The following is a 288,358-nucleotide window of genomic DNA, read 5'->3' on the forward strand; positions in this document are numbered from 1 at the left end:
ATCCTTTTAAAATTAAATGTAATTAATATTAAATATTGAACGAATTAATATTTTGCTTTAGTATTAACTTTTTGTTCGATTGCGACATCTAACGACAATTTGCTGAAAATAAAACTCAAATGGATCATGGCGTTGCTGTTCTTGAACAAATTAAAACTACAAAAATCTTCACATACCTTTGGGAGTTGAGAATAATCCGTTGGTTGGCAATACAGCCACATTCAAAGCTATTGTTAATTGTATGCATTGCCAAGGCTTTAAAAATGACTGCGTCCATCCAACCATCTTGCAGTCTATAGGGCTTTACCCAATTAATTTGACAAACATTCTTTTCGTCTGTTGGTTAAGCTACTCTTGTAGTTTAGTCAACGCAATGGTTTTAAAGCTGAGGTCAAAACAACAAATAAAATTTTATTTCTAACATATAAAAAAATTTTGTCAAAATTTTATTTCTCCAGAAAATTTTTTCAATATATTATTTCTAAAGAAAATTTTGTCAAAAATTTGTTTTTATGGAAAATTCTCTCAAAATTTTATCGCTGTAGAAAATTTTGTCAAAATTTTTTTTATAGAAAATCTCAAAATTTTATTTCTATAGAAAATTTGGTTAAAATTTTCATTTCGATGGAAATTTTTTGTTAAAATTTTATTTCTATAGAAACTTTTGTCGAAATTTTATTTCTATAGAAAATTTTGTTAAAATTTTCTTTCTAGAGAAAAGATGTTTAAAAATTTATTTCTATAGAAACTTTTGTCAAAATTTTATTTCTATAGAAAATTTTGTTAAAATTTTCTTTCTAGAGAAAATATGTTTAAAAATTTATTTCTTTAGAAAATTTTCTCAAAATTTTATTTCTTTAGAAAATTTTCTCAAAATTTTATTTCTTTAGAAAATTTTCTTAAAATCTTATTTCTATAGAAAATTTAGTCAAAACCTTATTTCTGTAGAAAATTTTGTCTAAATTTTATTTCTCTAAAAAATTTTATTACAATTTTATTTCTCTAAAAAATTTTATTAAAATTTTATTTCTTCAGAAATTTTTTTCAAAATTTCATTTCTATAGAAAATTTTGTCAGAATTCTATGTAGAAATTGATATTGATATTGATTTATAAATCCTTTAAAAAAATTAAATGTAATTAATATTAAATATTGAACGAATTAATATTTTGCTTTAATATTAACTTTTTGTTCGATTTTACCAGTGCGACATCTATCGGCAATGTGCTGAAAATAAAACACGAATGGTTTATGGCGTTGCTGTTCTTGAACAAATTAAAACTACAAAAACCTTCACATACCTTTGGGAGTAGATAATAGTCCGTAGGTTGGCAATACATCCATTTTGCGTTAAACATTCAAAGCTCTTGTTAATTGTATGCATTGCCAAGGCTTTAAAAATGACTCCATTATTAATGCATTATCGACTGATGTAGTCCAATTTTTTCAATTTAGAAAATATATACCAATAAATAAAGCATCATCTCTCGAGTCGATCTAGCCCTTGGACTGTATGTACGTCCCTCCGTCCAGATGTCCTTACATCTATCCATCCGTCTGTCCATATATTTGTTGTTCGCAAGATTCAGATAGAAATTATTAATTAGCCCTTGGTGTCTGTCCATCTGTCGTAAGTATTATCCGATTTTGATGAAATTTGGTCTATAGTGTTTTATTAGTTTTAGATTATGTATTTTGGTGACGGACAAAATTATAAATAAAAGTAGCAAAAAATCAAATCAACAAAAGCTCTTTATAAGTATAGAACACAAATTTTCACATTGCACATATAAATATTTTATAGGAGTTTATACGATATAAGACCAATAATTCAATGCGTCATAAAACAAAATGGTGGAGGGTATATAAACAAATAGCCTATCTCAAATATATGATCCATATAAAATCCTATAATGATTGAAAATTTGTGCAACAAGTAAATATGCCTGTGTGGATTCTTAAACAATATCATGCCTATCATACTTGACTGATTTTTAATTCATTCATTGACATTTATTTGTCAAATCTTGCAATATAAAAATCAATATTTTCGTGATGAACGGAGATTAAAGGTTAGTTAATTTTATTTTTTCGAAAAACATCCGTTTCAATTGATAATTCGCAGACAACATTTATTTATTTATATAATTTAGTAATATTCATAAGCGTAGGAAGGCCTCTGGGGAGGGGGCTTAGACCCCCCCAGAAAAATTTTAGCCCCCCCCAGAATTTGAAACTCTATTTATGATTTTCCATTGGTTAATAAATGTCAATAGTTTTTTTAATTTTTATAACAATTAAACAAGTATATACAATCGCACAAAGTTCCGCTAAAGACTTCTATGAACAATCGAATTACTTGGGTTGTGGTAGCAGTTGCCGATGGCAATGTTTGAAGTCAGATATTTATGAAATAAAGCTGTGGTTGACATTTTGATTGATATATTGATATTAAAACTATTCTTTCATAAATTAATATCTTAATAATACTGCGAAAAAGCGTCGCCCAAAAAGTAGTGAAAATGTTCTTTTTGGGTCTAGAAGTGGTGCAAAATTGGCGGAGAAGCAATGAATGTAATATGAGCTTGTCATAGGACAAATGTCCACCGTTTCAACAGCCGTTGCAATGAATTTGCATCACTTCTTAAGGTGAGATCCGAATTCAGTGTTTTGAATGTGAATTTGAAATTTGAATATTTTGTGATATTTTCCCAAATAAATAATTTTTTTATTGTTTTTATGATTTTTAATTCTTTCTGACGCTTGTTTGAAACGTTTTTCCTCGAATAATTTCCAAAATTATCCATTTTTCTATAATGGATTTAGCAGTTTTATGGCAAAATTTGAATAATTTGTACCAATTTATTTATTCTTCCTCCTTTTTTTAACTATTAGAAAAAAAGAAAACAAAAAATTACACATTAAAATATGAAAAAAATGAAGTAAAAAAACTTCCTGTGTAGTTAAAATAATTGAGGACATTTTTGGAAGTGCTTTTAAAGTTGTGCCTTTAGAACAACTCACAATTTTTTTTGCTGGGAAAAGTGTGGAACTACTTTTAGTTGCTTTATTATAAATTAATTGTCGAGTTATTTTGATGTCTAATTTTTTATTCAATTTTATGAAATAAAACATTAATTGAACCTATAAGTTCAGTCTATAAATTTTTAGCTAGGGGGGCTATAGCCCCCCCTAGGAAAATTGTCTAGCTACGCTAATGGTAATATTGTTATTTTATGTTTTTTTCTTTTCTTGGCTACCTCAATGGCATTTTTAATTAGATCCACGATCATAGATTATCAAAAAAACGAGCATTGACAATTTTCTACAGAAATAAACTTCTGTAAAAAGTTTTCCTATAGAAATAAAATTTTGAAAAAAATTTCTATAGAAATAAAATTTGACAAAACTTTCTTAGAAATAATTTAAAAAAAAAACTTCTAAATAAATACAATTTTGACAAAATTTTCTATAGAAATACAATTTGACAAAATTTTGTAAAAAAAATAAAATTTTCCATAGAAATTTTATTTTTTTACTTTATTTACAAATAAAATTTTGGAAAAATTTTCTATAGAAATAAAATTTTGGCAAACTTTTCTATAGAAATAATATTTGGGCAAAATTTTCTATAGAAATAATATTTGGGCAACATTTTCCATTGAAATAAAATGTTGACAAAATTTTCTATAGAAATAAAATTTTGAGAAAATTTTCTATAGAAATAAAATTTTGACAAAATTTTCTATAGAAATAAAATTTTGAGAAAATTTTCTATAGAATAAAATTTTGAGAAAATTTTCTATAGAAAAAGTTTTGAGAAAATTTTCTATAGAAATAAAATTTGGACAAAATTTTCTGTGGAACTAAAATTTTGACAAAGTCTACTATACAAAAAAATTTTGAAAAAAATTTCTATAGAAATAAAATTTTGATAAAATTTTCCATACAAATAAAATTTGACAAAACTTTCTTTAGAAATAAAATGTTGACAAAATTTTTAATACAAATAAATCTTTGGCAAATTTTGCTATAGAAATAAAATTTGGACAAAATTTACCATAGAATTAAATTTTGACAAAATTTCTATAGAAATAAAATTTTGAAAAATTTTTATATAGAAAAAAAAATTTGACAAAATTTTCTATAGAAATAACATTTGGGCAAAATTTTCTGTAGAAATAAAATTTGGGCTAAATTTAATAGAAATAAAATTTTGAGAAAATTTTCTATAGAAATATAATTTTGTTAAATTTTCTATAGAAATAAAATTTTGACAAAGTTTTCTGTAGAAATAAAATTGTCAGAAAATTTTCTATAGAAATAAAATTTTGGCAAAATTTTCTATAGAAATAAAATTTGGGCAATATTTTCTATAGAAATAATATTTGGGCAACATTTTCCATTGAAATAAAATTTTGACAAAATTTCTATAGAAATAAAATTTTGAGAAAATTTTCTATAACAGTAAAATTTTGACAAAATTTTCTATAGAAATAAAATTTTGACAAAATTTCTATAGAAATAAAATTTTGAGAAAATTTTCTATAGAATAAAATTTTGAGAAAACTTTCTATAGAAATAAAATTTGGACAAAATTTTCTGTGGAACTAAAATTTTGACAAAGTCTACAATAGAAATAAAATTTTGACAAAGTCTACTATACAATAACATTTTGAAAAAATTTTCTATAGAAATAAAATTTTGATAAAATTTTCCATACAAATAAAATTTGACAAAACTTTCTTTAGAAATAAAATTTTGACAAAATTTTTAATACAAATAAATCTTTGGCAAATTTTTCTATAGAAATAAAAGTTGGACAAAATTTTCCATACAATTAAATTTTGACAAAATTTCTATAGAAATAAAATTTTGAAAAATTTCTATAGAAATAAAATTTTGAAAAATTTTTATATAGAAAAAAAATTTTGACAAAATTTTCTATAGAAATATAATTTTGTTAAATTTTCTATAGAAATAAAATTTTGACAAAGTTTTCTGTAGAAATAAAATTGTCAGAAAATGTTCTATAGAAATAAAATTTTGACAAAATTTTCTGTAAAGGGAGATACGGTCAAAATTTGGTCAATATAAACTTGACGTATTTCTTTCAATTTTGCTTTTTTAAAAAACCTGAACACCGCTCATTTTGAAGGTGTGTGTGTAGAATGTTGCTCCTATTTTGATTTTGGAATTCACTCTTCAGTTGTCAAAATGCCGTCGAAGCTCGCGCGCGAAAATCCGAGCTACTCGCACGCAAAGCTGGCAAAATCGCTAAAAGTTGCCAAATCAACCGTTACAAATGTAATTAAAGTGTTTGGGGAACGTTTGTCGACAGCCAGGAAGTCTGGATCGGGGGGAAATCGAAAACCGGAAGCCGCTGAGACGACAAAGAGAGTTGCCGGTAGTTTCAAGCGAAACCCTAACCTCTCTCTCCGAGATGCCGCAAATAAGCTGGGTGTATCGTCTACAACCATGCATCGAGCCAAAAAACGAGCCGGACTATAGACTTACAAGAAGGTAGTGACTCCAAATCGCGATGATAAACAAAATACGACGGCCAAAGCGCGATCCCGGAGGCTGTACACGACGATGCTGACGAAGTTTGACTGCGTGGTAATGGACGACGAAACCTAAGTCAAAGTCGACTACAAGCAGCTTTCGGGACAGGAGTTTTATACGGCAAAAGGAAGGGAAAAGGTAGCAGATATTTTCAAGCACTTAAAACTGTCAAAGTTCGCAAAGAAATATCTGGTTTGGCAAGCCATCTGTACCTGTGGCATTTTCATAGCTTCCGGGACTGTCAACCAAGAAATTTACGTGAAAGAGTGTTTGAATAAACGTCTGCTGCCTTTCCTGAAGAAACACGGTTGTTCCGTACTGTTTTGGCCGGATTTGGCATCTTGCCATTACGGTCAAAAGGCCATGGAGTGGTACGTCGCCAACAACGTGCAGGTGGTTCCCAAGGACAAGAACCCTCCCAACACGCCAGAGCTCCGCCCAATTGAGAAATACTGGGCTATTGTCAAGCGGAACCTAAAGAAGACCAAAAAAACTGCTAAGGACGAGCATCAGTTCAAGGCAAACTGGCTTTCTGCGGCGAAGAAGGTGGACAAGGTGGCTGTACAAAATCTGATGGCAGGTGTCAAGCGTGAGGCCCGGTAATTCGGATTTGGAAACGCGAAAGCCTAACTGAATATTTTTCCTAAATTTTATACTAATTGAACTTAAAAAAGAAATTTAATTTTATTTTTTAAATAAACGATAAATCGGTGAATTACACGCGTTTTCCCTTGACCAAATTTTGACCGTATCACCCTTTAGAATTAAAATTTTGACAAAATTTTCTATAGAAATCAAATTTTGTTAAAAATTTCTATCGATATCAAATTTTGACCAAATTTTCTATAAAAATAAAATTTTGACAAAATTTCTATAGAAATAAAATTTTGACAAAGTTTTCTATCGAAAGAATATTTTGACAAAATTTTCTATAGAAATAAAATTATCAGAAAATTTTCTATAGAAATAAAATTTTGACAAAATTTTCTATAGAATTAAAATTTTGACAAAATTTTCTATAGAAATCAAATTTTGTTAAAAATTTCTATCGATATAAAATTTTGACCAAATTTTCTATAAAAATAAAATTTTGACAAAATTTCTATAGAAATAAAATTTTGACAAAGTTTTCTATCGAAAGAATATTTTGACAAAATTTTCTATAGAAATAAAATTATCAGAAAATTTTCTATAGAAATAAAATTTTGATAAAATATTCTACAGAAATAAAATTTTGATAAAAATTTCTATCGATATAAAATTTTGACCAAATTTTCTATAAAAATAAAATTTTGACAAAATCATCTATAAAAATAAAATTTTACAAAATTTTCAACGAAATAAAAGTTTGACTAAATTTACTATAAAAAACAAGTAAGGAAAGTCTAAAGTCGGGCGGGGCCGACTATATTATACCCTGCACCACTTTGTAGATCTAAATTTTCGATACCATATCACATCCGTCAAATGTCTTGGGGGCTATATATAAAGGTTTGTCCCAAATACATACATTTAAATATCACTCGATCTGGAAGAATTTGATAGACTTCTACAAAATCTATAGACTCAAAATTTAAGTCGGCTAATGCACTAGGGTGGAACACAATGTTAGTAAAAAATATGGGAAACGTTTAAATCTGAAGCAATTTTAAGGAAACTTCGAAAAAGTTTATTTATGATTTATCGCTCGATATATATGTATTAGAAGTTTAGGAAAATTAGAGTCATTTTTACAACTTTTCGACTAAGCAGTGGCGATTTTACAAGGAAAATGTTGGTATTTTGACCATTTTTGTCGAAACCAGAAAAACATATATATGGGAGCTATATCTAACTCTGAACCGATTTCAACCAAATTTGGCACGCATAGCTACAATGCTAATTTTACTCCCTGTGCAAAATTTCAACTAAATCGGAGTTAAAAATTGGCCTCTGTGGTCATATGAGTGTAAATCGGGCGAAAACTATATATGGGAGATATATCTAAATCTTAACCGATTTCAACCAAATTTGGCACGCATAGCTACAATGCTAATTCTACTCCCTGTGCAAAATTTCAACTAAATCGGAGCAAAAAATTGGCCTCTGTGGTCATATGAGTGTAAATCGGCCGAAAGCTATATATTGGAGCTATATCTAAATCTGAACCGATTTCAACCAAATTTGGCACGCATAGCTACAATGCTAATTCTTCTGCCTGTGAAATTTTTCAATTAAATCGGAGTTAAAAATTGGCCTCTGTGGTCATATGAGTGTAAATCGGACGAAAGCTATATATGGGAGCTATATCTAAATCTGAACCGATTTTGCTGATATTTTGCAAGCTTTTCGAGACTCATAAAATATTCGGATTTACGGAATTTGAAGAAGATCGGTTGATATACACGCCAATTATGACCAGATCGGTGAAAAATATATATGGCAGCTATATCTAAATCTGAACGGATTTTTTCCAAAATCAATAGGGATCGTCTCTGAGCTGAAACAGGACCCTATACCAAATTTTAGGACAATCGGACTAAAACTGCGAGCTCTACTTCACACACAAATAACATCACACAAAAATACATCAACAGACAGACAGACAGACAGACAGACGGACAGACAGACAGACAGACGGACATCGCTAAATCGACTCAGAATTTAATTCTAAGCCGATCCGTATACTAAAAGGTTGGTCTATGATTACTCCTTCTTGGCGTTACATACAAATGCACAAACTTATTATACCCTGTACCACAGTAGTGGTGAAGGGTATAATAATATGTTATAATATAATAAAATTTTCTATAGAAATAAAATTTTGACAAAATTTTCTATAGAAATAAAATTTTGACAACATTTTTTACAGAAATAAAAGTTTGACAAAATTTTCAAAAAAATTTTTGGACAAAATTGTCTATAATAAAATTTTCTATAGAAATAAAATTTTGACAACATTTTCTACAGAATTAAAATTTTGACAAAATTTTCTAAAGAAATAACATTTGGGCAAAATTTTCTGTAGAAATTAAATTTGGGCTAAATTCAATAGAAATAAAATTTTGAGAAAATTTTCTATAGATATAAAATTTTTAGAAAATTTTCTATAGAAATATAATTTTGCTAAATTTTCTGTCGAAACAAAATTTTGACAGTTTTCTTTCGAAGGAAAAAAAAATTTGTTAAATTTTCTGTCGAAAGAAAATTTTGACAATATTTTCTATACAAATAAAATTGTGAGAAAATTTTCTATAGAAACAAAATTTTGCAAAAATTTCTATGGAAATAAAATGTTGATAAAATATTCTACAAAAATAAAATTTTGATAAAATTTTCTATAGAAGTAAAATGTTGACAAAATTTTCTATAGAAATAAAATTTTAATAAAATTTTCCATAGAAATAATATTTGACAAAACTTTTGACAAAATTTTTAATAGAAATAAATCTTTGGCAAATTTTTTACAGAAATAAAATTTGGACAAATTTTTCCATAGAATTAAATTTTGACAAAATTTCTATAGAAATAAAATTTTGAAAAATTTTTATATAGAAATAAAATTTTGACAAAATTTTCTATAGAAATAACATTTGGGCAAAATTTTCTGTAGAAATAAAATTTTGGCTAAATTTAAAAGAAATAAAATGTTGAGAACATTTTCTATAGAAATATAATTTTGTTAAATTTTCTATAGAAATAAAATTTTGTTAAATTTTCTGTAGAAATAAAATTTTGACAAAGTTTTCTATCGAAAGAAAATTTTGACAAAATGTTCTATAGAAATAAAATTTTGACAAAATTTTCTACAGAAATAAAATTTTGTTAAAAATTTCTATTGATGACAAAATTTTCTATAGAAATAACATTTTGACAAAATTTTCTATAGAAATAAAATGTTGACAAAATTTTCTACAGAAATAAAAGTTTGACAAAATCTTCTATAGAAAAAAAAATTTGACAAAATTGTCTATAATAAAATTTTCTACAGAAATAAAATTTTGACAAAATTTTCCATAGAAATAAAATTGTCAGAAAATTTTCTATAGAAATAAAATTTTGACAAAATTTCTATAGAAATAAAATTTTCACAAAATTATCTATAAAAATAAATTTTTTAGAAAATTTTCTACAGAAATAAAAGTTTGACAAAATTTGCTATGAAAAAAATTTTGACAAAATTGTCTATAATAAAATTTTCTATAGAAATAAAATTTTGACAAAATTTGCCATAGAAATGAAGTTTTTACAAAATTTTCTACAGTAGTAAAAGTTTGACAAAAATTTCAAAAAACAAGTATATACAGCACTAAGTTCGGCCGGGCCGAATCTTAAATACCCACCACCATGAACCAAATATTAGGGTTTCCTTTGAAATTTCAGGAGGGCTTGAGGACTTGAGGACACTTCCCGAAGATAAATTTAAAGATTTCACCTATGAGGACTATATTAGATTCTGGATTTATAAGAACCATTTTTGTTTGAGTTTTAGAGGAATCATTAATATCTCTTGTAAGTGTGCAAGAAAAACATAAAATAACGTCTTGATTTGAAATCTTAAATCTTTAGAAGTAAAATCTGGAAATTTTACATTGAGTTTCAAGCAATTTTCATGATCAGTGCGCCTTCTACACCCTCAAGAAGTGAAGTCGGTCTATATGGAGGCATTACCAAATGGACTGATAAAAACTTAATCCGATACACGTTTTTGTGAGCCTAAAATACCAGAATATTTACAATTTCAGGCAAATCAGATAAAAACTACGGTTTCTAGAAACCCAAGGAGTACACCTCTTTATGACCCGAAAATACCTCTAGATTTCCAATTTCAGGCAAATACGATAAGAACTTCGGATTCTAGAAGCCCAAGAAGTAAATTCAGGAAATCGGTCTATATGGGGGCTATACCAAAATATGGACCGATACTCACCATTTTCGGCACACCTCTTTATGACCCGAAAATACCTCTAGATTTCCAATTTCAGGCAAATAGGATAAAAACTTCGGATTCTAGAAGCCGACGAAGTAAAATCGGGAAATCGGTCTATATGGGGGCTATACCAAAATATGGACCGATACTCACCATTTTCGGCACACCTCTTTATGGTCCTAAAATACCTCTAGATTTCCAATTTCAGACAAATTGGATAAAAACTACGGTTTCTATAAGCCTAAGACCCCAAATCGGGAGGTCGTTTTATATGGGGACCATACCAAAACATGGACCGATACTCACAATTTTTGGCACACGTATTTGTGGTTCTACAATACCTCTAGATTTCCAATTTCAGGTAAATTGAATAAAAACTGCCCAACAAGTAAACTCGGGAGATCGGTCTGGGGGCTATACCAAAATATGGACCGATACTCACAATTTTTGGCACACGTATTTGTGATCCTATAATACCTCTAGATTTCCAATTTCAGGTAAATTGAATTAAAACTGCGGCTTCTTTAAGCCCATGAAGTAAAATCGGGAGATCGGTCTATATGGGGGCTATACCAAAACATGGACCGATACTCACCATTTTTGGCACACCTCTTTATGGTCATAAAATACCTCTAGATTACAAATTTCAAATCGGGAGGTCGGTCTATATGGGGACTATATCAAAACCTAGACCGATATAGCCCATCTTCGAACTTTACCTGCCTGCAGACAAAAGAAATTTCAGCACCATTGCTTCATTATTGAAGACTGTAGCGTGATTACAACAGACAGACAGACGGATAGACGGACATCGTTATATCGTCTTAGAATTTCTCCCTGATCAAGAATATATATACTTTATATAGTCGGAAATCGATATTTCGATGTGTTACAAACGGAATGACAAACTTATTATACCCCCGTCACCATTCTATGGTGGTGGGTATAAATATAATATAATATAATAAAATTTTCTATAGAAATAAAATTTTGACAAAATTTTCTATAGAAATAAAATTTTGACAAAATTTTCTATAGAAATACAATTTTGACAAAATTTTCTATAGAAATAAAATTTTGACAAAATTTTCTATTGAAAAAAAATTTTGACAAAATCTTCTATAGAAAAAAAAATTTTTTGACAAAATTGTCTATAATAAAATTTTCTACAGAAATAAAATTTTGACAAAATTTTCTATAGGAATAAAATTTTGACCACATTTTCTATAAAAATAAAATTTTGACAAAATTTCTATAGAAATAAAATTTTCACAAAATTATCTATAACCAGTAAGGAAAGTCTAAAGTCGGGCGGGGCCGACTATATTATACCCTGCACCACTTTGTAGATCTAAATTTTCGATACCATATCACATCCGTCAAATGTGTTGGGGGCTATATATAAAGGTTTGTCCCAAATACATACATTTAAATATCACTCGATCTGGACAGAATTTGATAGACTTCTACAAAATCTATAGACTCAAAATTTAAGTCGGCTAATGCACTAGGGTGGAACACAATATTAGTAAAAAAATATGTGAAACATTTAAATCTGAAGCAATTTTAAGGAAACTTCGCAAAAGTTTATTAATGATTTATCGCTCGACATATATGTATTAGAAGTTTAGGAAAATTAGAGTCATTTTTACAACTTTTGGACTAAGCAGTGGCAATTTTACAAGGAAAATGTTGGTATTTTGACCATTTTTGTCGAAATCAGAAAAACATATATATGGGAGCTATATCTAAATCTGAACCGATTTCAACCAAATTTGGCACGCATAGCAACAATGCTAATTCTACTCTCTGTGCAAATTTTCAACTAAATCGGAGTTAAACATTGGCCTCTGTGTTCATATGAGTGTAAATCGGGCGAAAGCTATATATGGGAGATATATCCAAATCTGAACCGATTTCAACCAAATTTGGCACGCATAGTTACAATGCTAATTCTACTCCCTGTGCAAAATTTCAACTAAATCGGAGTTAAAAATTGGCCTCTGTGGTCATATGAGTGTAAATCGGGCGAAAGCTATATATGGGAGATATATCCAAACCTGAACCGATTTCAACCAAATTTGGCACGCATAGCTACAATGCTAATTCTACTCTCTATGCAAAATTTCAACTAAATCGGAGCAAAAAATTGGCCTCTGTCGGCAAATGAGTGTAAATCGGGCGAAAGCTATATATGGGAGGTATATCCAAATCTGAACCGATTTCAACCAAATTTGGCACGCATAGCTACAATGCTAATTCTACTCCCTATGCAAAATTTCAACTAAATTTCAACGGAGCAAAAAATTGGCCTCTGTGGGCAAATGAGTGTAAATCGGGCGAAAGCTATATATGGGAGATATATCCAAATCTGAACCGATTTCAACCAAATTTGGCACGCATAGCTACAATGCTAATTCTACTCCCTATGTAAAATTTCAACTAAATCGGAGCAAAAAATTGGCCTCTGTGGGCAAATGAGTGTAAATCGGGCGAAAGCTATATATGGGAGCTATATCTAAATCTGAACCGATGTGGCTAAAATTTGGCAAGTTTTGCGAGACTCGTAAAATATTCGGATGTACGGAATTTGAGGAAGATCGGTTGATATACACGCCAATTATGACCAGATCGGTGAAAAATATATATGGCAGCTATATCTAAATCTGAACCGATTTTATCCAAAATCAAAAGGGATCGTCTTTGAGCCGAAACAGGACCCTGTACCAAATTTCAGGACAATCGGACTAAAACTGCGAGCTGTACTTTGCACACAAAAATACATCAACATACAGACAGACGGACAGACAGACAGACGGACATCGCTAAATCGACTCAGAATTTAATTCTAAGCCGATCCGTATACTAAAATGTTGGTCTATGATTACTCCTTCTTGGCGTTACATACAAATGCACAAACTTATACCCTGTACCACAGTAGTGGTGAAGGGTATAAATATGGGAAACGTTTAAATCTGAAGCAATTTTAAGGAAACTTCGAAAAAGTTTATTTATGATTTATAGCTCGATATATATGTATTAGAAGTTTAGGAAAATTAGAGTCATTTTTACAACTTTTCGACTAAGCAGTGGCGATTTTACAAGGAAAATGTTGGTATTTTGACCATTTTTGTCGAAATCAGAAAAACATATATATGGGAGCTATATCTAAATTTGAACCGATTTCAACCAAATTTGGCACGCATAGCAACAATGCTAATTCTACTCCCTGTGCAAAATTTCAACTAAATCGGAGTTAAAAATTGGCCTCTGTGGTCATATGAGTGTAAATCGGGCGAAAACTATATATGGGAGATATATCTAAATCTTAACCGATTTCAACCAAATTTGGCACGCATAGCTACAATGCTAATTCTACTCCCTGTGCAAAATTTCAACTAAATCGGAGCAAAAAATTGGCCTCTGTGGTCATATGAGTGTAAATCGGCCGAAAGCTATATATTGGAGCTATATCTAAATCTGAACCGATTTCAACCAAATTTGGCACGCATAGCTACAATGCTAATTCTTCTGCCTGTGAAATTTTTCAATTAAATCGGAGTTAAAAATTGGCCTCTGTGGTCATATGAGTGTAAATCGGACGAAAGCTATATATGGGAGCTATATCTAAATCTGAACCGATTTCAACCAAATTTGGTACGCATAGCTACAATGCTAATTCTACTCCCTGTGCAAAATTTCAACCAAATTGGGGTAAAACTATGGCTTCCGGGACAGTATTAGTCCATATCGGGCGAAAGATATATATGGGAGCTATATCTAAATCTGAACCGATTTCAATAAAATTTGGCACACTGGACTACAGTACTAATTGTTCTTCTTGTGCAAAATTGTAAGAAAATTAGGGTAAAAATCTGGCTTCTGGGGCCATATAAGTCCATATCGGGCGAAATATATATATATGGGAGCTATATATAAATCTTAACCGATTTCTTCCAAAATCAATAGAGATCTATTCTGAGCCAAAACACATACTTGTGCCAAAATTGAAGTCGATTGGACTAAAACTGCGACCTAGACTTTGATTACAAAAATGTGTTCACGGACAGACGGACATGGCTATATCGACTCAGGAGCCCACCCTGAGCATTTTTGCCAAAGACACCATGTGTCTATCTCGTCTCCTTCTGGGTGTTGCAAACATATGCACTAACTTATAATACCCTGTTCCACAGTGTGGAGCAGGGTATAATTACGAACCCAATTCATTCAACAAAATTTCGACTTCATTTGTTTTCTTCGACAAAAAAAAAATCGATTATTTGGAAATCATCTTTGCCTTATGGGATCTGAGACCATTTCGATTAGCAACTTTTCTATCTCTAACTCCCTAATGCAAAACTAACTCATTGTCACCCAAGTTTATTGTTTCTTCGCCTTTTGAGTTTAATTCAATTTAAACATCTCATGACATATGGGCCAGTTCTACTTCCTGGTAGTGGTTGTCTTTCTTTCATAGCTCACCAGATGTATGGCAAGCAAAAATTTAGATTTTTCATATCGTTATTTCTTTGGCGTTTGATTTGTTAATTTTTTTTCTTCACGGTGGATAGTTCACTTTGCAAAATTAATGTCTATTCAATATGGAGATTGCCTTCGCATGACTGACCGCACTTCAAATAGGATCAACAGAATGTCGTAACCATGTTTTTCTGATCAAACTAACCCACTTCATGTTATTGGAGTGTCAGAGGAGCAATGTACTAGCAAGCGGTTAAACAGAGAGATCTTGTAAAATTTAATAAATATAGACAATTTTGTCAAAATTTTATTTCAATAGAAATTTTTGTCAACATTTTATTTCCATAGAAATTTTTGCAAAATTTTGTTTCTATAGAAAATGTTTGCAAAATTTTATTCCGAAAAATTTGTCTATAGAAAATTTTGTCAAAATTTTATTTCCATAGAAAATTTTGTTAACATTTTATTTCAATAGAAAATTTTGAAAACTTTTAATTCTATAGAAAATTTTGTCAAATTTTTTTTCTACAGAAAATTTTGTCAAAATTTTATTTCTATAGAAAATTTTCTTAAAATTTTATTTCTATAGAAAATTTTGTCAAAATTTTAATTCTGTAGAAAATTTTGTCAAAATTTCATTTCTATAGAAAATTTTGTCAAAGTTTTATTTCGATAGAAAATTTTATTATAGACAATTTGGTCAATTTTTTTTTGGAAAATTTTGCCAAACTTTTATTTCTGTAGAAAATTTTGTAAAAGCTTCATTGCTATGGCAAATTTTGTCAAAATTTTATTTCTATAGAAAATTTTATTATAGACAATTTTGTCAAAATTTTTTTTTCATAGCAAATTTTGTCAAACTTTTATTTCTGTAGAAAAATTTTCTAAAAATTTTATTTTTATACCCTGCTCCACACTGTGGAACAGGGTATTATAAGTTAGTGCATATGTTTGCAACACCCAGAAGGAGACGAGATAGACACATGGTGTCTTTGGCAAAAATGCTCAGGGTGGGCTCCTGAGTCGATATAACTATGTCCGTCTGTCCGTGAACACATTTTTGTAATCAAAGTCTAGGTCGCAGTTTTAGTCCAATTGACTTCAAATTTGGCACAAGTATGTGTTTTGGCTCAGAATAGATCCCTATTGATTTTGGAAGAAATCGGTTCAGATTTAGATATAGCTCCCATATATATATTTCGCCCGATATGGACTTATATGGCCCCAGAAGCCAGAGTTTTACCCTAATTTGCTTAAAATTTTGCACAAGAAGAACTCTTAGTACTATAGTCAAGTGTGCCAAATTTTAGTGAAATCGGTTCAGATTTAGATATAGCTCCCATATATATCTTTCGCCCGATATGGACTAATACTGTCCCAGAAGCCAGAGTTTTACCCCAATTTGGTTGAAATTTTGCACAGGGAGTAGAATTAGCATTGTATTTATGCGTGCCAAATTTGGTTGAAATCGGTTCAGATTTAGATATAGCTCCCATATATAGCTTTCGCCCGATTTACACTCATATGACCGCAGAGTCCAATTTTTTGCTCCGATTTAGTTGAAATTTTGCACAGGGAGTAGAATTAGCATTGTTGCTATGCGTGTAAAATTTGGTTGAAATCGGTTCAAATTTAGATATAGCTCCCATATATATGTTTTTCTGATTTCGACAAAAATGGTCAAAATACCAACATTTTCCTTGTAAAATCGCCACTGCTTAGTCGAAAAGTTGTAAAAATGACTCTAATTTTCCTAAACTTCTAATACATATATATCGAGCTATAAATCATAAATAAACTTTTTTGAAGTTTCCTTAAAATTACTTCAGATTTAAACGTTTCCCATATTTATACCCTTCACCACTACTGTGGTACAGGGTATAAGTTTGTGCATTTGTATGTAACGCCAAGAAGGAGTAATCATAGACCAACCTTTTAGTATACGGATCGGCTTAGAATTAAATTCTGAGTCGATTTAGCGATGTCCGTCTGTCCGTCTGTCTGTATGTTGATGTATTTTTGTGTGCAAAGTACAGCTCGCAGTTTTAGTCCGATTGTCCTAAAATTTGGTACAGGGTCCTGTTTCAGCTCAAAGACGATCCCTATTGATTTTGGAAAAATCGGTTCAGATTTAGATATAGCTGCCATATATATTTTTCACCGATCTGGTCATAATTGGCGTGTATATCAACCGATCTTCCTCAAATTCCGTACATCCGAATATTTTACGAGTCTCGCAAAACTTGCCAAATTTTAGCCACATCGGTTCAGATTTAGATATAGCTCCCATATATAGCTTTCACCCGATTTACACTCATTTGCCCACGGAGGCCAATTTTTTGCTCCGATTTAGTTGAAATTTTGCATAGAGAGTAGAATTAGCATTGTAGCTATGCGTGCCAAATTTGGTTGAAATCGGTTCAGATTTAGATATATCTCCCATATATAGCTTTCGCCCGATTTACACTCATATGACCACAAAGGCCAATTTGTAACTCCGATTTTGTTGAAATTTTGCACAGGGAGTAGAATTAGTATTGTTGCTATGCGTGCCAAATTTGGTTGAAATCGGTTCAGATTTAGATATAGCTCCCATATATAGTTTTCGCCCGATTTACACTCATATGACCACAGAGGCCAATTTTTAACTCCGATTTAGTTGAAATTTTGCACAGGGAGTAGAATTAGCATTGTTGCTATGCGTGCCAAATTTGGTTGAAATCGGTTCAAATTTAGATATAGCTCCCATATATATGTTTTTCTGATTTCGACAAAAATGGTCATAATACCAACATTTTCCTTGTAAAATCGCCACTGCTTAGTCGAAAAGTTGTAAAAATGACTCTAACCCTAAACTTCTAATACATATATATATCGAGCGATAAATCATAAATAAACTTTTCAGAAGTTTTTTATTTAAAATTGCTTCAGATTTAAATGTTTCCCATATTTTTTTACTAACATTGTGTTCCACCCTAGTGCATTAGCCGACTTAAATTTTGAGCCTATAGATTTTGTATAAGTCTATCAAATTCTGTCCTGATCGAGTGATATTTAAATGTATGTATTTGGGACAAACCTTTATATATAGCCCCCAACACATTTGACGGATGTGATATGGTATCGAAAATTTAGATCTATAAAGTGGTGCAGGGTATAATATAGTCGGCCCCGCCCGACTTTAGACTTTTCTTACTTGTTTTGCACTAATGAAGTTCCGATTATCAATTATCCATTTTCCATTAATCGAAATCCATTTTCTTTCATCTATGGATGGTAAACTTATTATACCACACACACACACACAGAGTTACCATTGAGAATTTCAAAAAAGGTGGCACAAAAAGTGTCATTCGCAATTAAATGTGTCACACTAAAAAATGGAGATATACTAATTTGGGTATTCTGTTTGTAATAAGTCGAACTATTGGTCTCAGACCCCATAAAGTATATGTATCCTGAGTCATGGTGAAATTCTGAGTCGATTTAGCAATGTTCGTTCGCCGTTTGAAATCACGCTAACTTCTGAACGGAGGTTAGGTTTGGTTAGGTATAGTGGCAGCCCGATATTGCAGGCTCACTTAGACTGTTCAGTCACAGTGGTGAACTTCTCTCTTATCACCAGATGCTGCCCGATTCTATGTTAAATAGGCTCAATGACAAGGGCCATCCTTTTTATAGACGAGTCCAAATTGCAGTGGAACGCCACTTGGACAAGCTGAACATACACGCAAAAAAATAATTCTTTCCTCCCAAATGAAATTTTAGACAAACAAAGTTCGTTTCTCATTTGCTTTTCGCTGTAAGGAAGTGTATTTGGAAGAAAAGTATATACTTTTTGTGATAAACGTTTATTCTTTTCCAGGATGTAAAAACAATTTCATAAAGACAAACTCAAAAAAAAAAATTTTTTTTTCTTGCTAATTGCATTTTCCCTTACATCTTTCTAACATCCACGAGGTTTTTAGTTCTTAACACCTTTTCCTGTAATACCAACAATGTAGAAGAAATTATACGATTTTTAAATTTTTAAAATTTTTTACCTTTCGCCTGGACGGAGAATCGAACCGCGGTCCATGTAAGCCAACACACTAACCACTGAGCTATGTACCTGTTATGGTCATCAATAGATAAATATCCATATAAGTTATATTTATATAGCATAGCTTGCGGCGCCCACGAAACGAATAAACAAAGTTTATTTAACAGAAACAAATATTTTGTTTGGCACCGTGGAGCAGTGGTTGCTACGTCCGACTTGCATGCCAAGGGTCGTGGGTTCGATCCCAAGTTTTTTTTTGTACATATATTCCAGATATGTTCGGAAGATTCCGAAAAAATGTTCAACATTACATTGTAGTATATAAATTTTGAACTGTAAAATGTGTCTTATTAAAGGCCTAAAGTCAGAAAAGAACAGTGTTTGATATAAAAGAAATGAACTGTGTTGTTGTTTCAAAAATAACTTTTTTTATTGAAAAAATAAAAATTTTGTAACAAACGAATTTTTTTGGTGATAAAAGTTTAAAATTTTCGAAGCAATTCAAAAAACTCTAACAAAAGAAAAACGTTTTCGGTACACGTTTTCCAAACGTTTTTTTTCTTTGCGTGTAGAGAAGACATACAGCAAAAAAAGTTTAAAGAAAATATTCTATAGAAATACAATTTTCTATAGAAATAAACTTTTGGAGATAATTATCTATAGAAATAAAATTTTGAGAAAATTTTCTATACACATTAAATTGTAAAAAAAATAAAAATAAAAAATGACAAAATTTTCTATAGAAATAAAATTTTGACAAAATTTTCTATAGAAATAAATTTAAAAAAAAAATCTATAGAAAAAAAATTTTGAGAAATTTTTTTATACAAATAAAATGTAGAGAAATTTTTCTATAGAAATAAAATTTTGAAGATAATTATCTATAGTAATAAAATTTTGAGGAAATTTTCTATAGACATTAAATTGTAAGAAAAATAGAAATATGACAAAATTTTCTATAGAAATAAAATTTTGACAAAATTTTCTATAGAAATAAATTTTGGAAAAAAAATTCTATGGAAATAAAATTTTGAGAAATTTTTCTATACAAAAAAAAATATAGAGAAAATTTTCTATAGAAATAAAATTTTGAAGATAATTATCTATCGTAATAAAATTTTGAGAAAATTTTCTATAGACATTAAATTGTAAGAAAAATAGAAATATGACAAAATTTTCTATAGAAATAAAATTTTGACAAAATTTTCTATAGAAATAAATTTGGAAAAAAAATTCTATGGAAATAAAATTTTGAGAAATTTTTCTATACAAATAAAATGTAGAGAAAATTTTCTATACAAATAAAATGTAGAGAAAATTTTCTATACAAAAAACCAGTAAGGAAAGTCTAAAGTCGGACGGGGCCGACTATATTATACCCTGCACCACTTTGTAGATCTAAATTTTCGATACCATATCACATCCGTCAAATGTGTTGGGGGCTATATATAAAGGTTTGTCCCAAATACATACATTTAAATATCACTCGATCTGGAAGAATTTGATAGACTTCTACAAAATCTATAGACTCAAAATTTAAGTCGGCTAATGCACTAGGGTGGAACACAATGTTAGTAAAAAACAAGTAAGGAAAGTCAAAAGTCGGGCCGGGCCGACTATATTATACCCTGCACCACTTTGTAGATCTAAATTTTCGATACCATATCACATCTGTCAAATGTGTTGGGGGCTATATATAAAGATTTGTCCCAAAAACATACATTTAAATATCACTCGATCTGGACAGAATTTGATAGACTTCTACAAAATCTATAGACTTAAAATTTAAGTCGGCTAATGCACTAGGGTGGAACACAATGTTAGTAAACAAATATGGGAAACATATAAATCTGAAGCAATTTTAAGGAAATTTCGCAAAAGTTTATTTATGATTTATCGCTCGATATATATGTATTAGAAGTTTAAGAAAACAAGTATATACAGCAGTAAGTTCGGCCGGGCCGAATCTTAAATACCCACCACCATGAACCAAATATTAGGGGTTCCTTTGAAATTTCAGGAGGGCTTGAGGACTTGAGGACACTTCCCGAAGATAAATTTAAAGATTTCATGAGGACTATATCAGATTCTGGATTTATAAGAACCATTTTTGTTTGAGTTTTAGAGGAATCATTAACATCTCTTGTAAGTGTGCAAGAAAATTATAAAATAACGTTTTGATTTGAAATCTTAAATCTGTAGAAGAAAAATCTGGAATTTTTACATTGAGTTTCAAGCAATTTTCATGATAAGTGCGCTTTCTACACCCTCAAGAAGTGAAGTCGGTCTATATGGAGGCATTACCAAATGGACCGATAAAAACTTAATCCGATACACGTTTTTGTGAGCCTAAAATACCAGGCAAATCAGATAAAAACTACGGTTTCTAGAAACCCAAGGAGTTAAATCGGGAGATCGTTCTTATGGGGGCTATACTAAAATATGGACCGATACTCACCGTTTTCGGCATACCTCTTTATGACCCGAAAATACCTCTAGATTTCCAATTTCAGACAAATTGGATAAAAACTACGGTTTCTATAAACCCAAGACCCCAAATCGGGAGGTCGTTTTATATGGGGACCATACCAAAACATGGACCGATACTCACAATTTTTGGCGCACGTATTTGTGGTCCTACAATACCTCTTGATTTACAATTTCAGGTAAATTGAATAAAAACTGCGGTTTCTATAAGCCCAAGAGTAAAATCGGGAGATCGGTCTATATGGGGGCTATACCAAAATATGGACCGATACTCACAATTTTTGGCACACATAATTGTGGTCCTACAATACCTCTAGATTTCCAATTTCAGGCAAATAAGATAAAAACTTCGGATTCTAGAAGCCCAAGAAGTAAAATCGGGAAATCGGTCTATATGGGGGCTATACCAAAATATGGACCGATACTCACCATTTTCGCCACACCTCTTTATGGTCCTAAAATACCTCTAGATTTCCAATTTCAGACAAATTTGATAAAAACTACGGTTTCTATAAACCCAAACCCCAAATCGGGAGGTCGTTTTATATGGGGACCATACCAAAACATGGACCGATACTCGCAATTTTTGGCACACGTATTTGTGGTCCTATAATACCTCTAGATTTCCAATTTCAGGTAAATTGAATAAAAACTGCGGTTTCTATAAGCCCAAGAAGTAAAATCGGGAGATAGGTCTATATGGGGGCTATACCAAAATATGGACCGATACTCACAATTTTTGGCACACGTATTTGTGGTCCGACAATACCTCTAGATTTCCAATTTCAGGTAAATTGAGTAAAAACTGCGGTTTCTATAAGCCCAAGAAGTAAAATCGGGAGATCGGTCTATATGGGGGCTATACCAAAACATGAACCGATACTCACTATTTTTAGCACACCTCTTTATGGTCATCAAATACCTCTAGATTTCAAATTTCAGGCAAATTGGATAAAAACTACGATTTCTATAAGCCCAAGACCACAAATCAGGAGGTCGGTTTATATGGGGACTATATCAAAACCTACACCGATATAGCCCATCTTCGAACTTGACCTGCCTGCAGACAAAAGACGAGTTTGTGCAAAATTTCAGCACGATTGCTTCATTATTGAAGACTGTAGCGTGATTACAACAGACAGACAGACAGACAGACAGACAGACAGACGGACAGACGGACATCGTTATATCGTCTTAGAATTTCTCCCTGATCAAGAATATATATACTTTATATAGTCGGAAATCGATATTTCGATGTGTTACAAACGGAATGACAAACTTATTATACCCCCGTCACCATTCTATGGTGGTGGGTATAATTAGGGTCATTTTTTCAACTATTCGACTAAGCAGTGGCGATTTTACAAGGAAAATGTTGGTATTTTGACCATTTTTGTCGAAATCAGAAAAACATATATATGGGAGCTATATCTAAATCTGAACCGATTTCAACCAAATTTGGCACGCAGAGCAACAATGCTAATTCTACTCCCTGTGCAAAATTTCAACTAAATCGGAGCAAAAAATTGGCCTCTGTGGTCATATGAGTGTAAATCGGGCGAAAGCTATATATAGGAGCTATATCTAAATCTGAACCGATTTCAACCAAATTTGGCACGCTTAGCTACAATGCTCATTCTACTCCCTGTGCAAAATTTCAATTAAATCGGAGTAAAAGATTGGCCTCTGTGGTCATATGAGTGTATATCGGGCGAAAGCTATATATTCAGATCTAAATCTGAACCGATTTCCACCAAATTTGACACGCATAGCTATAATGCTAATTCTACTCCCTGTGCAAAATTTCAACTAAATCGGAGCAAAAAATTGGCCTCTGTGGACAAAGGAGTGTAAATCGGGCGAAAGCTATATATGGGAGCTATATCTAAATCTGAACCGATTTGGATGATATTTTGCAAGTTTTTCGAGACTCATAAAATATTGGGATGTACGGAATTTGAGGAAGATCGGTTGATATATACGCCAATTATGACCAGATCGGTGAAAAATATATATGGCAGCTATATCTAAATCTGAACCGATTTTTTCCAAAATCAATAGGGATCGTCTTTGAGCCGAAACAGGACTCTATACCAAATTTTAGGACAATCGGACTAAAACTGCGAGCTGTACTTTGCACACAAAAATACATCAACAGACAGACAGACAGACAGACGGACAGACAGACAGACGGACATCGCTAAATCGACTCAGAATTTAATTCTAAGACGATCGGTATACTAAACGATGGGTCTCAGACTTTTCCTTCTTGGCGTTACATACAAATGCACAAACTTATTATACCCTGTACCACAGTAGTGGTGAAGGGTATAAAAATATAGAGAAAATTTTCTAAAGAAATACAATTTTCTATAGAAATAAAATTTTGAAATAATTTTCTATAGCAATAAAATTGCGAGCAAAATAGAAATAAAAAAATTGACAAAATTTTCTATACACACAAAAAAATTTCACGAACATTTTTCCAATTAAAATTTTAATTGAGTTTTAAAAAATATTCAATTAAAAATTTAATTGATTCAACAAATTTTTTAATTGAAACAAAAATCAATCACAAAAATAATAGTATCAATTAATTTCTTGGATCAATTAACTTTTTAATTGAGCTTCAATTAATTTTTTAATTGATACTATCATTTCTGTGATTGAAGGCATTTCAATTAAAAATTAATTGGATCAATTAATTTCGTGATTGAATCAGAAAATTTTTTTTTGTGTGTAGAAATAAAATTTAAAAACAAAAATTTCTCCAAGAATAAAATTTTGACAAAATAAACCATCAAAATAAAATTTTGAAAATTTGTCTATAGAAATAATATATTGACCAAATTTTCTATAGAAATAAAATAAAATTTTGAGAAAAATTTCTATAGAAATACAATTTTGAGAAAATATTCTATAGATATAAAAAATTTTTGTTTGGTAGTTTGTGGTAAAATTTTCTCCAAATTTTAGTACATTATTTTTTGGCAACCTCTATCTGAGGTCAAAATTTACCAAAGATATTACACTAAAAAGGAATTCATTAAAAGTGGCATATCGCGGTAAAAACTTGGCAAAAAATTAAAAATCTCACATTTTGTGGCACGAAAGTAGTAACGCTTGAAACACAATAGCAATTTTGCTATTTGCATCATCATTAGAATTAGTTACACTTTCTATAAACGACCTCGTATATATGTGAATTTCACAATATCAAAATATCAGATCATCATCAGAACAATAAAAATTTGATATTTTTGTTGCAATGACTCTTTGTTGTAGACATGACTAGGCGTAAATTGAACAAAAGCCCGATTATGGGACTTCAATTATGGTCGAGAGTATTTTGCGATAAAAAAATTGATTAGAACGATTTATTTTAGGGAAATCATCATAAAAAAATGACGTCACGAGATCTGATATGAGGCTATGACATGATTATGTTCAGTACTTTTGCCAAATTTTAAATGTTTTTTTCACACATTTATTAGGGCTTCTATTTTAGTCATTATGTGTGAGCATGTCACACAACTAACATTGAAGTCATAAAGATTTTTTTTGTTGGTTTTTTTTTGAAGCTGTTACTTAAATGTTTGCTTTTTTTTATGGCCTGGGAACAGCAGATCCCTTAGGCGATAAATTTCAAGTTCAAGGCCATTGAGGCAAAAGCAGCAAAAATGAAATAAAATTTTGACAACATTTTCTACAGAAATACAAAATTTTCTATAAAAATAAAATGTTGACAAAATTTTCTATAGAAATAAAATTTTGACAAAATTTTCTTTAAAAATAAAAATTCTACAAAATTTTCTTTAAAAATAAAATTCATTCATTTTATTGTTTCCTTGGTATCAAACGGTTTTTGTCATACATACTATAATCCATACAAATTTAAAGAGCTTAAAAATAATTTACTTGTTTCTACTTAAATATAATGACTGAAGCTTAAAATTCTATTATGTACATAATGTAGAAAGGGAGGAAAAAATTTACAAAAACATTTATGAATTTTGGTTAAGATAAAAAAGGGCAAAGGTGAGTTATGACTACGGCCTAAACCTAGTTGAGAAACTAACTTGAAACCCGCTCAGATATGTGATTGTGCTCGGAATACGAACATTTGGTAATGAATCTTTCTCACATCTTGCTTATTTTATCTTCCACCAGATCAACATTAGCGATTTGGTGAAGCCAGTATGTTGAGTACATTCTTGGTAAGTTAAATATAAATTTCAAAAATTTCTGTAAAAATAAAATTTTGACAAAAATTTCTATAGAAATAAAGTTTTGACCAAATTTTCCATAGAAATAAAATTTTGACAAAAACTTCTATAGCAATAAAATTTTGACCAAATTTTCTACAAAAATAAAATTTTGATAACATTTTCTATAGAAATAAAATTTTGACAACATTTTCTATAGAAATAAAAATTTAACAAAATTTTCTTTAAAAATAAAATTTTGACAAAAATTTCTGTAAAAATAAAATTTTGACAAAAATTTCTATAGAAATAAAGTTTTGACAAAATTTCTATAAAAATATAATTTTGACAAAATTTTCTATAGAAATACCATTTTTATAAAATTTTCTATAAAAATAAAATGTTGACAAAATTTTCTATAGAAATAAAACTTTGACAAAACTTTCTAAAGAAATAAAATTTCGACAAAATTTTCTACAAAAATAAAATTTTTACAAAATTTTCAATAGAAATAAAATTTTGACAACATTTCCTATAGAAATAAAATTTGTACAAAATTTTCTATAGAAATAAAATTTTTACAAAATTTTCTATAAAAATAAGATTTTTACAAAATTTTCTATAAAAACAAAATGTTGATAAAATTTTCTATAGAAATAAAATTTTGCCAAAATTTTCTATAGAAATAAAATTTTGCCAAAATTTTCTATAGAAATAAAATTTTGACAAAATTGTAATTAAAATAAAATTTTGACAAAATTTTATATAGAAAAAAAAATTTGACAAAATTTTCTATAGAAGTAAAATTTTGACAAAGTTTTAGAAATAAAATTTTTACAAAATTTTCATTAAAAATAAAGTGTTTATAAAATTTTCTTTAAAAATACAATTTTGACAAAATTTTCTTTAGAACCAGAATTTTGACAAATTTTTCTATAAAAAATAAAAAAAAAACTAAAAAAAAAAACTATAAAAATAAAATGTTGACAAAATTTTCTATAGAAATACAATTTTGACAAAATTTTCTATAAAAATAAAATTTTTACAAATTTTTCTATAGAAATAACATTTTGACAAAATTTTCTATATAAACAAAATTTTTACAAAATTTTCTATATAAATAAAATTTTTAGAAAATTTTCTATGAAAGTAAAATATTGATAAAATTTTCTATAGAAATAAAATTTTGACAAAATTTTCTATAGAAATAAAATTTTGACTAAATTACAAATAAAATAAAATTTTGACAAAATTTTATAGAGAAAAAATATTTGACAAAATTTTCTATAGAAATAAAATTTTGACAAAGTTTTAGAAATAACATTTTTACAAACTTTTCATTAAAAATAAAGTGTTTATAAAATTTTCTTTAGAAATAAAATTTTGACAAAATTTTCTTTAGAACTTTTGACACAATTGTCTTTACAAATAAAATTTTGAAAAAAATTTCTTTACAAATAAAATTTTGAAAAAATTTTCTATAGAAATAACATTTTGACAAAGTTTTAGAAATAAAATTTTTAGAAAATTTTCACTAAAATTAAGTGTTTACAAAACTTAAACTTAAACTTAAACTTAAAAATACAATTTTGACAAAATTTTCTTTAGAAATAAACTTTTGACAAAATTTTTTTTAGAAATAAACTTTTGACAAAATTTTCTTTAGAAATAAACTTTTGACAAAATTTTCTTTAAAACGAGAATTTTGACAAAATTTTCTTTAGAAATAAAATTTTAGAACGAGAATTTGGACAAAATTTTCTATAAAACTAAAAAAAAAATAAAAAAAAATTCTATAAAAATAAAATGTTGACAAAATTTTCTATAGAAATACAATTTTGACAAAATTTTCTATAAAAATAAAATTTTTACAAATTTTTCTATAGAAATAACATTTTGACAAAATTTTCTATATAAATAAAATTTTTACAAAATTTTCTTTAGAACGAGAATTTTGACAAAAATTTTTTTAGACACAGAATTTTGACAAAAGTTTCTTTACAAAAAAAATTTTGACAAAATTTCCTTTAGAAATAAAATTTTGACAAAATTTTCTATAAAAATAAGATTTCTACAAAATTTTCTATAAAAATAAAATGTTGATAAAATTTTCTATAGAAATAAAATTTTGCCAAAATTTTCTATAGAAATAAAATTTTGCCAAAATTTTCTATAGAAATAAAATTTTGACAAAATTACAAGTAAAATAAAATTTTGACAAAATTTTATATAGAAAAAAATATTTGACAAAATTTTCTATAGAAAAAAAATTTTGACAAAGTTTTAGAAATAAAATTCTTACAAAATTTTCATTAAAAATAAAGTGTTTACAAAATTTTCTTGAGAAATAAAATTTTGACAAAATTTTCTTTAAAAATAAATTTTTGACAACATTTTCTTTAGAACGAGAATTTTGACAAAATTTTCTATAAAATAAAAAAAAAATAAAAAAAAATTATAAAAATAAAATGTAGACAAAATTTTGTATAGAAATAAAATTTTGACAAAATTTTCTATAAAAATAAAATTTTTACAAATTTTTCTATAGAAATAAAATTTTTACAAATTTTTCAATAAAAATAAAATTTTTACAAAATTTTCTATAAAAATAAAATGTTGATAAAATTTTCTATAGAAATAAAATTTTGACAAAATTTTCTGTAGAAATAAAATTTTGACAAAATTGCAATTAAAATAAAATTTTGACAACATTTTATATAGAAAAAAATATTTGACAAAATTTTCTATAGAAATAAAATTTTAAAAAAAAAGTGTTTATAAAAATTTCTTTAGAAATACAATTTTGACATACATTTTTATTAGAAATAAAATTTTGACAAAATTTTCTTTCGAACTTTTGACAAAATTTTCTTTACAAATAAAATTTTGGCACAATTTTCGTTACAAATAAAATTTTGAAAAAAATTTCTTTACAAATAAAATTTTGACAAAATTTTCTTTAAAAATAAAATTTTGACAAAATTTTCTTTAGAACGAGAATTTTGACAAAATTTTCTTTAGAAATAGAATTTTGAAAAAAATTTTCGTTAGAAATACAATTTTAACAAAATTTTCGTTAGAAATAAAATATTGACAAAATTTTCTTTAGAACGAGAATTTTGACAAAAATTTTTTTAGAAACAGAATTTTGACAAAAGTTTCTTTACAAATAAAATTTTGACAAAATTTCCTTTAGAAATAAAATTTTGACAAAATTTTCTATAAAAATAAGATTTCTACAAAATTTTCTATAAAAATAAAATGTTGATAAAATTTTCTATAGAAATAAAATTTTGCCAAAATTTTCTATAGAAATAAAATTTTGACAAAATTACAAGTAAAATAAAATTATGACAAAATTTTATATAGAAAAAAAAATTTTGACAAAATTTTCTATAGAAATAAAATTTTGACAAAATTTTAGAAATAAAATTTTTACAAAATTTTCATTAAAAATAAAGTGTTTACAAAATTTTCTTTAGAAATAAAATTTTGACAAAATTTTCTTTAGAACGAAAATTTTGACAAAATTTTCTTTAGAACGAAAATTTTGACAAAATTTTCTTTAGAAATAAATTCTTTGACAACATTTTCTTTAGAACGAGAATTTTGACAAAATTTTCTATAAAATAAAAAAAAAAGATTATACAAATAAAATGTTGACAAAATTTTGTATAGAAATAAAATTTTGACAAAATTTTCTATAAAAATAAAATTTTGCCAAAATTTTCTATAAAAATAAAATTTTTACAAATTTTTCTATAGAAACAAAATTTTTACAAATTTTTCTATAGAAATAAATTTTTTACAAATTTTTCAATAAAAATAAAATGTTGATAAAATTTTTTATATAAAAATAAAATTTTGACAAAATTTTCTATAGAAATAAAATTTTGACAAAATTTTATATAGAAAAAAAAAATTGACAAAATTTTCTATAGAAATACAATTTTGAGAACGTTTTAGAAATAACATTTTTACAAAATTTTCATTAAAAATAAAGTGTTTATAAAATTTTCTTTAGAAATAGAATTTTGACAAAATTTTCTTTAGAAATAGAAATTTGACAAAATTTTCTTTAGAACTAGAATTTTGACAAAATTTTCTTTAGAAATAGAATTTTGACAAAATTTTCTTTAGAAATAAAATTTTGATAAAATTTTCTTTAGAACGAGAATTTTGACAAAATTTTTTTTAGTAATAGAATTTTGACAAAATTTTCTTTAGAAATAAAATTTTGATAAAATTTTCTTTAGAACGAGAATTTTGACAAAGTTTTTTAGAAATACAATTTTGACAAAATTTTCTTTAGAAATAAAATATTGACAAAATTTTCTTTAGAACGAGAACTTTGACAATTTCTTTAGAATTTTCTTTACAAATAAAATTTTGACAACATTTTCTTTACCATTAAAATTTAGACAAAATTTTCTTTAGAAACAGAACTCTGTGAAATTCTCTAGAGAAATAAAAATTTTGACAAAAATTTCTGTAAAAATAAAATTGTGACAAAATTTTCTGTAAAAATAAAATTGTAACAAAATTTTTGTGTAAAAAAAATTGTAACAAAATTTTCTATAAAAATAAAATTGTGGCAATAATTACTTTGGAATAAAATTTTGATACAATTTTCTACTGATATAAAATTTTGACAAAATTTTCTATAGAAATACAATTTTGAGAACGTTTTAGAAATAACATTTTTACAAAATTTTCATTAAAAATAAAGTGTTTATAAATTTTTCTTTAGAAATAGAAATTTGACAACATTTTCTTTAGAACGAGAATTTTGACAAAATTTTCTTTAGAAATAGAATTTTGACAAAATTTTCTTTAGAAATAGAATTTTGACAAAATTTTCTTTAGAAATAAAATTTTGATAAAATTTTCTTTAGAACGAGAATTTTGACAAAGTTTTTTAGAAATACAATTTTGACAAAATTTTCTTTAGTAATAAAATATTGACAAAATTTTCTTTAGAACGAGAACTTTGACAATTTCTTTAGAATTTTCTTTACAAATAAAATTTTGACAACATTTTCTTTACCATTAAAATTTAGACAAAATTTTCTTTAGAAACAGAACTCTGTCAAATTTTCTATAGAAATAAAAATTTTGGCAAAAATTTCTGTAAAAATAAAATTGTGACAAAATTTTCTGTAAAAATAATATTGTAAAAAATTTTTGTGTAAAAAAAATTGTAACAAAATTTTCTATAAAAATAAAATTGTGGCAATAATTACTTTGGAATAAAATTTTGGTACAATTTTCTACTGATATAAAATTTTGACAAAATTTTCTATAGAAACAAAAATTTTGACTGTTACTGAAGTGTTTGCTTTTTTATGGCCTGGGAACAACAGATCTTTTGGGCGATAAATTTCAAGTTCAAGGTCATTGAGACAAATGCCACAAACACGAAATTTAATTGTGATGTGTGATATTTGTACTGTGAGCAAAAAATAAAATGAGTTTAAGATGAGAAATTAAATGAAAATTTTCTACTTATTCTTCTAAATGTAAAATTCGTTCTTCTAAATGTAAATTCGTTCCCCTCCCGATGAAATACACATATGCCAAATTTTTACCCAATCCTCGTAATGTGTCAAACACACCCCTTGCCGGACCATTAAACACACCCTGAGAGGGGATATGATTACGGAGGCATAATGCTACTATTTCGAGGGCATAATGCTATTACTTCATAATTAAAATTCGGTGATTATTATTTTATGCGATATGGGAGAAGTGTTTATAGGGGATTACAATGTGTCAAACTTGTATAAAAAACTGACCCTAGTTTTTTTAATATTCGATGACATTTGATAGTTTCCTATAACATCATTCTGCAATATTTTTTTTGTGTTTTGCTTGTTCGTGAACTTAGAAAACGAAAATTCGAACTTGAATACCGAATAAAACACAAACCAGCCATACACGGAAACCCAGATTCAATTTCCAATGTTTCACAATAATTAACAACATTTTGCAAAAATTACGACACGACGAAAAATAAAATAAAAAAAAACTAAATAAATATGTAAATATAAAAATAAACTAATCAAAATAGAATTTATTGAACTTTTAATACTAAAAATTACAAAAAAAATTACAATAAATGAAAACAACGCCTCAAAACGTAAGGGAGCTGTAATTTCAAACTCCTATTAATGAAAATGCATTCGCTATAGACTGATGACATATGCTAACTTTTTGTCTAGCACATCATTACACTGACGCCAAAGATTTCAAGAGCTTAAAATGCGAATTTTTCCGACCCCAAGAATTGATTTGCGGAGACGGTTGCCACAGCTGGTAAAATTCTACCAAAAATTTTAGATTTTTTACTGTGGTAGAATTTTTGATGTTTTGGTAGATTTTTCAAAATATTCCTATTCAACTGTAGTACCTCTACACAAATGTTGTATAGAATTAACATTTTGAAAAACTTTTCTTTAGAAATAAAATTTTAACAAAATATTTGACAAAATTATTAGAAAATTTTCTATAAAAATAAAATTTGACAAATTTTTTTGTAGAAATATAATTTTGCAAAAATTTTATGTAGAAAGAAAATTTTGACAAAATTTTTTATAGAAATAAAATTTTGACAACATTTTCTTAAGAAATAAAATTTTGACAAAATTGTCTATAGAAACAAAAATTTTGACAAAATTTTTTGTAGAAATAAAATGTTGACAAAATTCTCCTTAGAAATAAAATGTTGACAAAATTTCCTATAGAAAGAAAATGTTGACAAATTTTCTTTTAGAAATAAAATTTTGACAAAATTGTCTATAGAAATAAAATTTTGACAAAATTGTCTATAGAAATAAAATTTTGACAAAATTTTCTATAGAAAAAATAAATTGACAAAATTTTCCATAGAAATAAAATTTTAAGAAAATTTTCTATAAAAAAAAAATTTACAAAATTTTCTATAGAAACAAAAATTGACAAAATTTTCTATAGGAATAAAATTTTAAGAAAATTTTCTATGAAAATAAAATTTTAAGAAAATTTTCTATGAAAATAAAATTTTGAGAAAATTTTCTTTAGCAATAAAATTTTGAAAAAAATTGCTTTGGACATAAAATATTGACACAATTTTTTATTGAAATTATATTTGGTTTTTCGTTTTTATACCCCCACCATAGGATGGGGGTATATTAACTTTGTCATTCCGTTTGTAATACATCGAAATATTGCTCTAAGACCCCATAAAGTATATATATTCTGGGTCGTGGTGAAATTCTGAGTCGATCTGAGCATGTCCGTCCGTCCGTCTGTTGAAATCACGCTAACTTCCGAATGAAACAAGCTATCGACTTGAAACTTGGCACAAATAGTTGTTATTGATGTAGGTCGGATGGTATTGCAAATGGGCCATATCGGTCCACTTTTACGTATAGCCCCCATATAAACGGACCCCCAAATTTGGCTTGCGATTGCTCTAAGAGAAGCAAATTTCATCCGATCCGTCTGAAATTTGGTACATGGTGTTAGTATATGGTATCTAACAACCATGCAAAAATTGGTCCATATCGGTCCACTTTTACGTATAGCCCCCATATAAACCGATCCCCCGATTTGGCTTGCGGAGCCTCTAAGAGAAGCAAATTTCATCCGATCCGGCTGAAATTCGGTACATGGTGTTAGTATATGGTCTCTAACAACCATGCCAAAATTGGTCTACATCGGTCTATAATTATATATAGCCCCCATATAAACCGATCCCCCGATTTGGCTTGCGGAGCCTCTAAGAGATCCAAATTTCATCCGAGCCGGCTGAAATTTGGTACATGGTATTGGTATATGTTCTCTAATGACCATGCAAAAATTGGTCCACATTGGTCCATAATTATCCCCCGATTTGTCCTCCGGAGCCTCTTGGAGGAGCAAAATTCATCTGATCCGGTTGAAATTTGGAACATGGTCTTAGAATGTCGTCTCTAACAAACACGCAAGAATTGGTCCATATCGGTTCATAATTATATATAGCCCCCATATAAACCGTTCCCCAGATTTGATCTCCGGAGCCTCTTGGAGGAGCAAAATTCATCCGATCCGGTTGAAATTTGCAACGTGGTGTTAGTATAGGACCGCTAATATCCATGCCAAAATTGGTCCATATCGGTCTATAGTTATATAGCCGATTCCCAATCACACAAAAATTGGTCCATATCGGTTCATATTCATGGTTGGCACTCGAGCCAAAAATAATCTACCAACATTTTATTTTTAATGGAAAACATTGTCAAAATGTTATTTCTATAGAAAATTTTGTCAAAATTTTATTTCTATAGAAAATTTTGTAAAAATTTTATTTCTATAGAAAATGTTTGACAAAATTTTATTTCTATAGAAAATTTTGTCAAAATTTTATTTCTATAGAAAATTTTTTCCAAATTTTATTTCTATAGAAAATTTTGTCAAAATTTTATTTCTATAGAAAATGTTTGACAAAATTTTATTTCTATAGAAAATTTTGTCAAAAATTTATTTCTATAGAAAATTTTTTCCAAATTTTATTTCTATAGAAAATTTTTGACAAAATTTTATTTCTATAGAAAATTTTTTCCAAATTTTACTTCTTAGAAAATGTTGTCAAAATTTTATTTCTATAGAAATTTTTTCCAAATTTTACTTCTTAGAAAATGTTGTCAAAATTTTATTTCTATAGAAACTTTAAACTTAATTATTTTATGTATTTTAATATATACTAGGTATGGACTACCTTGTAATTTAGAAGACGGTGTTAGGAAGTTTTAAGATACCTTGCCATCGGCAAGTGTTACCGCAACCCAAGTTATTCGATTGTGGATGACAGTCTTCAGTAGAAGTTTCTACACAATCCATGGTGGATGGTACATAAGCTTCGGCCTGGCCGAACTTACGGCCTTATATACTTGTTTATTGTTGGTTTGTATTTCAATCATATTTGTTGTTTTGATCTTAACCATTGCGTTGACTAAAGTACAAGAGTAGCTTAACCAACAGAGAAAAAGAATGCTTGTCAAATTTATTTGGGCAAAGCCCTATAGACTGCAAGATGGTTGGATGGACGCATGGTAATTCCGAAGCGTTCAATATTCTATATAAATAAAATTTTTATAAAATTTTCTATAGAAAAAAAATTGTGACAAAATTTTCTATAGAAATAAAATTTTGACAAAATTTTCGATAGAAATTAAATTTTGACAAAATTTTCGATAGAAATTAAATTTTGACAAAATTTTCTATAGAAATTAAATTTTGACAAAATTTTCTATAGAAATAAAATTTTCTAAAAAAAAATACAATTTTGACACAATTTCATATAGAAATAAAATTTTTACAAAATTTGATATAGAATAAATTTTCTATAGAAAAAGTTTTCTCTAGAAATGAGATTTTGGCAAAATTTTCTATAGAAATGAGATTTTGACAAAATTTTCTATAGAAATAAAATGTTGACAAAAATTTATATAGAAATAAAATTTTGACAAAAATTTATATAGAAATAAAATTTTTACAAAATTTTCTATAGAAATAAAATTGTAACAAAATTTTGACAAAATTTTCTATAGAAATAAAATTTTCAAAAAAAAAAAAAATAAAATTTTGACACAATTTCATATAGAAATAAAATTTTTACAAAATTTGATATAGAAATAAATTTTCTATAGAAAAAATTTTCTATAGAAATGAGATTTTGGCAAAATTTTCTATAGAAATGAGATTTTGACAAAATTTTCTATAGAAATAAAATGTTGACAAAAATTTATATAGAAATAAAATTTTGACAAAAATGTATATAGAAATAAAATTTTTACAAAATTTTCTATAGAAATAAAATTGTAACAAAATTTTATATTAAGAAGGCTTCAAAATTCCTTGCCACCATTAACTGTTACCACAACTCGAGTAACGCGATTATGGATGAATTCTTTAGTAGAACTTAATATGCAATCCATGTTGGCCATTGTTTTAAATCAAATTCAATCATTTTTTAATGGGGATTATATTGAGGATATTTTTAATGTGTCTCTTAAATATGAGTTTGAAAGAAAAATTTCAGTTAAAAAAATTTTAATTATAATTAAAAATTTTTATTTTATTTATTATTTATTATATTTTTTTTTCTGTGTAATATTCGGATTCGTACGTATGATATGGCAATTTTTTTTTTATTTTTTTTTTTGTAATTTTTTATAACTAAAACAAATAAAACTGATTAGCAAACTTTGAGTTAGCCTATCATGAGTTTAACAGGTGATAGTGAAAATGGGAGAGGGTAGCTTCTCGTATTTCTATCCACGTTGTTGTTTTTAAGATTGTGTCAATTTTTAATAGCATTAATTACATTCAGAATTGCAATTTTATGGGAAAATCATTTTATGAGTGACAACCATTATGGACTGAATATCCCAGCAAAGAAATTGATCATATCACAGTCAGAATTTATGAATAACTAGCGTAACCCGGCCCGCTTCGCTGCGCCTTCCGAAGCATATTTGGAGGAATATTTTGCGTTAACTTAGTCAACTATATCCTTCGTGCTGAAAACAAATTCGAAAAGATTTGAATTCTTTTAAACAAATCGGACTACTTAATTTTTCGTTTATAGGTACAAATACGGCGGGAGAGGGTGTACCTTCTTCTATATTTCTTGTGAATTTTAAGTGTGGTTTGTCAAGGAAAGGTATCCTTCTCCTCAACATATCTGAAAATTAAGCACTATATTATAATAACATACAAAGAATTACTGATTCCCATCCAATAAATCAGAAAAAGCAAAAATAGTAAAAAATTTTACCACATTAACATTTGCTAAAATGTTGGAAAATGATGTACCCTCTACGTTGGCTGCCAATTTCATGTAAATTTAAGTTCTTTACTAAAAAGAAGTCTGGCAGAAGCCTGTGCAAAAATCATAAAATTATGTACCGAGTTCCCATTTACGTACAACCCTCTACTTTCAATTTAAGAAAAAAAAAAACGGACAAAAGGGAACCCTCCCCCCACCTTCGCTCCACTGCGACCTGCTATCGGACTATCACGTACCCTATATTAATTTCGCAACTACTCAATGGTCCCTATAAATTCTATCGAAGTAAATCGACAAAGTTTATTTCAATTTCCCCCTTCCCCAACCAGATATCGAAAAATCATATACTAATTTAAACATCATGTATAAATTTAATCACCTCCTCCCACGTTCCCTGTAAATTTCAAGTAGATCGGCGATGTTTAAATTTTGCTCTATTTTTTTAAAGGGACGTCACTTTCCCCGATACAATATCGACAAACACCGTAGTGAAAAGCACCCCTAACCTTCCCTGAAAATTCTTAAAACTTTCCTTCAAGTGTGGGGCAAGGAAGGTTGCCTCTTCGTTCATAACCTTCCTCCATTGCCTTTGTAAATTTCAAGAAAACTTAAATTTTTTTTTTTGCAGTTTTAGAGGAGGACCTCCTCCCCGACCAAATATCGAAAAGTGATGTAGAGTATCTCAGAAAATGTCAAGCAAATTATAAGCCTAAAGGGGGCGGCCTCTCTTCCGTCCAAATATCGCAAAATCAGGTATCAACTATTAATATCGTAACCTCTCCCCAGTCCTCTGTAAATTTCAAGTAACTCGGTAAAGTTTAATTGTTTCTCTGTATGTACTTAAGAGAAGCGGATGTCTCCCTATGGCCTTCTATTTTTATTAAAAAATCAGGAACCTGATATAAATTTCATAATCTCACCCATTTTTTCCGTAAAATTTCAGTCGGGGGAGTTTAGTTTTGTTTTCACTGTACCTTAAAAAAAGTCGGGCAAAGGGGAGGTCCCCCTCCGCGACCAAATATCGAAAAATAATGTAGCGGATTTTTGTCTAGATGCCAACCCCAACATTCAATGAAAATTTCAAGCAAATCGCATAATTTTGTTGCAAGTTTAAAAAAGTAGGGCAAGGGGGAGGTCCCCCTCCTCGTCCACATATGAAGCCATCAGGTACCCCATATTAATTCCATAACCTCACCGCATGTTCTCTGTAAATCTCAGATAATTTAGATAATTTTAGTTTTTTCACTGTACTTTAAAAAAAGTCGAACAAAGGGGAGGTCCCCCTCCGCCACCAAATATCGAAATATAAAGTAGCGGATCTTTGTCTAGATACCAAACCCAACCTTCAATGAAAATTTCAAGCAAATCGGTCAACTTTGGTCCAATTTTCAAAAAGTCCGACAAAGGGGAGGTCCCCCTCCGCGACCAGGTGTCAAAAAATGAGGTACCCTATTTTCACCACATGAACGCCCCCTACGATCTCTGAAAGTTTCAAGTAAATCGGTTCAGCCGTTTCGGAGCCAACTCGGAACATACAAACAAACAAACAAACAAACGAATAAACAAACATAGATTGAATTTTATATATATAGATTTTGACAAAAAAATTTTACTTTATTACTTTAAATTTTCAAAAAAATCGGACAAAAAGGAATCCTCTCCCCACATTCGCTCCACTCCGATCAGATATCGGAAAATCATGTAAATTCCAAGTAAAGCGACAAAGTTTATTTCACTATTCCGCTTCCCCAATCAGATATCGAAAAATCATGTGTTCATTTAATCACCTCCTCCCACGTTCCCTATAAATTTCAAGTAGATCGGAGAAGGTTAAATTTTGCTCTATTGTTTTAAAGGGACGTCACTTTCCCCAAAAAAATAACGACAAACACCGAAGTGAATAGCATCCTTAACCTTCCCTGAAAAAAGAAGAACATCTATAAACTTTCCTTCAAAAGTGGGGCAAGGAGAAGGTTCCCTCCCCGTCCAAATAACCAAACAACAGGTGCACTACATTTATTTCATAACAAAGGCCGTTGCACGCAGAGAAGGAATATGATTACCTCAAACAAGTTTCAAGAGCAAAATGTTATTTGTGTATGGTGACCATGTAACATGTTTGTCACTAAAATGTTATTTTCTCGTCAAATATAACCTGCTTGCCGAAATCAGATACATGATTTTCGAGAAAATAACATGGTTGCGAAAACCATGTTACATGGTCACCACCCAAAAATAACATTTTGCTCTTAAAACATGTTTGAGGTGATCATATTCCTTCTCTGGGTGTGGGGAAGGCCAAGAAAACTTGAGAATTTTAGTTTTTCAGTTTTAGAGAAGGCCACCCTCTCCGACCAAATATCGAAAAGTGATGTAGCGTTTCTTGTGTAAAAGTCCCAGAAAATGTCAAGAACATTTTCAAAAAGCTGTGCAAGGGGCGGCCCCACTTCCCGTCTAAATATCACAAAATCAAGCATCCAATATTAATTTCATAACCTCTGCCCACGTCTTCTGTAAATTTCAAGTAAATTGGAAAAGCTTAATTGTTTCTCTGTATGTACTTAAGGAGAAGCGGATGTCTCCCTATGCCCTTTTATTTTTTCCCCGACCAAATATTAACAAGTATATACGGCCGTAAGTTCGGCCAGGCCGAATCTTATGTACCCTGCACCATGGATTGCGAAGAAACTTCTACGAAAGACTGTCATACACAATCGAATTAATTGGGTTGCGGTAACACTTGCCGATGGCAAGGTATCCTAAAACTTCCTAACACCTAATATATACCACATAGTCCATACGTGGTATATATTAAACTAAAAAAGGCTGATTAAATACGTATATAATTAAGTTTAAAGTTTCTATAGAAATAAACTTTTGACAAAATAAAATTTTGACAACATTTTCTATAGAAGTAAAATTTGGAAAAAATTTTCTATAGAAATAAAATTTGGAAAAAATGTTCCATAGAAATAAAATTTGGAAAAAATTTTCTATAGAAATAAAATTTTGACAAAATTTTCTATAGAAATAAAATTTTGACAAAATTTTCTATAGAAATACAATTTTGACAAAATTTTTTATAGAAATAAAATGTTGACAAACTTTTCTATAGAAATAACATTTTCACAATGTTTTCTATAAAAATAAAATTTTGGTAGATTATCTTTGGCTCGAGTGGCAACCATGATTATGAACCGATATGGACCAATTTTTGTGTGATTGGGGATCGGCTATATATAACTATAGACCGATGTGGACAAATTTTTCACGGTTGTTAGAGACCATATAATAACACCATGTACCAAATTTCTGCCGGATGGTATGAAATTTGCTTCTCTCAGAGGCTCCGCAAGCCAAACCTGGGGATCGTTTTATATTGGGGCTATATATAATTACGAACCGATGTGGACCAATTCTTGCGTGTTTGTTAGAGACCACATTCTAACACCATGTTCCAAATTTCAACCGGATTGAATGAATTTTGCTCCTCCAAGAGGCTCCGGAGGACAAATCTGGGGATCGATTTATATGGGGGCTATATATAATTATGAACCGATATGGACCAATTTTGGCATGGTTGTTAGAGACAATATACTTACACCACGTACCAAATTTCAATCGGATCGAATGACTTTTGCTCCTCTAAGAGGCTTCGGAGGTCAAATCTGGGGATCGGTTTATATGGGGGTTATATATAATTATGGGCCGATGTGGACCAATTTTTGCATGGTCATTAGAGAACATATACAACACCAAATTTCAGCCGGATCGGATGAAATTGGCTTCTCTTAGAGGCTCCGCAAGCCAAATCGGGGGATCGGTTTATATGGAGGCTATATATAATTATGGGCCGATATAGACCAATTTTTGCATGGTTGTTAAAGACCATATACTAACACCATGTACCAAATTTCAGCCGGATCGGATGAAATTTGCTTCTCTTTGAGGCTCCGCAAGCCAAATCTGGGGATCGGTTTATATGGAGGCTATATATAATTATGGACCGATGTGGACCAATTGTTGCATGGTTGTTAGAGACCATATACCAACACCATGTACCAAATTTCAGCCGGATCGGATGAAATATGTTTCTGTTAGGGGCTCCACAAGCCAAATCTGAGGGTCCCTTTATATGGGGGCTATACGTAAAAGTGGACCGATATGGCCCATTTTCAATACCATTCGACCTACATCGATAACAACTACTTGTGCCAAGTTTCAAGTCGATAGCTTGTTTCGTTCGGAAGTTAGCGTGATTTCAACAGACGGACGGACGGACGGACGGACGGACATGCTTAGATCGACTCAGAATTTCACCACGACCCAGAATATATATACTTTATGGGGTCTTAGAACAATATTTCGATGTGTTACAAACGGAATGACAAAGTTAATATACCCCCATCCTATGATGGAGGGTATAAAAAGCCGATTAAATACGTATATAATTCAGTTTATAGAAATAAAATTTTGATAAAATATTCTACAGCAATAAAATGTTGACAAAATTTTCTATAAAAATAAAATCTTGACAAAATATTGTATAGTAATAAAATTTAGACAAAATTTTCTATAGTAATAAAATTTTGACAAAATTTACTACAGAAATAAAATTTTGGTAGATTATTTTTGGGGATCGGCTATATCTAACTATAGACCGATATGGACCAATTTTAGCATGGTTGTTAACGGCCATAAACTAGCGCAATTTTTATAGAAAATTTACTCCAAATTTTATTTCTATAGAAAATTTTGTGAATTTTTTATTACTATAAAAGTTTTCTCAAAATTTTATTTCTATAGAAAATTTTCTCAAAATTTTTTCAATAGTTTATTTCTATAGAAAATTTTGTCAAATTTTTATTTTTATGGAAAATTTTGTCAAAATTTTATTTCTATACAAAATTTTGTCAAAATTGTATTTCTCTAGAAAATTTTATCAAAATTGTATTTCTATAGAAAATTTTATGAAAATTGTATTTCTATAGAAAATTTTGTCAAAATTGTATTTCGCTAGAAAATTTTATCAAAATTGTATTTCTATAGAAAATTTTGTCAAAATTTTATTTTTATAGAAAATTTTGTATTTCGCTAGAAAATTTTATCAAAATTGTATTTCTATAGAAAATTTTGTCAAATAAAAATTTTATTAAAATTGCATTGTATTAATGATATATTTGCCTTGAACACAGTTTCTGTTTCACTGTTTAAATTGGAGTTATTTTGATTTTGATATTTGTTTTCCCCCCTTATACCAATAATGACACAACTCCAATAAAAATTCACCTCATATGCCATATCTATAAAGGGGAATATATTAACCTTTAGGCTTCGCCAGAAACGTCCTTATGTACACACATAGCATGGAAACCCTCTTGATCACAAAAATGGGTGGCAGTCTGCGCTGCTTTCTAAATTATGATCATAATAATAATTCACACAAAATGCAATAATAATGGATCAACGTAATACGTGAACATATCATCATTGGAGTATTGAAGGAGTAGGCTGGCATTAATTCATTGGGAGTCAAGTACATTCATTGACAGTGGAGGTAAGGTGCATAATGGCCACCACATGAAGTTCACACAACTGGTCAGTAAGAGAAGAAATTGTGTGCTAATAACTATCAAGTACACCCACAGAAGGTGAAATGACAAATTTTCTATATACATATATAATCTTTTATGGAAACAAAATTATGACAGAATTCTCTATAGAAATAAAATTTTGACAAATTTTTTTGTAGAAATAAAATTTTGACAAAATTTTCTATTGAAATAAAAAAAAAATATATAAATGCAATTTTGACAAAATTTTCCATAGAAATAAAATTTTGGCAAAATTTTCCATAGAAATAAAATTTTGGCAAAATTTTCCATAGAAATAAAATTTTGGCAAACATTTTTATATAAATAAAATTTTGACAACATTTTCTATAAAAATAAAATTTTGACAAAACTTACTATAGAGATAAAATTTTGGCAAAATTTTCTATAGAAATAAAATTTTGGCAAAAATTTTATATAAATAACATTTTGACAAAATTTTTTATGTAAATAAAATTTACAAAAATAGTATATAAATAACATTTTGACAAAATTTTCTATATGAATAAAATTTTGACAAAATTTTCTTTATTAATAAAATTATGAGAAAATTTTCTATAGAAACAAAATTTTGAGAAAATTTTCTATAGAAATAAAATTAAAACAAAATTGTTTATGTAAATAAAATTTTAATAAAATTTTCAATAGAAATAACATTTTGAAAATTTTTTTTGTAGAAATAAAATTTTGACACAATTTTCTATAAAATTAAAATTTTGAGAAAATTTTGTATAGAAATAAAATGTTGACAAAATTTTCTATTAAAATAAAAAAAAATTATATAAATGCAATTTTGACAAAATTTTCCATAGAAATAAAATTTTGGCAAACATTTTTATATAAATAAAATTTTGACAACATTTTCTATAAATATAAAATTTTGACAAAACTTACTATAGATAAAATTTTGCCATAGAAATAAAATTTTGGCAAAAATTTTATATAAATAACATTTTGACAAAATTTTTTATGTAAATAACATTTTGACAACATTTTCTATAAAAATAAAATTTTGACAAAACTTACTATAGAGATAAAATTTTGGCAAAATATTCTATATAAACATACTTTTTACAAAAATTTTATATAAATAACATTTTGACAAAATTTTCTATATGAATAAAATTTTGACAAAATTTTCTATATGAATAAAATTTTGACAAAATTTTCTATGTGAATAAAATTTTGACAAAATTTTCTATATAAGTAAAATTTTGACATAATTTTCTATACAAATAAAATTTTGACAAAATTTTCTTTATTAATAAAATTATGAGAAAATTTTCTATAGAAACAAAATTTTGAGAACATTTTCTATAGAAATAAAATTTTAACAAAATTGTTTATGTAAAAAAAATTTGAATAAAATTTTCAATAGAAATAACATTTTGAAAAATTTTTTTGTTGTTAAGCTACACTTGTAGTTTAGTCAATGTATGGTTTTAAGCTGCAATAAAAAACAACAACAAAGCTTAAAGAACAAAACAAACAATAACAAAACAAAACAAATGGAAATACAATTTTGACACAATTTTCTATAAAATTAAAATTTTGAGAAAATTTTCTATAGAAATAAAATTTTCTATAGAAATTAAATTTTTACAAAATTTTCTATAGAAATAGTTTTTTTTTTTATAGAATTTGGAATTAATATCGCTTTATAAACCCAAAGGAAACAATATTTTTCTCCAGAAGGAAATTTTACACAAACGTAATTCCCTTTTGCTATAAAGTATTTGGTTTAAGGACCAATAAAGCCGAATTTATGATGCAACGAATGTCTCTTATAATTTTTAGTTGCTGTTAAAGAAAGCAAAAGAAAACTGCATTTGTCTACAATTTCGTTTATCGTGAACAGAGAACCCCTCCTTCAGATTATATAGATTACACATTTGATTGAATTCAGTTTGCATTGTCCTTAATGTATTTGCTCTGACTGTAGTATCTTGTGAACATACTCCAATTGAGGTTCTCTTATTGCCTTGGACTTCATATTTTTACATTTGGTGTTTTTGTTGGATTTTTTTCTTTTAAAGTAACCAATAGCCTTGAGTCAATCTTTGTCTTCTCAACAATGTTACGTTCAGTTTTATAAATTTTATTGTATTAAAGAAAATTAAACATATCTAAATGTGTGATTAATACAAATAGCAAAGAATTAGAAAACGTTGTTTCTTTAGTTACAATTTTCTTGAATTTTTAAACGAAAAATAGAAAATTTTTATGCCTAGAGGCAAAAGGAGGTTTAATCGTATTCACCACCACAAATATTGAAAATTCCATCCAGATCACACGAAAATTGCAATTTTTGCATTAAAAGCGCTCTAAAACGGAGGAGAATTTAAAATTCTATACACATCCTAAAAAAACAAAAATTTATATCAATTTTATTTCTATAGAAAATTTTGGGAAAATTTTTTTCTATAGAAAATTTTGTCAAATTTTTTTTTCTATAGAAAATTATGGAAAATTTTTATTTGTGTAGAAAATTTTGCCAAAATTGTATTTGTACAAAAAATTGTGTCACAATTGCACAATTTTATTTCTATAGAAAATTTTGTCAATTCTTTGCTTCAACTGAAAAGTCTTGCAAATTTTATTTCTATAGAAAATTTTGCCAAAATTTAATTTCTATAGAAAATTTTGTCAAAATTTAATTTCTAGAGAAAATTTTGTCAAAATTTTATTTGTTAAGCAAATGGTCTAACAATTTAAGTTTTATAGAAAATTTTGTCCAAATTTTATTTGTATACAACATTTTGTCAAAATTTTAGTTGTATAGAAAATTTTGCCAAAATTCTATTTCTATAGAAAATTTTGCCAAAATTCTAATTCCATGGAAAATTTTGTCAAAATGCTATTTCTATAGAAAATTTTGTCGAAATTTTATTTCTGTAGACATTTTTATCACAATTTTATTTTTATGGAAAATTTTGCCAAAATTTTATATCTGTAGAAAAATTTGTATAAATTTTATATCTATAGAAAATTTTGTCAAAATTCTACTTCTATTGAAAAATGTGTCACAATTTTATTTTTATAGGAAATTATGTCAAATTTTATTTCTATAGAAATTTTTCCAAAATTTATTTCTATAGAAAATTTTGTCAATTTTTTTTTCTGTAGAAAATTTTCTTCTTTTTTATTTCTATAGAAAAATTTGTCAAAATTTTATTTCTACAGAAAATTTTGTCACAATATTATTCCTATAGGAAAATATGTAAAAATTTTATTTCTATAGAAAATTTTGTTAAGATTTATTTTCTATAGAAAATTTTGTCAATATTTTATTCCTATAGAAAATGTTGTCAAAATTTTATTTTTACAAGATTTTGTCTATAGAAAATTTTGTCGAAATTTTATTTCTGTAGAAATTTTTGTCACAATTTTATTTTTATGGAAAATTTTGCCAAAATTTTATATCTGTAGAAAAATTTGTATAAATTTTATATCTATAGAAAATTTTGTCAAAGTTCTACTTTTATTGAAAAATGTGTCACAATTTTATTTTTATAGGAAATTATGTCAAATTTTATTTCTATAGAAATTTTGCCAAAATTTATTTCTATAGAAAATTTTGTCGAAATTTTATTTCTGTAGACATTTTTATCACAATTTTATTTTTATGGAAAATTTTGCCAAAATTTTATATCTGTAGAAAAATTTGTATAAATTTTATATCTATAGAAAATTTTGTCAAAATTCTACTTCTATTGAAAAATGTGTCACAATTTTATTTTTATAGGAAATTATGTCAAATTTTATTTCTATAGAAATTTTGCCAAAATTTATTTCTATAGAAAATTTTGTCAATTTTTTTTGTAGAAAATTTTGTCAAAAATTTATTTCTATAGAAAAATTTTATTTCTATTGGATATTTTCTCCCAACTTTATTTCTATAGAACATTTTCTATAAATTTTATTTCTACAGAAAATTTTGTCAAAATATTATTTCTATAGAAAAATGTGTAAAAATTTTATTTCTATAGAAAATTTTGTTAAGATTTATTTTCTATAGAAAAATTTGTCAACATTTTATTTTATAATTGTGTCGAAATGTTATCTCTGTAGAATTTTTATTTTTTTGTTTTTATTTCTATAGGAAATTATGTCAAATTTAATTTCTATAGAAATTTTGCCAAAACTTATTTCTATAGAAAATTTTGTAAATTTTTTTTTGTAGAAAATTTTGTCAAAAATTTATTTCTATAGAAAAATTTTATTTCTATTGGATATTTTCTCCCAACTTTATTTCTATAGAACATTTTCTATAAATTTTATTTCTACAGAAAATTTTGTCAAAATATTATTTCTATAGAAAAATGTGTAAACATTTTATTTCTATAGAAAATTTTGTTAAGATTTATTTTCTATAGAAAAATTTGTCAACATTTTACTTTATAATTGTGTCGAAATGTTATCTCTGTAGAATTTTTATTTTTTTGTTTTTATTTCTATAGGAAATTATGTCAAATTTTATTTCTGTAGAAATTTTGCCAAAATTTATTTCTATAGAAAATTTTGTCAATTTTTTTTTTTAGAAAATTTTGTCAAAAATTTATTTCTATAGAAAAATTTTATTTCTATTGGATATTTTCTCCCAACTTTATTTCTATAGAACATTTTCTATAAATTTTATTTCTACAGAAAATTTTGTCAAAATATTATTTCTATAGAAAAATGTGTAAAAATTTTATTTCTATAGAAAATTTTGTTAAGATTTATTTTCTATAAAAAAATTTGTCAACATTTTACTTTATAATTGTGTCGAAATGTTATCTCTGTAGAATTTTTATTTTTTTGTTTTTATTTCTATAGGAAATTATGTCAAATTTTATTTCTGTAGAAATTTTGCCAAAATTTATTTCTATAGAAAATTTTGTCAATTTTTTTTTTTTAGAAAATTTTGTCAAAAATTTATTTCTATAGAAAAATTTTATTTCTATTGGATATTTTCTCCCAACTTTATTTCTATAGAACATTTTCTATAAATTTTATTTCTACAGAAAATTTTGTCAAAATATTATTTCTATAGAAAAATGTGTAAAAATTTTATTTCTATAGAAAATTTTGTTAAGATTTATTTTCTATAAAAAAATTTGTCAACATTTTACTTTATAATTGTGTCGAAATGTTATCTCTGTAGAATTTTTATTTTTTTGTTTTTATTTCTATAGGAAATTATGTCAAATTTAATTTCTATAGAAATTTTGCCAAAACTTATTTCTATAGAAAATTTTGTCAATTTTTTTTTTGTAGAAAATTTTGTCAAAAATTTATTTCTATAGAAAAATTTTATTTCTATTGGATAGTTTCTCCCAACTTTATTTCTATAGAACATTTTCTATAAATTTTATTTCTACAGAAAATTTTGTCAAAATATTATTTCTATAGAAAAATGTGTAAAAATTTTATTTCTATAGAAAATTTTGTTAAGATTTATTTTCTATAGAAAAATTTGTCAACATTTTACTTTATAATTGTGTCGAAATGTTATCTCTGTAGAATTTTCATTTTTTTGTTTTTTTATTCTATAGGAAATTATGTCAAATTTAATTTCTATAGAAATTTTGCCAAAACTTATTTCTATAGAAAATTTTGTCAATTTTTTTTTGTAGAAAATTTTGTCAAAAATTTATTTCTATAGAAAAATTTTATTTCTATTGGATATTTTCTCCCAACTTTATTTCTATAGAACATTTTCTATAAATTTTATTTCTACAGAAAATTTTGTCAAAATATTATTTCTATAGAAAAATGTGTAAAAATTTTATTGCTATAGAAACTTTTGTTAAGATTTATTTTCTATAGAAAAATTTGTCAACATTTTACTTTATAATTGTGTCGAAATGTTATCTCTGTAGAATTTTCATTTTTTTGTTTTTATTTCTATAGGAAATTATGTCAAATTTAATTTCTATAGAAATTTTGCCAAAACTTATTTCTATAGAAAATTTTGTCAATTTTTTTTTTGTAGAAAATTTTGTCAAAAATTTATTTCTATAGAAAAATTTTATTTCTATTGGATATTTTCTCTTAACTTTATTTCTATAGAACATTTTCTATAAATTTTATTTCTACAGAAAATTTTGTCAAAATATTATTTCTATAGAAAAATGTGTAAAAATTTTATTGCTATAGAAACTTTTGTTAAGATTTATTTTCTATAGAAAAATTTGTCAACATTTTACTTTATAATTGTGTCGAAATGTTATCTCTGTGGAAAACTTTTATTTTTTTTATTATTATAGTAAATTATGTCAAATTTTATTTCTATAGAAATTTTGCCAAAACTTATTTCTATAGAAAATTTTGTCAATTATTTTTTTGTAGAAAATTTTGTCAAAATTTTATTTCTATAGAAAAATTTTATTTCTATTGGATATTTTCTCCCAACTTTATTTCTATAGAACATTTTCTATAAATTTTATTTCTACAGAAAATTTTGTCAAAATATTATTTCTATAGAAAAATGTGTAAAAATTTTATTGCTATAGAAACTTTTGTTAAGATTTATTTTCTATAGAAAATTTTGTCAATATTTTATTCCTATAGAAAATGTTGTCAAAATTTTATTTTTACAAGATTTTGTCAAAATTTTATTTTTACAAGATTTTGTCAAAATTTTATTTCTATCGAAAATTTTGTTAAGATTTTATTTCTTTAGAAAATTTTGTTAAGATTTTATTTCCTTAGAAAATTTTGTTAAACTTTTATTTCTATAGAAAATTTTATCAAAATTTTATTTCTATAGAAAATTTTGTCAAAATTTTATTTCTACAGAAATTTTTGTCAAATATGTTTTTTCAAAACAAAATTAGTGAAGTATTTTGCAAAATATACCAAAACATCAAGAATTCTACTAATCTACCAAACAGTAAAAAATCTAATCATTTTCTTTGTAGAATTCTATCAACTGTGGCAATTGCGATATGGGCCCACAAAAGTAAATCTCTCATAATTTTCCACCGAATGATCATTGAAAAGTGTTCTTCTATCTTCACTCTTGTTGTGATGCATGCGGATATTTCACACTATAGAGCTTCCAGCTCAACATTAATGCTCATGGCATCCATTTATGGTCAATCTCAAGTGGTACGAGTACTCGTACAACCAGTACCATTAAGTACCCGGAAAATATTCTTGTAATTGGTCATGCCTGAAATGGAGCAAAAGAAAGAATGAAAAAAAAAAACAAAACAATATCATATTAATTCAGTTGAATACATTGTTTCATTATAATGTGCCCCATTGTCCATGTGGGAGCCAATTGCGAAAATCTTTGTTTACATGCAATCTCTAGGGTTGCCAAATCATGGAATTAATGAAGTAATATTAAAATATTTGGGGGTTAATTTCATTAAGAAAACTTAGTATCTTCCATCTACACCTTTCCAATCCTATGGTGGTGGCTGTAGTTAGGTTCCCAAAATCAGGGTTGTTGATTTTGGGGACCTGTCTAAAGGAATATGATCAGCTCAACCATGTTTTTCGATTGTGACCATGTAACAAGTTTATCGCAAAAATGGCTATATTTTAGATCGAAAAGCAGCTTGTTTTAGTATTTAACGAAATAAGTCCCCAAAATTATTTTGGGGGTATTTTTCAATGAGTATTTTAAGAATTTTTTAAAATATTATGGAGAATAATTTCGAAAACTACTCTACTCTGACGCCACATAGTGGGGCGTTTTTTTTTATATATATGGGGTTCATTTTCATATTTTGGGGATTTATTTTATATATTAAAATGGAGATTTATTTCCTTGAGACATAGGACTCTGTCATTTATTTATTTGAGCCCCCAACAATATGATTCCATTTAGTTCTTTTTTTACTATTTTTATGAAATAAGTCCTCAAATATATTTGAAATATTTTTCAATTTAATTTTAGAGATCCTTTTTTTCATTTTTTGTGGAGCTCCCAATTATATAATCATCTCATCTCATTCTTTTTTAGTATTTTATTGAAATAAGTCCCCAAAAATATTGGGGATATTTTTAAATATTTTTATGATATAAGTCTCATATACACTCAAAAAAAAGTGAACTCTCTATTTCACTAAAGCCAATTTAACTTTCGTTTAGTTCATGGAATTATTATGTTTGGAGAAAGTTTCCTCTACTCTAATAATTTTTTGTGTACGTTAGTTAAATTAACTAAAACCGAGGAAAAAAATATACACAAATGAAGGATAAAGATTAACTAAATTCATGTCTTTCACAAAATAGTTCAATATTTCTTATAATTTGTAAATTTTACTACAAATGCGTTCATCATGAACTTCGTATGTCACTAAAGACATTCTTGCAATTTTGAACTCCAATTTTTTCCTTCAAACTACAAAATTTTCTTTAACAAGTGAAAAAACTTAATTATGTCAAATAAATTTTCTTGAATTTGTCGAAAAATATGTAACGTGCCGTAAGAGTAAAATCTTAACTTTATACAGTCTCCGTCATGACCACTAACTGAAATAGTCACTGAGAAAATTTACAACTGTGGGTCCGAATCATTTATCGATGTGGGGAAATATTGAGGAGAAGAAGAAAAGGAAAAAAAGGAAGAAGAAGAGGGTTTGAGCAGACACGTTGCTTTTTTTTGAGAGAAGAAACAAGAATGAAACGGTATAGGAGTGCGGTTCGAAAGATCTAACCTCGCAGAAATAAAATAGAGATAAATTGATTAATGCCGCTGAACTCATTGTTTCGTATCACGAAACGAAATAAAAAAAAAGAAGAAAAAACTTTATTTAAAATTAAAATCATAAGAAAAGAACAGAATGATCGAATAATCAAATTATACAAAGAAAGACAAATTATGCATAAATAAGAAAAAAACTTTATTTAAAATTAAAATCATAAGAAAAGAACAGAATGATCGAATAATCAAATTATACAAAGAAAGACAAATTATGCATAAATGTGTGACATTAACAAAAATAAAAAGAAAAACAAAAACAGTAAATAAAGCAGAAAACTGAGTTCTACATAAATTAAATCCTCGTATGAAGACATTGTGTTGCCAAATTCTCAGTCTACTTTAGACAACATACATTTTCTTTGCGCTATGCCAACATTTAAATAATATTAAAGTATTACAATAACATAAAAGTCCACAGACGGCTTCTTTGATGATAATGAGTCAGATATATGCCTCGTAATTCAATTCTCTCAAGATTCATCCCATTTATCAAACTGCATTGGTACTCATAGCAACCTGTTACAAAATTACTACCATTATTGTATTTATTGGATAAACCAAACTCCCGATGTCATGCAAAAAAAAAAAGAAAATAGCCAACGAAATTAAGGAATGGCTGAGGAATCTGAAATAAATGCCTGATTTTGTTTCACACTTTCATACTATTTTACTTATTTTTATTTTTGCATGCTTCAATTCGATTGTTACTACCTTTATAATTTTATTATTGTTACATTTTTTTTAAGTCATTTTATATATATTTATATAGAATATATACAAATTATATAACACGAGTTAGATATTGCCAAAATCAGAGAAATTAAGGAGAAGATCTATGAAAATAATAAGAAAAGAAGAACAACGAATTAAAGAAAATCTATAAAAAAAAGAAACAAAACAAAAGAAATAACAACAAATAAAAAAAAATATATAAAATATCAACGAGTAAGGAAAACACAAATGTCGTACGTAGACGTGGAGATAAGAGAAATGTAAAATTCGAATTTATAAAACTCTCTGTTGTGTTCTCTCATACAGTATAGCGCTGTACTGTATGCTGAGGTGAGTACCTTAATTTAAGAGTAAAAGAAATTTCTCCCTACAAGATCCACACTGATGTCTGTGTTTTCTCTTAACTTGATGTCATAAGAGAATCTTGTATTAAATTATTTTAGTAGTAATGATGTATATTAAATCTCACAAGATTATGGCTGCATTGTAATTTCAAAAATACGTTTTGGTAATATATATATATATATATATATATATACGATTGTGCTTATATTTATATAACATTTATTTTTTTTTTTTTTTGAATTTCTCGTATGTATATGAATATATATGAATTTATTGGCTTAAATGCTTGAAATGAATTATTGTAATAAAATTAAGAAACTTAAAACTTTCTGACTTCTTAATGTTTGATTTCATGGGAACGAGCATTTATCAGCATGTCTGAGTAGAGAAATGCGATCAATGTGGGGGTGCTAGGAGTGTTACGAAGATCTGGTTAACTAGGGGTATGTAACGACATGCAATCGGACAATGTGTGTAGTAGGGTGCTGCCTAAAATTAAGCTTGAGCCAGGCAGTACAAGGCTGCTTTGTGATGTTTGCAGGAGAGGGTGGGAGGCTCAAATACACTGACGGACGTTTCTTTAGGGTTGACATATATGTATTCGGACTGTTATTTTGTGAATATATTTTTCTTTTAGTTTATCTTGAAATTTACTTTTTCTGACACGAAGTTTATGGTGTGGTTGAGTGTATCTCAAGGTGGTTGAACCTCTCCCAGCGTCTGAAATTAGCCGGCTAAGCCACCGTGTCAGAACAACACCTTTCAGTTTGGGATACACACCCTATGGTAGGCAACCATAACATATGGCGCCCAACGAAGGATAGATTAGAGTAAAGTATACTGTTTTGATAAGCGTTCATTTTCGGCTAAGGTGCGTTTCAATACATCGCAGTGATGTTTGCAATTGATCTTAGTCTTCCTTGTATTCTGAGGTTGCACTATCTAAATTATAGGTATTTAGTTGAACTTCAGGCTATGTTTTGTGTTTGTTTTGTTGACAGTGGAACCTCTATGAACTTATTAGGGTTTCGAGTGCTTCCTGTCTTGGGGGTTTCGGGTGACTTATGAATCCGGGCAACCTAGGGTTTGTTGCCGAGCAACCTTTCTAGATGTGTCCGGGTAATTGCTTTGTTGTTGTCATTTTTGAGGGGGTTATTACCAATTGGTATAATACAGATCTTCGTAGCGCTGTTCCTAGTACCTACCATTGATGCTTGAATCGAATTATTATTTCTATATAAATATATATTGTTGTGTTTTTTTTTGTTTTTGTTCACTTGATGTATCGATCATTCGCAATTAAATTTTGGGATTAGTGAATGGAAAGACGAGAGGGGCGGTTGGAAAATCCTTTGAGTGGAATTATACCCCAGGAAAGGCGAGTAACAAGGAGTGTCACTAGGGCTCTTGAGTCTCAAGTTGTAGGTTCAATTTTAACGCAGATTGACACCGGTATTCCTAGGGCTGTAGATTTTGTTCCTACCGATTATTTAAATAGGTGTGCGGATCTGGTATTTGGTAGAACTTCTGACATCTCCCCAACAACTGTAGTACGCGTCACAGACGAGTTTGTGGTCAACGATACAGAAAGTATCTTGAGTTTTTCTAGGAAATTAGAGAAATTGGGCGAAATGTCGCAAGGTGAAGGAGCTAGTTCGGACCAAGATCAGCAGGCTTCTGGTGGGAATCCACCCGATCAAATGACACAGATGATGTCTTTGATCTATCAACAGAATAAAATGATGACGGACTGTATGGAAGAGCTTCGACGCATGCGGAGTGAGATGGCTTCACTTAGTCATAGAGTTTCCGGTGTCGAAGTTTCGGTTAATGCTTCCGCTATAACGCATCCTGGCTCGAGCTCAACTCCCGACAGGAATACACCAACCGATAGAACTCAACAGCATGTTGACGGAGCGGCTGCAGGAGGTGACGGGAATGGCTCTGGTGTAAGAGGTGATGAGAATAATGGCTCGAAACAAGGTCGCACAGATGGGGACTTGGGATTGTCTTTTAGCCAGCGGGAACTTTATAGGAGGAAACCAGTGGATTTGGATAAGTGGCATATAAAGTTCGATGGGTCAGGTCGAGATATGACAGTCGAAAGTTTCATTTTTAGAATCGAAAAGATGAGGGAACAACACAACATTTCGTATGACCAGTTGTTTAGTGACTTTTCGTCATTGTTGTCTGGTTCAGCCGCACAGTGGTACTGGCAGGTTTTAGAAGACAATGCGGAAGATTTAGATTTTGGTTATTTCGCTCTTAAGGATGAGCTGCTAAACCACTTCAAATCTTCTGATTCTGATTATGAGATAATCAGAGAAATAATGGAGAGGAAACAACAGGTAGGAGAGGGGTTCGAATCGTTTTACTCTGATATCCACAATTTGACATTCCGGTTGAGAAAGAAAATTCCAGAGAAGGAGCTGGTCAGTATTATCAGGGGTAATTTGCGCCACAATATTGCGGTGCTTATATTTGCCGCAAAGATAGATACAATGGCGGAACTGAAGAAGGAGTGTCATAGGGCAGAGAAACTTCTCAGGGAAAGTCGACAGAGGGCAAAACCTGTAAATGAAGTTTCAATCCCAGGTTCCGTTGAGTATCCGGAATTTGGCGTTGGTATAGAGGCTGTTAACATTCCAGTGCGCCCTGTGGCTTCGGATAGATCAGCAAGTGGATTTCAGAGTAGAAATACTCACAGTAGGACTACGCCTATTGGCAACTCCTTCCAAACACCAGTTTTACATAATACACCTGACAAGTGTATTAGATCCAGTTCTGACGAATCATTCTGCTCATCGCCATTTCACATGAACCTCTGTTTTACGTGTGGGATGCCTGGCGATTTTTACCGCAAGAATATTGAAATTATTAAACAAGAGAATGTATGTAAATCTACGTTCCATGGCATGAAATGTTTTGCCTGCGGTAAAGACCAGTCGTATTGTGATTTTTCATTAAAAAATCAGTCAGTGGCGGAGATAACCGGGACCTCTTGCCAGAAATCGGAAAACCCGGACCCCACGGTATAAGGATCTTGGAAAGACCTGCATGCAAGGACGTGGAGAACAGAAACGCCTTGCATCAAATACGTCGGTCACTTCACCAGAGGAAAATTGACTATGAAATTGCTAGGGCTCGTATTTTTAACGATGAGATTAAGACGCGAAGTAGAAAATATAGGAAAATTAAGAAACTTAGAGACAGAAGGACAAAGTTTAGAAAGGCAAGAAGGATGACTATTGAGACGATAGTTAACATTGGGGGCGATAACAGGTTCTTTGTAAATACTATGGTAGGAGGGAAAATGGTATTGGCATTATTAGATTCGGGTGCAGCAGCCTGTTGTATCGGACGGGGTGCAGATGAATTTCTGGAAGGCATGGCGGATCGGATAGTGAGGTTACGTAATCAGAATGTACAACCTGCTAATGGAGCGGCGGTGGCAGTAAAGGGAATGGTGACACTTCCGGTAATGTGGAAAGGAGAGACAAGAGAAATGGATTTTCTAATTGTGCCTGACTTGGAACAGAAATTTTATTTTGGTATTGATTTTTGGCGTGTTTTCGGACTTTCGGTGATAGGTGAGAAACTTCCACATTTGGCAAGCATTTCGGAGATATGGGAGGACAGTGAAGGCCTTGAAGGGGCGAAAGTACATGTGTTGTCACAGGATCAACAGGAAAAACTTGCCGCCGTCAAACACAAATTTCCGTCATTCGCAGTCCTCGGGTTAGGCCGTACCTCATTGGAAGAACACGTTATAGAAGTTTCCAATGAGGATATCCCTATAAAACAGAGATATTATCCTGTTTCCCCGGTTATTCAGAAGTTACTGTATGACGAACTGGACCGTATGCTAGCATTAGGGGTTATTGAGCCCAGCAACAGCAGCTGGAGCTCGCCGGTCACGTTGGTAAGGAAGGGAACGAAGAATCGATTGTGTCTTGATGCACGTAAGGTTAACGCACGATCAACGAAGGATGCATACCCTCTGCCTCATATTGAAGGTATTTTGAGCCGGCTTCAGGACACAAGATTCATATCGGCGATAGACTTAAAGGACGCATTTTGGCAGATTCCACTAGAGAGAAAATCGAGGGAGAAAACGGCATTCACAGTTCCTGGGCGGCCATTATATCAGTTCACTGTTATGCCTTTTGGATTGTGTAATGCCGCCCAGCGAATGTGCAGATTAATGGACAAAGTAATACCTGCCGCCATTCGTGAGAATGTCTTTGTCTACCTCGATGATCTCCTAGTAGTTTCTGCCGATTTTGATTCTCATATGGAGCTTCTTTCCGATGTAGCATGTCGTTTGGCGAACGCGGGACTGACGATAAATTTGGAAAAGAGCAAGTTTTGCAACAAAGAGGTCAAGTATTTGGGTTTCGTAGTTGGTGAAGGGTGCATACGGACAGATGAAGCAAAAGTTGAAGCGGTGCAGTCATTCCCCATTCCCAAAACAGCTAGACAGTTGCGCCGGTTTTTGGGAATGTGCGGATGGTATCGTCGCTTCATTAGAAACTATGCATCTATTGCTGCACCCCTTCACGATTGTTTGACTAAGGAGCGTATAAAGAATTTTGGTCTGTCCAGTGAGGCTCTCGCATCCTTTGAGATCCTCAAGTTAAGCCTTACGTCAGCACCAGTTCTTATAAACCCCGACTTCAATCGTCAATTCTATGTTCAATGTGATGCGTCATCACTTGGTGTAGGTGGCGTGTTGTTCCAGATCGATGATGACGGGCACGAACGTCCCATAGCGTATATGTCGGCGAAATTAAATAAAGCACAGCGCAACTACAGCGTGACGGAGCTGGAGTGTTATGCGGCTGTGCTTAGTGTAAAAAAATTTCGACCGTACATTGAAGGGCTGCCATTTACGATCATCACAGACCACGCCAGCCTCCGTTGGCTGATGGGCCAAACAGAATTGACCGGGCGTTTGGCCAGATGGAGTTTAAAGCTACAGAGCTTTGAATTTGATATTCAGCATAGGAAAGGATCTCTTAATGTAGTAGCGGATACCCTTTCCCGGATGGATATAGAGGAAATTCGGGTACAACGTACCCTGGATATAGACTTGGAGAGTCCGTACTTTCGATCGGAGGCATACCAAAGGCTCAAGGAGCAGGTTGCGGAAAAAGGGGTTAATTTACCAGACGTGTGTATATCAGATGGTTATGTTTATAATAAGACGATGTTCGCCACTGGTGATCCCATGGATGAAGAAAAGGCATGGAAGTTATGGGTTCCTGAGGAACATAGAATGGAGTTGGTTGATGCTGCACACTTTTCACCATCTTCAGGACATGGTGGTATTTCTAAAACGCTGTCACGACTCCGAGACCGTTATTATTGGCCAAATATGGCTAAGGATGTCAGTGAAGTGGTGAAAAGTTGTGACATTTGTAACTCATGCAAGTCTAAAAATTCTTTTAAGAGACCCTTAATGGGAAAACAATTTGTGACCGAGCGTCCATATCAGAGGCTATATATAGATTTCATGGGTCCTTACCCGAGCAGTAAGGTTGGAAATACGTTTATCTTTGTATGCCTGGACCATTTCACTAAATTTGTCCACCTTGAACCTATGAGATCTGCGACGGCTTTTAACGTTACGGGTTTCTTGGAGAAACGGATTTTCCATACATTTGGTGTGCCGGAATTTATACATTCGGACAATGGTAGACAATTTACGTCAGATATGTTCCGAGAATTCTTGTCGAGTTATGGAGTGAAACACGTGAAAACCGGTTTATATGCTCCTCAATCAAATGCGGCCGAGCGAGTTAACAGATCCGTGCTCCAAATGATTCGATCGTACATTGGGCAGGACCAACGTAACTGGGACCAACATCTCAGTGATGTTGCATTCGCTTTGAGAAGTACATATCATAGTGCGATTGGAATGTCACCTTATTATGCCCTTTTCGGGCTAGATATGATGCAACACGGTTCCACTTACGATATAGCCAGGGGCATTGAACCTCTAAAGAATATAGATTTCACCATCAAAAATGTTTCTGATAGAATGCAACTTCTAAGGAATAAAATATTTGCAAACTTGGAGGCGGCGCATGCCCGTGGAAGACGATATTATGATCTTCGTTCTAAGGACGTAACATTTCGGAAGGGACAAACCGTCTACCGTAGGAATTTTTCTCTAAGTAGGAAGATAGATAATTTTAATAGTAAATTGGCACCCATAGGGGTTAAGTGTATAATTTCCGAATGTCTTGGTAATTCTTTATATAAGGTTATGGCCATGGATGGGAGGGTAATGGGTGTGTATCACGGCAAAGATTTATATGTCGTGTGATAATTGAGGACCCGGCTGTTTTCGTGGGTCGATGCCACACGTTTGGGTGATGCTTGGTTTGCGCACTCGTTCCATACCTTAACCAGGAATCGACGGGTGCGAGCCTGTAACGTGCCGTAAGAGTAAAATCTTAACTTTATACAGTCTCCGTCATGACCACTAACTGAAATAGTCACTGAGAAAATTTACAACTGTGGGTCCGAATCATTTATCGATGTGGGGAAATATTGAGGAGAAGAAGAAAAGGAAAAAAAGGAAGAAGAAGAGGGTTTGAGCAGACACGTTGCTTTTTTTTGAGAGAAGAAACAAGAATGAAACGGTATAGGAGTGCGGTTCGAAAGATCTAACCTCGCAGAAATAAAATAGAGATAAATTGATTAATGCCGCTGAACTCATTGTTTCGTATCACGAAACGAAATAAAAAAAAAGAAGAAAAAACTTTATTTAAAATTAAAATCATAAGAAAAGAACAGAATGATCGAATAATCAAATTATACAAAGAAAGACAAATTATGCATAAATAAGAAAAAAACTTTATTTAAAATTAAAATCATAAGAAAAGAACAGAATGATCGAATAATCAAATTATACAAAGAAAGACAAATTATGCATAAATGTGTGACATTAACAAAAATAAAAAGAAAAACAAAAACAGTAAATAAAGCAGAAAACTGAGTTCTACATAAATTAAATCCTCGTATGAAGACATTGTGTTGCCAAATTCTCAGTCTACTTTAGACAACATACATTTTCTTTGCGCTATGCCAACATTTAAATAATATTAAAGTATTACAATAACATAAAAGTCCACAGACGGCTTCTTTGATGATAATGAGTCAGATATATGCCTCGTAATTCAATTCTCTCAAGATTCATCCCATTTATCAAACTGCATTGGTACTCATAGCAACCTGTTACAAAATTACTACCATTATTGTATTTATTGGATAAACCAAACTCCCGATGTCATGCAAAAAAAAAAAGAAAATAGCCAACGAAATTAAGGAATGGCTGAGGAATCTGAAATAAATGCCTGATTTTGTTTCACACTTTCATACTATTTTACTTATTTTTATTTTTGCATGCTTCAATTCGATTGTTACTACCTTTATAATTTTATTATTGTTACATTTTTTTTAAGTCATTTTATATATATTTATATAGAATATATACAAATTATATAACACGAGTTAGATATTGCCAAAATCAGAGAAATTAAGGAGAAGATCTATGAAAATAATAAGAAAAGAAGAACAACGAATTAAAGAAAATCTATAAAAAAAAGAAACAAAACAAAAGAAATAACAACAAATAAAAAAATATATATAAAATATCAACGAGTAAGGAAAACACAAATGTCGTACGTAGACGTGGAGATAAGAGAAATGTAAAATTCGAATTTATAAAACTCTCTGTTGTGTTCTCTCATACAGTATAGCGCTGTACTGTATGCTGAGGTGAGTACCAGTGCTGCCGCTAGTGAAAAATTGAGTGAAGTAGATTTTGGAAAGAACTGGAGTAGATTGAATAAAAGTGAAGTAGCATACATTTTTGAAAACAAAACAATAGAATTCATTTTATTATACCCTCAACCATAGGATGGGGGTATATTAACTTTGTCATTCCGTTTGTAACACATCGAAATATTGCTCTAAGACCCCATAAAGTATATAACATATATTCTGGGTCGTGGTGAAATTCTGAGTCGATCTGAGCATGTCCGTCCGTCTTCCTAACGAAACAAGCTATCGACTTGAAACTTGGCACAAGTAGTTGTTATTGATGTAGGTCGGATGGTATTGCAAATGGGCCATATCGGTCCACTTTTACGTATAGCCCCCATATAAACGGACCCCCAAATTTGGCTTGCGATTGCTCTAAGAGAAGCAAATTTCATCCGATCCGGCTGAAATTTGGTACATGGTGTAAGTATATGGTCTCTAACAACCATGCAAAAATTGGTCCACATCGGTTAATAATTCAATGAATAAAACCGCTATGTTCATTGTAATTAAAGGAATAGGAAAAACAATTAGATAATATGGGGAAAAATTTTAAAATTTGAAGCAGTACAAAAAGTGAAGCAGATTTTTGGAAGAAGGAGTGACGAAGTACATTTTGTGAAAATGAAGCAAAATACTTCGATTGAAGTAGTAGCGGCAGCACTGGTGAGTACCTTAATTTAAGAGTAAAAGAAATTTCTCCCTACAAGATCCACACTGATGTCTGTGTTTTCTCTTAACTTGATGTCATAAGAGAATCTTGTATTAAATTATTTTAGTAGTAATGATGTATATTAAATCTCACAAGATTATGGCTGCATTGTAATTTCAAAAATACGTTTTGGTAATATATATATATATATATATATATACGATTGTGCTTATATTTATATAACATTTATTTTTTTTTTTTGAATTTCTCGTATGTATATGAATATATATGAATTTATTGGCTTAAATGCTTGAAATGAATTATTGTAATAAAATTAAGAAACTTAAAACTTTCTGACTTCTTAATGTTTGATTTCATGGGAACGAGCATTTATCAGCATGTCTGAGTAGAGAAATGCGATCAATGTGGGGGTGCTAGGAGTGTTACGAAGATCTGGTTAACTAGGGGTATGTAACGACATGCAATCGGACAATGTGTGTAGTAGGGTGCTGCCTAAAATTAAGCTTGAGCCAGGCAGTACAAGGCTGCTTTGTGATGTTTGCAGGAGAGGGTGGGAGGCTCAAATACACTGACGGACGTTTCTTTAGGGTTGACATATATGTATTCGGACTGTTATTTTGTGAATATATTTTTCTTTTAGTTTATCTTGAAATTTACTTTTTCTGACACGAAGTTTATGGTGTGGTTGAGTGTATCTCAAGGTGGTTGAACCTCTCCCAGCGTCTGAAATTAGCCGGCTAAGCCACCGTGTCAGAACAACACCTTTCAGTTTGGGATACACACCCTATGGTAGGCAACCATAACAAATATTAACTTATTTTTATGACATCGGCGTGATGCCAGCGTTTGTTATACTGTTTAGTTAAAATTTTCTAAAAATATTCAAAATTTTCTAAAATTAACCGAAATTTTTCTTCCTAGTGGGTTCACTGTTTTTTTCAGTGTAGAGACTATTGAGCGTTAGTTTCATTTTTTTGTGGAGGATTTAGTTCATAAGGAACTTATTCCATTTGTGATTTATTAATTATTTTATATAAAAATAGAATTTTTACAAAAAATAAAATTTTGACAGAAATTTATATAAAAGTAACATTTTGACAAAATCTTATATAAAAATAATATTTTGACAAAATGTTCTATAAAGCATAAAATTTGCACTAAATTTTCCATAAAAATAATATTTTTAAAATTTTTTCTATAAAAATAAAATTTTCACAAAATTTTCTATTAAAACAAAATTTTTACGAAAATTAAAATATTGACAAGATTTTATAAAAAAACAAAAATTTGGCAAAATTTTAAATAAAAAAAAATTTGGCAAAATTTTATATAATAGTAAAATTTTGACAAAATTGTCTATAAAAATAAAATTTCAACAAAAATTTATATAAAAGTAAAATTTTGACAAAATTGTTTATAAAAATAAAATTTCAACAAAATTTTATATAAAAATTTTGACAAAATTTTATACAAAAATAAAATTTTTACAAAAAAAAAATTATATAAAATAAAAATAAAATTTCGACAAATTTTTCTATAAAAATAAAATTTTGACAAAATTTATATAAAAATAAAATTTTTACAAAATTTATATAAAAGTAAAATTTTTACAAAATTTATATAAAAGTAAAATTTTGACAAAAATTTGTATAAAAGTAAAATTTTGACAACATCTTCTATAAAAAAAATATGACAAAATTTTATAAAAAAAAAAGTATTAAAAAATTTTATATAAAAATAAAAATTTGACAAAATTTTAAGTAAACATACAATTTTGCTAAAATTTTATATAAAAGTAAAATTTTGCCAAAATTTTCTATTAAAATAAAATTTTGACAAATTTTCCATAAAAATAAGATTTTGACAAAATTTTCTATAAAAATAACATTTTGACAAAAAATAAAATATTGACAAGATTTTATATAAAAATTTGACAAAATTTTAAACAAAAATAAAATTGTGACGAAATCTTCTTTAAAAAATTATGACAAAATTTTATATAAAAGTAAATTTTTGACCAAATCTTCTAAAAAAAAATATTACAAAATTTTCTATAAAAATAAAAATTTGACAAAATTTTCCATAAAAATAAAATTTTGACAAACTTTGACAAAATTTTCTGTTAAAACAAAATGTTCAAAAAAAATAAAATATTTACAAGATTTTATATAAAAATTTGACAAAATTTTAAATAAAAATAAAATTTTGCCAAAAATTTATATAAAAGTAAAATTTTTACAAAATCTCCATAAAAAAAAATTATGACAAAATTTTATATAAAAGTAAAATTTTGACAAAATCTTCTATAAAAAAAAATTATGACAAAATTTTATATAAAAATAGACTTTGACAAAATTTTAAATAAAAATACAATTTTGCCAAAATTTTATATAAAAGCAAAATTTTGTCAAAATTTTCTATAAAAATAAAATTTTGACAAAATTTTCCATAAAAATAAAATTTTGACAAAATTTTCTATTAAAACAAAATTTTTACAAAAAATAAAATATTGACAAGATTTTATATAAAAATTTGACAAAATTTTAAATAAAAATAAAATTTTGCCAAAATTTTATATAAAAATAAAATTTTGCCAAAATTTTATATAAAAGTAAAATTTTGACAAAATTTTATATAAAAATAAAATTTTGACAAAATTTTCTATAAAAATAAAATTTTGACAAATTTTTCTATAAAAATAAAATTTTGACAAAATTTTCAATAGAAATAAAATTTTGACAATATTTTATATAAAACACCCCGATTTGGGGGTCTTATTTCATATTCCTTTTGGGGCTATATTTTTATTGGGGCGTTATTTAAAATATCCGTTTTTTTATTTTTTTTTTACATTAAAAAATCAATTCTTTTTCTTGTTAAGAAAAATCGTTATCATCAATATACTAAAGAGTTAAAAATTCCCTGCTACCATCATCAACATTCCCATCATTTGTACATTTACGAAAGACTAAACAGCTACCTGTTCCATAGGATATAAAAAACTACATTTTTATAAAATTAGAATTTTTTCTTATCTCTAGGAAATCATCGAGAAAAACTCTAGCATATACGATGTACTGTGTGAGGAATTGATAAATGAAAAGGATCTTCATTTTCATTATGACAGGTGTAGTCGGTGATTAACTTCATCCCTCGAGAGATATATCCCAAAAACATGAAACAAAAATCTGGTTGTGTGTTTTTTATTGTCCTGGAAGAAACAACCATTTGAAGTCATTTGTGATGGGAATAACAATTGAAACAAAAACAACAACAACAAAACCTAAACCTATGACATGGAGGTCAGGTGTAGTTTTGTGTAATTCATGTTAAGTTGGTAACACGGCTACCACCATATCTCATTTATAGCCCGAAAAAGATTACAGCTGATCATGATTGTCTTACCAATCAGAATAACGTTTTGTCTTCTCTACCAAGGTAATCTCAGTTTGTATTGCTGCGGGGTTGATGGTGTGGTCGTTGAAGATCCACATGAGGATTTTTCGTTTTTGCTTTTTTTTCATGATCATCAATGACGAACGACGAGACATTCAATAAGGAATTGTGCTTCGATCTGGCTTGCGTGAGAGCAATTCTATGGAACAGGTTACCCATTGAATTGCAAGAATTCTTTTTAGCAACATCCAGCGATCTGTTAAGACTGCCTAACTATTTGTATGGATTTACAATAGCATTCGCGTCACTCCATCGAATATGAATATTTTTAGCGTACATACGAAAATAAGACTTGCATTTTATCAATGAACGAACAAAAGGAATAAATATTTCTCAGCTATAAAAAATTTATAGAAAATGTTGTCAACATTTTATTTCTATAGAAAATTTTGTCAAATTTTAATTTATATAGAAAATGTTGTAACATTTAATTTCTATAGAAATTTTTGTCAAAATTTTATTTCTATAGAAAATTTAGTCAAAATTTTCTTTCTATAGAAAATTTTGTGAAAATTCCATTTCTAAAGAAAATTTTGGTAAATATTTTTTTCTATAGAAAATTTTGTCAAACATTTATTTCTATAGAAAAATTTGTCAAAATTTTATTCCTATTGAAATTTTATTTCTATAGATTTTTTTCAAACTTTCATTTCTATAGAAAATTTTGGCAAAATTTTATTTTTATAGAAAATTTTACCGCAATTTTATTTCTATAGAAAATTTTTTCAAAATTTTATTTCCACAGAAAATTCTGTCAAAATTTAATTTTTTTAGAAAATTTTGTCAAGCTTTAATTTTTATAGAAAATTTTGTCAAAAATTTCTTTCAATAGAAAATTTTGTCAAAATTTTATTTCTATAGAAAATTTTTTAAAAATTTTATTTTCAAAATTGTATTTAGTTAGAAAATTTTGTGAAAATTTTACTTCTATAAATTTTTTTCAAACTTTTATTTCTATAGAAAATTTTGCCTAAATTTTATTTCTATAGAAAATTTGATCAAAATTTAATTTTCAAAATTTTATTTCTGTCGAAAATTTTGTCAAACTTTTATTTCTATAGATAATTTTTTCAAAATTTTATTTTCATAGAAAATTTTATTTAGAAAATTTTGTGAACATTTTACTTCTATATTTTTTTTTCAAATTTTTATTTCTATAGAAAATGTTGTCAAAATTTGATTTCTATAGAAAAATTTGTCAACATTTTATTTCGTTAGAAAATTTTGTCAAAATTTTATTTCTATGGATAATTTTTTCAAAATTTTATTCTCATAGAAAATTTTATTTAGAAAATTTTGTGAAAATTTTACTTCTATATTTTTTTTTTAAATTTTTATTTCTATAGAAAATGTTGTCAACATTTGATTTCTATAGAAAATTTTGTCAACATTTTATTTTGTTAGAATATTTTGTCAAAATTTTATTTCTATAGAAAATTTTGTCAAAATTTTAATTCTATAGAAAATTTTGTCAAAATTTTATTTCTATAGAAAATTTTCTCAAAAGTTTTTATTTATGGATCTCAATCCGCCTATTTCTTTGGCAAGTAATCATGATTTCGATAGACAGACGGACATATGTACATCGATATATCGACTCCACCACGGTGATGAATTTGTATACTTTATGTTGTCTACACGGATGAAAAAGACTGTTTTTCATATGTTTGGCTATAAACATTATATGTTTGGAACACAAATTTGTAAACACAATATTTTTGAGTGCAAGCATATAATGTTCATAAACTAGCATAACATGTTTGGGATATATATGTTAATATGTTAGAACATATTATGTTTGGGCCATAAAATGTTTGCAAATATAATATGCTTGGATGCAAACATATATTAATTTAGAAATAGCCTATAAACATATATGTGTTTAGTAGCTTGGAGCGCTATTTAACAGGGAGCGATATTGAATTAAGTTGGTGGTTGTTGCTTGTTATTAAAAAATTAACATTTTATTTTTTCCTTGGGCAATTGATCAGCTACTTCTTTGATCCTTACAAACTGTGTGGTCCGCTGTTCGAATCCCCGCCCGGCAAAAGGTAAAATTAAAATAAAAAAACAAGTAAGGAAAGTCTAAAGTCGGGCGGGCCGACTATATTATACCCTGCACCACTTTGTCGATCTAAATTTTCGATACCATATCACATCCGTCAAATGTGTTGGGGGCTATATATAAAGGTTTGTCCCAAATATGTACATTTAAATATCACTCGATCTGGACCGAATTTGATAGACTTCTAAAAAATCTCAATCTCAAAATTTATGTTGGCTAATGCACTAGGGTGGAACACAATTTTAGTAAAAAATATGGGAAACATTTAAATCTGAAGCAATTTTAAGGAAACTTCGCAAAAGTTTATTTATGATTTATCGGTCGATATATATGTATTAGAAGTTTAGGAAAATTAAGAGTCATATTTTCAAATTTTCGATTAAGCAGTGGCGATTTTACAAGGAAAATGTTGGTCGAAATCAGAAAAACATATATATGGGAGATATATCTAAATCTGAACCGATTTCAGCCAAATTTGGCACGTATAGCTACAATGCTAATTCTACTCCCTATGCAAAATTTCAACTAAATCGGAGCAAAAAATTGGCTTCTGTGGGCAAATGAGTGTAAATCGGGCGAAAGCTATATATGGGAGCTATATCTAAATCTGAACCGATTTGGCTGATATTTTGCAAGTTTTTCGAGACCCATAAAATATTCGGATGTACGGAATTTGAGGAAGATCGGTTGATATACACGCCAATTATGACCAGATCGGTGAAAAATATATATGGCAGCTATATCTAAATCTGAACCGATTTTTTCCAAAATCAATAGGGATCGTCTTTGAGCCGAAACAGAACCCTATACCAAATTTTAGGACAATCGGACTAAAACTGCGAGCTGTACTTTGCACACAAAAATACATCAACAGACAGACAGACAGACGGACAGACAGACAGACAGACAGACAGACAGACAGACAGACGGACATCGCTTAATCGACTCAGAATTTAATTCTAAGACGATCGGTATACTAAACGATGGGTCTCAGACTTTTCCTTCTTGGTGTTACATACAAATGCACAAACTTATTATACCCTGTACCACAGTAGTGGTGAAGGGTATAAAAAATCATAAAATTGAATAATTTCTACTACAATGTTTGTATTACAGAAAAAGGTGCTAAGAACTAAAAAATCTCGTGGAAGTGAGAAAGATGTGGGGGAATATACAATTAGGCAGAAACAAAATTTTGAGCATTCAGGTCGAAAACCTATGTTGTTAGCACCTATATTACCTGTTTATTTTCATAATTCATTATGATTGTAAATATATAAATAAATAAATAAAATTTTGAGCACAGTATTGTTTGGGAGAATTTTTTTTGAGCATATAATATTTTTGGGTGCAAAATGCTTCCAAACATATTATATGTTCACATAATAACATATTGTTTTTTGGAAGACAACATTATTGAATTTGGATGCAAAAATACAAAATGTTTGGAACTTAGACTACCCAAACATATATTGTTTAGACCAATATGCTTTCAAACATATTATATATGGGAAGGGATCAAACATATAAATGTTTGGGCAATACCCAAAAATGTATATGCTTGAAGCAAAATATGTTTGGGAGTATATGTTACAGAAGCGATTTTTTGTGAGGGTGTATGACCCCCATGGTGGAGGTCACATTTTTATACCCTCCACCATAGGATGGGGGTATATTAACTTTGTCATTCCGTTTGTAACACATCGAAATATTGTTCTAAGACCCCATAAAGTATATATATTCTGGGTCGTGGTGAAATTCTGAGTCGATCTAAGCATGTCCGTCCGTCCGTCTGTTGAAATCACGCTAACTTCCGAACGAAACAAGCTATCGACTTGAAACTTGGCACAAGTAGTTGTTATTGATGTATGTCGGATGGTATTGAAAATGGGCCATATCGGTCCACTTTTACGTATAGCCCCCATATAAACGGACACTCAGATTTGGCTTACTGAGCCTCTAAGAGAATCATATTTCATCCGATCTGGCTGAAGGTTGGTACATAGAGTATATGGTCTCTAAAAACCATGCAAAAATTGGTCCACATCGGTCCATAATTATATATAGCCCCCATATAAACCGATCCCCAGATTTGGCTTGTGGAGCCTCAAAGAGAAGCAAATTTCATCCGATCCGGCTGAAATTTGGTACCTGGTTTTAGTATATGGTCTCTAACAACCGTGCCAGAATTGGTCCATATCGGTCCATAACTATATATAGCCCCCATATAAACCGTTCTCCAGATTTGACCTCCGGAGCCTCTTGAAGGAGCAAAATTCATCCGATCCGGTTGAAATTTGGTACATGGTGTTGGTATGTGTTCCTTAACAACCATGCAAAAATTGGTCCATATCGGCCCATAATTATATATAGCCCCCATATAAACCGATCCCCAGATTTGACTTCCGGAGCCTTTTGCAGGAGCAAAATTCATCCGATCCGGTTGAAATTTGGAACGTGGTGTTAATACGTGGTGTCTAACAAACACGCAGGAATTGGTCCATATAGGTCCATAATTATATATAGCCCCCATATAAATCGATCCCCAAATTTGACCTCCGGAACCTCTTGCAGGATCAAAATTCATCCGATGCGGTTGAAATTGGAGGAGCAAAATTCATCCGATCCGATTGAAATTTGGAACGTTGGGTTAGTATATGGCCGCTAATAATCATGTCAAAATTGATCCATATCGGTCTATAGTTACATATAGACGATCCCCAATCACACAAAAATTGGTCCATATCGGTTCATAATCATGGTTGCCACTCGAGCCAAAAATAATCTACCAAAATTTTATTTCTGTAGAAAATTTTGTCAAAATTTTATTTCTATAGAAAATTGTGTCAAAATTTTATTCCTATAGAAAATTTTGTCAAATTTTATTTCTATAGAAAATTGTGTCAAAACTTTATTCCTATAGAAACCTTTGTCAAATTTTATTTCTATAGAAAATTTTGGCAAAATTTCATTTCTATTGAAAATGTTGTCAAAATTTTATTTTGTAAAAAAATTATTTCTGTAGAAACTTTTGTCAAAAATTTGTTTCTATACAAAATTTTGTGAAACTTAATTATATACGTATTTAATCGGACTTTTTTAGTTTAATATATACCAAATTTAGAAGACGGTGTTAGGAAGTTTTAAGATACCTTGCCATTGGCAAGTGTTACCGCAACCCAAGTAATTCGATTGTGGATGACAGTCTTCAGTAGAAGTTTCTACGCAATCCATGGTGGAGGGTATATAAGCTTCGGCCTGGCCGAACTTACGGCCGTATATACTTGTTATATATTAAAATAACTTAGTTGGCATTTATCTAATAAGGGTGTTATTCCCTTACTAGATAATAGCCAACTAAGTTACTTTACAAACAACCCTCGTTACCTCTTTACACACATTGAGAGACCTGCATGCCTGCCTGCATCTAGCAGTGAGTAAAGTTGGCGAATTTTCAATTTCGATCAACTAAAATACATTGATGCAATTATTATTATTATGGGAAGTAAGTATGTTGATAGGTTGACTGCCTGCCTACCAATTTCATTGAGAGTTCTCGTATTGATACTTGTTTTGCAACGAAACGAAATAAACCGCTATGCTACGCGACCGACTAATCATCGGGTATATGCGTAAACAATAACAAAGAAGAAAAACAAACAGCAAACTCTTATCACTCTTACTCTCTCACACTCACTCAGTTCAGCTCAGCTCACACCTAAAGTTCAATAGCTATAATGTATTCATGTATGAATGAGAGTAAATGTTGACTCTCTTTTTTTTTGGCTTGCTCACCTGTTGACCAACTCATGAAATGCTTGTTGCGATGAATAAAGCCTAACTTGTGTGAAGCAACTAAAATGCCTCAGCAAAGACTTTCCTTATGTTGCCTTAAAACCCAGTCTTTGCCAGTATATCACATACAGTGGCCAATATTGCAAATGCACAGTGTTGCCAATACTAAGGATTTCTTTGATAAAATAGGAGATTTTTCTTTTAGTGGACCGACTTTGGCAAAATTTTCTATAGAAATAAAATTTTAAATAGGGTTTTTTTTCAAAATTTTATTTCTATAGAATACTTTGCCAAAATTTTTTAATTCTGTAAAAAGTTTTCTCAAAATGTTATAAAAAATAAAATTTAATTGCTTTAGAAAATTGTCTCTAAATTTTATTTCTATCTACATTCTTCTCAAAATTTTAATTCTATGGAACATTTTTATCTATGGATTTTTTTTTTTAATTTTATTTCTACAGAAAATTTTTTCAAAATTTTATTTCAATAAATTTTTCTTCTCTATGGAAAAATTTTTCAAAATTTTATTTCGATAGAAAATTTTATAAAAATTTTATTTTTGTAAATTTTTTTATTCGCTAAATTTTATTTTTATGGAAAATCTTCTCAAATGTTTATTTCTGTCAAAATTTTACTTTGAAAGAAAATTTTCTCAAAATTTTATTTCAATAGGGATTTTTATAATTTTATTTCTAAAGAAAACTTTCCCAAAATGATTACTTCTGTAGATAATTTTGTCAAAATTGTATTTCTATGGAAAATTTTCTTAAAAATTTTTCAAAATTTTCTGTAAATATAAAATTTTCTCAAGATTTTATTTTTATAAAAATTTGTTCACAAAATTTTATTTTTATGGAAAATTTTCCCAAAATTTTATTTCTATGGAAAATTATGAAGTACCTCCTATTTGGAGAGAAATATTTTGCAAAACCTACCAAAACATTAAGAATTCTATCAATCTACCAAACAGTAAAGTATTTACCATTTTTGGTAGAATTCTACCCAAACAAAAGAAAATTTTCTCAAAATATTATTTCTATAAAAATTTTCCCAAAATTTTTATATCTATACAAATTTTTTTATTTTTTTTTTTCTATGGAAAATTTTTTCAAAATTTTATTTCTATAGACAATGTTCTCAAATAATATTTTGATTTTTCACAACATTTTATTTTTATGGAAAATTTTTTTCAAAATTTTATTTCTATAGTAAATTTTGTCAAAATTTTATTTCTATCTATAATTTACACATAATTTTATTTCTACGGAAAATTTTCTCAAAATTTCATTTCTATAGTAAATTTTGTTGAAATTTTATTTCCATTGAAATTTTTCTCACATTTTTTTTCTTTGGAAAATCTTTTCAGTTTTTTTTTTTTTTTTTTTTTTTTATAGAAAATTTTGTCACAATTTTATTTGTATTGTTCTCACAGTTTTATTTTTGTAAATTTTTTTTTATTTCTATAGGCTCCCTAATTTTTATTTCTATAGAAGATTTTCTTAAAATTTTATCTCTATAAAAAATTTTCCCAAATTTTTATTTATATAGAAAATTTTATTTCTATCTATAATTTTCCCAAAATTTTATTTTTATGGAAAATTTTCTCAAAAATTTAATTCTATTAATAATTTTGTCAAAAATTTATTTCTATTGAAAATTTTCTCAATTTCTTTTTATGGAAAATTCTTTTAAAAAGTTCTGTAGACATAAAATTTTCTCAAAATTTAAATATTTTTATAAATTTTTGATTCACAGTATTTTATTTTTATGAAAAATTTTCGCAAAATTATATTCCTATAGAACATTTTCTCTAATTTTTTTTTCTATAGAAAATTTTGTGAACATTTTATTTCTATCTATAATTTTGCCAAAATTTTATTTCTGCGGAAAATTTATTAATTTTTTTTTTCTATGGAAAATTCTATCAAAATTGTATTAATATGGAAAATTTTCTCAAATATTTTTGCTACAAAATTAAAAGCTCGATTTTAGAATGTTTCTGTTGGAAAGAGTAATTTATTCCAAAGATTATCTATAAGTAAATAACTCATTTATCTTTGTAAACCACTATATGTAGAATGATGGTGGGGGTGAAAGTCGTAAATCGATATTTTCCAGACGGGCATGCTTTATGTCGTCTTAGAATTTCTCGTCTTAGAATTTCTCTCAAGTATATATATATATATATATATATATATATATATATATATATATATATATATATATATATATATATATATATATATATATATATATAATATATATATATATATATATATATATATATATATATATATATATATATATATATATATATATATATATATATATATATATATATATATATATATATATTCGTCTTTTGTCTGCACACAGGCCGAGTTCGAAGATAGGATACATCGGTCCAGGTTTTCATATAGCTGCCATATAAACCGATCCCCCGAATTGTCTGAAATTGGAAATTTTGATGTATTTTAGGACCACAAATATATATATATATATATATATTCGTCTTTTGTCTGCACACAGGCCGAGTTCGAAGATAGGATACATCGGTCCAGGTTTTCATATAGCTGCCATATAAACCGATCCCCCGAATTGTCTGAAATTGGAAATTTTGATGTATTTTAGGACCACAAATAGGTGTGTCGGAAGTGGTGTATATCGGTCCATGTTTTGGTATAGCTCCAATATATTCCCATTTCACGATTTTACTTCTTGGGCTTCTAGAAACCGTAGTTTTTATCAGATTAGAATTTTAAAGGTATTTAGGACCGCAAATAGGTGTGTCGAAAATGGTGTGTATCGATCTTTGGTTTGCTATACCCCCATATAGACCGATCTCACGATTTTACTTCTTGAGTTTCTAGACATCGTAGTTTTTATCCAATTTGCCTGAAATTTAAAATACTAGATTTTTGGGTACATAAATAGGTATACCGAATATATTGTTTATCGGTACAGATTTTGATATATCCCCCTTATAAACCCGCCCTCCGATTTGGGATTTTGTAGGGATTTCAGAACCATATTTATGAGAAAACAAGTATATACGGCCGTAAGTTCGGCCAGGCCGAATCTTATGTACCCTCCACCATGGATTGCGTAGAAGCTTCTACGAAAGACTGTCATTCACAATCGAATTACTTGGGTTGTGGTATCTTAAAACTTCTTAACATCGTTTTCTAAATTGTGAGTTAGTCCATACGTGGTATATATTAGACAAAAAAGTTATGTATAGTTAAGTCTACAAATAAATACGAATCGATATGGACTTTTTGGACGGTACGTAGAGAGCCAGAATTGAAATATGGGGGTCGCTTTTATGGGGGCTATATAAAATTATGAACTTGATATGGACCAATTTTTGTGTGATTGGAAATCGATTTATCTGAGGGTATATATAACTATAGACCGATATGGACCTAGTTAGGCATGGTTGTTAACGACCATATACTAGCACAATGTTCCAAATTTCAACTCAATCGGATGATTTGGCTTGGTACATTGGCTCCTCCAAGAGACTCCAAAACCAAATCTCGGGATCGCTTTATATGGGGCTATATATGATTATGGACTGATATGGACCACTTTTGGCATGGTTGTTATATATCATATACTATCACCACGTACCAAATTTCAAGAAGATCGGATGAATTTTGCTTCTCCGGAGGTCAAATCTGGGGATCGGTTTATCTATATATAATTATGGACTGATAGGAACCAATTCCTGCATGGTTGTTGGATACCATACACTAACATCACGTACCAAATTTCAACCGAATGGGAAGAATTTTGCTCTTCCAACGGGCTCTGGAGGTCAAATCTGGGGATCGGTTTATATGGGACCTATATATAATTATAGACCGATACCGACCAATTTTTGCATGGGAGTTTGAGGCCATATATACACCACGTACCAAATTTCAACTGAATCAGATGAATTTTGGTCTTCCAAGAGGCTCCGGAGGTCAAATCTGGTGATCGGTTTATATGGACCTATATATAATTATGGACCGATGTGGACCAATTTTTGCATGGATGTTAGAGACTATATACTAACACCACGTACCAAATTTCAGCCGGATCGGATGAAATTTGCTTCTCTTAGAGGCCTCGCAAGCCAAATCGGGGGGTCCGTTTATATGGGGGCTATACGTAAAAGTGGACCGATATGGCCCATTTGCAATACCGTCCGACCTACATCAATAACAACTACTTGAGCCAAGTTTCAAGTCGATAGCTTGTTTCGTTCGGAAGTTAGCGTGATTTCAACAGACGGACGGACGGACGGACGGACGGACATGCTCAGATCGACTCAGAATTTCACCACGACCCAGAATATATATACTTTATGGGGTCTTAGAGCAATATTTCGATGTGTTACAAACGGAATGACAAAGTTAATATACCCCCATCCTATGGTGGAGGGTATAAAAAAGTGACGATTTTTCTTGAAATTTTATTAGCAGGCCTGATGGCAACACTGCAACAATAGACATTTAATAAACATGGCTCAAACATCATACCAACCGCAATACAACCTTTTCAACAAGCCCAAAATGTAATTCACAGTGTCTGTCTTAGGTTGGATAGGCTGGCGCATGTTTGTTGGCTAATCAATCGGTCACTATGTTGCTGTTACTGTTGTTGCCGTTTTATTGTTGTTGTTGTTTTAAAAACTACGGCTTAACCATTTACAAGCAACCCATGCTTCGATGCCTCCATTCATTCGTATGCTGCTATGGTTAAACGAATCGAACCAAATCAACTCCACGAACCATCGACTACCAAACAAACAAACAAACGATGATCAACAACAACAACAAAATCCTCTCTTTGGTGGGATTAGGAGACCAACCCGACAGACAACGAATATTCTTCATTCGCTTGCTGTTAACGTTGCTCCGTTGTGTCGGATCCCATAGTGTTTGTCGGATCGTTGATCGTTACTGAGCTTGTGTGCGCGTTCGCATTGCAACAGTCAGTTGTTTGACGAAAGCGGATACGGATAGAATTGTACGCGCGGCGGTGGAGTTTTTTTTTCTTTTGGTTTTTTGCTTCGTTTTTGCCAAAACAATTAAAATAATCAATAATAAAAAAAAGAATTATTAAAGAAAAATAAATAAAGGGGGAGGGTACAAAAAGAAAAACAAAAGAATATGTGTGATTTTAAATTATTGTTACGCAAATAAACCTGGTTCTGGTTGTTTGTTTTTTTTTTTACATTTGTGGATCGCGTTACGCATATTATTGTGATTTATTGATAATAAATGTTCTGTAAGAATAACTTGAGATTATTGATTAAATATTCAGGCATACGTACATATATATAGTGTAAACATATATACGTCTATATAAAAATATTTTACAAATACAAAAATCCGGGTTTATTTATATATAATTAAAAAAAAATAATAATAATAATAATAACAAAGTCAACAAAGTGCATTGTGCTAAACCTAATCACAAAAATTCTATAGCATACTTTTGCCTTGTAAAAAATTTGTTATACAAAAACAAAACAAGGGGCATTTGTGAAATCACCTTTGGAAAAAATAAAAACTAAAATATTATAAAGAATATTATAAAAAATATTTAAAAAAAATAATAATAAATAATAAAACTTAAAATAAACATAACATCAAATGTTATATATTGGATGATATTTTTTTTTACCAGCGGTTTGAATTTTTAAAAGGTAATCAAAAAATGAAGAGTAAACAATAAAATAAAAAATAAATAAAAATAAACATTTAATTAATTTTCAATATTTTGAATGAAACTTTTAGGGTTGGCTTGTGCCATCAGCATTTATTTATTTTTTTTTTGTAAATGTCAATACTCAATGAAATATACTTACCATACACTGAATATTTATTTATTTATTTTTTGTATTATATCAAAGTCAATTTTATTACATAATTTTGTTTTTCTTTCACCGGATATTGAGAAATGTAAATATAGCATTTTATTATATCCGTAAAATTGATAAAGTTCTCAGTTTGGCAAATTTATGACATTTAGCTAATTTCGTACTGACAAAAACTATTAATTTCCCAGCTTAAAAATGTAAAGTTCTTCCCAAGTCATTATTTTAATGGCACTTCCAAAAGTGCTCTTCTAAAGATGAACTTTATTTACAATTCAGAAGAGGTGATCTTATATAAAAATTCCTTGTTTTTTTTTTAATTTGATTTCTATAGAAAATTTTGTCAAAATTTTATTTCTACAGAAAATTTTTTCAAATTTTATTTCTATAGAAAATTTTGTCAAAAATTTATTTTCCTAAGAAATTTTATCAAAATTTTATTTCTATAGAATTTTTTTTTGTCAAAATATTATTTCTTTAGAATTTTGTCAAAATTTTATTTCTATAGAAAAATTTGTCAAAACCAAATTTTTATAGCAAATTTTGTCAAAATTTTATTTCTATAGAAAATTTTGTCAAAAATTTATTTCCATAGGAAATTTTGTCAAAATTTTATTTCCATAGAAAATGTTTTTCAAAATATTATTTCCTAAGAAAATTTTGCCAAAAATTTTTTAATTTGCCAAAAATAAAATTTTATAGCAAATTTTGTCAAAATATTATTTCTAAAGAAAATTTTGTCAAAATTTTATTTCTACAGAAAATTTTGTCACAAATTTATTTTCCTAAGAAATTTTATCAAAATTTTATTTCTATAGAATTTCTTTTTTAAAAATATTATTTCTGTAGAAAATTTTGTCAAAATTTTATTTCTATAGAAAAATTTGTCAAAAACAAATTTTTATAGCAAATTTTGTCAAAATTTTATTTCTATAGAAAATTTTGTCAAAAATTTATTTCCATAGGAAATTTTGTCAACATGTTATTTCCATAGCAAATGTTTTTCAAAATATTATTTCCTTAGAAAATTTTGTCAAAAATATTTTAATTTGCCAAAAATAAAATTTTATAGCAAATTTTGTCAAAATATTATTTATATAGAAAATTTTGTCAAAATTTTATTTCTACAGAAAATTCTGTCAAAAATTTATTTTCCTAAAAAATTTTATCAAACTTTTATTTCTATAGATTTTTTTTTGTCAAAATATTATTTCTTTAGAAAATTTTGTCAAAATTTTATTTCTATAGAAAAATTTGTCAAAAATAAATTTTTATAGCAAATTTTTTCAAAATTTTATTTCTATAGAAAATTTTGTAAAAATTTTATTTCTATAGAAAATTTTGTCAAAAATTTATTTCCATAGGAAGTTTTATCAAAACTTTATTTCTTTAGAAAAATTTTTTCAAAATATTATTTCTTTAGAAAATTTTGTCAAAAATTTTTCAATTTGCCAAAAATAAAATTTTATAGCAAATTTTGTCAAAATATTATTTCTATAGAAAATGTTGTCAAAATTTTATTTCTACAGAAAATTTTGTCACAAATTTATTTTCCTAAGAAATTTTATCAAAATTTTATTTCTATAGAATTTCTTTTTTCAAAATATTATTTCTTTAGAAAATTTTGTAAAATTTTTATTTCTATAGAAAAATTTGTCAAAAACAAATTTTTATAGCAAATTTTGTCAAAATTTTATTTCTATAGAAAATTTTGTCAAAAATGTATTTCCGTAGGAAATTTTGTCAAAATTTTATTTCCATAGAAAATGTTTTTCAAAATATTATTTGCTTAGAAAATTTTGTCAAAAAATTTTTAATTTGCCAAAAAAAAAAAAAAATTATAGCAAATTTTGTCAAAATATTATTTCTATAGAAAATTTTGTAAAAATTTAATTTCTATAGAAAATTTTGTAAAAATTTTATTTCTATAGAAAATTTTGTCAAAAATTTATTTCCATAGGAAGTTTTATCAAAACTTTATTTCTTTAGAAAAATTTTTTCAAAATATTATTTCTTTAGAAAATTTTGTTAACATTTTATTTGTATAGGAAATTTTGAAAAACATTTTTTATACCCTCCAGGATGGGGTATACTAACTTTGTTATACCCTCCACCATAGGATGGGGGGTATATTAACTTTGTCATTCCGTTTGTAACACATCGAAATATTGCTCTAAGACCCCATAAAGTATATATATTCTGGGTCGTGGTGAAATTCTGAGTCAATCTGAGCATGTCCGTCCGTCTGTTGAAATCACGCTAACTTCCGAACGAAACAAGTTATCGACTTAAAATTTTGTGCCAAATTTCAAGTCGATTCATTTCAAGTAGTTGTTATTTATGTAGGTAGGATGGTATTGCAAATGGGCCATATCGGTCCACTTTTACGTATAGCCCCATATAAGCCGATCCCCCGATTTGGCTTGCGGAGCCTCTAAGAGAAGAAAATTTCATCCGATCCGGCTGCAATTTGGTACATGGTGTTTGTATATGGTCTCTAACAACTATGCAAAAATTGATCCACATCGGTCAATAATTATATATAGCCCCCATATAAACCGATCCCCAGATTTGGCTTGCGGAGCCTCTAAGAGAAGAAAATTTCATCCGATCCGGCTGAAATTTGGTACATGGTGTTAGTATATGGTCTCTAACAACTATGCAAAAATTGGTCCACATCGGTCAATAAGTATATATAGCCCCCATATAAACCGATCCCCAGATTTGGCTTGCGGGGCCTCTAAGAGAAGAAAATTTCATCCGATCCGGCTGAAATTTTAAATATAAATTAAAATATTAATAACAATAATAGTTTTATGCAATTGTGTAAAAGTTCAAATTTTGTCAAATAAACATTTTATTTTTATAGAAAATTTTATGAATCTTTTATTTTCATAGAAAATTTTATAAAATTTTTCTTTCTTTGTTGGGGAGAAATATATTGCAAACTCCACCAAAATGAATAATTCTACCAAACTACCAAACAGTAAAAAATCTACCATTTTTGGTAGAATTCTATCAACTGTGGCTAGCGTGATTGCAACATGATAAAAATAAGTTCATAATTTTTGACAAATTGAAAAATATTTATTAAAACTAATAAATTTATTCTTATTGTTTAATAAAATTTCATATCTTAGAAGAAAAAAATTGGAATTAAAATGAAGTTAAAATGAATTTCAAGACAATCATAATTAATAAGAAAAATTTACTCATTTGAGAAATTCCATTTAAACAAACTTCTCCAATTTTAGGAAAATGTGAACTATATGAACTATTTGTGTAAAACGTTTTTTCTTCTCATTTTGAGTTCCAATCATTAAAGTAAACAAAAAATATTGAAAATAAGAAAAACTTTCTCACATATGGCAAAAGTAAGCTATGTTAGAATCAATTAATTTTCATGAACTAAAATAAAGTTAAATTGACTATAAAACAATTTCGTTGTCTTCTTGGGGTACCATATTCTAACCCCAATCAGGCGCACATATATATGGGAGTTATATCTGAATCTTTACCGATTTGAACCAGAATATCCATGTTGAGGAGGAGTGTTAGAAATATATACTGTAGAAACCTTTTTCCAATTCAACATGAATATTGAAAGCCATGAATAATATTGTATTGTATTTTTCTGTCTTGTGACTTGTCATATTTTTTCATTCTAAATATTAATTTTGCTTCTGAATAAATACTTTTGTATAAAAACTATCCAAACCGCGTTCTGCTAATAGGAGATCACAACAAATTATCTCCATCAATCTAAATCTGCAAAGATTATGCAGGTTTCCCGGGACTCACAAAATATTCAGACGTACGAAATTTGAAGAAGATCGATCCTTAAAAACGTCCCTTATAAAAAATCAATGATAAATATTTTCGTTTCAGACTGATCCTCCTCCAGGCGTTTCATACAAATGCACAAACTTATTATACCCCGCACTTATTGTACCCTTGTCAATTTTTTTCTATAGAAATTTTTTTTTTCAAAATTTTATTTCCATAGAAAATTTTGTCAAAATTTTATTTCTATAGAAAATTACTACAAAAATTGTCTTTCTATAGAAAACTTTTACCAAAATTTTGTTTCTATAGAAAATTTTTACCAAAATTTTATTTCTATAGAAAATTTTGTCAAAATGTTATTTCTATAGAAAATTTTGTCAAAATTTTATTTCTGTAGAAAATTTTGTCAAAATTTTATTTCTATAGCAAAATTTTGTCAAATTTTTTTTCTATAGAAAACTTTTACCAAAATTTTATTTCTATAGAAAATTTTGTCAAAATGTTATTTCTATAGAAAATTTTGTCAAAATTTTATTTCTGTAGAAAACTTTGTCAAAATTTTATTTTTATAGAAAATTTTGTCAAAACTTTATTTCTATAGCAAAATTTTGTCAAATTTTTTTTCTATAGAAAACTTTTACCAAAATTTTATTTCTATAGAAAATTTTTACCAAAATTTTATTTCTATAGAAAATTTTGTCAAAATGTTATTTCTATAGAAAATTTTGTCAAAATTTTATTTCTGTAGAAAATTTTATCAAAATTTTATTTCTATAAGAAATTTTATCAAATGTTTTTTCAAATTTTTATTTCCATAGAAAATTTTGTTAAAATTTTATTTCTATAGAAAATTTTGTCAAAATTTTATTTCTGTAGAAAATTTTGTCAAAATTTTATTTTTATAGAAAATTTTGTCAAAACTTTATTTCTATAGCAAAATTTTGTCAAATTTTTTTCTATAGAAAACTTTTACCAAAATTTTATTTCTATAGAAAATTTTGTCAAAATGTTATTTCTATAGAAAATTTTGTCAAAATTTTATTTCTGTAGAAAATTTTGTCAAAATTTTATTTATATAGAATATTTTTACCAAAATTTTATTTCTATAGAAAATTTTGTCAAAATTTTATTTTTATTTATTTTGTCAAAATTTTAGAAAATGCTTTTTTAAAATTTTTATTTCCATAGAAAATTTTGTCAAAATTTTATTTCTATAGAAATTGTTGTCAAAATTTTATTTCTATAGGAAATTTTATCAAAATGTTATTTCCCTAGGAAATTTTGTCAAAATTTTATTTATATAGAAAATTTTTACCAAAATTTTATTTCTACAGAAAATTTGTTTCAAATTTTTATTTCCATAGAAAATTTTGAGAAATTTTTATTTCAACAGAAAATTTTGTCAAAATTTTATTCGTATAGAAAATTTTCTAAAATTTTAGTTGTATAGAAAATTTTGTCAAAATTTGATTTCTATAGAAAATTTTGTCAAAAATGTATTTCCATAAGAAATTTTATCAAAATTTCGTTCATAGGAAATTTTATCAAAATTTTATATCTATAGGAAATTTTGCCAAAATTTTATTTATAAGTTATAGAAAATTTTTACCAAAATTTGATTTCTATAGAAAATTTTATCACAATTTTCTTTCTATAGAAACTTTTGTCAAAATTCTATTTATATAGAAAATTTTTACCAAAATTTTATTTCTAAAGAAGATTTTTTTCAAATTTGTATTTCTTTAGAAAATTTTGTCAAAATTTTATTTCTATAGGAAATTTTGTTAAAAGTTTATTTCTATAGAAAATGTTTTTCAAATTTTTATTTTCATAGAAAGTTTTGTCAAAATTTTATTTCTATAGAAAATTTTGTCAAAATTTTATTTCTGTAGAAAATTTTGTCAAAATTTTATTTCTATAGAAAATTTTGTCAAAATTTTATTTCTGTAGAAAATGTTGTCAAAATTTTATTTCTGTAGAAAATTTTGTGAAAATTTTATTTCTATAGAAAATTTTGTCAAAATGTTATTTCTGTAGACAAGTTTGTCAAAATTTTATTTCTATAGAAAATTTTGTCAAAATTGTTTTTCTATAGAAAATTTTGTCAAAATTTTATTTCTATAGAAAACTTTTACCAAAATTTTTTGCTATAGAAAATGTTGTCAAAATTTTATTTCTATAGAAAATTTGTTCAAAATTTTAATCTATAGGAAAATTTGTTCAAAATTTTAATCTATAGAAAATTTTGTCAAAATTTTATTTCTATAGAAAATTTTGTCAAAATTTTATTTCTATAGAAAATTTTGTCAAAATTTTATTTCTATAGAAAATTTTATAAAAATTTTATTTCTAGAGAAACTTTTGTCTAAATTTTATTTCAATAGATTTTTTTTAATTTTTACTTCTATAGAAAATTTTGTTATAACTTTATTTCTATAGAAAATGTTTACCAAAATTTTTTATCTAAAAAATGTATACCAAAATTTTATTTCTATAGTAAATTTTGTCAAAATTTTGTTTCTATAGAAAATTTTATCAAAATTTTATGAAAATTTTTATCAAATTTTTTTTTCTATAGGATTCTGTAGGCAGGATTCTACCAACTTTGGCAACCGTGCTTACAGTTCCCTCACAACGATAATTGGACTTACAATTCCGTCAATGCGATCTTTGGACCTACTGTTCGACCATTGAGACTTTCAGCCATACTTTTCCAATTCGAAGACCGTTGGACTTTCGGTTCCAATACCGAGACCTTTGGACCTACTGTGTCACCACTAAGACCACCTCCTGAAAATAAAACATAGCCCCATTTTTATCATTAATCAAAAGGTGCAATATCTCATTTAATTTAAAGATTATTTCTTTAAATCAAATACGGTTTTCTTTACTTTAAGGAAATTTTATCTTACTTGCTCAGGACAGTGCCCTGAGTGGATTTAACGATGTCCGTCCATCTGCAACACTAGTTTTTAAAAACAAAAATTGCACTACAATCACAATTACTTGCTAGTTTTTCCGAAATTGGCCTGGACGCAGTAAGAGTTCTTAGCAAACGTTTTAGGATTTACATACGACTGTGTGGGTTATTGTTTTGGCTAAATCTTCAGATCTCAGTAAATGCAGGGAAAAAAATGAGAAACTGATCAACCCCGTACTGTGTTGGCGTTGTGGCACTTTAGTGGCAAATTTGCTACTCTCTTCAAACGGTTATGCTTTGGTGCCATTGAATGTTATATTTTGTACATTTTTGGTGCCACCTTTTGATCAGAATGTGCAACTTGTTAATTGCATTTATTTATACTGTACGATTTTTGTATAAATTGTTACCCCAAATATCGTTCAGATTACGGATATGCTCGGTGTCTTAAGAAATAATCGAGTTTACAACACAAATATTATATTGGTTCGCCATAATGTTCTCTTGTTACCTTCGATTTATGAAAAAATTGTGCCACCTTTTTGTGCGAGTAACGCTGACCCTATACTTGGAAATCACGTTAACCCGAATAACATAGTGCTTTTCCTGCATATTTCCCAACCCTCATTTAAGCAATAATAAACTTGCACTTTTGGCAATGCATATTTTTATTTATTTGTTTTTTTTTTTTCTCATTATGATTATTGGCAAATACCTATTAGCATTCTATTGCTTTCTACTGGATTCGTATTCGTACTCTATTGAAACTTGCACAACAAGAATATGGAAATTTAGCATGAAAACAAATCTGAAATATTATACAAAACATAAATTTATGGGTTATGATTAAAGCCATGATAACCGATTCCATGTTCTCTGGCCAGACAAATTATTTGAGCAACAAAAAAAAAATATTTTGCATTTCAGTTATCATTATAGAGAATTGTTGTAAGACGATCCTGAAACCACTGTCGTCGTGGCATTGTGTCGAATTGATGTTGAATTTTTTTTTTTAGATTTTTTCTGATGACAATGGTAAATTTTTACAAAACGAAATACGAAATACTTGAATAAGTTTTGTCATTCTCTGGAATAAACAAGGAATATAATATCGAAAGTATCAAGAACAAACAGTTAGAATTACTCTCAAGGTTGGTGGGACTAGTTTAGTAGTAGAAGAGAGAACTGGTGTTAAAAATTAACCCTCTATGCCGAAAGAGTTCACTCCGTAAAAAGGAAAGAAAATGTTCGTTAAAAGAACGAAATTTATTGAAGCAATTCATTTTTGTAATTACGATTTTTTCTTAAATTGGAAAATTACTTATATCGCTTAAGTTTTACCTTACAAGGGTTGCCTTTTAGTTGGCGGGATAGGGTAACCCTAGTCTAGCAATCTGCCAACTAACAGCTCTATCGTAAAGTTCTGGTTATGTATCCTAAAACGGTTCGAAAGCGTACCGTAGCGTGTCAGCTGTTTGTTTTTGATATAAGACACAGTGTTGCCAATACTGGAGATTTATCCCCAAATTTGGGGATATTTTTGAGTGGATGGGCACGAATCTTTTTGAGTTGTGGACTTCGGTGGGGCATTTCCATAAATTTGGGTTTTTTTGGAAATCGTTTCTTTATGGGGAAACTGTAAGCTCGAACATGGAGGAGGAACTGTAGGTCCAATGGTCTCAGTGGTGGAAATGTAAGACCAAAGATCTTAGTGGTGAATCAGTAAGGCCGAAGACCTGCATGCTCGAATGCTCAGCGATCAAAGTGTATGCTCGAATGTCTCAGTAGAGAGAGAATCTATGGGATCGAAAGCCTCTATGTTGGAATTGTTTTGCCGAAGACTGTAGACCCATAGGTCTCAATGATCGAACTATAGGGGCCCAAAAGGTCGCATTGGCGGTGAAAGAACTATAAGCTCGCAAAAAAAATGCCGTCGAAATGATAAGTCCGAAGATAGATGGTCCCAAAAGCTCATAGATTGAACTGTAGGCCAGAATGGCTCAGTAGAGGAGCTATGGGCTCGAAAGTCTCATTGATAGAACTGTAGGTCTAAAGATCTAAGTGTAAGTCTAAAGGTCTCAGAGATGGAACTATATGGCTGGAGGTCTTAGTGGTCCTACTAAGGTCTCACTCTTAGAGCTGGAGCCAAGAATGTCTTACTATTGGAATTGTAGATCTAAAGACCCTAGTGGTGGAACTGAATACCCTAAGGTCTCAGTGTAAATACAATAACCCGAAGGTTTCAGGGTCGAAAGGGTCAACATCTCAGTGAAAGATCTAAAAAACTAATGGTTCGAGGGACACCGAGGATAACTGTGGAGCTAATTGTCTCAGTGAAGGTCGAATGTAAGCTCGAATGTCGCAGCGGAGGAACTGTAGGTTCAAAGATTTCAATGGTGGAATTGTAGATTCAAAGGACGCAATAGCGGAATGATAAGTTCGAAGATTGGTTTTGCCGAATGTGGAGAAGGAAGTGTTGATCCTAAGGTCCCAGTAGTGGAATTGTAAGCCCAAAGATTTTAGTGGTGAAACTCTAAGGTCGAAAGGGTCAGATGGACCGATCCCACAAACTGAGGAATCGAAGTGTAGGCTCCGTAGAGGAACTATAGGCTAGAACGTATTATTGGAGGTAGCCCGAAGATCTTAGTGCAGGAAGTGTAGACTTGAACGTCTCAATGGTCGAACTGTAGGTCCAAAACTTGTAGTGGCGGAATTGTAAATCTTTTCGATGGAACTATACCTGAATTTCTCAGTGAAAGAACTGTAAGCCTGAATTTCTCTACGGTGGAACTGTAGGTCCAACGATTTCAGTGTAGGTCCAAAGATCACCTGGCGAAATGAATTGTCCGAAGATCGTTTTAGGGGTCTGTAACTCCGAAGGTCTTTAGGGGAACGCTAAGCTCGAACTTCTCAGCAGAGGACATGTAGGTCCAAAGGTCTCAGTGGTGGAATTGTATACCCAAAGATCTTAGTTGTGGAATTGTAAGCCCGAACTTCAAACTGAGGAATCGAAGTGTAGGCTCCGTAGAGGAACTATAGGCTCGAACGTCTTATTGGTGTAGGAAGTGTAGACTTAAACGTCTCAATGGTCGAACTGTAGGTCCAAAACTTGTAGTGGCGGAATTGTAAATCTTTTCGATGGAACTATACCTGAATTTCTCTACGGTGGAACTGTAGGTCCAAAGATTACCTGGCGAAATTAATTGTCCCACGATCGTTTTAGGGGTCTGTAACTCCGAAGGTCTTTAGGGGAACGCTAAGCTCGAACTTCTCAGCAGAGGACATGTAGGTCCAAAGGTCTCAGTGGTGGAATTGTATACCCAAAAATCTTAGTTGTGGAATTGTAAGCCCGAACTTCAAACTGAGGAATCGAAGTGTAGGCTCCGTAGAGGAACTATAGGCTCGAACGTCTTATTGGTGTAGGGAGTGTAGACTTAAACATCTCAATGGTCGAACTGTAGGTCCAAAACATGTAGTGGCGGAATTGTAAATCTTTTCGATGGAACTATACCTGAATTTCTCAGTGAAAGAACTGTAAGCCTGAATTTCTCTACGGTGGAACTGTAGGTCCAACGGTTTCAGTGTAGGTCCCAAGATTACCTGGCGAAATGAATTGTCCGACGATAGTTTTAGGGGTCTGTAACTCCGAAGGTCTTTAGGGGAACGCTAAGCTCCAACTTCTCAGCGGAGGACATGTAGGTCCAAAGGTCTCAGTGGTGGAATTGTATACCCAAAGGTCTTAGTTGTGGAATTGTTGGCCCGAACTTCAGAGTCATTAGTGGGACTGTATTCACAAAGGCTCAGTAGGGGAGCTATGGGCTCGAAAGTCTCATTGGTTTAACTTTATCCCGAAGGTCCTAGTTCTGAAAGTGTAGACCAGTAGGTATCAATGATCGAACTGCAGGTTCAAATGTCGCATTGGTGGAATTGTAAACCCGAATATCTTTGTGGAGGAACTCTACGTTCGAAGGTCTTGTTGGTAGAATTGGACCCGTATATCTCGGTGAAGGAACTCTAAGCTCGAATGTCTCAATGGTGGAACTATAGGTACAAAGGTTTCAGTGGTGGAATTGTAGGTTCGAAGGTCGCGCCTGGTGAAAGTCCGAAGATTGTTTTGGGGGTCTATAAATCCGATGGTCTTTATGGGAAAACCCTAAGCTCAAATGTCTGAGGGGATGACATGTAGGTCCAAAGGTCTCAGTGGTGGAATTGTTTGGCCAAAGATCTTCGTTGTGGAATTGTAGAGCCTAAGTTGTTAGTAGTAGAACTGTATGTCCAAAGACTCAGAGATAGAACTGTAGGCCCAAACGACTCAGTAGGGGAACTATGAGCTTGAATGTCTCATTGGTGGAACTCTATGGTTGAAGGTCTTAGTGGTCGAACAGTAGACCTATTGGTCTCAAGAATCTAACTGTAGATCCAAAAGATCGCATTGGCGGAATCAAAAGTCCGAATATCTTTGTGGGAAACTGTAAGTCCGAAGGTCTTTATGGGGAAACTGTGTTCCCGAATGTCTCAGTGAAAGCCCTCTAAGCTCGAATGTGTCAGCGGAGGGCATGTAGGTCCAAACATCTCTGTCGTGTTATGTGTATACCCAATGATCATAGGGTGAAACTGTAGGGTCGAAAGGGTCATTAGAGGACCTGTATGCCCAAAGACTTAGAGATCGAACTGTACGCCCGAACGAATCAATAGAGCAACTATGGACTCGAAAGTCCCATTGGTGAAATGGTATACCCAATGTCCTATTGCAGGAACTGTAGGCCGCAAGTGTTGATACTGTACTGTCTAATGGTCTCAGTGATAAAACTCTATGGCTGAAGTGGTTTTAGTGGTCATATTGTTGGTCCAAACGTCTTAGTCTTGGAACTAGAAGCACAATTGTCCCATTAATGGAATTGTAGAACCAAATATCTCGTTTGGCGGAACTGTAGATCCAAAGATCTTAGTAGTGGAACTGTATGTCCTTTATCTCAGTGAAGACACTGCAGGTCCTAAGGTCTGGGTGTAAAAGGTCTAAAAGGGGGAACTGTTGTCCCGAAAGTTTTAATGTGCGAACTGCAGGCCCTCAGGTCTTAATGGTGAAATTGTAGGTCCAACGGACTTAATAGAGGAATTGTCTCAGTTATGGAACTAAAGGCACGAAGATCTCAGTGCCGCACTGTAAATCCGAAGGACTCTATGGGTACTACGGTATCAGTTATGGATATCTTTGGCTGAAAGTGTTAGAGGTCGTACTGTAGTCGTACTCATATTCAGTCTTGGCAATGGAAGCACGAAGTTCACACTGATGGAAATGTATATCCAATATTCGTATTGGTGAAAGATCTTAGTGGTGGACCTGGAAGCCCTAAGGTATCAGTGGGGACACTGTAGCTTCAAAAGATCCCAGTGTAAAAACTGTAGATCCGAAGGTCTTAGAGAGGGAGCTGTTGACCAGAAAGTTTTAATATGGGAGCTGTAGGTCTTACTGGTGAAATTGTGGGTCCATCGGACATAAGAGAGATTTTGTAAATCCAAAAGTCTCAGTTATGGAACTAAAGGCACGAAAGTCTTAGTGATAGAGTTGTAGGTCTAAAGGTCCCAGTCGAAGAACTGAAGTCGAAATATCTCAGTAGTCTTTATGGGTACAACGGTCTCTGTTATGGAGCTTTATGGCTAAAGGTCTTAGTGGTCGTACTGTAGGCCAAAGATCACAGTCTTAGAACTGAAGGCACGAAGGTCTTACGAATAGAATTGTAGATCCAATGATGTCCTATGTCCTACGATCTCAGTGCAGGCGCTGTAGGTGCATAGGATCCAGTGTAAAGAGTGTAGACCCGAAGGTCTCAGAGAGGGAACTATCCACCCAAAAGTTTTAATGTGGGAACTACAGGCCCTCAGGTCTTAGAAGTGAAATTGCATGTTCAAAGGATTTAGTAGAGGAATCACAAGTCCAAAAGTCTCAGTAATGGAACTGAAGACATGAAGGTCTCAGTACTGTAGTCGAAATATCTCAGCGGAAGACTTCTACGTCGAACTGTAAATCCGAAGGGTCGAGTTATGAAGATCTATGGTCGAAGGTCTTAGTGGTCGTAATGTAGGCCCATAGGCCTCAGTCATGGAACTAGAGACACGCGGGTCTCAATGATGAATGATTGGATATACAGTAACGATTCTATTTGTGAAAGATCTTAGAGATGGAGTTGTATGCCCTAAGGTCTGTAGGTGCAAAGGACCCAGTGTAAAAAATTTGGATCTCATAGATAGGTTTCGGAGAGGGAACTGTCGGCTCGAAAGTTTTACTGCGGGAACTGTTGGCCCTCAGATCTTAGCGGTGAAATTGTAGGTCCAACGGAGTTAGTAGATGTATTGTAAGCCCAATAGTCTAAGTTATGGTACCAAAGGCATGAATATCTCAGTGATAGAGCTGTAGCTCTAAAGGTTCATGTCGAAGAACTGAAGTCGTAATATCTCTGTGGAGAAACCCTAAGCAGAACTGTATATCCGCAGATCTTTATGGTTCCAACGATCTCATTGATGGAACTCTGTGGCTGAAGGTTTCAGTGGTTCGAAGGTCTCAGTCTTGGAACTGGAGGCACGAAGGTCTCTCCGATGGAATTATATATCCAATGATTCTATTGGTGCAAACTGAGAGGAAACTGTTGGCCCTCAGATCTTAGTGGTGAAAGTAGAGGAATTTTAAGCTCAAAAGTCTCAGTTATGGAACTAAAGGCACGAAGATCTCAGAGATAATGCTGTAAATCTGAAAGTCCAAGTCGAAGCAAAAAGGCATGAAAGTCTCAAAAATAGAGCTGTAGATCTGGAGGTCCAAGTCGAAGAAATAAAAGGACTAAGGCCTCAGTGATAGAGCTGTCGATCCTAAGGTCCAAGTCGAAGAATTGAAGGTCAAATTATCTCAGTGGAGGAACTCTACTTTTTATTGGGAGACCTTTAGGTCCGAATGTCTCTGTGGAAGAACTGAAACCATGAATGTGTCAGCGGAGAATTTGTATGTCCCAAAGTTTCTGTGGTTCCACCGCACGTAGATTGTGGGAGAACTGTAAGTCTGATGGTCTTTATGGAGAAACTGTAGGCTCGAATGTCCCGTTTAAGGAATGTAGCCCTAAAAATGGGGAATTGGAAAGTCTAAAAGTTTCAGTGGTATAAGCTGTAAAACTCCAGATCCCAAAGGAATTTTAACGAAAGAATAGTTTTTATTTTTCAAGAAATTAAAGGAAAACAAAGTTTTCCTTTCGATTTTAAATTGTTTTCTTAAAAACACCCAAATAATTATTTGATAAATACGGTACCACAATAATCCCAGCAAAATGTGGGTAAGTAGTTGAAGCGAAAACCTGCTTACCAAGAACATTTGTAACATATTCTCAGCAATAAAGCATGCTAGAAAATCACACATCAGATTTTCATGAGTACTACCACAAAGCCTTTTGATTTGTAGCTTACAAATTTTTATTTCTTTCGAAAATTTAGAAATAAAAATTTCTATAGAAATTTTATTTTATTTCTATAGAAAATCTTGTCAAAATGTTATTTCTATCGAAAGTTTTGTCAATATTTTATTTCTATATAATTTTTTTATTTTTTTTCAATTTTGTTTCTTTATAACATTTTTTTCAAAATTTTATTTCCATATAAAATTTTAGCAGAATTGTATTTCTATAGAATATTTTTATCTATAGAAAATTTTTACAAAAATTTTATTTCAATAGAAAACTTTTACCAAAATTTTATTTCAATGCAATAACATATTTTATATCTATAGAAAATTTTAACAAAATTTTATTTCTATAGAAAATGTTGTCAAAATTTTATTTCCATGCATTTTTTTTAGTTTATTTCTATGTAGAAAACTTTTACCAAAATTTTATTTCTATATAAAATTTTAACAAAATTTTATCTATAGAAAAAATTTACAAAATTGTATTTCTATAGAAAATTTTGTAAAAATTTTATGTCCCTGATTTTTTTATCAAAACTTTTTTTTTTTCTATAGAAAATGTTGCCAATTTTTTGGTCTATAGAAAATGTAGCCAAAATTTAGCTCTATACAAAATTTTGTCCAAATTTTATTTTATTTTGGCACAAGTATGTGTTTTGGCTCAGAATAGATCCCTATTGATTTTGGAAGAAATCGGTTCAGATTTAGATATAGCTACCATATATATATTTCGCCCGATATGGACTTATATGGCCCCAGAAGCCAGAGTCTTACCCTAATTTGCTTAAAATTTTGCACAAGAAGAATAATTAGTACTATAGTCAAGTGTGCCAAATTTTATTGAAATCGGTTCAGATTTAGATATAGCTCCCATATATATCTTTCGCCCGATATGGACTAATATGGACCCAGCAGCCGGAGTTTTATACCGATTTGCTTGAAATATTGTATTAACATAACACTTAGTCGTATAGTCAAGTGTGCAAAATTTGATTGAAATCGGTTCAGATTTAGATATAGCTCCCATATATATCTTTCGCCCGATATGGACTAATATGGTCCTAAAAGCTAGAGTTTTGACCCAATTTGGTTGAAATTTTGCACAGGGAGTAGATTTAGCATTGTAGCTATGTGTGCCAAATTTGGTTGAAGTCGATTCAGATTTAGATATAGCTCCCATATATATCTTTCGCCCGATATGCACTTATATGGACCCAGAAGCCAGAGTTTTATCCCGATTAGCTTGAAATTTTGCACAAGGAGTACAATTGGTAGTATAGTCATGTGTGCCGAATTTGATTGAAATCGGTTCAGATTTAGATATAGCTTCCATATATATTTTTCGCCCGATATGGACTTATATGGCCCAAGAAGCCCGAGTTTTGGCCCAATTTGGTTGAAATTTTGCACAGGGAGTAGATTTAGCATTCTAGATATGCGTGCCAAATTTGATTGAAATCGGTTCAGATTTATATATAGCTCCCATATATAGCTTTCGCCCGATTTACACTTATATGACCACAGAGGCCAATGTTTTGCTCCGATTTAGTTGAAATTTTGCACATGGAGTAGAATTAGCATTGTAGCTATGTCTGCCAAATTTGGTTGAAATCGGTTCAGATTTAGATATAGCTCCCATATATATGTTCTTCTGATTTCGACAAAAATGGTCAAAATACCAACATTTTCCTTGTCAAACCGCCACTGCTTAGTCGAAAAGTTGTAAAACTGACTCTAATTTTCCTAAACTTGTAATACATATATATCGAGCGATAAATCATAAATAAACTTTTGCGAAGTTTCCTTAAAATTGCTTCAGATTTAAATGTTTCCCATATTTTTTTACTAAAATTGTGTTCCACCCTAGTGCATTAGCAAACTTAAATTTTGAGTATAGAGATTTTGTAAAAGTCTATCAAATTCTGTCCAAATCGAATGATATTTAAATGTATGTATTTGGGACAAACCTTTATATATAGCCCCCAACACATTTGACGGATGTGATATGGTAACGAAAATTTACATCTACAAAGTGGTGCAGGGTATAATATAGTCGGCCCCGCCCGACTTTAGACTTTCCTTACTTGTTTCTTTATAATTTTTTTTTTCAAAATTTTATTTCCATAGAAATTTTTTTCAAAATTTTATTTCGATATAAATTTTTACCAGAATTGTATTTCTATAGAATTTTTTATCAACCTTTTATTTCTATAGAAAATTTTTACAAAAATTTTATTTTTATAGAAAACTTTTACCAAAATTTTATTTCTATGGAAAATTTTATCAAAAATTTATATCTATAGAAAATTTTTACAAAATTTTATTTCTATAGAAAATTTTCATCAAAATTTTATTTCTATAGAAAATTTTGTCAAAATTTTATTTCCATGCATTTTCTATACCCTCCATCATAGGATGGGGGTATATTAACTTTGTCATTCGGTTTGTAACACATCGAAATAAAGTATATATATTCTGGGTCGTGGTGAAATTCTGAGTCGATCTAAGCATGTCCGTCCGTCCGTCCGTCTGTTGAAATCACGCTAACTACCGAACGAAACAAGCTATCGACTTGAAACTTGGCACAAGTAGTTGTTATCGATGTAGGTCGGATGGTATTGAAATTGGGCCATATCGGTCCACTTTTACGTATAGCCCCCATATAAAGGGACCCTCAGATTTGGCTTGTGGAGCATCTAACAGAAGCATATTTCATCCGATCCGGCTGAAATTTGGTATATGGTGTTGGTATATGGTCTCTAACAACCATGTAAAAATTGGTCCACATCGGTCCATAATTATATATAGCCCCCATATAAACCGATCCCCAGATTTGGCTTGCGGAGCCTAAAAGAGAAGCAAATTTCATCCGATCCGGCTGACATTTGGTACATGGTTTTGGTATATGGTCTCTAACAACCATGCAAAAATTGGTTCACATCGGTCCATAATTATATATAGCCCCCATGTAAACTGATCCCCAGATTTGGCTTGCGGAGCCTCAAAGAGAAGCAAATTTCACCCGATCCGGCTGAAATTTGGTACATGATGTTGGTATATGGTCTCTAACAACCATGCAAAAATTGGTCCATATCGGTCCTTAATTATATATAGCCCCCATATAAACCGATCCCCAGATTTGGCTAGTGGAGCCTCTAAGAGAAGCAAATTTCATCCGATCCGGCTGAAATTTGGTACATGGTGTTGGTATATGGTCTCTAACAATCACGCAAAAATTGGTGCACATCGGTCCACAATTATATATAGCCCCCATATAAACAAATCCCCAGATTTGGCTTGCGAAGCCTCAAAGAGGAGCAAATTGCATCCGATCCGGCTGAAATTTGGTACATGGTATTGAAATATGGTCTCTAACAACCATGCAAAAATTGGTCCACATCGGTTCATAATTATATATAGCCCCCATATAAACCGAACCCCAGATTTGGCTTGCGAAGTCTCCAAGAGAAGCAAATTTCATCCAATCCGGTTGTAATTTGGAACATGGTATTAGTATATGATCTTTAACAACCGTGCCAGAATTGGTCCATATCGGTCCATAATTATATATAGCCCCCATATAAAACATTCTCCAGATTTGACCTCCGGTGCCTCTTGGAGGAGCAAAATTCATCCGATCCGGTTCAAATTAGGCATGGTCGCTAACAACCATACCAAAATTGGTCCAATCACACAAAAATTGGTCCATATCGGTTCATAATCATGGTTGCCACTAGAGCCAAAAATAATCTACCAAAATTTTATTTCTATAGAAAATTTTGTCAAAATTTTATTTCTATAGAAAATTTTGTCAAAATTTTATTTCTATAGAAAATTTTGTCAAAATTTTATTTCTATAGAAAATTTTGTCAAAATTTTATTTCTATCGAAAATTTTGTCAAAATTTTATTCGGTTCATAATAAAATTTTCATCATTGTCAAAATTTTATTTCTATAGAAAATTTTGTCAAAATTTTATTTCTATAGAAAATTTAGTTCAAATTTTATTCGGTTCATAATCTTGGTTGCCACTCGGGGAGCCACCGTGGTGCAATGGTTAGCATGCCCGCCTTGCATACACAAGGTCGTGGGTTCGATTCCTGCTACGACCAAACACCAAAAGGTTTTTCAGCGGTGGATTATCCCACCTCAGTAATGCTGGTGACATTTCTGAGGGTTTCAAAGCTTCTCTAAGTGGTTTCACTGGAATGTGGAACGCCGTTCGGACTCGGCTATAAAAAGGAGGTCCCTTGTCATTGAGCTTAACATGGAATCGGGCAGCACTCAGTGATAAGAGAGAAGTTCACCACTGTGGTATCACAATGGACTGAATAGTCTAAGTGAGCCTGATACATCGGGCTGCCGCATAACCTAACCTAACCTATGGTTGCCACTCGAGCCAAAAATAATCTACCAAGATTTTATTTCTATAGAAAATTTTGTCAAAAGTTTATTTCTATAGAAAATTTTGTTAAAATTTTATTTCTGTAGAAATTTTTGTCAAAATTTTCTTTCTATAGAAAATTTTGTCAAAATTTTTATTTCTATAGAAAATTTTGTGAAAATTTTATTTCTATAGAAAATTTTGTTAAAATTTTATTTATGTAGAAAATTTTGTCAAAATGTTATGTCTACTTTGTCAAACTGAATTATATACGTATTGGATCGATCTTTTTTGATTTAATATATACCACGTATGGACTTACATACAATTTAGAAGATGGTGTTAGGAGGTTTTAAGATACCTTGCCATCGGCAAGCGTTACCGCAACTTAAGTAATTCGATTGTGGATGGCAGTGTTTAGATGAAGTTTCTACGCAATCCATGATGGAGGATACATAAGCTTCGGCCTGGCCGAACTTACGGCCGTATATACTTGTTCTTATTTATTTCTATAGAAAACTTTTACCAAAATTTTATTTTTATATAAAATTTTAACAAAATTTTATATCTATAGAAAAATTTTACAAAATTGTATTTCTATAGAAAATTTTGTAAAAATTTTATTTCCATGATTTTTTTTTATCAAAATTTTGTCTCTATAGAAAATTTTGCCAATCTTTTTCTCTATAGAAAATGTTGCCAAAATTTTAGCTCTATACAAAATTTTGTCCAAATTTTATTTCTAGAGAAATATTTTACCAACATTATATGTCAATAGAAAATATTGATAAAATTTTGTCCAGATTTTATTTCTAGACAAAATTTTTTCAAAATTTTATTTCTAGAGAAAAGTTTGTCAAACTTTTATTTCTACATACATTTTTTTAATGTTATTTCTTTATAGTTTTTTTTTTCAAAATTTTATTTCCATAGAAATTTTTTCAAAATTTTATTTCGATATAAATGTTTACCAGAATTGTATTTCTATAGAATATTTTTATCAACCTTTTATTTCTATAGAAAATTTTTACAAAAATTTCATTTATATAGAAAACTTTTACAAAAATTTTATTTCAATATAATATTTTGCCAAAATTTCATATCTATAGAACATTTGTAACAATTTTTATTTCTATATAAAATTTTAACAAACTTTTATATCTATAGAAAAATTTTACAAAATTGTATTTCTATAGAAAATTTTGTAAAAATTTTATTTCCATGAATTTTTTTTTATCAAAATCTTGTCCCTATAGAAACTTTTGCCAATTTTTTTCTCTATAGAAAATATTGTCAAAATTATAATTATAGAGAAAAATTTTACAAACATTACATGTCAATAGAAAATATTGACAAAATTTTATTTCTAGTGAAAATTTTGTCCAAATTTTATTTCTAGACAAAATTTTTTCAAAATTTTATTTCTAGAGAAAATTTTGTCAAACTTTTATTTCTACATACATTTTTTTTAATGTTATTTCTTTATAGTTTTTTTTCAAAATTTTATTTCCATAGAAATTTTTTCAAAATTTTATTTCGATATAAATGTTTACCAGAATTGTATTTCTATAGAATATTTTTATCAACTTTTTATTTCTATAGAAAAATTTTACAAAAATTTCATTTATATAGAAAACTTTTACAAAAAATTTAATTTCAATATAATATTTTGCCAAAATTTAATGTCTATAGAAAATTTTTTATCAAAATTTTATTTCAATATAATATTTTGCCAAAATTTTATTTCAATATGAAATTTTGCCAAAATCTATAGAAAAATTTTACAAAATTGTATTTCTGTAGAAAATTTTGTAAAAATTTTATTTCGATGATTTTTGTTATCAAAATTTTGCCCCTATAGAAAATTTTGCCAATTTTTTTTTTCTCCATAGAAAATGTTGTCAAAATTTTATCTCTATACAAAATTTGTCAAAATTGTATTTCTATAGAAACTTTTTAACAAAATTTTATTTTTATATAAAATTTTGCCAAAATTTTATATCTATAGAAAAAAAATTACAAAATTATATTTCTATAAAAAGTTTTGTAAAAATTTTATTTCCGTGATTTTTTTTTATCAAAATTTTTATATAAAATTTTGCCAAAATTTTATATCTATAGAAAAAATTTACAAAATTATATTTCTATAAAAAATTTTGTAAAAATTTTATTTCCGTGATTTTTTTTATCAAAATTTTGCTTTATTTCTATGGAAAATATTGACAAAATTTTATTTCTAGTGAAAATTTTGTCAAAACTTTATTTCTAGAGAAAATTTTGTTAATATTTTATTTCTACAGAAATATTTGTCAAAATTATATTTCTATGGAAAATTTTGTCAAAATGTTATTTCTATGGAAAATTTTATCAAATAAATTTGACAAATATACTTTTCCTCTAATGGTTAAGGTACTTGGTCAACGCAATGATTACACATCAGATTTTCATGAGTAGTGCCATAATGCAGATTTTCATTTAATAGTAATTAGTTACCAATTTCGAACTAGGTTACCTCCAAGATTATTTGGTAATGAAAAGTTTTGCTGGGACAATAATAAGTATTGTTTTTTTTTTTGTTACTTTGCCACCAATGGGAATTTCGCTTGCTAGGAAAATACTTTGTCTATACACCTGTTGACATTATAACAACTATGTTGTTTGTTTAATTCTGTGTATTTATTTATATTAATTTTATGAAATAGATAAATACCTCTGTATTTGTTATTTACATCTCTATGAAAAAAATGTTTCCCTACGTGTTGAATTATTCATTCATAGCTAACAACAAATAAAATTCAATATTTATTAAAATATTGTTATTTGTATTTATTTAATAAAAATATTTTTCGATTTTTTTTTTTTGCATTTCATCATAGGCACAACAAATTTTTCATTCATTGCTATTGAAACCCTAATAGGTCAATTTCTCAACTCAACAGAATCTTATCATTGCAAACCTAAGCGCAAAACACAAAGTTTGCCACATTTAGGCGCCCTTCGTCATTATCAATCCCTATCAACTGTTGGAGGCAAATGTTCTAGGGCCAAAAGTCTAAATGTGAATGACCATCGATTAATGAAACAAAAAATTGTTTCTGTACTATATTCTCTATATAGAATTATTCAACAAAATTTTGCTGATTTTCACTCTCATTATCAGAATGGTTTATGTTTTTTTTATTGGTTTGCGACAGAGCAAAAAACACACATTTTATAAAATTTCAAGGTTACCTTATCAAAATCGATTATAACCTAATGTTTCTAATCAAAATGTACATTAAACCATGCAAATATTAAGTACACATCTCCAAAGAAAAATTCTGCTAACAACAGTGGATGGTGTCTATACATAAAAAAAAACCTGACAAATTTTTCTGTAGAAATAAAAAAAATTACAAAATTTTATTTCTAGAGAAAATTTTGTCAATATTTTATTTCTACATACATTTTTATACCCACCACCATAGGATGGGGGGTATATTAACTTTGTCATTCCGTTTGTAACACATCAAAATATTGCTCTAAGAACCCATAAAGTATATATATTCTGGGTCGTGGTGAAATTCTGAGTCGATATAAGTATGTCCGTCCGTCCGTCCGTCCGTCCGTCCGTCTGTTGAAATCACGCTAACTTCCGAACGAAACAAGCTATCGACTTGAAACTTGGCACAAGTAGTTGTTACTGATGTAGGTCGGATGGTATTGCAAATGGGCCATATCGGTCCACTTTTACGTATAGCCCCCATATAAACGGACCCCAAAATTTGGCTTGCGAGGCCTCTAAGAGAAGCATATTTCATCCGATCCGGTTGAAATTATGTACGTGGTGTTAGTATATTGTCTCTAACAACCATGCAAAAATTGGTCCACATCGGTCTTTAATTATATATAGCCCCCATATAAACCGATCCCCCGATTTGGCTTGCGAGGCCTCAAAGAGAAGCAAATTTCATCCGATCCGGCTGAAATTTGGTACGTGATGTTAGTATATGGTCTCTAACAACCACGCAAAAATTGGTCCACATCGGTTCATAATTATATATAGCCCCCATATAAACCGATCACCAGATTTGACCTCCGGAACCTCTTGGAAGACCAAAGTTCATCTGATTCAGTTGAAATTTGGTACGTGGTGTTTATATATGGCCTCAAACTCCCATGCAAAAATTGGTCGATATCGGTCCATAATTATATATAGGCCCCATATAAACCGATCCCCAGATTTGACCTCCAGAGCCCCTTGGAAGAGCAAAATTCTTCCCATTCGGTTGGAATTTGGTACGTGATGTTAGTATATGGTATCCAACAACCATGCAGGAATTGGTTCCTATCAGTCCATAATTATATATAGCTCCCATATAAACCGATCTCCAGATTTGACCTCCGGTGCCTTTTGGAGAAGCAAAATTCATCCGATCTGCTTGAAATTTGGTACGTGGTGGTAGTATATGATATTTAACAACCATGCCAAAAGTGGTCCATATTAGTCCATAATCGTACATAGCCCCATATAAACCGATCCCGAGATTCGATTTTGGAACCTCTTGGAGGAGCAAATTTCATCCGAGTGAGTTGAAATTTGGTACATTGTGCTAGTATATGGTCGTTAACAACCATGCTTAACTAGGTCCATATCGGTCTATAGTTATATATGGCCCTCAGATAAATCGATCCCCAATCACACAAAAATTGGTCCATATCAAGTTCATAATTGTATATAGCCCCCATATAAGCGACCCCCATATTTCAATTCTGGCTCTCTACGTACAAAAAGTCCATATCGATTCGTAATTATATGTAGACTTAACTATACATAACTTTTTTGTCTAATATATACCATGTATGGACTAAATCACAATTTAGAAAACGATGTTAAGAAGTTTTAAGATACCACAACCCAAGTAATTCGATTGTGGATGATAGTCTTTCGTAGAAGTTTCTACGCAATCCATGGTGGTGGGTACATAAGATTCGGCCTGGCCGAACTTGCGGCCGTATATACTTGTTTTAAATGTTTTTTCTTTATATTTTTATACCCTCCATCATAGGATGGGGGTATATTAACTTTGTCATTCCGTTTGTAACACATCAAAATATTGCTCTAAGAACCCATAAAGTATATATATTCTGGGTCGTGGTGAAATTCTGAGTCGATATAAGTATGTCCGTCCGTCCGTCCGTCTGTTGAAATCACGCTAACTTCCGAACGAAACAAGCTATCGACTTGAAACTTGGCACAAGTAGTTGTTATCGATGTAGGTCAGATGGTATTGAAAATGGGCCATATCGGTCCACTTTTACGTATAGCCCCCATATAAAGCGACCCTCAGATTTGGCTTGTGGAGCCTCTAACAGAAGCATATTTCATCCGATCCGGCAGAAATTTGGTACATGGTGTTGGTATATAGTCTCTAACAACCATGCAAAAATTGGTCCACATCGGTCCATAATTATATATAGCCCCCATATAAACCGATCCCCAGATTTGGCTTGCGGAGCCTAAAAGAGAAGCAAATTTCATCCGATCTGGCTGAAATTTGGTACATGGTGTTGGTGTATGGTCTCTAACAACCATGCAAAAATTGGTCCACATCGGACCATAATTATATATAGCCCCCATATAAACCGATCCCCAGATTTGGCTTGCGGAGCCTAAAAGAGAAGCAAATTTCATCCGATCCGGCTGAAATTTGGTACATGGTATTGGTATATGGTCTCTAACAATCATGCAAAAATTGGTCCACATCGGTCCATAATTATATATAGCCCCCATATAAACCGATCCCCAGATTTGGCTTGCGGAGCCTCAAAGAGAAGCAAATTTCATCCGATCCGGCTGAAATTTGGTACATGATGTTGGTATATGGTCTCTAACAACCATGCAAAAATTGGTCCACATCGCTTCATAATTATATATATCCCCCATATAAACCGATCCCCAGATTTGGCTTGCGAAGTCTCCAAGAGAAGCAAATTTCATCCAATCCGGTTGTAAGTTGGAACATGGTGTTAGTATATGATCTTTAACAACCGTGCCAGAATTGGTCCATATCGGTCCATAATTATATATAGCCCCCATATAAAACGTTCTCCAGATTTGACCTCCGGAGCCTCTTGGAGGAGCAAAATTCATCCGATCCGGTTCAAATTAGGAACGTGGTGTTAGTATATGGTCGCTAACAACCATACCAAAATTGGTCCAATCACACAAAAATTGGTCCATATCGGTTCATAATCATGGTTGCCACTAGAGCCAAAAATAATCTACCAAAATTTTATTTCTATAGAAAATTTTGTCAAAATGTTATTTCTATAGAAACTTTTGTCAAAATTTTATTTCTAGAGAAAATTTTGTTAAAATTTTATTCGGTTCATAATAAAATTTTCATCATTTTCAAAATTTTATTTCTATAGAAAATTTTGTCAAAATTTTATTTCTATAAAAAATTTTGTTCAAATTTTATTCGGTTCATAGTCATGGTTGCCAGTCGAGCCACAAATAATCTACCAAGATTTTATTTCTATAGAAAATGTTGTCAAAAGTTTATTTCTATAGAAAATTTTGTTAAAATTTTATTTCTGTAGAAATTTTTGTCAAAATTTTCTTTCTATAGAATATTTTGTCAAAATTTTTACTTCTATAGAAAATTTTGTGAAAATTTTATTTCTATAGAAATTTTGTTAAAATTTTATTTCTGTAGAAAATTTTGTCAAAATTTTATGTCTACTTTGTCAAACTGAATTATATACGTATTGGATCGATCTTTTTTGATTTAATATATACCACGTATGGATTTACATACAATTTAGAAGATGGTGTTAGGAGGTTTTAAGATACCTTGCCATCGGCAAGCGTTACCGCAACTTAAGTAATTCGATTGTGGATGGCAGTGTTTAGAAGAAGTTTCTACGCAATCCATGATGGAGGGTACATAAGCTTCGGCCTGGCCGAACTTACGGCCGTATATACTTGTGTTTTTTTTTTAATTTTATTCCCATAGAATTTTTTTTTTAAATTTTATAGCGATAAAAATTTTTACCACAATTATATTTCTATAGAATATTTATATACACCTTTTATTTCTATAGAAAATTTAAAAAAAAAATTCATTTCTATAGAAAACTTTTACAAAAAATTTAATTTCAATATAATATTTTGCCAAAATTTTATATCTATAGAAAATTTTTACCAAAATTTTATTTCAATATAATATTTTACCAAAATTTTATTTCAATATAATATTTTGCCAAAATAGAGCTTTGCCCAAATAAATTTGACAAACATTATTTTCCTCTGTTGGTTAAGCTACACTTGTAGTTTAGTCAATGTATGGTTTTAAGCTGCAATAAAAAAAAACAACAATGCTTAAAGAACAAAACCAACAATAACAAAGCAAACAAGTATATACAGCACTAAGTTCGGCCGGGCCGAGTCTTAAATACCCACCACCAAGAACCAAATATTAGAGTTTCCTTTGAAATTTCAGGAGGGCTTGAGGACTTGAGGACACTTCCCGAAGATAAATTTAAAGATTTCACCTATAAGGACTATATCAGATTCTGGATTTATAAGAACCATTTTTGTTTGAGTTGGAGGCTTTACCAAATGGACCGATAAAAACTTAATCCGATACACGTGTTTGTGAGCCTAAAATACCAGAATATTTACAATTTCAGGCAAATCAGATAAAAACTACGGTTTCTATGGACCGATACTCAACGTTTTTGACCCGAAAATACCTCTAGATTTCCAATTTCAGGCAAATAGGATAAAAACTTCGGATTCTAGAAGCCCAAGAAGTAAAATCGGGAAATCGGTCTATATGGGGGGCTATACCAAAATATGGACCGATACTCACCATTTTCGGCACACCTATTTATGGTCCTAAAATACCTCTAGATTTCCAATTTCAGACAAATTGGATAAAAACTACGGTTTCTATAAGCCCAAGACCCCAAATCGGGAGGTCGTTTTATATGGGAACCATACCAAAACATGGACCGATACTCACAATTTTTGGCACACGTATTTGTGGTCCTACAATACCTCTAGATTTCCAATTTCAGGTAAATTGAATAAAAACTGCGGTTTCTATAAGCCCAAGAAGTAAACTCGGGAGATCGGTCTATATGGAGGCTATACCAAAATAATGACCGATACTCACAATTTTTGGCCCACCTCTAAATGGTCATAAAATACCTCTAGATTTCAAATTTCAGGCAAATTGGATAAAAACTACGATTTCTATAAGCCCAAGACCCCAAATCGGGAGGTCGGTTTATATGGGGACTATATCAAAACCTGGACCGATATAGCCCATCTTGACCTGCCTGCACACAAAAGACGGGTTTGTGCAAAATTTCAGCACGATTGCTTCATTATTGAAGAATGTAGCGTGATTACAACAGACAGGCAGACAGACGGACAGACGGACATCGTTATATCGTCTTAGAATTTCTCCCTGATCAAGAATATATATACTTTATATAGTCGGAAATCGATATTTCGATGTGTTACAAACGGAATGACAAACTTATTGTACCCCCGTCACCATTCTATGGTGGGGGTATAAAAAAATTTTATATCTATAGAAAAATTTTACAAAATTGTATTTCTATAAACAATTTTGTAAAAATTTTATTTCGATGATTTTTTGATCAAAATTTTACAAAATTGTATTTCTATAGAAAATTTTGTAAAAATTTTATTTCGATGATTTTTTGATCAAAATTTTGTCCCTATAGAAAATTTTGCCAATTTTTTTCTCTATAGAAAATGTTGTCAAAATTTTATCTCTATACAAAATTTTGTCAAAATTGTATTTTGTGCCAAAATTTTATATCTTTAGAAAAAATTTACAAAATTATATTTCTATAAATTACAACATTTACTACAAAATTAACAAAATTACCAGAATTTGCCATAGAAAATTTTTATCAATTTATGTAGAAAATTTTTGTACAAAATTTTGTCTCTATACAAAATTTTGCCAAAATTTTATTTCTACAGAAAATTTTGCCAAAATTTTATATTTTCTACGAAATTTTTATCAAATTTTTAATTCTATAGATTTTTTTGCAAAATTTAATTCTATAGAAAACTTTTGTAAACTTTTATAAAAATATTGTCAACATTTTATTTCAACACTCAAAAAAAAAAACAAAAAAAAAACAATAGTTTACATGGATCCAAAGATTTGGATTTTCCTTAAAGGATTTTGGTATTGATTCCAATCCACAGATGCGGGAAATTTTTTTGCTATCTATCTGGCTTTAAATCTAAGATCCATAAAATTGTAGTTCTATCGAAAATTTTTTAAAAATTTTATTTCGATGATTTTTTGATCAAAATGTTGTACCTATAGAAAATTTTGCCAATTTTTTTCTCTATAGAAAATGTTGTCATAATTTTATGTCTATACAAAATTTTGTCAAAATTGTATTTCTATAGAAAATTTTGTACCAAAATTTTATTTTTATATAAAATTTTGCCAAAATTTTATATCTATAGAAAAAATTTACAAAATTATATTTCTATAAATTACAAAATTTTCTACAGAATTAACAAAATTGCCAGAATTTGCCATAGAAAATTTTTATCAATTTTTTTTTTCTATAGAAAATTTATACAGAAAATTTTTGTTCAAATTTTGTCCCTATACAAAATTTTGCCAAAATTTTATTTCTACAGAAAATGTTGCCAAAATTTTATTTTTTCTACGAAATTTGTATCAAATTTTTAATTCTATAGAATTTTTTTTTTATACCCTCCACCATAGGATGGGAGTATATTAACTTTGTCATTCCGTTTGTAACACATCGAAATATTGCTCTAAGACCCCATAAAGTATATATATATTCTGGGTCGTGGTGAAATTCTGAGTCGATCTGAGCATGTCCGTCCGTCCGTCTGTTGAAATCACGCTAACTTCCGAACGAAACAAGCTATCGACTTGAAACTTGGCACAAGTAGTTGTTATTGATGTAGGTCGGATGGTATTGCTAATGGGCCATATCGGTCCACTTTTACGTATAGCCCCCATATAAACGGACCCCCAAATTTGGCTTGCGATTGCTCTAAGAGAAGCAAATTTCATCCGATCCGGCTGAAATTTGGTGCATTGTGTAAGTATATGGTCTCTAATAACCATGCAAAAATTGGTCCATATCGGTCCACTTTTACGTATAGCCCCCATATAAACGGACCCCCAAATTTAGCTTGCGATTGCTCTAAGAGATGCAAATTTCATCCGATCCGGCTGAAATTTGGTACATGGTGTTAGTATATGGTATCTAATAACCATGCAAAAATTGGTCCATATCGGTCCACTTTTACGTATAGCCCCCATATAAACGGACCCCCAAATTTGGCATGCGATTGCTCTAAGAGAAGCAAATTTCATCCGATCCGGCTGAAATTTGGTACATGGTGTTAGTATAAGGTCTCCAACAACCATGCAGAAATTGGTCCATATCGGTCCATAATTACATATAGCCCCCCTATAAACCGATCCCCCGATTTGGCTTGCGGAGCCTCTAAGAGAAGCAAATTTCATCCGATCCGGCTGAAATTTATTACATGGTGTTGGTATATGTTCTCTAATGACCATGCAAAAATTGGTCCACATCGGTCCATAGTTATATATAGACCCCATATAAACCGATCCCCCGATTTGGCTTGCGGAGCCTCTAAGAGAAGGAAATTTCATCCGATCCGGCTAAAATTTGGTACATGGTGTTAGTATATGGTATCCAACAACCATGCAGGAATTGGTCCATATCGGTCCATAATTATATATAGCCCCCATATAAATCGATCCCCAGATTTGACCTCCGGAGCCTCTTAGAGGAGCAAAATTCATCCGATCCGGTTGAAATTATGTACGTGGTGTTAGTATATGGTATCCAACAACCATGCAGGAATTGGTCCATATCGGTCCATAATTATATATAGCCCCCATATAAATCGATCCCCAGATTTGGCTTGCGGAGCCTCTAAGAGAAGCAAATTTCATCCGATCCGGTTGAAATTTGGTACATGGTGTCAGCATATGATATCGGTTCATAATCATGGTTGCCATTCGAGCCAAAAATAATCTACCAAAATTTTATTTTTATAGAAAACATTGTCAAATTGTTATTTCTATAGAAATTTTTGTCAAAATTTTATTTCTATAGAAACTTTTGTCGGTCCATAATTATATATAGCCCCCATATAAATCGATCCCCAGATTTGACCTCCGGAGCCTCTTAGAGGAGCAAAATTCATCCGATCCGGTTGAAATTATGTACGTGGTGTTAGTATATGGTATCCATGCAGGAATTGGTCCATATCGGTCCATAATTATATATAGCCTCCATATAAATCGATCCCCAGATTTGGCTTGCGGAGCCTCTAAGAGAAGCAAATTTCATCCGATCCGGTTGAAATTTGGTACATGGTGTCAGCATATGATATCGCTTCATAATCATGGTTGCCATTCGAGCCAAAAATAATCTACCAAAATTTTATTTTTATAGAAAACTTGTCAAATTGTTATTTCTATAGAAATTTTTGTCAAAATTTTATTTCAATAGAAACTTTTGTCAAAATTTTTTTTCTATAGAAAATTTTGTAAAAAATTTTATTTCTATAGAAAATTTTGTCAAAATTTTATTTCTATAGAATATTTTGCCAAAATTTTATTTCTGTAGTAAATTTTTTCCAAATTTTATTTCTATGGAATTTTTTTCCAAATTTTACTTCTATAGAAAATGTTGTCAAAATTTTATTTCTATAGAAACTTTAAACTTAATTATATACGTATTTAATCTGCCTTTGTTAGTTTAATATAAACCACGTATGGACTATGTTGTATATATTACGGTGTTAGGAAGTTTTAAGATACCTTGCCATCGGCAAGTGTTACCGCAACCCAAGTAATTCGATTGTGGATGACAGTCTTCAGTAGAAGTTTCTACGCAATCCATGGTGGAGGGTACATAAGCTTCGGCCTGGCCGAACTTACGGCCGTATATACTTGTTGCAAAATTTAATTCTATAGAAAACTTTTGTAAACTTTTATATCTATAAAAATATTGTCAACATTTTATTTCAACACTCAAAAAAAAAAAAAGTTTACTTGGATCCAAAAATTTGGATCTTCCTTTAAGGATTTTGTTATTGATTCCAATCCAAAGATGCGGGAAATTTTTTTGCTATTTATCTGGCTTTAAATCTAAGATCCATAAAATTAAAATTAGGACACCGATCTTATTTATCAAATTTTGCATTCTATTTTTGCGGTATATTAATAAAGTTATTCACGTACAAACAAATGCCAGTTTTAAACACCAAATCGAAGTAAAAAAAAATTCTTAATTCTAAATCCTCAAAATAAGTCTTATGCTATGGTCACACTGGGCAAATATTTGACAGAAATCGAAAAAGAATCCGTCGCCATAGCCAAACCAGCAAATATTTTCAGCTCATATTGTATATATAACATCATGGCAAGGCTATTTTCCAAAAACCGTATCCAAATGTTTGGAAATTTGTTCTGTAAAAATGTTTGACACTCATTTTGGTCAAATATTTGCCTAGTGTGACCATAGCCTTAGTCTATATTTGAAGCGCTTTTATATTAAATCTAAAGATTCAATATTTCAGTTAATTTAACGACGATTTCTTTAAATCAAAAATGTGTTTCTTTAATTTAAGAAAATTTGCTTAGTTTAAAGACATGTATTTTTAACGAAGGGATGAAAATTTTCAAAATGTGTGTCCTAAATTTAATGAAAAAAATTTTTGAAGCAAAGATTATAAACTTTCTTTTAATTAAAATTTCATTATTTTAAAGAAATTTGTCTTTAATAGTGTGTAAATTGTGCATCCTAAAATAACGAAGGGATGCAAATTTTCAAAATGTGTGTCCTAAATTTAATGAAAAAAATTTTTGAAGCAAAGATTATAAACTTTCTTTTAATTAAAATTTCATTATTTTAAAGAAATTTGTCCTTAATAGTGTGTAAATTGCGCATCCTAAAATTGAAATTGCGTAATCTTTAATATCACGTAAATTTTTTTTTTTTTCGGCGAAGAGAAAAAATTAGCACAATTTAAAATATATGTTTCATTCTATGTTTCTATAGAAAATTAAGTCAATATCTTATTTCTAGAGAAAATTTTGTCAAACATTTATTTCGATCGAAATTTTTACCAAAATTTTATTTCTATAGAAAATTTTTTATCAAATTTTTTTCGATAGAAAATTTTTTGTCGACATTTTATTCCTATAGAAAAGTTTTATCCAAATTTTAGTTTTATAGAAAAATTTTACCAAAATTTCTTTTCTATTGAAAATGTTTACCAAAATTTTATTTCTACAATAAATTTTCTATCGAAAATTTTGTCAAACTTTTGTCTCTAAAGAATACTCTATCAAAATTTTATATCTATAGAAAATTTTCTCAATTTTTTTTTAAAGACCATTTTCTAAAAATTTAATTTCTATTGGAAATTTGAAAAATATTATTTTATATAGAAAATTTTGTCAAAATTATATTTATGCAAAAAAATTTTGACAAATATTATTTCTATAGAAAATTTCGTCAAAATTTTATTTCTATAGAAAATTTTGTGAAAATTTTATCTCTATTATTTCTAGAGAAAATTTTGTCAAAATTTTATCTCTATAGAAAAATTTTACCAAAATGTTATCTCTATAGAAAATTTTTATCAACATTTTATTGCTATAGAAAAAATTTACCAAACTTTTATTTTTATAGTAAATGTTCTATAGAATCAAAATTTTATCTCTATAGAAAATTTTATTTAATTTTTCATTAGAAAATTTTCTCAAAATTTTGTTTCTCTAGAAAATTTTGTAAAAATTTTATTTTTATAGAAAATTTTGTTCACAATTTCTATAGAAAATTTTGAAAAACTTTTATCTCTAAATAAAATTTTGACAAAATTTTATTCCTAAAGAAAATTATGACAAAATTTTATGATGATTTTGACAAAATGTTATTTCTATAGAAAATTTTGACAAAATTTTATTTCTGTAGAAAATTTCGTTAAAATTTTATTTCTATAGAAAATTTTGACACATTTTTTTTCTATAGAAAATTTTGTCAAAATTTTATTTCTATAGAAAATGTTGTCAAAATTTTATTTCTATAGAAAATTCTGTCAATATTTTATTTCTATAGAAAATTTTGTCAAAACTTTATTTCTTTAGAAAATTTTCTGAAAATTTTATTTCTATAGAATCTTTTTGTCAAAATTTTATTTTTATCGAAAATTTTGTCAAAATTTTATTTTTATAGAAAATTTTTTCAAAATTTTTTATTTAGAGATAAAAATTTTTCAAAATTTTATTTCTAAAGAAAATTATGACAAAATTATATTTCTGTAGAAAAATTGACAAAATTTTATTTCTATATTACTCACGTTTTTTTTCTACAAAAAAATATTTACCAAAATTTTAGAAATTTGTTTTTTATTTTTATATTTCTTTTATTTATTTATATATTTTATTTCTAAAGAAAGTTTTGTCAAAATTTTATTTCTTTAGATTTTATTTTTATAGAAAATTTTGACAAAATATCATTTCTATAGAAAATTTTGACAAAATTTTATTTTTATAGAAAAATTTGACAAAATTTTATTTCTATAGAAAATTTTTACGCAAATTTTATTTCTACAAAAAATGTTTACCAAAATTTTAGAAATTTGTTATTAAAGATTTAGTTCTTAGTAAATATTATCAAAATGTTATTTCTATAGAAAGTTTTGTCAAAATTTTATTACTTTGGATATTATTTTTATAGAAATTATGACAAAATGTTATTTCTATAGAAAATTTTGTCAAAATTTTATTTCTATAGAAAATTTTGTCAAAATTTTGTTTCTATAGAAAATTTTGACACAATTTTATTTCTATAGAAAAGTTTGTCAAAATTTTATTTCTATAGAAAAATTTGTCAAAATTTTATTTTTATCGAAAATTTTTTCAAAATTTCTATAGAAAATTTTGAAAAAAATTTCTATAGAAAATTTTGAAAAAATTTTATCTCTAAATAAAATTTTGACAAAATTTTATTTCTAACGAAAATTATGACAAAATTTTATTTCTGTAGAAAAATCGACAAAATTTTATTTCTATAGAAAAATTTGACAAAATTTTATTTCTATAGAAAATTTTTTTTTCTATAGAAAATTTTGTCAAAATTTTATTTCTATAGAAAATTTTACTCAAAACATTATTGACAAAATTTTTATTTCTATAGAAAAATTTGACAAAATTTTATTTCTATAGAAAATTTTGACACAATTTTTTTTCTATAGAAAATTTTGTCAAAATTTTATTTCTATAGAAAATTTTACTCAAAACATTATTGACAAAATTTTATTTCTATAGACAATTTTGTCAAAATTTTATTTCATTAGAAAATTTTCTCAAAATTTTATTTCTATAGAATCTTTTTGTCAAAATTTTATTTTTATAGAAAATTTTTTCAAAATTTCTATAGAAAATTTTGAAAAATTTCTATAGAAAATTTTGAAAAATTTTTATCTCTAAATAAAATTTTGACAAAATTTTATTTCTAAAGAAAAATATAACAAAATTTTATTTCTGTAGAAAAATTGACAAAATTTTATGTCTATAGAAAATTGTTACGCAAATTTTATTTCTACAAAAAATGTTTACCAAAATTTCAGAAATTTGTTATTAAAGATTTAGTTCTTAGTAAATATTATCAAAATGTTATTTCTATAGAAAGTTTTGTCAAAATTGTATTACTTTGGATATTATTTTTATAGAAATTTTGACAAAATGTTAATTCTATAGAAAATTTTGTCAAAATTTTATTTCTATAGAAAATTTTGTCAAATTTTTATTTCTATAGCAAATTTTGACAAAATTTTATTTCTATAGAAAATGTTGACACAATTTTTTTTTCTATAGAAAATTTTGTCAAAATTTTATTTCTATAGAAAATTTTACTCAAAACTTTATTGACAAAATTTTATTTCTATAGAAAATTCTGTCAAAATTTTATTACTATAGAAAATTCTGTCAAAATTTTATTTTTATAGAAAATTTTGTCAAAATTTTATTTCATTAGAAAATTTTCTCAAAATTGTATTTTTATGGAAAATTTTTTCAAAATTTCTATAGAAAATTTTGAAAAAATTTTATCTCCAAATAAAATTTTGACAAAATTTTATTTCTAAAGAAAGTTATGACAAAATTTTATTTCTGTAGAAAAATTGACAAAATTTTATTTCTATAGAAAATTTTTACGCAAATTTTATTTCTACAAAAAATGTTTACCAAAATTTTAGAAATTTGTTATTAAATATTTATTTCTTAGTAAATGTTATCAAAATGATATTTCTATAGAAAGTTTTGTCAACATTTTATTTCTTTATATATTATTTTTATAGAAAATTTTGACAAAATTTTATTTCTATAGAAAATTTTGTCAAAATTTTATTTCTATAGAATATTTTATTAAAATTTTATTTCTATAGAAAATTTTATTAAAATTTTATTTCTATAGAAAATTTTGTCGAGATTTTATTTCTATAGAAAATTTTGTCAAGATTTTATTCCTATAGAAAATTTTGCCAAAATTTTATTTCTGTAGAAAAAATTACAAGATTTTATTTCTGTAGAAAAATTGTCAAAATTTTATTTCGTTAGAAAATTTTTACCAAAATTTTATTTCTACAAAAAATGTTTACCAAAATTTTAGAAATTTGTTATTAAGGATTTATTTCTTAGTAAATGTTGTCAAAATTTTATTTCATTAGAAAATTTTTACCAAAATTTTATTTCTATATTGTAATCATTTTTGTTCTATAGAAAATTTTTTAACAAGAGTTTATTTCTCTAGGAAATTTTGTCAAAATTTGATTTCTATAGAACATTTTCTCAAAATTTCATTTCTATAGAAAAATTTCTCAAAATTTCATTTCTATAGAAAACTTTGTCAAAATATTAAGTACACATCCCCAAGGAAAAACTCTGCTAGCATCAGTGGAAGGTGCCTTTGAATTAAACAATTTAGAAAACTTTCTACAGAAAGAAAAAAAATTAACAACATTTTCTAAAAATTAATAAAATTTGTAGAATTTTTTCTATAAAAATAAAAATTTACGAAATTTTTACAGAAATTACAAATTGGCAACATTTTATAGAAATTAAAATAAATTACTAAATTTTATTTCTATAGCAAATTTTATCAATATTTTATTTCTAGAGCAAATTAAAAAAAATATTTATACCAAAATCATTTCAATCAGTTATCAATAAATTCGGATATTTCAAAAAATTCAAAATGAATTACACTCGAACAAAACTGTGGTATTTCCGAACTGGCCGTCCATCCAATGATCTTGCAGTATCAACAATAATAATATTATTTTATTTCTATAGAAAATTTTGTCAAAATATTATTTCCACAGAAAATTTTATCAAATTTTTATTTCAATAGAAAACTTTGTCAAAATTTTGTTCTATAGAAAATGTTATCAAAATTTTATTTTTATAATTTATTTCTATGTGTCATAATTTATTTCTATAAAAAATTATATCAACATTTTATTAAAATGTTGATATGTATTTTTTTTTTATTTTCATAATTTATTATGATTGTAAATCTTGTCATAAATAAATAAATAAATTTTTTATAATTATATATTTGTTTTTTGAATTCCTTAGTAAACGAAAGTGAAAAAGCGGTGGCATACTATGCCAATCCGACACTAAAATCAGTGAAAAATCTCCAGATAAATGCCTAGAGATGGCATACAACGAAAAAAAATTGTCGTAAGCACAAAGATTTCATGTCCTTAAAATACGAATGCATCTTTTGCTTAGTATAGAAGACGAATTTCCCAGACACAAAGAATTTGTATTTTTTTTTTTTTGAAAATTCAAAATATGTTTTTGAAGGCATTTTGTCCTTCATGGTAGGTCCTTAACCTGACATCTTTACATAAAAAAAAATAACTTGCTTTTATTAAATCTCAAAAATTCTTCAAAATTAATGGAATTAATTTTAATTTCGATCATTTTTTTTTTGTCGCGGCTACAGAGGCAAAATGCCTTCATGTACCAAAATTGTATCAATTACCAGAATTCGAGGCAATCTCTAGTAGGCTGCAAAAAAATTCACTTCCTACTTGGAATTCCAAAAATCACAATGACTTTCGGTAGACAATGTCATTGCCACTTTATGCGATGTTGCTGTCTTCAGTTCAGACTAAAATTGATAATGACTCCTTAATCGCCCATGTAAACGAACATCAATGGAAAATGTTAATGACCTCTGAAATTTGGGAATTTTGTCCGTCGTGTGAATCATTCATGGAGTGATGATTTATGGTTCTCGTTTTTTGTACAATGATACAATAACGAAATCATGCAATACTTACTTAATTGCAATCTCCATTCTACGTGGACGAATGGAGATTGCAATTATTTATGCAAATCGTGTAATTTTTGATTTTAATGTATGCTGTCAATTGCCTAAGAACCCCATATCAATATTCAAATGGCTTTTTGTACAAATTTGATTTATAGATTGTCAAAATTTTCTATAGAAATTTATATTTTTTTTTTAATTTTCGATAGAAATAAAATTTTGACAAATTTTTTATAGAACTAAAAATTTAACAAAATTTTCTATAGACATAAAATCTTGACAAATTTTTGTAAAAATTCTATAGAAATAAAGTTTTAAGTAAATTTTCTATAGAAATAAAATTCTGGTAAAAATTTTCATTAGAAATAAAATTTTGTAAAAATTTTCTATAGATATTAAATTTTGCCAAAATCTATATATATAAAATTCAATCTATGTTTGTTTATTTGTTTGTTTGTTTGTTTGTATATTCCGAGTTGGCTCCGAAACGGCTGAACCGATTTACTTGAAACTTTCAGAGATCGTAGGGGGCGTTCATGTGGTGAAAATAGGGTACCTCATTTTTTGACACCTGGTCGCGGAGGGGGACCTCCCCTTTGTCGGACTTTTTGAAAGTTGGACCAAAGTTGACCGATTTGCTTGAAATTTTCATTGAAGGTTGGGTTTGGTATCTAGACAAAGATCCGCTACTTTATATTTCGATATTTGGTGGCGGAGGGGGACCTCCCCTTTGTTCGACTTTTTTTTAAAGTACAGTGAAAAAACTAAAATTCTCTAAATTATCTGAGATTTACAGAGAACATGCGGTGAGGTTATGGAATTAATATGGGGTACCTGATGGTTTCATATGTGGACGAGGAGGGCGACCTCCCCCTTGCCCTACTTTTTTAAACTTACAACAAAATTATGCGATTTGCTTGAAATTTTCATTGAATGTTGGGGTTGGCATCTAGACAAAAATCCGCTACATTATTTATCGATATTTGGTCGCGGAGGGGGACCTCCCCGTTGCCCAACTTTTTTTAACGTACAGTGAAAACCAAACTTAACTCCCCCGACTGAAATTTTACGGAAAAAATGGGTGAGATTATGAAATTTATATCAGGTTCCTGATTTTTTAATAAAAATAGAAGGGCATAGGGAGACATCCGCTTCTCTTAAGTACATACAGAGAAACAATTAAACTTTACCGAGTTACTTGAAATTTACAGAGGACTGGGGAGAGGTTACGATATTAATAGTTGATACCTGATTTTGCGACGGAAGAGAGGCCGCCCCCTTTAGGCTTATAATTTGCTTGACATTTTCTGAGATACTCTACATCACTTTTCGATATTTGGTCGGGGAGGAGGTCCTCCTCTAAAACTGCAAAAAAAAATTGTTAAGTTTTCTTGAAATTTACAAAGGCAATGGGGGAAGGTTATGAACGAAGAGGCAACCTTCCTTGCCCCACACTTGAAGGAAAGTTTTAAGAATTTTCAGGGATGGTTAGGGGTGCTTTTCACTACGGTGTTTGTCGATATTGTATCGGGGAAAGTGACGTCCCTTTAAAAAAATAGAGCAAAATTTAAACATCGCCGATCTACTTGAAATTTACAGGGACGTGGCAAGAGGTGATTAAATTTATACATAATTTTTAAATTAGTATATGATTTTTCGATATCTGGTTGGGGAAGGGGGAAATTGAAATAAACTTTGTCGATTTACTTCGATAGAATTTATAGGGACCATTGGGTAGTTGCGAAATTAATATAGGGTACGTGATAGTCCGATAGCAGGTCGGAGTGGAGCGAAGGTGGGGGGAGGGTTCCCTTTTGTCCGTTTTTTTTTTCTTAAATTGAAAGTAGAGGGTTGTACGTAAATGGGAACTCGGTACATAATTTTATGATTTTTTCACAGGCTTCTGCCAGACTTCTTATTAGTACAGAGAGGGTTCCCTTTTGTCCGTTTTTTTTCCTTAAGTTGAAAGTAGAGGGTTGTCCGTAAATGGGAACTCGGTACATAATTTTATGATTTTTGCACAGGCTTCTGCCAGACTTCTTTTTAGTAAAGAACTTAAATTTACATGAAATTGGCAGCCAACGTAGAGGGTGCATCATTTTCCAACATTTTAGCAAATGTTAATGTGGGAAAATTTTTTACTATTTTTGATTTTTCGGATTTATTGGATGGGAAACAGTAATGCTTTGTATGTTATTATAATATAGTGCTTAATTTTCAGATATGTTGAGGAGAAGGATACCTTTCCTTGACAAACCACACTTAAAATTCACAAGAAATATAGAAGAAGGTACACCCTTTCCCGCCGTATTTGTACCTATAAACGAAAAATTAAGTAGTCCGATTTGTTTAAAAGAATTCAAATCTTTTCGAATTTGTTTTCAGCACGAAGGATATAGTTGACTAAGTTAACGCAAAATATTCCTCCAAATATGCTTCGGAAGGTGCAGCGAAGCGGGCCGGGTTACGCTAGTGTTCTATAAAAATAGAATTTTGGAAAAAAAATTCTATAGAAATAAAATTTTGGTAAACACTTAACAAAGTAAACATTTGACAAAATTTTCTATAGAAATACAATTTTGACAAAATTTTTCTACAGAAATAAAATTTTGAGAAATTTCCGTCCGTCCATCCGTCTGTTGAAATCACGCTAACTTCCGAACGAAACAAGCTATCGACTTGAAACTTGGCACAAGTAGTTGTTATTGATGTAGGTCGGATGGTATTGAAAATGGGTCATATCGAACCACTTTTACGTATAGTCCCCATATAAACCGACGCTCAGACTTGGCTGGCGGAGCCTCTCGGAAGAGCAAAATTCATCCGATCCAGTTGAAATTTGGAACGTGGTGTTAGTATATGGCAGCTAATAACCATATGTTTGGCTATAAACATTATATGTTTGGAACACAAATTTTTAAACACAATATTTTTGAGTGCAAGCATATAATGTTCATAAACTAGCATAACATGTTTGGGACATATGTGTTAATATGTTAGAACATATTATGTTTGGGACATAAAATGTTTGTAAATATAATATGCTTGGATGCAAACATATATTAATTTAGAAATAGCCTATAAACATATATGTGTTTAGTAGCTTGGAGCGCTATTTAATAGGGAGCGATATTGAATTAAGTTGGTGGTTGTTGCTTGTTATTACAAAATTAACATTTTATTTTTCTTTGGGCAATTGATCAGCTACTTCTTTGATCCTTACAAACTGTGTGGTCCGCTGTACGAATCCCCGTCCGGCAAAAGGTAAAATTAAAATTTAAAAAAAATCATAAAATTGAATAATTTCTTCTAAAGGGTGATTCTTTTGAGGTTAGGATTTTCATGCATTAGTATTTGACAGATCACGTGGGATTTCAGACATGGTGTCAAAGAGAAAGATGCTCAGTATGCTTTGACATTTCATCATGAATAGACTTACTAACGAGCCACAACGTCGAATTTTCAGTGAATGGGCCCTAGAAAAGTTGGCAGAAAATCCGCTTTTTTATCGACAAATTTTGTTCAGCGATGAGGCTCATTTCTGGTTGAATGGCTACGTAAATAAGCAAAATTGCCGCATTTGGAGTGAAGAGCAACCAGAAGCCGTTCAAGAACTGCCCATGCATCCCGAAAAATGCACTGTTTGGTGTGGTTTGTACGCTGGTGGAATCATTGGACCGTATTTTTTCAAAGATGCTGTTGGACGCAACGTTACGGTGAATGGCGATCGCTATCGTTCGATGCTAACAAACTTTTTGTTGCCAAAAATGGAAGAACTGAACTTGGTTGACATGTGGTTTCAACAAGATGGCGCTACATGCCACACAGCTCGCGATTCTATGGCCATTTTGAGGGAAAACTTCGGAGAACAATTCATCTCAAGAAATGGACCGGTAAGTTGGCCACCAAGATCATGCGATTTGACGCCTTTAGACTATTTTTTGTGGGGCTACGTCAAGTCTAAAGTCTACAGAAATAAGCCAGCAACTATTCCAGCTTTGGAAGACAACATTTCCGAAGAAATTCGGGCTATTACGGCCGAAATGCTCGAAAAAGTTGCCCAAAATTGGACTTTCCGAATGGACCACCTAAGACGCAGCCGCGGTCAACATTTAAATGAAATTATCTTCAAAAAGTAAATGTCATGGACCAATCTAACGTTTCAAATAAAGAACCGATGAGATTTTGCAAATTTTATGCGTTTTTTTTAAAAAAAAAAGTTATCAAGCTCTTAACAAATCACCCTTTATAAATAAATAAATAAAATTTTGAGCACAATATTGTTTGGGAGAATTTTTTTTTAAGCATATAATATTTTTGGGTGCAAAATGCTTCCAAACATATTATAAGTTCACATAATAACATATTGTTTTTTGGAAGACAACATTATTGAATTTGGATGCAAAAATACAAAATGTTTGGAACTTAGACTACCCAAACATATATTGTTTAGACCAATATGCTTTCAAACATATTATATATTGGAAGAGATCAAACATATAAATGTTTGGGCAATACCCAAAAATGTATATGCTTGAAGCAAAATATGTTTGGGAGTATATGTTACAGAAGCGATTTTTTGTGAGCGTGTGGTCTCTAATAACCATATCGGTCGATAATTATATATACACACAAAACAATAAAATATGAATTTGTACATAAAATTTTACATTTTTATAAATTTATGGAATTTTTCATAAAAAATGTGTACGCTTACATAATATATTGTTTTCATAAATACTTGTTATGAAATTATGAATTTTTTAATAATATGTAGAGCCGGTTTCATAAAATTAATGAAATTTTACTTAATATATCAAAAATACTGGTTTTCTCTTAGCGTGAGAGAGCCACAACATAGAGTTACTCTCATATGTATACAATACAATCATATAATACGAGACAAAAACCGAAACGTAACGTTTTGAAGGCAACACGTGATTTTGTTTGAGTTTTTCAGTACAGTTTGAGTCGCCGTCGCGATTCGAAGATTTTTTATTGCTTTACAAAAAATTGACGAAAAACAATATTAACTGGAAGCGTTGGTGCTCATGTTTATTAATAATATAAAATATTATAAAACTATGTTCTTTGCTGGCTGGATTTTAATGCGGGTTTTAATAAATCGGTTCATACATTTTGACCAATTATGCAGGCATTAACAATCAGGGGAAAAAATTTAAAAGAAAATTTACATATAATGCATGACGTTTTTAGTATATATTATGTAAAAATACATATTTTTCAATGACAAAAATATGTATACTTCGTTTATAATATCAAAAATTACATTCATATTATGTACACATTCATAGTATTTTATATTTTATGAATTGTTTTCATATAATTTATGAATCCCTTGTTTGGAAAATTTTTGTGAACACTATTCATAAAATAAATGTATTATTTTTTTTTGTGTGTAGCCCCCATATAAAGCGATCCCCAGACTTGACCTCAGGAGCCTCTTGCAGGAACAAAATTCATCCGATACACTTGAAATTTGGTACGTGGTGTTATTATATGGTCTCTAACAACCATGCAAAAATTGGTTCATATCGGTCCATAATTATATATAGCCCCCATATAAACCGTTCCCCAGATTTGATCTCCGGAGCCTCATAGATGAGCAAAATTCACCCGATCCGGTTGAAATTTGGTACGTGTTTTTATTATATGGTCTCTAACAACCATGCAAAAATTGGTCCATATCGGTCCATAATTATATATAGCCCCCATATAAAGCGTTCCCCAGATGTGATCTCCGGAGCCTCATAGATGAGCAAAATTCACCCGATCCGGTTGAAATTTGGTACGTGGTGTTATTATATGGTCTCTAACAACCATGCAAAAATTTGTCCATATCGGTCCATAATTATATATAGCCCCCATATAAACCGATCCCTAGATTTGATCTCCGGAGCTTCTTGGAAGAGCAAAATTCATCCGATCCGGTTGAAATTTGGAACGTGGTGTTAGTATATGGCCGCTAATAACCATGCAAAAATTGGCCCATAAGAGCCAAAAATAATCTACCAACATTTTATTTCTATAGAAAATTTTGTCAACATTTTTGTTCTATAGAAAATTTTGTCAAAATTTTATTTCTATAAAAAATTTTGTCAAAATTTTATTTCTATAGAAAATTTCGTCAAAATTTTATTTCTATAGAACATTTTGTCAAAATTTTATTTCTATAGAACATTTTGTCAAAAATTTATTTCTATAGAAAATTTTGTCAAAATTTTATTTCTATAGAAAACTATGTCAAAATTTTATTTTCATAGAAAATTTTATCACAATTTTATTTCAATAGAAAATTTTGTCAAAATTATTTTTCTATAGAAAATTTTGTCAAAATTTTATTTCTATACAAAATTTTGTCAAAATTTTGTTTCTATAGAAAATTTTGTTAAAATTTTATTTCTATAGAAAATTTTGTCAAAATTTTATTTCTATAGAAAATTTTGTTAAACTGAATTATATACGTATATAATCGGCCTTTTTTAGTTTAATATATATCCCGTATGGACTACCCTGCAATTTAGAAGACGGTGTTAGGAAGATTTAAGATACCTTGCCATCGGCAAATGTTACCGCAACCCAAGTAATTCGATTGTGGATGACAGTCTTCAGTAGAAGTTTCTACGCAATCCATGGTGGAGGGTACATAAGCTTCGGCATGGCCGAACTTACGGCCGTATATACTTGTTAATCCTAAAAGTGTAGATAGGACAAAGCCCAATTTTGTGTAACCCTTGGCCACTTTCACTTGTTTCTTAAATTCCTGGAATTGGGAACTTTTTCAGCCTTTTATTGGAAAAAGATGATGACAGAGGTGCAATAGCAGAAAAAAAAGTCATATTGAATGTCATTAACCGAATTTGTTTTTTATGAAAGTTGTGACCAAAAACTGAGGACATTTGCTAAAAAACAATCTACTTCTTTCAAGTTTCTCTCATATTTAATTTTTGCACGAATTTGTTTTAATGGATTTACTACATGTGGCTGAAGTTTTGTGTTTTTTTTGCGCCTTCTAGAAATATTCTAATTGGAACAAAATCTCCAAAAATATTCGCAATATGTAGAAGTGCTTTGCATATTCCTATGATAATAAAAATAACGCGTGTGGCAAAAATAAAAGCGGGACAATTTGCAGAATAATAACAACAACAACAATAGTGGTTAACTATTTGATTTGGTGGGCTTGGTGCTCACAACAACAACACCAAATACCCAAGCAACAACAACACCAACAGCATTAATAATAAATGGCAAATTGTCTCTTCTGCTGTATCAAATTTCTGCGAAATACTTATTCACTGTACTGGGGTCAATGAATCCTAAATGATTGTTTATTTATTTATTTGTTTGTTGTTTGTTTTTAGTTTTTTTTTTTAATTTTTTTTATAATATTTGCGGTTTTTTTCTCTTCCACTCTCTAATTCTCTGTCTGTCTCTCTCTTCCTTCACTCTCTATTTGTTGTTGTTATTTTGCCTCTTGTTTATTTTATTACTATGATTTTTTTTGTTTTTTGTATTCTTGCCATGAGGTGTCTTTGTTGTCACACAACTATCCCGAAAGAAAAAAAATAATTTGCAATTTTTTTTTGTTAATTATATTTGCACAAAATCCCCATAAACAAAATGAGCTGTTGGGGGAACTTAGAAATTGTTTAGCATACCAGCATAATCAACATCACATTCCTTGAACACACCTCACAAGGTGAAAACTGTCAAATAAAATCTCAAGGCACACACACACACACACACATCTATACAGTTAACTGTTATATCAATACTCTTTCGTAGGAAAACTCTCTTCAGGGATACAAAACTGAGGGTCGAATAATTCAATTAAAAATAAATGAAAATAAATCATAACTCCATTTAAATGTTGAATTTAATCAATTTTGCCTTTACCATAGGCTAAACGCCTTGGGGGTGTATGTGAAGATAATTTCGAATTTGAATTTTGAAGAAAAAAACTTAGCCGAGACACAAACCGGCGCCTTAAACACGAATTTCGTTAAAATATCGATTTCCGACTAAAGAATATTTATTCTTGATCGAAATAAAAATGTATGTTGCAATGACACTATAGCCCAATAATGACACTATTATCCCAAAATTTTGATTCGTGTTTTGTCTGCACGCAGTCCAAGTTCGACGACGGGCTATATCGGTACAAATGTTGATATAGCCCTCATATAAACCAACTTCCGATTTGGGATCGTAAGCATCCACAAAAAGGTGTGCCGACTATGGTCTATAGAACCATACAGACCTATCCCCCAATTTTATTTCTATAGAAAAGGGTGTTAATATTTTTTTTTTTTTCTATAGAAAATTTTGTGAAAATTTTATTTCTATACAATCTTTTCTTCTATAGAAAATTTTGTGAAAATTTTATTACTATAGAAAATTTTGTGAAAATTTTATTTGTATAAAAAATTTTGTGAAAATTTTATTTCTATAAAAAATTTTATTACTATAGAAAGTTTTGACAAAATTTTATTTATATAGAAAATTTTGTCCAAATTTTATTTCTATAAAAAAATTGCGATAGAAAATTTGTACCAAAGTTTTATTTCTATAAAATTTTGTCAAATTTTATTTCTATAGAAAATTTGTACCAAAATATTATTTCTATAGAAATTGTTACCAAAATTTTATTTCTGTAGAAAATTTTGTCAAAATGTTCTTCCTATAGAAAAATTTGTCAAACTTTTATTTCTATAGACAATTTTTGCAAAATTTTATTTCTATAGAAATTTTTACCAAAATGTTATTTCTATAGAAAAATTTGTCAAACTTTTATTTCTATACACTAGTAGAAAAAATTTCGTTATATTAACGAAATGTGTCGTTAAAAGTCAGCCAATGAAACAAATTCGTTAATACAACGAATTTTTTCGTTAATATAACGAAATTTCTGCAAATCAACGTAACGTTTCGTACTATAGGTGTGTACTATGTTCGGTTTTCGAGTTGAAAATCACTTTATTTTCGCGATTACTTTTCCTGAAATAATCAAAATTATAAATGAAAACAGACATATTCCTGTAAAGTCTTGCCGAAATATAGAGGAATAAGAAATTGCACATCAATTGAGTTAATTTATCTGCTTCATATTGAACTGTTTTAATAAAGTAACCGCGAAAATTTCAACGCGAAAAGCGAACATAGTACTTACCTTATTAACGAATATTTTCATTGTATTAATGAAAATGTTTCGTTATATCAATGAAAATTTTTCGTTGGCTGATTTTTAATGAAATTTTTCTTTGTGAGTAGAAAATTTTTGAAAAATTTTATTTCTATAGAAAATTTTATTACTATAAAAAAATTTTTTCAAAATTTTAATTATATAGAAAATTTTGTGCAAATTTTATTTCAATAGAAAATTTTCTCAAAACTTTATTTCGATAGAAAATTTTGTGCAAATTTTATTTCTATAGAAAATTTTGTCAACATTTTATCTCAATACAAAAATTTATCACAATTTTATTTCTATAGAAAATTTTATTATTTTATTTTGTGAAAATTTTATTTCTATAGAATATTTGGTGAAAATTTTGTTACTATAGAAAATTTTGTGAAAATTTTATTTCTATAGAAAATTTTGTCAAAATTGTATTTATTAGAAAATTTTGTCCGTATTTTATTTCTATAAAAAATTGGTACCAAAATTTTATTTCTATAGAAAATTTTCTCAAAACTTTATTTCGATAGAAAATTTTGTGAAAATTTTATTTCTATAGAAAATTTTGTCAAAATTTTATCTCAATACAAAAATTTATCACAATTTTATTTCTGTAGAAAATTTTATTATTTTATTTTGTCAAAATTTTATTTCTATAGAATATTTTGTGAAAATTTTCTTACTATATAAAATTTTGTGAAAATTTTATTTCTATAGAAAATTTTATGAAAATTTTATTTCTATACAATTTTTTTAAAAATTTTATTTCTATTGAAAATTTTGTCAAAATTTTATTTCTATAGAAAAATTTGTCAAACTTTTATAGAAGATGTTGTCAAAATTTTATTTATATATAGAAAATTTTGTCCAAATTTTATTTCTTTAAAAAAATTTGTACCAAAATATTATTTCTATAGAAATTGTTACCAAAATTTTATTTCTATAGAAAATTTTGTCAAAATGTTCTTCCTATAGAAAAATTTGTCAAACTTATATTTCTATAGACAATTTTTGCAAAATTTTATTTCTATAGAATATTTTGTGAACATTTTATTACTATAGATAATTTTGTGAAAATTTTATTTCTATAGAAAATTTTGTGAAAATTTTATTTCTATAGAAAATTTTATTACTAAAGAAAATGTTATCAAAATTTTATTTATTAGAAAATTTTGTCCACATTTTATTTCTATAAAAAATGTGTACCAAAATTTTATTTCGATAGAAAATTTGTACCAAAATTTTATTTCTATAAAATTTTGTCAAATTTTATTTCTATAGAAAATTTTCTCAAAACTTTATTTCCATAGAAAATTTTGTGAAAATTTTATTTCTATAGAAAATTTTATCAAAATTTTATCTCAATACAAAAATTTATCACAATTTTATTTCTATAGAAAATTTTATTATTTTATTTTGTCAAAATTTTATTTCTATAGAATATTTTGTGAAAATTTTCTTACTATAGAAAATTTTGTGAAAATTTTATTTCTATAGAAAATTTTGTGAAAATTTTATTTCTATACAATTTTTTTAAAAATTTTATTTCTATTGAAAATTTTGTCAAAATTTTATTTCTATAGAAAAATTTGTCAAACTTTTATAGAAAATGTTGTCAAAATTTTATTTATCTATAGAAAATTTTGTCCAAATTTTATTTCCATAAAAAAATTTGTACCAAAATTTTATTTCGATAGAAAATTTGTACCAAAATATTATTTCTATAGAAATTGTTACCAAAATTTTATTTCTATAGAAAATTTTGTCAATATGTTCTTCCTATAGAAAAATTTGTCAAACTTTTATTTCTATAGAAAATTTTTGCAAAATTTTATTTCTCAGAATATTTTGTGAAAATTTTATTACTATAGAAAATTTTGTGAAAATTTTATTTCTATAGAAAATTTTGTGAAAATTTTATTTCTATAGAAAATATTATTACTATAGAAAATTTTGTCCAAATTTTATTTCTATAAAAAATTTGTACCAAAATTTTATTTCGATAGAAAATTTGTACCAAAATTTTATTTCTATAAAATTTTGTCAAATTTTATTTCTATAGAAAATTTTCTCAAAACTTTATTTCGATAGAAAATTTTGTGAAAATTTTATTTCTATAGAAAATTTTGTCAAAATTTTATCTCAATACAAAAATTTATCACAATTTTATTTCTATAGAAAATTTTATTATTTTATTTTGTCAAAATTTTATTTCTATAGAATATTTTGTGAAAATTTTGTTACTATAGAAAATTTTGTGAAAATGTTATTTCTATAGAAAATTTTGTGAAAATTTTATTTCTATACAATTTTTTTTTTCTATAGAAAATTTTACCAAAATTTTATTTCTATTGAAAATTTTGTCAAAATTTTATTTCTACGGAAAAATTTGTCAAACTTTTATTTCTATAGAACATTTTTGCAAAATTTTATTTCTATAGAAAATTTTATTACTATAGAAAATGTTGTCAAAATTGTATTTATATATAGAAAATTTTGTCCAAATTTTATTTCTATAAAAAAATTTGTACCAAAATTTTATTTCGACAGAAAATTTGTACCAAAATATTATTTCTATAGAAAATTTTTACCAAAATTTTATTTCTACAGAAAATTTTGTCAAAATGTTCTTCTTATAGAAAAATTTTTGCAAAATTTTTACCAAAATTTTATTTCTATTGAAAATTTTGTCAAAATTTTATTTCTATAGAAAAATTTGTCAAACTTTTATTTCTATAGAAAATTTTTGCAAAATTTTATTTCTATAGAATTTTTTTTTCTTAGAAAATTTTGTCAAAATTTTATTTATATAGAAAATTTTGTCCAAATTTTATTTCTATAAAAAATTTGTACCAAATTTTTATTTCGATAGAAAATTTGTACCAAAATTTTATTTCTATAGAAATTGTTACCAAAATTTTATTCCTATAGAAAATTTTTTCAAAATGTTCTTTCTATAGAAAAATTTGTCAAACTTTATTTCTATAGAAAATTTTTGCAAAATTTTATTTCTATATAAAATTTTGTCAAAATTTTATCTCAATACAAAAATTTGTCACAATTTTATTTCTCTAAAATTTTGTCAAATTTTATTTCTATAGAAAACTTTCTCAAAATTTTATTTCGATAGAAAATTTTGTCAAAATTTTATCTCAATACAAAAATTTGTCACAATTTTATTTCTATAGAAAATTTTGTCAAAATTTTATTTCTATAGAAAATTTTGTCAAAATTTTATAAATATAGAAAATTTTGTCCAAATTTTATATCTATAACAAATTTGTAACAAAATTTTATTTCGATAGCAAATTTGTACCATAATTTTATTTCTATATATATTTTTACCAACATTTTATTTCTATTGAAGATGTTGTCAAAATTTTATTTCTACAGCAAATTTTGCAAAAAATTTTATTTCTGTAAAAAATTTTTGCAAGATTTTATTTCTATAGAAAATTTTGTCACAATTTTATTTCTATAGAAAAATTTGTCAAACTTTTATTTCAATAGAAAATTTTCTCATAATTTTATATCGATAGAAAATTTTGTGAAAATTTTATTTCTATAGAAAACTTTTTCAAAATTTTATCTCAATACAAAAATTTGTCACAATTTTATTTCTATAGAAAATTTTATTACTATAGAAAATTTTGTCAAAATTTTATTTCTATAAAAAATTTGTACCCAAATTTTATTTCTATAGAAATTTTTACCAAACTTTTATTTCTATATAAAATTTTGTCAAAATTTTCTTCCTATAGAAAAATTTGTTAAAATTTTATGTCTATAGAAAATTTTTGCCAAAAAAAATTGTTCAACACAAAAATTTGTCATAATTTTATTTCTATAAAATTTTGCCAAATTTGATTTCTATAGAAAATTCTCTCCAAATTTTATTTCGTTTTTTTTTTTTGGCTATTTTTAGATCTGTTCTAAAATGGGCTTTATTTCGATAGAAAATTTTGTGAAACTATATTACATGTTAGCCTGATACCGAAACAGGCAATTGACGTCCAAATGCATTATATCTAATTATACAATTATTATTCGAGCTTTATGGACAGATATAGATTAAGGAACATGGTTAATGGCTCTATTAACCATGTTCCTTAATCTATATCTGTTGAAAAGAAAACGCCAGATACAGTCCAGGCGTGTATAGATTTGTATCTGTCGTTTTCTTTTCAATGGCTCTATTAACCATGTTCCTTAATCTATATCTGTCCATAAAGCTCGAATAATAATTGTATAATTAAATTTTGTGAAACTATTATTTCTACAAAAAATTTTGTCAAAATTTTATTTCTATAAAAAATTTTCTCAATTTTGTCCAAATTTTATTTCATATTTGTTGTTTTGATCTCAGCTTAAAAACCATTGCGTTGACTAAACTACAAGTGTAGCTTAACCAACAGAGGAAAAGAATGTTTGTCAAATTTATTTGGGCAAAGCCCTATAGACTGCAAGATGGTTGGATGGACGCACGTTTCGGAATTACCACATTCCTCATCAGTATCCTCTACTTGTAGCAAAACTATCAACCAATTATTAAAATAAATTCTGAACTACCAGAATTTGTTCTGACAATTGGTTGATAGTTTTGCTGCAAGTACAGGATGCTGATGAGGAATGTGGTAATACCGGAACGTGCGTCCATCCAACCATCTTGTAATCTATAGGGCTTTGCCCAAATAAATTTGAGAACAACATTCTTTTCCTCCGTTGGTTAAGCTACTCTTGTAGTTTAGTCAACGCAATGGTTTTTAAGCTGAGATCAAAACAATAAATATGATTGAAGTACAAACCAATAATAACAAAACACAAAGAAAATTTAATTTCTATAATTTTTTTTTTCAAAATTTTATTTCTATAGAAAATTTTGTGAAAATTTTATTTCTATAGAAATTTTTCAAAATTTTATTTCTATAGAAAATTTTCTCACGATTTTATTTCTATAGAAAATTTTGTCAAAATTTTTTATCTGTGGAAATTTTGTCAACATTTTATTTCTATAGAAAATTTTGTCAAAATTTTATTTCTGTGGAAATTTTTGTCAACATTTTATTTCTATAGACAATTTTGCCGAAATTTTATTTTTATAGAAAATTTTGCCGAAATTTTATTTTATTGCTATAGAAAAATTTGTCAAAATTTTATTTCTATAAAAAATGTTCTAAAAATTTTATTTATATAGAAAATTTTGTCAACATTTTTTTCTATAGAAATATTTTTTTAAATGTTATTTCTATAGGAAATTTTACCAATTATTTTTTCTATAGAAAATTTTGTCAAAATTTTATTTCCATAAATTTTTTGCGTATTGGCTACGGTTGTGTGTAGTTTTACAAAAAAAATGATCATTATCATCCATAAAAGACCCTCCCACACCCACCTCATTCAATTAATCTGCACACGCAAAGCTAGCAAACACAAAGCCAAACTAAAGTAAGAGCATATTAAGTATTCACCCCATCCAAAAAAAAAAAAACACTACAATCTTTAACGCTCCTCTGTATGGTGAGTGCGTGCGTGTGTGTGATGTGTTTTTTTCTGTAGTTTTTCTTTCTCTTCTCACTTAATCACAATAATCATACATACTGCTGATAATGACGTCGATGATGATGGTAATGAACTTGAAAAGGTATATGAATGTATGGCTGGCTTATAGTGTACACCAACACAATCAAATAAGCATATAACCATTCCCAGACCGACATACTTACACTTGGAACAATAATTTGTTTGCAAAATATTATTTAAGAGCCCTAAATGAAATCACTTGAGGTTAAAAAAACATATGAAAATGTTTTTGGTGTGTGTGTGTGTGTGTGTGCATTTAATTTAGGACATAATAACGGTTTTAATACAGATTCGTGTGAGAGAGAGAGAGACAATAGAATCAGGCCTCCCAATAAAATTTCAAGAAAAATCTTCACTTTTTTTGATAAAAATCGTCATAATCGGCACTTGCATTTTAAAAATTGTCAAAAAATCGGCACTATAAATAATATTAAAATAAAACATATTTTTTTGGGCAAACACAAAAGTATTTATTTCGTGGAGTTTCAAAGTATTTATTTCACATACAAAACAGAAAATTAATGTACACAACTATGCATTTCAATAAAATTAAATTTAAAGAAATCAATTTTGTATGCAAATAACATTAACATAAAAATCATTTTCTAGTTAAACAAAAATATTTCGTAATTTTTGTATAAAAAATCTATTTTTCTAAAATATTGTTATTAATTGAGTAACATTTTTATTTAAAAATTTAATATTTTAAAACTCGAGAAAAAATCACCTGTTTTCAAAAACAGGTGATTTTTATAGTGTTTCCGATAGATATGTCTATATGTGGTTATTTGTTTATACTGTACTAGAATTTTATCATAATTAGTAAAAGTTTCTTTTGCACATTCTGAGTAAATCATTATCAATTTTGGTATTAAAACAACTTTAGTTATTTCATTTTAGGTTATGTTTGGAACAGAATATTCCTTCCAATGAATTATTCTCCAGCTATCATCTAGTTTTAGTTTTTTGCTTAAAAAATTCTACGTTTGCTATGGAGTGTGGAAGAATCATGTTTATTTGTACGAATTTTGACAAAACTTGAAAAGCCAAAGTAATCCATGTTTTTTTTCCCCCGAATTTTTTCCCAAAATTTTTCAAATTTATTTTAATATTTTAAAAAATTTCTTCAAAATGTTAAAACTTTAACTCCCTAAACTATGTTTCTAATGAACGGAGTTAATATCGTTAAAATCGGAAAAAATCGGAATTGTCCATTGTGTGAGTAAAAAATCGTCAAAATGCCGATAAATCGGCAAAATTGGCAGCCCTGTCTCTAATGGCAAATACAGGCCTTAAGGCCAGTGATGCCAACTCTCGAGGGGAAGAAAGGAAGGCACCAAAAATAAATTCTAACATACCAGTTCCCACCATAAAAACTACTCAAGCCAGCTAAAATTCAATGTACTACTAAAAAAAAAAACTTCCCAAGATGTATTATAGAACTTTTGTGTATGGATTCGATTTGAACTAGTTTTAATTTTATCTATCATAGTTTACAGCTTTATAATTGTTAATGCATATTTTATTTTCATTCAATTCATTTTGATCAGTTGCTACTTTTTGGACACGCGCCAAATTTTGTCAAAATTTTATTTCTATAGAAAACTTTTGTCAAAATTTCATTTCTATAGATAATTTTGTCACAATTTCATTTGTGCAGAAAATTTTGTCAAAATTTTATTTCTATAGAAGATTTTGTCAAAATTTGATTTCTATAGAAAACTTATGTCACAATTTCATTTCTATAGAAAGTTTTTTCAAAATTTTATTTATATAGAAAATCTCGTCAAAATTTTATTTCTGTAGAAAATTTCGTCAAAATTTTATTTCTATAGAAAACTTTTGTCAAAATTTCATTTCTATAGAAAATTTTGTCAAAATGTTATTTATGTAGAACAATTTTTCAAAATTTCATTTCTATAGAAATTTTGTCATAATTTTATTTCTAAAAAATTATGACAAAGTTTTATTTCTATAGAAAACAATGTCAAAATTTTATTTCTATAGAGAATTTTTGTCAAAATTTCATTTCTATAGAAAGTTTTTTCAAAATTTTATTTCTATAGAAAACTTTTTCTAGAGAAAAATTTTATCATATTTTTATTTCTATAGAAAATTTTGTCAAAATTTTATTTATATAGAAAATTTCGTCAAAATTTTATTTCTATAGAAAATTTCGTCAAAATTTTATTTCTATAGAAAACTTTTGTCAAAATTTCATTTCTATAGAAAATTTTGTCAAAATGTTATTTATGTAGAAAAATTTGTCAAAATTTCATTTCTATAGAAATTTTGTCATAATTTTATTTCTAAAAAATTATGACAAAGTTTTATTTCTATAGAAAACAATGTCAACATTTTATTTCCATAGAAAATTATATCATAATTTTATTTCTATAGAAAATTTTGTCAAAATTTTATTTATAACAAATTTTGTCAAAAATTTCTTTCTACAGAAAATTTTGTCAAAATTTTATTTCTATAGAAAATTTTGTCAAAATGTTATTTTTTTAGCAAGTTTTAACAAAAAAATTTTGTCAAAATTTTATTTTTATAGAAAATTTTATCAAAATTTTATTTCGATAGAAAATTTTGTCAAAATTTTATTTTCACAGAAAATTTGATCAAAATTTTATTTCCATAGAAAATTTAGTCGAAGTTTTATTTCTATAGAAATTTTGTCATAATTCTATTTCTAAAAAATTTTTGTCAAAGTTTTATTTCTATAGAAAATTTTTTCACAATTTTATTTCGATAGAAAATTTTTTCAAAATTTTATTTTTATAGAAAATGTTGTCAAAATTTTATTTCTATAGAGAATTTCGTCAAAATTTTATTTCTAGGGAAAACTTTTGTTTCTACAGGAAACTTTTTCAAAATTTTATTTCTATAGAAAATTTTTTCAAACATTTTATTTCTATAGAAATTTTTTTCAAAATTTTATTTATATAGAAAAATTTATCAAAATTTTATTTCTATAGAAAACAATGTCAAAATTTTATTTCCATAGAAAAAAATTTTGTCATAATTTTATTTCTATAGAAAATTTTGTCATAATTTTATTTCTATAGAAAGTTTTGTCAAAAATTTATTTATAGCAAATTTTGTCAAAAATTTCTTTCTACAGAAAATTTTGTCAAAATTTTATTTCTATAGAAAATTTTACCAAAATTTTATTTTTTAGCAATTTTTAACAAAAAAACTTTGTCAAAAATTTATTTTTATAGAAAATTTTATCAAAATGTTATTTCTATAGAAAATTTTGTAAAAATTTTATTTTCACAGAAAATTTGATCAAAATTTTATTTCAATAGAAAATTTAGTCAAAGTTTTATTTTTATAGAAATTTTGTTATTATTCTATTTCTAAAAAATTTTGTCAAAGTTTTATTTCTATAGAAAACTTTGTCAAAATTTTATTTCGACAGAAAATTTTTTAAAAATTTATGTCTATAGAAAATTTTGTCAAAATTTTATTTCTATAGAAAACTATGTCTAAATTTTATTTTCATAGAAAATTTTATCATAATTTTATTTCAATACAAAATTTTGTCAAAATTTTATTTCTACAGAAAATTTTGTCAAAATGTTATTTATATAGAAAATTTCGTCAAAATTTTATTTCTATAGAAAATTTCGTCAAAATTTTATTTCTATTGAAAACTTTTGTCAAAATTTTATTTTTTTTGCAATTTTTAACAAAAAAATTTTGTCAAAATTTTATTTTTATAGTAAATTTTATCAAAATGTTATTTCTATAGAAAATTTTGTCAAAATTTGATCAAAATGTTATTTCAATAGAAAATTTAGTCAAAGTTTTATTTTTATAGAAATTTTGTCATTATTCTATTTCTAAAAAATTTTGTCAAAGTTTTATTTCTATAGAAAATTTTGTCAAAATTTTATTTCGATAGAAAATTTATTAAAAATTTATGTCTATAGAAAATTTTGTCAAAATTTTATTTCTATTGAAAATTTTATCATAATTTTATTTCTATAGAAAATTTTGTCAAAGATTTATTTCTAGAGAAAACTTTTGTCAAAATTTAATTTCTACAGAAAACTTTTTCAAAATTTTATTTCTATAGAAATTTTTTTCAAAATTTTATTTTTATAGAAAATTTTGTCAAAATTTTATTTCTATAGAAAATATCGTCAAAATTTTATTTCTAGAGAAAACTTCAAAATGTTCTTTATGTAGAAAAATTTGTCACAATTTTATTTCTACAAAATAATGTCAAAGTTTTATTTCTATAGAAAATTTTGTCAAAATTTTATTTTTATAGAAAATTTTGCCAAAATTTTATTTCTATATAAAATTTCGTCAAAATTTTATTTCTATAGAAAGTTTTTTCAAAATTTTATTTCTATAGAAAATTTTGCCAAAATTTTATTTCTATAGAAAATTTCGTCAAAATTTTATTTCTATAGAAAACTTCAAAAAGTTAGTTATGTAGAAAAATTTGTCGAAATTTTATTTCTAAAAAATGATGTCAAAGTTTTATTTCTATAGAAAATTTCGTCAACATTTTATTTCTAAAGAAAATTTTGTCAAAATTTTTTTTTACACAAAAAATTTTGTCCAAATGTTATTTAAAGCAATTTTTTTAAATTTTATTTTCAAAAAATTTTTGTCAAAATTTTATTTTGATAGAAAATTTTATCAAAATTTTATTTCTATAGATAATTTTATCAAAATTTTATTTCTATAGAAAATATTGTCAAAACGTTATTTATGTAGAAAAAATTGTCAAAATTTTATTTCTATAGAAAATTTTGTCAAAATTTTATTTCTAAAAAAAATTGTCAAAGTTTTATTTCTATAGAAAATTTTGTCAAAGTTTTACTTCTATAGAAAATGTTTGTCAAAATTTTATTTCTATAGATAACGTTTGTCAAAATTTCATTTCTATAGAAAGTTTTTTTCAGAATTTTATTTCTATAGAAAATTTTTTCAAAATTTTATTTCTATAGAAAATTTTATCAAAATTTTATTTCTATAGAAAATTTTATCATAATTTTATTTCTATAGAAAATTTTGTCAAAAATTTTTTTTTATAACAAATTTTGTCAAAACTTTATTTCTATAGAAAATTTTGTCAAAATGTTATTTTAAGCAATTTTTTTTTAAATTTTATTTAAAAAAAATTTTATCAATATTTTATTTTCACAGAAAATTTTATCAAAATTTTATTTCTATAGAAAATTTTATCAAAATTTTATTTTCACAGAAAATTTTATCAAAATTTTATTTCTATAGAAAATTTTATCAAAATTTTATTTCTATAGAAAATTTTGTCAAAATTGTATTTTTATAGAAAATGTCAAAATTATATCTCTATAGAAAATTTTCTCAATTGCTACAAATTATTCTACGTTTCAATATCATTCGAAATGATCGAAAACTGATGGAGAATTCATGTGAATTTCCCATTATCAAGTGGACAATAAATAATAAAAAAAATCATTGTCAAAGTCAATTACACAGATATCATAAACTGGGAACGGCTGAAATCTCATTGATTGCATGGAGCAAATATTTTTTGATTACAATAATGTACCCCTCCCCTCCTCCACCACACCAACTCAACATCATGTCATCATCATGATAACCATAAAATAAGCAGGAGGGACTTCATAAGTTTCAAGTTCAAGTGTGGTGCGTAGCAAGTGCAGTTGTAGGTTACCCATCGAAAACGCTTCCCCGGCCCACGATTGATATCAGCAGGTGCCTCTGTTTTTGTTTTTTTTTTGTGACCAGTGGAAACGTGCTATGAACGAGGTGCTAATTAAGGAAACATGTGTAAAAATTCAGTTAAACATTGATTGATACTTAATAACATTAACTGATTACGATTACAGTGTTAATACGAGTTGCTGCGAGTGACGGCCTCATTGGTATGTATGTAGAAGATTTTGGGACGTTTTATATTCCCCCAATATTCCCGGCATTGTGTATTCAATGACTACCTTGGTTAATCGATACAGCGTTCAGTTGAATAAAACACCTTCCCTCTCCTCCTAAACAAAATTAAAAAACATGCCAAACAAATGAATCGACAAAATGGACAATTAACTTTTACCATAAATACGAAAACAATAAAAAAATATGATAAAGCAAAAAAATTAACAGTCATTATTTCTTGTAAACATTTTACTACATATTAAAGAAACGAAGCCCAAAGGCCTGCTGGGCCGATTCTAACGAACTCTCTGTTATGGATGCCATAGGAATCATGATCCTCACTAGAACATAATCATCGAATCAGGCATACATTTTTTTATTTTGGCGAAATTTTATTTTTGTAAAAAAATTTGTCAAAATTGTATCTCTGTATAAAATTTTGTCCAAATTTTATTTCGATAGAAAAATTTGTCAAATTTTTAGTTTTAAAAAATTTTTGTCAAAATATTATTTCTATAAAAAAATTGTCAATATTTTATTTCTATAAAAAATTTCTGTCAACATTTTATTTTTATATATATATATTTTTTTATTTTTTTGAAAAATTTTATTTCTATAAAAAATTTTGTCAAAATTGTATTTCTATGGAAAATTTTATTTCTGTAGAAAATTTTACCAAAATTTTATTTCTATAGAAAATTTTGCCAAAATTTTTTTTCTATAGAAAATTTGGCCAAAATTTTATTTCAATAGAAACTTTTTCAAAATTTGATTTCTATAGAAAGTTTTGCCGAAATTTAATTTCAATAGAAAATTTTGACCAAATTTTATTTCTATAGAAAATTTTGTCAACATTTTATTTCTATAGAAAATTTTGACCACATTTTATTTCTATAGGAAATTTTGTCAGAAATTTATTTCTATAATTTTTTTTCAAAATCTTATTTCTTTAAAAATTTTTGTCAACACTTTATTTCTATAGAAAATTTAATTTCTATAGAAAATTTTTCAAAATTTGATTTCTATAGAAAGTTTTGTCAAAATTTTATTTCTATAGAAAAATTTTCAAAATTTGAATTTCTATAGAAAGTTTTGCGAAAATTTTATTTCTATAGAAAATTTTGCCAAAATTTTATTTCTCCAGAAAATTTTGCCAAAATTTTATTTCTATAGGAAATTTTGTCATAAATTTATTTCTATAAAAAATTTTGTCAAAATCTAATTTCTATAAAAATTTTTGTCAACATTTTATTTCTATAGAAAATTTTATTTCTACAGAAATTTTGGCAACATTTTATTTCTATAGAAAATTTTGAACAAATTTTATTTCTATAGGAAATTTTGTCAAAAATTTACTTCTATAATTTTTTTTCAAAATCTTCTATAAAAAATTTTGTCAACACTTCAAAATTTGATTTCTATAGAAAGTTTTGTCAAAATTTTATTTCTATAGAAAAATTTTCAAAATTTGAATTTCTATAGAAAGTTTTGCCAAAATTTTATTTCTATAGAAAATTTTGCCAAAATTTTATTTCTCCAGAAAATTTTGCCAACATTTTATTTCTATAGAAAATTTTATTTCTACAGAAAATTTTGTCAACATTTTATTTCCATGGAAAATTTTGACCAAATTTTATTTCTATAGGAAATTTTGTCAAAAATTTATTTCTATAAATTTTTTTTTTCAAAATCGTATTTCTATAAAAATTTTTGTCAACACTTTATTTCTATAGAAAATTTAATTTCTATAGAAAATTTTTCAAAATTTAATTTCTATAGAAGGTTGTGTCAAAATTTTATTTCTATAGAAAAATTTTCAAAATTTGAATTTCTATAGAAAGTTTTGCCAAAATTTTATTTCTTTAGAAAATGTTGCCAAAATTTTATTTCTATAGAAAATTTTGCCAAAATTTTATTTCTATAGGAAATTTTGTCAAAAATTTATTTCTATAAAAAATTTTGTCAAAATCTAATTTCTATAGAAATTTTTGTCAACATTTTATTTCTATAGAAAATTTTGTGAAAATTTTATTTCTATAGAAAATTTTTCAAAACTTGATTTCTATTGAAAGTTTTGCCGAAATTTAATTTCTATAGAAAATTTTGCCAAAATTTTATTTCTATAGAAAATTTTGTCAACATTTTATTTCTATAGAAAATTTTGACCAAATTTTATTTCTATAGGAAATTTTCTCAAAAATTTATTTCTATAATTTTTTTTTTAATCTTATTTCTATAAAAATTTTTGTCTACACTTTATTTCTATAGAAAATTTTTCAAAATTTAATTTCTATAGAAAGTTGTGTAAAAATTTTATTTCTATAGAAAAATTTTCAAAATTTGAATTTCTATAGAAAGTTTTGCCAAAATTTTATTTCTTTAGAAAATGTTGCCAAAATTTTATTTCTATAGAAAATTTTGCCAAAATTTTATTTGTATAGGAAATTTTGTCAAAAATTTATTTCTATAAAAAATTTGTCAAAATATTATTTATATAAAAATTTTTGTCAACATTTTATTTCTATAGAAAATTTTGTCGCAATTTTATTTCTATAGAAAATTTTATCAAAATTTGGTATCTATAGAAAATTTTGTCGAAATTTTATTTCTAACGAAAATGTTGTTTCAATTTTATTTCTAAAGTTTATTTTGATAAGAAAGTTGGCAAAATTTTATATCGATAACAAATTTTCTCAATTTTTTTTTCTATGGAACCAAATTTTGGTTCTATAGAAAATTTTGTCAAACTTTTTTGCTTTAGAAAATTTTGTCAAAATTTTATTTCTATAGAAATTTTTTGCACACTTTTCTAGAGCTTTTATTTCTATAGAAAATTGTCTCGAAATTTGATTTCTATACAAACTTTTCTCAAAATTTTATTTTCTATAGAATACTTTGTCAAAATTTTTATTTCTTTTAAAAGTTTTGTGATTTTTTTTTTAAAAGAAAAATTGTCGAAGTAGCAAATTTTGTCAAAATTTTATTTGTATAGAAAAAAAATATTTGTATACAAAAAATTTAAATAAAATAGAAAATTGTGTCAAAATTTTATTTCTATAGAAAATTTTGTCAAATTTTTATTTCAAGAGAAAATTTTGTAAAAATTTTATTTCTGTAGGAAATTTTGTCAAAATTTTATTTCTAAAGGAATTTGTGGCCAAAATTTTAGTTCTATAGAAAAAGTTTGCAAAATATCTATAGAAAAATCTATAGAATATTATGCAAAAATTTTATATTTATAGAAAAAAAATTATTTGAATACAAACATTTTTCAAAATTTTATTTCTTTAGAAAATTTTGTAAAATTTTATTTCTATAAAATTTTTTGTAAACATTTTATTTTGTCAAAATTTTATTTCCATTGAAATTCTTCTAAAAAATGTATCTCTGTAGAATATTTTGTAAAAAGTTTATTCCAATACAAAAATTTGCAAAATTTTTATTTCGGTAGAAAATTTTGTGAAAATTTTATTGCAATACAAAATTTTGTAAAATTTTTATTTCTATAGAAAATTTTGTCGACATTTTATTTCTATAGAAAAATGATGAGTCATTGTTACATCGTCTTAAAATTTCTCCCCAATTAATAAAATACATATATACTTTCTATAGTCGAAAATCGAAATTTCTGTGTTTCAGAATGGCAAACTTATTATACCTCCATCACCATTCTATGGTATTGGGTATAAAAAATTTTTCAATTGTTTTTTTTTTTTTTTTAATTCATTAAATCGTGGAGGGTATATAACAAAACCAAACAATCAGTAATCGTTTCAGCCACCTTTGAAAAATAAAAACTAAATTTAAATAATGTTAACCTTCACACTATATCAATCTATTTATAGATCTCTTGTAGATATAAAATTGAAAATTTGAATTTTTAAAGAATTTGCAAAATTTTATTTTAGGAATTCATAAGGGTCAATTTAATTGTTTCTGATGAGCCATACCGGTGGTCTCAGTTGCTTGAACGATGAGACATATCGCACGTAAAAACTTTGGTGCTTCTTTTTTTTTTTTGGTTGAGAAACTGATAACATTTTCAATTCCAAAATTAAATGGATTATCCAATTAACCGGTTACTGGAATCAGAATCATTTAAAAAATCTCACTTATGCCAAGAGATTGCTGCCTTTTATGCTAATGGGATATTTGGGTTTGAATCATTTTAAGAATTTTAAGAATATTAACTTAAACAATGCAACAAAAAAATTAATGTACCTCCGAATGAATAAACCTACAAAAAATAAATATAAATTAAAAAAAAAAATTATTTTAATTCAATAAAATAAATTAAAATAAGCAACGGGTAGGCATACATTTGCTAAATTTTTTGCTTCCGTTAAAACGGGATTATTATTAACCAGAATCTAGAATCTACCAACGGCAGATGACTTCCGTCAAATTTGAAATTTATATCCTCAGAATACAAAAAAATAAAAAAAAACAACAAACTACTGATGAGAGCCATAAATTTTATTTAAAGAGTTTTCCAACTTCAGGTTTCTACAAATAGCTCTAACATGATTCTAACATGATTCCAAATTAGTTCCTACTGATAATTTTTTGTTGTTAATATTTTTTTTTTTTTTTTTTTTGATGTTTGGATGCTTAATTTTCATAGTTAGCTAGCAAAACTTGAAACTGGTTAATCGACAGATAGACTTGGCGATTGTTTGAATTGATAGGGGATAAAAATAAAAATCAGTTAAATATTTATGAAGATCCACCATCCCATTACCGCAAATTCTTCACTTCACTGTGACCTCGAGTCGATAATTAGGAAGTAAGTAATGTAGGCATCAGTGTTAACAATTTCGCCAATTTAGAGGCAAATTGGCCACTGTGTGTGTGTTTTTTTTATTTTTTCTTTTCAAACGATGATATATTTGTATCCATGTGTTGTTGTGCCATGCGATGTGACTAAACTTTGTTTGAGAGTGAGAGCAGGCATTGAGAACAATGCAATAATGAGAAATGGATATGCCATGGGCAGTGATGTCAATTCTTTTTCTATAGAACTAAAATTTTGGCAAAACTTACTATACAAATAAAACTTTAACAAAATGTTCGATAGATATAAAATTTTGACAAAATTTTCTATGGAAATAAATTTTGGAACAATTTTCAATGGAAATAAAATGTTGGCAACATTTTCTAGGAAAATAAAATTTTGGCAAAATTTTCAATAGAAAAAAATTTTTTACACAATTTTCTAGGGAAATAATAACATATTTTTTAAAATTTTCTATAGAAATAAAATTTTGACAAAATTTTCTATAGAAATAAAATTTCGAAAAAATTTTCTATAGAAATAAAACTTTAACAAAATTTTCTATAGATATAAAATTTTGACAAAATTTTCTATGGAAATAAATTTTGGTACAATTTTCTATGGAAATAAAATGTTGGCAAAATTTTCAATAGAAAAAAATTTTGACAAAATTTCCTAGGGAAATAATATATTTTAAAATCTTCTACAGAAATAAAATTTTGACAAATTTTTCTATAGAAATAAAATTTTGACAAAATTTTCTATGGAAATAAATAATTGTTTTTTAAAAAATTTATAGAAATAAAATTTTGACGAATTTTTCTATAGAAATAAAATTTTGAACAAATTTTCCATAGAAATAATATTTTGACAAAATTTTCTAAAGAAATAAAAAACTTTTGAAATTTTTTGAAATAAAACGTTGGCAACATTTTTTAGGGAAATAAAATTTTGGCAAAATTTTCAATAGAAAAAAAATTTGACACAATTTTCTATAGAAATAAAACTTTGACGAAATTTTCTATATAAATAACATTTTGACGAAATTTTCTATAGAAATAAAATTTTGACAAAATTTTCTATAGAAATAAAATTTCGACAAAATTTTCTATAGAAATAAAACTTTAACAAAATTTTCTATAGATATAAAATTTTGGCAAAATTTTCTATGGAAATAAATTTTGGTACAATTTTCTATGGAAATAAAATGTTGGCTACATTTTCAAAAGAAAAAAATTTTTGACAAAATTTTCTAGGGTAATAATATATTTTAAAATTTTCTATAGAAATAAAATTTTGACAAAATTTTCTATGGAAATAAATAATTGTTTTTTAAAAATTTTATAGAAAAAAACTTTACAAAATTTTCTATAGAAATAAAATTTTGACAAAATTTTCTATGGAAATAAATAATTGTTTTTTAAAAATTTTATAGAAATAAAATTTTGACGAAATTTTCTATAGAAATAAAATTTAAAAAAAAATTTTCCATAGAAATAAAATTTTGACAAAATTTTCTAAAGAAATAAAAAACTTTTGAAATTTTTTGAAAGAAAACGTTGGCAACATTTTTTAGGGAAATAAAATTTTGGCAAAATTTTCAATAGAAAAAAATTTTGACACAATTTTCTAGGGAAATAATAACATATTTTTTAAAATTTTCTATAGAAATAAAATTTTGACAAAATTTTCTATAGAAATAAAATTTCGACAAAATTTTCTATAGAAATAAAACTTTAACAAAATTTTCTATGGAAATAAATTTTGGTACAATTTTCTATGGAAATAAAATGTTGGCTACATTTTCAAAAGAAAAAAATTTTTGACAAAATTTTCTAGGGTAATAATATATTTTAAAATTTTCTATAGAAATAAAATTTTTAAAATTTTCTATAGAAATAAAATTTTGACAAAATGTTCCATAGAAATAACATTTTGACAAAATTTTCTATAGAAATAAAAAATTTTGAAAAAATTTTCTATGGAAATAAATTTTGGTACAATTTTCTAAGGAAATAAAACGTTGGCAACATTTTTAGGGAAATAAAATCTTGGCAAAATTTTCAATAGAAAACAATTTTTGACACAATTTTCTAGGGAAATAATAACATATTTTTTAAAATTTTTTATAGAAATAAAATTTCGACAAAATTTTCTATACAAATAAAATTTCGACAAAATTTTGTATAGAAATAAAACTTTAACAAATTTTTCTATAGATATAAAATTTTGACAAAATTTTCTATGGAAATAAATTTTGACAAAATTTTCTATGGAAATAAATTTTGGTACAATTTTCTATGGAAATAAAATGTTGGCAAAATTTTCAATAGAAAAAAATTTTGACAAAATTTCCTAGGGAAATAATATATTTTAAAATTTTCTACAGAAATAAAAATTTGACAAAATGTTCCATAGAAATAAAATTTTGACAACATTTTCTATGGAAATAAATAATTGTTTTTTAAAAATTTTATAGAAAAAAAAATTGACAAAATTTTCTATAGAAATAAAATTTTGACAAAATTTTCTATGAAAATAAATAATTGTTTTTTAAAAATTTTATAGAAATAAAATTTTGATGAAATTTTCTATAGAAATAAAATTTCGACAAAATTTTCCATAGAAATACAATTTTGACAAAATTTTCTAAAGAAATAAAAAATTTTGACAAAATTTTCTATGGAAATAAATTTTGGAACAATTTTCTATGGAAATAAAATGTTGGCAAAATTTTCAATAGAAAAAAATTTTTGACACAATTTTCTAGGGAAATAATAACATATTTTTTAAAATTTTCTATAGAAATAAAATTTTGACAAAGTTTTCTATAGGAATAAAACTTTAACAAAATTTTCTATAGATATAAAATTTTGACAAAATTTTATATGGAAATAAATTTTGGTACAATTTTCTATGAAAATAAAATGTTGGCAAAATTTTCAGTAGAAAAAAAATTTTGACAAAATTTTCTAGGGTAATAATATATTTTAAAATTTTATATAGAAATAAAATTTTGACAAAATTTTCTATGGAAATAAATAATTGTTTTTTAAAAATTTTATAGAAAAAAAAATTTGACAAAATTTTCTATAGAAATAAAATTTTGAAAAAATTTTCCATAGAAATAAAATTTTGCCAAATTTTCTAAAGAAATAAAATTTTCGTCTTGTTTTGTTATTGTTCGTTTGTACTTCAATCATATTTGTTGTTTTGATCTCAGCTTAAAAACAATTTCGATGACTTAACTACAAGAGTAGCTTAACCAACAGAGGAAAATAATGTTTGTCAAATTTATTTGGGCAAAGCCCTATAGACTGGAAGATGGTTGGATGGACGCACGTTTCGGAATTACCACATTCCTGTAAGTAGAGGATGCTGATGGGGAATGTGATAATTCCGAAACGTGCGTCCATCCAACCATCTTGCAGTCTATAGGGCTTTGCCCAAAAAAATTTGAGAACAACATTCTTTTCCTCGGTTGGTTAAGCTACTCTTGTAGTCTGGTCAACGCAATGGTTTTTAAGCTGAGATCAAAACAATAAATATGAAATAAAATTTTGACAAAATTTTCTATAGAAATAAAATTTTGACAAAATTTTCTAAAAAATTTTGACAAACTTATCTATAAAAAATTTTTTCCATAGCAAAGAAATAAAATTTTGAGAAAGTTTTCTATCGAAAAAAAATTTTTACAAAATTTTCTATAGCAAAAATTTTTTTGACAAAATATTCTATAGAAATAAAATTTTGACAAAATTTTCTATAGAAATAAAATTTTGACAAAATTTTCTATAGAAATTCAATTTAGAGAAAATTTTCTATAGAAATAAAATTTGGAGAAAATTTTCTATAGAAATAAAATTTTTACAAAATTTTTTATGAAAGTAATTGTTTTTTAAAAATTTTATAGAAAAAAAAATTGACAAAATTTTTTATAGAAATAAAATTTTGACAAAATTTTCTATAGAAAAAAAAATAACAAAATTGTCTATAGAAATAAAATTATGACAAAATTCTCTATAGAAGTAAAATTTGGACAAAATTTTCTATTGAAATAAACTTTCGACCAAAATTTTTAAGAAATACAATATTGACAAAATATTCTATAGAAATAAAATTTTGGCAAAATTTCCTATAGAATCAAAATTGGGCAAAAGTTTCTTTGGAAATAAAATGTTGACAAAATGTTCTATAGAAATAATATTTTGACAAAATTCTCTATAGAAGTAAAATTTTGGCAAAATTTTCTATTGAAATAAACTTTTGACCAAAATTTCTAAGAAATACAATATTGACAAAATGTTCTATAGAAATACAATATTGACAAAATTTTCTATAGAAACAAATTGTTGACAAAATTTTCTATAGAAATAAAATTTTGACAAAATTTTCTATAGAAATAAAATTTTTGACAAAATTTTGTATAGAAATAAAATTTTGACAAAATTTTCTATAGAAATAATATTTTGACAAAATTTTCTATAAATTGTTTCTTGTGCCACGCAATGTGGAACCCTACGTCATTTAATGCATTTTTAAACATCCAATTCACAATTTTTGTTTAATTTTTTAGAATGGCTAAAAGGATGTGTTTTTAAATACCATTCACAATTTAATGCCTTTTTAAAAATACAATTCAGAATTTTTTTCTTTTTTTTAGTTATTTTTTGTTGTCAATTTTTTTTTTATTTATAATTTTATTAACAAAAATCCAGTAAAATTCTTAAAAGCTCAATGACGAATTATTTTATAGATACGTTTGGTTTTGGTGTTTTTTTGCATTAGGGGACAATTAGAATATTTCATGGCCTATTCAAAAAATGTTGGCAAGAATTTTTGACGTGTATATATAACAAAATTATCCCATTGTTGGTTACATATCTTCCATTATATAAATTGTAATCAAGAAATTTTTAGTTAATTTTTAAAAATTCAATTCAGATTTTTTTTTAATTTTTTTTCTTTTCTTTTAATTGCAGGTATTTTTTGTTGTCAAATTTATTGTAAGTATAAATTGATTAACAAAAATCCATTAAAGTTCTTAAATATTTCAATGACGAATTATTTTATGGATCCGTTTGGGTTTGTTGTTGAATTGTTTAATTTTTTTTTTGCATTAGAGGACAGTTAGAACATTCCATGGCCTTTACGGATAGCCACGTAATTTCCTATTCAAAAAAATGTTGGCAAAAATTTTTTGAATCATGAATTTGTTTTATAGCAATTTTTTTAGGCACTCGTATTTGTGTTTTGTTCTTGCTTCTTCCCAAAAATATAATCGAAATTGCTAAATTTATAATATGATTTGGCATTGTTAGAATGACATTGCGAAATCTTTAATTTTTATCAGGTAGACATTGGCAATTTAATCACAACTATGTTGATACACAATGTCATAGGCTTTTATTTTTATTGTATTTATTTATTTTTTTTTTTTGTTAATTTTCGATTTCTTTCATTGTTGGTCGATTAAACAAACTGGTTAAGGAGGGGCGTTGAGGGGCAGTGGGGGTAATCACACCTAATATCGTCGCTGGCAAATATAATTAACAATGCAAAACGTTTATAATGTATAATGGAGTACGTGCACAATGATTATGCCGATCCAAAGGGGAACGAAAGAGACGCCCATGTACTTAGCTGTTGTTGTTCAATATTCCACAAAAATATTCTAATGTTCCAGTGATAAGGGCTTGTCAAACAAAAAAAAAACACCTGATGGCTGTCAAGATATGGGAAATCGCATTTTTTGCCAGAATTATATTTCTCAGACAATTTTGTCAAAATTTAATTTCTATAGAAAATTCACATTTTATTTCTATAGTTTTTGCCAACATTTTATTTCTATAGAAAATTTTGTCAAAATTTTATTTCTATAGAATTTTTTTTAATTCTATAGAACATTTTGGCAAAATTTATTTTTTATAGAAAATTTTGTCAAAATTTAATTTTGTGTAGAAAATTTTGTTAAAATTTAATTTTGTATAGAAAATTTTGTCAAAATTTTATTTCTATAGAAAATTTTGTCAAAATTTTATTTCTATAGAAAATATGGTCAAAATTTTATTCCTATACAAAATGTTTACAAATTTTTTTTTCCACACAAAATCTTGTCAAAATTTTATTTCTATAGAAAATTTTTAATTCTATAGAATATTTTGGCAAAATTTATTTTTTGGAGAAAATTTTGTCAAAATTTTTTCATAAGAAATTATGTCAACATTTAATTTTGTATAGAGAATTCTGTCAAAATTTTATTTCTAAAGAAAATTTTGTAAAAATTTTATTTCTATAGAAAATTTTGTCAAAATTTTATTTCTATAGAAAATTCTGTCCAAATTTTATTCCTATACAAAATGTTTACAAAATTTTGTTTCCGCACAAAATTTTGTCAAATTTTATTTCTATAGAAAAATTTTAATTCCATAGGATATTTTGGCAAAATTTATTTTTTAGAGAAAATTTTGTGAACATTTTTTCATAAGAAATTATGTCAAAATTTAATTTTGTATAGATAATTCTGTCAAAATTTTATTTCTATAGAAAATTTTGTCAAAATTTTATTTCTATAGAAAATTTTTAATTCTATAGAATATTTTGGCAAAATTTATTTTTTATAGAAAATTTTGTCAAAATTTTTTCATAAGAAATTATGTCAAAATTTAATTTTGTATAGAAAATTCTGTCAAAATTTTATTCCTATACAAAATGTTTACAAAATTTTGTTTCCACACAAAATTTTGTCAAAATTTTATGTCTATAGAAAATTTTTAATTCTATAGAATATTTTGGCAAAATTTATTTTTTATAGCAAATTTTGTGAAAAGTTTTTCATAAGAAATTATGTCAAAATTTATTTTTGTATAGATAATTATGTCAAAATTTTATTTCTATAGAAAATTCTGTCAAAATTTTATTTCTATAGAAAATTCTGTCAAAATTTTATTCCTATACAAAATGTTTACAAAATTTTGTTTCCACACAAAATTTTGTCAAAATTTTATTTCTATAGAAAATTTTTAATTCTATAGAATATTTTGGCAAAATTTATTTTTTTATAGAAAATTTTGTCAAAATTTTTTCATAAGAAATTATGTCAAAATTTAATTTTGTATAGAAAATTCTGTCAAAATTTTATTCCTATAGAAAATGTTTACAAAATTTTGTTTCCACACAAAATTTCGTCAAAATTTTATTTCTATAGGAAATTTTTAATTCTATAGAATATTTTGGCAAAATTTATTTTTTATAGAAAATTTTGTGAAAATTTTTTCATAAGAAATTATGTCAAAATTTAATTTTGTATAGAAAATTCTGTCAAAATTTTATTTCTATAGAAAATTTTGTCAAAATTGTCAAAAATTTTGTCAAAATTTTATTTCTATAAAAAATTTTGTCAACATTTTATTTCTATAGAAAATTTTTAATTCTATAGAATATTTTGGCAAAATTTATTTTTTATAGAAAATTTTGTGAAAATGTTTTCATAAGAAATTATGTCAAAATTTAATTTTGTATAGATAATTCTGTCAAAATGTTATTTCCATAGAAAATTCTGTCAAAATTTTATTCCTATACAAAATGTTTACAAAATTTTGTTTCCACACAAAACAAACAAAATTTTGTCAAAATTTTATTTCTATAGAAAATTTTTAATTCTGTAGGATATTTTGGCAAAATTTATTTTTTATAGAAAATTTTTTCAAAATTTTTTCATAAGAAATTATGTCAAAATTTAGTTTTGTATAGAATATTTTTTTCAAAATTTTATTCCTATACAAAATGTTTGCAAAATTTTTTTCCACACAAAATTTTGTCAAAATTCCTTTTCTATAGAAAATATGGTCAACATTGTATACCTATACAAAATTTTGTTTCCACAAAAAATTTTGTCAAAATTGTATTTCTATAGAAAATTTTGTCAACATTTTATTTCTATAGAAAATTTTGTCTATGGAAGATTTTGACAAAATTTTATTTCAATTGAAAATGTTTGGAAAATTTTATTGTATAGAGAATTCTGTATAGAGATTTCTGTCAAAATTTTCTTTCTATAGAAAATTTTGTCAAAATTTTATTTCTATCGAACATTTTGTCTATGGAAGATTTTGACAAAATTTTATTTCTATGGAAAATGTTGTCAAAATTTTATTTCTATAAAAATATTTTGCAAAATTTTATTTCCATAACAAGTTTTTGCACAATTTTATTTCTATAGAAAATTTTGGCAAAATTTTTATTTCCATAGAAAATTTTTGCACAATTCTTTTTTCTATAAACATTTTTTGGAGAATTGTAGTTCTATAGAAAATTTAATCAAAATTTTATTATTACAGAAAACTTTTCTCAAAAATTTTATTTCTAGAGAAAATTTTGAAAACATTACCAATATTATGAAAATGGACTAAACTCAACCAAATTCCATTTAGACCGACCATAGGACTATACAAAATTATTGCAAAATTTTATTCTATTTATTTTTTTATAGAAAATTTTGTCAAAATTTTTTCATAAGAAATTATGTCAAAATTTAATTTTGTATAGATAATTATGTCAAAATTTTATTTCTACAGAAAATTCTGTCAAAATTTTATTTCTATAGAAAATTCTGTTAAAATTTTATTCCTATAGAAAATGTTTACAAAATTTTGTTTCCACACAAAATTTTGTCAAAATTTTATTTCTATAGGAAATTTTTAATTCTATAGAATATTTTGGCAAAATTTATTTTTTATAAAAAATTTTGTGAAAATTTTTTCATAAGAAATTATGTCAAAATTTAATTTTGTATAGAAAATTCTGTCAAAATTTTATTTCTATAGAAAATTTTGTCAAAATTGTCAAAATTTTATTTCTATAAAAAATTTTGTAAACATTTTATTTCTATAGAAAATTTTTAATTCTATAGAATATTTTGGCAAAACTTATTTTTGATAGAAAATTTTGTGAAAATTTTTTCATAAGAAATTATTTCAAAATTTAATTTTGTATAGATAATTCTGTCAAAATTTTATTTCTATAGAAAATTCTGTCAAAATTTTATTCCTATACAAAATGTTTACAAAATTTTGTTTCCACACAAAACAAACAAAATTTTGTCAAAATTTTATTTCTATAGAAAATTTTTAATTCTGTAGGATATTTTGGCAAAATTTATTTTTTATAGAAAATTTTTTCAAAATTTTTTCATAAGAAATTATGTCAAAATTTAATTTTGTATAGAATATTTTTTTCAAAATTTTATTCCTATACAAAATGTTTGCAAAATTTTTTTCCACACAAAATTTTGTCAAAATTCCTTTTCTATAGAAAATATGGTCAACATTGTATACCTATACAAAATTTTGTTTCCACAAAAAATTTTGTCAAAATTGTATTTCTATAGAAAATTTTGTCAAAATTTTATTTCTATAGAAAATTTTGTCTATGGAAGATTTTGACAAAATTTTATTTCAATAGAAAATGTTTGGAAAATTTTATTGTATAGAGAATTCTGTATAGAGATTTCTGTCAAAATTTTATTTCTATCGAACATTTTGTCTATGGAAGATTTTGACAAAATTTTATTTCTATAGAAAATGTTGTCAAAATTTTATTTATATAAAAATATTTTGCAAAATTTTATTTCCATAACAAATTTTTGCACAATTTTATTTCTATAGAAAATTTTGGCAAAATTTTTATTTCCATAGAAAATTTTTGCACAATTTTTTTTTCTATAAACATTTTTTGGAGAATTGTAGTTCTATAGAAAATTTAATCAAAATTTTATTATTACAGAAAACTTTTCTCAAAAATTTTATTTCTAGAGAAAATTTTGAAAACATTACCAATATTATGAAAATGGACTAAACTCAACCAAATTCCATTTAGACCGACCATAGGACTATACAAAATTATTGCAAAATTTTATTTCTATAGAAAATTATTTATTTTGTTGTCAAAATTTTATTTTTATGTAAAATTTTGTAAAACTTTTCATTTCTATAGAAAATTTTGTCAACATTCTAGTTTTATAGAAATTTTTATCAAAATTTTATTTCTGTAGAAGATTTTTGTAAAATTTTTTTTACTATGGAAAATTTTTGCAAAATTTTATTTCTATAAAAAAGTTTTGCAAATATTTGTAAAAATTTTATTTGAATATAAAATGTTGTCAAAATTTTATTTCTATAGAAAACATTGTCAAGAATTTATTTCTATCGAAAATTTTGTCGAAATTTTATTTCTGTAGATGATTTTGTCAAAATTTTAATTCTATCGAAAATTCTTGGAACATTTTATTTTTCTTGAATATTTTCGCAAAATTGTATTTATATAGAATTTTTTTATTTTCAAAATTCTATTTCTATAGAAAATTTTGTCAAAATTCTATTTCTATAAGAAATTTTGTCAAAATTTTATTTCTGTAGATTTTTTTTTGTTTTTCAAAATTTTCAAAATCTGTAGAAAATTTTTGCAAAATTATATTTTTAATAAATTTTGCCATATTTTATTTCTATAGAATTTTTGCAAAATTTTTATTTCTTTAAAAATATTTGCACAATATTATTTCTATAGAAAATTTTTGTAATATTTTATTACTATAAAAAATTGTATCAAAATTGTATTGCTATAGAGTATTTTTACAAAATTTTATTTCTATAGTAAATTTTGTCAAAATTTTATTTCTATAGTTTTTTTAACAAAATTTTATTTCTAGATAACATATTTACCAAAATTTTATTTCTATAAAAAAATTTAGCAAAATTTTATTTCTATAAAAAAATTTGCAAAATTTTATTTCTATTTGGTCAAAAATTTATTTCTACAGAAAATATTGTAAAAACTTTGTTTTTATAGAAAATCTTCGCACAATTCTATTTTTATAGCAATTTAGAAAAATTTTTATTTCTATAGAAAATTTTGTGAAATTTTTATTTCTATGGAAAATTTTACCAAAATTTTATTTCTGTTAAAATTTTTTGCAAAATTGTAATTCTATAGAAGATTTTGTCAAAATTCAAGCCGAAGAAAACAAACTATCAGAAAAATTGTTTTCTATTGAAAATTTTGTCAAAATTTTATTTGTATAGAAAATTTTGTCAAAATGTTATTTGTATAGAAAATTTTGTCAAAATTTTATTTCTATAGAAACTTTTGTCGAAATTTTATTTCTATAGAAAATTTTTGCAAAATTTTATTTCTATAGAAAATTGTATCAAAATTTTGTCAAAATTTTATTTCTATAGAAAAATTTTGCAAAATTTTTTAAATTTTATTTCTATACAAAATTTTGTCGAAATTTTATTTCTATAGAATATTTTGTCAAAATTTTATTTCTGTAGAATTGTTTTGTTTTTCCAAATTTTCAAAATGTGTAGACAATTTTTGCAAAATTGTTTCTATTCAAAACAAAACAAACTATCAGAAAAATTGTTTTCTATGGAAAATTTTCTCAAAATTTTATTTCTATACAAAATTTTATTTTTATAGAAAATTTTTGCAAAATTTTATTTCTATAGAAAATTTTTGCAAAATTTTATTTCTATCGAAAATTGTATCAAAATTTTGTCAAAATTTTATTTCGTTGTTTTAATTAGTTGACCTTTAAACTTTTAATTATATTTGCTTAGTTCGGCTTGAGGTCATGTGAATAAAAACAGATGTTGTTGTTTTTTTGAGTTGTATTTTTATATTTAAAATTTTCCAATATTTCGAGACATCTCCGATGCTCGTCTTCAGGGAAATTACTTTAAACAAAAAGAAAAAACATTTAACACATTAACAAAAAAATATATTATTACATGAAAAACACAGATAATTACATTTAAATTTAAAGAACAGTGAACTTCTTTACAAGGGAGTATATTTACAACTAAAAGCTAATCTGTCTTTCTATATTTTTGTACAATATTTCTATAAATATGTGCACAATGGTCCGTATCAGTCTTAAAATTCATTCGTCTTTCTGCAGGTACATTTATAATATGTAGCATCTCCAGAGTAAATCTCCTTTTATAATTGGTTTCTTGCGTCAAAATATCTACGTCCTTAAAGTTTGGTTTGTGTCCTGTTAAAGTGCAATGTGCTGCAAGTGCCGTCTTTTGCTCCAAGGGCTTATCAGTGGCTTTCTGATCAGATTTATGCCCTGAGAGTCTAGTTTTTAATTTGGTTTTCGTTGTACCAATATATACTTTTTGGCAAGTATCAGAGTCATTTCCATTGCATTTGATCTTATATACTACGTTTGACTTGTCTTCTTTCTTAATTTTAGATTTTGTCTTGCTGAAGAATTGATTTACTGTATTATGAGTCCTTTGTGCAATTTGAAATTTGTCCTTATTTAGCATGTTAGATGATTTGAATCTTTCCGAGAATTGGGGGACATATGTCAAGGGTTTATAACTTTTGGGTTCAATTTCGTCATGTTTGATATTTTGTTGTTCTTTTACATGTTGTATTAGGTCGTCAATCGTCTTATTCGGGAAATCATTTAATCGCAATATGGTCCTTATCTTATCTTCGTTGTCCTTATGAAATATTTTGTCGCTGATATCGTGTACTCTTCTTATAAAATTTGTAGCCGTATTCATTATAACTCGTCTAGGATGTTTGGAGTTGAAATTTATCAATCGTCCTGTGGCTGTTGGCTTTTGATACCAGTTAATTTTTATTCCATTTCTGTGCTTTAGAATTATGGTATCTAAGTATGGTAACTTGTTGTCCTCTTCTGTTTCCATCGTAAATTGAATTTGTCTATCAAAGGCGTTTAAAGCTGATAAAGTGGCCTGAACGTCATTTTTATTCAAAATACAGAACAGATCATCTACATATTTTGTCATTATTTTTGGTTTAATAGTCAATTTTTCCAATACTGAGTCCAAGAGTACTTCCATTACAATATCGGCGATAATAGGTGAAGCTAATAGGACACCAACGAAAAATTAAAATTGATATGTAAAACTGCTAACGCCCCTCGAATTTATGGACTTCCGAAGATACATAAGGAAGGAGTCCCTGTAAGACCGATATGTTCTTCAATAAATTCCCCCTCTTATGAACTATCAAAATATATTGTAAATATTTTGAAAAATTTGACGAAAGATTCCAAATATAATGTAAAGGACGCAATTGAATTTAAGAATAAAACCAGTAATATTAAGATTGAGGACAATGAAACAATGATCTCGTTTGACGTAGTATCTCTTTTTCCAAGCATTCCAGTAAATTTGGCGATTAAGATTATAAAAGAAAAATGGGACGAAATAAAGGACTATACGAAGATACCGATGGATATTTTTATAGAAATGTTAACTTTTTGTATAAAGGACTCAAGATATTTTGTATATGATGACAAGGTGTATGAGCAACGTAAAGGAATGCCAATGGGATCACCAGCTTCACCTATTATCGCCGATATTGTAATGGAAGTACTCTTGGACTCAGTATTGGAAAAATTGACTATTAAACCAAAAATAATGACAAAATATGTAGATGATCTGTTCTGTATTTTGAATAAAAATGACGTTCAGGCCACTTTATCAGCTTTAAACGCCTTTGATAGACAAATTCAATTTACGATGGAAACAGAAGAGGACAACAAGTTACCATACTTAGATACCATAATTCTAAAGCACAGAAATGGAATAAAAATTAACTGGTATCAAAAGCCAACAGCCACAGGACGATTGATAAATTTCAACTCCAAACATCCTAGACGAGTTATAATGAATACGGCTACAAATTTTATAAGAAGAGTACACGATATCAGCGACAAAATATTTCATAAGGACAACGAAGATAAGATAAGGACCATATTGCGATTAAATGATTTCCCGAATAAGACGATTGACGACCTAATACAACATGTAAAAGAACAACAAAATATCAAACATGACGAAATTGAACCCAAAAGTTATAAACCCTTGACATATGTCCCCCAATTCTCGGAAAGATTCAAATCATCTAACATGCTAAATAAGGACAAATTTCAAATTGCACAAAGGACTCATAATACAGTAAATCAATTCTTCAGCAAGACAAAATCTAAAATTAAGAAAGAAGACAAGTCAAACGTAGTATATAAGATCAAATGCAATGGAAATGACTCTGATACTTGCCAAAAAGTATATATTGGTACAACGAAAACCAAATTAAAAACTAGACTCTCAGGGCATAAATCTGATCAGAAAGCCACTGATAAGCCCTTGGAGCAAAAGACGGCACTTGCAGCACATTGCACTTTAACAGGACACAAACCAAACTTTAAGGACGTAGATATTTTGACGCAAGAAACCAATTATAAAAGGAGATTTACTCTGGAGATGCTACATATTATAAATGTACCTGCAGAAAGACGAATGAATTTTAAGACTGATACGGACCATTGTGCACATATTTATAGAAATATTGTACAAAAATATAGAAAGACAGATTAGCTTTTAGTTGTAAATATACTCCCTTGTAAAGAAGTTCACTGTTCTTTAAATTTAAATGTAATTATCTGTGTTTTTCATGTAATGATATATTTTTTTGTTAATGTGTTAAATGTTTTTTCTTTTTGTTTAAAGTAATTTCCCTGAAGACGAGCATCGGAGATGTCTCGAAATATTGGAAAATTTTAAATATAAAAATACAACTCAAAAAACAACAACATCTGTTTTTATTCACATGACCTCAAGCCGAACTAAGCAAATATAATTAAAATTTTATTTCTATAGAAAATTTTTGCAAAATTTTATTTCTATAGAAAATTTTTGCAAAATTTTATTTCTATAGAAAATTTTGTCAAAATTTTATTTCTATAGAAAATTTTTGCAAAATTTTATTTCTATAGAAAATTGTATCAATTTTATTTCTCTAGAAAATTTTGTTACAATTTTATTTCTATACAAAATTTTGTAGAAATTTTATTTCTATAGAATATTTTGTCAAAATTTTATTTCTGTAGAATTGTTTTGTTTTTCAAAATTTTCAAAATGTGTAAACAATTTTTGCAAAATTGTGTTTCTATTAAAAAACAAAATAAACTATCAGAAAAATTGTTTTCTATGGAAAATTTTCTCAAAATTTTATTTCTATACAAAATTTTATTTTTATAGAAAATTTTTGCAAAATTTTATTTTTATAGAAAATTTTTGCAAAATTTTATTTCTATAGAAAATTGTATCAAAATTTTGTCAAAATTTTATTTCTATAGAAAATTTTTGCAAAATTTTATTTCTATAGAAAATTTTGTCAAAATTTTATTTCTATAGAAAATTTTTGCAAAATTTTATTTCTATAGAAAATTGTATCAATTTTATTTCTCTAGAAAATTTTGTTACAATTTTATTTCTATACAAAATTTTGTCGAAATTTTATTTCTATAGAATATTTTGTCAAAATTTTATTTCTGTAGAATTGTTTTGTTTTTCAAAATTTTCAAAATGTGTAGACAATTTTTGCAAAATTGTGTTTCTATTAAAAAACAAAACAAACTATCAGAAAAATTGTTTTCTATGGAAAATTTTCTCAAAATTTTATTTCTATACTAAATTTTATTTTTATAGAAAATTTTTGCAAAATTTTATTTTTATAGAAAATTTTTGCAAAATTTTATTTCTATAGAAAATTTTTCCAAAATTTTATTTTTATAGAAATTTTTTGCAAAATTTTATTTCTGTAGAAACTGGTATAAAAATTTTGTCAAAATTTTATTTCTATAGAAATTTTTTGCAAAATTTTATTTCTATAGAAAATTTTGTCAAAATTTTATTTCTATAGAAAATTTTTGCAAAATTTTATTTCTATAGAAAATTTTGTCAATTTTATTTCTCTAGAAAATTTTGTTAAAATTTTATTTCTATACAAAATTTTGTCGAAATTTTATTTCTATAGAATATTTTGTCAAAATTTTATTTCTGTAGAATTGTTTTGTTTTTCAAAATTTTCAAAATCTGTAGACAATTTTTGCAAAATTGTGTTTCTTTTAATTTTTGCCAAATTTTATTTCTATAGAATATTTTTGCAAAATTTTTATTTCTTTAAAAATTTTTGCACAATTTTATTTTTATTGAAATTGTTTGCAAAATATTGTTTCAATGGAAAATATTTGTAATATTTTATTTCTGTAAAAAATTGTATCAAAATTTTTACAATTTTTTTTCTATAGTAAATTTTGTCAAAATTTTATTTCTATAGTAAATTTTGTCAAAATTTTTTTTTCTAGAGAATTTTTTTACCAAAAATTTATTTTTGTATAAAAATTTTGCAAAATTGTATCTTTTTTGTTTTGTGTTAAAATTTTATTTCTGTAGAAAATATTGTCAAAATTTTGTTTCTATAGACAATTTTTGCACAATTCTTTTTCTATAGAAAATTTTGAAAAATTTTTATTTTTATAGAAAATCTTGTCAAAATTTTATTTTTATAGAAATTTTATTTCTGTTAAAATTTTTTGCAAAATTGTAATTCTATAGAAAATTTTACCAATATTTTATTTCTATAGAAAATTTTGTCAAAATTTTATTTCTATAAAAATTATTTCTGTAAAAATTTTTTGCAAAATTGTAATTCTATAGAAGATTTGTCAAAATTCAAGCCGAAAAATTGTATTTCTATGGAAAATTTTGTCAAAATTTTATTTCTATAGAAGATTTTGTCAAAATTTCATATGGATAGAGAATTTGGTCAAAATCTATTTTTATATTTTATATCTATATAAAATTTTGTCAAAAATTTTATATCTGTAGAAAATTTTTAGCAAAATTTTAGTTCTATAGAAAATTTTGTCAAAATATTATTTCGATAGAAAAATTAGCCAACATTTTATTTTTTATAGAAAATTTATTAAATAGGTTTTAGGTGGAGAGGAATATTTTTACAGAATCTACCAAAATATCAACAATACTACCAATCTACCAAACAGAAAAAATCTACAATTTTTGGTAGAATTTTACCATCTATGGCAATCGTGCCTGGAAGTCAATTCTGGGGATTGCTATATATAGGGGCTATAGCTAAAAGTGGTCCGTTTTGGGCCATGTGCAATAAAATCCGACCTACATCAATAATAACTATCTATACCAAGTGTCAAGTCGATAGCCTTTTTCGTTCGAAAGTTCGCGGGCAGACGGACGGACATCGCTAGAACGACTTAGAATTTCACCCAGGCTATACAGTGAAGCCTCTTAGAAGTGGGCATACATGGACGCGACAAAATTTTGTTCACATTTGGGAGGGGGCCAGCTAACATTTTGTGCAAAATGGTGTTCAGTTTTCAGAGTATCCAAGTTTGAGAGGTTTCACTGTATATACTTTGTGGAGTCTGAGATCAATATTTCGATGTATTACAAACTGATTTTGTCATTCCGTTTGTGGAGGGGTATAAAAATAAAAAAAAAATATTTTATTTAAAATTTCTTTATTTCAAAGAAATTTGTCCTCTAAAATGTATAAATGTTAGTATCTTAAAAAGAATGATGCCTAATCATTTTATTTAAGAAATTATTGCCTTGGCTTAATTTGAATGAATAGCATTAATCCTCTGGACTATTCTTTGGGAAATTATTTAACAAAAGTTGTGTGTTTATTTTTTTTTTTTTTGCTACCCATTGACTTTAAATGGTAAATTAATTCTAAGTTCATTGAAAGAGAAACAAAAAATAATGAAATAGGGTGAATGGTGCAGAGGGGGTGAGACCATACAACAAATTAATGATAAAAATAAACAATTTATACTGGAACGCAAAACAAGCCGGTATCTATTTTATCTACAATACAAAAGAAATTCTTCTTCTTTCATTTCAATAATGAAGATCTTTGGTGGATTGAAAAACAAACACCCATTTAAATCCAGATTTCAATTTTAATTTGAAAAAATACAAAATAAAAAAAAAATCACATAGCTATTACCAATGCAAACCTAGGTTAATGACATCGTCTGAATTTAAACCCAATGGCCAACCAATAGCAAAATCGTATCTATTAATTAACCAAAACAAAATCATGTGAATTTATGTAGATAACCAAGACATTTGCGTACATCTATCTACGCAGCTGTCAACATTGTTAGTTAAGCACATGGCAGCAGTTCCTATTTGCCAGCAAACCAAAGAAGCATGAGTCCACTCGAAAAATAAAAACTTAAATTTAAAATTTGAATCGCAACACATGGATTTAAATTTTTAGGCTTTTTCAATGGAAAATTTTGCAATTATTTTAGGAACTGATAAAAAACTTCTATAGACATAAAATTTTGACAAAATTTTATAAAGAAATAAAATTTTGGCAACATTTTTAAAGAACTAAAATGTTCATAAATTTTCTATAGAAATAAAATTTTGACAAAATTTTCAATAAAAATAAAATTTTAACAAAATTTTCTATAGAAATAAAATTTTGACAAAATTATCTATGGAAATAAAATGTTGACAAAATTTTCTATAGAAATAAAATATTGACAAAATGTTCTATAGAAATAAATTGTAACAAAAATTCTATAGAAATAAAATTTTCACAAAATTTTCCATAGGAATAAAATTTTGACATTTTCTATAGACTTGCTGATAAAATTTTCCATAGAAATAATATGTTGACAAATATTTTTAATAAAAATAAAATTTTGACAAAATTTTGTATAAAAATAAAATTTTGCAACAAATTGTCTATAGAAATAAAATTTTCTATAGAAATAAGATTTTGACAAAATGTTCTCTAGGAATAAAATCTATGCCAAAATGTTATATAGAAATAAAATTTGGACAAAATTTCCTATAGAAATAAAATTTTGACAAAATTTCCTATAGAAATAAAATTTTGGTAAAAATTTTCTATCGAAATAAAATTCTGGTAAAAAAATTTTCTATAGAAATAAAATTTTGGTAAAAATTTTCAATAGAAATAAAATTTTGCAAAAACTTTCTATAGAAATAAAATTTTAACAAAAATTTCCTATAGAAATAAAATTTTGACAAATTTTCTATAGAAATAAAATTTTGACAAATTTTTCTATAGATGTAAAATTTCGATAAAATTTTTTATAGAAATAAAATTTCGATAAAATTTTCTATAGAAATAAAATTGTGACAAAATTTTTTAAGGAAATGAAATGTTGACAAAATTTTCTTTAGGAATAAAATTTTGACAAAATGTTCTATAGAAATAAATTGTAACAAAAATTCTATAGAAATACAATTTTTCCATGGAAATAAAATGCTGACAAAATTTTTTATAAAAATAAAATTTAGACAAAATTTTATATAAAAATAGAATTTTGCAACAAATTGTCTATAGAAATAAAATTCTCATAAAATTTTCTATAGAAATAAGATTTTGGCAAATTATTCTCTAGGAATAAAATCTATGCCAAAATGCTATAAAGAAATAAAATTTTGACAAAATTTCCTATAGAAATAAAATTTTGGTAAAAATTTTCAATAGAAAAAAAGTTTTGCAAAAATTTTCTATAAAAATAAAATTTTGACAAAAATTTTCTATAGAAATAAAATTTTGATAAAAACTTCTATAGAAATAAAATGGTGACAAATTTGTCTATGGATATAAAATTTTGATAAAAATTTCTATAGAAATAAAATGTTGAGACATTTTTCTATAGAAATAAAATTTTGAGAATATTTTCTATAGAAATAAAATTTTGCAAAAAAATTTCTATAGAAATAAAATTTTGACAAAATTTTATACAGGAAAATTTTTCTATAGAATTAAAATTTCGACAAAACCTTCTCTAGAAATAAGATTTTGACAAAATGTTCTCTAGGAATAAAATCTATGCCAAAATGTTATATAGAGATAAAATTTTGACAAAATTTCCTATAGAAATAAAATTTTGCAACAATTTTCTATAGAAACAAAATTTTGACAAAAATTTACTATAGAAATAAAATTATGACAAAATTTTCTATAGAAATAAAATTTTGTGTAAAATTGTTTATAGAAATAAAATGTTGATACAATTTTCTATAGAAATTAAATGGTGACAAATTTTTCTTCGGAAATAAAATTTTGACAAAATTTTCTATAGAAATAAAATTTTGCAAATAGAAATAAAAATATGATAAAATGTTGACAATTTTTTTTATAGAAATAAAATTTGTATAAAATTTTCTATAGGAGTAAAATTTTGCCAAAATTTTCTACAGAAATAAATATTAAATTTTCTATAGAAATAAAATTTTGACAAAATTTTCTATAGAAATAAATATTAAATTTTCTATAAAATTTTTTGATAAAATCTTCAAGAGAAAAAAATTTTGATAAATTTTTCTATGGAAATAAAATTTTGATAAAATTTTCTATAGAACTAAAAATTTCATAAAATTTTCTATAGAAATAAAATTTTGCAAAATTTTCTATAGAAATAAAATTTTACAAAATTTTCTATAAAAATAAAATTTTGACAAAATTTTATACAGAAAAATTTTTCTATAGAATTAAAATTTCCACAAAATTTTCTGTAGAAATAAGATTTTGACCAAATGTTCTCTAGGAATAAAATCTATGCCAAAATGTTATATAGAAATAAAATTTTGGTAAAAATTTTCAATAGAAATAAAATTTTGGTAAAAATTTTCTATAGAAATAAAATTTTGGTAAAAATTTTCAATAGAAATAAAATTTTGCAAAAATTTTCTATAGAAACAAAATTTTGACAAAATTTTCTATAGAAATAAAATTATGACAAAATTTTCTATAGAAATAAAATTATGACAAAATTTTCTATAGAAATAAAATTTTGGTAAAAATTTTTTATAGAAATAAAATTTTGGTAAAAATTTTCTATAGAAATAAAATTTTGGTAAAAATTTTCTATAGAAATAAAATTTTGGTAAAAATTTTCAATAGAAATAAAATTTTGACAACAATTTTCTACAGAATTAAAATTTGAAAATATTTTCTATAGAAATAAAATTATGACAAAATTTTCTATTGAAATAAAATTTTGATAAAAATTTCTATAGAAATAAAATGGTGACAAATTTGTCTATGGAAATAAAATTTTGACAAAATTTTCTATAGAAATAAAATGTTGCAAATCGAAATAAAAGTATGATAAAATGTTGACAATTTTTCGTATAGAAATAAAATTTGTATAAAATAGAAATGAATATTAAATTTTCTATAGAAATAAAATTTTTACAAAATTTTCTATAGAAATAAAATTTTGATAAAAATTTTCCATAGAAATAAAAATTTCCTAAAATTTTCTATAGAAATAAAATTTTGCAAACATTTTCTATAAAAATTAAATCTTGAGAATATTTTCTATAGAAATAAAATTTTGCAAAGATTTTCTATAGAAATAAAATTTTGACAAAATTTTATACAGAAAAATTTTTCAATAGAATTAAAATTTCGACAAAATTTTCTGTAGAAATAAGATTTTGACAAAAAGTTCTCTAGGAATAAAATCTATGCCAAAATGTTATATAGAAATAAAATTTTGACAAAATTTCCTATAGAAATAAAATTTTGGTAAAAATTTTCTATAGAAATAAAATTTTGGTAAAAATTTTCAATAGAAATAAAATTTTGCAACAATTTTCTATAGAAATAAAATTTTGACAAAAATTTACTATAGAACTAAAATTATGACAAAATTTTCTATAGAAATAAAATTTTGGTAAAAATTTTCTATAGAAATAAAATTTTGGTAAAAATTTTCAATAGAAATAAAATTTTGCAACAATTTTCTATAGAAATAAAATTTTGACAAAAATTTACTATAGAACTAAAATTATGACAAAATTTTATATAGAAATAAAATTTTGGTAAAAATTTTTTTATAGAAATAAAATTTTGTGTAAAATTTTTTATAGAAATAAAATTTTGATACAATTTTCTATAGAAATTAAATTGTGTCAAATTTTTCTTCGGAAATAAAATTTTGACAAAATTTTTTATAGAAATAAAATTTTGCAAATAGAAATAAAAATATGATAAAATGTTGACAATTTTTTTTATAGAAATAAAATTTGTATAAAATTTTCTATAGGAGTAATATTTTGCCAAAATTTTCTATAGAAATAAATATTAAATTTTCTATAGAAATAAAATTTTGACAAAATTTTCTATAGAAATAAATATTAAATTTTCTATAAAATTTTTTGATAAAATCTTCAAGAGAAAAAAATTTTGATAAATTTTTCTATGGAAATAAAATTTTGATAAAATTTTCTATAGAACTAAAAATTTCATAAAATTTTCTATAGAAATAAAATTTTGCAAAAATTTTCTATAGAAATAAAATCTTCACAAAATTTTATACAGAAAATTTTTTCTATAGAATTAAAATTTCAACAAAATTTTCTGTAGAAATAAGATTTTGACAAAATGTTCTCCAGGAATAAAATCTACGCCAAAATGTTATATAGAAATAAAATTTTGGTAAAAATTTTCTATAGAAATAAAATTTTGGTAAAAATTTTTTATAGAAATAAGATTTTGGTAAAAATTTTCAATAGAAATAAAATTTTGGTAAAAATTTTCTATAGAAATAAAATTTTGGTAAAAATTTTCAATAGAAATAAAATTTTGCAAAAATTTTCTATAAAAATAAAATTTTGATAAAAATTTCTATAGAAATAAAATGGTGACAAATTTGTCTATGGAAATAAAATTTTAACAAAATTTTCTATAGAAATTAAATGTTGCAAATAGAAATAAAAATATGATAAAATGTTGATAATTTTTCTTATAGAAATAAAATTTGTATAAAATAGAAATGAATATTACATTTTCTATAGAAATAAAATTTTTACAAAATTTTCTATAGACATAAAATTTTGATAAAATTTTCTATAGAAATAAAAATTTCCTAAAATTTTCTATAGAAATAAAATTTTGCAAAAATTTTCTATAAAAATTAAATCTTGAGAATATTTTCTATAGAAACAAAATTTTGCAAAGATTTTCTATAGAAATAAAATTTTGACAAAATTTTATACAGAAAAATTTTTCAATAGAATTAAAATTTCGACAAAATTTTCTGTAGAAATAAGATTTTGACAAAATATTCTCTAGGAATAAAATCTTTGCCAAAATGTTATATAGAAATAAAATTTTGACAAAATTTCCTATAGAAATAAAATTTTGGTAAAAATTTTCTATAGAAATAAAATTTTGGTAAAAATTTTGAATATAAATAAAATTTTGCAACAATTTTCTATAGAAACAAAATTTTGACAAAAATTTACTATAGAAATAAAATTATGACAAACTTTTCTATAGAAATAAAATTTTGGTAAAAATTTTTTATAGAAATAAACTTGTGACAAATTTTTCTACGGAAATAAAATTTTGACAAAATTTTCTATAGAAATAAACTTTTGCAAATGGAAATAAAAATATTATAAATATTGACATTTTTTTATAGAAATAACATTTGTATAAAATTTTCTATAGGAGTAAAATTTTGCCAAAAATTTTCTATAGGAATAAATATTAAATTTTCTATAGAAATAAAATTTTGACAAAATTTTCTATAGAAATAAATATTAAATTTTCTATAAAATTTTTTGATAAAATTTTCAAGAAAAAAAAAATTTGATAAATTTTTCTATGGAAATAAAATTTTGCAAAAATTTTCTATAGAAATAAAATTTTGATAAAATTTTATACAGACAAATTTTTCTATAGAATTAAAATTTCTACAAAATTTTCTGTAGAAATAAGATTTTGACAAAATGTTCTCTAGGAATAAAATCTATGCCAAAATGTTATATAGAAATAAAATTTTGGTAGAAATTTTCTATAGAAATAAAATTTTGGTAAAAATTTTCTATAGAAATAAAATTTTGGTAAAAATTTTCAATGGAAATAAAATTTTGCAAAAATTTTCTATAAAAATAAAATTTTGACAAAAATTTTCTATAGAAATGAAATTATAACAAAATTTTCTATAGAAATAAAATTTTGATAAAATTTTCTATAGAAATAAAAATTTCATAAAATTTTCTATAGAAATAAAAATTTCATAAAATTTTTTATAGGAATAAAATTTTGCAAAATTTTTCTATAGACATAAAACATTGACAAAATTTTCTATAGAAATAAAATTTTGATAAAATTTTATACAGAAAAATGTTTCTTTAGAATTAAAATTTCGACAAAATTTTCTATAGAAATAAAATTTTGACAAAAATTTTTTAGAAAAAAAATTGGTAAAATATTCTGTATATATAAATTTTTCTATAAAAATAAAATGTTGAGAAAATTTTCTATAGAAATAAAATTTTGACAAAATTTCCTATAAAAATATAATTCTGATAAAATTTTGACAGCATTTTCTATAGAAATAAAATTTTGATAAAATTTTCTTTAGAAATAACATTTTAAGGAAATTTTCTCTAGGAATAAAATGTTGACACAGAATTTCACCACGATTCAGAATATAAATATGTACATTATGGGGTCTGAGACCGATATTTCTTTGTGGTACAAACGGATTGGTGGAGGATCTAAAAAAGTACCCGCGATATTTTATTTTTCTATGTATTAATCCCTAGAAATTGCAAAATTTTTACCCGCCATTGGCATCTCTAATTTAAACTAACGATCATCGATCTTTAGCCAGAAATGCTTTGCCTGGACTCATGGTCTCGGTATGTTAGTAAGCCGTTTTAAAATGAATCATTAATAATTCATACTTTTTCTATTTCTCTTCCGACAACAACGGGCCAAAAAAAAAGAAGCAAACAAAACCAAAAAAAACGGCCATAGACCGGCCGTAGCCTCATTGATGGCATTAGAAGCTCCATAGAGTTTGGCCACCAAAGCAAGTTGTTATGTAACTTTTACTGTAAACATTGTTAGAAAATGATAGTTAGAAAAGTGAAAGAATTCCAGTGCTAAAATGCTAGCCAATATCGCTGTATGGATAGATGGTTGGTTGGCGAGTTGGTTGGTTGGTTACTTGGTAGTTGGCTTGATTGGATGGATGACTGGATCTTTGGATGGATCAAGATTTTGCTGTACAGCTGGCTGAGTGCAGCTATCGTGACCGACGACAATGTGGTGCTGCTCCAAAGCATGGAACTTCTTCTTTTTCTACCTTCTCGTCTAATGGAGAATATGGAATGGTGTAAAGAAACGTAATCAGTCATTAGAATTTAAGACTAATGTGTGGTCAATAGGTAAGCCTAGCATAACACAGCACACACTACAGGTTTTGCAACAATGTTATCAAACGTTGCCTAATTGCAATGCCACGCCGTAATGAAGTTTCCAATGCAACCACAGCTTAGGTGATTTTTGGTTATTTCCAACGAACACAACGCTATGTAAAATGACATCTAGGCTTTAAATTCTAACAACTTCTCCACATGTTCTTAATTATTATAAGTTAAAGGCCCAAGACACAAATGTATTTGACAGGCAAATACTTCGGTTGTATTTACTGTGGAAGCCAATACCTGAGAGTATAAATGAGAGTACCAAGAGTAACGGTAGCCTAAGGCAAATTTTGTCAAAATTTTATTTCTATAGAATTTTTTTTTTTCAAAATTTTATTTCTATAGAAAATGTTTACCAAAATTTTATTTCTATAGAAACTTTTTACCAAAATTTTATTTCTATAGAAAATTTTTACCAAAAATTTTTTTATAGAAAATTCAAAAAAAAAATCTTTCGAAATTTTTTACTAAAACTTTATTTCTAAAAAAAAAATTCTCAAAACTTTACTTCGACAGAAAATGTTTAATTATATAGAATATTTTTACCATACTTTTCTTCTATACAAAATTTTTACAAAAATTTTATTTCTATAGAGGATTTTGTCAAAATTTTATTTCGATAGAAAATTTTAATAAAATTCTATTTCTATAGAAAATGTTATTTGTATAACAAGTATATACGGCCGTAAGTTCGGCCAGGCCGAAGCTTATGTAGCCTCCACCATGGATTGCGTAGAAACTTCTACTGAAGACTGTCATCCACAATCGAAATACTTGGGTTGCGGTAACATTTGCCAATGGCAAGGTATCTTAAAACTTCTTAACACCGTTTTCTCAATTGTAAGTTAGTCCATACGGGGTATATATTAAACAAAAAAGGTCGATTATATACGTATATACTTCAGTTTAACAAAATTTTCTATAGAAATAAAATTTTGACAAAATTTTCTATAGAAGTAAAATTTTAACAAAATTTTCTATAGAAATAAAATTTTGACAAAGTTTTCTATAGAAATAAAGTTTTGACAAAATTTTCTATAGAAATGAAATTTTAACAAAATTTTCTATAGAAATAAAATTTTAACAAAATTTTCTATAGAAATAAAATTTTGACCAAATTTTCTATAAAAATAAAGTTTTAACAAAATTTTCTATAGCAATAAAAATTTCACAAAATTTTCTATAGAAATAAAATTTTGACAAAGTTTTCTATAGAAATAAAGTTTTGACAAAATTTTCTACAGAAATGAAAAAATTAAAATTTTCACAAAATTTTCTATAGAAATAAAGTTTTGACAAAATTTTGTATAGTACTAAAATTTTGACAAAATCTATTAAGTAAGTAAGTCTATACGTGGTATATATTAAATCAAAAAAGACCGACTAAATACGTCAATAATTCAGCTTGACACAATTTTCTATAGAAATAAAATTTTAACAAAATTTTCTATAGAAATAAAATTTTCACAAAAGTTTCTATAGAAATAAAGTTTTGACAAAATTTTCTATAGAAATGAAATTTTAACAAAATTTTCTATAGAAATAAAATTTTGACAAAATTTTCTATAGAAATAAAATTTTAACAAAATTTTCTATAGAAATAAAATTTTGACAAAATTTTCTATAGAAATAGAATTTTGTGAAAATTTTCTATAGAAATTAAATTTTGCCAAAGTTTTCTATAGAAATGAAAAAATTAAAATTTTAACAAAATTTTCTATAGAAATAAAATTTTGACAAAAGTTTCTATAGAAATAAAGTTTTGACAAATTTTTCTATAGAAATGAAATTTTAACAAAATTTTCTATAGAAATAAAATTTTGACCAAATTTTCTATAAAAATAAAGTTTTAACAAAATTTTCTATAGCAATAAAAATTTCACAAAATTTTCTATAGAAATAAAATTTTGACAAAGTTTTCTATAGAAATAAAGTTTTGACAAAATTTTCTACAGAAATGAAAAAATTAAAATTTTCACAAAATTTTCTATAGAAATAAAGTTTTGACAAAAGTTTGTATAGTACTAAAATTTTGACAAAATCTATTAAGTAAGTAAGTCTATACGTGGTATATATTAAATCAAAAAAGACCGACTAAATACGTAAATAATTCAGCTTGACACAATTTTCTATAGAAATAAAATTTTAACAAAATTTTCTATAGAAATAAAATTTTCACAAAAGTTTCTATAGGAATAAAGTTTTGACAAAATTTTCTATAGAAATGAAATTTTAACAAAATTTTCTATAGAAATAAAATTTTGACAAAATTTTCTATAGAAATAAAATTTTAACAAAATTTTCTATAGCAATAAAATTTTGACAAAATTTTCTATAGAAATAGAACTTTGTGAAAATTTTCTATAGAAATTAAATTTTTCCAAAGTTTTCTATAGAAATGAAAAAATTAAAATTTTAACAAAATTTTCTATAGAAATAAAATTTTCACAAAAGTTTCTATAGAAATAAAGTTTTGACAAATTTTTCTATAGAAATGAAATTTTAACAAAATTTTCTATAGAAATAAAATTTTGACTAAATTTTCTATGAAAATAAAGTTTTAACAAAATTTTCTATAGCAATAAAAATTTCACAAAATTTTCTATAGAAATAAAATATTGACAAAGTTTTCTATAGAAATAAAGTTTTGACAAAATTTTCTACAGAAATGAAAAAATTAAAATTTTCACAAAATTTTCTATAGAAATAAAGTTTTGACAAAATTTTGTATAGTACTAAAATTTTGACAAAATCTTTTAAGTAAGTAAGTCTATACGTGGTATATATTAAATCAAAAAAGACCGACTAAATACGTAAATAATTCAGCTTGACACAATTTTCTATAGAAATAAAATTTTAACAAAATTTTCTATAGAAATAAAATTTTCACAAAAGTTTCTATAGAAATAAAGTTTTGACAAATTTTTCTATAGAAATGAAATTTTAACAAAATTTTCTATAGAAATAAAATTTTGACCAAATTTTCTATAAAAATAAAGTTTTAACAAAATTTTCTATAGCAATAAAAATTTGACAAAATTTTCTATAGAAATAAAATTTTGACAAAATTTTCTATAGAAATAAAATTTTAACAAAATTTTCTATAGAAATGAAATTTTAACAAAATTTTCTATAGAAATAAAATTTTGAAAAAATTTTCTATAGAAATAAAATTTTAACAAAATTTTCTATGGCAATAAAATTTTGACAAAATTTTCTATAGAAATAAAATTTTGACAAAATTTTCCTTAGAAATAAAATTTTGACAAAATTTTCTACAGAAATAAAATTTTAACAAAATTTTCTATAGAAATAAAATTTTAACAAAAATGTTCTCTAGAAATAAAATTTTAACAAAATTTTCTATAGAAATAAAATTTTGGTAGATTATTTTTGGCTCCAGTGGCCACCATGATTATGAACCGATATGGACCAATTGTGTTATTGGGGATCGGCTATATAAAACTATAGACATATATGGACCAATTTCAGCATGGTTTTTAGAGACCATATACTAACACCATGTACCAAATTTCAGCCGGATCGGATGAATTTTGCTCCTCCAAGAGGCTCCGGAGATTAAATCTGGAGAACGGTTTATATGGGGACTATATATAATTATGGACCGATGTGGACCAATTCTGGCATAGTTGTTAGAGACCATATACCAGCACGATGTACCAAATTTCAGCCGGAGCGGATGAAATTTGCTTCTCTTAGAGGCTCCGCAAGATAAATCTGGGGATCGGTTTATAAATGGGGGCTATATATATTTATGGACCGATAGGGACCAATTTAAGCATGGTTGTTAGAGACCATATACTAACACCATGTACCAAATTTCAGCCGGATCGGATGAAATGTGCTTCTCTTAGAGCAATCGCAAGCCAAATTTGAGGATCCGTTTATATGGGGGCTATACGTAAAAGTGGTCCGATATGGCCCATTTACAATACCATCCGACCTACATCAATAACAACTACTTGTGCCAAGTTTCAAGTCGATAGCTTGTTTCGTTCGGAAGTTAGCGTGATTTCAACACATGGACGGACATGCTCAGATCGACTCAGAATTTCACCACGACCCAGAATATATATACTTTATGGGGTCTTAAAGCAATATTTTGATGTGTTACAAACGGAATGACAAAGTTATTATACCCCCCATCCTATGGTGGTATAAAAAAATTAGGTTACAATTTTATTTCCGTAAAAAATTAAGTCAAAATTTCATTTTTAAAGAAAATTAAGTGAATATTTTATATGTTTAGACAATTTTCTCAAAATTTTATTTCTGAATAAAATGTTTACCTAACTTTATTTCTATAGAAAATTTTGTCAAAATTTTATTTTCATTTTATTTTATTGAGTACCTACACAACAAGATTAAAATCTTATAATTACAGTGCAGGATTATAAATAATAAAACATCTCCGACTTATAATAAGTATATACAATAATTAAATTTTAAAGATAACAGAAAAAAATAAAAATTTAAATAAATAAAATAAAAATTAATATTAATATTAAAGAAAACAAGTATATACGGCCGTAAGTTCGGCCAGGCCGAAGCTTATGTACCCTCCATCATGGATTGCGTAGAAACTTCATCTAAACACTGCTATCCACAATCGAATTACTTAAGTTGCGGTAACGCTTGCCGATGGCAAGTTATCTTAAAACCTCCTAACACCATCTTCTAAATTGTATGTAAGTCCATACGTGGTATATATTAAATCAAAAAAGATCGATTCAATACGTATATAATTCAGTTTGACAAAGTAGACAAACAATTTTGACAACATTTTCTACAGAAATAAAATTTTAACAAACATTTCTATAGAAATAAAATTTTGACAAAATTTTCTATAGAAATAAAAATTTTGACAAAATTTTCTATAGAAATACCATTTTGACAAAAATTTCTATAGAAATAAAATTTTAACAAAAGAAATAAATAAAAATTTTGACAAATTTTTCTATAGAAATACCATTTTGACAAAATTTCCTATAGAAATAAAATCGTAGATTATTTTTGGCTCGAGTGGCAACCATGATTATGAACCGAATAAAATTTCAACAAAATTCTCTATAGAAAAAAAAATTTGACAAAATTTTCTATAGAAATAAAATTTTGACAATGATGAAAATTTTATTATGAACCGAATAAAATTTTAACAAAATTTTCTCTAGAAATAAAATTTTGACAAAATTTTCTATAGAAATAAAATTTTGGTAGATTATTTTTGGCTCTAGTGGCAACCATGATTATGAACCGATATGGACCAATTTTTGTGTGATTGGACCAATTTTGGTATGGTTGTTAGCGACCATATACTAACACCACGTGCCTAATTTGAACCGGATCGGATGAATTTTGCTCCTCCAAGAGGCTCCGGAGGTCAAATCTGGAGAATGTTTTATATGGGGGCTATATATAATTATGGACCGATATGGACCAATTCTGGCACGGTTGTTAAATATCATATACTAACACCATGTTCCAAATTACAACCGGATTGGATGAAATTTGCTTCTCTTGGAGACTTCGCAAGCCAAATCTGGGGATCGGTTTATATGGGGGCTATATATAATTATGAACCGATGTGGACCAATTTTTGCATGGTTTGTTAGAGACTATATGCCAATACCATGTACCAAATTTCAGCCGGATCGGATGCAATTTGCTCCTCTTTGAGGCTTCGCAAGACAAATCTGGAGATCAGTTTATATGGGGTCTATATATAATTATGGACCGATGTGGACCAATTTTTCATGGTTGTTAGAGACCATATATTAACATCATGTACCAAATTTCAGCCGGATCGGATGAAATTTGCTTCTCTTTGAGGCTCCGCAAGCCAAATCTGGGGATCGGTTTATATGAGGGCTATATATAATTATGGACCGATGTGGACCAATTTTTGCATGGTTGTTAGAGACCATATACCAACACCAAGTACCAAATTTCAGCCGGATCGGATGAAATATGCTGTTGTTAGAGGCTCCATAAGCCAAATCTGAGGGTCCCTTTATATGGGGGCTATACGTAAAAGGGGGCCGATATGGCCCATTTGCAATACCATCCGACCTACATCTATAACAACTACTTGTGCCAAGTTTCAAGTCGATAGCTTGTTTCGTTCGGAAGTTAGCGTGATTTCAACAGACGGACGGACGGACGGACATGCTTAGATCGACTCAGAATTTCACCACGACCCAGAATATATATACTATATGGGGTCCACCCACCACCATGAATCAAATATAATAGTTTCCTTTGAAAATTTCAGGGGGGTTTGATGACAGATATTTTCCCAAGCAGATCAGTTCAACCAGTACGCTTCCCACAGACAAATGTAAAGATTTTACCTATGAAGACTAGATCAGATTCTGAATTTATAAGAACCATTTGTTGTTTGAGTTTTAGAGGAATCATAAAAATCTCTTGTAAGTGTGCAAGAAAATGATGCAATAACGGCTTGATTTGAAATCTAAAATCTGTAGATTTTCATCCCAATTATTCAAATGCACAGAAAAAAATTTCACGAAAAATTTTCCAATTAAAATTTTAATTGAGTTTTAAAAAATATTCAATTAAAAATTTAATTGAATCAACAAATTTTTTAATTGAAACAAAAATCAATCACAAAAATTAATAGTATCAATTAATTTTTTAATTGGATCAATTAATTTTTTAATTGACCTTCAATTAATTTTTTAATTGATACTATCATTTCTGTGATTGAAGACATTTCAATTAAAAAATTAATTGGATCAATTAATTTCGTGATTGAATCAGAAAAAAAAATTTTGTGTGTGATAACCAGAAGTAAAATCTGGAAATTTTGCATTCAGTTTCAGGCAAATTTCATGATTAGTGCGCCTTCTATACCCGCAATAAGTGAAATCGGTCTATATGGAGGCCTTACCAAATGGACCGGAAAAACTAAATCATATACACTTTGTTATGGGTCTAAAATGTCAGTATATTTTCAATTTGTGGCAAATCGCATAAAAACTACAATTTCTAGAAACCCCAGGAGTTAAATCGGGAGTTCGGTGTAATGGGGGGCTATACCAAAACATGGAAGGATACACACAGTATTCAGCACATTTAATTGTAGTTCTAGAATCTAGACCCCAAATCGGAGGGCCGGTTTATAAGGGGGCTATATCAAAAAAAAAACTGTACCGATACTCAATATATTCGGCACACCTCTTTATGGTCCTAGAATAACAGGTTGGCTGATAAGTCCCCGGTCTGACACATAGATGGCGTCTCTAGTATTAAATGCATATTATTTTTATATAGTATCAACCTTCAAATGATTCGTGTCAAAATTTGACGTCTGTAAGTCAATTAGTTTGTGAGATAGAGCGTCTTTTGTGAAGCAACTTTTGTTATTGTGAAAAAAAAATGGAAAAAAAGGAATTTCTGTGTTTTCATAAAATACTGTTTTCTGAAGGAAAAAAATACGGTGGAAGCAAAAACTTGGCTTGATAATGAGTTTCCGGACTCTGCCCCAGGGAAATCAATATTAAATATATCTGCTTATGTAAAATCTTTTCGAACACTTCAGAAACATAACACAAAATAGCATTGGGTCGTGACTCTGAACTAGATTTCGGTATCGGGGATATTAGAAAACATCTCGTTCAAGTCATTTGGATCACCTCGATGACCTAGATTTCCCAACACCGATATCATGTATAATCTTCTACTTGTCCCTGGAATCTACAGCAGAATTGAAACGCATAGCGTAATATACGGTTTTCGCCTCATTGATATATCTGTGCGCTATTCTTCACACCGATTATAAAGTTTATTACTATAGAAAATTTTGTCACCATTTTATTTCCATAGAAAATTTTGCCAAAATTTTATTTCTATAGAAAATTTTGTCAAAATTTTATTTCTATAGAAAAATTTTTACCAAAATTTCATTTCTATTGAAACTTTTGTCAAAATTTTATTTCCATAGAAAAATTTTACACCAAATTTTATTTCTGTAGAAAAAATTTTACCAAAATTTTATTTCTATACAGACTTTTGTCAAAATTTTATTTCTATACAAACTTTTGTCAAAATTTTACTTCTATAGAAAATTTTTACCAAAATTTTATTTCTATAAAAAATTTTTACCAAAATTTTATTTTTATAGAAAATTTTTACCAAAATTTTGAAAATTTTGTCAAAATTATATATCTATAGAAAAATTTTTACCAAAATTTTATTTCTATAGAATACTTTGTCAAAATTTTATATCCATAGAAAAATTTTACACAAAATTTTAATTCTATAGAAAACATTTTACCAAAATTTTATTTCTATACAAACTTTTGTCAAAATTTTATTTCTATAGAAATTTTTTACCAAAATTTTATTTCTATAAAAAATTTTTTACCAAAATTTTATTTTTATAGAAAATTTTTACCAAAATTTTATTTCTATAGAAAATTTTGTCAAAATTTTATTTCTATAGAAAATTTTGTCAAAATTTTATTTTTATAGAAAATTTTTACCAAAATTTTATTTCTATAGAAAATTTTGTCAAAATTATATTTATTTAGAAAAATTTTTACCAAATTTTATTTCTATAGAATATTTTGTCAAAATTTTATATCCATAGAAAAATTTTACACAAAATTTTATTTCTATAGAAAACATTTTACCAAAATTTTATTTCTATACAAACTTTTGTCAAAATTTTATTTCTAAAGAAATTTTTTACCAAAATTTCACTTCTATAAAAAATGTTTACCAAAATTTTATTTTTATAGAAAATTTTGTCAAAATTTTATTTCTATCGAAAATTTTGTCAACATTTTTTTTCTATAGAAAATTTTGTCAAAATTTTATTTCTATAGAAAATTTTGTCAAAATTTTATGTCTATAGAAAATTTTGTCAAAATTTTATTTCTATAGAAAATTTTGTCAAAATTATATTTCTATAGAAAATTTTGTCAAAATGTTATTTTTATAGCAAATTTTGTCAACTTTTAAATTCTATAGAAAATTATGTCAAAATTGTATTTCTATAGAAAAATTTTTACCAAAATTTTATTTCTATAGAAACTTTTGTCAAAATTTTATTTCCAAAGAAAACTTTATTTCTATAAAAAAATTTACACAAAATTTTATAGACACTGTTTACCAAAATTTTATTTCTATAGAAACTTTTGTCAAAATTTTATTTTAATAAAAAATTTTTACCAAAATTTTATTTCGATAGAAAATTTTTACCAAAATTTTATTTCTATAGAAAATTTTGTCAAAATTATATTTCTATAGAAAATTTTGTCAAAATTATATTTCTATAGAAAAAGTTTTACCAAAATTTTATTTCTATAGAAACTTTTGTTAAAATTTTATTTCCATAGAAAAATTTTACACAAAATTTTATAGAAAATTTTTACCAAAATTTTATTTCTATAGAAAATTTTGTCAACATTTTATTTCTATAGAAAATTTTTACCAAAATTTTATTTCTAATGAAAATTCTGTCAACATTTTATTTCTATAGAAACATTTTTACCAAAATTTTATTTCTATAGAAACTTTTTATAAAACTGTATTTCCATAGAAAAATTTTACACAAAATTTTATTTCTATAAAAAATTTTACACAAAATTTTATTTCTATAAAAAATTTTTACCACAATTTTATTTCTATAAAAAATGTTTTCCACAATTTTATTTCTATAGAAAATCTTTACCAAAATTGTATTTCTATAGAAAATTTTGTCAAAATTTTACTTCTATAGAAAATTTTGTCAAAATTATATTTCTATAGAAAATTTTTTACCAAAATTTTATTTCTATAGAAACATTTTTACCAAAATGTTATTTCTATACAAACTTTTGTCAACATTTTTCTGCTATAAATAATTTTTACCAAAATTTTATTTTTATAGAAAATTTTGTAAAAATTTTATTTCTATAGAAAATTTTGTCAAAATTTTATTTCTATAGAAAATTTTGTCAAAATTTTGTTTCTATTGAAAATTTTAAACAAAATTGCATATCTATGTCAAAATATAATGTGAAGAGTTTAAGTTCAATCATCTGTGATCGTAGCCATAAGAAAAAAGCTCTGTGATATTTTAATTTAGTTTTTATTTATTTATTTTTGAATTTATATTATTATTTATAGATTTGTGTTTAATGTTATGGTGTTCATGTGCCGTCACTTTTTACCTTTTAACAATGATATCGAAAATATGAAAAAAAGACTAAATATTTCAATAAAATTCATCCCAGAAGAAGTTGGAAATTACCAACGAAACGTCAGATAAAAATATGAAGTAAAGTCTTTTTATTTGCATATTTAGAGACCTTAAAAGCCCGATTTAGAATTAATCTAAAAGAATCCAAAAATAATAAACAATCAAGGTCGTATAAAAACCAACAATTTAAATAATGTCTTTATTATTTAAAAATTTCATTTCCTAAAAAATTTTGTAAAAAATTTATTTCTATAGAAAATTTTGGCAAAATTCTATTTCTGTAGAAATTTTTGTCGCCATTTGTATATCTATAGAAACTTTTGTTAACCATTTTTTTTTATTTTCTCATTTGTAAAAATGTAATTTGTATAGAAAGTTTTGTCAAAATTTTATTTTTATTATACATTTTATTTCTATAGAAAATTTTGACCAAAATTTATTTCTATAGAAAATTTTGATCAAAATATTTATTTTTATTATAAATCTTACTTATATAAAATATTTTGTCAAAATTGTATTTCTATAGATACTTTTGTCAATTTTTTTTTCTATTTTTTAGAAAATTTTGTCAAATTTTTCTCAACATTTTATTTCTACACAAATTTTTTATTCAAAATTATATTTCTATAGAAAAGTTTATTAAAAGTGTATTTCTATAGAAAATTTGAGTCCTTGCTGATAACATAAGTAGCTAGTGCTAGATTATTCTCTATTATTCTTATATTTATTATAAGTTTAATAAATAAATAGAAAATGTTCTCAAAAATTTATTGGCATAGAAAATTTTACCAATTTTTATTTATTTATTTATATATTTACAATCATAATGAATTATGAAAATAAACAGATAATATAGGTGCTAACAACATAGGTTTTCGACCTGATTTTACCAATTTTTTTATTGAATTGTTTTTAAATTTTATTTCTATAGAAAATTATGCAAATTTTTGTTTTTATATAGAAATTTTTCTACCAATATTTTATTTCTACAGAAAATTTTGTTAAAACTTTATTTCTGTAGAAAATTTTGTCAAAATTGTATTTCTAAAGAAAATGTTGACAAAATTGTATTTCTATAGAAAATATAGAAAATTTTGTCAACTATTCTATAGAAATTTTTTTTTCAAAATATTATTTCTATAGAAAATTTTGCCAACATTTTATTTCTATAGAACATTTTGCCAAAATTTTTTTCTTTAGAAAATCTTATTTTTATAGAAATATTTGTGGCCAGATTTAGCTTGCAAATGCTCTTGGGGGAGCAAATTTCATCAGATCTGCTTGAAATTTGGCATGTAGTGTTCGTATATTGCATCGTGGATATGTCTTCAATCATAACAATTATATTTTATGGTAGTATATTGGTTACCACCCAAAAATAAAATTTTGCTCTTACAACATGTTTGAGGTGATCATATTCATTCTCTGGGTGAAGTCTTCTATTTCTTTGTAGTTTGTTTATATCGGATAATAATCAATTTAAATCAGATGACATTTTATTCTGTTATGCGTTCTTGACAATTTCTGTTTATTTTCATTTCATTTCTGGCTTCGATTTTTACGTGGCTCCAAAAATGTCTCAATATACTGCCATAACATATTAGCATTCCTTTTGCCATTAAGGTCACTCTCGCTTTACACCATTTAATCCTGTACTCATATTTTTGTACACCATTGTATACAGACTTCTTTTGATAAATCATTTTTTGATCTACAACGTAGAGCAATTATCTATTTTTTATATATCCGTTTATAAATTCTTAATTCAGAAAATTAAAATCCAAAATCCTAATTGGGGAATTATTTCACTATGACAAATTGGAGAGTTATTTGAAATGTAATAACTTTTTTATCCCCATATTAGATGTTCTCCTAAAACCGATACAACTTCAAAAGGCAAACCGCCGACCCAATATCCTACTCACTTTGATTGCAGCCTCAGTGATGTGAGACTTTTATCTCTTTACTCCCCCAACAGCTATGAATGGCCAATGCTATATGGAAAATAATAAAACAAAATAATAAAAGTCAAGTCTCCAATGATACATATGTATGTATAAGCATAAGTAATTTTAGAAGGACCAGCATTTATTAAGAGACCATTTTTGCCTTTATTATTTTTACAGTGGTATCTTTAAATTTGAGATGAGAAAGAAAAAACAATAACAAACACACTGAATGAATCTTAATTTTCTGTAATATTTACTCCCTTTCTCTTTGGCTCTCACTCTCCCACACATATACTATGCATGCTATGTTGTAGTGATAACAGAATAAACTCCAATATGTTTGGCCTTTGAGGCGGAATTAAATAATAGCGGAAAAGTTCGTTTTTTTTGTTGTTCTTTGTTTGTTTGCCCTACACTTTTTGCGAATGCTAGATTAATGTTGGCAAAGATTTGTACATGTTGACCTTCCATAAAAAAATAGAGAAGATAACTATAAAATTGAAGAGAAGGAATATGATCAGCCCAAATATATTCCAAGAGCATAATGGCATTTTTGAACGGACGAAAAAACAATATTTTTGCAACAAAAACTGTTCAATAATTCCCGTCCAAAACAACAAAAAAAACATAATGCTCTTGAAACATCTTTTTTGGAGTAATCATATTCCTTGTGAACTGAAAAAAATATTGACTTAAAATGAAAGATTGTGCAACTTAAATTTTAGGACATGAAATTTATACAATATTAATGGCAAATTGCTTTAAAATAAAATAAAATTTTAATTAAAAGTAAGATCCATTAAATTTTGGAAAAAAATCTTTGAAATTTACTTCCTTCCTTCAAAATCATTCAACCCAAGTAAGTGTATGAATGTATGAAAAACCTTTTTTTCTTGGTCGACGAACAAATTACCCTTAAAACAAGTATATACGGCCGTAAGTTCGGCCAGGCCGAAGCTTATGTACCCTCCATCATGGATTGCGTAGAGACTTCTTCTAAACACTGCCACCCACAATCGAATTACTTAAGTTGCGGTAACGCTTGCCGATGGCAAGGTATCTTAAAACCTCCTAACACCATCTTCAAAATTGTATGTAAGTCCATACGTGGTACATATTAAATCAAAATAGATCGATCCAATACGTATATAATTCAGTTTGACAAAGTAGACATAAAATTTTGACAAAATTTTCTACAGAAATAAAATTTTAACAAAATTTTCTATAAAAATAAAATGTTGACTAAATTTTCTATAGAAATAAAATTTTGGTAGATTATTTTTGGCTCGAGTGGTAACCATGATTATGAACCGAATAAAATTTTAACAAAATTTTCTATGGAAATAAAATTTAAAAAAAAAGTATAGAAATAAAATTTTCACAAAATTTTCTTTAGAAATAAAATTTTCACAAAATTTTCTTTAGAAATAAAATTTTGACAACATTTTCTACAGAAATAAAATTTTAACAAAATTTTCTATAGAAATAAAATTTGAACAAAATTTTCTATAGAAATAAACTTTTAAAAAAATTTTCTATAGCAATAAAATTTTGACAACATTTTCTATAGAAATAAAATTTTAACAAAATTTTCTATAAAAATAAAATGTTGACTAAATTTTCTATAGAAATAAAATTTTGACAAAATTTTCTATAGAAATAAAATTTTGGTAGATTATTTTTGGCTCGAGTGGTAACCATGATTATGAACCGAATAAAATTTTAACAAAATTTTCTATGGAAATAAAATTTAAAAAAAAAATTATAGAAATAAAATTTTCACAAAATTTTCTTTAGAAATAAAATTTTCACAAAATTTTCTTTAGAAATAAAATTTTGACAACATTTTCTACAGAAATAAAATTTTAACAAAATTTTCTATAGAAATAAAATTTGAACAAAATTTTCTATAGAAATAAAATTTTAAAAAAATTTTCTATAGAAATAAAATTTTAACAAAATTTTCTATAGAAATAAAATTTTAACAAAATTTTCTATAAAAATAAAATGTTGACTAAATTTTCTATAGAAATAAAATTTTGGTAGATTATTTTTGGCTCGAGTGGTAACCATGATTATGAACCGAATAAAATTTTAACAAAATTTTCTATGGAAATAAAATTAAAAAAAAAAGTATAGAAATAAAATTTTCACAAAATTTTCTTTAGAAATAAAATTTTCACAAAATTTTCTTTAGAAATAAAATTTTGACAACATTTTCTACAGAAATAAAATTTTAACAAAATTTTCTATAGAAATAAAATTTGAACAAAATTTTCTATAGAAATAAAATTTTAAAAAAATTTTCTATAGCAATAAAATTTTGACAACATTTTCTATAGAAATAAAATTTTAACAAAATTTTCTATAAAAATAAAATGTTGACTAAATTTTCTATAGAAATAAAATTTTGACAAAATTTTCTATAGAAATAAAATTTTGGTAGATTATTTTTGGCTCGAGTGGTAACCATGATTATGAACCGAATAAAATTTTAACAAAATTTTCTATGGAGATAAAATTTAAAAAAAAAATTATAGAAATAAAATTTCACAAAATTTTCTTTAGAAATAAAATTTTCACAAAATTTTCTTTAGAAATAAAATTTTGACAACATTTTCTACAGAAATAAAATTTTAACAAAATTTTCTATAGAAATAAAATTTGAACAAAATTTTCTATAGAAATAAAATTTTAAAAAAATTTTCTATAGAAATAAAATTTTAACAAAATTTTCTATAGAAATAAAATTTTAACAAAATTTTCTATAAAAATAAAATGTTGACTAAATTTTCTATAGAAATAAAATTTTGGTAGATTATTTTTGGCTCGAGTGGTAACCATGATTATGAACCGAATAAAATTTTAACAAAATTTTCTATGGAAATAAAATTTAAAAAAAAAGTATAGAAATAAAATTTTCACAAAATTTTCTTTAGAAATAAAATTTTCACAAAATTTTCTTTAGAAATAAAATTTTGACAACATTTTCTACAGAAATAAAATTTTAACAAAATTTTCTATAGAAATAAAATTTGAACAAAATTTTCTATAGAAATAAAATTTTAAAAAAATTTTCTATAGCAATAAAATTTTGACAACATTTTATATAGAAATAAAATTTTAACAAAATTTTCTATAAAAATAAAATGTTGACTAAATTTTCTATAGAAATAAAATTTTGACAAAATTTTCTATAGAAATAAAATTTTGGTAGATTATTTTTGGCTCGAGTGGTAACCATGATTATGAACCGAAAAAAATTTTAACAAAATTTTCTATGGAAATAAAATTTAAAAAAAAAATTATAGAAATAAAATTTTCACAAAATTTTCTTTAGAAATAAAATTTTCACAAAATTTTCTTTAGAAATAAAATTTTGACAACATTTTCTACAGAAATAAAATTTTAACAAAATTTTCTATAGAAATAAAATTTGAACAAAATTTTCTATAGAAATAAAATTTTAAAAAAATTTTCTATAGAAATAAAATTTTAACAAAATTTTCTATAGAAATAAAATTTTAACAAAATTTTCTATAAAAATAAAATGTTGACTAAATTTTCTATAGAAATAAAATTTTGGTAGATTATTTTTGGCTCGAGTGGTAACCATGATTATGAACCGAATAAAATTTTAACAAAATTTTCTATGGAAATAAAATTTAAAAAAAAAGTATAGAAATAAAATTTTCACAAAATTTTCTTTAGAAATAAAATTTTCACAAAATTTTCTTTAGAAATAAAATTTTGACAACATTTTCTACAGAAATAAAATTTTAACAAAATTTTCTATAGAAATAAAATTTGAACAAAATTTTCTATAGAAATAAAATTTTAAAAAAATTTTCTATAGCAATAAAATTTTGACAACATTTTCTATAGAAATAAAATTTTAACAAAATTTTCTATAAAAATAAAATGTTGACTAAATTTTCTATAGAAATAAAATTTTGACAAAATTTTCTATAGAAATAAAATTTTGGTAGATTATTTTTGGCTCGAGTGGTAACCATGATTATGAAACGAATAAAATTTTAACAAAATTTTCTATGGAAATAAAATTTAAAAAAAAAAATATAGAAATAAAATTTTCACAAAATTTTCTTTAGAAATAAAATTTTCACAAAATTTTCTTTAGAAATAAAATTTTGACAACATTTTCTACAGAAATAAAATTTTAACAAAATTTTCTATAGAAATAAAATTTGAACAAAATTTTCTATAGAAATAAAATTTTAAAAAAATTTTCTATAGAAATAAAATTTTAACAAAATTTTCTATAGAAATAAAATTTTAACAAAATTTTCTATAGAAATAAAATGTTGACTAAATTTTCTATAGAAATAAAATTTTGACAAAATTTTCTATAGAAATAAAATTTTGGTAGATTATTTTTGGCTCGAGTGGTAACCATGATTATGAACCGAATAAAATTTTAACAGAATTTTCTATAGAAATAAAATTTTAACAAAATTTTCTATAGAAATAAAATTTTGAAAAAATTTTCTATAGAAACAAAATTTTGAAAAAAAAAATATATAGAAACAAAATTTTGCTAGATTATTTTTGGCTCGCGTGGCAACCAAGATTATGAACCGATTGGGACAAATTGTTGTGTTATTGGAGATCGGCTATATATAACTGTAGACCGATGTGGACCAATTTTGATATGGTTGTAAGCGGCCATATACTAACACCACGTTCAAAATTTGAACCGGATCGGATGAATTTTGCTCCTCCAAGAGGCTCCGGAGGTCAAATCTGGAGAACGTTTTATATGGGGGCTATATATAACTATTTACCGATATGGACCAATTTTTGCAAGGTTGCTAGAGACCATATGCCAATACCATGTACCAAATTTCAGCCGGATCGGATGAAATATGCTTCTCTTAGAGGCTCCACAAGCCAAATCTGGGGATCGGTTTAAATGGGGGCTATATATAATTAAGGACCGACATGGACCAATTTTTGCATGGTTGTTAGAGACCATATACCAACACTATGTACCAAATTTCAGCCGGATCGGATGCAATTTGCTTCTCTTTGAGGCTTCGCAAGCCAAATCTGGAGATCGGTTTATATGGGGGCTATATATAATTATGGACCGATGTGGACCAATTTTTGCATGATTGTTAGATACCATATACCAACACCATGTACCAAATTTCAGCCGGATCGGATGAAATAGGCTTCTCTTAGAGGCTCCACAAGCCAAATCTGGGGATCGGTTTATATGGGGGCTATATATAATTAAGGACCGACATGGACCAATTTTTGCATGGTTTTTAGAGACCATATACCAACACTATGTACCAAATTTCAGCCGGATCGGATGAAATATGCTTCTCTTAGAGGCTCCACAAGCCAAATCTGGGGATCGGTTTATATGGGGGCTATATATAATTATGGACCGATGTGGACCAATTTTTGCATGGTTGTTAGAGACCATATACCAACACTATGTACCAAATTTCAGCCGGATCGGATGAAATATGCTTCTCTTAGAGGCTCCACAAGCCAAATCTGGGGATCGGTTTATATGGGGGCTATATATAATTAAGGACCGATGTGGATCAATTTTTTCATGGTTGTTAGAGACCATATACCAACACCATGTACCAAATTTCAGCCGGATCGGATTAAATATGCTTCAAATCTGAGGGTCGCTTTATATGGGGGCTATACGTAAAAGTGGACCGATATGGCCCATTTTCAATACCATCCGACCTACATCGATAACAACTACTTGTGCCAAGTTTCAAGTTGATAGCTTGTTTCGTTCGGAAGTTAGCGTGATTTCAACAGACGGACGGACGGACGGACATACTTAGATCGACTCAGAATTTTACCACGACCCAGAATATATATACTTTATGGGGTCTTAGAGCAATATTTCGATGTGTTACAAACGGAATGACAAAGTTAATATACCCCCATCCTATGATGGAGGGTATAAAAAAAAACTTTTCTTGATAAATCTCCTATTTGAAAAATATATTTGAAGTCACATGTAATTTCTAACATTGTCTCGCCACGCAAGTCCATAAGCAATGTTGACCGTTACCATGCTTTTATCTTCGCTTACTGTGAAATAAAGTCGGTAGAAATTCATTGAAAATTTCCTCTCATTGTCGTCTTGTTCTCTGTTGTCATTACTGCCTATTATTTTTGTTGTTGTTGTCTTTGCTACGCTTGTAATCTGTTGCTATTCATTTACAATATTTCTGACCTACCCTACTGTTAATAATATGTGTTAATATAATGAATATTTATAAACTGTAATATACAATAACAACAACAACAGTAGCAACACCATAAACGAAGTAAGAAAAAAGAATGGTGGATGCGAGTGTAACTATGAAGTACAAAATAATAATAATAAAACAAAAAAAAAACATCACACAACCAAACACACACATGCAGGCATGTAAAAGAACTACCTTGAGGGTCGAACTGATCTGTAAACAAAACGATTACACAAAATAATCTTCAATCAACAGTTACATATATAGTAAGAGAAATAAAAAAAGAGAGTGAAAAGGGGTAAAGGAATCTCTAGATTGGCACTACTTTCCCAGAGAATACTCCATACAAATGGACGGGGTGCGGGGGAGGTGTTATAATAAGGCGATATCCGCTATAACAATGATGCAATGTTGAACAATAACAAAGTCTTTAGGAGTATGAGAGTGTAAGTGAGAGTTTCATTTATATGAATGACTCTTCTAATACTTGTAAAATTGTAAATAAAAACAAAGAACTCTGCTCAGCTCAGCTGTCGATGAGCCTGTGAACTATAGAACTCTCAGAGAATGTGCAAATTCTACGCACATTTTGTTATCTGCCAATAAGTGGATTGAGTTCTGCAAATGTTTTTAGTCTAGTTTTGATTATATTGTGGATTGTGTTCGCCCCCAAAGAACTATTATTATTTATATCGAGAAACGAGATAGTTTAAACTTGTCATACAATTCAAGTGAAAAATAAGTTATAATAAACTTCTATTGGAGCCTATAGACAACCTAAATACTGAACGATGAAAACTATTCTACTACACTTGGAGGATGTGAGTTTCTTGTTTACCAGTGTGATAATAATTTTTGAGAGTATCCTGATATAAATTGGAATTTATCCGTTTCATTTAGTCTCAGAGTAAGTAGCTATTAGCTATAACAAGAAAAACCATCACAGATATTTGGCGGATATATGGATATTTTTTACATAAAGCTTAAAGGAAACTTGCCAACATTGAACAACTTTTAGGTGTTCCGAATAAATGTCCATTTTATTTCTATAGAAAATTTTGTCAAAATTTTATTTCCATATAAAATTTGGTCTAAATTTTATTTCCATAGAAAATTTTGTCAAAACTTTATTTCTTTAGAAGCTTTTGTTAAACTTTTGTTTTTATAGAAAATTTTGTGAAAATTTTATTTCTATAGAAAATTTTGTCAAAATCTTATTTCTATAGAAAATTTTGTCAAAATTTTATTTCTATAGAAATTAAATTACCTTAGAAAATTTTTGCAAAATTTTCTTTTTATAGAAAACTTTTGCAAAATAGAAAATTGTTGCAAAATTTTATTTTATTTCTATAAAAAATTTTTATACAATGTTATTTCTATAGAAAATTTTTATAAAATGTTATTGCTGTCGAAAATTTTGTCAAGATTTTATTTGTATAGAAAATTTTGTCAAAATTTTATTTGTATAGAAAATTTTGTCAAAATTTTATTTCTATAGAAAATCTTGTCAAAATTTCATTTCTATAGACAATTTTGTCAAAATTTTATTTCTGTAGAAAATGTTGTCACAATTTTATTTCTATTTTTACCAAAGTTTTATTTCTATAGAAAGTTTTTACAAACATTTTATTTCTATAGAAAATTTTGTCAATATTTTTTCGATCGAAAACTTTTTCAAAATTTTTTTTCTATAGAATTTTTTTCAAAATTTAATTTCTGTAGGAAATCTTCTCAAAACTTTATTTGTATAGACAATTAAAAAAATCTATAACTAAATACTGTCCGAGAAGGCCCAACTACATGTGCAAAGATTCAAGCCTATATCTTCCTTAGTTCGGAAATAATAATCCAACAGGCGTACGAACAGACAGGGCCGCCGACCCAGAATTTCACCAGGACCCAGAATATATACATACACTCTTAAAAAAGCTCATAGCGCAGCGTTAAAATTTTTATTTCTATTGAAAATTTTCCCAAAACTTTATTTCTATAGAAAATTTTATTAATTTTTTTTTATAGAAATTTTGTTGAAATTTTATTTCTATAGAAAATTTTGTCAAAGTTTTTTTTAGAAAATTTTCTCAAACTTCTATTACTACAGAAATTTTTTTCAAATTTTATTTCTATAGAAAGGAGAAGAGAGAAGTTCACCAATGTGGTATCACAATGGACTGAATAGTCTAAGTGAGCCTGATACATCGGGCTGCCACCTAACCTAACCTTCTATAGAAAATTTTGTCAAATATTATTTCTATACGAAATTTTGTCAGAATCTTATTTCCAGAGAAGATTCTGTCAAACTTTTATTTCTATAGAAAATTTTTGCAAAATTTTATTTCTATCGAAAACTTTGTGAAAATTTTACTTCTATAGAAAATTCTATAGAAAATTTTGTGAAAACTTTATTTCTATAGAAAATTTCATCAAATTTTATTTCTATAGAAATTAAATTTCCTTAGAAAATTTTTGCAAAATTTTCTTTTTATAGAAAACTTTTGCAAAATGTTATTTCTATAGAAAATTTTATTTCTAGAAAAAAAAAAGTGTCAAAATTTTATTTCTGGAAAAAATTTTGTCAAAAGTTTTGCAAAATTTTATTTCTATAGAAAGTTTTTATAAAATGTTATTTCTATAGAAAATTTTTATAAAATGTTATTTCTACAGAAAATTTTGTCAAAATTTTATTTTTATAGAAAATTTTGTGAAAACTTTATTTCTATAGAAAAATTTGTCAAAAGTTTTGCAAAATTTTATTTCTATAGAAAATTTTGTCAAAAGTTTATTTCTATAGAAAATTTTGTCAAAATTTTATTTCTGTGGAAAATTTTTTCAAAAGTTTATTTCTATAGAAAATTTTGTCAAAAGTTTATTTTTATAGAAAATTTTGTCAAAATTTTATCTGTATAGAAATTTTGTCAAAATTTTATTTCTATAGAAAATTTAGTCAAAATTTTATTTCTATAGAAAATGTTGTCAAAAGTTTATTTCTATAGAAAATGTTGTCAAAATTTTATTTCTATAGAAAATTTTGTCAAAAGTTTATTGTTATAGAAAATTTTGTCAAAATTTTATTTGTATAGAAAATTTTGTCAAAATTTTATTTCTATAGAAAATTTTGTCAAAATTTTATTTGTATAGAAAATTTTGTCAAAATTTTATTTCTATAGAAAATTTTGTCAAAATTTTATTTCTACAGAAAATTTTGTCAAAATTTTATTTCTATAGAAAATGTTGTCAAAAGTTTATTTCTATAGAAAATGTTGTCAAGATTTTATTTCTATAGAAAATTTTGTCAAAAGTTTATTGTTATAGAAAATTTTGTCAAAATTTTATTTGTATAGAAAATTTTGTCAAAATTTTATTTCTATAGAAAATTTTGTCAAAATTTTATTTCTATAGCAAATTTTGTCAAAATTTTATTTCTATAGACAATTTTGTCAAAATGTCATTTCTATATAAAATTTTGTCAAAAGTTTATTTCTATAGAAAATTATGTCAAAAGTTTATTTCTGTAGAAAATTTTCTTAAAATTTTATTTCTATAGAAAATTTTATGAATTTTGTTTTTTTTTTTTTTTTTTTTGTTTCGGCCGCATATACTAGAGTTATTATTATTTTATTTGAAATATCAACACGAGCCACACTGTCACTATGTATGAAATACGATTTTCTTCACAGCTAATTGAAAGTTGCTTTATTTCGAATGCATTAAAAATTCCGAAACATTTAAATAAAATCACACTTAGCAATAAACAAATGCGAATGTGACGTCGATCGATTTTTTGTTATGCTTGTTTGCTTTGTAAAAAATGACATTTAGTCACACTTATTATGCGTTCTGTTTTTTTTTTTTGTTTTTTTTGTTGTGTTTTATTATTATTATTAAATTATTCACTTCGGTAGTGATTGGGGGTAGCGAACGATATCAATTCTGTCCGTATGCGTTTAGCCACAACAGATAAATTCATTTAAATACCGGTTAGACACTTGTCAGACAAAGGTGTTTGCCCGCGTCTTTATGTCTGGCTTTCTGGTGTGTGTATCTGATTTGGAAATGAGATTTGTCGCAAACGCATATCAGAAGCACACACCACAAGTCATTGCAATTAATTTTGACAAGACAAGCCGGCTGTGCGATACAGTGACTCCAATGAAACTTAGAATAAAAAAAACAACACAAAAATGGTATTACTTAATTTTATGTAAATTAGTAAAAAAAATGTAGATCACCAGTGATCACTGACTTAGTAGAATGTAGATTTTAGTTGGTGTAGATTTAATTGATAATCGAAATTATATTCGTTTTAAAAATCACAAACACGATCACAAAGAAAAACTTTTCCACTATTTATAGAATAGGGTCACATGTTAGAGAGGTCCATTTTTATACCCTCCACCATAAGATGGGGGGTATAGTAAATTTTCCACTCTGTACGTAACACATCGAAATAGTGGTCCCAGACTCCATAACAATATTCCGAGGATCGTGTTGAAATTTCAACCAAAGTCATCACACGCTGCACAAAGGAGGCTACGCGGTATTTTGGCGGATTCCTGGCGAAGCTACGTTTTGAGATGATCGATTCATTGATATGGCGAGGAATTTCCTTTTTATAAGCGAGGATTTTCCTTTTTAATGCGTTCTTGATTGACGCCTGCTGAGTGTGATGATTCTGAGACCTCGTGGAATGTCCATGATCGAATGGATACCTTTGGCACGAATTATGACCTTCGAAAGGCCGACAAAGTCGTCACACGCTGCACGAAAGAGGCTCCGCGGTAGTTTGGCCTATTACCGGTGAATTAAAATGATCGACACTTTGGTGCAAAAGTCCAACGGATTGAGATACGGATACGGACTTCCCTTTTAAGCCATTCTTGATTGATGCCTGCTGAGTGTGAAATGCTGAGACCTGGTGGAATGTCCATGGTCGAATGGCTACCATTGGCACGAATTATTGCCTTCGAACGGCCAAATTATTCATATGCAGCACGAAGGAGGCTACACGGTAATTTTGCCCACTCCAGGCAAGAGGGATGATGCTGATACCTCGTGGAATGTCCATGATCGAATGAAATATTGACGCCTACTGAGTGCAATTGTGGTGGAGTCCTGTTGGAATATCCACGGACCTTTGGCATGAATAATGGCCTTCGACCGGTCGTGTGATGCAGCTCCACTGCATGCCCTTCGCAAGGCCGACAAAGTAAACGCACGCTCCACGAAAGAGGCTCCGTGGTAGTTTGGCCCATTCCCAGTGAAGCTACGTCATGAAATGTCATCGACATTTTGGTGTAACACCCAGGCGCAAATATTCAAAGTATTGTCATCTGGAGATTCGGTATTTTGGATCGAATTGTTAGTCGGGGTATTCATTCGATATGTGTACCAACTTCATGTCGTTATCTGCGTCAATTTTTCAGCGACTGCATTATCATAGAGCTGCTTCTAATTTTTCGGCTACCGCATTATTTTAGAGCTGCTTCTAACGATCGATACATTCTCCCTATCTTCTGCTCTCCCATCAGTCGAATTGTCAGTCGGGGTATTCATTCGATAAGGGTCCCAATTTGGGGGTCGTTATCTGCGTCCGTGTTTTCAGAGATCGCATTATCATAGAGCTGCTTCTAACTATCGATTGTTGCTCCGTATCTCCTGTTCTCACATCAGACGAATTGTTAGTCGGGATATTCATTCGATATAGGTCCTAACTGGGGGGCCATTATCTGTGTCCATTTTTCGGCTACCGCATTATTTTAGAGCTGCTTCTAACGATCCATGCTTGCTTCGTATCTCTTGCTCCCACGTCAGTAGAATTGTTATCCATTCGATATGTGTATCAATTCGTGTCGTTATCTGCGTTCGTTTTTCAGCGACCGTATTATCTTAGAGCTGCTTCTAACGATCGATGTTAGCCGGGTCCCAACTTGTTATCTGTATCCGTTTTTCAGTGACCGCATTATCTTACAGCTGCTTCTAACGATCGTTGCTAGATCCCTCTCTCCTGCCCTCAAATCAGTCGAATTGTTAGTCGGGGTATTCTTTCGATATAGGTCCTAACTGGGGGGCCATTATCTGTGTCCATTTTTCGGCTACCGCATTATTTTAGAGCTGCTTCTAACGATCCATGCTTGCTTCGTATCTCTTGCTCTCACGTCAGTAGAATTGTTATTCATTCGATAGGGGGTCGTTATCTGCGTCCGTTTTTAAGCGACCGTATTATCTTAGAGCTGCTTCTAGCGATCGATGCTAGCTCCCTATTTCCTGCTATCCCATCAGTCGCATTGTTAGTCGGGGTATTCATTCGATATGGGTCCCCGAGGCGAAGTGACCCCAAGGGTTCCAATGCAAGCAGTGAGGTCCTCTCGAGGGTTGGCATAAGACCTTATGGGTACTTGTTTTCAGACACAGGCCGGGCACGTCAGTAGAATTGTTATTCATTCGATATGGGGTCGTTATCTGCGTCCGTTTTTCAGCGACCGTATTATCTTAGAGCTGCTTCTAGCGATCGATGCTAGCTCCCTATTTCCTTCTATTCCATCAGTCGCATTGTTAGTCGGGGTATTCATTCGATATGGGTCCCCTAGGCGAAGTGACCCCAAGGGTTCCAATGCAAGCAGTGAGGTTCTCTCAAGGGTTGGCATAAGACCTTATGGGTACTTGTGTTCAGACACAGGCCGGGCACTAATTTGGATTTCATTTGAACAGAACTTACATTGGCAACTTAATGGTTACGTGGCACAGAGCGTTCCCCAAGCCCTGTCTTGGGATTAATGGGACGGGGGTTGTGACGTGTCTGAAAGTCATTTCCCTGAGATGTCAATCCCAGGCACTCTGATTGCTTCGGCTCATTGGTTCTTTTCCAATCCATAGTTGTAATCATAGTCCATGTCCGAAATTCCGTGTAAATACCATTCCTATATTCTTGGGAGTCCACACGGCATCACTCCACTTTAATGCACCCATCTATAAGGCACACTTGGGGGAGGATGCCTACTTAACTGGCGGCATCCTATCGTCATGTGGCAAAGACATCCTCGGATTTAATTGCCTTTTTATAGCACCTCCTTCCTCAGCATTCGACGCTCTTGGTTGGGGCTGCTTATTTTTCATTTACAGACCTTAGAGGTCGTCCAGCGATCCACCACATGCTGTTCCCGATGGTGACCTCAGATCCACTGCCAATATAAGGCACCCTTGTGGGAGGATACCTACTTATCTGGCGGCATCCGATCGTCATGTGGCAAAGACATCCTCCTCCGTCGTCGACGCTCTTGGTTGGGGGCTGCTTATTTTTCACTTACAGACCTTAGAGGTAATCCAGCGATGTCCCTGATGGTGGCCTCAGATCCACTGCCAATTCACTTAGCAACTGCATATCTATTCTTAATAATCTTGTAAACCAAACAAAAATTTGTGTAAAACAAAAATTGCATTTAACATAGCCTTGATCTTGATTTCCCATAAAAAAACTGGAATCGATACGAATGCCACTTCAATATTCACCTTTTTGATTTTGTTTTTTTTTCTATTTCTTGTATTACAGATTTCTCATGGTTATGGCTTTGGTGCTTCTGATGGCAATTGCCATTTTATTGGCTTTCTATTGTAATTTGGATTTACGTAAATTCTCCGAATGCTACATCAAACCGCTGCTCTTTAAACAGGATCGTATGAATAAATACAACAACACTGATTCGGAAGCTTCGATTACCGCGGACACGGATTACTATCATGCCAGAGAGATAAGACCGAAGGGTGTATTTGATATACCAGGACCAAAACCATTACCAATGATGGGTACCAAATGGATTTTTTTATTATTTTTTCGCAAATATCGAATGTCACGATTGCACGAGGTCTATGCGGGTAAGAGATAAATTATCTTTTCTACGAAAGAGAACCCCCTTTCTTTAAAGGGATTTTTTCTATCTCTAAAGGTGGGTATTAAGTTCGAGTTTAGCCGCTAAAAACGTCATTTTTTCACGATTACTTTTCTTTAATAATCCATTTTAAGGAATACAAACTTTGTGAAAATTTGCTTTGGGCTTTTCCCCATCAAGTTATAATAAAATTTGCAACAACTATGTAAAATTTCATGCGTTTTTCTTACTGATTTAGTTTTCACTTTAGCGATTTTAGCGGCTAATCTCGAACTTAATACTCACCTTAACGTAGAAAAGAGACATTTGGTTGCTTTTTGGTGCCATCGAAGGACCATGGATATATTTGTATAGTCTTTTTCAGATCTCAATCGTAAATATGGTGACATTGTCTTGGAAGTCATGCCCTCTGGTTTACCCATAGTCCATTTATACAATCGTTCCGATTTGGAGAAAGTTCTCAAATATCCCAGCAAATATCCCTTTAGACCTCCCACCGAAATTGTGGTAACATATCGCCGTTCGCGACCCGAACGTTATGCCAGTGTTGGCATAGTTAATGAGTAAGTTGGGCCATTTGTTTTAGGCATCACGATTAAACGCCCCCCTTCCGTTTAGACAGGGTCCCACATGGCAAAAACTACGCTCCTCCCTTACCTCGTTCATCACATCGCCCCGAATATTACAGAATTTTTTGCCAGCCTTGAATTTGGTATGTGATGATTTTATTGATCTTTTAAAAGCACATAGAGATCCTCATACGTTCGAGGTTACCAATTTTGAAGATATTGCCAATTTGATGGGTCTAGAGGCTGTGTGTACCCTGATGCTGGGTCGTCGCATGGGTTTCCTCTCCACCAATACCGAGCAACCGGAAAAAATACGCCAACTGGCCGCCGCCGTTAAACAGTTGTTCATATCCCAAAGAGATTCCTACTATGGTTTTGGCATGTGGAAATATTTTCCCACAGAGACCTATAGGAAATTTGCCCGTGCCGAGGAGACCATTTACGAGTAAGTATTCCCAAGTCAGGCAAATGTGTTTCCAATAGCCCTTCAATAGCTTTTAAGAAATCTAGAAAGTAACTTCTCAGTTCATGCATAGTGTGATTTCGGAAATGGTGGATCAGGCTCTGGAAGAGAATAATGCCAATTTCATGCATCACGATGATGATGTACGCAGTGTATTCCAGCATATTTTGGATTTGAAGGATTTGGATATTAGGGATAAAAAATCTGCCATTATTGATTTCATTGCAGCTGGTATTGAGACGGTAGGTGTGTCATTCATTTTTATATATTTAATTTTCTTAAGACTTGAAGAGTCATGTGTTTTATATTTTCTCTCTGATTTCCATAGTTGGCAAATACTTTGTTGTTTGTCCTAAGTTCGGTGACTGGCAACGCAGAGGTTATATCAAAAATTTTGGAAGAGTTTCAAGAGTATCGTCATACGCTAATATTGCAGGATGCCTTCACCAATGCCACATTCACCAAAGCCTGTATACAGGAATCATATCGCATTAGGCCAACAGCTTTTTGTTTAGCCAGAATATTGGAGGAAGATATGGAGCTTTCAGGTTATGAGCTAAAAGCAGGGGTAAGTATAAAATGAAGCGATAATATTGATCTTACGTAGCAATTAAAGTGAAGGCGGAAGGAAGAATACACAAAAAACAAAACTTAATAACAAAATTTATGTAAGCTAAATTTTAGGACTTTACCTTTAGTACATTGTCACACCAAACGAATGGTGAAAGTGAGTCTCAAATAAGGGATTGTCCTATAGTCCTCTTGAATGTCATCGTAATTTGTACCTATTACACATTTTTCGTTATTGGAGACTGTTTCAATAAAACAAATACATTTAACACACTTTTATTCAACTTTAGGGCCACAGGGATTAGATCTTAGATCTGACGGAATTGTAGTATGTCTATTGGCAAATCGGAGTTTTCTTGAAACAACAATGTAAAAAAAATTAGACCTTGAACAAAAAAGCTTTAAAGATCGCCGAAGGGGCTCCTTGAAATTGATGCAAGGAATGGAAAATTGGAAAAAAATTGGACATTATTGTTCCATAGGATTTGAAAACTCTGATCGCTGACAAGCAGTCTTCAGAGTCATCGTAATAGGTACCTATTATAATTTCCCAATATGATGGTCAAAGAAAAAGGAGTTAGCTCCTAAATGTCGACTTGCAGACGGACTTCTCCTAATCCAACGATATCACAAGCTAATAATCCATATAGGAAGAGTTTTAAAAATTGCCGAAATAGCTCCTTAAAATGGATGCAAGGAATTATTTGAATTGGGAAACTGGACAGGCTGTGGACATTATGCTTCCAACGAGACTTAAAAAGTTTACAAAGCCCATATCAATGACTTTAAAACTCTGGTCGTTGATAAGCTGCCTTTGGATACATCGGAATATGTACCTATTACAACTTTTAGTGTGATGCTCTGATCCCTCACAAGAGGTTTTTATAGCCATCGGAATATGTAGTTTTACAATTTTTTGTGTGGAAGAAGTATCAGGGAAAGAAGTACCACATCATTTACTAGGCTGCCAACATTAGGGCATGTCCAAGAATTATGTCCAGACGGATCGACGAAGTTATAGTATGCCGTTTGGCAGTTCGAAGAAAGAACTATTAGTTTTGCCGAAGCAAATTTGGATGCAAGGAATTATTTGAAATGGGAAACTGGGAAAACAGTGGTCCATTTAGTTCCCAAAAGTCCGCTAGCAGACGGACCGACCGACGAAGTTGTGGTATGTCTATTTTTTTTTGGCAAGCCGGACCTTGCCCCTCCTAATCCAACGATGTCACAAGGTAGTAATCCTTGCAGGAAGAGCTTTAAATCGCCGAAGCTACTTCTTGAAATTAATGCAACGAATTATTTGATATAGGAAACTGGGGAGGCTGTGAACATTATGGTCCCCAAGCGCCTTGAAAAGTTTACTGAAGTTCAATGACTTGAAAACATTGATCGCTAACAAAAAGTCTTTAGAGTCAACGTAATAGGTGCCCAAAAGTCGACTTGCAGAGGGACCGACCAAGTTCTAGTAAACCTTTTGGAAAATCAAAATTTCTTTAGCCAACGATGACTCAAAGTTGTAATCCTTAAAGAAATGGATGCAAGGAATAGTTAGACGTGGGATATGACTTGAAAACTCTTACCACTGAAAAGCAGTCTTTAGAATCATGGTAATAGGTACTTATTGGGAGCCAACGTGGTGCAATGGTTAGTATGCCCGCACAGGGTCTTGGGTTCAGACCCAGTTTCGACCAAACACCAAAAATATTTTCAGCGGTGATTTATCCCGCCTCAATAATGCTGGTGACATTTCTGAGTGTTTCAAAGCTTCTCTAAGTGGTTTCACTGCAATGTGGAACGCCGTTCGGACTCGGCTATAAAAAGGAGGTCCCTTGTCATTGAGCTTAACATAGAATCGGGCAGCAATCAGTTATAAGAGAGAAGTTCCCCACAATAGACTGAATAGTCTAAGTGAGCCTAACATAACAGGTTGACACTATACCTATGGTAGCCTAGAGTCATCGGAATAGGTACCTATTATAATTTTTTTAGTATGGTGATCAAACAGCCTTCTATTACGGCTGTTTGATCACCATACCACGTCATCCACTAGACTGCAAATTTACATCGGTCAACATTGAATGAAATGGAACTTCATCCAAAAAATTTTCTTCGGCAGCCACCATGGCATGCTTGTCTTACGTACAAAGGAGTTTGTATGTTCAATCCCAGTTTCGACTTAACAAAAGTCACTTTATACTAATGTTTTGGTAGATTTTGCAAAAAGGTGGATCTCCAACTATAACAAAAAGAAAATTCATAAATTTTCTATAGAAATAAAATTTTGAGAAAATTTGAAAAAATGTTGATAAAATTTTTTTAGAAACAAAATGTTGAGAAATATTTCTATAGAAATAAAATTTTGAGAAAATTTTCTATTAAAATAACATTTTGAGAAAATTTACTATAGAAATAAAATTTTCTATAGAAATATAATGTTGGCAATATTTTATAGAAATAAAATTTTGACAAAATTTTCCATAAAAAAATGTTAACAAAATTTTCCATAGAAAAAAACTTTTGACAACATTTTCTATAGAAATAAAATTTTGACAAAATTTTCTATAGACATAAATTTTTGACAAAATTTTCTATTGCAATAAAATGTTGACAAAATTTTTAATAGAAATAAAATTTTCCGTAGAATTTTGACAAAACTTTCCATAGAAATAGAATTTGACAAAATTTTCTATAGAAATAAAATTTTGACAAAATTTTTCTATAGAAATAAAAATTTGACATAATTTGTAATAGAAATAAAATTTTGATAAAATTTTCTGTAAAAAAAATATTGAAAAAATTTTCTATAGGAATAAAATTTTGACAAAAATGTCTATAGAAATAAACCATTGACAAAATTTTCTATTGATATAAAATATTGACAAAATTTTCTATAGAAATAAAATTTTGACAAAATTTTATATAAAACAAGTATAAACGGCCGTAAGTTCGGCCAGGCCGAATCTTATGTACCCTCCACCATGGATTGCGTAGAAACTTCTACGAAAGACTGTCATCCACAATCGAATTACTTGGGTTGTGGTATCTTAAATCGTTTTCTAAATTGTGAGTTAGTCCATACGTGGTATATATTAGACAAAAAATGTATGTGTAGGTAAGTCTACAAATAATTACGAGTCGATATGGACTTTAGCACGGTACGTAGGGAGCCAGAATTGAAATATGGGGGTCGCTTATATGGGGGCTCACTATGGACCAATATGGACCTAGTTAGGCATGGTTGTTAACGGCCATATACTAGCACAATATACCAAATTTCAACTGTCTCGGATGAAATTTGCTCCTCCAAGAGGCTCCAAAACCAAATCTCGGGATCGGTTTATATGGGGGCTATATATGATTATGAACTGATATGGACCAATTTTAGTATGGTTGTTAAATATCACATACTACCACCACGTGACAAATTTCAACCAGATCGGATGAATTTTGCTTCTCCAAAAGGCACCGGAGGTCAAATCTGGGGATCGGTATATAATTATGGGGGCTATATATAATTATGGACTGATATGAACCAATTCCTGCATGGTTGTTGGATACCATATACTAACATCACGTACCAAATTTCAACCGAATCGGATGAATTGTGCTCTTCCAAGGGGCTCCGGAGGTCAAATCTGGGGATCGGTTTATATGGGGGCTATATATAATTATGGACCGATTTCGACCAATTTTTGCATGGTCATTAGAGACCATATACTAACACCATGTACCAAATTTCAGCCGGATCGGATGAAATTTGCTTCTCTTAGAGGCTCCGCAAGCCAAATCGGGGTATCGGTTTATATGGGGGCTACATATAATTATTGACCGATGTGGACCAATTTTTGCATAGTTGTTAGAGACCATATACTAACACCATGTACCAAATTTCAGCCGGATCGGACGAAATTTTCTTCTCTTAGAGGCTCCGCACGCCAAATCTGGGGATCGGTTTATATGGCGGCTATATATAATTATGGACCGATGTGGACCCATTTTTGCATGGTTTTTAGAGACCATATACTAACACCATGTACCAAATTTCAGCCGGATCGGATGAAATTTGCTTCTCTTAGAGGCTCCGCAAGCCAAATCGGGGGATCGGTTTATATGGGGGCTATATATAATTATGGACCGATGTGGACCAATTTTTGCATGGTTGTTAGAGACCATATACTAACACCATGTACCAAATCACCAGCCGGATCGGATGAAAATTGCTTCTCTTAGAGGCTCCGCAATCCAAATCGGGGGATCGGTTTATATGGGGGCTATATATAATTATGGACCGATGTGGACCATGCTCAAATCGACTCAGAATTTCACCACGACCCAGAATATATATATTTTATGGGGTCTTAGAGCAATATTTCGATGTGTTATAAACGGAATGACAAAGTTAATATACCCCCCATCCTATGGTGGAGGGTATACAAAATTTGACAAAATGTTCTATAAAAATAAAATTTTCTATAGAAATAAAATTTTGATAAAATTTCCTATAGAAAAAAATGTTAAGATTATTTTCTTTGTAAATAAAATTTTTACAAAATTTTTTATTAAAAAATAAAATTTTGATAACATTTTCTATTAAAAAATTAAATTTTGACAAAATTTTCTATAGAAATAAAATTTTGACAAAATTTTCTCTAGAAATAAAATGTTGAGAAAATTTTCTATAGAAATAAAATGTTGAGAAAATTTTCTATAGAAATAAAATTTTGGCAAAATTTTCGATAGAAATAAAATTTTGGCAAAATTTTCTATAGAAATAAAATTTCGGCAAAATTTTCTATAGAAATAAAATTTTGCAAAAATTCTGTTGAAATAAAAATTTCCTATAGAAATAAAATTTTGACAAGAAGACATTAGAAACCATATTCACGATCATCTTTGTTTGTTTTTAATTTTGTTTTTATTTTCTTTCTCAGACCGTTGTTCTCTGCCAAAATATGATTGCCTGCCACAAGGACAATAACTTCCCAGAAGCAAAAACATTTCATCCCGAACGTTGGATAGATAAGGAAGGAAATTTTAGTGTTAACATTGATAGCTCATCGATAGTAGTACCATTTGGCATAGGCAAACGTACATGTCCGGGTAAACGTTTCGTGGAAATGGAAATCGTGTTGCTACTAGCAAAGGTCAGTCAGTAAACAAAAAACATTTTTTTTTATTATTTTATTTATTTATTTATATATTTTCTTTTTTCTTCATCCATTTATAGCTACTGCTTGCTTTCGATATTAGTTTCACAAAACCCCTGGAAACGGAATTTGAATTTTTGCTGGCGCCTAAAACTCCTCTAAGTTTAATTATGCGTGATCGGGAGTTCTAAGCCACCCGGATCGCGATTGGCCGACGCCGTCACCCATTATGGACAACAACTAAAAGTATTCTTCAATATTTCTATTGATTTATTTATTATTTAAGAGTTACCAGATTGTTTTCTTTCTTTATCTTTAATAATCGCAACAAGAAAATATGGAATTTAGAATTTATTTTAAAATCTTCCTCTCCCCTTTTTCCCCTTAAAAACTATATTAGCATAATTTTGTGATGATGGAAATTTGATTGTCAGTGATCTGTATGCATGGTGGCTCATGGATGTGTCATCATTCAACGTCACTAATTTTTTTTTGTCCCCGATATCAAGTGCAATCCAGTTTTGATCGTTTTTATTTTTTTTTTTAGTTCTTAAGTAGCAGCATTTTTTGTGTGAGAGTAACGAAAGACTGTATAACGATATGCAATTAAAATGTTAATTTATTTAAAAATAGATCGAAAATAAAAACTACTTATTAAGCAACAAATAACTATAAAAATAAAGACAAATGTAATAGTTTTGTATATTTTTTTGTAAAAACTATTTGGTAATTTTAAATCAAAGGCACGTGATAGTAATAAGAAGGTAATTTTGACAAAAATTTTCTATAGAAATAAAATTTTGACAATTTTTACAAAATATTTCTACAGAAATAAAATTTTGACAAAATCTAAATTTTCACAAAATTTTCTATAGAAATAAAATTTTAAAAAAATTTCTATAGAATAAAATTAAAAAAAAAATCTATAGAATAAAATTGTCTATAGATAAAAACTAAAAAAAAAGTATATACGGCCGTAAGTGCGGCCAGGCCGAATCTTATGTACCCTCCACCATGGATTGAGTAGAAACTTCTACGAAAGACTGTCATCCACAATCGAATTACTTGGGTTGTGGTATCTTAAAACTTTTTACCATCGTTTTCTAAATTGTGAGTTAGTCCATACGTGGTATATATTAGACAAAAAAGGTATGTTTAGGTAAGTCTACAAATAAATACAAATCGATATGGACTTTTCCACGGTACTTAGAGCGCCAGAATTGAATGGTGATATGGGGGCTATATACAATTATGAACTTGATATGGACAAATTTTTGTGTGATTGGGGATCGATTTATCTGAGGGCTATATATAACTATAGACCGATATGGACCTAGTTAGGCATGGTTGTTAACGGTCATATACTAGCACAATGTACCAAATTTCAACTGACTCGGATGAAGTTTACTCCTCCAAGAGGTTCCAAAACCAAATCTCGGGATCGGTTTATATGGGGGCTATATATGATTATGGACTGATATGGACCACTTTTGGCATGGTTCTTAAATATCATATACTACCACCACGTACCAAATTTCAGCCGGATCGGATGAAAATTTCTTCACTTAGAGGCTCCGCAAGCCAAATCGGGGGATCGGTTCATATGGGGGCTATATATAATTATGGACCGATGTGGACCAATGTTTGCATGTTTGTTAGAGACCATATACTAACACCATGTACCAAATTTCAGCCGGATCGGATGAAAATTTCTTCTCTTAGAGGCTCCGCAAACCACATCTGGGGATCGGTTTATATGGGGGCTATATATAATTATGGACCAATGTGTACCACTTTGTGCATAGTTGTTAGAGACCATATACTTACACCACGTACCAAATTTCAGCCGTATCGGATGAAACTTGCTTCTCTTAGAGGCTCCGCAAACCACATCTGGGGATCGGTTTATATGGGGGCTATATATAATTATGGACCAATGTGGACCACTTTGTGCATAGTTGTTAGAGACCATATACTAACACCATGTACCAAATTTCAGCCGGATCGGATGAAAGTTTCTTTTCTTAGAGGCTCCGCAAGCCAAATCTGGGGATCGGTTTATATGGGGCCTATATATAATTATGGACCGATGTGGACCAATTTTTGCATGGTTGTTAGAGACCATATACGAACACCATGTACCAAATTTCAGCCGGATCGGATGAAATTTGTTTCTCTTAGAGGCTCCGAAAGCCAAATCGGGGGATCTGTTTATATGGGGGCTATATATAATTATGGACCGATGTGGACCAATTTTTGCATGGTTGTTAGAGACCATATACTTACACTATGTACCAAATCAATAGCCGGATCGGATGAAATTTGCTTCTCTTAGACGATCCACAAGCCAAATTTGGGGATCGGTTTATATGGGGGCTATATATAATTATGGACCGATGTGGACCAATGTTTGCATGTTTGTTAGAGACCATATACTAACACCATGTACCAAATTTCAGCCGGATCGGATGAAAATTTCTTCTCTTAGAGGCTCCGCAAACCACATCTGGGGATCGGTTTATATGGGGGCTATATATAATTATGGACCAATGTGGACCACTTTGTGCACAGTTGTTAGAGACCATATACTTACACCACGTACCAAATTTCAGCCGTATCGGATGAAACTTGCTTCTCTTAGAGGCTCCGCAAGCCAAATCTGGGGATCGGTTTATATGGGGGCTATATATAATTATGGACCGATGTGGACCAATGTTTGCATGTTTGTTAGAGACCATATACTTACACCACGTACCAAATTTCAGCCGGATCGGATGAAAATTTCTTCTCTTAGAGGCTCCGCAAACCACATCTGGGGATCGGTTTATATGGGGGCTATATATAATTATGGACCGATGTGGACCAATGTTTGCATGTTTGTTAGAGACCATATACTAACACCATGTACCAAATTTCAGCCGGATCGGATGAAAATTTCTTCTCTTAGAGGCTCCGCAAGCCAAATCGGGGGATCGGTTTATATGGGGGCTATATATAATTATGGAACGATGTGGACCAATTTTTGCATGTTTGTTAGAGACCATACACTAACACTATGTACCAAATTTCAGCCAGATCGGATGAAAATTTCTTCTCTTAGAGGCTCCGCAATCCAAATCGGAGGATCGGTTTATATGGGGGCTATATATAATTATGGACCGATGTGGACCAATTTTTGCATGTTTGTTAGAGACCATACACTAACATCATGTACCAAATCACCAACCGGATCGGATGAAATTTGCTTCTCTTAGAGGATCCACAAGCCAAATCGGGGGATCGGTTTATAAGGGGGCTATATATAATTATGGACCACTTTTTGCATGATTGTTAGAGATCATATGCTGACACCATGTACCAAATTACAGCCGGATCGGATGAAAATTTCTTCACTTAGAGGCTCCGCAAACCAAATCGGGGGATCGGTTTATATGGGGGCTATATATAATTATGGACCGATGTGGACCAATTTTTGCATGTTTGTTAGAGACCATACACTAACATCATGTACCAAATCACCAACCGGATCGGATGAAATTTGCTTCTCTTAGAGGATCCACAAGCCAAATCGGGGGATCGGTTTATAAGGGGGCTATATATAATTATGGACCGATGTGGACCAATTTTTGCATGATTGTTAGAGATCATATGCTGACACCATGTACCAAATTTCAGCCGGATCGGATGAAAATTTCTTCACTTAGAGGCTCCGCAAACCAAATCGGGGGATCGGTTTATATGGGGGCTATATATAATTATGGACCGATGTGGACCAATTTTTGCATGGTTGTTAGAGACCATATACTAACATCATGTATCAAATCACCCACCGGATCGGATGAAATTTGCTTCTCTTAGAGGATCCACAAGCCAAATCGGGGGATCGGTTTATAAGGGGGCTATATATAATTATGGACCGATGTGGACCAATTTTTGCATGATTGTTAGAGATCATATGCTGACAACATGTACCAAATTTCAGCCGGATCGGATGAAAATTTCTTCACTTAGAGGCTCCGCAAACCAAATCGGGGGATCGGTTTATATGGGGGCTATATATAATTATGGACCGATGTGGACCAATTTTTGCATGGTTGTTAGAGACCATATACTAACATCATGTACCAAATCACCAGCCGGATCGGATGAAAATTGCTTCTCTTCGAGGATCCACAAGCCAAATTTGGGGGTCCGTTTATATGGGGGCTATACGTAAAAGTGGACCGATATGGCCCATTTGCAATACCATCCGACCTACATCATTAATAACTTCCTGTGCTAAGTTTCAAGTCGATAGCTTGTTTTGTTCGGAAGTTAGCGTGATTTCAACAGACGGACGGACGGACCGACATGCTCAGATCGACTCAGAATTTCACCATGACCCAGAATATATATATACTTTATGGGGTCTTAGAGCAATATTTCAATGTGTTACAAACGGAATGACAAAGTTAATATACCCCCATCCTATGGTGGAGGGTATAAAAATTTTGGAAATAAAATTTTGACAAAATTTTCTATAGAAATAAAATTAAAAAAAAAATTCATATAGATTAAATAAATAAAAATCTATAGAATAAAATTATCTATAGATAAAAATTTTAAAAAAATTTTTGTGGAAATAAAATTTTGACGAAAATTTTCTATAGAAATAAAATTTTGACAAAAATTTTCTATAAATATAAAATTGTGACAAAATTTTCTATAGAAATGAAATTAAAAAAAAAAAAAATTTTAGAAATAAGATTTTGACAAAATTTTATATAGAAATAAGATTTTGACAAAATTTTATATAGAAATAAAATTTTGACAAAGTTTTCTATAAAAATAAAATTTTGACAAAATTTTCTGTAGGAAAATTTTGTTGTTTATAGAAATAAAATTTTTAACATAATTATACCCTTCACCACTACTGTGGTACAGGCATAAGCGTAGGAAGGCCTCTGGGGAGGGGGCTTAGACCCCCCAGAAAAAATTTAGCCCCCCCAGAATTTGAAAACCTATTTACGATTTTACATTTTTATAAAAATTAAACAAGTATATACAACCGCACAAAGTTCCCCTAAAGACTTTCATGCACAATCGAATTACTTGGGTTGTGGTAACAGTTGCCGATGACAATGTTTGAAGTCTGATATTTATGAAATAGAACTATGATTGAACTTATGGTTTAGTTAAATAACTAACAGCCTGTTTCTGTATGTCGAACGAGTTCAATCGATCGACTGAAATGCATAGAAACAGCTGTTTTTTGGTTATAAATTCAGCTGTTTGTTTCCATTTTAGTCGATCGACAGAGCTCATTCGACATACAGAAACAGGCTGTAAAGCTCCTTTATTATATTGTTTAGTCTGGTTTAGTCATCTTAATTAAAACAAGTATATACGGCCGTAAGTTCGGCCAGGCCGAAGCTTATGTACCCTCCATCATGGATTGCGTAGAAACTTCTTCTAAACACTGCCATCCACAATCGAATTACTTAAGTTGCGGTAACGCTTGCCGATGGCAAGGTATCTTAAAACCTCCTAACACCATCTTCTAAATTGTATGTAAGTCCAAACGTGGTATATATTAAATCAAAAAAGATCGATCCAATACGTATATAATTCAGTTTGACAAAGTAGACATAAAATTTTGACAAAATTTTCTACAGAAATAAAATTTTCTATAGAAATAAAATTTTCACAAAATTTTCTATAGAAATAAAAATTTTCACAAAATTTTCTATAGAAAGAAAATTTTGACAAAAATTTCTACAGAAATAAAATTTTAACAAAATTTTCTATAGAAATAAACTTTTGACAAAATTTTCTATAGATATAAAATCTTGGTAGATTATTTTTGGCTCCAGCGGCAACCATGATTATGAACCGAATAAAATTTGAACAAAATTTTCTATAGAATTAAAATTTTGACAAAATTTTCTATAGAAATAAAATTTTGACAAAATTTTCTATAGAAATAAAATTTTGACGATGATGAACATTTCATTATGAACCGAATAAAATTTTGACAAAATTTTCTATAGAAATAAAATTTTGACAAAATTTTCTATAGAAATAAAATTTTGGTAGATTATTTTTGGCTCTAGTGGCAACCATGATTATGAACCGATATGGACCTATTTTTGTGTGATTGGACCAATTGTTGTATGGTTGTTAGCGACCATATACTAACACCACGTTCCTAATTTGAACCAGATCGGATGAATTTTGCTCCTCCAAGAGGCTCCGGAGGTCAAATCTGGAGAACGTTTTATATGGGGGCTATATATAATTATGGACCGATATGGACCAATTCTGGCACGGTTGTTAAAGATCATATACTAACACCATGTTCAAAATTACAACCGGATTGGATGAAATTTGCTTCTCTTGGAGACTTCGCAAGCCAAATCTGGGGATCGGCTTATATGGGGGCTATATATAAAAATGAACCGATGTGGACCAATTTTTGCATGGTTATTAGAGACCATATAACAATATCATGTACCAAATTTCAGGCGGATCGGATGAAATTTGCTTCTCTGTGAGGCTCCGCAACCCAAATCTGGGGATCGGTTTATATGGGCGCTATATATAATTATGGACCGATGTGGAACAATTTTTGCACAGTTGTTAGATACCATATACCAATACCATGTACCAAATTTCAGCCGGATCGGATGCAATTTGCTTCTCTTTGAGGCTTCACAAGCCAAATCAGGAGATCGGTTTATATGGGGTCCATATATAATTATGGACCGATGTGGACCAATTTTTGCATGGTTCTTAGAGACCATATACCAACACCATGTACCAAATTTCAGCCGGATCGGATGAAAATTTCTTCTCTTAGAGGCTCAGCAAATTACATCTGGGAATCGGTTTATATGGGGGCTATATATAATTATGGACCGATGTGGACCAATGTTTGCATGTTTGTTAGAGACCATATACTAACACCATGTACCAAATTTCAGCCGGATCAGATGAATATTTCTTCTCTTAGAGGCTCCGCAAGCCAAATCGGGGGATCGGTTTATATGGGGGCTATATATAATTATGGACCGATGTGGACCAATGTTTGCATGTTTGTTAGAGACCATATACTAACACCATGTACCAAATTTCAGCCGGATCGGATGAAAATTTCTTCTCTTAGAGGCTCCGCAAACCACATCTGGGGATCGGTTTATATGGGGTCTATATATAATTATGGACCAATGTGGACCACTTTTTGCATAGTTGTTAGAGACCATATACTTACACCACGTACCAAATTTCAGCCGTATCGGATGAAACTTGCTTCTCTTAGAGGCTCCGCAAGCCAAATCTGGGGATCGGCTTATATGGGGGCTATATATAATTATGGACCGATGTGGACCAATATTTGCATGTTTGTTAGAGACCATATACTAACACCATGTACCAAATTTCAGCCGGATCAGATGAAAATTTCTTCTCTTAGAGGCTCCGCAAGCCAAATCGGGGGATCGGTTTATATGGGGGCTATATATAATTATGGACCGATGTGGACCAATGTTTGCATGTTTGTTAGAGACCATATACTTACACCACGTACCAAATTTCAGCCGGATCGGATGAAAATTTCTTCTCTTAGAGGCTCCGCAAACCACATCTGGGGATCGGTTTATATGGGGGCTATATATAATTATGGACCGATGTGGACCAATTTTTGCATGTTTGTTAGAGACCATACACTAACATCATGTACCAAATCACCAACCGGATCGGATGAAATTTGCTTCTCTTAGAGGATCCACAAGCCAAATCGGGGGATCGGTTTATATGGGGGCTATATATAATTATGGACCGATGTGGACCAATTTTTGCATGATTGTTAGAGACCATATACCAACACCAAGTACCAAATTTCAGCCGGATCGGATGAAATATGCTGTTGTTAGAGGCTCCACAAGTCAAATCTGAGGGTCCCTTTATATGGGGGCTATACGTAAACGTGGACCGATATGGCCCATTTTCAACACCATCCGACCTACATCGATAACAACTACTTGTGCCAAGTTTCAAGTCGATATCTTGTTTTGTTCGGAAGTTAGCGTGATTTCAACAGACGGACGGACGGACCGACATGCTCAGATCGACTCAGAATTTCACCACGACCCAGAATATATATACTTTATGGGGTCTTAGAGCAATATTTCAATGTGTTACAAACGGAATGACAAAGTTAATATACCCCCATCCTATGGTGGAGGGTATAAAAATTTTGGAAATAAAATTTTGACAAAATTTTCTATAGAAATAAAATTAAAAAAAAAAAACTTCCAATAGATAAAATAAATAAAAATCTATAGAGTAAAATTGTCTATAGATAAAAATTTAAAAAAAATTTTTGTGGAAATAAAATTTTGACGAAAATTTTCTATAGAAATAAAATTTTGACAAAAATTTTCTATAAATATAAAATTATGACAAAATTTTCTATAGAAATAAAATTTTGACGAAAATTTTCTATAGAAATAAAATTGTGACAAAATTTTCTATAGAAATGAAATTTAAAAAAAAAAAATTCTGTGGAAATAAAATTTTGACAAGATGTCCTATAGAAATAAAATTTTGACGAAAATTTTCTATAGAAATAAAATTTTGACAAACTTGTTTTTATACTATAAACACTTTATTTTATATCTATAAAATTTAGTTTATATCTATAAAATTGTGACAAGATTTTCTATAGAAATAAAATTTTGACAAAAATTTTCTATAAATATAAAATTGTGACAAAATTTTCTATAGAAATGGAATTTAAAAAAAAAATTTCTGTGGAAATAAAATTTTGACAAAATGTTCTATAGAAATAAAATTTTGACGAAAATTTTCTATAGAAATAAAATTTTGACAAACTTTTTTTTATACTATAAAAACTTTATTTTATATCTATAAAATTTATTTTATATCTATAAAATTGTGACAAGATTTTCTATAGAAATAAAATTTTGGAAAATTTTTCTATAGAAATAAAATTTTGCAAAAATTTTCTATAGAAATAAAATTTTGACCACATTTTCTATGGAAATAAAATTTTGACACAATAAAATAAAATTTAGCAAAAATTTTTTTAGAAATAAGATTTTGACAAAATTTTATATAGAAATAAAATTTTGACTAAGTTTTCTATAAAAATAAAATTTTGACAAAATTTTCTGTTGGAAAATTTTTTTGTTTATAGAAATAAAATTTTTAACATAATTATACCCTTCACCAATACTGTGGTACAGGGTATAATAAGTTTGTGCATTTGTATGTAACGCCAAGAAGGAAAAGTCTGAGACCCATCGTTTAGTATACCGATCGTCTTAGAATTAAATTCTGAATCGATTTAGCGATGTCCGTCTGTCTGTCTGTCCGTCTGTCTGTCCGTCCGTCCGTCTGTCTGGTCATGTATTTTTGTGCGCAAAGTATAGGTCGCAGTTTAAGTCCGATCGTCCTCAAATTTGGTATAGGGTCGTTTTTTTGGGACAAAGGCAATCGCTATTGATTTTGGAAAAAATCGGTTCAGATTTAGATATAGCTGCCATATATATATTTATCCCCGATCTGGTCATAGTTAGCGTGTTTATCGACCGACTTTCTTGAAATATCGTACATCCAAATATTTTATGAATCTCGAAAAACTTGCAAAATATCAGCTAAATCGGTTCAGATTTAGATATAGCTCCCATATATATCTTTCGTCCGATTTGGACTCATATGACCACAGAGGCCAAAGTTTACTACCGATTTCGTGAAATTTTGCATAAAGAGTAGAATTGACATTCTACCAATGTTTGGTAAATTTGATTGAAATCGGTTCAGATTTAGATATAGCTCCCATATATATCATTCGCCCGATATGGATTAATACGGTCCCAGAAGCCAGAGTTTTACCCCAATTTGGTTGAAATTTTGCACTAGGAGTACAATTAGTAGTATAGTCAAGTTTGCCAAATTTTATTGAAATCGGTTCAGATTTAGATATAGCTCCCATATATATCGCTCGCCCGATTTACACTCATATGACCACATTGGCGAATCTTTTACTCCGATTTAATTGAAATTTTGCACAGGGAGTAGAATTAGCATTGTAGCTATGCGTGCCAAATTTGGTTGAAATCGGTTCAGATTTAGATATAGCTCCCATATATATGTTTTTCTGATTTCGACAAAAATGGTCAAAATACCAACATTTTCCTTGTAAAATCGCCACTGCTTAGTCGAAAAGTTGAAAAAATTACTCTAATAAAACATCTAATACATATATATCGAGCGATAAATCAGAAATAAACTTTTCCTTAAACTTGCTTCAGATTTAAATGTTTCCCATATTTTTATACCCTCCACCATAGGATGGAGGGTATATTAACTTTGTCATTCCGTTTGTAACACATCGAAATATTGCTCTAAGACCCCATAAAGTATATATATTCTGGGTCGTGGTGAAATTCTGAGTCCATCTGAGCATGTCCGTCCGTCCGTCCGTCTGTTGAAATCACGCTAACTTCCGAACGAAACAAGTTATCGACTTGAAATTTGGCACAAGTAGTTGTTATTGATGTAGGTCAGACGGTATTGCAAATGGGCTATATCGGTCCACTTTTACGTATAGCCCCCACATAAACGGACCCCCATATTTGGCTTTCAGACCCTCTAAGAGAATCAAATTCCATCCGATCCGGCTGAGATTTGGTACATGATGTTGGTATATGGTCTCTAATAACCATGCAAAAATTGGTTCACATCGGTCCATAATTATATATAGCCCCCATATAAACAGATCCCCCGATTTGGCTTTCAGACCCTCTAAGAGAAGCAAATTCCATCCGATCCGGCTGAGATTTGGTACATGGTGTTCGTATATGGTCTCTAACAACCATGCAAAAATTGGTCCACATCGGTCCATAATTATATATAGGCCCCATATAAACCGATCCCCAGATTTGGCTTGCGGAGCCTCTAAGAAAAGAAAATTTCATCCGATTCGGCTGAAATTTGGTACATGGTGTTAGTATATGGTCTCTAACAACCATGCAAAAATTGGTCCACATCGGTCCATAATTATATATAGCCCCCCTATATACACCGATCCCCAGATTTGACCTCCGGAGCCTCGTGGAAGAGCAAAATTCAACCGATTCGGTTGAAATTTGGTATGTGGTGTTAATATATGGCCTCAAACACCCATGCAAAAATTGGTCGAAATCGGTCCATAATTATATATAGCCCCCATATAAATAGATCCACAGATTTGACCTCCGGAGCCCCTTGGAAGAGCAAAATTCATCCGATTCGGTTGAAATTTTGGTACGTGAATTTAGCACATGATATTTAACAACCATGCCAAAAGTGGTCCATATCAGTCCATAATCATATATAGCCCCCATATAAACCGATCCCGAGATTTGGTTTAGAAGCCACTTGGAGGAGCAAATTTCATCCGAGTCAGTTGAAATTTGGTACATTGTGCTAGTATATGGCCGTTAACAACCATGCCTAACTAGGTCCATATCGGTCTATAGTTATATATAGCCCTCAGATAAATCGATCCCCAATCACACAAAAATTAGTCCATATCAATAATTGTATATAGCCCCCATATAAGCGACCCCCATATTTCAATTCTGGCTCCCTATGTACCGTGCAAAAGTCCATATTGATTCGTAATTATTTGTAGACTCACCTATTTATACATACCTTTTTTGTCTAATATATACCACGTAAGGACTAACTCACAATTTAGAAAACGATTTAAGATACCACAACCCAAGTAATTCGATTGTGGATGACAGTCTTTTGTAGAAGTTTCTACGCAATACATGGTGGAGGGTACATAAGATTCGGCCTGGCCGAACTTACAGCCGTTTATACTTGTTTTTTTTTTTTTTACTAACATTGTGTTCCACCCTAGTGCATTAGCCGACATAAATTTTGAGTCTATAGATTTTGTAAATGTCTATCAAATTCTGTCCAGATCGAGTTATATTTAAATGTATGTATTTGGGACAAACCTTTATATATAGCCCCCAACACATTTGACGGATGTGATATGGTATCGAAAATGTATATCTACAAAGTGCAGCAGGGTATAATATAGTCGGCCCCGCCCGACTTTAGACTTTCCTTACTTGTTTTCTATTGAAATAAAATTTTGACAAAATTTTTTATAGAAATAAAATTTTGACAAAATTAGTAGACAAAAAAATAACCCCACTGCCTGAGCCATCTAAATAATTTATGGTCTATGCCCCAAGTCTTCATTACATTATAATGTTACTTACAGCAACTGTACCCATTTCCATATACACTTACAGCTATGTAATAAACAACAACGCATATAACACCAAAGCATACAAACCTGTTCCCATCAACAACCTAAGCCCCTCAAAAAAAAAGAGAACTCTCCAACAATGCCAATAACAAACTCTGAATTCAGTTGTTGTCTGAGAGTCGTAGAGAAAGCGTGTGTGAATAAACTGGAACGGATAGTTGTAGAACGGAGACGGAATTACCCTAAAAAAAAGAAGAAAACAAAAACAAAGCTAATATTTGAATAGTTTTGTTAGTTGAAACAAAACAGTCACGTTAAACAAAGTGAAATAAGAAACGGAAATTTAAAAAATAAAAGTGAATCATTCTGAAGAGAGAATAATTACTACTAATATCACATGAAAATATAACTAAAACCAAAATTCCCTATAATTATTTAATTGCACAATTTATTGTAACCACAGCACAAAACAAAACCAAATTGGATGCATTTTTAATTAAAGCCTAAAACAGAAGGTGATAATAAACCAACGACAACGTAACCCCAACAAAACAAAAGTGTGTAACTAATTCTGTATGTCTTTTATTTATAACAAAAAAAATTATATAAACTATGATGTTGTTTTGGTTAAAAAAAAATCCAAATTCATAGTTTGAATAATTTATAATAAATTAACTCTAAACGTAATATATTTCTGAACCTTTTTATGTTTTTTATTTTTACTTTTCTAAATTTTTTTTTTATTATTGTTATTGAATATTAATCTCCCTGCACATATTTGAGGCGTGCACACTTAAACAAGAGAAAACAAACCTGTTTTTATTCTCGACTTTGTTTTTTTTTTTTTTTTTGTTAAAGGAATTTTGTTTTAATTGCTTAGTTGATTCTTAGCTTAGGTATTTTTACTCTATGTTGTCTAGGTCCACATTGTGTTTAAGTTCCGAATGAGAACCTGTTGCACTCTATGTCTATGGTTAAATGCGGTGATTCTGTATGAAGTGCATCTTTAGAATATATTCTTATGAATATTCAAACATGTAAGGCCTAGATGTAGCCATGAGTTAAATACAATTTAAAACAAGTAAAGAAATTCTAAAGTCGGGCGGGGCCGACTATATTATACCCTGCACCACTTTGTAGATCTAAATTTTCGATACCATATCACATCCGTCAAATGTGTTGGGGGCTATATATAAAGGTTTGTCCCAAATACATACATTTAAATATAACTCGATCTGGATAGAATTTGATAGACTTCTACAAAATCTATAGACTCAAAATTTAAGTCGACTAATGCACTAGGGTGGAACACAATATTAGTAAAAAACAAGTAAGGAAAGTCTAAAGTCGGGCGGGGCCGACTATATTATACCCTAAACCACCATTACAGAATTAGTAATCATAAGCATTTGTGGGGTAACATATAGGTCTGGGAGATAAACCGCAGTTGCATATTTAAGAAAATTAATGGGTACATGTCTATTGGTGCTTTGTGTCAATCTGACTATTGCTCATAGTCAATGTTGCCAGGAAAAATGTTCGGTTTACCCTACAAGGAAAAAAAAGTTCCCTACTTTCCCATACATTCACAAACAATTTGCCCTACTATATTTTTCGTTAAATTTAAAGAAAACAAGTATATACGGCCGTAAGTTCGGCCAGGCCGAATCTTATGTACCCTCCACCATGGATTGCGTAGGAACTTCTACTAAAGGCTGTCATCCACAATCGAATTACTTGGGTTGCGATAACACTTGCCGATGGCAAGGTATCGTAAAACTTTTTAACACTGTCTTCTAAATTGTAAGTTAGCCCATACGGGGTATATATTAAACAAAAAAGGCCGATTAAATACGTATATAATATAGTTTGACAAAATTTTCTATAGAAATGAAAACTTGACAAATTTTCTATAGAAATAAAAACTTGACAAAATTTTCTATAGAAATAAAATGTTGACAAAATTTTCTATGGAAGTAAAATGTTGACAAAATTTTGTATAGAAATAAAATGTTGACAAAATTTTCTACAGAAATAAATTTTTTACAAAATTTTCTATAAAAATAAAATGTTGACAAAACTTTCTATGGAAATAAAATTTTGACAAACATTTCTATAGAAATAAACGTTTGACAAAACTTTCTATAGAAATGAAATTTTGACACAACTTTCTATAGTAATAAAATTTGACAAAATTGTCTATGGAAATAAAGTTTTGGTAGATTATTTTTGGCGATATGGACCAATTTTTGTGTAATAAGTCACCGGCTATATATAACTACAGACCGATATTGACCAATTTTTACATGGCTGTTAGAGGCCATATATTGACAAAATGTACCAAATTTCAACCGCATCGGATGACTTTTGCTATATATAATTATGGACCGATATGGACCAATTTTTGCATGGTTGTTAGATACCATATACTAACACCATGTACCAAATTTCAACTGGATCGGATGAATTTCGCTCCTCCAAGAGGCTCCTGAGGTCAAATCTGGGGATCGGTTTATATGGGAGCTATATATAATTATGAACCGATATGGACCAATTTTTGCATGGTTGTTAGAGACTATATACTAACACCACGTACTAAATTTCAATTGGATCGGATGAATTTTGCTCGTCCAAGAGGCTCCGGAGTTCAAATCTGGGGATCGGTTTATATGGGAGCTATATATAATTATGAACCGATATGGACCAATTTTTGCATGGTTGTTAGAGGCCGTATACTAACATCAGGTATCAAATTTAAACAGGATCGGATGAATTTTGCCCCTCCAAGAGGCTCCGGAGGTCAAATCTGGGGATCGGTTTATATGGGGGCTATATATAATTATGGACCGATATGGACCAATTTTTGCATGGTTGTTAGAGACCATATATTAACATCAGGTACCACATTTCAACCGGATCGGATGAATTTTTCCCCTCCAAGAGGCTCCGGAGGTCAAATCTGGGGATCGGTTTATATGGGGGCTATATATAATTATGGACCGACATGGACCAATTTTTGCATGGGTGTTAGAGACCGTATACTAAGACCACGTACTAAATTTCAACCGGATCGGATGAATTTTGCTCCTCCAAGAGGCTCCGGAGGTCAAATCTGGGGATCGGTTTATATGGGAGCTATATATAATTATGGACCGATATGGACTAATTTTTGCATGGTTGTTAGAGGCCGTATACTAACATCAGGTACCAAATTTCAACCGGATCGGATGAATTTTGCTGCTCCGGGAGGCTCCCCAACCCAAATTTGGGGATCGGTTTATATGGGGGCTATACGTAAACGTGGTCCGATATGGCCGATTTTCAATACCATCCGACCTACATCAATAACAACTACTTGTGCCAAGTTTCAAGTCGATAGCTTGTTTCGTTCGGAAGTTAGCGTGATTTCCACAGACGGACGGACAGCCGGACAGACGGACAGACGGACGGACGGACGGACGGACGGACATGCTTAGATCGACTCAGAATTTCACCACGACCCAGAATATATATACTTTATGGGGTCTTAGAGCAATATTTCGATGTGTTACAAACGGAATGACAAAGTTAATATACCCCCATCCTATGGTGGAGGGTATAAAAATACAAAACAAAAATGGTTCTAAGTACTTTATTATCTTAAAACATGAATATGCAACGTATATAAGAATATAAATTTGTATTACCACCACGGTTGCCACAGTTGGTAGAATTCTACCCAAATTAGTAATCTTTTTTGTTAAATTTCTATAAAAATAAAATTTTGGAAAAAGTTTCTATAAACAAATTTTTGTGAGAAATTTTTCTATAGAAATAAAATTGTGACAATAAATTCTATAGAAATAAAATTTTGAGAAAAAATTCCAAAGAAATAAAATTTTGCGAAAATTTTTTTATAGAAATAATATTTTGAAAAAAATTTCTATAGAAATACAATTTTTGACAAAATGTTCTATAGAAATAAAATGTTGACAAAATTTGCTACAGGAGTAAAGTTTACCACACATTGTTAAAGATCAAGCCTTGTCGGCTTCTAATTTCCTCCTCTAGAGCCACCAAAATGTAAAAATTATTACAAATTGTGTTGAGTGAAAATGTCCTATATTGTGGCCCTACGTCCCTACAAGACGCTAAATATTAGAAAAACCCTACATATAGGGAATTTCCCCTACTTCTAGCAACACTGGCTGTGTTGATATTGCACCTACGGAGTTAGTATGCCACTAATATTGAGCCCATTATTAAAAAAGTGAAAATCGTTATATTAGTGTGGGTAATAAATACAAATTTGTAAAAATCGAGCAATATTCTTATGTAAGAGCTACAAGTACGTATAAGTACGATCGGCTAGTACATCAAAATTTGAAATTTGAGTAACATTGGTTAATAAACAAGAGTACTATGGCCAAATTTGGGAAAATCGAGCGATACATATATATGGAAGCTATATCTGAATCTGAACCAATTTGCATAATATTTTGCGGGTTTGATTAATATCACAAAAGGTTACCTTGTGCAAGATTTGAGTAAGATCAGTTAAGAAATGAGGCCTGTATGGTCAAACATAAAGTTATTAGGGGCGAATTTTTCAAAATCGGGTGATACATATATGGGAGCTATATCTACATCTGAACCGATTTCGATGAAATTTTGCACATATAGTTAGTACTATAGAGGACTGAATCTAGCCAACTTTTAGTAAGATCGGTTAATAAATAAGGGTTCTATGGCAAAATTTAGAAAAATCTACCACCCGATTTTTCTAAATTTGGCTATAGAACCCTTATTTATTAACCGATCTTACTAAAAGTTGGCTAAAAGGACTGAATCTAGCCAACTTTTAGTAAGATCGGTTAATAAATAAGGGTTCTATGGCCAAATTTTGGAAAATAGGGCTATACATATATATGGGAGCTATATCTAAATCTGAACCGATTTCGATGAAATTTTGCACATCTAGTAAGTATCATAGAGGACTGGATCTAGCCAACTTTGAGTAAGATCGGTTAATATATAAGGGTTCTATGGCCAAATTTTGGAAAATCGGGATATACATATATATGGGAGCTATATCTAAATCTGAACCGATTTCGATGATTTTTCGTACACATAGTTAGTGCTATAGAAGACCACATTTGGCCAAATTTGGGTAAGATCGGTTGATAAATAAGATAGACACCATGTGTCTATCTCGTCTCCTTCTGGGTGTTGCAAACATATGCACTAACTTATAATACCCTGTTCCACAGTGTGGCGCAGGGTATAATTACAGCCTAAATCTAAATCTATACACTAAAAAAAACATATTTCTTTTCTGAGGAACGAAAATTTAGAAAAGAAATTCTATATTAACGCTAAAATTTTTATACCCTCCACCATAGGATGGGGGTATATTAACTTTGTCATTCCGTTTGTAACACATCGAAATATTGCTCTAAGACCCCATAAAGTATATATATTCTGGGTCGTGGTGAAATTCTGAGTCGATCTAAGATGTCCGTCCGTCCGTCCGTCTGTCCGTCCGTCTGTGGAAATCACGCTAACTTCCGAACGAAACTAGCTATCGACTTGAAACTTGGCACAAGTAGTTGTTATTGATGTAGGTCGGATGGTATTGAAAATGGGCCATATCGGCCCACGTTTACGTATAGCCCCCGTATAAACCGATCCCCAAATTTGGCTTGCGGAGCCTTCCGGAGCAGCAAAATTCATCCGATCCGGTTGAAATTTGGTACGTGGTCTAAGTATACGGTCTCTAACAACCATGCAAAAATTGGTCCATATCGGTCCATAATTATATATAGCCCCCATATAAACCGATCCCCAGATTTGACCTCCGAAGCCTCTTGGAGGGGCAAAATTCATCCGATCCGGTTGAAATTTGGTACGTGGTGTTAGTATATGGTCTCTAACAACCATGCAAAAATTGGTCCATATCGGTCCATAAATATATATAGCTCCCATATAAACCGATCCCCAGATTTGACCTCCGGAGCCTCTTGGAGGAGCAAACTTCATCCTACCCGATTGAAATTTGGTACGTGGTGTTAGTATATGGTCTCTAACAACCATGCAAAAACTGGTCCATATCGGTCCATAATTATATATAGCTCCCATATAAACCGATCCCCAGATTTGACCTCCGGAGCCTCTTGGAGGGGCAAAATTCATCCGATCCGTTTGAAATTGGGTACCTGATGTTAGTATACGGTCTCTAACAAGCATGCAAAAATTGGTCCATATCGGTTCATAATTATATATAGCTCCCATATAAACCGATCCCCAGATTTGAACTCTGGAGCCTCTTGGATGAGCAAAATTCATCCGATCCAATTGAAATTTAGTACGTGGTGTTAGTATATGGTCTCTAACAAGCATGCAAAAATTGGTCCATATCGGTCCATAATTATATATAGCTCCCATATAAACCGATCCCCAGATTTGACCTCCGGAGCCTCTTGGAGGAGCAAAAGTCATCCGATGCGGTTGAAATTTGGTACATTTCGTTAGTATATGGCCTCTAACAGCCATGTAAAAATTGTCAAATTTTATTACTATAGAAAGTTTTGTCAAAATTTCATTTCTATAGAAAGTTTTGTAAAAAGTTTATTTCTATAGCAATGTTTGTCAACATTTTATTTCCATAGAAAATTTTGTCAAAATTTTATTTCTATAGAAAATTTTGTAAAAAATTTATTTCTGTAGAAAATTTTGTCAACATTTTATTTCTATAGACAATTTTGTCAACATTTTATTTCTATAGAACATTTTGTCAACATTTTATTTCTATAGAAAATTTTGTCAACATTTTATTTCTATAGAAAATTTTGTCAAAATTTTATTGCTATAGAAAATTTTGTCAACATTTTACTTCCATAGAAAATTTTGTCAACATTTTATTTCTATAGAAAATTTTGTCAAGTTTTTATTTATATAGAAAATTTTGTCAAAATTTTATTTCTATAGAAAATTTTGTCAAACTGAAAAACGTATTTAATCGGCCTTTTTTTTGTTTAATATATACCCCTTATGGACTAACTTACAATTTAGAAGACAGTGTTAAAAAGTTTTACGATACCTTGCCATCGGCAAGTGTTATCGCAACCCAAGTAATTCGATTGTGGATGACAGCCTTTAGTAGAAGTTCCTACGCAATCCATGGTGGAGGGTACATAAGATTCGGCCTGGCCGAACTTACGGCCGTATATACTTGTTATACCCTCCACCATAGGATGGGGGTATATTAACTTTGTCATTCCGTTTGTAACACATCGAAATATTGCTCTAAGACCCCATAAAGTATATATATTCTGGGTCGTGGTGAAATTCTGAGTCGATCTAAGCATGTCCGTCCGTCCGTCCGTCTGTCCGTCTGTCCGTCTGTCCGGCTGTCCGTCCGTCTGTGGAAATCACGCTAACTTCCGAACGAAACAAGCTATCGACTTGAAACTTGGCACAAGTAGTTGTTATTGATGTAGGTCGGATGGTATTGAAAATCGGCCATATCGGACCACGTTTACGTATAGCCCCCATATAAACCGATCCCCAAATTTGGGTTGGGGAGCCTCCCGGAGCAGCAAAATTCATCCGATCCGGTTGAAATTTGGTACCTGATGTTAGTATACGGCCTCTAACAACCATGCAAAAATTGGTCCATATCGGTCCATAATTATATATAGCTCCCATATAAACCGATCCCCAGATTTGACCTCCGGAGCCTCTTGGAGGAGCAAAATTCATCCGATCCGGTTGAAATTTAGTACGTGGTCTTAGTATACGGTCTCTAACACCCATGCAAAAATTGGTCCATGTCGGTCCATAATTATATATAGCCCCCATATAAACCGATCCCCAGATTTGACCTCCGGAGCCTCTTGGAGGGGAAAAATTCATCCGATCCGGTTGAAATGTGGTACCTGATGTTAATATATGGTCTCTAACAACCATGCAAAAATTGGTCCATATCGGTCCATAATTATATATAGCCCCCATATAAGCCGATCCCCAGATTTGACCTCCGGAGCCTCTTGGAGGGGCAAAATTCATCCGATCCTGTTTAAATTTGATACCTGATGTTAGTATACGGCCTCTAACAACCATGCAAAAATTGGTCCATATCGGTTCATAATTATATATAGCTCCCATATAAACCGATCCCCAGATTTGAACTCCGGAGCCTCTTGGACGAGCAAAATTCATCCGATCCAATTGAAATTTAGTACGTGGTGTTAGTATATAGTCTCTAACAACCATGCAAAAATTGGTCCATATCGGTTCATAATTATATATAGCTCCCATATAAACCGATCCCCAGATTTGACCTCAGGAGCCTCTTGGAGGAGCGAAATTCATCCGATCCAGTTGAAATTTGGTACATGGTGTTAGTATATGGTATCTAACAACCATGCAAAAATTGGTCCATATCGGTCCATAATTATATATAGCAAAAGTCATCCGATGCGGTTGAAATTTGGTACATTTTGTCAATATATGGCCTCTAACAGCCATGTAAAAATTGGTCAATATCGGTCTGTAGTTATATATAGCCGGTGACTTATTACACAAAAATTGGTCCATATCGCCAAAAATAATCTACCAAAACTTTATTTCCATAGACAATTTTGTCAAATTTTATTACTATAGAAAGTTGTGTCAAAATTTCATTTCTACAGAAAGTTTTGTCAAACGTTTATTTCTATAGAAATGTTTGTCAAAATTTTATTTCCATAGAAAGTTTTGTCAACATTTTATTTTTATAGAAAATTTTGTAAAAAATTTATTTCTGTAGAAAATTTTGTCAACATTTTATTTCTATACAAAATTTTGTCAACATTTTACTTCCATAGGAAATTTTGTCAACATTTTATTTCTATAGAAAATTTTGTCAAGTTTTTATTTCTATAGAAAATTTGTCAAGTTTTCATTTCTATAGAAAATTTTGTCAAACTATATTATATACGTATTTAATCGGCCTTTTTTGTTTAATATATACCCCGTATGGGCTAACTTACAATTTAGAAGACAGTGTTAAAAAGTTTTACGATACCTTGCCATCGGCAAGTGTTATCGCAACCCAAGTAATTCGATTGTGGATGACAGCCTTTAGTAGAAGTTCCTACGCAATCCATGGTGGAGGGTACATAAGATTCGGCCTGGCCGAACTTACGGCCGTATATACTTGTTTTTGTTTAATTTTCTCAAAATTTTATTTCTACGCAAAATTTTCTCCAAACTGTATTTCTATAGAAACACTTCTGCAAAAATAAAATTTTGGAATTTATAGAATTAAAATTTGTAGAAAATTTTATATGCAATTTTTAGAAAATTTTATATAGAATTAAAATTTATAGAACATTTTCTATATAAATAAAATTTTTAGAAAATTTTGTAAAAAATCAAAATTTTATTTATACAGAAAATGTTTTTATTTCATATAACAAAAAATTTTAATTTTATATAAAATTTTCTTAAAATTTTATTTCTACAGAAAATTTTCTCAAAATTTGATTTCCATTGTAAATTTTGTCAAAACTTTAAATCTGTATAAAATTTTGTCAACATGTTATTTCTATAGAAAATTTTATTTCTATATAAAATTTTCTCAAAATTTTATTTCTATATAAAATTTTCTCAAAATTTTATTTGTACATAAAATTTTCTCAAAATTTTATTTCTATAGACATTTTTCTCAAAATTTTATTTCTATAGAAAATTTTCTCAAAATTTTATTTATATAGAAAATTTTCTCTAAATTTCAGTTATACAGTAAATTTTCACAAAATTTTATTTATTTTCGGAGCCCCTTGAAAGAGCGAATTTTGTCAAAATGTTTTTCTATAGAAAACTTTCTTAAAATTTTATTTCTGTAGAAATTTTATTCCTATAGAAAATTTTCTCAAATTTTTAATCCTATAAAAATTTTTCTAAAAATTAATTTTAATTTTATATAATACTATCTGAACATTTTATTTTTTTTTAATTTTCGCAAAATTTTATTTCTACGCAAAATTTTCTCCAAACTGCATTTCTATAGAAAAATTTCTGCAAAAATAACATTTTGGAATCTATAGAATTTTTGGAAAATTGTATATGCAATTTTTAGAAAATTTTCTAAAAAATCAAAATTTTATTTATACAGACAATTTTCTAAAAATTTTAATTCTATATAAAATTTTATTATCTTAAAATTTTATTTTTACAGAAAATTTTCTCAAAATATTATTTCCATAGTACATTTTGTCAAAACTTTAATTCTGTATAAAATGTTGTCAACATTGTATTTCTATAGAAAAATTTATTTCTATATAAAATTTACTCAAAATTTTATTTCTATATAAAATTTTCTCAAAATTTTATTTCTATAGACAATTTTCTCAAAATTTTATTTCTATCGAAAATTTTGTCACAATTTTATTTCTATAGAAAATTTTCTCAAAATTTTATTTCTATAGAAAATTTATTTATTTTCGTTGCCCCTTGGAAGAGCGAATTTCATCCGAACAGGCTGAAATTTGGATCCGGTGTAAGTATATGCCCTCTAACAATCGTGACAAAATTGGTCCATATAGGTCCATAATTATATGGTGGATTCCCCAACGTTCCCCAGCCAGATCTTTGAAACCGTACACAGAAAAAAATTTCACAAAAATTTTTCCAATTAAAATCTTAATTGAGTTTTAAAAAATATTCAATTAAAAATTTAATTGTTTCAACAAATTTTTTAATTGAAATAAAAATCAATCACACAAATTAATAGTATCAATTAAATATTTAATTGGATCAATTAATTTTTTAATTGACTGTCAATTAATTTTTAATTGATACTATCATTTCTGTGATTGAAGACATTTCAATTAAAAAATTAATTGGATCAATTAATTTCGTGATTGAATCAGAAAAAAAATTTTTTGTGTGTACACACCCAAAGAATTTTAAATTTTATTCCTATAGAAAATTTTCTCAAAATTTTATTTCTACGCAAAATTTTCTCAAAACTGCATTTCTTCAGAAAAATTTCTGCAAAAATAAAATTTTGGAATCTATAGAATTAAAATTTTTAGAAAATTTTATATGCAATTTTTAGAAAATTTTATATAGAATTAAAATTTTTAGAACATTTTCTAAAAAATCAAAATTTTATTTAAACAGAAAATTTTCTACAAATTTTAGTTCTATATAAAATTTTCTAAAAATTTTAATTCTATATAAAATTTTCTTAAAATTTTATTTCTACAGACAATTTTCTCAAAATTTTATTTCCATAGTAAATTTTGTCAAAACTTTAATTCTGTATAAAATTTTGTCACATTTTATTAACATTTTATTCCTATAGAAAATTTTGTCAAAATTTTATTTCTATATAAAATTTTCTCAATATTTTATTTCTATATAAAATTTTCACAAAATTTTATTTCTATAGAAAATTTTCTCAAAATGTTATTTCTATTGAAAATTTTGTAAACATTTTATTTCTACAGAAAATTTTCTTCTGTATAAAATTTTGTCACATTTTATTAACATTTTATTTCTATAGAAAATTTTATTTCTATAGAAAATTTTATTTCTATAGAAAATTTTATTTCTATAGAAAATTTTCTCAAAATTTTATTTCTATAGAAAATTTTGTCACAATTTTATTTCTATAGAAAATTTTGTCACAATTTTATTTCTACAGAAAATTTTCTCTAAATTTTAATTATACAGTAAATTTTCACAAAATGTTATTTCTATAGAAAATTGAAGTACCTCTTAGTTGGAGAAGAATGTTTTGCAAAATCAACCAAAACATCAAGAATTCTATTAATCTACCAAATAGTAAAAAATCTACCAGTTTTGGTAGAATTCTACCAGCAGTGGCAACCGTGTTTGCGGAGCCCCTTGGAAGATCAAATTTTATCCCAATAGGCTGAAATTTGGTATCTGGTGTAAGTATATGCCCTCTAACAATCGTGCCAAAATTGGTCCATATAGGTCCATAATTATATGGTTAATTATGGATTAGTGGATGGTCTTCATTCCCCCAACGTTCCCCAGCCAGATCTTTGAAACCATACAGTGTCGCTAGGTGGATCGGCTAGGTACTTGGGAGCGGTGTTAGGCTCCCGACTAAACTGGCTAGAAAATATTGCCGTTCGAAAAAAGAAGATCTATGTTTGGTCGAACAGCTATATTTTCTAGTAAGTTTAGTCGGGAGCCTAAGACAACTCCCAAATACCTAGCCGATTTGAAGATCTTGTTCCTTGATATGTGGCTGGTTTTTCTTCCCCTATTGAACCACCTCTGTTTTCTTTTGGTTAACACCCAAACCACAGCGTTTTTACCCAGTCGCATAGAATTTGTAATATAGCCTCACTCATTATACCAGAGGTCGTGTCCAGAAATTTGCGTGACACTAAGCCAACGTTACTCTACAAAAATGTTCCAAGCGCAAAAGTCAAACGGACTAAGATCCTGAGATCTGGCCATTGTGTTTTAGTAATGAAGCGAACAACATCCTTTTTAAGCCATATTTGAATGATGTATGCTTAGGGCGATGGTGTCCTGGTGGATGGAGTCCATGGCCTACGGCCAAAATGTTTGTCTGTCCAAGGCTTCAACACTGTCTTACAAATATACAAGTCATTGGACTAACTAAAATGGATAAAAACGTTTCGTTGCCGGTTTTCGAAAAACTCGAATTGAGTTGAAATTCGAAAAAATTAAAAAAAAAACATCGATTTGATTCTCATTACAATTCCTAAAGCCAAAGTAATTAACATGGAAGACATGAAATGACAACAAACATTTATTTTTAAATAAAAAATAAAAATATGTATATATTGAATGAATGAATGACTACAATTGCAATGCACGCTTCATTGGTATCTCACGACTGGGGAGGCATTTCTGTAGAAAGTTGTTAAAAAAAAACGTATAAAGAAGAAACAAATTCCAATAGCCCATAACCTGGACTATAGCCAACCATTTTTGTTTTTGTCTTATTGCCCTACTGTCACACAGCTGAATAAATATTGTAGTTAGTTAGTTTTTAGCAGACAAATAGATGTCAATATAAAAAAAAGCCATATTTTTTAACACCTTCCATGCAAGCTTAGTACTCATCTCAAAATGTAGTTACGATCACAAACGAATAGCTACACACATACAAGCCACACCCTATTTTGGTTGAAAATATATTAGTTGTGAAATGGCCATACATGTAAAGATTCCTATATTTTTTTCTATGTACATATGTACATGTGTATGTGCATGTTAATAAACAGCAACAATAATATATTCATTTAATTTCAGTAAACGTTAATTTTTTTTCAAATGCCTTGTTCGCTAAGAAATTCTTTCTAGAAAATATATTCTTGTGATTCATTTGGGGCATTTAAACATGAGCTTTGCTTATTAAATACTTAAACACGCTTTTACACCCCGCCCCCCCCCCTCGCTACAACACCCATCACATACAATTGAAATTGGCGCCCTTTTCTGTTCGTTGTTATTGTTCAACGCTATAATAACATTGTTAGTGTTTTGATCAAAGACAATTAAAGAAGAAGACATGAATTGGGCATGTTGTTATTCTTTTTTCTCAAGAACCAGAGATTAGCCCCATACATGTTCGTTGAGAAGTTGCAACTTTTTTTCGGTTTCTCTTTTCATTTTGCATTCGTAACAAAACCTAATTCTCTTATTTTAGCAATTTTTTTAACTTTTAAAAGAACGAAAACACTTCATGAAACATTTAATTAATAATTTAGTGCAAACGACACAGAAATTGGCAGGAACTTTTGAGAAAATAGCAAAATAAAAATTGTCTGTATCAAACCAGTAAGTTCGAAGCGCTTTTCCTACAAGTATGGGGCTAATCTCTGGTTCTTAGCACTAACACTATCAAAGCCCAATTCATGTCTTCTTCTTTAATTGTCTTTGGTTTTGATTGACATGATAATAACAATGTGGATATTGGTAGGAACATTACACCACCAATTAATTGAAAATATCTCTCACGCTTTCTCTCTCTCTCTCTCACCATCTATCTCCCATACATTCATTGTGTCCTTTGTAATTTCACTTAGTCACTGTTAGTTATTATTCACTCTTTCATTTATATTCAATTATATGCTCTCATCGGCTTAAATGATAGCAAAATATTTTTTTGCAATACTGTTTGTTTTTCTTCAGAATAAACTCATTCATTTAGCCCTCGGTACATACAAACATGTAAACAATCGACCTTATATGTTATATATGTATGTGAAACCAATAGAAATTTACTACTACCTCTTGTTATGCTAACCTTGACAAATTCTCTCACCCGCTTACAAGTTCTACAATGTACTCACTCCATAATGATGTGGGGGTTGCCACCCTCTGTCATAGGTTTTTTTGCTGTCATATGATTTTCTAGTTATTGACAATCCTTTTAGGGAAATTAATCGCAATCGCAAAAACGTTAAAAATGAGTATATTGATTATAAAACAATTATCTAATGCATTATTTAGATGGCCTATGAATCTTGAATGAATATTTAATATGAAATCGATTGAAACTATAGAAAATATAACATTTGTATGAGCTATCCAGAACACCGTGCAAATTGCAACACAATAGCAATTAATTGTGATTTATTTGTCGAATAATATGAAATTAAAAGTGTTGAAGTGTCATAAGCAATTAAAGCAGTATATATTATTTACTATTTGAGCACTACGTACATCAAAAATGTACGACTTGCTTACACGGTTGCCACAGATTGGTAGATTTCTACCAAAAATGGTCGATTTTTTACTGTTTGGTAGATTTGTATAATTCTAGGAATTTTGGTAGATTTTGCAATATATTCCCCTCCAACTCATAAGTAACATACTTCATAAATTTTCTATTCAAACAACATTTTGACAAAATTTTCTATATAAATATAATTTTGCCATAATTTTTTATAAAAATAAAATTTTGACAAAATTTTCTATAGAAATAAAATTTCAAGAAAATTTTCTATAGAAATAAAGTTTTGACAAAATTTTCCATAGAAATAAAATTTTGACAAAATTTTCTATATAAATAAAATTTTGCCATAATTTTCTATATAAATAAAATTTTGCCATAATTTTCTATAAAAATAAAATTTTGAAAAAATTTTCCATAGAAATAAAATTTTGACAAATTTTTCTATAGAAATAAAGTTTTGACAAAATTTTCCATAGAAATAAAATTTTGACAAAATTTTCTATATAAATAAAATTTTGCCATAATTTTCTATAAAAATAAAATTTTGATAAAATTTTCTATAGAAATAAAATTTTAAGAAAATTTTCTATAAAAATAAAATTTTGACAAAATTTTCTATAGAAATAAAATTTTAAGAAAATTTTCTATAGAAATAAAATTTTAAGAAACATTTCTATAGAAATAAAATTTTAAGAAAAATTTCTATAGAAATAAAATTTTGACAAAATTTTCTATAGAAATAAAATTTTAAGAAAATTTTCTATAGAAATAAAATTTTAAGAAAATTTTCTATAGAAATAAAGTTTTGACAAAATTTTCCATAGAAATAAAATTTTGACAAAATTTTCTATATAAATAAAATTTTGCCATAATTTTCTATAAAAATAAAATTTTGACAAAATTTTCTATAGAAATAAAATTTTGACAATATTTTCTACAAAAATAAAATTTTGACAAAATTTTCTATAGAAATAAAATTTTGGCAAAATTTTCTATAGAAATAAAATTTTAAGAAAATTTTCTATAGAAATAAAATTTTAAGAAAATTTTCTATAGAAGTAAAGTTTTGACAAAATTTTCCATAGAAATAAAATTTTGACAAAATTTTCTATAAAAATAAAATTTTGACAAAATTTTCTATAGAAATAAAATTTTGACAAAATTTTCTATAGAAATAAAATTTTGACAAAATTTTCTATAGAAATAAAATTTTGACAAAATTTTCTATAGAAATAAAATTTTGACCAAATTTTCTATAGAAATAAAATTTTGACAAAATTTTTTATAGAAAGAAAATTTTGACAAATTTCCCATTGAAATAAAATTGTTTTCTCCAAAATTTTTCTACAAAATTTTTTATAGAAAGAAAATTTTGCCAAATTTCCCATTGAAATAAAATTGTTTTCTCCAAATTTTGTTAGATTTATTTTCGTCAAAATTTTATTTCTATAGAAAATTTTGACAAAATTTTATTTCTATAGAAAATTTTGTCAAAATTTTATTTCATTCGTTTTGTTTGTTATTGTTGGTTTCTCTTCAATCATTATTGTTGTGTTTGATCTCAGCTTAAAACCATGCATTGACTAAACTACAAGTGTAGCTTAACCAACAGAGGTTAAGCTACACTTGTATTTATTTGGGCAAAGCCCTATAGACTGCAAGATGGTTGGATGTAACATACAGCTGTAAAGCCCCCATATAAACCGATCACCCGATTTGGCTTGCGAAGCCTCTAAGAGAAGCAAACTTCATCCGATACGGCTGAAATTTGGTACATGGTGTCAGCATATGATCTCTAACAACCATTCAAAAATTGGTCTACATCGGTCCATAATTATATATAGCCCCCATATAAACCGATCACCAGATTTGACCTCCGGAGCATCTTGGAAGACCAAAATTCATCCGATTCGGTTGAAATTTGGTACGTGATGTTAGTATATGGCATCCAACAACCATGCAGGAATTGGTTCATATCAGTCCATAATTATATATAGCCCCCATATAAACCGATCCCCAGATTTGACCTCCAGTGCCTTTTGGAGAAGCAAAATTCATCCGATCTGGTTGAAATTTGGTACGTGGTGGTAGTATATGATATTTAACAACCATGCCAAAAGGGGTCTATATCAGTCCATAATCATATATAGCCCCCCATATAAACCGATCCCGAGATTTGGTTTTGGAGCCTCTTGGAGGAGTAAATTTCATCCGAGTCAGTTGAAATTTGGTACATTGTGTTAGTATATGATCGTCTATAGTTATATATAGCCCTCAGATAAATCGATACCCAATCACACAAAAATTGGTCCATATCAAGTTCATAATTGTATATAGCCCCCATATAAGCGACCCTCATATTTCAATTCTGGGTCTCTAAGTACCGTGCAAAAGTCCATATCGATTCGTAATTATTTGTAGACTTACTATATATACTTTTTTGTCTAATATATAGACAGAATTATTCTATAGATTTTTATTCTATAGATTTTTTTTAAATTTTATTCTATTTTCTTTTTAAATTTTATTCTATTTTGTCAAAATTTTATTTCTATCGAAAATTTTGCCAAAATTTTATTTCTATAGAAAATTTTGTCAACATTTTATTTCTATAGAAAATTTTGTCAAAATTTTATTTCTATAGAAAATTTTGTCAAAATTTTATTTCTATAGAAAATTTTGTCAAAATTTTATTTCTATAGAACATTTTGTCAAAATTTTATTTCTATAGAAAATTTTGTGAAAATTTTATTTCTATAGAAAATTTTGTCAAAATTTTATTTCTATAGAAAATTTTGTCAAAATTTTATTTCTTTAGAAAATTTTGTCAAAATTTTATTTCAATGGAAAATTTTGTCTAAATTTTATTTCTATATTTCTATAGAAAATTTTGTCAAAATTTTATTTCTATAGAAAATTTTGTCAAAATTTTATTTCTATAGAAAATTTTGTCAAAATTTTATTTCAATGGAAAATTTTGTCTAAATTTTTCTAAATTATTTCTATAGAAAATTTTGTCAAAATTTTATTTCTATAGAAAATTTTGTCAAAATTTTATTTCTATAGAAAATTTTGTGAAAATTTTATTTCTATAGAAAATTTTGTGAAAATTTTATTTCTATAGAAAATTTTGTCAAAATTTTATTTCAATGGAAAATTTTGTCTAAATTTTATTTCTATAGAAAATTTTGTCAAAATTTTATTTCGATGGAAAATTTTGTCTAAATTTTATTTCTATCGAAAAATTTCTCTAAACAAAATTATTCTATAGATTTTTATTCTATAGATTTTTTTTTAAATTTTATTCTATTTTGTCAAAATTTTATTTCTATCGAAAATTTTGCAAAAATTTTATTTCTATAGAAAATTTTGTCAAAATTTTATTTCTATAGAAAATTTTTTCAAAATTTTATTTCTATAGAAAATGTTGTCAAAATTTTATTTCTATAGAAAATTTTGTCAAAATTTTATTTCTATCGAAAATTTTGCCAAAATTTTATTTCGATGGAAAATTTTTTCAAAATTTTATTTCGATGGAAAATTTTTTCAAAATTTTATTTCTATAGAAAATTTTGTCAAAATTTTATTTCTATAGAAAATTTTTTGAAAATTTTATTTCTATAGAAAATTTTGTCAAAATTTTATTTCTATAGAAAATTTTGTCAAAATTTTATTTCTATAGAAAATTTTGTCAAAATTTTATTTCTATAGAAAATTTTGTCAAAATTTTATTTCTATCGAAAATTTTGTCAAAATTTTATTTCTATCGAAAATTTTGTCTAAATTGAATAGAAAATAATAAATTGAGTGTATTCGAAACCTACATTCCTATTACAGTAGTTGTTAAATTCACAATTACTAAACAATTTGCAAATATTTAATATTCATTTCTAAATTTGTTTTTTTTTCTGCGGTAATAAAACCACTTTATTTATGGTCATTAACATTTTGCTTTCCTATAATTTTTTCTCGTTTTTGTTTTTCGCCTCATATTCATAACAAAAATACTCAGCCAACACAATGCGAAAAGCAAATCTCTCGCTCTGTGGGGCTATCTACCCAAACACATTGGATTATTTACATTTTATTGTTCATTACCCTTCCTACTAGCCTGATTTAAAAAACAGGCGGCTATTACTACGTCTATTGTTGGTAATTTTTGACTTTTTTAGTCCCATGTATTGCAACAACTCTCACACATGTAAAGGGAGAGGGAAATTCTCATTAATAAATAAAAAAAAAAACAAACGAAAAACATATACAAAGATGAGTTTTGCGATTACCCAGGGCGCTTGCGTGACAACTTTAAGTACTTTTGTTTTTATATATGGTCTTGCTTTGATAATGAAACGGCGATTGTTGTTGGCGTCTATATCAGGCAACAAAAAGTTGCAACAATGCAGTCACTCTCGCACACTCACGCACACACACACTCGCTAGAAGCCTCTTCTCCACTGTATTCCGATATGGGGCTACTACGGGCAACATTGTTTGTATTCAATGGGCATTACTATAGTACAGTGAATTGTTGTTGTTCTCCCAGTTTTTTTTTATAGTAAAACTGGTTGTCTATTGAATTCACACAGTAGGGTTTTGTCTGCATAGGCTTCTATATCATATCCATCATCCAGAAAACAGACTTTGTCCGTGCACTTTTCTACAGAGTTACGAAGTTAGATAACTTGTATAATGAAGTTGGAAATACACATAAAGAAAAGTTGATGAAGTTTTAAGAATATATTTACATTAAGAAATCCTTCTTTAATTTATATGCATTATGTTAGGTAACGGATATAAGTACATCTCATATAAGAAACATGTAAGTAAAGTCTAAAGTCGGGCGGGGCCGACTATATTATATCCTTCACCATTATGTAGACCAAAATTTGTGATACCATCTCCTTCAGATACCATCCCTTCACACACACACACACACACACACACACACACATATATGCGTTTTTTTATGCGTTTTTTTTTAAAAAAAAAGTTATCAAGCTCTTAACAAATCACCCTTTATATATATATATATATATATATATATATATATATATATATATATATATATATATATATATATATATATATATATATATATATATATATATATATATATATATATATATATATATATATATATATATATATATATATATATATATATATATATATATATATAAAGGGTGATTTGTTAAGAGCTTGATAACTTTTTTTTAAAAAAAAACGCATAAAATTTGCAAAATCTCATCGGTTCTTTATTTGAAACGTTAGATTGGTCCATGACATTTACTTTTTGAAGATAATTTCATTTAAATGTTGACCGCGGCTGCGTCTTAGGTGGTCCATTCGGAAAGTCCAATTTTGGGCAACTTTTTCGAGCATTTCGGCCGGAATAGCCCGAATTTCTTCGGAAATGTTGTCTTCCAAAGCTGGAAAAGTTGCTGGCTTATTTCTGTAGACTTTAGACTTGACGTAGCCCCACAAAAAATAGTCTAAAGGCGTCAAATCGCATGATCTTGGTGGCCAACTTACCGGTCCATTTCTTGAGATGAATTGTTCTCCGAAGTTTTCCCTCAAAATGGCCATAGAATCGCGAGCTGTGTGGCATGTAGCGCCATCTTGTTGAAACCACATGTCAACCAAGTTCAGTTCTTCCATTTTTGGCAACAAAAAGTTTGTTAGCATCGAACGATAGCGATCGCCATTCACCGTAACGTTGCGTCCAACAGCATCTTTGAAAAAATACGGTCCAATGATTCCACCAGCGTACAAACCACACCAAACAGTGCATTTTTCGGGATGCATGGGCAGTTCTTGAACGGCTTATATATATATATATATATATATATATATATATATATATATATATATATATATATATATATATATATATATATATATATATATATATATATATATATATATATATATATATATATATATATATATATATATATATATATATATATATATATATATATATATATATATATAAAGGGTGATTCTTTTGAGGTTAGGATTTTCATGCATTAGTATTTGACAGATCACGTGGGATTTCAGACATGGTGTCAAAGAGAAAGATGCTCAGTATGCTTTGACATTTCATCATGAATAGACTTACTAACGAGCAACGCTTGCAAATCATTGAATTTTATTACCAAAATCAGTGTTCGGTTCGAAATGTGTTTATCGACAAATTTTGTTCAGCGATGAGGCTCATTTCTGGTTGAATGGCTACGTAAATAAGCAAAATTGCCGCATTTGGAGTGAAGAGCAACCAGAAGCCGTTCAAGAACTGCCCATGCATCCCGAAAAATGCACTGTTTGGTGTGGTTTGTACGCTGGTGGAATCATTGGACCGTATTTTTTCAAAGATGCTGTTGGACGCAACGTTACGGTGAATGGCGATCGCTATCGTTCGATGCTAACAAACTTTTTGTTGCCAAAAATGGAAGAACTGAACTTGGTTGACATGTGGTTTCAACAAGATGGCGCTACATGCCACACAGCTCGCGATTCTATGGCCATTTTGAGGGAAAACTTCGGAGAACAATTCATCTCAAGAAATGGACCGGTAAGTTGGCCACCAAGATCATGCGATTTGACGCCTTTAGACTATTTTTTGTGGGGCTACGTCAAGTCTAAAGTCTACAGAAATAAGCCAGCAACTTTTCCAGCTTTGGAAGACAACATTTCCGAAGAAATTCGGGCTATTCCGGCCGAAATGCTCGAAAAAGTTGCCCAAAATTGGACTTTCCGAATGGACCACCTAAGACGCAGCCGCGGTCAACATTTAAATGAAATTATCTTCAAAAAGTAAATGTCATGGACCAATCTAACGTTTCAAATAAAGAACCGATGAGATTTTGCAAATTTTATGCGTTTTTTTTTAAAAAAAAGTTATCAAGCTCTTAACAAATCACCCTTTATATATATATATATATATATATATATATATATATATATATATATATATATATATATATATATATATATATATATATATATATATATATATATATATATATATATATATATATATATATATATATATATATATATATATATATATATATATATATATATATATATATATAAAGGGTGATTTGTTAAGAGCTTGATAACTTTTTTTTAAAAAAAAACGCATAAAAAAACGCATATATGTGTGTGTGTGTGTGTGTGTGTGTGTGTGTGAAGGGATGGTATCTGAAGGAGATGGTATCACAAATTTTGGTCTACATAATGGTGAAGGATATAATATAGTCGGCCCCGCCCGACTTTAGACTTTACTTACATGTTTCTTATATGAGATGTACTTATATCCGTTACCTAACATAATGCATATAAATTAAAGAAGGATTTCTTAATGTAAATATATTCTTAAAACTTCATCAACTTTTCTTTATGTGTATTTCCAACTTCATTATACAAGTTATCTAACTTCGTAACTCTGTAGAAAAGTGCACGGACAAAGTCTGTTTTCTGGATGATGGATATGATATAGAAGCCTATGCAGACAAAACCCTACTGTGTGAATTCAATAGACAACCAGTTTTACTATAAAAAAAAACTGGGAGAACAACAACAATTCACTGTACTATAGTAATGCCCATTGAATACAAACAATGTTGCCCGTAGTAGCCCCATATCGGAATACAGTGGAGAAGAGGCTTCTAGCGAGTGTGTGTGTGCGTGAGTGTGCGAGAGTGACTGCATTGTTGCAACTTTTTGTTGCCTGATATAGACGCCAACAACAATCGCCGTTTCATTATCAAAGCAAGACCATATATAAAAACAAAAGTACTTAAAGTTGTCACGCAAGCGCCCTGGGTAATCGCAAAACTCATCTTTGTATATGTTTTTCGTTTGTTTTTTTTTTTATTTATTAATGAGAATTTCCCTCTCCCTTTACATGTGTGAGAGTTGTTGCAATACATGGGACTAAAAAAGTCAAAAATTACCAACAATAGACGTAGTAATAGCCGCCTGTTTTTTAAATCAGGCTAGTAGGAAGGGTAATGAACAATAAAATGTAAATAATCCAATGTGTTTGGGTAGATAGCCCCACAGAGCGAGAGATTTGCTTTTCGCATTGTGTTGGCTGAGTATTTTTGTTATGAATATGAGGCGAAAAACAAAAACGAGAAAAAATTATAGGAAAGCAAAATGTTAATGACCATAAATAAAGTGGTTTTATTACCGCAGAAAAAAAAACAAATTTAGAAATGAATATTAAATATTTGCAAATTGTTTAGTAATTGTGAATTTAACAACTACTGTAATAGGAATGTAGGTTTCGAATACACTCAATTTATTATTTTCTATTCAATTTAGACAAAATTTTCGATAGAAATAAAATTTTGACAAAATTTTCGATAGAAATAAAATTTTGACAAAATTTTCTATAGAAATAAAATTTTGACAAAATTTTCTATAGAAATAAAATTTTGACAAAATTTTCTATAGAAATAAAATTTTGACAAAATTTTCTATAGAAATAAAATTTTCAAAAAATTTTCTATAGAAATAAAATTTTGACAAAATTTTCTATAGAAATAAAATTTTGAAAAAATTTTCCATCGAAATAAAATTTTGAAAAAATTTTCCATCGAAATAAAATTTTGGCAAAATTTTCGATAGAAATAAAATTTTGACAAAATTTTCTATAGAAATAAAATTTTGACAACATTTTCTATAGAAATAAAATTTTGAAAAATTTTCTATAGAAATAAAATTTTGACAAAATTTTCTATAGAAATAAAATTTTTGCAAAATTTTCGATAGAAATAAAATTTTGACAAAATAGAATAAAATTTAAAAAAAAATCTATAGAATAAAAATCTATAGAATAATTTTGTTTAGAGAAATTTTTCGATAGAAATAAAATTTAGACAAAATTTTCCATCGAAATAAAATTTTGACAAAATTTTCTATAGAAATAAAATTTAGACAAAATTTTCCATTGAAATAAAATTTTGACAAAATTTTCTATAGAAATAAAATTTTCACAAAATTTTCTATAGAAATAAAATTTTCACAAAATTTTCTATAGAAATAAAATTTTGACAAAATTTTCTATAGAAATAAAATTTTGACAAAATTTTCTATAGAAATAATTTAGAAAAATTTAGACAAAATTTTCCATTGAAATAAAATTTTGACAAAATTTTCTATAGAAATAAAATTTTGACAAAATTTTATATATATATATATATATATATATATATATATATATATATATATATATATATATATATATATATATATATATATATCTGAAACGATTTGGAGAAAATTTTTTGTACTTCTACAAAATCGCTAGAATTAAAAATTTTATCGGCTAACACTCTGGGATGAAACACAATGTTAGTAAAAACAAGTACAGTCGAAGCTCTGTTTAACGAGTATCCCATTTTGACAAAATTTTCTATAGAAATAAAATTTTGACAACATTTTCTATAGAAATAAAATTTTGAAAAAATTTTCTATAGAAATAAAATTTTGACAAAATTTTCTATAGAAATAAAATTTTTGCAAAATTTTCGATAGAAATAAAATTTTGACAAAATAGAATAAAATTTAAAAAAAAATCTATAGAATAAAAATCTATAGAATAATTTTGTTTAGAGAAATTTTTCGATAGAAATAAAATTTAGACAAAATTTTCCATCGAAATAAAATTTTGACAAAATTTTCTATAGAAATAAAATTTAGACAAAATTTTCCATTGAAATAAAATTTTGACAAAATTTTCTATAGAAATAAAATTTTCACAAAATTTTCTATAGAAATAAAATTTTCACAAAATTTTCTATAGAAATAAAATTTTGACAAAATTTTCTATAGAAATAAAATTTTGACAAAATTTTCTATAGAAATAATTTAGAAAAATTTAGACAAAATTTTCCATTGAAATAAAATTTTGACAAAATTTTCTATAGAAATAAAATTTTGACAAAATTTTATATATATATATATATATATATATATATATATATATATATATATATATATATATATATATATATATATATATATATATATATATATATATATATATATATATATATATATATATATATATATATATATATATATATATATATATATATATATATATATATATATATATATATATCTGAAACGATTTGGAGAAAATTTTTTGTACTTCTACAAAATCGCTAGAATTAAAAATTTTATCGGCTAACACTCTGGGATGAAACACAATGTTAGTAAAAACAAGTACAGTCGAAGCTCTGTTTAACGAGTATCCCATTTAGCGAAAATCCAATTTAACGAACGTCCAAATTCTTAACATTGAGTATTCTAAATAACGAACGGTAGAACAAAATTTACGTTCGATTTAACGAAAATGTTTTTAATCTTAAGATAATAAACACCAAAAAATCAACAATATTTGACAGTTATGAGAATGGCTATGTCCTTAGGAAATTTTCACAAAGTAAGGCATTCAAATGTTTACAAAGACATATTCAATGGCCGGGTAGCTAGGTTAAGTTAGGTTAGATAGAATGGCAGCTCCGCTACAAGAAATGGATCTACTGCTGAGCCGGTACAGGACTATGCCCTGGTGTGTATAGACCAGTCGCAGTTCTGGTCGAAACGTATGGAAGGGACCGGTCACTTTAACACGGGTTTGTCATTGACGGGGGTAAATTTACACTGCATGACATGGCTTGAACTCATCGCAAAGTACATGACCTGGGAGAAATTAGTTGGACTAAAAAGGGCCTCATGAACCAGTCTGGGACAAACCCTTAGGAACCGGTATTATTTTGATCATCCTAATTGCACCAGAAAGAAAAACTTTTGGAATATGTTGACCCATAGGTAAATGTCTAGATCCAATAAAATTTTAAAATCAAGAGAGTATAGATCAATCAATCAATTATATGAAAATTTAACAACTGCGACAAACTGGGGACCTGTGATAGGTCCCTTAGTGGCAATATGCACCAAATTTTCGTAGTATCGCCAGTTGGACAGGTGGTGGATTTTTCTCTTATTATTGAATGCTACCCGATTCTATATTTAGCTCAATGCAAGGAAACTCCTCCTTACAGCTGAAGATAAACTATGAAATATACAGGAATGTCAAAATCATTAGTGAGAGGGATAATCTTCTGCTGAAAAACTTTTTTGGCGCTCGGTCGAAACGGTAATCTAGCGTTGAGAGTACATCTATGCCGACAGGAACAGCAGAGTAATGGTGTATGTAGGACGCTTTAGGAAGTTGTTACTATGAACACTACCTACACACACAAATATTGACATGGGGGTATATGGGCCCCCAGTGCCTCTGTAGTTTAATTTTGCAAAATACTTAGGAATTTTTCTCATCTGGTAAAGAGAACTACGATATTCAATAAATGTTAACATTTTATATTCCCGTTCGATTTAAAGAATTTTTCTAAATAACGAAAGGGCCTGACAATATATCGTTCGTTAAATCGAGCTTCGACTGTATATACAGCAGTAAGTTCGGCCGGGCCGAATCTCAAATACCCACCACCATGAACCAAATATTAGGATTTCCTTTGAAATTTCAGGAGGGCTTGAGGACACTTCCCGAAGATACATTTAAAGATTTCACCTATGAGGACTATATCAGATTCTGGATTTATAAGAACCATTTTTGTTTGAGTTTTAGAGGAATCATTAACATCTCTTGTAAGTGTGCAAGAAAATTATAAAATAACGTCTTGATTTGAAATTTTAAATCTGTAGATTTTCACCCGAAAAATAAAATCTGGAAATTTTACATTGAGTTTCAAGCAATTTTCATGATCAGTGCGCCTTCTATACTCACAAGAAGTGAAATTGGTCTATATGGAGGCATTACCAAATGGACCGATAAAAACTTAATCCGATACACGTTTTTGTGAGCCTTAAATACGAGAATATTTACAATTTCAGGCAAATCGGATAAAAACTACGGTTTCTAGAAACCTAAGGAGTTAAATCGGTAAATCGTTCTTATGGGGGCTATACTAAAATACCGACCGATACTAACCGTTTTCGGCACACCTCTTTATGGCCCAAAAATACCTCTAGATTTCCAATTTCAGGCAAATTGGATAAAAACTACGGTTTCTATAAGCCCAAGAAGTAAAATCGGGAGGTCGGTTTATATGGGGGCTATACCAAAACATGGACCGACACTCACCATTTTTGGCACACCTCTTCAAGGTCCCAAAATATCTCTAGATTTTCAATTTCGCGCAAATTGGATGAAAACTACGGTTTCTATAAGCGAAAGACCCCAAATCGGGAGGTCGGTTTATATGGGGGCTATACCAAACCATGGACCGACACTCACCATTTTTGGCACACCTCTTCAAGGTCCCAAAATACCTCTAGATTTTCAATTTTGCGCAAATTGGATGAAAACTACGGTTTCTATAAGCGAAAGACCCCAAATCGGGAGGTCGGTTTATATGGGGGCTATACCAAAACATGGCCCGATATAGCCCATCTTCGAACTTGACCTGCGCGCAGACAAAAGACGATTCTGTGCCAAATTTCAGGACGATAGCTCCATTATTGAATGCTGTAGCGTGATTACAACAGACAGCCAGACAGACAGCCAGACAGACAGACAGACGGACATGCTTATATCGTCTTAGAATTTCTCCCTGATCAAGAATATATATATATATATATATATATATATATATATATATATATATATATATATATATATATATATATATATATATATATATATATATATATATATATATATATATATATATATATATATATATATATATATATATATATATATATATATATATATATATATATATATATATATATATATATATATATATATATATATATATATATATATATATATATATATATATATATATATATATATATATATATATATATATACTTTATATAGTCGGAAATCGATATTTCGATGCGTTACAAACGGAGGACAAACTTATTATACCCCGTCACCATTCTATGGTGGTGGGTATAAAAACTAAAGGCTGTGGAAAGATTCATTCGCCCGAATCGAAACATGTACAGTCCAGGCGTGTATAGATTTGTATCTGGCGTTTTCTTTTCAATGACTCTATTAATCATGTTCCTTAATCTAAATCTCTCCATAAAGCTCGATTAATAATTGTAAAATTTGAAAAATTTTTTAATTCTCCACTAAACCATACCACGTCAAACAGCAATTTCCGCTAATCTGTTTCATTCATCATTTGTTAGGTTCTTACTGGTAAGAATCAATCCGAAAATAAATATTGAATTCCAAAACCAAATCTAACTCCCTTGTTTTTCCTTCTTATTTCTCGGTTCATATGTTCATTGGAAACATATTCTCCTCGAATTCTTTTGGAGGTGCAAAGCCAACCGTCATCTGTGACTTTCTGCTCTTTGCATCATCCACCACTTCCCCCGTGCATCAACAGGAGCTGCCATATATATTTATCACCGATCTGGTCATAATTGACGTATTTAGCAACGTATTTTATCAAAATTTCGGTCAGCCAAATATTTTGGGGCTTTCGTGAGATATGCAAAATATCAGCCAAATCGGTTCAGATTTAGATATAGCTCCCATATATATCTTTCGCCCGATATGGACTTATATGGCCCCAGAAGCCAGATTTTTGGCCGAATTTGGTTGAAATTTTGCACAAGGAGTAAAATTAGTAGTATAGTCAAGTGTGCAAAATTTGATTGAAATCGGTTCAGATTTAGATATAGCTCCCATATATATCTTTCGCCCGATATGGACTAATATGGTCCTAAAAGCCAGAGTTTTGTCCCAATTTGTTGAACTTTTGCACTAGGAGTACAATTAGCAATATAGTCATGTGTGCCAAATTTGATTGAAATCGGTTCAGATTTAAATATAGCTTCCATATATATTTTTCACCCGATATGGACTTATATGGCCCCAGAAGCCAGAGTTTTGGCCCAATTTGGTTGAAATTTTGCACTAGGAGTACAATTAGTAGTGCAGTTAAGTGTGCAAAATTTGATTGAAATCGGTTCAAATTTAGATATAGCTCCCATATATATCTTTCGCCCGATATGGACTAATATGGTCCTAAAAGCAAGAGTTTTGGCCAATTTGGTTGAAATTTTGCACAGAAAGTAGATTTAGCATTGTAGCTATGCGTACCAAATTTGGTTGAAATCGATTCAGATTTAGATATAGCTCCCATATATATCTTTCGCCCGATATGCACTTATATGGACCCAGAAGCCAGAGTTTTATCCCGATTAGCTTGAAATTTTGCACAAGGAGTGCAATTGGTAGTATAGTCATGTGTGCCAAATTTGATTGAAATCGGTTCAGATTTAGATATAGCTTCCATATATATTTTTCGCCCGATATGGACTTATATGGCCCCCAGAAGCCAGAGTTTTGGCCCAATTTGGTTGAAATTTTGCACTAGGAGTACAATTAGTAGTGCAGTTAAGTGTGAAAAATTTGATTGAAATCGGTTCAGATTTAGATATAGCTCCCATATATATGTTTTTCTGATTTCGACAAAAATGGTCAAAATACCAACATTTTCCTTGTTAAATCGCCACTGCTTAGTCGAAAAGTTGTAAAAATTACTCTAATTTTCCTAAACTTGTAATACACGTATATCGAGCGATAAATCATAAATAAACTTTTGCGAAGTTTCCTTAAAATTGCTTCAGATTTAAATGTTTCCCATATTTTTTTTTTACTAAAATTGTGTTCCACCCCAGTGCATTAGCCAACTTAAATTTTGAGTCTATAGATTTTGTAAAAGTCTATCAAATTCTGTCCAGATCGAGTGATATTTAAATGTATGTATTTGGGACAAACCTTTATATATAGCCCCCAAAACATTTGACGGATGTGATATGTTATCGAAAATTTAGATCTACAAAGTGGTGCAGGGTATAACAGGTTGGCTGATAAGTCCCTGGTCTGACACATAGATGGCGTCGCTAGTATTAAATGCCTATTATTTTTATATAGTACCAACCTTCAAATGATTCGTGTCAAAATTTGACGTCTGTAAGTCAATTAGTTTGTGAGATAGAGCGTCTTTTGTGAAGCAACTTTTGTTATTGTGAAAAAAAAATGGGAAAAAAGGAATTTCGTGTTTTCCTAAAGTACTGTTTTCTGAAGGGAAAAAATACGGTGGAAGCAAAAACTTGGCTTGATAATGAGTTTCCGGACTCTGTCCCAGGGAAATCAAAAATAATTGATTGGTATGCAAAATTCAAACGTGGTGAAATGAGCACGGAGGACGCTGAACGCTGAACGCTGAACGCAGTGGACGCCCGAAAGAGGTGGTTACCGATGAAAACATCAAAAAAATCAACAAAATGATTTTGAATGATCGTAAAATTAAGTTGATCGAGATAGCAAAGGCCTTAGAGATATCAAAGGAACGTGTTGGTCATATCATTCATCAATATTTGGATATGCGGAAGCTCTGTGCAAAATGGGTGCCGCGCGAGCTCACATTTGACCAAAAACAACAACGTATTGATGATTCTGAGCGGTGTTTGCAGCTGTTAACTCGTAATACACCCGAGTGTTTTCGTCGATATGTGACAATGGATGAAACATGGCTCCATCGACTGTCGGCTGAGTGGACAGCGACCGGTGAACCGTCTCCGAAGCGTGGAAAGTCTCAAAAGTCCGCTGGCAAAATAATGGCCTCTGTTTTTTTGGGATGCGCATGGAATAATTTTTATCGATTATCTTGAGAAGGGAAAAACCATCAACAGTGACTATTATATGGCGTTATTGGAGCGTTTGAAGGTCGAAATCGCGGCAAAACGGTTCCATATGAAGAAGAAAAAAGTGTTGTTCCACCAAGACAACGCATCGTGCCACAAGCATAATACGTGTGTCGCAAAAGTCGTAAACCTACTGTAGAAAACATAATTTTGAATAGAAGAAATCCTGAACAATTTTTAATTTAGCTTGACAGCATTCGCTGTGAGTTTCTGCAGAAATTTGTGAAAGTTTTCCCACGGTCAAGCCTATTTTCTTAGGTGGTATCGAAATTCCCGTTGGGAGTGTGCAAAATACCTTGGGATTATATTGGACAAGAGACTGAACTTAAAGCTAAGAAAGGACGAGAAAATCCACGGTTATCCTGTACTCGTGCAAAAGGCAATAGGGAAAATGTGGGGACTAAAACCTTCTCTTCGCACATACCATCGTCTTGGATATCATCGAATTTGCTGCCTAGCTGACGCGACTAAAGTATTTTGAATTTGCGACTTTTGTTACTTTTTCTACATTTACGACACGTATGTGACGTTTACGACGTTTACAACTTTGCGACAGTCGCAAACCTAAAAAAGTTTGATACAGACCATCTCTGACCACAAGTCATTGAGAACGATGGCAAAAATTCATGAATTGGGCTTCGAATTGCTTCCCCACGCTCCGTATTCTCCAGATCTGGCCCTCAGCAACTTTTTCTTGTTCTCAGACCTCAAAAGGATGCTCGCAGGGAAAAAAACTTTGGCTGCAATGAAGAGGTGATCGCCGAAACTGAGGCAAAACCGAAGGAGTACTACCAAAATGGTATCAAAAATTTGGAAGGTCGTTATAATCGTTGTATCGCTCTTGAAGGGGACTATGTTGAAAAATTGTTTTTCTTTGTTAGACCGGGGACTTATCAGCCAACCTGTTAATACAGTCGGCCCCGCCCGACTTTAGACTTTCCTTACTTGTTTTTTTATACCCTCCATCATAGGATGGGGGTATATTAACTTTGTCATTCCGTTTGTAACACATCGAAATATTGTTCTAAGACCCCATAAAGTATATATAATCTGGGTCGTGGTGAAATTCTGAGTCGATCTAAGCATGTCCGTCCGTCCGTCTGTTGAAATCACGCTAACTTCCGAACGAAACAAGCTATCGACTTGAAACTTGGCACAAGTTGTTGTTATCGATGTAGGTCGGATGGTATTGAAAATGGGCCATATCGGTCCACTTTTACGTATAGCCCCCATATAAAGGGACCCTCAGATTTGGTTTGTGGAGCCTCTAAAAGAAGCAGATTTAATCGGATCCGGCTGAAATTTGGTACATGGTGTTGGTATATGGTCTCTAACAACCATGCAAAAATTGGTCCACATCGGTCCATAATTATATATAGCCCCCATATAAACCGATCCCCAGATTTGACTTGCGGAGCCTAAAAGAGAAGCAAATTTCATCCGATCCGGCTGAAATTTGGTACATGGTATTGGTATATGGTTTCTAACAATCATGCAAAAATTGTTCCACATCGGTCCATAATTATATATAGCCCCCATATAAACCGATCCCCAGATTTGGCTTGCGGAGCCTAAAAGAGAAGCAGATTTAATCCGATCCGGCTGAAATTTGGTACATGGTGTTGGTATATGGTCTCTAACAACCATGCTCCCATATAAAACGTTCTCCAGATTTAACCTCCGGAGCCTCTTAGAGGAGCAAAATTCATCCGATCCGGTTCAAATTAGGAACGTGGTGTTAGTATATGGTCGCTAAGAACCATACCAAAATTGGTCCAATCACACAAAAATTGGTCCATATTGGTTCATAATCATGTTTGCCACTAGAGCCAAAAATAATCTACTAAAATTTTATTTCGATAGAAAATTCTGTCAAAATTTTATTTCTAGAGAAAATTTTGTTAAAATTTTATTCCGTTCATAATAAAATTTTCATCATTGTCAAAATTTTATTTCTATAGAAAATTTTGTCAACATTTTATTTCTATAGAAAATTTTGTTCAAATTTTATTCGGTTCATAATCATGGTTGCCACTCGAGCCAAAAATAATCTACTAAGATTTTATTTCTATAGAAAATTTTGTCAAAATTTTATTTCTATAGAAAATTTTATTTCTGTAGAAATTTTTGTCAAAATTTTCTTTCTATAGAAAATTTTGTCAACATTTTTATTTCTATAGAAAATTTTGTGAAAATCTCATTTCTATAGAAAATTTTAACAAAATTTTCTATAGAAATTTCTGTAGAAAATTTTGTCAAAATTTTATTTCTGTAGAAAATTTTGTTAAAATTTTATTTCTGTAGAAAATTTTGTCAAAATTTTATGTCTACTTTGTCAAACTGATTTATATACGTATTGGATCGATTTTTTTTGATTTAATAAATATATACCACGTATGGACTTACATACAATTTAGAAGATGGTGTTAGGAGGTTTTAAGATACCTTGCCATCGGCAAGCGTTACCGCAACTTAAGTAATTCGATTGTGGATGGCAGTGTTCAGATGAAGTTTCTACGCAATCCATGATGGAGGGTACATAAGCTTCGGCCTGGCCGAACTTACGGCCATATATACTTGTTTTTTTTTATTATTTTTATTCTAAATCGTAGCTAATTGTGCAAATTGGAGCTCTTACACGCAAAAAAATAATTCTTTCCTCCCAAACGAAATTTTAGACAAACAAAGTTCGTTTCTCATTTGCTTTTCGCTGTAAGGAAGTGTATTTGGAAGAAAAGTATATACTTTTTGTGATAAACGTTTATTCTTTTCCAGGATGTAAAAACAATTTCATAAAGACTAGCTCAAAAAAAAAAACATTATTTTCTTGCTAATTGCATTGTCCCTCACATCTTTCTCACATCCACGAGGATTTTTAGTTTTACCACCTTTTCCTGTAATACCAACAATGTAGAAGAAATTATACGATTTTATAAATTTTTAAAATTTTTTTTACCTTTCGCCTGGACGGAGAATCGAACCGCGGACCATGCACATTGTAAGCCAACACACTAACCACTGAGCTATGTACCTGTTATGGTCATCAATAGATAAATATCCATATAAGTTATATTTATATAGCATAGCTTGCGGCGCCCACGAACCGAATAAACAAAGTTTATTTACCGGAAAAAACATTTAGTTTGGCACCGTGGAGCAGTGGTAGCTACGTCCGACTCTCATGCCAAGGGTCGTGGGTTCGATCCCTGCTTCGGCCAAAGTTTTTTTTTTGCTTTTGTTTTTTTTTACATATATTCCAGATATATTCGGAAGATTCCGAAAAAATGTTCAACATTACATTGTACTATATTAAATTTTGAACTGTAAAATGTGTCTTATTAAAGACCTAAAGTCAGAAAAGAACAGTGTTTGATATAAACGAAATGGACTGTGTTGTTATTTCAAAAATAACTTTTTTTATTGAAAAAATAAAAATTTTGTAACAAACGAATTTTTTTGGTGATAAAAGTTTAAAATTTTCGAAGCAATTCAAAAAACTCTAACAAAAGAAAAACGTTTTCGGTACACGTTTTCCAAACGTTTTTTTTCTTTGCGTGTAAATTTTCTTTTTTAACTTTATTCAATAAAAATATTTTAAAACTTTTAACCGTAATGTTATTACTTTTTTACAAAATCTTCTATAGAAATAAAATTTTGAAAAAATTTTATATGGAAATAGAATCTTGAACAAACTTTCCTATACAAAAAAAAACCATTTGACAAAATTTTTCTTTGGAAATAAAATTTTGCAAACAAAATTTTGTCAAAATTTTCTATAGAAATAAAATTGTGACAAAATTTTCTATAGAAATATAAAATTTTGACAAAATTTTCTATAGAAATATAAAATTTTGACAAAATGTTTGAACACTTGATATTTGTAAAGTGAGTTGGTGCCAAAAATCCAGATTTCGTACCCAGTGTTAACGTAGTTTTAGTATTGGACCTCGTTAATAATTCTCTTAAAAACACGGTTATTTAGTACACTTCCTGAAAAATCATTGCTAATTATTTATGCAAATCATGCAAGTATATCACTCGCTACACGCAAAGAAAAAAAACGTTTGGAAAACGTGTACCGAAAACGTTTTTCTTATGTTAGAGTTTTTTGAGTTGCTTCGAAAATTTTAAACTTTTATCACCAAAAAAATTCGTTTGTTACAAAATTTTTATTTTTTCAATAAAAAAAGGTTATTTTTGAAACAATTTGAAACACATTTTACAGTTCAAAATTTAATATACTACAATGTAATGTTGAACATTTTTTCGGAATCTTCCGAACATCTGGAATATATGTAAAAACAAAAAACAAACAAAAAACACTTTGGTCGAAGCAGGGATCGAACCCACGACCCTTGGCATGCAAGTCGGACGTAGCAACCACTGCTCCACGGTGCCAAACTAAATGTTTGTTTCTGTTAAATAAACTTTGTTTATTCGGCTCGTGGGCGCCGCAAGCTATGCTATACAAATATAACTTATATGGATATTTATCTAGTGATGACCATAACAGGTACATAGCTCAGTGGTTAGTGTGTTGGCTTACAAAGTGCATAGTCCGCGGTTCGATTCTCCGTCCAGGCGAAAGGTAAAAAAAAATTTAAAAATTTATAAAATCGCGTAATTTCTTCTACATTGTTGGTATTACAGGAAAAGGTGTTAAGAACTAAAAAACCTCGTGAATGTGAGAAAGATGTGAGGGAAAATGCAATTAGCCATCAAATTTGTTTTTTTTTTTTGAGTAAGTCTCTATGAAATTGTTTTTACATCCTGGAAAAGAATAAACGTTTATCACAAAAAGTATACACTTTTCTTCCAAATACACTTCCCTTCAACGAAATGCAAATGAGAAACGAACTTTGGTTGTCTAAAATTTCGTTTGGGAGGAAAGAATTATTTTTTTGCGTGTATAGTGACCACACCTATTTAGCCTCATTTGGATGGATGGAGTATCCTGTAGGTCTTTACGTTATGACAAGTGCATGTTATTGACTTCAATGGTTTCCATAGGCTTTCGTAAGGCGCTTAAAAATTTCGTTTTGTTTCACTTTAGAGGCGAGGGAGCTGGTGTTTGCCTTTCTGGTCGCAATTTGCAGTTTAGCGAAACCTTAGAAAGTTCCAAGTTCTCCGGTTATTGACTTCATTTGTAAGCTGAAATCTTTGATGGTTGTACTTATTAAAGGGGAGGGTGCTTCCAGCACACCATTTCAAACCAATCCAAAAGTCAGTCTAGCACGAATATTTTGTTTTCCATTTAAAACTCTGCACATGGTTTGTGTAGTCATTGCAGTTGTAATAATTTGGCCAAGTTAACGTTGAATTGGTTGTTGAATAACAAGCTCTGAATTTTATGAATTGAAGCGGAGCCCGCTTAATACGTGACAATTTTTATACCCTCCACCATAGGATGGGGGGTATATTAACTTTGTCATTCCCTTTGTAACACATCGAAATATTGCTCTAAGACCCCATAAAGTATATATATTCTGGGTCGTGGTGAAATTCTGAGTCGATCTGAGCTGTCCGTCCGTCCGTCCGCCTGTTGAAATCACGCTAACTTCCGAACGAAACAAGCTATCGACTTGAAACTTGGCACAAGTAGTTGCTATTGATGTAGGTCGGATGGTATTGCAAATGGGCCATATCGGTCCACTTTTACGGGTAGCCCCCATATAAACGGACCCCCAAATTTGGCTTGTGATTGCTCTAAAAGAAGCAAATTTCATCCGATCCGGCTGAAATTTGGTACATGGTGTTAGTATATGGTCTCTAACAACCATACAAAAATTGGTCCATATCGGTCCACTTTTACGTTAGCCCCCATATAAACGAACCCCCAAATTTGGCTTGCGATTGCTCTAAAAGAAGCAAATTTCATCCGATCAGGCTGAAATTTGGTACATGGTGTTAGTATATGGTCCCTAACAACCATGCAAAAAGTGGTCCATATCGGTCCACTTTTACGTATAGCCCCCATATAAACGGAACCCCAAATTTGGCTTGCGATTGCTCCAAAAGAAGCAAATGTCATCCGATCCGGCTGAAATTTGGTACATGGTGTTAGTATATGGTCTCTAACAACCATGCAAAAATTGGACCACATCGGTCCATAAATATATATAGGCCCCATATAAACCGATCCCCAGATTTGGCCTCCGGAGCCTCTTAGAGGAGCAAAATTCATCCGATCCGGCTGAAATTTGGTATATGGTGTTAGTATATGGTCTCTAACAACCATGCAAGAATTGGTCCATATCGGTCCATAATTATATATAGCCTCCATATAAATCGATCCCCAGATTTGTCCTCCGGAGCCTCTTGGAGGAGCAAAATTCATCCGATCCGGTTGAAATTTGGAACATGGTGTAAGAATGTGGTCTCTAACAAACACGCAAGAATTGGTCCATATCGGTCCATAATTATATATAGCCCACATATAAACCGTTCCCCAGATTTGATCTCCGGAGCCTCTTGGAGGAGCAAAATTCATCCGATCCGGTTGAAATTTGCAACGTGGTGTTAGTATAAGGCCGCTAATAACCATGCTAAAATTGGTCCATATCGGTCTGTAGTTATATATAGCCGATACCCAATCACACAAAAATTGGTCCATATCGGTTCATAATCATGGTTGCCACTCGAGCCAATACCAATCTACCAAAATTTTATTTTTATAGAAAACATTGTCAAAATGTTATTTCTATAAAAAATGTTGTCAAAATTTTATTTCTATAGAAAATTTTGTCAAAATTTTATTTCTATAGAAAATTTTGTCAAAATTTTATTTTTATAGAAAATTTTGTCAAAATTTTATTTCTATAGAAATTTTTTCCAAATTTTATTTCTATAGAAAATTTTGTCAAAATTTTACTTCTATTGAAAATGTTGTCAAAATTTTATTTTGTCAAAATTTTATTTCTATAGAAACTTTAAACTTAATTATATACGTATTTAATCGGCCTTTTTTAGTTTAATATATACCACGTATGGACTATGTGGTATATATTACGGTGTTAGGAAGTTTTAAGATACCTTGCCATCGGCTTCAGTAGAAGTTTCTACGCAATCCATGGTGGAGGATACATAAGCTTCGGCCTGGCCGAACTTACGGCCGTATATACTTGTTTATGCTCATATGTAGGCTTAAAAATTTGTACATGCAAAAAAAAAAAATTCTCTCAACAACGAAACATAACATACAGTGAAACCTCTCAGAAGTACAGTCGTCTAAATTTTGTCCACTTTTGATAGGTGTCCACTTATGATACGTTATGTTAATTGTACTGAGCCTCACCACAATTGTCCACGTACTATCACCACATTCGTCCACTTTTGATAGTTGTACAGTTTTCAGAGTGTCCTAATTTGAAAAGTTTCACTGTAAACGATTTTCTCGTATTTTGTTTTTTCCGTACATAACTAAATTTCCATAAGCATTGTTCACATTTGATTGTTAACGAAATTTCTCTTAATTAAGACAAGCATTTACTGTGGATAATTGATGTCAAAGTGCAATGAATTTCGTTTTATGAAAAACTTTCGACAATGACAGGGCTTTTAAAAGAATCTCCATAATTGAATTATTCGAAAGAATCAGCACATCTGATACAGCAACAAATGCAACACAGACTACACTCCATCACAAGCATCTAGATTAGAATCAGACTACACTCCATCACAAGCATCTAGATTAGTATATACGACAGTAAGTTCGGCCAGGCCGTATCTTATGTACCCTCCACCATGGATTGCGTAGAAACTTCTATGAAAGACTGTCATCCACAATCGAATTACTTGGGTTGTGGTAATACCTATCGTTTTATCTGAGGGCTGTATATAACTATAGACCGATATGGATCTAGTTAGACATGGTTGTTAACGGCCATATACTAGCACAATGTACCAAATTTCAACTGACTCGGATGAAATTTTCTCCTCCAAGAGGCTCCAAAACCAAATCTCGGGATCGGTTTACATGGAGGCTATATATAATTATGGACTGATATGGACCAATACCTGCATGGTTGTTAGAGACCTTATACTTACACCATGTACCAAATTTCAGCCGGATCGGATGAAATTTGCTTCTCTTAGAGGCTCCGCAAGCCAAATCTGGGGATCGGTTTATATGGGGGCTATATATAATTATGAACCGATGTGGACCAATTTTTGCACAGTTGTTAGAAACCATATACTAACACCATGTACCAAATTTCAGCCGGATTGGATGAAATTTGCTTCTCTTACAGGATCCGCAAGCCAAATCTGCGGATCGGTTTATATGGTGGCTATACGTAAAAGTGGACCGATATGGCCCATTTGTAATACCATCTGACCTACATCAATAACAACCACTTGTGCCAAGTTTCAAGTCGATAGCTTGTGTCGTTCGGAAGTTAGCGTGATTTCAACAGACGGACGGACGGACGGACGGAAGGACATGCTCAGATGGACTCAGAATTTCACCACGACCCAGAATATATATACTTTATGGGGTCTTAGATCAATATTTCGATGTGTTACAAACGGAATGACAAAGTTAATACACCCCCCATCCTATAGTGGAGGGTATAATAAGCTCTTGTTAAATCCCAACCCATTGAATGAATCATTACGTTTGCCATAGGGGCACAGAATAGAACCACAGAAAATCACCAATTTCGACCGACTACCAAAGAAAAAAATCCAATTTAATAAAATTTAATTTTTATAGAAAATTTTGTCAAAATTTTATTTTTTTAAAAAATTTTGTCAACATTTTATTTCCAACGAAAATTCTGTCAAAATTTTATTTCCAACGAAAATTTTTTCAAAATGTTATTTCTATAGAAAATTTTTGCAAAATTTTATTTCTATAGAAAAATTTGTCAAAATTTTATTTCCAACGAAAATTTTGTCAAAATGTTATTTCAATAGAAAATTTTTGCAAAATTTTATTTCTATAGAACTTTTCTGGAAAATTTTATTTCTATTAAAAAAGTTTGCAAAATTTTATTTCTATAGAAAATTTTGTAAAAATGTTATTTCTATAGAAAATTTTGTCAAAATTTTATTTCCAACGAAAATTTTGTCAAAATGTTATTTCTATAGAAAATTTTTGCAAAATTTTATTTCTATAAAAAATTTTTGCAAAATTTTATGTTTATAGAAAATTTTTGCAAAATTTTATTTCTATAGAAAATTTTGTCAACATTTTATTTCCAACGAAAATTTTGTCAAAATGTTATTTCTATAGAAATTTTTGTCAAAATTTTATTTCCAACGAAAATTTTGTCAAAATGTTATTTCTATAGAAAATTTTTGCAAAATTTTATTTCTATAGAAAATTTTGTCAAAATTTTATTTCTATAGACATTTTTGTCAAAATTTTATTTCTATAGAACTTTTCTGGAAAATTTTATTTCTATTAAAAAAGTTTGGAAAATTTTATTTCCAACGAAAATTTTGTCAAAATGTTATTTCTATAGAAAATTTTTGCAAAATTTTATTTCCAACGAAAATTTTGTCAAAATGTTATTTCTATAGAAAATTTTTGCAAAATTTTATTTCTATAGAAAATTTTGTCAAAATTTTATTTCTATAGGAAATTTTGTCAAAATTTTATTTCTATAGACATTTTTGTCAAAATTTTATTTCCAACGAAAATTCTGTCAAAATTTTATTTCCAACGAAAATTTTGTCAAAATGTTATTTCTATAGAAAATTTTTGCAAAATTTTATTTCCAACGAAAATTTTGTCAAAATGTTATTTCTATAGAAAATTTTTGCAAAATTTTATTTCTATAGAAAATTTTTGCAAAATTTTATTTCTATAGAAAATTTTTGCAAATTTTTATTTCTATAGGAAATTTTGTCAAAATTTGATTTCTATAGACATTTTTGTCAAAATTTTATTTCCAACGAAAATTCTGTCAAAATTTTATTTCCAACGAAAATTTTGTCAAAATGTTATTTCTATAGAAAATTTTGTCAAAATTTTATTTCCAACGAAAATTTTGTCAAAATGTTATTTCTATAGAAAATTTTTGCAAAATTTTATTTCTATAGACATTTTCGTCAAAATTTTATTTCTATAGAAAATTTTGTAAAAATTTTATTTCTATAGAAAATTTTGTAAAAATTTTATTTCTATAGAAAATTTTGTCAAAATTTTATTTCTATAGAAAATTTTGTCAAAATTTCATTTCTATAGAAAATGTTGACAGACATGGTTATATCGTCTTAGAATTTCTTCTTGATCAAAAATATATATTATTTATATACACTCAAAAAAAAAGTGAACTATCTATTTCACTAAAGCCAATTTAACTTTATTTTAGTTCATGGAATTATTATTTTTGGAGAAAGTTTCCTTTACTCGAATAATTTTTTGCATACGTTAGTTAAATTAACTAATCCCGAGGGAAAAAAATATACACAAATGAAACATAAAGATTAACTAAATTCGTGTCTTCCACAAAATAGTTCAGTATTTCTTTAAATTTGCAAATTTTACTACAAATGCATTTATCATGAACTTCGTATGTCACTAAAGACATTTTTGCAATTTTGAACTGCAAATTTTTCCTTGAAACTACAAATTTTTCTTTAACAAGTGAAAAAAACTTAATTATGTCTAATAAATTTTCTTGAATTTGTCGAAAAATATTTACATATTTTAATGACATCGGCGTGATGCCAGCGTTTGTAATACTGTTTACTTAAACTTTTCTAAAAATATTCACAATTTTCTAAAATTAACCTAAATTTTTCTTCCTGGTGGGTTCACAGGTTTTTCAGTGTGGTCGAAAATCGATTTTTCGATATGTTACAAACGTAATGACAAACTTATTATAACCCCTGGATTTTGTCGTGTAGATTTTTCATTTTCATGCTTTTGTGGCATAAACCTTCAATACATCAGCTGGCCCAAAAATAGGGCATTAGAGGGTTAACATAAAACTAAGCCAATATGAAAAATCACTGTTGTGTTCATTTAATGACGATCTCATTGTCATCGTGAAATACAGGTGGTGAAGAAAAAACAACAAGAATTATGAATTACTCTCTCTCTCATGCTCTCATTCTCCTTCTCAAAGCACAAAAACAAAAACAAGAAATATCTTGACCACGCCAACAAAACCAGTTTAAAAGATTGTTTACATTTCACTCGCTGCGTAATGCCTCAATATTAAGCAGTGGTTATTGACTTTAGTGTAGCCCGTTGCCACTAACACTGGCAATGGTGGTAACAAGCAGAGCTAGTTTTCATTTCTTTTATTGCAAGCACCCCCATCCTCCCAAAACATATCAACCAGTCCAGTTACTATCGTTCGACATCAAAAACATGCACTCATTCACCTTTAATAAACCAGCTACTATCCTACCACTAAAGTAGTGACGTCACAAAAAGGTCAAGACCCAGAAATTCACAACTGTACAAGAGAAATGAGAGGGAATATACTCTGTGTGTCCTAAGGTTCGAAAGAGCAATGGGTAATTTTAGTTAGTCACACTCACACACACAGTAGAAACACCTACTACATGCGAGTATTACAAGGACAAGGGCAATGCGATTAGAACTTTAGTTTATGATTATACTTATGACGTAGTTTCAGAGTTGCCATAACAAGTGATGATTTATATTCTTTAGACAATTTTGTCAACATTTTATTTCTATATAAAATTTTGTCAACATTTTATTTCTATAGAAAATTTTGTCAAATTTTCATTTCTATAGAAAATTTTTGCAAAATTTTATTTCTATAGAAAATTTTGTCAAATTTTCATTTCTATAGAAAATTTTTGCAAAATTTTATTTCTATAGAACATTTTTGTAAAATTTTACTTCCATAAAAAAATTGTAAAAATTTTATTTCTATAAAAAATTTGCTCATACTTTTATTTCTATAGAAAATTTTTTCAAAATTTTATTTCTATAAAAAAATTGTCAAAATTTTATTTCTATAAAAAAATTGTCAAAATTTTATTTCTATAAAAAAATTGTCAAAATTTTATTTCTATAGAAAATTTGGACATACTTTTATTTCAAAAATTTTATTTCTATAGAAAATTTGGACATACTTTTATTTCTATAGAAAATTTGGCAAAATTTTATTTCTATAGAAAATTTTTTCAAAATTTTACTTCCATAAAAAAGTGACACACACACACTAGAAACACCTACTACATGCGAGCATTACAAAGACAAGGGCAATGCGATTAGAACTATAGTTTGTGATTATACTTATGACGTAGTTTCAGAGTTGCCATAATAAGTGATGATTTCTTTTCTTTAGACAATTTTGTCAAAATTTTATTTCTATATAAAATTTTGTGAACATTTTATTTCTATATAAAATTTTGTCAAAATTTTATTTCTATAGACAATTTTGTCAAATTTTCATTTCTATAGAAAATTTTGTAAAATTTTCATTTCTATAGAAAATTTTTGCAAAATTTTATTTCTATAGAACATTTTTGAAAAATTTTACTTCCATAAAAAAATTGTCAAAATTTTATTTCTATAAAAAATTTGCTCATAAAAAAATTGTCAAAATTTTATTTCTATAAAAATTTCCTCATAAAAAAATTGTCAAAATTTTATTTCTATAAAAACTTTGCTCATACTTTTATTTCTATAGAAAATTTGGCAAATTTTTATTTCTATAGAAAATTTTTTCAAAATTTTACTTCCATAAAAAATTGTCAAAATTTTATTTCTATAGAAAATTTGGACATACTTTTATTTCAAAAATTTTATTTCTATAGAAAATTTGGACATACTTTTATTTCTATAGAAAATTTGACAAAATTTTATTTCTATAGAAAATTTTTTCAAAATTTTACTTCCATAAAAAATTGACACACACACACTAGAAACACCTACTACATGCGAGTATTACAAGGGCAATGCGATTAGAACTTTAGTTTGTGATTATACTTATGACGTAGTGTCAGAGTTGCCATAATAAGTGATGATTTATTTTCTTTAGACAATTTTGTCAAAATTTTATTTCTATATAAAATTTTGTCAAAATTTTATTTCTATATAAAATGTTGTCAAAATTTTATTTCTATAGAAAATTTTGTCAAAATTTTATTTCTATAGAAAATTTTGTCAAATTTTCATTTCTATAGAAAATTTTTGCAAAATTTTATTTCTATAGAACATTTTTGTAAAATTTTACTTCCATAAAAAAATTGTCAAAATTTTATTTCTATAGAAAATTTGGTCATACTTTTATTTCTATAGAAAATTTGGCAAAATTTTATTTCTATAGAAAATTTTTTCAAAATTTTACTTCCATAAAAAATTGACCCCCACACACACTAGAAACACCTACTACATGCGAGTATTACAAGGACAAGGGCAATGCGATTAGAACTTTAGTTTGTGATTATACTTATGACGTAGTTTCAGAGTTGCCATAATAAGTGATGATTTATTTTCTTTAGATAATTTTGTCAAAATTTTATTTCTATATCAAATTTTGTAAACATTTTATTTCTATATAAAATTTTGTCAAAATTTTATTTCTATAGAAGATTTTGTCAAATTTTCATTTCTATAGAAAATTTTTGCAAAATTTTATTTCTATAGAAAATTTTTTCAAAATTTTACTTCCATAAAAAAATTGTCAAAATTTTATTTCTATAGAAAATTTGGACATACTTTTACTTCTATAGGAAATTTTGCAAAATTTTATATCTATAGAAATTTTTTGTCAAAATTTTACTTCCATAAAAAATTGACACGCACACACACTAGAAACACCTACTACATGCGAGTATTACAAGGACAAGGGCAATGCGATTAGAACTTTAGTTTGTGATTATACTTATGACGTAGTTTCAGAGTTGCCATAATAAGTGATGATTTATTTTCTTTAGATAATTTTGTCAAAATTTTATTTTTGTAAACATTTTATTTCTATATAAAATTTTGTAAAAATTAGTTCTATAGAAAATTTTGTCAAATTTTCATTTCTATAGAAAATTTTTGCAAAATTTTATTTCGATAGAAAATTTTTTCAAAATTTTACTTCCATAAAAAAATTGTCAAAATTTTATTTCTATAGAAAATTTGGACATACTTTTACTTCTATAGAAAATTTTGCAAAATTTTATATCTATAGAAATTTTTTTTCAAAATTTTACTTCCATACAAAAATTGTCAAAATTTTATTTCTATAGAAAATTTGGACATATTTCTATTTCAAAAATTGTATTTCTATAGAAATTTTTTTTTCAAAATTTTATTTCCATAAAAAAATTGTCAAAATTTTATTTCTATAGAAAATTTGGTCATGATTTTATTTCTATAGAAAATTTGGTCATGATTTTATTTCTATAGAAAATGTTGTCAAATGTTTATTCCTATAAAAAATTGATCAACATTTTGTTTCTATCGAAAATTTTTACCAAAATTTTATTTCTATAGAAAATTATTACCAAGATTTTATTTCTATAGAAAATTTCCTCCAAATTTTAGTTCCATAGATAATTTTCTCAAAATTTTATTTCTATAGAAAATTTTCTCAAAATTTTTTTCTCTAGAACATTTTTGCAAAACCTTATTTCTTTAGAAAATTTTTGCAAAATTTTATTTGTATAGAAAATTTTTAACAAAATTTTATTTTGTCAAAATTTTATTTCCATATTTCCAAAAAATGTTGTCAAAATTATATTTGATGCCTATAAAAAATTGATCAAGAATTTATTTCTATAGAAAAGTTCATTTCTATTGAAAAATTTGTCAACATTTTTATTTCTATAGATCTACACGGACGAAAAAGACTGTTTTTCATATATTTGGGTGTAAAAATTATATGTTTGGAACTCAAATGTTTTAACACAATATTTTTAATTTTGGGACATATATATTAATATGTTACAACATATAATGTTTGGGACATAAAATGCTTGTAAATATAAAATGCTTGTATGCAAACATATATTAATTTAGAAATAGTCTATAAACATATACTCGTAAGTGTTTAGAAAGAGAGACCTACAAAGTATGCTGCAAGTAAAAACGAATGGAAGTAACCAATTGGCGCCTTAAAAATATATATACACAAGGAAAATTTCATTAAAACTTTTTCTACCAGTGTATGCCTAAGTTGAAACATGATATGTTTGAACAATACAAACAAACAAATTTGTTTGGACCAATCCTGAAAATATATATATGCTTGAAGCAAAATGTGTTTGGGGCATATGTTACAGAAGCGATTTTTTTTTTTTTTGAGGGTGTAGATACTTTAAGTTTTACAAAAGAAAAAAACTTCGTAATCATTTTATAGAGTTTCTAAAACCTTGACACTCCACAAAACTAAAAATAAAACCAACATAATACATATGTAGCTAATGCTAATACTAAATTCCGGACAATAAATTCTTACCTACTTTTAACGCATGAAAGCACATCCAGACAGATGTCATTGATTCATACTTACGAGTATTAACAATGTTCTGAAATTTCGCACAGTTGTCGAAACAATAGTAGAGCAATTGAATAGTATTTATGTCATTCTTTTTGTTTTGTATGTAATATAAACTAATTTAGCAAAAAAAACAAAAAACGAATAAAACAAAAAAATCTATTACCTCTACTACCATGACATAATCTTCAGAATGACAAATCAATAAATATATGCTTGTATGATTATATTGATGAACGAGAACCTCTTATACGTATTTCTCTCCCCCAAAAATTCTACAGATATCAAACAGTGAAGATGAGTTATTTCAATTCAATAGGTATTGTTATTGACAAATTGTACTAACATTCATACTATAGGGTGGGTCGAATAACATATTCCCGGTGTTCGCAGCAATATTGAGTGTTATAAAGTTAGAGAAACTATACGAGTACATACGAATTTATTTCTATTTTTTATAAAATTTTGACAAAATGTCCTACAGAAATAATATTATGACAAAATTCTATGCTAATAAAATTTTGACAAAATTTTCTATAGAAAAAAAATTTTAAAAAATTCCATAGAAATGAAATGTTGGTAAAAATTTTCAAAATAAAAAAAATTGCCAAAATTTTGTATAGAAATAAAATTTTACAAAAATTTTCTATAGAAATAGAACTTTGACAAAGTTTTCAATAGAAAACAAATTTGATAAAATGTTCAATAAAAAAAAACTGACAAAATTTCTATTGAAAAAAAAATTTTGCAAAAATTTTCTACGGAAATAACATTTTGACAAAATTTTCTATACAAATAAAATTTTGACAAAATTTTCCATAGAAATAAAATTTTGTCAAAATTTTCTATAGAAATAAAATTTTGTAAAAATTTTCTATAGAAATAAAATTTTGACAAAATTTTCTATAGAAATAAAATTTTGACAAAATTTCCTATAGAAATAAAATTTTCCATTTGTTTTGTTTTGTTATTGTTGGTTTTGTTCTTTAAGCTTTGTTGTTGTTTTTTATTGCAGCTTAAAACCATACATTGACTAAGCTACAAGTGTAGCTTAAAAAACAACAACAAAGCTTAAAGAACAAAACCAACAATAACAAAACAAAACAAATGGAAAAAGAAGAGGAGGCACGCTCAAAATAAACCCAGCCATATGAATTCAAATCGATGATTTGACAGTGGCATAGGAAAAGAGATATGTTTGTTTCGAATTTATTTCGGCATAAGCCGGCTATCAATGTAAAACCTTTTTTCGGAGGGTTCAAGTGTGGTTTTTGTTGGGTTTAATAAACTGCCTGAATTTATTCTGATAATTGGTTGATAGTTTTGCTGCAAGTAGAGGATGCTGATGAGGAATGTGGTAATTCCGAAACGTGCGTCCATCCAACCATCTTGCAGTCTATAGGGCTTTGCCCAAATAAATTTGACAAACATTCTTTTCCTCTGTTGGTTAAGCTACACTTGTAGCTTAGTCAATGTATGGTTTTAAGCTGCAATAAAAAACAACAACAAAGAAATAAAATTTTTTCAAAATTTTCTATAGAAATAAAATTTTGTCAAAATTTTCTATAGAAATAAAATTTTGTCAAAATTTTCTATAGAAATAAAATTTTGACAAAATTATCTATAGAAATAAAATTTTGTCAAAATTTTCTATAGAAATAAAATTTAGTCAAAATTTTCTATAGAAATAAAATTTTGTCAAAATTATCTATAGAAATAAAATTTTGTCAAAATTTTCTACAGATATAAAATTTTGTCAAAATTTTCTATAGAAATAAAATTTGGACAAAATTTTCTATAGAAATAAAATTTCGACAAAATTTTCTATAGAAATAAAATTTTGACAAAATTTTCTATAGAAATAAAATTTTGACAAAATTTCCTATAGAAATAAAATTTTGTCAAAATTTGCTATAGAAATAAAATTTTGTCAAAATGTTCTATAGAAATAAAATTTTGTCAAAATGTTCTATAGAAATAAAATTTTGACAAAATTTTCTATAGAAATAAAATTTTGACAAAATTTTCTATAGAAATCAAATTTTGACAAAATTTTCTATAGAAATAAGATTTTGTCTAAAGGATTTTCTATAGAAATAAAATTTTGACAAAATTTCCTATAGAAATAAAATTTTGTCAAAATTGTCTATGGAAATAAAATTTTGTCAAAAATTTCTATAGAAATAAAATTTTTATATTACATGTTAGCCTGATACCGAAACAGGCAATTGACGTCCAAATGCATTATATCTAATTATACAATTATTTTTCGAGCTTTATGGACAGATATAGATTAAGGAACATGGTTAAAAGAGCCATTGAAAATGGTTAATAGAGCCATTGAAAATGGCTCTATTAACCATGTTCCTTAATCTATATCTGTCCATAAAGCTCGAAAAATAATTGTATAATAAAATTTTGTTAAAATTTTCTATAGAAATAAATTTTTTTTTAAATTTTCTAAAATTTAAAATTTTGTCAACATTTTCTATAGAAATAAAATTTTGTCAACATTTTCTATAGAAATAAAATTTTGTCAAAATTTTCTATAGAAATAAAATTTTGACAAAATTTTCTATAGAAATAAGATTTTGTCAAAAGAATTTTCTATAGAAATAACATTTTGACAAAATTTTCTATAGAAATAAAATTTTGACAAAATTTCCTATAGAAATAAAATTTTGTTAAAATTTTCTATAGAAATAAAATTTTGTTAAAATTTTCTATAGAAATAAAATTTTGTCAAAATTTTCTATAGAAATAAAATTTTGACAAAATTTTCTATAGAAATAAAATTTTGACAAAATTTCCTATAGAAATAAAATTTTGTCAAAATTGTCTATAGAAATAAAATTTTGACAAAATTTTCTATAGAAATAAAATTTTGTCAAAATTTTCTATAGAAATAAAATTTTGTCAAAATTTTCTATAGAAATAAAATTTTGTCAAAATTTTCTATAGAAATAAAATTTTTACAAAATTTCCTATAGAAATAAAATTTTTACAAAATTTCGCATAGAAATAAAATTTTGACAAAATTTTCTATAGAAATAAAATTTTGTCAAAAGAATTCTCTATAGAAATAAAATTTTGTCAAAATTTTCTATAGAAATAAAATTTTGTCAAAATTTTCTATAGAAATAAAATTTTGTCGAAATTTTCTATAGACATAAAACTTTGACAAAATTTTCGATAGAAATAAAATTTTGACAAAATTTTCGATAGAAATAAAATTTTGACATTTTCTATAGAAATAAAATTTTGTTAAAATTTTCTATAGAAATAAAATTTTGACAAAATTTTCTATCGAAATAAAATTTTGACAAAATTTTCTATAACATAGAAATAAAATTTTGTCAAAATTTTCTATAGAAATAAAATTTTGTCAACATTTTCTATAGAAATAAAATTTTGACAAAATTTTCTATAGAAATAAAATTTTGACAAAATTTTCTATAGAAATAAAATTTTGTCAAAATTTTCTATAGAAATAAAATCTTGTCAAAATTTTCTATAGAAATAAAATTTTGTCAAAATTTTCTATAGAAATAAAATTTTGTCAAAATTTTCTATAGAAATAAAATTTTGTTAAAATTTTCTAAAAAATAAAATTTTGTCAAAATTTTCTCTAGAAATAAAATTTTGTCCAAATTTTCTATAGAAATAAAATTTTGTTAAAATTTTCTATAGAAATAAAATTTTGTCAACATTTTCTATAGAAATAAAATTTTGTCAACATTTTCTATAGAAATAAAATTTTGACAAAATTTTCTATAGAAATAAAATTTTGACAAAATTTTCTATAGAAATAAAATTTTGTCAAAATTTTCTATAGAAATAAAATTTTGTCAAAATTTTCTATAGAAATAAAATTTTGTCAAAATTTTCAATAGAAAAAAAATTTTGTCAAAATTTTCAATAGAAAAAAAATTTGTCAAAATTTTCTATAGAAATAAAATTTTGTTAAAATTTCTATAGAAATAAAATTTTGTCAAAATTTTCTATAGAAATACAATTTTGACAAAATTTTCTATAGAAATAAAATTTTGACAAATTTTTCTATAGAAACAAAATTTTGTCAAAATTTTCTATAGAAATAAAATTTTCTATAGAAAAATTTCTATAGAAATAAAATTTTGTCAAAATTTTCTATAGAAATAAAATTTTGTCAACATTTTCTATAGAAATAAAATTTCGACAAAATTTTCTATAGAAATAAAATTTCGACAAAATTTTCTATAGAAATAAGATTTTAACAAAATTTTCTATAGAAATAAAATTTTGACAAAATTTCCTATAGAAATAAAATTTTGTCAAAATTTCCTATAGAAATAAAATTTTGTCAAAATTTTCTATAGAAATAAAATTTTCTATAGAAATAAAATTTTGACAAAATTTTCTATAGAAATAAAATTTTGTCAAAATTGTCTATAGAAATAAAATTTTGAAACAATTTTCTATGGAAATAAAATGTTCACAATATTTTCTACAGAAATAAAATTTTGACAAACTTTTTTATAGAAATAAAATTTCGACAAAATTTTCTATATAAAAAAAAATTATCTAAATTTTCTGTAGAAATAAAACTTTGTCAAAATTTTCTATAGAAATAAAATTTTGTCAAAATTATCTATAGAAATAAAATTTTGACAAAATTTTCTATAGAAATAAAATTTTGAAATAATTTTCTATAGAAATAAAATTTTGTTCTTTGCGGAAAAATACCGCCTATCGCCTATCGCTATGGTAATATTTCTGATTTCATTTAGGCATTCATTAAGGATGCCATCATCTGAAATGGAATCCCCCCCCCTATTATATGCGGACACCAATATACTGTAAAAACCGAACTACCTCTATGTACTCTTTGAACAAATGTTTATGCTCCAATGATTTACAGTTATTCCCATCATTATTAACTCAGAGAATGCTCATTTCTCATTGTGCGTGTGTGTGTCTGTTGTGTCTTTTAATTACAGAAATATCTCGTGTCGACATGTCACCGGCAGAGGATACATATGCCTCAGGGCCCAGCAAAAAGGCGTCCTACACTCTGGTGGCTTTAAAGTTCTTGGAATTGGTAAGTGACACATTGGGGAAAAGCTCTTAATTCAATCAATTAAATATTAATTGGAAACGCTGGCGTTTTAGTGTCTCATCATCTGTTGCATAGGGCTGATCGATGAACCGGCCACTCAATCCAACATACGGACGTTCATCACACCCCGCGTAGTGGCTTTATGTTATGTGACCTTTGGCAGTCTATTAATTTACTCGGCCATTTATTTAATTATGGCCCTATTTGGAGATATGTAAGTTCTTGAGTTCTTTGTCATAGTGTTGTTTCTTTCTGTCTTTATAGTGATAAATAATTGATTTTTGTATTTTTTTGTGTTTTCTTCCATTCCCATTTCATTTAGGCCACCATGGCGTACTTCGGTTTTATGGTCTCTGGTTGCTTTTGTCTTATTTGTGGCAACCACTTCGGTTTTATTCCGTGATTGGTCATCAACAAAAGATCTCAATTATTGGCATCCCAATATGACTCGATTGGATTTGGTTTTGGCAGCAGCATCCGTGTCCTTAGTGACAACTATCCTATTCCTTATGGATATTTTGATCACTATACGTTTTGGTATGACTGGTGATTTGGAATAGAATGTCACGGTTTATGCTTGTAGCTCGCTTGTCAGAGTTTTGAGGAGTCTTTGCACAATGTTATGAGTGGCTTATAATGGGGTCTTCACACATACAAAAAATTTTATTTTATTTTTATAGAAAATTTTTGCAAAATTTTATTTCTATAGAAAATTTTGTCCAAATTTTATTTCTATAAAAAATTTTGTCCATATTTTATTTCTACAGAAAATTTTTGCATAATTTTATTTCTACAGAAAATTTTTAGCAACATTTTATTTCTATAAAAATTTTTTACCAAAATTTTATTTCTATAAAAAATTTTTACCAAAATTTTATTTCTATACAATAATACTAAATTCCGGACAATAAATTCTTATCCAAAATTTTCTCAAAATTTTATTTTTATAGAAATTTTTTGCAAAATTTTATTTCTATAGAAGATTTTGTCCAAACTTTATTTCTATAGAAAATTTTCTTAAAATTGTATTTCTATAGAAAGTTTTTGCAAAATTTTATTTCTATAGAAAATTTTTGCAAAATTTTATTTCTATAAAAAAATTTGTCAACATTTTATTTCTGTAGAAAATTTTGTCAAAATTTTATTTCTATAAAAAATTTTGTCAAAATTTTATTTCTACAGAAAATTATTGCAAAGTTGTATATCTTTAGAAAATTTTGTCAAAATTTTACTTTTATAGAAAATTTTGTCAATATTTTTTTCAATAGAAAATTTTTGCAAAATTTTATTTCTATGGAAATTTATGCAAAATTTTATTTCTATAGAAAATTTTTGCAAAGTTTTTATTTCTATAGAAAATTTTTGCAAAATTTTATATCTATAAAAAATTTTTGCAAAATTTTATTTCTATAGAAAATTTTTGCAAAATTTTATTTTCTATAGAAAATTTTTGTGAAATTTTATATCTATAAAAATTTTTTGCAAAATTTTATTTCTATAGAAAAATTTTGCAAAATGTTATTTTTATTGAAAATTTTGTCAAAATATTATTTCTATACACACTTTTGTCAAAATTCTATTTTCTATAGAAAATTTTTGCAAAATTTTATTTTCTATAGAAAATGTTTGCAAAATTTTATTTTCTATACAAAATTTTATAGAAAATTTTTGAACAATTTTATTCATATCGAAAATTTGTGCAAAATTTTATTTCTATAAAAATTTTTTACCAAAATTTTGTTTCTATACAATAATACTAAATTCCGGACAATAAATTCTTACCCAAAATTTTATTTCTATAGAAAATTTTGTTAAAATTTTATTTCTATAGAAAATTTTGTTAAAATTTTATTTCTATAGAAAATTTTAGCAAAATTTTATTTCTATAAAAAAATTTGCCAAAATTATATTTCAATAAAAAATTTTGGCAACATTTTATTTCTGTAGAAAATTTGTTCAAAATTTTCTTTCTACAGAAAATCATTGCAAAGTTTTATATCTTTAGAAAATTTTGTCAAAATTTTACTTTTGTCAATATTTTTTTCAATAGAAAATTTTTGTAATTTTTTATTTCTATGGAAATTTATGCAAAATTTGATTTCTATAGAAAATTTTTGCAAAGTTTTTATTTCTATAGAAAATTTTTGCAAAATTTTATATCTATAAAAAAAATTGTCAAATATTATTTCTATACACACTTTTGTCAAAATTTTATTTCTACAGAAAATTTTTACAAAATTTTATTTTCTATACAAAAATTTTTGAAAAATTTTATTTTCTATAGAAAATTTTTTCAAAATTTTATATCTATAGAAAATTTTTGAAAAATTTTATTTATATCGAAAATTTGTGCAAAATTTTTTTTCTATGGAAAATTTTTGCAAAATTTTATATCTATAAAAATTTTTTGCAAAATTTTATTTTCTATAGAACATTTTTGCAAAATTTTATTTTCTATAGAAAATTTTTGAAAAATTTTATTTATATCGAAAATTTGTGCAAAATTTTATTTCTATGGAAAGTTTTTGCAAAATTTTATATCTATAAAAATTTTTTGCAAAATTTTATTTTCTATAGAAAATTTTTGCAAAATTTTTTTTTCTATAGAAAATTTTTGAACAATTTTATTCATATCGAAAATTTGGGCAAAATTTTATTTCTATGGAAAATTTGGCAACGGTCTCCTTACTCCATGAGAAAATCATAGTAAAACTTCAATACAGGCATTTAAACTAAATGTTCACCATAAACGTTCATCGTCTAGCACCAAAATATCTCTTTTTCGTCTTATCCATCTACAATTGGCTTCTCCTGTATATAGTTATACCGATATTGTGCTTAACTCCAAATTGTGTAAAAACGCCTTAAAACAACTGTAACAAGCATAGCGAGCTCACATGTATGCATAAGTTTTATTTTGCAAGCCGTCCATTTTAATACAAATTTAGGGTAACAGAAGAGAATATTGTTTCTCCTTCTATAAAAAAAAGTCATAAATTGTGTAAAAACGCCTTAATGCAACTGTGACAACAGAGCCCATATATATACATAACATTTGTATAACAATCCGTCCATTAAATGTAAATCTAGTTTAACAGAAGAGCACTTCGATTCTCTTTGGGTCATGTGAACTCTATCTTAACAGTTATACATTTGCTACGATAAAATCGATATGTTAAATTATAACAAACACATTTAACATACCTACTTATTTAATGTATTCGTTACTGTAATATTTACAGTCTTCAACATCTTTACGTTTGGCTATAATTACACTCGAAATTTGTTCGTAATACACATAGTTTTTGAAAAAAAAAAACAAAATGTTTATTATTTTTTGGTATGCAATAATGCCATCTATGGCTCTTAGTTTTAAGCTATATTTTTTTGATTAATGTACAAAACCACCCACATATACTTACATACATATTATATATCATTTAATTAATGTTACAATTTTAAAACTAACTAACATTTAAGTAAAGAATATGTTTGTAAAATTTGAATAAAAAATTCATTTTATATAATTTTTTTTATATGGAAATTCTCTATTATTATGGAACAATACTAAAGTAAGTTAAAAAGTACACAGAAAAACAAATTCAAAATGGCATATATATACAGAAAAACAAATCCAAAATGACAAATATAAAAATAAAATTTTGACAAAATTTTCTATAAAAATAAAATTTTGAGAAACTTTTCTATAAAAATAAAATTTTGACAAAATTTTCTATAAAAATAAAATTTTGAGACACTTTTCTATAAAAATAAAATTTTGACAAAATTTTCTTTAGAACTAAAATTTTGACAAAATTTTTCTTTAGAACTAAAATTTTGACAAAATTTTCTTTAGAACTAAAATTTTGACAACATTTTCGCTAGGAATAAAATTTTGACATTTTCTATAGATATACAATTTTGACAAATTTTTTATAGAAATAAAATTTTGAGAAAATTTCTATAGAAGCAAAAGAAATAAAATTTTGACAAAATTTTCTATAGAAATAAAATTCTGTAAAAATTTTCTATAGAAATAAAATTTTGCAAAAACTTTCCATTCTATTTTTCTATTTTTAAAGGTAGAATTACATACCATGCGTTCAATGCGTCCGATGATTGAAGAGTTGAAATTTCTCTTTGAAATCAAAAGTTCGAATAGTCTGCCGCAAACAGAAAAAAATCAACCCTTCCATCAACGCACGGATTGACGCATGGTGTGTAATTCAACCTTAAGTCAGTTTGTTTTTAAAAGCCGGTTATAAATCAAAAAGATGTAAAGGTACTAAGTAACCGGTAGCCAACCTCCAATCCGTGAAAGTTAAATTTAGGCAGATTTCTCTGCTAGAGCCGGAGATATGAGGAATCTTTTTTTTTTTGAATATCGGTAGTTTTCAGCCGGTATTTTTACAAAACCGTTTATAAATCAAAAGGGTTCGACGTAAAGGCAATAAGTAAGCGATTGTAAATTGTAGCCAACACTCCAACTATCCGTGAAAGTTAAATTTAGGCAGATAACGCAGCTAAATCCGCAGATGTTTTTCGGGTAGAATAAAAAAGAACCGGTTTTAAAGCGGTTATGGGAACCTGGTTGTCGTGAACCGATTATTCGTAAAGACAAAATGTTTAAACCGGATATGGATATAAATCAGTGAATATATCCCGTTTCAAGAAGAAATTTAATGGAGAAAGAGCCGCGGGCGAAATTTTTTAACCCAACATGGGTACAAATCGGTTAATACATTCGGTTGTAAGAAGAATTTATATCTAACAAGTATATACGGCCGTAAGTTCGGCCAGGCCGAAGCTTATGTACCCTCCACCTGGATTGCGTAGAAACTTCTACTGAAGACTGTCATCCACAATCGAATTACTTGGGTTGCGGTGGCAAGGTATCTTAAAACTTCCTAACACCGTAATATATACCACATAGTCCATACGTGGTATATATTAAACTAAAAAAGCCAGATTAAATACGTATATAATTAAGTTTAAAGTTTCTATAGGAATAAAATTTTGACAACATTTTCTATAGAAGTAAAATTTGGATAAAAAAATTCAATAGAAATAAAATTTGGAAAAAAAAATTCTATAGAAATAAAATTTTGACATAATTTTCTATAGAAATAAAATTTTGACAAAATTTTCTATAGAAATAAAATTTCGACAAAATTCTCTATAGAAATAAAATTTTGACAAAATTTTCTATAGAAATAAAATTTTGACAAAATTTTCTATAGAAATAAAATTTTAACAAAATTTTCTATAGAAATAAAATTTTGACAAAATTTTCTAAAGAAATAAAATTTTGACAAAATTTTCTATAGAAATAAAATTTTGGTAGATTATTTTTGGCTCAAGTGGCAACCATGATTATGAACCGAATAAAATTTTAACAAAATTTTCTATAGAAATAAAATTTTGACAAAAATTTCTATAGAAATAAAATTTTGACAAAATTTTCTATAGAAATAAAATTTTGACAAAATTTTCTATAGAAATAAAATTTTGAAAAAATTTTCTATAGAAATAAAATTTTAGTAGATTATTTTTGGCTCGAGTAGCAACCATGATTATGAACCGATATGGACCAATTTTTGTGTGATTGGGGATCGGCTATATATATAACTCCTCCAAGAGGCTCCGGAAGACAAATCTGGGGATCGATTTATATGGGGCCTATATATAATTATGGACCATTATGGACCAATTCTTGCATGGTTGTTAGAGACCATAAACTAACACCACGTACCAAATTTCAACCGGATCGGATGAATTTTGCTCCTCTAAGAGGCTCCGGAGGTCAAATCTGGGGATCGGCTTATATGGGAGCTATATATAATTATGGACCAATTTTGGCATGGTTGTTAGAGACAATATACTAACACCACGTACCAAATTTCAATCGGATCGGATAACTTTTGCTCATCTAAGAGGCTCCGGAAGTCAAATCTGGGGATCGGTTTATATGGGGGCTATATATAATTATGGACCGATGTGGACCAATTTTTGCATGGTCATTAGAGAACATATACCAAACCCTGTACCAAGTTTCAGCCGGATCGGATTAAATTTGCTTCTCTTAGAGGCTCCGCAAGCCAAATCGGGGGATCGGTTTATATGGGGGCTATATATAATTACGGACCGATGTGGACCAATTTTTGCATGGTTGTTAGAGACCATATACTAACACCATGTACCAAATTTCAGCCGGATCGGATGAAATTTGGTTCTCTTAGAGGCTCCGGAAGTGAAATCTGGGGATCGGTTTATATGGGGGCTATATATAATTATGGGCCGATGTGGACCAATTATTGCCTGGTCATTAGAGGCCATATACTAACAGCATGCACCAAATTTCAGCCGGATCGGATGAAATTTGCTTCTCTTAGAGTAATCCCAAGCCAAATTTGGGGGTCCGTTTATATGGGGGCTATACGTAAAAGTGGACCGATATGGACTAATTTTTGCATGGTTGTTAGAGACCATATACTAACACTATGTACCAAATTTCAGCCGGATCGGATGAAATTTGCTTCTCTTAGAGCAATCGCAAGCCAAATTTGGGGGTCTGTTTATATGGGGGCTATACGTAAAAGTGGACCGATATGGCCCATTTGCAATACCATCCGACCTACATCAATAACAACTACTTGTGCCAATTTTCAAGTCGATAGCTTGTTTCGTTCGGAAGTTAGCGTGATTTCAACAGACGGACGGATGGACATGCTCAGATCGACTCTGAATTTCACCACGACCCAGAATATATATACTTTATGGGGTCTTAGAGCAATATTTCGATGTGTTACAAACGGAATGACAAAGTTAATATACCCCCATCCTATGGTGCCTCAGGCGCAAAGTATTCCTTTTTAAACCGGGTATGAATATAAATCGGTTAATATTTCCGGTTGTAAGAATAATTGATATGAAAAAAGCACCGCAGGTAAAAACTTTTTTTTTCAAAAAAAATCGCGCCATCATTTCTCATTTCTCTTTATAAACCGGTTAATATCTCCTGTTCAAGTGCAGATATGAGTCTTAATTTAACTATCTTAAGGTGGAAGTGTTAGCTACAACATAAAATCGGTTATTTAGCCTCTTCAAATCGAATAGTTATTGAGTTTTAAGCTGTTTTGTTAAAGAACATCGACTTATACATCATTTGACTCATCATTAGCTTTCTAGAGATGGTGCACCAGAACCGATTATTTGCGTACAATTTAGAACCGAATAACCGGTTGCCCGGTTACTTCCGCCTGGAAAAAAGTTCTTGTAATATACTCTTAGAGTTCTAAAATCTATGAAGTATTGGAAAAAAATCTGAGTGGTATACACGGTTGCCTCTCGTGCCAAAAATAATCTACAAATATTTGAAGAAAATTTTACCAAAAATCTATCAAAAAAAAAATTTAAAAAATCAATATATTGAATATAAAAAGAATATAGAAAATTTTCTCAAAATTTTGTTTCTATAGAAAATTTGTCAAAATTCCATTTCCATAGAAAATGTTCTCAAAATTTTGTTTCTATAGAAAATTTGTCAAAATTTCATTTCTATAGAAAATTTTCTCAAAATGTTATTTCTATAGAAAATTTTGTCTAAATTTTATTTCTATAGAACATTTTTTTCTATAGAACATTTTGAACATATTAAAATTTTGTTTGTGTAGAAAATTTCTTCAAAATTTTATTTCTATAGAAAATTTTGTTTGTGTAGAAAATTTCTTCAAAATTTTATTTCAGAAATTTTGATTTTATTCGATCTTTCTTTTATTCACGATCTCAAGCTTGAATAACTATTTACTATTAACATTTTATTTCTATAAAAGAATTTTGTTAAAATTTTATTCCTATAGACAATTTTATCAAAATTTATTTATTCTGATAATTGGTTGATAGTTTTGCAGCAAGTAGAGGATGCTGATGAGGAATGTGGTAATTCCGAAACAGCTGTACATCCAACCACCTTGCAGTCTATAGAGCTTTGCCCAAATAAATTTGACAAGCATACTTTTCCTCTGTTGGTTAAGCTACACTTGTAGTTTAGTCAATGTATGGTTTTAAGCTGAGATCCCACGGCGGCGGGTTCTGTGTACCGGATCGACCCGATGGACCCCATCCATTAGTCAGCGGCTGCCACATCAGTGTACGTGTTGTTTCGTCCGTCTTTTTGTGTTGGAGAAGGTGCATCCCGGGGAGCCTTTTCCGTTTGCTGTTGGTCCGAGCCGGCATAGAGGAGAACCCCGGACCATGGTATTGTTCAGTCTGCCGAAACCTGATCCACCACCGTTCGGTTTCGGTCAGGTGTAACCGGTGCTTGGAGTGGGTGCACTTCCGGAACTGCTTCGGCTTAACATCGCTGCGGGAGTATAGTCATACTGACTACGTGGCAGGATGCTGTTCCAGCGATAGCAGCAGCGGGTCGTCTGACTATGCGACTCCCCCGACATCTCCCGTACAACAATATACTCCGCCGCAGCATCTCACACCCAATATTGTTGTTCCAGTTCCGGATAGTGCATCGTTTTTGCAATTTAATTGCAACGGGCTCCGGGGTAAGATTAGCGAGATCGTGGACTTTATGAATCGGAAAAGGATAAGGGTCGCGGCGATCCAGGAAAGTAAGCTGAATTCCACCAGCAGCCTACGCCTTTGTGATGGATACAATGTGCTTCGAAAGGATCGCACGAGAAGTGGAGGTGGTGGCCTGGCTTTCATATTACACCGTTCCGTGCAGTATAGACCCATCTCGCTTGTGCCAAACACTAGTGATCCGTATATGGAATGTATGGGGGTAGCAGTCATGTCTGGGGCTGCCGAGATAGAGCTATACAATGTGTATATACCGCCGGTTGATAGCTGTGCTCCAGGTTATAGCCCAAACATTGAGTGGCTGTTGTGCGGGCATAACCGATTGGTTCTAGGAGACTTTAATGCCCACCATGAACTTTGGCATTCTCTCTTAGGTAATGACCAGAGAGTCATAGCTTTGGCAGAGCAGATAGATGACTCCACATTTTGCACGGTGAACGAAGAGGCACCCAAGAAGATTATGGGTGACTGCAGCAGTTCGCCAGATTTATCTTTAGCGTCGCCTGGTCTGATAAATGACGTCTCCTGGCAACCAGTCATTTCATTGGGATCGGACCACCTCCCCATAATTCTCACCATCAACCGACCCTCCGATTTCATAACCTCTGAACGCCGGACGTCTATTAATGAAAAGAAAGCCAACTGGGAAGGCTTCAGAGAATACACCGATCGCCGCTTCAGTGAGCTCCCGTCCACCTCTCATGTTTATGATGCCCAGAGGGCGTTCCGGGACATCATCAACGCAGCAGCCGCTCGTTTCATACCCGCTGGTCGAATTGCCCAAGTGAGGCCCAACTTCCCAGCCGAAGCGGCGGGACTCGCAGACGAGCGTGATGAACGCCGTCGTGCTAACCCTGCTGATCCTAGAATCAGAGAACTAAATCTAGAGATTAGTAAGATAGTCGACGAGCACAAGCGGAACACTTGGTTAGAGCACCTGAAGCAATTTAACTTAGGCACAGGGACTGGTAAATTGTAGTCAACAGTTAGAGCCGTCTCGAACCCGCTACAAGGGATGATGGGATTTCAGTCACCTTTGGTGACGTGACTGTGACTGATCCGAAGAGATGCGCCAAATACTTCAACCGACAGTTCGTCGAGCATCCCGAGAGTGATAGAGCGAAAAGGAGAGCCACACGTCGCATACGGGGTCTTCGAGCCGACGACACACCTCAATTTACTGCAGCCGAAGTTACCAGTGTCATCAACAGCGCGAAACCATCTAAGGCGCTGGGCCCCGACGGAATTTCAATGCTAATGTTGAAGCATCTGGGAATACTGGGAGTTGAGTACCTGACCAGACTCCTCAATTTGTCCTTAGAATCACTCATTATACCCGATGTCTGGAAGATGGGAAGGGTGATTCCACTACTGAAATCAGGCAAAGATTCGAGTAAAGGTGAATCGTACAGACCGATATCCCTTCTCTCGCCAGTAGCCAAGATACTTGAGGCACTACTCCTCCTTAGCCTCGTGGAGAATTTTCCAGCTGCCCACCATCAACATGGATTCCGTAAGGTACACAGTACGACGACAGCCTTACATGCCATTTCGACACATATCAATAAGGGACTTAATCAGCCCTGGCCGTATCATAGGACGGTCCTCGTGGCGCTTGACCTATCGAAAGCATTCGATGCGGTCAACCATGCCACATCGCCAGATTTATCTTTAGCGTCGCCTGGTCTGATAAATGACGTCTCCTGGCAACCAGTCATTTCATTGGGATCGGACCACCTCCCCATAATTCTCACCATCAACCGACCCTCCGATTTCATAACCTCTGAACGCCGGACGTCTATTAATGAAAAGAAAGCCAACTGGGAAGGCTTCAGAGAATACACCGATCGCCGCTTCAGTGAGCTCCCGTCCACCTCTCATGTTTATGATGCCCAGAGGGCGTTCCGGGACATCATCAACGCAGCAGCCGCTCGTTTCATACCCGCTGGTCGAATTGCCCAAGTGAGGCCCAACTTCCCAGCCGAAGCGGCGGGACTCGCAGACGAGCGTGATGAACGCCGTCGTGCTAACCCTGCTGATCCTAGAATCAGAGAACTAAATCTAGAGATTAGTAAGATAGTCGACGAGCACAAGCGGAACACTTGGTTAGAGCACCTGAAGCAATTTAACTTAGGCACAGGGACTGGTAAATTGTAGTCAACAGTTAGAGCCGTCTCGAACCCGCTACAAGGGATGATGGGATTTCAGTCACCTTTGGTGACGTGACTGTGACTGATCCGAAGAGATGCGCCAAATACTTCAACCGACAGTTCGTCGAGCATCCCGAGAGTGATAGAGCGAAAAGGAGAGCCACACGTCGCATACGGGGTCTTCGAGCCGACGACACACCTCAATTTACTGCAGCCGAAGTTACCAGTGTCATCAACAGCTCGAAACCATCTAAGGCGCTGGGCCCCGACGGAATTTCAATGCTAATGTTGAAGCATCTGGGAATACTGGGAGTTGAGTACCTGACCAGACTCCTCAATTTGTCCTTAGAATCACTCATTATACCCGATGTCTGGAAGATGGGAAGGGTGATTCCACTACTGAAATCAGGCAAAGATTCGAGTAAAGGTGAATCGTACAGACCGATATCCCTTCTCTCGCCAGTAGCCAAGATACTTGAGGCACTACTCCTCCTTAGCCTCGTGGAGAATTTTCCAGCTGCCCACCATCAACATGGATTCCGTAAGGTACACAGTACGACGACAGCCTTACATGCCATTTCGACACATATCAATAAGGGACTTAATCAGCCCTGGCCGTATCATAGGACGGTCCTCGTGGCGCTTGACCTATCGAAAGCATTCGATGCGGTCAACCATGCCACATTTGAGGATATCGAGAATACGTCCCTACCGGCAGGAGTGAAACGTTGGGTGCTGAATTATATGTGTGGACGCCAGTCGTAGATGGAATTCAGGGACGAAAAGTCAAAACCCTGTAGAGTTAAACAGGGAGTTCCCCAGGGTGGGTGATATCTCCGGCACTGTTTAACCTCTACCTGTCCTCGATTCCACGCCCACCTGACGGCGTCGAGATTGTATCATATGCGGATGACTATACAGTCTTGGCATCTGGGCCTAATGTTGATGACATCTGCGATCGTTTAAATGTGTACTTAGCTAATCTTACCAGTTATTTCACTGCGAGAAACTTGAGGATATCCCCCACCAAATCCTCAGCCACACTATTCACTACATGGACGGCAGAAGTGCGCAGGAAGTTGAATAGTAGTGTCGATGGCGAAATAATTCCGACCACAAATTACCCCAAGATTCTTGGGGTCACATTCGACAGCCTTTTCAGGTCGTCTGCCCATGCCACTGCAATTTGTAATAAGCTCCGTGGTAGAAATAAGGTCCTCAAGTCACTTGCCGGCAGTACTAGGGGTGCGGACAAAGAAACCTTGTTAACTACCTATAAGGCAATTGGCCGGTCAGTGGTAAACTATGCAGCTCCAGTGTGGACACCGCAGACTAGTGATACGCAGTGGAATAACATTCAAACCTGTCAGAACGCTGCCCTTAGAACTGCGACTGGGTGTCTCCGCAGCACACCCCTGGATCACCTTTATGTGGACACAAAGATCATCCCTGTGCGAAGACTAGGGATACCAGACGTGCTCCTTAAAGAGCACATGTGCTCTTTTTTACAAAATGTGCTCTTAAAACAAGAAAGACCAAAAGAGCACGCAAAAGTGCTCTTTTTTAGCATCACAACAAATATTAATCAAATGGTAAAAGTAAACTGAAAATATGTAAATGTCGCAATAAGAGATTTTCCTAGCCATTATTTTCTAATTAAAGAGTGTTTTACTTTCTATAAAGGGTGATACGGTCAAAATTTGGTCAAGGGAAAACGCGTGTAAATCGGTGAAATTGTTTATTTAAAAAATCAAATTAAATTTCTTTTTCAAGTTCAATTAGTATAAAATTCAGGAAAAATATTCAGTTAGGCTTTCGCTTTTCCAAATCCGAATTGCCGGGCCTCACGCTTGACACCTGCCATCAGATTTTGTACAGCCACCTTGTCCACCTTCTTCGCCGCAGAAAGCCAGTTTGCCTTGAACTGCTGCTCGTCCTTAGCAGTTTTTTTGGTCTTCTTTAGGTTCCGCTTGACAATAGCCCAGTATTTCTCAATTGGGCGGAGCTCTGGCGTGCTGGGAGGGTTCTTGTCCTTGGGAACCACCTGCACGTTGTTGGCGGCGTACCACTCCATGGCCTTTTTACCGTAATGGCAAGATGCCAAATCCGGCAAAACAGTACGGAACAACCGTGTTTCTTCCGGAAAGGCAGCAGACGTTTATTCAAATACTCTTTCACTTAAATTTCTTGGTTGACAGTCCCGGAGGCTATGAAAATGCTGCTTTTCAAGCCACAGGTACAGATGGCTTGCCAAACCAGATATTTCTTGAAAATATCTGCTACCTTTCCCCTTCCTTTTGCCGTATAAAACTCCTGTCCCGGAAGCTGCTTGTAGTCGGCTTTGACGTAGGTTTCGTCGTCCATTACCACGCAGTCAAACTTCGTCAGCATCGTCGGGGATCGCGCTTTGGCCGTCGTATTTTGTTTATCCTCGCGATTTGGAGTCACTACCTTCTTGTAAGTCGATAGTCCGGCTCGTTTTTTGGCTCGATGCACGGTTGTAGACGATACACCCAGCTTATTTGTGGCATCTCGGAGAGAGAGGTTAGGGTTTCGCTTGAAACTACCGGCAACTCTTTGTCGTCTCAGCGGCTTCCGGTTTCGATTTCCCCCCAATCCAGACCTCCTGGCTGTCGACAAACGTTCCCCAAACACTTTAATTACATTTGTAACGGTTGGTTTGGCAACTTTTAGCGATTTTGCCAGCTTTGCGTGCGAGTAGCTCGGATTTTCGCGATGCGCGAGCAAAATTTTGATACGCTGCTCTTCTTGCGTGGACGGCATTTTGACAACTGAAGAGTGAATTCCAAACTCAAAATAGGACCAACATTCTACACACACACACCTTCAAATGAGGGGTGTTCAGGTTTTTTAAATGCAAAATTGAAAGCAATACGTCAAGTTTATATTGACCAAATTTTGACCGTATCACCCTTTATCAGAGTCGTAGAATAGCATGCCGATGTTACCTCCTCACTAAATGTAGACAAACTTCTTCAATAACGTTTTTCACAAAAACACCAAAAATGACTTACATAGTATTGTAAGAAAATTAGCTTGAGTTGAAAGTGGGTTATTTTATGTTTATGGTATGTACCTTTTTGCTTAAATGTTTAAATGAATTATATTTCAATTAAATTAAATGTTTTCCTTTTATTTGAAAAAGTGTGCTCTATTCTTTTCGTATGTGCTCTTTTTATAAGCTGAATGTGCTCTTTTTGCCTCTTCAGCAAAGCAGTATCTCCTGGGTTGTTATCGCAGTAATCATCCAAACCACCATCTCATGGATGCACAACCACCACCCAGGAACGTAAGGGTTGATATACATAATCTAGAGCGCGAGCTCCAGCGCTACAAAAGAGAACCTCTAGATCAAGCAGCGTACAAGGCAGGTTTGAACAGGATTCATGAGGATACTGTAGCTGAAGCGGTGAGAAGCTAGAAGGTTAATCCTGTTCTCGAAGTCCGTCCACCGCCCATAGCACCGGAGGAAAAAGACCTCCCACGGCAGACTAGGGTAGTTTTAGCCCAGTTAAGATCAGACAAGTGCAGCCGCCTCAATTCCTATTTATCAGTGATTGATAGCAGCGTAGCTGACGTATGTCCAATTTGCAACCAAGGGCCACACGACACGCGTCATCTTTTCTCTTGCCCAGCTAAACCAACCCGACATACCGCCAGGTAACTCTGGACGCACCCCACCTTAGTCGCAGAGTTCTTCGATCTGGCCACAAGCTGAAGTACCAAAGCGTATAACATAAAAAGGGATGAAATCACAATAAACTGTTACAACAACAACAACAATACAATTTCATTTCTATAAAAAAATTTTCTCAAAATGATATTTCCATAGAAAATTTTGTGTAAAATTTCTTTCTATAGAAAATTTTGTCAAAATTTTGTTTGTGTAGAACATTTTTCCAATGAATTTCATGTTTTTCGACAAATTAGTCACAATAAATTGCTATTGTGAATCGAAAGTATGTCACTTATCAAAATGCAAACTGGCAACACTGATGTGACTTGCACTGATGATGTGGTCTGGATAGAACAACGGTGTTCTGGATAGCTTACTCAAATGTGGCATCTAGCTCTAAAAACAAACAGGCCTAATATTTCGAATGAATTTTCAATGTAAATATTGCGTGTTTGCTTGATGCTTTACGATACGTCAGCGTATCAAACGTTGCACTAATTGACATTGTCATTCTGACACAAACGAAATACAGCTGTTTGCGCGCCTTTTTGACATTTTTCGCGAATATCACTAAACAAGGAAGTCGCAAAATAAAATTTATTCACAAAAAAACTCAAGAAAAAATGCAATAAAATTAACCGAAAAACAATTTAGAAATAAATTAACATTGACTCCGAACACCATGAGTGGAAAAGATGATGGACTGGAGTCACGGAGGATGTATGAATATCTGGAGAAATATTTTGGTTATACCGAATTCAAATCTGAATTGCAAAAGAAGGCAATTCAAAAGGCTGCAAAAAGTGAGTGATGACAAAAATAAAAAAAAACAAAAATTAAATCAATATTATGGGAAATGCAATTGTTTGTTGTTGTTGTGTTTTTTTTTTTCATATGGCGACACAGAGAAACGAGATGTTTACGTGAGCATGCCAACCGGCTCGGGTAAGTCACTCTGCTTCCAGCTTCCCGGCCTGATGTGCGAAGGTCAAGTGACCATAGTTTTCTCCCCACTATTGGCGTTGATCAAAGACCAAATCGACCATTTGGGCAAATATAAGATCCAGGCCGATTCATTGAACTCAAAAATGGGCACCAAAGAGAGAGAGCGCGTAGTCAATGACCTAAAGGCTATAAAGACCAGCATACGATTTTTGTATATAACTCCGGAACAGGCGGCCACTCAGAGTTTTCAGGATCTATTGGCGCATATGGTGAAGTTTGACAAAGTGGCATATTTTGCTGTTGACGAAGCCCATTGTGTAAGTCAATGGGGTCATGATTTTCGACCGGACTATCTTAAATTGGGACAACTGCGGTCTAGATATCCCAAAATTGTATGGATGGCTTTGACAGCCACCGCCTCGAAACAAGTGCGTGATGATATCTTCAAGCAATTGCATTTGAATGAACCTGTGGCCAAGTTCATTACTCCAAGTTTTCGCAAGAATCTCTTTTACGATGTTGTATTTAAGAATTCCATTGAGGATGACTTCCAGCACATTGCCGCCTTTGCCGTCCATTGTTTTGGTGATGAAGAGGAAAATAAAAAATTGCCACCGTCCAAACGGGGCTGTGGCATAGTCTATTGTCGTACACGAGAAAATGTCGAACGTGTTGCCATGGGCATTTCACGGCAAGGAGTAGCGGCAATAGCCTATCATGCTGGTCTAAAAAATGTCGAACGTAATGATGCCCAAGAGAAATGGATGGCTGGTGACTATCCCATTATTGTGGCCACTAACAGTTTTGGCATGGGTGTGGATAAAGCCTCCGTAAGATTTGTTATCCACTGGGATGTTCCACAAAATGTGGCAGCCTATTATCAAGAGTCTGGTCGCGCTGGTCGTGATGGAAAGAAATCGTTTTGCCGTTTATACTACGGCCGCGAAGATGTTCGATCTATACGTTTCCTTTTGCAAAACGATATAAATCGTTCCCGTTCGTCTTCGTGTTCGGTAAAACTGGCCCTGGCCGAAAGAGCTATGAAAAATTTCGATGATATTGTAACATTTTGTGAGATGATGCAATGCAGACACAAATTATTTTCCGATTACTTTGGTGACCCCACACCAGAATGTGAGAATCGCTGTGATGTATGTAAGAATCCAAAGAAGATGGAAAAGGCTCTTTTGACATTTCAACGATTGTGTATGGATAGCGTATTCAAGACTGGCATTTCTTTGGAAGACACTGCGGATTTGTATGAAGGTAAGAAAAAAACAATTTTTTTTGCATTAGAAGATTAGGAATAATCTATATGTAAATTTTTTTACGTAAATGATTCTGATTTTGCACAGATTTTCTATAGAAATAAAATTTTGCTATAGAAATAAAATTTTGACAAAATTTTCTATAGAAATAAAATTTTGACAAAATTTTCCGTAGAAATAAAATTTTGACAAAATTGTCTATAGAAATAGAATTTTTACAAAATTTTCTATTGAAATAAAATTTTGACAAAATTTTCTATAGAAGTAAAATTTTGACAAATTTTTCTATAGAAATAAAATTTTGACAAAATTTTCTATTGAAATAAAATTTTTACAAAATTTTCTATTGATATAAAATTTTGACAAAATTTTCTACAGAAATAATATTTTGACACAATTTTCTATAGAAATAAAATTCTGACAAAATTTTCTATAGAAATAATATTTTGACACAATTTTCTATAGAAATAAAATTCTGACAAAATTTTCTATAGAAATAATATTTTGACAAAATTGTCTATAGAAATAAAATTTTGACAAAATTGTCTATAGAAATAAAATGTTGACAAAATTTTCTATTGAAATAAAATTTTGAAAAAAAATTTTCTATTGAAATAAAATTTTGACAATTTTTTTTTATAGAACATTTTGTCTACATTTTATTCTATATATAAATTTTTTTACGTAAATGATTCTGATTTTGCACAGATTTTCTATAGAAATAAAATTTTGCTGTAGAAATACAATTTTGACAACATTTTCTATAGAAATAAAATTTTGACAAAATTTTCCATAGAAATAAAATTTTGACAAAATTTTCCGTAGAAATAAAATTTTGACAAAATTGTCTATAGAAATAGAATTTTGACAAAATTTTCGATTGAAATAAAATTTTGACAAAATTTTCTATAGAAGTAAAATTTTGACAAATTTTTTTATAGAAATAAAATTTTGACAAAACTTTCTATTGAAATAAAATTTTGAAAAAATTTTCTATAGAAATAAAATTTTGAAAAAATTTTCTATAGAAATAAAATTTTGAAAATTTTTTTTTATAGAACATTTTGTCTACATTTTATTCTATATGTAAATTTTTTTACGTAAATGATTCTGATTTTGCACAGATTTTCTATAGAAATAAAATTTTGCTGTAGAAATACAATTTTGACAAAATTTTCTATAGAAATAAAATTTTGACAAAATTTTCCATAGAAATAAAATTTTGACAAAATTGTCTATAGAAATAAAATTTTGACAAAATTTTCTATTGAAATAAAATTTTGACAAATTTTTTTTATAGAAGTAAAATTTTGACAACTTTTTCTATAGAAATAAAATTTTGACAAAATTTTCTATTGAAATAAAATTTTTACAAAATTTTCTATTGATATAAAATGTTGACAAAATTTTCTACAGAAATAATATTTTGACACAATTTTCTATAGAAATAAGATTCTGACAAAATTTTCTATAGAAATAATATTTTGACACAATTTTCTATAGAAATAAAATTCTGACAAAATTTTCTATAGAAATAATATTTTGACAAAATTGTCTATAGAAATAAAATTTTGACAAAATTGTCTATAGAAATAAAATTTTGACAAAATTTTCTATTGAAATAAAATTTTGAAAAAATTTTCTATTGAAATAAAATTTTGACAATTTTTTTTATAGAACATTTTGTCTACATTTTATTCTATATATAAATTTTTTTACGTAAATGATTCTGATTTTGCACAGATTTTCTATAGAAATAAAATTTTGCTGTAGAAATACAATTTTGACAAAATTTTCTATAGAAATAAAATTTTGACAAAATTTTCCGTAGAAATAAAATTTTGACAAAATTTTCCGTAGAAATAAAATTTTGACAAAATTGTCTATAGAAATAGAATTTTGACAAAATTTTCGATTGAAATAAAATTTTGACAAAATTTTCTATAGAAGTAAAATTTTGACAAATTTTTTTATAGAAATAAAATTTTGACAAAACTTTCTATTGAAATAAAAATTTGACAAAATTTTCTATAGAAATAATATTTTGACACAATTTTCTATAGAAATAAAATTCTGACAAAATTTTCTATAGAAATAATATTTTGACACAATTTTCTATAGAAATAAAATTCTGACAAAATTTTCAATAGAAATAAAATTTTGACAAAATTGTCTACAGAAATAAAATTTTGACAAAATTTTCTATTGAAATAAAATTTTGAAAAAATTTTCTATAGAAATAAAATTTTGACAATTTTTTTTATAGAACATTTTGTCTAAATTTTATTTCAATAGAAAATTTTGTCAAAATTTTATTTCTATAGAAAATTTTTTCAAAATTTTATTTCTATAGAAAATTTTGTCAAAATTTTATTTCTATAGACAATTTTGCCAAACGTTTATTTCTATAGAAAATTTTGTCAGAATTTTATTTCTATAGAAAATTGTGTCAAAATGTTATTTCTATAGAAAATTTTGTCAGAATTTTATTTCTATAGAAAATTGCGTCAAAATATTATTTCTATAGAAAATTTTGTCAAATTTTTCTATAGAAATAAAATTTTGACAATTTTTTTTATAGAACATTTTGTCTAAATTTTATTTCTATAGAAAATTTTGTCAAAATATTATTTCTATAGAAAATTTTGTCAGAATTTAATTTCTATAGAAAATTTTGTCAAAATATTATTTCTATAGAATATATTGTCAAAATTTTATTTGAATAGAAAATTTTGTCAAAATATTATTTGAATAGACAATTTTGTCAAAATTTTATTTCAATAGAAAATTTTGTTAAAATTTTATTTCTATAGAAAAATTTGTCAAAATTTTATTTCTATAGAAAATTTTTATTTCTATAGAAAGTTTTGTCCAAATTTTATTTCTATAAAAAATTTTGACCAAATTTTATTTCTATAGAAAATTTTTGTAAAAATTTTTGTTCTATAGAAAATTATTGTAAAAATTTTATTTCTATAGAAAATTTTGTTAGGATTTTATTTTGAATTAAAAATAAAAATTCAATCTTAATTCCAGGTGGCCGGGCAGCTACGAAGCGATTTGCCGATGATGATGATGACGATGACTCTTCGGGCGAAATTAGTCACACACAATTGGCAAAAAAGGCCAAAAAAGAAACCGAGGATTTCATACGTAAACAGTTTCAATTGCGTAAATGCCTGGATGCCGCCAAAGAATTGGAACAGGAAACGGCAACACAAATTACCCGAATTCATCAAGCCCAGGCGACCACAACCAAAGTGGCCGGTTTAAAGATATCGATGCGTGAAAACTATTTAACGGCCCTTGTCGAAGCCCTCAAGAGTAATGTGAAAGCCAGCGAAGAAGATAAACCTCGGAGTTATTTGGTGCAAAAAGATTTTGAAGCTATAGCTGCCGATATTGAATATGAATGTTTTTCCAAACAGAAAGTAGCGAATATGTATAGACACTCTGTGGCCAAAGAGGTAAGTAAATGGTTTGGGAATTATTTGTTTTTTCTAAATACAATCCCTGGTGTTTTGTTTTTCCAGTTGTCAACCATAAAACAAATGACTTCCAAGCAACGTCTCATGCCCATCCTAATGGATTATATTCCAAAACCGGAGAAAAAGAAAAGTGTTTGGAATGGAGGTAGTGTGGAATATTTTGAACGTAAGCTAAAAGAACTGGAAGAGCAAAGACCCAAATCACCGAATGATGGTAGTAAGAGTAGCAGTAGTAAAAAGGATATACCCAAAGCCCTTAAGGCTCCCAAAAGCTATAAACATGAAACGGGAAAACAAACAACTATTGGGTCATATTTCAATACGACTAAGAAGGCAAGTAAGACGGAAGAAGAAGATGATGAAACCTCTTTGTCTTCGATATCCACTGAGGATAAGGAATTGGAAGAGAAATTGGATATAAAGAAAATCAAAGAGGAATGGGCCGAGCTGGAGAGTAGTGGTAGCGATAGCATTGAAAACAATCTAACCTTAAAACGGGAACCTATGGATGTGGATGATGTAAAACTTGAAAATATCGATGACAATTTGGAAAATCTCATTTCAAAAGAACAAGAGCTCAAACAGGAAATTGAAAAACTAGAAAAGGAAGAATTAGAAGCTATAAGCAGTGGTGATAGTATAGACAAATATGATACAAATGGCTTGGGGAAAGATGGCAGTTCCAGTTCCAGTACCTCTAAGACATCGACATTTGTCGATAAATACAAAATTGGCACTCATATTAAATCGAAAAGGACATCACATTATAATCGCAATTCCAAGGATAAATATCAAAGTCATAATATATATAAGGCTCCCGAGTGTGAGGATATAAGCGAAAGGGACGATGATGAGGAATCAAAGAGTGATGATGAGGGCGATGATGGACTAAAAGATAAAGAAAACGATGAGAATATTCACCCGGTAACTAAAGAGATTGAAGCCATCCTAAGTGCCAGTGAAAAGAAGGAGTTGATGACCATGAAAAATAAATCTCCAAAAGACCATCACACCAATAGTTCTAGGATACACAAATCCGAGGGATATTATCACAATAAATCACCCTCATCTACCACCTCTAAAGACAAAAGTAAATTATCTTCAGAAAACAATCAGAAGCCAAGTACCTCCTCATCAAAATCTTCTAATGCAAGTGGTGGGACATCATCGAAAATCTCTAGCTCTACTACTAGTGACTCATTGAGAGGGAAATCTCAAACCCATAAGGAATCCAATTCACAAAATCAAACAAAATCCCAAACGACTGGGTCATCGTCGTCCAAAATGCAAAATGAACGTCATCAGGTGTATAAACAAAAGACCGACATAAGTAAAACCGTTGTTGAATTTCTAAATCCCTATTACAAAAGGAAAATAGCTACCAAAGAATTATTTAAAGTGCTGGCCAAACGTATAACCAATCGCATCATAGATGGTAAATTGGGTGAGTATATTTTTTTCTAAGGCTTTCGCATTTCACTTTTAAAATGTCTTTGTTCTCTTCTTTTCAGTTCTGTCCGATTGTAAAGTCTACATTAGAGATATTTTCCATAATTTGACCATGATTGCTGAAGATTCGGATATTGATAAACATTTTCCAATGTCGTAAAAACAAAATTGTTTCATTCATTTGCGTTTTATTGTTTATATCGTGATTTCTGTTTTAAGAATTTCCTTTCGCAAATATTTGCGCAATACATTGTTTGGGTCCGTCCCTCCCTAAGGGGCCAATCTTCCTTTACTTATTTTGTTGACTGGCTTTCGTTATGTTTTTTTTTCTTCCCTTCCCTAATCTGTATTACAAGTTTTTCTATAAGTTTTATAAACAAAACAATGATTATGGACATTAATATATGCTATACAAGAAAATAATGAAAATGAAATATATTTTACACACGAAAACTAAATTAAATTCGAAGTGAAATGCTTGCACACACATAAAATTAATAAATAGCTTATAAATATATACCTATTCACTATATATATTTACATTTGTAAGTTAATATATAATATATATATTTTAATAAATGGAAGTCTATTTTCCTATGTGCATATATTATGGTATTAAATAAAGTGAATGTCTATTGTCATTTCCAGTACAGTGAAAGCTCTCAAAATTAAAAAAAAAATCTATAGAAATAAAAAAAATTATCAATAGAAATAAAATTTTGACAAAATTTTCTATAGAAATAAAATTTTGACAAATTTTCTATAGAAATAAAATTTTGACAAAATTTTCTATAGAAATAAAATTTTGACAAAATTTTCTATAGAAATAAAATTTTGACAAAATTTTCTATAGAAATAAAATTTTGACAAAATTTTCTATAGAAATAAAATTTTGACAAAATTTTCTATAGAAATAAAATTTTGACAAAATTTTCTATAAAAATAAAATTTTAACAAAATTTTCTATAGAAATAAAATTTTGACAAAATCTTCTATAGAAATTAAATTTTGACAAAATTTTCTATAGAAATAAAATTTTGACAACATTTTCTATAGAAATAAAAATTTGACAACATTTTCTATAGAAATAAAATTTTGACAAAATGATCTATAGAAATAAATGTTTGACAAAATTTTCTATAGAAATAAATGTTTGACAAAATGATCTATAGAAATAAATGTTTGACAAAATTTTCTATAGAAATAAATGTTTGACAAAATTTTCTATAGGAATAAAACTTTGACAACATTTTCTATAGAAATAAAATTTTGCAAAAATTTTCAATAGAAATAAAATTTTGCACAAATTTTCAATAGAAATAAAATTTTACAGAAATGAAATTTAAAAAAAAAATCTATAGAATTAAAAAAAAACTATAATTAAAATTAAAATAGAAATGAAATTAAAAAAAATCTATAGAAATAAAAAAAATAAAATTAAAATAGAAATGAAATTTAAAACAAAAATCTATAGAAATAAAATTTTGACAAAATTTTCGATAGCAATAAAATTTTTACAAAATTTTTTATAGAAATAAAATTTTGCAAAAATTTTTTATAGAAATAAAATTTTGACAAAATTTTCTATAGAAATAAAATTTTGACAAAATTTTCTATAGAAATTAAATTTTGACAAAATGACCACCTAACGCCGTATGCTGAGAAACTTCACTTTGTATGCAGACGTTTGATGAAGGATAAGAAAATAAGCAAATATTATGTATTGCATTATGGGATTCCCAAAGCTCGAATCACCCTATGTGATGGAACTGTCACGTCATGTAACTATGATGAGTGCAAGAAAATTCTTGATAACAAATAATTATATTTGTAGATTATATTTATTACCATTGATCTCATTTATATTTATGCTGTTTTTTTTAATAACTCCTGATATGAGTGGCTCTTTTTTCGTGTCTCATGGTAAAAAGAATAGACAAAAACATATTTTTTGCATTATCTACTCATTTATAATGAGACATGCACAGATAAATAACAGTTTTTTTTTTTTCCTTTTTCCCTTTTGATTTTTATCGTTTGACACGAAAATAGAAACCACCCTCACTATTTTTCTTTGCTAAAATCAACATTATGTCAGCTGTTTTTTTATAGATTTATTTAAGAAATGTATTACTTCGATTTATTACTGTTAAGGATAATTAATAATTTTATTATTTTAAATTTTCGTACATTAATGTGGTTCCCCAGTCAAAATATTCAGAATTTTAATGAGCCTTGACGCTAATATTGGCCCTTTAGTTAGCTGTTCTTCATATTTTCAAAACGAGCTTGTGAAATATGGTAACAATTTGTCATTCGGACACCTTAATTGCCAGAGTATCCGCCCTTCATGTAGCAGCAATAAATTGGATGAGATTGCCAATATTTTAGTTGATAGTACGATTGATTTGTTTGCTATATCCGAAACTTGGATGAAGTCTCCTGTATCAACCAAGTCAGTTTCAATAAGTGGATATGATTTTGTGAGAAATGATCGCCCTGCCCGTCGAGGTGGTGGTGTCGGGATATACATATCTAAGAAGCTGAGGTATAGAACCATTTTTCGGTCTGACTGCTATGGCGAATGTGAATCGTTATTTATTGAAGTTGTTTGTGGGAGTGAAGTTGTACTTTTTGGAGTTGTTTATTTACCCCACGGTAATTTCAGTGCATTTGCGTCTACACATGAGACTCTGTTGTCTAGTTATGCCCATATTATTATCGTTGGCGATTTTAATCGTAACTTATTTAATATATCTCATTCTAGTTTTGTACGTTCTGCCTGCTTCGGTTTGGGCTTAACAGTCTCACATAATTCTTTGCCCACCCATTATGACTCTGCACACAATTCATGTTCTCTAATTGATTACGTCTTGTTGAGTGAACCCGACAGGCTTATGCACTCTTCCCAGGCTCAATGCGCATCGATCTCTCATCATGCACTGATTTATGGTTCATATAGGGCTATGGTGTCAAGGTCAGATGATGTAATTGAATACCGCGACTATAGACTTATTGATTGGGATAAGTTTTTTGATTGTCTTACGTCCTTTAACTATGAGAGCATTTACACTACATCCGACGTTGACCATCAACTCTCCATTATTAATGATCTTGTGAACAGACTTTTTACATGTGTCCCAGTGGTTAGACGTAGGATGTGTAGAAGGAAGGACTCGTGGATGCGTTCGAGAGAGGTGATACTTGCTCGATCGCTCATGGACTTGGCGCACATGGAATTTCGGAAGAACCCAACCGAGGAGAATGGGCGCATTTTCCGTATATACCGCAATAGGTGTAAATTGGTCATGCGCAGGGCAAAAAGAAATCATAATATACGAGAGTTTGATGGTATGAGCAGTTGCCAATTGTGGAAGACCCTTCGTGGGAACGGATGTTCAAGGGAAATTGTTGTTCCGGACGTGAGTGTTGATGCGCTAAACGAACACTTTCTCAGTAACAGAGAAACTGTTCCATGTAGATCCCAATTACCATCGAGTTCTTATGAAAATGACCAATTCTCGTTTGACTGCATTTTTGAAGAGGATGTTATGGTGGCGATTCAGAGAATTAAATCAAATGCTGTCGGAGTAGATGGAATACCCATTAAATTTCTCAAGATCATTTTTCCTTACATTTCAAGGTACATAGTACACATTTTTAACAGTATATTCACTACGTCCACATATCCTGCGGCATGGAAACTTGCGCGAGTGGTACCAGTACCAAAATCTGGCGAATCATCCAATGTTGAGAATTTCAGGCCTATCAGCATTTTACCCGCTCTTTCTAAGATTTTCGAATATATTATGAACGATTTTATTCAACATTACGTTAATGGTCATAATCTCATAAGTTCTCATCAGTACGGGTTTCGGCATGGATACGGTACGTGTTCTCATTTAGTTCAACTGACGGACACGGTTAGAAGGAGTATTGATGCTGGTTAAGTGCTGTCCTCGTGTCTCTCGACCTATCCAGAGCTTTTGACAGTGTGGATCACTTAAAACTAATTCAAAAACACTCACACGATTACCGTTTTTCAAATACTTCTTGTAGGCTTCTGCTGTCTTATTTGTCTGGTAGGTCGCAGTATGTTTCGCTAGGTGGTTTTAATTCATCTGTTCGTCCAATTACCTGCGGGGTACCACAGGGTTCCATTTTGGCACCGCTTTTATTTATTCTTTTTATAAACGATATCGCTAACTATATTCATCACCCCCATTGCATACCCTATTTATATGCTGATGACATTCATCTTTTATTTATTGGCAGTTCGATTAGTGATATATCTGCGCTGGCGAATAGTGTGTTGGTCGATGTTGAGAATTGGGTAACCTTGAATGGACTTGATGTTAATTCTTCTAAGAGCAAAGCTATGTGTTTTTTAACTGGTCGGGGTGTTCAACGGGAGCCAGAGATAGTATTTGGTGGTGTAAGAATTAGTATTGTTGATGAGATGAAGTGTTTGGGAGTAGTCCTTGATTGTCGTCTTGACTTTGGTACTCATATCAATTGTATTAGGTCCAGGATTATTTTCACGCTTCGTAGACTGTATTCCTTGAACACCTTTTTGCCGCGTTACGTGCGAGAGCGTGTTGCATCAGCTTTGTTGATGTCACATATTTATTACTGCTTAGAGGTAGTCTCCGGAACGTCCAATGCCAATTTAGTCAGGATTGAGCGTACGTTTAATATGATCGTTCGATATGTCTTCGGTATTAGGCGGCGCGAAAGTATCTCAAGTTATGCGATTCAGTTTTTGGGATATCCATTTAAATTTATATATGACGTACGGGCGTTGGTGTTATTCTATAGAATTGTGAAGTCTGGTTTACCGCCCCCTTTGAGAGACAAGTTTATTTTTTCTAGGACTGCCAGAAATCCGCAGTTGATAATTCCCCATATGGTAACCCAATTTTACGAACGTTCTTTTCTGGTGAGAGTGATTCGCGCTTGGAATCGTCTTCCACTTGAATTAACAAATTTTTCATATTCTGTTCCTATGTTTAGACACAAACTCGCTTCATATTTTTTAACTCTATGATGGAAGTTCGTTTTATGATGATCTACCAACTTAACATTAGTGCAGCTAGGGCTATTAATATTAATATTTGTAAACATTTTTTGTGTTTTTAATATATGGCTGGGGAGCCGCGTTATTTGTACATTGCTTAAGAAGGTAATTGAATTGCAAACTACTTATATTTGTAATAATGTTATTGGCCTTGAAGGCTTTATATTACAATAAAGGAATAAATAAATAAAATAAAAATAAAATAAAATAAATAAAATTTTGACAACATTTTCTATAGAAATAAAAATTTGACAACATTTTCTATAGAAATAAAATTTTGACAAAATGATCTATAGAAATAAATGTTTGACAAAATTTTCTATAGAAATAAAATTTTGACAAAATTTTCTTTAGAAATAAAATTTTGACAAAATTTTCTTTAGAAATAAAATTTTGACAAAATTTTCTATAAAAATAATATTTTGACAAAATTTTCTATAGAAATAAAATTTTGACAAAATGTTCTATAGAACTAAAACTTTGACAAAATTTTCTATAGAACTAAAACTTTGACAAAATTTTCTATAGAAATAAAATTTTGACAAAATTTTCTATAGAAATAAAATTTTGACAATATTTTCTATAGAAATAACATTTTACAGAAATGAAATTTAAAAAAAATTTCTATAGAAATAAAAAAAATTAAAATTAAAATAGAAATGAAATTAAAAAAATAAAAATCTATAGAAATAAAAAAAAAAATAAAATTAAAATAGAAATGAAATTAAAAAAAAAATTGTAGAAATAAAATTTTGACAAAATTTTCAATAGCAATAAAATTTTGACAAAATTTTCTATAGCAATAAAATTTTCACAAAATTTTCTATAGAAATAAAATTTTGACAAAATTTGCTATAGAAATAAAATTTTGCAAAAATTTTCTATAGAAATAAAATTTTGCAAAAATTTTCTATAGAAATAAAATTTTGACCAAATTTTCTATAGAAATAAAATTTTGACAATATTTTCTATAGAAATAAAATTTTACAGAAATGAAATTTAAAAAAAATTTCTATAGAAATAAAAAAAATTAAAATAGAAATAGAAATGAAATTAAAAAAATAAAAATCTATAGAAATAAAAAAAAAAATAAAATTAAAATAGAAATGAAATTAAAAAAAAATTGTAGAAATAAAATTTTGACAAAATTTTCAACAGCAATAAAATTTTGACAAAATTTTCTATAGCAATAAAATTTTGACAAAATTTTCTAGCAATAAAATTTTCACAAAATTTTCTATAGAAATAAAATTTTTTATAGAAATAAAATTTTGCAAAAATTTTCTATAGAAATAAAATTTTCACAAAATTTTCTATAGAAATAAAATTTTGACCATATTTTCTATAGAAATAAAATTTTGACCAAACTTTCTATAGAAATAAAATCTTGCAAAAATTTTCTATAGAAATAAAATTGTACAAAAATTTTCTATAGAAATAAAATTTTGACAATTCAATAGTATTAAAATTTTCTGCATTTTTCAGAAGGTCTGGAGTTGTCTTAGTTCTTGGGAGTTGTGTTACCAAGGTACGAGATTGAGAGACTCAACCCAGTTCCATGAATTTGTCCTTATTTGTACTTATCACGGTTGCTACTCGAACATAATCTACCAAAATTTGGAGAACATTTTACCAAAAAAACCCAAATAAAAAATCTTATTTTGCAGTTTTTGTTCAAACTTATTTCTATAGAAAATTTTGTCAAAATTTTATTTCTATAAAAAATTTTCTCAACATTTTATTTCTAGATTGTATTTCTATAGAAAAAATTTCCAAGAGTTTATTTCTATAGAAAATTTTGTCAAAATTTTATTTCTATAAAAAATTTTGTGCAAATTTTATTTTTGTAGAAAATTGTTACCAACATTTTATTTCTATAGAAAATATTTACCAAAATTTTATTTCTATAGAAAATTTTGTCAACATTTTATTTCTATAGAAAATTTTGACAACATTTTATTTCTACAGAAAATTTTTACCAAAATTTAATTTTTATAGACAATTTTTACCAAAATTTTATTTCTATAGAAAATATTTACCAAAATTGTATTTCTCTAGAAAACTTTGTCAAAATTTTATTTCTCTAGAAAACTTTGTCAAAATTTTATTTCTATAAAACACGTTGTCAAAATTTTATTTCTATAGAAAATTTTGTCAAAATTTTGTTTCTATAGAAAA

The 288,358-nt window shown here is 28.7% G+C and overlaps 4 protein-coding genes and 1 long non-coding RNA gene across 12 annotated transcripts in view; all 5 read left to right on the top strand.

The window, feature by feature from the left end:
• Positions 1-74,662: 74,662 nt before the first annotated feature.
• Positions 74,663-196,918, top strand: shd (cytochrome P450 family 24 subfamily A member shade). Its single transcript, XM_075306399.1, has 8 exons — positions 74,663-75,416; positions 189,130-189,452; positions 189,831-190,029; positions 190,085-190,480; positions 190,572-190,740; positions 190,827-191,066; positions 196,000-196,212; positions 196,296-196,918. Exons 2-8 carry the CDS (start codon positions 189,137-189,139, stop codon positions 196,404-196,406), a joined length of 1,644 nt encoding a protein of 547 aa, XP_075162514.1. The 5' UTR covers positions 74,663-75,416; positions 189,130-189,136; the 3' UTR covers positions 196,407-196,918.
• Positions 152,285-152,636, top strand: LOC142234615 (uncharacterized). Its single transcript, XR_012721668.1, has 2 exons — positions 152,285-152,478; positions 152,554-152,636. It is a non-coding gene; the product is annotated as an uncharacterized LOC142234615 (long non-coding RNA).
• An 11,744-nt stretch (positions 196,919-208,662) lies between the features above and the next one.
• LOC142235099 (uncharacterized) lies at positions 208,663-260,430 on the top strand. 8 transcript variants are annotated; one of them, XM_075306328.1, is made up of 5 exons: positions 208,663-209,043; positions 254,695-254,732; positions 259,393-259,493; positions 259,565-259,725; positions 259,834-260,430. In XM_075306328.1, the coding sequence occupies exons 2-5, from the start codon at positions 254,711-254,713 to the stop codon at positions 260,069-260,071; spliced, it is 522 nt and encodes a 173-aa protein (XP_075162443.1). In that variant the 5' UTR covers positions 208,663-209,043; positions 254,695-254,710; the 3' UTR covers positions 260,072-260,430. The 8 variants fall into 8 exon arrangements, with proteins under 8 accessions (XP_075162443.1, XP_075162445.1, XP_075162444.1 ...); XM_075306330.1 differs by having other exon boundaries at positions 208,663-208,842; positions 254,606-254,732; XM_075306329.1 differs by having other exon boundaries at positions 208,663-208,842.
• Positions 260,431-274,501: 14,071 nt separating this feature from the next.
• RecQ5 (RecQ5 helicase) lies at positions 274,502-281,727 on the top strand. The gene is made up of 5 exons (XM_075304397.1): positions 274,502-274,756; positions 274,860-276,164; positions 279,203-279,633; positions 279,700-281,098; positions 281,166-281,727. Exons 1-5 carry the CDS (start codon positions 274,636-274,638, stop codon positions 281,261-281,263), a joined length of 3,354 nt encoding a protein of 1,117 aa, XP_075160512.1. The 5' UTR covers positions 274,502-274,635; the 3' UTR covers positions 281,264-281,727.
• A 1,106-nt stretch (positions 281,728-282,833) lies between these two features.
• Positions 282,834-288,358, top strand: part of LOC142235352 (uncharacterized) — a 7,972-nt gene continuing 2,447 nt past the window's right edge. Inside the window, exons 1-5 of the mRNA XM_075306607.1 lie at positions 282,834-283,026; positions 283,363-284,454; positions 284,561-284,693; positions 284,747-284,968; positions 285,163-285,788. Coding sequence (XP_075162722.1) covers positions 282,834-283,026; positions 283,363-284,454; positions 284,561-284,693; positions 284,747-284,968; positions 285,163-285,788 — 2,266 coding nt within the window. The remainder of the gene's footprint in view (positions 283,027-283,362; positions 284,455-284,560; positions 284,694-284,746; positions 284,969-285,162; positions 285,789-288,358) is intronic.

This window comes from Haematobia irritans, chromosome 4 (assembly GCF_050003625.1).
Source record: "Haematobia irritans isolate KBUSLIRL chromosome 4, ASM5000362v1, whole genome shotgun sequence".
Taxonomy (NCBI): domain Eukaryota; kingdom Metazoa; phylum Arthropoda; class Insecta; order Diptera; family Muscidae; genus Haematobia; species Haematobia irritans.

What these genes read in the sequence shown, in the direction of transcription:
- shd (XM_075306399.1), top strand. Translation starts at nt 189,137, where the DNA reads ATGGTTATGGCTTTGGTGCTTCTGATGGCAATTGCCATTTTATTGGCT. An exon ending in GCCGAGGAGACCATTTACGA is followed by an intron (nt 190,481 to 190,571) that starts GTAAGTATTCCC and finishes GTTCATGCATAG; the next exon opens with TGTGATTTCGGAAATGGTGG. An exon ending in TCGTGTTGCTACTAGCAAAG is followed by an intron (nt 196,213 to 196,295) that starts GTCAGTCAGTAA and finishes ATCCATTTATAG; the next exon opens with CTACTGCTTGCTTTCGATAT.
- LOC142235099 (XM_075306328.1), top strand. Translation starts at nt 254,711, where the DNA reads ATGAGTTATTTCAATTCAATAG. An exon ending in GAGTTATTTCAATTCAATAG is followed by an intron (nt 254,733 to 259,392) that starts GTATTGTTATTG and finishes TTTTAATTACAG; the next exon opens with AAATATCTCGTGTCGACATG. An exon ending in ATGGCCCTATTTGGAGATAT is followed by an intron (nt 259,726 to 259,833) that starts GTAAGTTCTTGA and finishes CATTTCATTTAG; the next exon opens with GCCACCATGGCGTACTTCGG.
- RecQ5 (XM_075304397.1), top strand. Translation starts at nt 274,636, where the DNA reads ATGAGTGGAAAAGATGATGGACTGGAGTCACGGAGGATGTATGAATAT. An exon ending in AATTCAAAAGGCTGCAAAAA is followed by an intron (nt 274,757 to 274,859) that starts GTGAGTGATGAC and finishes ATGGCGACACAG; the next exon opens with AGAAACGAGATGTTTACGTG. An exon ending in GACACTCTGTGGCCAAAGAG is followed by an intron (nt 279,634 to 279,699) that starts GTAAGTAAATGG and finishes TTGTTTTTCCAG; the next exon opens with TTGTCAACCATAAAACAAAT.